General features: G+C 36.8%; 2 protein-coding genes and 1 pseudogene across 5 annotated transcripts; 1 reads left to right on the forward strand and 2 right to left on the reverse strand.

Moving 5' to 3' along the window:
- Positions 1–22042: 22042 nt before the first annotated feature.
- On the forward strand, positions 22043–53297 carry DCUN1D1 (defective in cullin neddylation 1 domain containing 1). Of its 4 annotated transcripts, none has more exons than XM_021692340.2 (7): positions 22043–22125; positions 33754–33970; positions 35172–35340; positions 37583–37713; positions 48699–48781; positions 49022–49118; positions 50448–53297. In XM_021692340.2, the coding sequence occupies exons 1-7, from the start codon at positions 22123–22125 to the stop codon at positions 50525–50527; spliced, it is 780 nt and encodes a 259-aa protein (XP_021548015.1). In that variant the 5' UTR covers positions 22043–22122; the 3' UTR covers positions 50528–53297. The 4 variants fall into 4 exon arrangements, with proteins under 4 accessions (XP_021548015.1, XP_044776025.1, XP_044776029.1 ...); XM_044920090.1 differs by lacking the exon at positions 22043–22125 and adding an exon at positions 23045–23094; XM_044920094.1 differs by lacking the exon at positions 22043–22125 and adding an exon at positions 27482–27563.
- Positions 43145–44370, reverse strand: LOC110582349 (annotated as a pseudogene).
- A 50449-nt stretch (positions 53298–103746) lies between the features above and the next one.
- Positions 103747–224726, reverse strand: ATP11B (ATPase phospholipid transporting 11B (putative)). The gene is made up of 30 exons (XM_021692582.1): positions 224409–224726; positions 199686–199802; positions 194239–194328; positions 192528–192608; positions 187345–187452; positions 187025–187153; positions 186088–186191; positions 182636–182683; positions 180546–180610; positions 177638–177719; positions 169707–169857; positions 168383–168580; positions 161781–162023; positions 161018–161193; positions 160503–160571; positions 159126–159199; positions 158949–159052; positions 156241–156422; positions 154880–155083; positions 146491–146644; positions 144612–144714; positions 141027–141172; positions 139768–139827; positions 137695–137822; positions 136502–136640; positions 123730–123795; positions 123085–123188; positions 122721–122886; positions 109001–109134; positions 103747–104784 (listed from the first exon to the last, which is right to left on the reverse strand). Exons 1-30 carry the CDS (start codon positions 224433–224435, stop codon positions 104703–104705), a joined length of 3534 nt encoding a protein of 1177 aa, XP_021548257.1. The 5' UTR covers positions 224436–224726; the 3' UTR covers positions 103747–104702.
- Between the last annotated feature and the right edge of the window lie 44399 nt (positions 224727–269125).

Consider the following 269125-nt stretch of genomic DNA (forward strand, 5'->3'; position numbering starts at 1 on the left):
CTGTGGGCTGGCCCCGGGGAGCTGCAGCCTTGGGGAGTGGTTCTCCTCCACCAGACTCTAAGTATAGGGCATCCCAGGAGGCTCGGCCCACGTTCCACAGATCTCAGAGTCGCAGGCTGGGTGGGAGCAGTCTTGCCCATCCGCCCCCAGCCCCTGTGAATAACCCTGGGGAGACCATTCCTTCTGGACCAGGGAGTGCCTGGATTGTTAGCAGATCACAGCCGATACCAAAGATTACCCTGTCCCTCTGACATTTGTCTCCCATATGCTGGATCACGGGAATCAGAATGCCCTGGTGCCTCTAAGTGGCTCAGTCTCCTGCAATGAGTGGCAAGTACAGGGAGCACCCGCCCCTTAAACCTCCAAGTCACAGCCCCGACGTTAACTCCGTCCCTCCTAAGATGGCTAACGTCGTTCTCTCTGTACAGACCACTCCTCATAAGCTTGGTGCTAAACCTTTTGTTTAGATTAGAAATAAATCCTCGTTCCAAATCCATCACCCCCACCAAAACCAAAACCAAACAAAACAAAAACCAAAAACCCCCCTAACAGCAACAACAAAAGATAACTTGGGGCTTCTCTCTCTCCTCAGTTATTCTAACTCCTTTATCATCACCACCTATGTCATAAAAGCATTGTGGTTTTGTCCCCATTCCTGAAGGCAGGTGGCATGTTAGTCATAATTCAGACTGGCATCCCACCTACGTTTGTTTTCCTATTGCTCATCTGGCCCCACCGGGACCTTCCATTTCTGATATGCCATTCTAAGCAGGCTGCCTCATGCACAGTGGGCAACCCTTGCCCTCAACCTTCGTTACTCCACTCTAGGCCAGACCCATTGCACAACTGAACCCTAGAGTCCTTCCACAGTAATACAATATGTCACACAACTACTGAAGATCTACGTGCAAGATAAGTCACAGGTCTTTAGTTCCTTGGCCATGTGAATACCATTAGTCTCTTCTCAGATAAGTATTAATTTAATTTGTGAATAGGTAATACCTGCCCATGGTTCAAAATCTAACAATGTATACTAAAAGGCATACAGTGAAAATCTCCCTCCTACCCACAGCCTCCTCACCCCTGGCAACATTTAGTTGCCTTTGTTTGTTGTGTATCCTTCCAGTGTTTATGTGCACAAAACCAAATGCAACTCTATTATCTAATTTCCAACGTACTACGATAAAGGTCAAGTTCTGCACTTTGCTTTTTTTATTTAACCATGTGTCTTAGTGATCCTTCCATAATAATATACAGGGAGTTTCCTTATTCTGTTTCATAGCTGCAAGGTATCTCATTTGTTCCACTAAATGGACATAACTTATTCAACCAGACACTTATTGGTGGACATCTAGGTTATTATCAAAGCCCTGCTATGACAAAAAAAAAAAAATGCAGTGAAGAACCTGACAATATTTCATTTTGCACGTATGCAGTTCTGTTAGGATAAATTCCTAGAAGTAAATTCCTTGGTCAGAGACTAGTAATGAATTATTGAAAAATTAAGCTAAAACCACCTACATTTGAGTGTAGTGTTACCGTGCCCACAGTAACAACTCATTTTATGATGTACTGATATTTTATCACCAAGGGAGGACTCACCAATATTGTCCTCATAGAAATTTGAGGGAACTGAGATTATGAAAGTGACTTCCACACAATCCTACTTCCCATAGTTATTGCGACCAAAACTGAAACTAGGACTTTTCATTCAGAAATTCCCTGCTTTCTATGTATAATGCTGCCTCCTGAATTAGCAAGGCAGGGGGACAGGAAATTTTACTCAACCAAAACTTATCATTTTCTGAAAACGTTACCTCCTTGGTTGAATATCTCGTCATTCCTTTAGGTCTCCACCTGGAGAACTTAATGGTACCATGGCCCCCATGCTTGTTTGGCCAGAGAATCACAGTGAAGCTACTTGCCAGACCATCCTACTTAAAAAGTCAGTGCAACTTCAGCTGGAACTGGGACTGGAAATTAGAACTGTTTTGTTCAGAATGGGGGTTAACATTAAAACACCCTCCAGGGGCACCTGGGTGGCTCAGTTGGTTGGGTGTCCGACTTGATCTCGGCTCAGGTCTTGATCTCAGGGTTGTGAGTTTGGGCCCAGCATGGAGCCTACTTAAAAAAAACAAAACAAAACAAAAATACCCTCTGGACAAACTGATCTTCTGGTGGCCTTATTTCCAGAATAAGATCATTCTCTTGAAACCGTAAGAGAAATACCACGTTTCAGCATCGACGAGGAATTTGTTAATTTCCCAGATGGAAACTGTGGTATTGGGGGATAGACAGGGGAGCAGGCAATGTGATCTAACTTTCAGAGATTTTTACTTCACAAAAGGACTTTGGAAATATCTGATATTTGGAAAAACTTAGACTCAATGATGGTTTAGGTCTTTTAAATAGAAGGGTAAAATTTTGCCCTTCTTGTGGAGAATTGTGGAGACAGATTAAGAGAAAAGATATGACTCATCCAGGCCAATATTTCACTATAAAAACTGAAAGAATTTGTTAATTTAAAGACAACTTCCAGAGGCACCTGGGTGGCTTAGTCAGTTGGGCGGCCGACTCTTGATCTCAGCTCAGGTCTTGATCTCAGGGTCCTGAGTTCAAGCCCTGTACCGGGCTCCACAATGGGCATGGAGCCTACTTAAAAAATAAAGACAACGTCCACAGAGAAGAAACTGATGGTTGCAGGAGTGAGGGGGCAGGGGGATGGGCAAAATGGATGAAGGGAGTAGGAGATATAGTCCTCCAGTTATAGGGTGAATGAGTCACAGGAATGAAAGGTACAGCATAAGGAATAGTCAATGATATTGTAACAGTGTTGTATGGTGACAGACCGTAGCTACACTTGTGAGCATAACATAACACATGAAGGTGTCCGATCACTATGTCTGAAACTAATGTGTCGACTAGACTCAAATTTTTTTAAAAAGGCAATTTCCTCATCCTCTGCTTTATTTTCTTATATATTTTTGCAGACTTTTATTATTTGCTAATGTAATTCTTTCAAAAAAAATCTGACTTCAATGAATGTACAAAAAAGTTAAAAACTACACAGTGGAATCCACATAAGACAACTTTGTGGGCAAAAGAAATTGTCCCTTCTTCAATTTGAATAAGGTATACACATGCCCAGAAATTTGATTTTGTTATTAAAAGTGGTTTGATCTCTTAGAGACACTAATAGGACCCACAGAAAAATATCTCAACACCTTAATGAAGAGTTCTTGATTTACGCACCTGTCACTCCAATCGGGTACGCCTATTGATTTGACTGGTGTGTTTCCCCTGGTATGAAAAGCACAGGGAAGCCAAATCATAATGACAAGCGTTCTTGATGCACAAGGAACTAGATAAAGGGAGTTTGGTGTGTGGTATAGGATCTAACAATTTGCTGCATCTCTCCGCACAAAAGGAAGGCTTACCAGTGGCTAAAGAGCCCCAAATGGTTGAAATCATGCTACCAATTTTCTCTCCTGGGATTTCCTACTTGCCCCTGTTTCATCTACTCGCCCCCATTTTATTAACATACTCTTTCTTTAGATTTATTAACACCACCATTAACCTATTTTCCCTAAACTTTCCTCATGATAGGAATCACCTGGAGTGCTTGACAAAAATAGATTTCTGAATAGAAATTTCTAAGGAAAGGCCTGGCATTCTGTATATTTAACAAACACCCAGGTGATTTTTCCCAGGGGGGTTTGGGAACAATTAGTTCAGTGTATCTCAAAATGTAATGTTCCTACAAAGCACCTGCTCCTGATTCCATTGGTCTAGAGAGGGTCCTAGATTCTCCATTCCTAACAAGCTCCCCCGGCCTCTGGCCAGGGGACCGACCCCATTTTGAGTAAGATGCTGCAGTGGTTTTCAAAAGGCGCTCCTGGGCCAGTGGCCTGGGCAGTACCGCAGAAACTCCTAGAAGGGCAAATTCCCAGCCTACACGTAATGAATCAGAAACGATGGGGTGCGATCCAGCAGTCTGCTTTAACAAGGCCTCCAGGTGAGATTTTGATGCATACTAAAATTCAAGAACCACAGAGCTATAGTTATGCTTAGCTGCTTCCTACTGCTTCTGATTGGGAGGTTATTTCATTTGAGATGACCCTTTGTACATTTCTGATTTGATTCATGATATCTGCCTTTAGATATATGTTTAACTCCATTGGGGTGATACCTTATTAGCACCTTTGTCAAGTGTGCGGGAAATATTGGCAAGAAACTCATCTTAGAGTATTTGGAGGAACTTATTCCTTGTTATCTTTAATTTGTATTAATACAAGGTAATCTGTCAGAGCGGGGTTCACAAATGCTTAAAGGGACCAAACACTCAGGGAAGACCTTTAAGTGAAGTGGCAGGGTTTCAGGGAGGAGGTCTGGCTTCAGAAAGCAGGGGTGCCTCGGCTCCACCCAGCAGGTGCCAGGCCAGGTGGGGATGTGAGCCCAGAGGGGTTACATCTTCCAATTGCTTATGAGAAGCCAGCAGAAGCCAACTTTTCATGGGAAATCTCATGATTTTTAAGTGTTGGCAAACTATTCAGATTTGTTGTAAATATTCTGTGTGCCTAACAAGCGAGGCTTCTGTTAGCAACTCCACGTTGGAGGGACTGGTTAGGGAGGTCATTGATTGACTGGCCTGGCTCATAAAGAAGAGAAAGCTGGCTCCAGAGGTCCACTGCTGGGAAACCCAAACCCAAACCATTTACCATGCTCTTGGGAAAGGCCCCTCAATTCCTCTAAGTAGCTCCTGGAGCAGCTGCAGGTTTGAGCTCATAGAAATATGTGGAGCATTTGTAATTGGAAAATGGACAGTGTCACATTGTGTGATCCATCTGGGAGCAAAGAACATCTTTTTTTTTTTTTTAAGATTTTTTATTTATTTATTTGACAGAGACACAGTGAGAGAGGGAACACAAGTGGCTGGGAGGGGTGGGAGAGGGAGAAGCAGGCTTCCCGCCGAGCAGGAAGCCCGATGAGGGGCTCGATCCCAGGACCCTGGGACCATGACCTGAGCCGGAGGCAGATGCTTAACGACTGAGCCACCCAGCGCCCCTGACTATATATCCTGTAGTCAGGATAGCTCTGCCTAGGGGCAGATCCAGATTCCGTGAGTCCTGAGGCTTATACAATTTGGAGGGACCCTATTTAAGAAAAATATGTGAAATGATGAATGCAAAGTTATCTATGGAAGTACAAAGAAATCTTAACCCAATGTGGGAAATGTTTACTCTTGCAAATTTTACAAAGAGCAAATGCCTGCTTCTGCCTCGGAAGGGCCCACACAAACAGGGGCCCTGGGGCATCCTGGGTGTCCCCACATACCTGCCTCCGTCCTGGTGACCACTGGGATGCAGGCAGGGGCTAGGATAGGACTGGACGGGTTGGTGTTCTGGGTGCTGGTGATGCTCTATTTCTTCACCTTGGTGGGAAGGTGGATAGCAGGGGGTTTATTTTACAACAATGTGTTCAGCTGTTCGCTTACATTATTTAGAGTTTCATGTATATTTCATAATTTGAAAAAGCATTTGGCCCTTTTTTAAGTCAGCAAAAACACATTTCATTGGGCAAAGTAGTTCTTCAATAAACATTTGTTGAATGAATGCACAAGTAAATGAATGATTTCAAATCTATTCAGCCACTATATACCACAGGCCTAAATGTGTAAGGATCCCCGCTAGGTATTGTGTTATTAAATACATTATAGTAGGGCGCCTGGGTGGCTCAGTCTTTAAGCGGCTGCCTTCGGCTCAGGTCATGATCCCACATTGGGCTCCCTGCTCAGTGGGGAGCCTGCTTCTCCCTCTGCCTCTGCCCGCAGCTCCCCTTGCTTGTGCTCTCTCTCTCCGTCAAATAAATAAAATAAAATCTTTAAAAATAAATAAATAAATACATTATAGTATTTGCTATTTAAGTAGAAGGAGAAGTAAAAAAAAAATTTTTTTTTTGAGAGAGAGAGAGAGCACTCATGCTTGCACCAGGGTTGGGGGGTGGGTGGCCAGAGGGAGAGAGAGAATCCTGAGCACACTCCACGCCCAGGGACTCAACCTCATGACCCTGAAATCATGACTTGAACCGAAATCAAGAGTTGGATGCTTAAGTGACCAAGCCATCCAGGCGCCCCTAAATAAAATTTAATGAAAAAAATAAAATAGGGGTACCTGGATGGATCAGTCGGTAGAGCATGTGACTCGATCTCGGGGTGGTAGGTTCAAGCCCCACGTTGGGTGTAGATCTTACTTAAAGAAAAAAGAAGAAAGAAAATAATTATATTTTATTTTAGTTTATCATTTTAAAAAGTTAATCTTATTTTTTTTACTATTGTTTTATATATAAAGCTAAAAATATAAAAATATAAATATGGTTTTATATATAAGCTGGATACAGGCTTTAAAAAGTAAAGATTTAGGGGCGCCTGGGTGGCTCAGTTGGTTAAGTGACTGCCTTCGGCTCAGGTCATGATCCTGGAGTCCCGGGATCGAGTCCCACATCGGGCTCCCTGCTCGGCAGGGGGTCTGCTTCTCCCTCTGACCCTCCCCTTCTCATGCTCTCTCATTCTCACTCTCAAATAAATAAATAAAATCTTTAAAAAAAAAAAAAGTAAAGATTTATATTTAATACCATTAACCAAAGTTCTATTATTTTTAGCTTTAAAAAATTTTAATCTACAGTCAGGTAGAGAGAACACAAAAACAAAAGAAATTGGTATTTATTTAACATATTCTAAAGGCCAGATGAATAATATTTTTAAAATCATGTGTAATTCCACACACTAGCATAACCACTATTATTATTTTATTTCCTTCAGTCTTTTATTTATAGGTACACTTTTTACATAGTTAAAGTCATAGTGTCCAGGGGCGCCTGGGGTGGTTCAGTTGGTTAAGTGTCTGACTTTTGATTTTGGCTCAGGTCATGATCTCAGGGTTGTGAGATCCGAGCCCTGCATTGGACTTCGTGCTTGGTGCAGAGTCTGCTTAAGATTCTCTCCCTCTATTCCCCGCCCCCACCCCCCTGATCCAGCTCTCTCTCAAATAAATAAATAAATAAATATTTAAAAAAATTCATAGTGTCCATAAAATTTCAATCCTGATTGTACCTAATACATCATAAGCATTTTCTATGTTGGTACATGCTCTTCATGATTCTAATTTTAAAAACTGCACAATTATTCCTTAGAATATAATTTATATAACTATGCTTTTAATTTTAGACATTCAGATTTTTTTAATTTTTGCTATTATAAAATAATGCAGCACTTAACATTTTGATGTACATAGCTTTCTTTTTTCATATTGTCATATGCCTGAGGATACATTTCCCTCAATTTCCTTTTCCCTATAAACCCATGTATTTCATTTGTGCACTCTAAAAAAGAACCAGAATTGGAGTGGAAGTGAGAGAAGGAAACAGGTGGGGAGATGGTACAAAAGGGAACATCCCGACGCAGAGATATTCAAAATTGTTCACCTTGATTGAATCCAAGACAGAACTTCAATTTTTTTGCATTAAAATTCATAGAACACATTTTTCTCCTATCAGGGATGTTCTTCTACATTTCGCTCGTCACCGTGGATATTCTGTCCAAACTGACAGAGTAGGTCACTCTCTGGAGAATCCATTTCTCAGGTTGTCAGAAATTATGATCACTAACAAGAGAGATTTTTAGTAGCCAAATGTTGCAGATTTGCAATTGCCTAATCATCCTCTAGATGACATTTCATTCCAATTTAATTGAAGAAATTGAGCATCTATATTGTTTCTCTTTTCTGTATCAAAAATCTGGACAAGTAGTGTGGTGATTTTTTTTTTTCTGATTTGTGAATGTAATTGCGTGAAGAGTCATAAAAAGCTTTTATTATACATTTACTTAATTACCTTTTCTGTGAAGTCTGGGCAAAACCCTCAAAGGCAGGCATAAACAAAACAGTCCTTCTGCTCAAGCAGTTTATATTTTATTAGGAAATCAGGAACATAAACCTGAGTCCATGAACCTTCTAAGTAAAGTTCATGTTCTTAAAAAATATATATGACACTCGTGGGAAATGTGAACACAAACTGGACACTTGAAGATCTTAAGGAATTACAGTTACTTTTTAAGTGAGCTAATGGTATTGTATCTTTTTTTTTCTAAAATCCCCTTCTTTTAGAGATATGGAAATACATATGAATAAAATGTATTATATATGAGATTTGCATCAAAATTATGCAGGCCATGGGAATGGATGGGGTATCAACTCAAGGCTGGCCTTGAGTTGATAATCGTAGGAGTTGGGGGATGGGTACATTTGGGCGATTTGGTCTACTTTTGTATATTTTTGAAAAATTTTATAAACCATTACACCATATTTAGCTTTCCCTGGACTGTGAAATCAAAGCACTAAATATGACTGGAGCCTCAATGATCTACCACACAGCACATTATACTCTCTCAACCTTCATATCCTACCCAGCCAGCCCTCCTGGCCTTTCTTCCCGGGCCTCTCCCCAACTCTTTCGGTCGGCCCGGTCAGCTCGCAGTGTCTGCCCTGCATTACTCAGAGGCCCCTACCTGGAAGGGAGATGTTGACAAAGAAGCTTGGTTAGTGAGAAATTGTGCTTACTTTGACCCCTGCTTGAACTTTAAAATCTATGTTTATTTGGGAATAAAACAGAAATGATTCATCTTACGAATTTCCTCAGGGCCAGTGGAATCCTGAATTCTCTTAGATGAGTTTATTCATTCTAAGCTCTAATTGAAACCACAATGTGGAAACCGGTTGGCTCTTCTCTTATATATTCTGTTAGAAGCAGCAACATCTGCCAGCATCTCAATTCCTGCTTCCTTGGCATTGGGTTGAATTAATCAATAGAGTATATAACTAACACACACAAAAAGCCAAATAAAAAATCTTCCAGTAAAGCAAATGGAAAATTACAAAATAAAAGCTTAATTTTCTGCAATTTTTCAAGTAAGGTAAAAGAGATTCATTTTTCTTTTGATTTGAATTGTTTTGAATTAAAATTGAAAGTGATAGTATAAACCTGGGATACTCTCGGGAACCATTTCTTTTGTTGTATTCCCTGTGTTGAAATTGTTCCCTCTTAATTCATTGAATTATATCATGGTAATTACCCAAGTCACTGTTATTAAATAGAAAATCTGATGCCACCATTTTTTGATTTTAGATTCACAGTAGACAGGATGATCCCATTGTGAGAAGGGAGTAAATTTTTAATATTTTGAAGGCTTGGTTTCTAACATCTATTCTAATTTAAATATCCAGTTTAATGGTTCCCAACCTCTTTACCTTTTAGATTCTCCTTAATTATTCTATCAACAGGAACTTTTGGCATGAAAACAATTTTTTTCCCTAACAAATGACAGGTATTTATTAACAAGTTATCAAGTAACTTCTCCATTTTTTTAAAGTAATCAAAGAACACATACGGTTCATAATGAGCTTGGAATAATATGTATTACCACCCTGAACTAAAATAGCCCCAGCTAAAAGGAAAGAATTTCAGTTTGTTAGCAGGTGAAAGCTTTTATTTTTTTCTTTATCCAAGCCATTTCTGTTACTTTTTTACATAGTGAAAATGGTCTGCGATTCTATATTACTACCTTTGCAAACTGTAGTTGGGGTAATAGCTCTACTCATTAAATTATATCATTCAGAGCTCCTATAAAAGAGCCTTGGTAGCAAAAAAATAATAGTTTTTTTTAAAGATGACTTTTCCCCCTTCTCATTCATAGGCATTATTACACATAAAATTGCGTGAACTGGTAAATAATCTTTTGGGTATATGCTTTCTTACATTTTTTTCCTTCTGCGTTTTCTTGCTGTAAAACCAATGTCCCTGGCTATTGCTGGAGAGGAGAGGCATCCTGAGGATGACACGTGGACATGGGCTCACCAGGCAGGCAGGTGGTAAAACAAGTGGTCTATTTGGAAGCCCTTTGTCTCCCTACCAACTGTCTCTTCTGCCCCTTGAGTGTTCAGCCTGGTTCAGTTCAGTTCACTGGGGGAGTGCTAGGCCAGTAGACAATACTTTAGGAGACCTAAAAATGTATGACACATGGTCCCTGACTTGGAGGACGTACAGTCTAGTCATCAGTAGAGGAAAAATGACGCGGGCAGAAATACCTAAGATGAGAGGCAAAATGAGCCAAGTGCTCTAGGGATTTCAAACAGCCTGCTTGGGTTGAACAGGTGTGTGTGTGTGTGTGTGTGTATTTGTAGGGGGTTGTCACTTCTAGCTGTAGGGGCTGAGGAGCATGATGGAGGAACCGGATGTTGAAAGAAGAGGAAGCCTATGGAAGGTAAAGATAGGGAGATGGGGCCAAGGGTGTTCCTAACGGAGAAGCAGAAACACCAGATCATCTGTCTTGTCTGTCTAGCTACGGTTCCAGGGAATTGGTCTTACACAATTGTGTGAGCTGGCTAAGCAGTTTCTCTGAGCCATTGTCTCCATGTCTAATGTTGGAACCTGAAAGCCACCATACAGGCAGTCAGGAAGGGGTGATGGATGTGAAGTAGGGGAGATCAAGAGAGGGCTGGAAGCCACAAGCATGAGATGGGATTCCGTGAGGAGGGACTGAAAGCTGTGTCAGTTCCTGTGACCTCTGACCTTGGTATCAAGGCTATTCTGCAGAAGTGAGGACCCTAGGTCACAGAACCAAACACAAACACCTGGCTCAGGAGTTGGAGAAGCTGAAGGGAGAATCCAGGGGAAGAAGAGAAACTGCAGGCTTAGTTGCTGCTTCACGCCAATGAGGTGAATCAGCACGTTAGCCAAACTGTGTGTGAGCCACAAAATGGCTGCTTCCCTTCTGCCCTCCAAATCTCCAAGAATCTTCCCAAGAAAGGAAATTCTGGGAAATGTAGATCAGATACATTCCATGCCATCACAGCTTGTATCCAGAGTTTGGAGCTTTTGAAAATTAAGCTAAAGAGTTAAGATGATATCAACATAAGTGGCCACTGGAATTTTTTGAGCCAGAGGAACAACAATGAAGCTGACCTTAAGGACGATGAAGTGGTGAGCAGGACAGATTGGAGGGCCTAACTCATGAGCTCAGAATGCTGGTAAGTGGTAGCAAGGGGATTCTGGAGGTTGGAGTAGAAAGGAAAGTGGCAGAGCCGTGCCTAGAAATTTCACTGCTGTGGCCAGTGCACGAAGCTGGCTTTTGTGTGTTTGGGGAAGAGAGCAGATCTACATACAAAGCGTTGCCTGCTCTTGACATTGGTACACTTGTCCCATCCATTTTATTCAGCATTAAAAATTTCAGTGCCCTGGGTCAAAGTCCCAAGTTTGTGACCCTAGAAGTTTGTGGTCCTAAAGAGAGGAGATCAGTGGATATTTGTCATGTTTTATGACACCCAACAATAGCAATTGAAAATCCTTTTTGTGTTTGGGGAATTTTCCACATTAAGGATCCCACTGGAAGCCAGTACATCATTCTCTTAGCTTACTTTTAACCTAGGGAGACTCCAATTTGTAAGAAAACAGGAAGAAACAGGCGCCAAACAGAATCACCTTTTTATTACTGAATAGTATTCTGTTATATGGATATACCACATTTTCTTTATCCATTCACCAACTGATAAACATTTGAATATTTCCCAGTTTTTGTCTATTATATACAATGCTGCTATAAACATTCTTCTACATGTCTTCTGGATACACATCTAATAGTGCAATGGCTGGGTCAAATGGTAACTTTAAGTTGTAAGAAACTGCCGAACTATTTTCTGGGTTTCCATTTTACATTTCCATCAGCAGTGCATGAGGATCAGGTTTCTCTACATGTTCACCCAAGCTTGGGAAGGTCCATCTTTTTAATTATAGCCATTCTTATGGATGTGTAGTGTTAGCCTGTGGTTTTAATTTGCAGTTCCCCAATGACCAATGGTGTTGAATTTCCATATAAATTTTGGGATCAGCTCATCAACTTCTACAAAGCCTACTGGGATTTTGATAGGGATTGCACTGAATCTCTGTAACAATTTGGGGGAGATTTGCCATCCTACCAATATTGAGTCTTTGAATCCATGAACATGGGATATTTCTCCACTTATTTAGATCTTCTTTAATTTCTCTCAGCAATGTTTTATAATTTTCAGTGTACAAATCTTTCACTTTTGTTAAATTTATTCCCAAGTATTATTTTTTGATCCTATTGTGAGTGAAATTTTCTTAATTTTAGATTGTTTGTTGATAGTATATAGAAACACAATTCATTTTTAAAATATTGATCTTGTATCCAATGGCCTTGCTGAACTCATTTTTTTGTTCGAGCAGCTTTGGGCAGGGGGTGGGGGACTCCTTAGAGTTTTCTATGTATAGGACAATATCATCTGAGAATAAAGACAGTTTTCCTTCTTTTTTCTAATCTGGAGACCTTAAAATTTTTTTTCTTAATAGGCTAGAACCTCTGTTCAAGGTTGATTAGAGTTGGAAAGAGCAAATATCTTTGCCTTGTTCCCATTATAGGGAGAAGATTTCAGTCTTTCACAATTAAGTATGATAATAACACTAGGTTTGTTTTGTTTGTTTCGGGTTTTTTTGTAGATGCCCTATTATCAGGTAAGGAACTTCCCTTATATTCCTAGTTTGTTGAGAATTTTTACCATGAATGTATGTTAGGTTTTGTTAAATGCTTTTTCTGCATCTATTGAGATGATTGTATTGTTTTTTTAAAAAGTCCTTTTTTTTCCTCCATCACTTTTCTTTTCTTCTTTTTAAAGGTTTTATTTATTTATCTGTCAGAGAGAGAAAGAGCACAAGCAGGCAGAGCAGGCAGAGGGAGAAGCAGGCTCCCCACTGAGCAAGGAACCCGATACGGGGCTTGATCCCAGGACCCTGGGATCATGACCTAAGCTGAAGGCAGATGCTTAACCAACTGAGCCACCCAGGTGTCCCTGATTGCATTGTTTTTGTCTTAATCTTATTAATGTGGTATGTTACATTAACTGATTTTCAACTATTAAACCAACTTTGCATTCCTGGGTACATGGTCATGGTATATAATCCTTTCATACATTATTGGATTTAGTTTGCTAATATTTTTAAAGGGTTTTTGCATTTATGTATTAGTCTGTAGTTTTATTTTCTTTGATATCAGGTTTTGGTTTCGCATCAGGAAAATACTGGCCTCATGGAATTGACATTTGCCTTGCTTCTATAGACAGGTAAATAGAATTTGCATTATTGTAATTTTTGCATTTATTTGTTTCTTTTTCATTTTGAGAAACAAGTTTCATAAGTTATTTTTAAAACAGAAACTAGATCTTATCTACTGGTTTGACCACCAAAATTTAATAGATGTTTCATCTGAGAACCCATGCAGCGTCCTCTATTCACAATATTTGTCTGTTGATTGCAGACAGGGGCAGAGACAGATGGCATGCCAGAGACCTAAGTACCTCAAAGTCAAACTTCCCAACTGATCACAGAAGAGAAAGTTGCCACCTTCTTTTTCTCTACTGTAGAGTAGAGGGATAGAAAAACGTCTCCTGAGTAGTCATGGACCATTGTTGTAACTTCTTATCATAACCCCTTGAGATTTGGGGAAGAAATGTGATAATTACATATATAACCAGTCAAGCTCGCTCTACTGATCAAAGTGTTTCTATTTTTTTTTTTTAAGATTTTATTTATTTATTTGAGAGAGAGACAGAGTGCAGCAGGGGGAGGGGCAGAGGCAGAGGGAGAAGGACAAAGACAAGCAGACTCCCTGCTGAGTGGGGAGCCCAACACAGGGCCATATCCCAGGACCCTGAGATAATGACCTGAGCTGAAGTCAGATGTTTAACTGACTGAGCCACCCAGGTGCCCCCAAAGTGTTTCTTGATGCCAAAGCCGTATCAAGTATCAGAAGAATCTGTGTGTTGATCTAGTGTTTGGAAGGAATTGACTATCTTAGCCAGTGTTTCCCTCATCAGGTAATCTTAATATTTGTTATGGTCATGGTTGATTTGGGTTACTTTTCAGTGTATGAAACATAAAGAACAATCACAATACTCTACATGAGGGTGCCTTTTGATTAAAGAGACATCCAAATGTAACAGGAAAGAACTGCTTTTTTTACAAACATCACTTTAAATGACTTTTTTCTTCTGAAAACAAACCAAGTCACCTCAGACTGAGACTCACTGGTATTCATTCTTTAGAAGGCCACTCATAGGTTACCTCTTCTAGAATGAGCAAGTGCCTGCCACAGCATTACATATGCTGTCTCATTTACTCTTCACATAATACTCTGAGGTGTAGGTATTTTATAGATGAAGAAACTGGGGCTCATATTAAGAAATATGCCAACATCACCTTTTTTTTTTTTTAAGAGCTTATTTATTCATTTGAGAAAGAGAGACAGATAGCAACAGAGATCACAAGCAGGGAGAGGGAGAAGCAGGCTTCCCTTAGGGAGCCCGACGTGGGGCTCCATCCCAGGACCCTGGGATCATAACCTGAGCCGAAGGCAGCTGCTTAATCGACTGAGCCACCCAGGCTCCCAGCCAACATCACCTTTATAATAAAATGGTAGAGTCTGGTTCCAGCACAGATCTAGGTAACTTGAAGCCCACTCTCTGCTGCTGTACACAGCCCCCCGCCCCACAGTCCTGCTGGGCTTCTCAGATGCACTACCTGTACAGCTGTCTCAGAGACCCTTTTCCCACCCCCCCCAAGTTCCCACATCATCTGACCCTGAGTTCCTGGGTGGGTAGGCAGGGATGCCAGGACTGTCTGGTTCTTTCTTTGTATTTCTAGTACTTCATACTATGGCTGACGTGCAGGTGTTCAGCGAATGTTGAAATAATGACCGAGTGAGAACAATTTTACCTCCTAGGCTTTTGAGGAAAGCTCAGATATGAAGGAAATCAGGAATTTATCTAAACCAGACTTGCCAGTCAGTGGAGTTGAGGCTCTAAGAAGACAGGTGTGGTTTGCCCACTCATCTGGAGACAGTCAAATTAGAACACAGTTGTCTTAGTCCATGGCTCTTTCATGGAACCCATAGGCCAGTTTCTGACGTTTCAAAGCTGATCCTGCTCCTCAGTTCGTAAGGTATATAAAGGTAATGCACATGTAAAAATAATAACAAGGGATCTGAATCTTCAATCATGTAAAGATAACATTGTAGGAAAAAAATTCTACCTACAGTGACTTCATGAGGGACTTAACACTATTCATTACTTCTTTTGAGAAATCATCCATCTGAAGGATTAGAATCAAATCTTAAGACTCTTCAGCCGAAACATCAACCAAACAAACACCTGGCTCTGGGTTGGTGGACTAAGAATCTGGGCTCTGAGCCAGAGGCTTCACCCAAGGTGTATGGCCCTGTCCTATGCGCCCAGCCTGAGTGAGGTGTTTTCTTACACATTTCACAGCTCTGTTGTTACTCGGCGGGGCTGGATCCTATCAATCACAAATGAAAATAATCCCTTCCTCTCTCCTGCCCCCTCCCACTGGCTGTTCCTTCCAGCCAGACCTGATCTGCCAACTGTGCTGTCACCAGCGCTCGCCCACCAAGCCTGACCCTGGGCCACCATGTTCCCTCCCCGCTTTACCCCCTCCCCCCTCCCCGACACCCCTCTTTCAGGTCAGGCTGTCAACAAAATCAGGGGACCTCTTCAAATTCTCTAAAATTCGTTGCTGTGTTTCAAAGTGGTGGTATGCAACCACAACATTTTCCTTCCGGTCGGCTGAGAGTGGCCACGTCACACATTTTCTCTCTGAAGAACTCTGCCCAATCATCTCCTTTCCCACGTGTCCTGGAGGGTCCTCACAACACATTAACCCATTTGGGCTTCACTGGTAGATTCCTTCATTGACTTCCTCTTTCTGCAGATTTGTTTTCAAAATGATAATCTCACAATAGGAGCTTCTTTGCGATTTTCATCGTTTTTTTCTCTTTCATAGGGCTGTAGGCTAATCTGACCCCGATATTAATTCATTTTAAATTTTACAGTATTTGCACCGAAATCTTCCCTTTCACCAACTCTTCTCTCCCCACCCATCTCAAATAAGGTCTTTGAAAAGGGTGACCTACCTTAATGGAAGTGGAGAAAATGGCACTTACTTATTTACTGGGTACCGTATTACTGTATAGCCCTGAAAAAACCCTCAAAACCCTAAGGCGGCTGTGAGATGTTTCAGTGTTTCATATGTCTTATTTTGATTGAAAAATACTTATACCCAAATCCCATTTAACAGGATGACATGGTCAGGGCCAGGCCAATTATTGGTGTGTGGTAGATATTTATAAATTTATATGGGTGATTTTCCTAGTTTGCTATCTATACCGAAAACATTTACTTCATACATATAAACATATATACTTGTTATTAATAATTCATTGATTACTTATATATATTATTTTTATATATATTTAAAGAATTCACATTACCTTCTTGCCAATTTTTTTTCTAGTTGAACTACATTAGCTTCCCCAATGCTAAATATTTTTGTACTACTGTTGGTTATATATAGATATAACCAATTTATTGGTTTTCATTTATTTCCTGGAAGTAAGAGTACTTATTTCTCCCACTTGTTGACCTTCTGTTTCCAGGCCAGACACTGTCTGGACCTCCTGTGCTGGCCAATGTAGTAGCCATTACCATAGGTGGCAACTAAACGCTTGAAATGTGACTAGTCCAAATTAAGATGTACTTTAAGTATAAAATACAGATCAGATTTTAAAGACTTGCTCTGAAAGAATGTAAGCTATCTCAATATCTTAGATTGAGTACATGTGGCTATGCTGATATTTTGGGTATCTTAGGTTAAATATTAAAAACAAAACAGGGGAAGCCTGTTTCTTTTCACTGTTTTAAATGTCACTGCTAGAAAATTTAAAATTTCATATGTGCCTCACATTTGTAGCATGCATTATATTTGCCATACAGTGCTAGTTTAGGTACTTAATACACTTAGAAATGAATGAATGAGTAAATGAATGAGACAAGCTACACTTTCCTGATCTTTGAGGACAGCTCATAATTGTCTACCCGGAAGGAATCAAACAAACTCAGGGTTTGATCAAAACTTAACTATAGTTCAACCCAATCTTCTCATTTTGTAATTGAGAATACACAGTCCCAGAGAAATTTGCACGCCCTCTGCACTATCCACTGAATAAAGACAGGAAAGCAAGGTGTTGATTCAATACCAGCATTTCTTCTGTCATCATCAGTGGTAAATGCCTTGGTAAAGATATCCAAAGTATCCAGGGACGAACGCTCTGGATTCTAGAGGACTATCAACTGTACTACCTGTTGAACTATCTCAGCCTTTATGATTACTCTCTGCAACTGACCAGAGCCATCTAAGATGGACACGTAGACCAGGCTGCAGTCTCATGTGGGAGGGACCAAGCTGGGCTGGGCGGGGAGGTCCACGATGGACACCTTAGGACATTGTACATTGTGACATCATCGGTGATGGTCTCAGAAGGTTTCCCACTGCTGGCCCTCCAGTCTCAGCTGTTACTGCAAGTCCATTCCTCTACCATGAGTGTGGAGCAGCTAAAATCAACAGATCCACATGTACCTTGAGGTGACAGACTGGCTCTGGTGAATACTCCCTTTTTCTGTTTAGAGGTGCCCCTTTGGTTGGCTCTTTTGTGCGAAGAGGACAATGGTGCTCATTTTTCTAAGGACAGTCCTTAAGGATAAGGTTTATCCTTTTGTCCTGATTAAGGATTCATATTCAAATAGTTCAGAATGTGGGGGAAAGAGTCCCAGGCAGCCATTCATTTCTTCGGCGGCACTGATCATGCTTACTAAGGAAAGGAGAGCCAAAAGGCTTCCATTTCCTCCCCTCCCCCGGTGAGTTAGGCATGAGTCTGGGGCTACGGCTCTCACGTTAGATTCCCTACAACCCCACTAGTTCCCATCCCTGCCCTGGAGGCCTAGTCCCGTCACCTTTTAAAATATTATCATTCTGGATCGATAAGACGGAAATGCCACGTTTTACTCAGACTAAAATAGGTTGCGTTGGTCAGTCCCATTTACTCCTATGTATTTATAAATAGGCGGGCTTGAATTCAACAAGCACATTTATGTAAATGTTGGGCAAAATTGAGTCCACCCAAGTGAAGCGTGGGAGGGTGGTGGCTGTGCATCCCAGACTAGTGCTTTTGAACTGTAACTATGTATACATGGCTGCCCTGCAGGCTTAATTTTAGCTAGATGAACTACCAGAAATGTTAGCAATCTGTCTCTTCAGATTACTTTTGCTCTTTCTCTTTGCTAAACGACAGATTTTAAAAGTATGGAATCCTTGGTTTCACATGTTTCTTTAAACAGAACTGTAACAATTTTATCAGCGATTATATTTATCTTAACGTGAATTTTTAAGCATCTGAGGCAACATTCATTTTCAAGTAGTTGCATGTTTTACCTTGAAAAGTTACACTATAAATAATCTATATTAATTTGTCTATGTAGCTATAGATATACAGTGAATATATATGTATCCATGTACGTTCTCTGTGTGTATATATATATAGATATATACACACATATGTGTTATATATAGAGATGTGTGTGTGTATATTCACACACATGGAGGGAATAAGGATAGTGGATTTCAGCTGGATGGTTCCATCTTATTTCTTATTTTGTATTGAGATTGTCACTTAGGAAATAATCTTTACAAATTCTGCTCTTAAAAAAAACCCCAAAGTCTTAACTTAAATATCTGAAACCTCATGACAAAAAAGTAACATGAACATGTTAATGAATTTTCCTTAGTTGATCAAATATTGTAATTTATGCTTTATCTTCAGGACTTTTCCATCAAAAATGATCAGGACAACTTTAACAAATATGTTTCTCTCAATAATGATGATTGAGTAATAACTCTCCATTTCACATTCAGTTCTGTAGCTTGTAAGTGCAGTAATGGGTACAGTCGTTACTACATTTACCATCTGACCATATGGTATAACATACAGCTGCCAAAGAGGACAGACATTCCATTACAATAACAAACAACACAGGCATAGTCTTAAGGCAAATCGACAGACGTCAGATATCTTCTTTCTTTTAATTTATCCAACTATTATCACGTGGCACATACCTGTGTCATATATGTTAGATACTTGCTTTGACACTGAAAACTCCAAGATGTGTGCAGCTGGATCTCTGACCTGGAGGAGTACACAGTCTGGCAGGGGAGGTGGTCATGCAGGCAAATGACTATCCTATGATGTCACGATGTCCTATGTGTAATAGAAGCATATACAAGGTGTCACAAGTGCAGAAAGAAAAACAACGCCTAACTGCTGGAATCCAGGAATGAACGAGGTCAGGAGATAATCACAGAGAAGATGGTCTTTGAATTGAGTATGAGGTCTTGGTAGGAAATACAGTGTGGTGGTTAAAAGAATCGTCTGTAGCCAGACTCTATGGTTTAAATCCCAGCTCTACTGCCTACCAACCAAGGAAGCTTAGGCATGTTATTTAACCTTTCTGTGCTTCAGTTTCCTCCTCTGTAGAATGGGTATAATCACTGGGCACAGTTCCTAGGGCTGAAGTGAGGATTATGTGAGTTAATGTGTGCCATGGGCTCAGAACAGTGCATGGCACATGGAAAGCCCTCAATCAGTATTAGTTCCCATGCCAGGGATAGCAGAATGAGAGAAAGCAAGGAGATGCAAAGGATCATGGCAGGCTTGGCTTGTCAAAACTGAAATTTGAGGTGTATTTGTGTGGAAGGTGGTGGGGAATGACAAGGTTGGTGGACAGATTATGGCAAGAGAGCCTCATATGCCACACCCATGAGGCTCATGTTTTATGGGGCCTGTAGAGAATTTTAAGGAACAAATTCGGGTTTGTGTTATAGAAAGATAACTCTGGAGCAATGGGGAATGAGTAGAGGCCCGATTAGTTAAGAGGTTACTGATGAGAAGAGATATGATAAAGGCTCGGCTGGGGGATGGAGGGTAAGGTGGAGATTCAAAGTTAAAATTGATAAGACTTGGTGACCGATTAGATTAAGGGGTTGAGGTAGAAGGAGATGTGGATGACTCTTGAACTTCTAGTTTGGGTGATTTGGTAAAAAGACTGGAGGAAAAGCAGGCTTGGGGATCAGGTTTGGGATTTGTCAAAATCGATGGGCCTGTGATGTGACCAAAATTAGTGTTTAGGCCTGCCACTCGGGAGCTGGAAGTCAAGATTCAGTACTCCTCAAGATCGAGGTAGCAGCTGACATTGTGGGAATGTGAGTGAGAGCATGATAAAGGTTGTATACCAGAAGAGATTCAGGGATGGTTTGGGAACATTTCAGAGCCAAAGAAAGCTGAGTCAGCAAAGGAGAGTATTCATAGAAGGAGGAGGAAAATGTAGAAGAAAGTGGAATCGTGGAAAATGATGGAGAGGAAATTCAAGGAGGAAGTGTTCAAATGTAGGAGAGAGGTCAGGTAGAATGAGAACTGAGAATTGTACTTCGGATTTGGCAATTAGAAAAAGAGCTTAAGAAAACCCATGAGCTATTACCTCAGTTAAGTATAACAGAGTGGAGAAAGAGATACAGTGAATCCTTTTCATCACGACCCTAGATGTTAGTTAATATTTCAGGTCAAATCTAGGGGAATTCCTGGAGAACATCCAGGGTTGTGGGCCAGCTTCAGGCCGGCTACATGAAGCAGATCTGGCCTGTCCTCATGGAGCTATTTACCCAGAACCTAGCAAGGGGCTGTGGTGGCCAGAGATTTGTCTTAGTAGAGGTCTGGGAGTTCCTGATAAATGGCTGGCTCCAGAAAATGTTAAGTGGCCCTGGGGCATTGCCAAAGAAGTTCTCTGGCATTGATAAGAACTTCAAAGCCCTGAAGTTATAGAGTTGATCTGGTAGCTTGTGCCGGTGTTGGAGGGAAAATGGGTGTTGGTGAGGATGGTGGTAACAGGTTGATTCAAGTTGGTTCTGTTCTGGAACACATCCAGACTCTTGGCTCTGTCTTAGATGTGATTTGTCTGATTAGGTTTGCTTCATTACCTGTTTTCTTATTTCCTTCGTGTATGTAAGTGTCTCATCTCTCCAACCGGATAGTCAATTTCTTAAGGGCAGGGACCACACTCCAAACAGTGTTTTGAACTCCCTGTAAGCACATTCCTGTCCAGTTGAACCCTAGCTCAGAATCCTGGTATCCTCAGCCTCACCGGACTTAGAACCAAGAATAGGTCAAGCCTCTACAGTGCACCTGGCACGACGTCAACCATCAGAAAACAACAACAACAACAAAAACAAGACTTCCACAGTTCCTTCCCAAAACTTATCCTAGTAAGGTTGAACTGAGGGGATTTTTAGAGCAAGCAGTAGGTGTTGATACTGCAACTTTTGCCACTCGTTGGATGCGCTGGACCTGGACTCCTCAGGACTCCTGGCCAAGAACTCCAAGGCCACCACACTGGTCTCCCAGCGGACACTTAGGTTGGGGAAGAATCTGTACCATGCTAAAGGACGTTACGGCTCCCACGTGGCTAGACTAAGGTCTCCTCTGGGATGTCCACACAGGAGACCTGATGCAGTCCGGATATTGTAACTGGGGGGGGGGGGGGGGGGGGGGAAAAAAAGGAAACAAGGGGGGGGGGGGTTTTCACCTTTTTTTTTTTTTTTTGGTGTTGATGGGGAGGGGTGGTTTGGGATGGATCTAGCGCCTCAGCCCTATCCCTTCCAGTCTCCCTCGGCTGCTCAAGTTACTGGCCACCGCTCGTCCCCTCCTCGAAACGGTGTAGACACTGCCGGCACGGTCCGACGGCGGAAGGAGCGCGTAGGAAGCGGAGGTGGGTGTCCCCCGGCCCCCCACCCCGCCGGAGACCGCCAGGCGCGGCGGGAGGATGTCGGCACGCGGAGGGCGTGCGTCGCCCTCCCTCCTCCCCCGCCCGCGCCCCCCGCCCTGGGGGACCCCGCGCCCAGGGGAAGCCCCGCGCGGGTGCCGGACGCCCGCCCCAGTCCCTCCGCCTCCCCGAGGCCCGGGGCTGCCTCCTCGGGCCGCGCCGGGGCCGCCCGCACTGCGCATGAGCGGGAGCCCGGCAAGCCCGTGAGAGGAGCCGCCGCCGCCGCCGCCGTCCATTCGCTGCGGAGCCGGAGGAGGAGGGGAGAGGCCTGGAGGACACCAACATGGTGAGGCACTGCGGCCGGCCGCCCGCCCGCCCCGCCGGCTGGGGGCCGGCGCAGCTGCGCACCCCCGCCCCGCCGCCCTCCGCCCCGTGGCGACCCCGCCGCCCCGAGCCTCGGCCCACGGCCTCGGTCCCCTCCCCGGCGGGGCTCTCCTCCCCTCCTCTCCCTTCCTCCTTCGCCCCTTCCCGCCCGGGCGCCGCCGCTACGCGAGAGCCGAGGAGGCGGAGCGGAGCTGGGCCTAGTCGGGAGCCCCGGGGAGTTTGGGGCGCGGGGCGCGGCCCCCGGTGCCCCTCGCCGGGCCCGGCGCGGGTGGGGGAGGCGTTGGGGCGGGGGGAGGGGATGGGGCAACGGCCCTACCCTGGCCGGGCCCCCTCGCCGGCTCCATTGTGTCTGGCCGGGGACCGGGCTCCGGGGTTCCGGGTGAGGAGCCTCCCCCCGCCCCGGAGCCGGGGCTTCCCCCTCCGCCCCGCCGGCGAGAAGGAAAGACTTTCACGGCGCTCCTCTCCCTCCTCCGCTCCCGGCTCCAACACCCCTCAAGTCTCCAGGCAGTTTCGCTTGGGGCGGGGTATTAGCCCTTTTCCTTTCTCCATCACCTCTTGATGCGTCCCATGCTTTTGGAAAATGAGAGTTTAACTGGCCAGTTGGTGGAGGTTATAGTCGCCTCTCCGCCGAGAACATGGGAAACCGCTGAGCTTGGGGGACGTGGTGGGGGGCGGGGAGTACGGAAGTGCAACCTGTTCTCATTTCATAAAATTAGGAGAAACAGACTTGCTACCTTTTGAGCACATGTTTAATTTGCTTGGGGGGGGGGAGGAGTAATTGCTTTATTATGCCAGTTAAAGACCATTTGTGATTTTTAAAAAACAGTTTGTCAAGTTATTTCCCTCTTTTTTGTTTGGGGGGAAAAAAACCCAACAACAGTCTTCTTACCAGCTTGAAGAAGTGGTAGTCAAGTTATCTGTTTATATGTTGGTCATCTTGTACCTGACTCTTTCGGGTTCTCTTTTTTCCAGAAGTGATATGTGGCATTATAGTTTGAGCATGAGTTGAATTCCATGCAGGTTACTGTATGAATAGACAGTAAAAATGATATTGTTGTCCTTTTGCTCATGAGGAACATAAAGGCCTCTTTGAGGAGGGTGTATGTGTGTGTCTGTGTTAAGGGAATGCCCCAGTATCTTTGTTTTTAGTTGGGCTTATTTCTGCTGAATAACACATATCTAGCTCCAGCCTCTAACTTGGCAGACTTTTGGTGTCATGTATGGATATGTGGTTCGGTTTGTCATATATTCCATGGTAAGTTTCATGAAAATTTGTCATTTGTACTTGTAAGAAAACTTTGCCATAAAGTATAGGTTAATGTTTGGATCGACATTGCAGTATTCAAAGATATACTAGGGCGTCTAAACATTTTCTAAATTTTTAAAAAGTATTTTGAGGGTCATAGGCACTACTCCTACTAAAGTTTTCAGACTCTTGGCACGTAGATAAATAGTAAGTTTGAAGTAATGAAATGTAATTCCCTGGTAAACACTCTGTGAGAGCACTGAAATGTGTTCTGTTCATAATAGTCTGTAATTCAGCAGCATCCTCTAGAAACCAGGCTCTTAATAATGCTCATCACCTGCCCAGGAATTCAGGATTCATGTGGTTCGTGCAAGAGTTCAGCTTGGATTGGAGCTTGTAAGCGTCTGTCCTTTTGTTAATAGTAAATTAGCTAGTTTCGGAACTTAGCCATAACTCATCTAATGATAACAGTAGTGGCAACATATCACTAATTTAAAACACTTTCTGTGGCTGAACTCAGATCATGTCACTAGAATTGTCTTGGTATGCTCTTGTTAGTTTAGAAACTAAATCACCACGCACTCTAATAGAAGTTAGGCTGTAAGATTTTTCTAGTTAAGTTTTTCATCATAAATTTAAATTATAATTGTTTCTTGATATAATTTTTGGGCTAATATTTCTCAGTATGTGTAGCTCAGGCTCTTTCTAGAAGACATGTTGTTAATTCTAGGGTAGGCTTAAATGATGGGATATCTGAAATATTTTGTATAAAAAAATGTTCAGTTAGCCCTGCCTTACACATACACGGACCAAAAATAACTCCCAAACTAGACAGTATTATGTTAATTTCTGAAAATCTTTAAAAAGTATTCAAAATTTCTGGGTGGTTTTCTTATTTGTAAGATGACAGGATTGAATTTGATGATTTCTAAAGTTCTATTCAGATAAAAATTTTGACTAATTTCATCTAATAGATGTGTAAGGAGTATGTATCAGGTAACCTACTAAATTTTTATAGATTCATGGCATAGGATTTTTAGACCAGAAATGGTTCCAGAGATCATCCGTTTTACTCCTCTTTCCTTTTACAGGAGAAGAAATTGAGGATCAGGCAGGTTTTGAGGTTCAAATTTGCAAAACTGTTTGTTGCAGAACTGAAACTTTTTCTCCTGGTTTACTACTTCCGCCAGTATTTGTGGTACATGTTATCTCTTAACTCACATGGGATCTAGAGAAATTGTTGGAAATTGGATTTGATATTAAATTACATTATTCATATAAGTAGAGGAAAATCCATGTGTTATTAATGAATGTGTTAAATAACAAATTTCAGATGGATGACTAATGATGTTAATTACAGTGCTTTTAATGGCTTTTTTAAAAAGTGTGGACTTCGAAATTTAAGATTGTACTTTCAACAAATACAGAGTTTATAAGTCCAAATGAATGTAGTCCTGTTTGTCTCTTTAGAGCTTATTTCACATTCTTTTGCATACCCACAAGTAAATTAAAGGAGGGCCTTAATTCATTTCAGTAATTATTTATTAAACACTTTGTGCCAAGCACTGTTCTGGGCACGGGGAATGTGTGTGTGTATGTGTGTGTATTTTTTATGTTTCACTGAAAAAATGAAAATCCCTCCTCTTGTAAGGGCTACATTTTAGTAGGGAGACACAAATAATAAACATAGTATATATTTTTCTTCTACTATGTTAGAAGGTGTTAAGTGCTATGGGAGAAAACAGTGTTAAGGAGGGGTATTGGGGGGAGGGGTGGGGGCACAGTGGTAGCGGGTTTGCAAAATGGTGTCTGCACCACTGATGAGGTGAATTTTGAGCAGTCTAGGAGATGAAGGATTAAGCCATGCAGAAATACGGTAAGACCAGTGTGGCTGGAGGAGTGTGTATGGGGGCAAGTGGTATTTGGGGATTAGAGCCGATGAGGTTTGAGTGGTAAGGAGTAGAGATGGGCAGGTGTGGGTGGGCATTGTAAGGATATTGGTTTTTTACTCCAAGAGAAATGGGAAGCCACTGAAGGACTCTAAGTGATATGATAGACTGTTTCTGTTTGTCTATAGTGTCCAATTACAATATTATAGGCAATTGTTTTTTAAAGCAGTTTTTAAAAACAACAAAACCCTTACTGTAATTTTTTTTTACCTTGCAGCTTCTTTGTATAGGGTTTTCAGTTCTGTTTAAGATGACTGTCTAGTATTCAGTAAAAACCTAGTTGACCATTGAGTTTACCTAACCATGCCAGTTAATAAAAACAACAAAACCTCTTCCGTAGGTTGCTTTTGAATATGTTCTAGTAGTTTGTACATAGTTTAATAGCTATATGCAGAAAGTTGGGCCTCTGGGGAGAAAGAAGGACATTAACATTTATTGAGAACATACTGTCTGCTAGTCAGACAATTTACAACTGTTATTAATTTTTAGTCTTGAGATGGATATTGCTACGTCCTTTTAACATATCTGGAAATGGAGATTTAGTGGTTCTAAATGATTTGACCAAGGTTAAAGAGCTAGTATGTGGCAGAGCATGGCTTAGAAGCCTGGTCTCTGATTAACACACTTTATCTACGCCCCCCCCCTTTTTAAACCCGGCAAATGCTCTTTCAGTATAGGTGTGGAATTTTTGATTAGTTTCACTCTTGTTTCTTCCTTATCATGTTTCCTAGTGACCTAGTTGTTTCTGTATCAAATGAAGCGATCTGATATAAACATTTAAGTAACTGAAAAATTAAAACTCTTTTGATACATATAGTAAAAAAGTTGAAAGTAAAATTAACTCTCCTGGTGGTGTTTTGTTTTGTTTTAAGCTTAAAAAAAGCTGAGCTCATTTGAGTCAAGTTGCTGTTTCCATTATGGTCTTATAGGTTGGGTCAAGCATAATGAAAATCTGTGAGAAAGCTCCTTGTTAAATTTCAGCTTGTGATGTTCAAGTTTTGATAGTATTAGACATGACATTTGATGATGGGAAATAGTTCCAAATAGGATTCAGTTGCTTTGTGGACACAAATAAGCTCTTGAATAACCTGCTGACTATCTAGTTTACCTAGTCATTTTAGGTGTACACACCCCACCTAAGAAAAAGCAAAAACAGAAGAGAAAAATGCCACTAAAGCATTTTTCATCACTTTGTTGAATCCCTTTTATATAATTAGTACCTAATCACTAATGGTGATTAGGCTGCTTGTTTGCGTTGTAAAATTTTAAGAGAGATTTACTTTTAAAGAGTTCTTTTCTAAAGAATTCTATTGCATTACACTTTTGAATCCTTCAACACTGAACATGGTGTTGCTGAAGATAAATTGCTGAAGTTCATGGCCCATATCTTTGTTATATTAGGATATTTTCATTTCAGTAAACATTTAGAGTGCTTATTTATTATTCATAGGGTTCTAATATTTTTGGATTTAGGATTTGAATAGATACCAGATCTTAGGAGATTTTATTTTTCGAGGATCACTTATTCTCTTTATAAAACATATATCACATGACTTTTGAATGCTAGTCATTATTGTAAGTTATTTAACTATGAAACTTTTAAAATCTCATTTAATTCTTTGTTTTTTTGTTTTGTTTTCACCTGAGTAATCTTTTTGTTAATTCTAGATTTCTTTAGAGAAGATGTTTATGGAGAGGAGAAGCAAGTTTAAATTAGCTACCTGACTGCTTGTTAGAAGTTCAAAAATTAGTTTGGGGGAATCAATTGAAATATGATGGCTAACACAAGTATTTTAAGGAGGTTATTTCTATCCTATTATAGATAATCAGGAATTAGCAAAAATAAGTTTTTAATAGAACAGTCTTGCTGAAATCGAAACATTCAGTTTACAGTGGAAGTCATCTTTTGAATAATAATTCTTAGGGCGAGGAGAAGAAAATCCTTTAAATTTCTGTAAACAGAATACTTTTTGTAATATATTAAAATTTTTAAAAAATTTTAAGTAGGCTCCACACTCACCGTGGGGCTTGAACACACAACCCTGAGATCAAGAGTCTTGTGCTCTGCTGACTGAGCCAACCAGGCACCCCTGGGATACTTTTTTAAAACCTATGAGGAAAATCATACCGAACCAAACAAAATTGAGAAACATAGAAAACCAGTTTGAATCTTACAAGTATACTTTCTGTGATAATTTTGTTCAGGTGAATTGCTATTATATAAAACATTGACTACAATAATTGCATAGTACAGTATAGTATAATTCCACGTTCAATTTAGTGTTGGTACAACACCTCTTAAGAGTTTGTCATTGAAAGTACAGGAAGTTTATGGAAGAATGATAAGAGGCACAGGCCTAACCATAAATAATTAATCTAAACAGATTATAATTTAAAATAATACCGAGTGTTTTTTGTTTTGCTTAATATTTGAAATTGTACACATTTGCTTATATTTTGGGGGTATAACCTACACATGTGTTTGTATTTTCTCTGGGTTTCAAGCCTTCTCATTGGAAAAGGAAATCCTGACTTTCAATACCCCCCAGTTTTCCATCTCTACATTTAAAGCTATAAATTGTGGACAGCTCTAAAAATAGACTATGACATGACAATAAACACATTTTTCTTCCTGTTGAATTACTTTTCTTAAAAAAATACCCATCTCCCTCTTCTCCCCTCGTTTTCTTCCCAAAAACCCTAAAAGGGAAGTTACATCCCTAAATTAGCCTTCTATTTAGGTTGTGAGGGAATGCTTAATGGGTAATTTTTAGTCAGAATGCAGATTGTTTACATGAGATTGGGGAAGGGTCAGTTGATCACTTAACTTTTCCATAAAAATAGATGAAGAAATATTGCTCACAATCCGCGCCCCCCCCCCCTTTTAACACATAATTAGTCAGTGGTTGCACTTTTGCCCTGTTTTCTCTTTCACTTGACAATATGGAATAAATGGAAAGACTGCATACCCTGAAGCAAGGCACCAGGATTTTATTCCTAGCTCTGCTACTTTTTGTATAAGTCTATCTTTAGATAAATCGAGCTCTGGGGCTTGGTTTTCTCATTGGTAAAATGGAATCAATGATAACCACCTTGCAGAATTGTTAATAATTAAATACCTAGCACAGTGTTGGCACACAGTAGGAGCTCAAATGTTAGCTGCTAGTTTTTATGATTATTTTACTATTTGCATAAGATCATTTTTTTTTTTTCTCTGGAGTATTCTTTCCTTCACGGACTTGAAAGGAGGCCTTACTATGTGCTAAGTACAGTTCTCAGAGTTTAACCTGAATTAATTTGTGTAACCTTCACACCCTGTTTACAGATGAGGAAATTGAAGCACACAGAGATTAAGTAATTTTCCCAAAGTCACACAGCAATTAAGAGGCATAGGTGGGATTTAAATCCTGCCAATCTGGTTTGAGAGTCTACACTAATCATATACTACCTCTCTGTGCAGGTAGAGGGGAAGAGGATTTCTAGCTTCTCTGCCTAGATTCTTAGGCTGACTTTCCTGCTGAACTTTGCCCCTTGGTGAAAGTCTTCTCTCGGAGTGGGTAGTCTCATTAGTTGAATTGGTTTTTCTTTCCACTTTTGACTTCAGACCTATAATCTTACTGGGACTCTATGAGTGGTTTGAGCTATTGGTAACGTTTGGTTATTATCTACTGAATACTATGTATCATATATGGAAAGTATGATTTTTCTGGACTTAAACTAGCTCGTCAAAGTTTCAGGTAAAGTTAAACTGTTAATCATATGGTAAACACATGAGAATCAATATACAGAGCTTTTAGTGAGAATTGAGTGATCATTACAGTGTTTTGATTTTTAAAACTAATTTAATTTAAAACTAAAAAAGAAAACTAATTCCTTTAGAAGTGTAAAGACCTTAGTATCTTTTTTTTTTTTTTTAGAGTTCAGACTGAATTTGAAACTTAAGGGTGAGAAGATGAAAATTCAGAATAATATAAATAATTAAATGTATCTTTAATTTTAATATTTTGCTTTAAAAAATATTGCCCATTGAAATTATTTCCATTTGGAATTCTTAGGACTTAGTTGACTAGGAAATAATTTTCCATGTTCATTATTTTTCTTGAGGGAAATACTTAAGAGGAATTTTTTAACATTATGATCATTATTTTTGGTGTAGAGCCTAAGTCCCCATTCTTTTCTTTTTTTTTTAAGATTTTATTTGTCAGAGAGCGAGCACAAGTAGGAGTGACAGGCAGAGGGAGAGGGAGAAAAAGACTCCTCGCGGAGCAGGGAGCCCGATGTGGGGCTCGATCCCAGGACCCCGGGATCATGACCCGAGCCGAAGGCAGACGCTCAGCTAACTGAGCCACACAGGCATCCCAAGCCTTTCTAAGTCCCCATTCTTCTATCACAATAGACTTTATAGGTTCAATGGTAAAATGTATTTGACTCTATGATACTTGGCTACATCCAAAGTATTTTTTTTTCAGATAAACTGTTTTACTTTTTTATAATTTTTAAAATGATTTTATTTGAAAGTGAGTGAGAAAGCACGAATGGGGGAAGGGGCAGAGGGAGAAGCAGACTCCCCACTGAGCAGGAAGCCGGATGCTGGGCTCTGATGCTGGGCTCTGATGCTGGGAGCCGATCCCAGGACCCTGATTATGACCTGAGCTGAAGGGAGACGCTTAACTGACTGAGCCACCCAGGAGCCCCATAAACTATTATTTTCAATGTGATTCATAAATTTCTTGAGTGGAAAAAAAAATTGCAGATATTCTAGATTTAAGTATTAAACAATACGTGTTGATGACCAGATCTTTTTCATTTTGGAAAGATGAACAAATAAGTGTTTTTTTTACTGTCCAGATTATAATAGTATCTCTAACTTTGGTGACCATATACAATTGTAATTAGCTTTCTGTTACAAAAGACAACACTTCTCTCCTTTTTTTCCCTTCCTCTCACTCCCCTACTGTTCCTTTCTCCCCCCCCCTTCCTTGGGTTCCCCCCTTTTTTGCTAGAATTAAAAATAATATATTCTATATTTTATACATTTTACATATTTCAGTACTGAATTAACTTGAAAATTTGTCACACTTTTGAGTACTGAAGATTGTATTATCTAATCTTATTTAATGATTTAGTTTAAATAAGATTTATTTAAAAGGAACAAACTAAAAAAATCTGAAAGTGAATGACATATACTTATTTGAGTGCTGAATCATTGTAGTTGTCACATGTTTTTGCTGTTAGGAAGATCCCCACTGCGTTTGTAGTAGAAATAGAGAAAATCCATCTGTTTTTGTCTTCTACTTCAGTTTTCTATCCACCCTCTCATCCCCTGTAAATAATTTTTTGCTGGCTAGATACCCTTTTTCTCTTCCTTAAGTTGATAGAAATTTAAACCTCTGATGCCATACTCTTAAAATCAGAAAACCTTGCCTGATGTCCCCATGTAGCCTGGGAAAAGAGGGTGAGAGTGTTAGAGGTCTCCTAGAGGCGTGGGGAAGGGGCAACTCTAGTACACTCCAGCTTTATTCTAGGACAGCCTTTGAGACTACAGAGTTGAGTACATCCTCCCTCGTAGGGGAGCACATGGTTAAGATTGATTCGAGGCACAGAGAGCTGACAGAAAAATGGTAAGAGTGCAATATAAGTACAAGAAGGGGAGGGTAGTTACCAGACTTTGTAGGAATGGGGTTGCTTATTCTTGGCCTAGCAGAAACCCATCCTGTCAGTTGTGTGCCAGGTTTCACTCATTAGCCTTAATGGTGTTGGAAGTGGGTAGCTACAGCCCTTTTCCTTAAAATATATTGATAATGCTGCGTAACTGGAAACTTTAACCAGCTAAAATAGTTTAATTTATATATACATAGACATTATTTATTACATATACTTTTTTTCAAATAAGGTAATAGAGTTAAATTATTCATTTGTATAATTTTGTTACTAATTTGTGTGGGTAAGATGAGTTTTTATCTTTGCTCCCCAGTTTTCTCATCTCTGGCACTGTGACAAGAGTCATTATAGACTGAACAGTGCTTTTGGCTTGCATAAGTGACTTAAGCTATATTTTTCCTTCCTCTTTTCAATAAAAATGATTGAAGTTTCCGGGAACAGAGCACTGGATTTAATACTGTATGATGAAACCCCAAATAATGCTGATTGTTTTTCTGTCTCCAACTTTTAGGGGAATGGGAAAAAGTTAATACAAAGAAGTTAATTCAGGCTGAATTAAAAAGTAATTTCCAGGATGCAGCCTGTAATTGGTATATACTTCAGATTAATCTCCCAACACTCTTTACAACCTTATACAGTGGTCACTGGTGATCATAGTGACCATCAGATACATCTCTGTTCTTCAAAGAAAAGTTAAGATGTATGTCAGTGTACTATCTCTCTCAAGGGAAAAAGGTATACTAATTTTAAAAATAGTATTTCATAATACAGGTTGAAATCAAGGTGGCTTCCTTTCATTTAAAGAGTATATTAAAATAAGACCGGTATCTTCTTTGGCATTTGATTTCATTGTGGGTTTGTTGCAATTGAATAATAAATCTTGAGGAGCTATTTTTCAAAAGGGAAGAATCCTAGACATCTGAGAGATGTGTTGTATAATGTGGTATGAGTTATCTGGTTTCCAGAGGTGGTAGAGTTATTTAGTGAGGTAACACGAGGTTAGTGAATTTGTAGTTTCTCAATTTTAATGGCGAACAGAGGTTGAGATTTTAATCCGTAATCCTAGAAAATAACATATTTACAGAGAGAGGAGTGTGGCTGACAAATCAGACTCTAGGCCATAAACATTTTTCATATCGTAAGAGAGAGGGTTGGTTTTCATATTTGATTTTGCATATTCTTATTTTTATTCTGTAATAGGTGGAAATATTTATATCTTTGGTAGTCTTTTTCTTGAAAATCCCAAAAGGCTTATAACTGTGTACAGCACGCAGTGTGGTTTGTGGAAAGATTACTAAGACTCAGATTCATGAGATCTTTCTGTTCTTGTCCCATTTCTAATAATAATAACCTGGATGATTTTTGAACAGATTCCTTAACTTTCTGGGTCTCTTCTCATCCGTACAATCAGGGGATTGAGGTTTGTGATCTGTCAGTTTGGGCTAGATCAAAGATGCTGGGGTTCTCAGATGTGTTGCTTAATCCACAGAACGGTTTCTGTCTATTAATGTGTGCCCTACTCATGTCCTTTTTTCCCCTTGCAGTAGTAGCTCAGCAAGAACCCAAGCACTTTGCTGAGAGATGGTGTTAGGACTTGGTAAGGGGAAGAATAATAGTGGGGAGGCTAAAATTGCGCACAGGAGACCAGGTTGGATGGGAAGAGAGGGAAAACATGGTCTTTGTTACTGGGAGAGTAGAGGGCCTAATTGCCCTGCTTTATTTTGCACAGGGTTCAGGTCAGATGAGAAATGAATCTGTGTCAACATAAGGCAAGTAAGAAGAGGTTATTACAGCAGAGAGCCTGTTTGGGGAGAGTCTCTGCTAGGCTCGGGCCAAGGGAAAGAGGTGATTCTTTCAAGGGAAAAAAAGAAGAATTCTATTAAAAGTTACCTTCATTGGAAGGATCCAGGGTACTTGTTCATATTGCACTGCTTTCTATTTGAATGCAAATATGGGGAAATTCTATTGATAATTATCTTGGTTTCTGAATACCACCAGGAGAAATGTAGGGTACTCATATTTCATTTCTTTTTCACATTTGGTAAAAATAGCAAGAAAACAAGGGGTGGGGTTGGGAGAATTGTACCCTATATCCTTTATAATGGGTTTTAAGACTGCTACTAACACCTGTTAATCTCATTGTTCCCTGGGGTCATTGCCTCTTCTGGCTTCCTAGATAATGTCACTTCTTCACCACCACTCCTTACGCGTCCCTTTAGAGCTTTGTGCTTGGTCAAGCACTTCCCTTTCTAGAGCCTTTATATATGTGCTCAGGATCCACTTTTAGGAGAAATGCAGAGTGGTTGAATTTCCTTTACCTTTTCATTTCTCTTGTAAAATAATACCAAATTTTGTGTTTTACATTAAAAATTTTGTCTTTCTGATTAATAGAACAAAAATTAAGTCTTGACTTAAAATATTTTATGAGGAAAAAGTATTGCTAAGAACGATTAGTTAGCCATATAGATATAGTCATCTGATTTTACATAGCTTCAATTTAGGGGGCGCCTGGGTGGCTCAGTCGTTGAGCGTCTGCCTTCGGCTCAGGTCGTGATCCCAGGGTCCTGGGATCGAGCCCCACATCGGGCTCCCTGCTCCGCGGGAAGCCTGCTTCTCCCTCTCCCACTCCCCCTGCTTGCGTTCCCTCTCTGGCTGTCTCTCTCTCTGTCAAATAAATAAAATCTAAAAAACAAAAACAAAAACATAGTTTCAATTTATTTTCTGGTTTCAACAGAACAAGTTGAAATCATCGCAGAAGGATAAAGTTCGTCAGTTTATGATCTTCACACAATCTAGTGAAAAAACAGCAGTAAGTTGTCTGTCTCAAAATGACTGGAAGTTAGATGTTGCAACAGACAATTTTTTCCAAAATCCTGAACTTTATATACGAGAGAGTGTAAAAGGATCATTGGACAGGAAGAAGTTAGAACAACTATACAATAGATACAAAGGTGAGTGCTTGTGACTTTAAATATTTTGAACCAGGTTTTCCACAGTTACATGCTTATGAGAAATCAGGCATACATAGAACATAAATTGGGTGAATGTGTCCAACATAGCTCTGTAGATCTTAGAATTACTTCAAGAGATCTGAGAGAAATTCTTTCCCTCTTTTCACTAAAATTTCTTCTTAGCCTCTTTATTTCTTCCTCCCTTATCCTCCCCCTTTTTTCTTCCCCCAAGATCCAGTTTTAGAATAGTGACTGGGGGCCTGGATTTTTTCCCCCTCATTTTCATAAAATTCAGCTGAACTAATTTAAAGGAGACCTGCATAATAATTTTAACAACCTTTAAAGAACTATGAAGTAATACTTTAAAAATGTTAAACAACATATGAGTAAAGAAGAAGTTAATAGCTCTCCCTCTTTATTCTCCTGAGGGAACCAATATTTAATAGCCTGGTGTGGATCCTTCCATATCTTTTATGTTTATGCAGAAATATATATATACAGTTTCTTTCAAAATTTTTCCTAAAGTAGAATTACATTTTATGCTTAACTCATGCCCAGAAGCCAAAAGATATGCATGTTTTTAATTTCTACTAACTACTAACATCTTCTAGAGATGTTAGCAAATCACCTACAACAATGTACTGTATGAGTGCCTCTTTCTCCTTGTATTTGTCATTACTTTAAATTTTTGCCATCTGATGAGTAAATATATTGATAGTTGGGTTTTTTCTTTAATTTGAACAACAGATGTTTATATTGTTGAGATTGGGATTGAATTGCAGAGTTACAGTTTTTCTGATATTAAGAAATGATGGCCATTATCAAATGAACTTTGCTGTAAGAAAACAAGTTCTGTTCATATGTTCAGAAAAAATCCTTTTTTTCTATATAGGAATGTCTGATTTTCTGAGTGTATATGAGTATGGGACATTTTTCACATGAATAAATAAAACTTAAAAATCAAGTGCCCATCTCTCCTCCCCCCCCCCCCAATATTCTCCTATTCATCTCAAGAATGCCATTTCTGGGACAAAGTGGCTTTAAATGTTATAGTGGGAAAATATGTTAGAGTATTACCATTTCATATTTCTGATTTGTTGTGAACATTTTTTAATGGAATATAGAGCATTACTTTTTCCAGTTTTAGGCATAGCATAATAAAGTATGGCACTAATTTAATATTGCACTGTTGTTTTTAAAGATCCTCAAGATGAAAATAAAATTGGAATAGATGGTATCCAGCAGTTCTGTGATGACCTGGCACTCGATCCTGCCAGCATCAGCGTGTTGATCATTGCATGGAAGTTCAGAGCAGCAACACAGTGCGAGTTCTCCAAACAAGAGTTCATGGACGGTATGACAGAGTTAGGGTGAGTATATACTTACCACAGGAAATTAGGCACATTACTGTGAGAATTAACTGTGGAACTGAATTGTGTTATGAATTTGTAAATGTCAATTTTTAAATTTACCAGCCTACAAACATTGGTATAAATAGAAATGGGCTACTATGCTAGCTCCTTCCCATGTTACATAGTTTTCTGGGTTTGTCAAGGTTTCTGTGTAGTTTAGCCTATTCCATTTGCATTATGCATTTATCATTTGTTTCTGAGGAAGTTTCATTAGTATTAAAATAAATTACTGTGCTTTAATATTTAACATGGATAAGTGAAATGAGCTTTAGTTTATTTCTCACTGTGCGGTTGTGAACTCTGGATTTATAAACAAACTCCTAGAATGTAAAATCTTAGAAGTTACTAATCGCTTTTTGTTCCCCTTATACCTTGAACAGCTGATTAGCTAAATGTCTTGGGATAAGTAAGTCAAAAAATCATGGGTAGAGATTTTACCTATGGCGTCTAGTTGTCTGTAGTTAATGAGAATATGAAAAAGTATTCAGTCTGTGGATAGGTAACGGGCTGCTGCCCTTTCTGTTTTTAGTGAGTGACAAGTAATAATAGCTAACAGTTGTTGAACATTCATTTTTATTTCAGGAACTGTGCTAAGTCAGTATTTCACCTACACAACAACTTTGTGAGAGAAGCAGTATTTACCCATTTTAGAGATGAGGAAAGTGAGGTGCAGAAAAATTATGGAATTAGGTAGGGTTAGAGCCAGAATTTGAACCCAGACATTCTGATTCTCGAGCCTGAGGGACATTGTAATCAGTCAGGGTCCAGAAAAAACTCAAAAACCATGTCAGTAATTTGAACAGGGAAAATTTAAAAAGTCGTATTATGTAAAAGAGGTAAAAGAAAATTCTAAGTATAACAGAAGTGGCAGATGCAGGAAGCTGCCATCACCCTTGTGGCCGTGGGAAGTGAGCAAGGAAGGAACGTAGAAACGAAAGAAATCCTGCAAGGCTGAGATTGAGGAGTTCCGAGGAGAGGGTGTGGCTGCTGCAGGAACACGGGGCCTGCGGTGCTTGCTTTGCCTCCTGCTCTGGTAGAGAAGAAACTGGCTGGAGGCCACCTGTGGCTGGGCCATAGGAGTTGCCACTGCTGGTGAACACTGCTGGGAGCTCCCAGCGCACTGAAAAACCCTTGCTCTCTGCAGAAAACAGACTAGGAGAGGAGGAAAAGTTCCTTTTTCCTCTTCCAGCCTCTCGTCGCCCTCTATTGGTAGAACCTATCAGTGAGCCAGCTGGTAAGAAAAACAGAGCCTCAGGATTGGGAGTTGACTGCAAATAGCCGCAAAGTGTAGGTAGGGCAAAGAAGGGTAAGTTTAAAGTTGAGGAGCAGTAAATTAATAACTGGTCTAGACACTGTGTTCTGCCTCCCAAGCCAGCCCTATCCTGAACTTGCTGGAATTTTCTGTACTAGGACAGGTTCCACTAGAACTTACTTTTTTTATTTGAAACTGAATTCATATAAAATGTAATGAACTTCCAAATAATTTTAATCTACAAACTAATGAGCTAGAAGGTGTTATGAAGACCATAGAAGGGAAATAAAAGCAGAAATGATTAGAGGAAAAATGGAATGCTAGTTTGTGGAATCTATAAAAAAGAGGATTTCTGCCTTCAGGCTATTATGTGGAAAGTAGGATGGGTACATAGACCCTTTCAGTTCCTTGGAAGTTGAATGCTTTGCAAATGTAGAAAAAGCTTAAATAATGATTTGAGAAAAGTAGTTAGAGATGGTAGGGGGTTCAGCTTATATTTATTATTATACTTTGTATAACAACACCTTTTCAAGGGGAATGCTTTCTCACCTAAGCAAGAGACTGTGCTTTCAGTTAGTTTGAGAGCTAGACATGTGACTTGTTGCCAGGTAAGGAGTATTTACTGCTGTTTAAACTGGTGATTGTTATGGTGATTACTATACATTCTATTCACTGTGGCTGACTTCTACAATTTGGGTGTGTTGATAGTCCAATGAATTGCATAATTAAAAGTAATACCCCATTTCTTTTAAAAATGGTAATTCTGACATTTAATACTCCAGACCTTTACTTTATCTAGCTAACCCCATACTTGTTTATATAATGTAAAAATATAAAATTTCAACTGATTTTTTAAAAGTTCTGTGAAATAAATATAAGCTTTTATCAAAGTCCTTTAATTTATGGTGAAGAAGTTTATATTTTATAAACTTTAATTTTACAATGTAGATGTGACAGCATAGAAAAACTAAAGGCCCAGATACCCAAGATGGAACAAGAATTGAAAGAACCAGGACGATTTAAGGATTTTTACCAGTTTACTTTTAATTTTGCAAAGAATCCAGGACAAAAAGGATTAGGTAAGAATTTTTTAAATTATATTTGGTGTTTCAAATATATTAAAATACATTGACAGTGTCACTTTTAAAATTGAAAGTTTTGTGTTTTGAGCATAAAGTCATCATGAAAATGCCAGTTACTGAAAAACAGTGAGAAACAATGAACTTTTAGTTAATCAGAAAATAACCATGTACGTTGAATAATAAGGTTACCCTTGATGCCATATCTGAACCACTGATTTTTTTTTTAAGAACTATAATACGGAAAATAAATAATTGTTAAAATTTCACTGACATACATATGTACATTTATTTACTTGTTTATATTTATGTGTATATGTATTTGTGTATATTTATTTATTATCTAGAAGATATTGTAGGATCATAGGGCCATAAGTTATTTCACTGTGGATCTATAGAAATAGCATTGTAAGATTTCGGAGTCATAGAATGCCAAAGAAAACTATTCTTTTTGGCTATGATTAGCTTGGAAGCTATAAGAAAGAATAAAAATGAAGATTATCAAGTATAATCTTATCCAGAAATCCTATCCATAATCTTCCACTCTTAATAGTTTAGATCAGTCAATTTGTGCTGTATGTAATATCCATACACTTGCTCTGGGATGAGCTAGTGTAAACACCAAAAGCTACAGTGTAATTTACAATTTACCTAGAAAGATTTGACAAAAGGAGGTAATACACAATAATAAACGTGTATGAGGGTTTTAGAGTAAAATCAGGAATGGTTGGGAAATGCTTCCTGGGCAAGATGGGATATGAACTGAAGGATATCATATTTGACTCCACAAGGGAAGATAAAAGGTGCTTGAGAGGATAGTTATGAATGAATATCTGAAACTTCAGAAATAAGCTTGGCTTCTTTGTAGAAGAGAGAAAACATTGATGTGATTTTAGTGAGAATGCTTATTTGGAGATTAAGTTGGTGAGACATTGTAAGGCTTGACAACCACAGGCTTCCTTTAAAAACAGGGCAGAAAAGGTTTAAATTAGAATTTGTGGGCAGTAGGGATGCACTGAAGATTTTGATGATGGCAATATCCTCCATTTACTGTGTGCCTGGCAGTGTGCTAAGTACATAAACTGCTTCATTTCATGTTTAACAGTTTTATGAGTTACTCATTTTTTCATTCAATAATTCATCACCTGCCATGTGCCAGATACATAGTAATAGAGTGCTAGCCATTTTTCTATCCTGATTTTGCAGATGAGGAAAGCTTCATGTGCCTACAGGAAAGTTAAATAACTTACCCAGTGATGGAAGTGAGTTTGTTTTTGATTTTGAAGTTGGAGAGGCTAATAGGGGCCTCTTGCACTAATCCTTCTTTATATTTTAAATTAGAGGGGAAAACACATTGAGAAAAGGATTATGTGAATAGGGATTAGACCGAGGAAGTGGTTGAAAGCTAGTGAGGAGAAGGGATAAGTGTACAACCTTTGTATTGGAGATTTGGCCTAACGAGTGACTGAACGTGATTGAACTGATTGAAGATATACAAGATATCTGTAAAGCAAAATTAGAAATAATGAAGCCTCCTTTCCAGCTGATTCTTCAGTTTAGTTTGGATTTTCTTCTTGCAGTAAAATTCCTCATTTTGCAGGCAAAATAAGCTGGGATGGATGATACATTGGGTTAGTTTCTCTACTATCTGTGGCCATCAGTTAACTGGGCTATTTTTTTCTAGTTTCCTCCTTCCTTCCCGCAAATAAAAACTGATTAAAATTTTTGAATTTATATGTATACACTACAATAACTTTTTGTTGTGTTTAGAAATGTAGCACAATATTTTGATAAGATTAAACAAAATGTTATGAATATAAAATGTTGATTTAAATGGGCTGTATCTGGGGACGCCTGGGTGGCTCAGTTGGTTAAGCGACTGCCTTCGGCTCGGGTCATGATCCTGGAGTCCCGGGATCGAGTCCCACGTCGGGCTCCCTGCTCAGCAGGGAGTCTGCTTCTCCCTCTGACCCTCCTCCCTCTCACGCTGTCTCTCATTCTCTCTCTCGCAAATAAATGAAAAATCTTAAAAAAAAAAGGGCTGAATCTGTTTTTTTAGTTATATCCTTTTCCCTTATTGGAGCACAAAACTAATGATATTTTGGGGTGACTATATGGTTTTGAGAGTAAATCTTAGTTTTTATTATATGTGGTAAAAATAAAGCAAAATTAAATTTTTATTAGATATTGGATATGTAACATAATAGTAAATTGGAAGTTTGGATGATAGGGAAAATTGCAAAAAGATTGTACAGAATTAGATATAAAAATTTATTTTATTATCTAATGTAGAGTACTGAACTTAAGAAAATTGTAATATTGTTTAATGGATATAGAGTTTCTGTTTTGCAGGATGAAAAAAGAGTTCTAGAAGTTGGTTGCACAACAGTGTGAATGTACCTAATACTACTGAACTGTACAATTAAAAATGGTTAAGATGATACATTTTGTTATGTGTATTTAACCACAATTTTAAAATTGTTTTAAAAAACCCCATAGAATGTATAGCCCAGAGTGAGCCCTAATGTAAAATATGGACTTGAGTTAATAATAGTATATCCATATTGGCTTATCAGCTGTAGGAAATATACCACACTAAAGTAAGATGTTAAAAATAGTGGAAACGGGGGGGTGGGGAGGTATATGGGAACTGTCTGTACTTTCTGCTCAATTTTTCTAAGACTAAAACTAAAAAATTCTTAATTTAAAAAAGAAAAAAAACATAGTAGGAAGACAAATCTTAGTTTTTCCTTTTGTTTTGCGTTGGTGTTGGGTGTCAGGAAATGTAATGACTTTTTCTTAGTTGAAGAATTTAATTAAAAAGAAAACCGTTTTCTTGACAGCCTTTCTAAGGGTGCACAGGGCTCTTAAATTACAGTATTTGGCAGAGAAGAGTTAGAAGATCATAGGAGAGGAGGTGAGGCCCAAAACAAATAGGCAAAGTGACGGTGACAGCACTGTGGTTTATTTATAAATAGCTCTGCTAGTTATAATGAGAACTGGTGTTTTCCATATTTTCCCATTTTCTATAACTTGATTTCCTTTGACACCAGGATAGGGTGCTCCCACTATCACTGTCTGTTTCAGTCACCTGGCATTTCTGATAGCCTTCTGAATCTTAAATTTGAAAGGGATTTCATAAGTTGTCTAACCTGTCTAAAGTAGCATTCATAGCTGATGCTCATTTAGTTTTTACTTTGGAACATCCAGGGATTGGACACACATTGTTTTAGGAAGTGGTCCGTTCTTATCACAGAATACTCCTACTACTTATCACAGTTTTTCCTTATGAAGTGAGCATCTTTGTCTTGCTGACTTCTACCACCCGCTCTTATTTGTCCTCTACCGCAGCATGGAGGAAGTCTGACCATCTAAATCTGCTGTCACTTACCCCCTTCTCTCTTTTTTTTTTTTTTCCAGGTCAGCATTCCAATTTTTTTAACTTTTTTTCATTTGAGAAGACCTTTGTTATTCCTGTTACTGTCCCCTACCAGGCACATTTCCAATTTCTCAGATTCTCTCAAAATAGAGCTCTTAAAGCAGAACATAATACTCCAGAAGGAGGCTGTTTAATGTAGAACGCCATGAGTCTGTTATTTTTTGTGACTGTTCATTCTGTTTGGTCAAAAATTACATTTGTTCTTTAGCAACCATGCCATTTTTAGGACCATCCTGAACTTTTATTAGGCTAAAGATCATAGGTTATTTTCTTGTGAACTGTGGTTCAGCTAGAATCTCATACCTGTGCAGTTGATTTAAAAAATTTTAAGATTATGTTAGACATTTACTTTAATATTTAGAAATAATTTTATAGAGTGTTTTTAAGGTGTATTTTCATCTATGTAATCCTACTTGGTTCTTGTAACAACCCTTTGAGCTAAGTAAAAAACCTGTTATCCTCTTTATCATAAAGATGGAGAAATTCATGGGTAGAGAGGTTGACTTACTAAGGTCATGTAACTTTAGAGTTGGTAGAACTGGGACTCAGTCTCAGATCTTCTGGCTCCACATTCTGTATTTTTTTTTATATTATGTTGTGCTAACATTTTTTCCCTAAGTATTTCTAAGATAAATGAAGATATTTCTAAGTAAATGAAGACATTGGGAATAGGATTGTTAATCACCATTCCATCCTCCCTAGTGAATTGGCAACATTTTGTTTCCCTTAGGGACAGTATTTGTATCCAGTCTCAGTTCATTTCTGTGTTCATTCAGCACTCAGTTCATCACCTTTTATGAAATCCCACGTTGCCTTGTTGATTTTGTTTGACATTGGGATTACCTCACATTTTTAATTTTACTATAAGGGCTTAAGAATTCATTCTGCAAGTATCAGTTTTAGGCAATTCTGTTACTTGCTTGTCTCTTTTTCTCTGTATTTTCCTTCTATTTATTCTATTGTTGCCACTTGTTACCTTCTTGTTGAATTTGCTCTCTTTTCCAGTACTGCTTCAGAATCTATAATAATAATTTAAAAATTATTAAAAATAAATAATACTGATAGTAAGGACTCATATATTATTTATCAGGCACTGTTCTAAATGTTTTATGTCTATTAACTCATTTAATCCTTAGAGCAACCCTGTGAGAGTAGGTACTGTTATATTTATTTTAAACTGAATTATAGAGAGGTGAATTCACTTACCCAAGTTTCCTTAACTAGTAGTAGGGTTGGGATTTAAGAGGCTAAACTACTATTTTAAATTACTTCTCTCTAGCTAGGCTCTTCTCTCTGTCACTCAGACATTTCTATCTAAAGGGCAGTTTTTCGTATGCATGTGGCAATTGCCGTTTTATCCCTGTACAGTCTTAGGCATTTCAACTCTTTTTTTAAGATTTTATTTATTTATTTATTTGAGGGAGGGAGAGAGAGAGAGGGCATGCATACGCATACGAGTGAGCCAGGGTCGGTGGGGGGGGAGGTGCGTAGGAAGGGGCAGAGGGAGAGAATCTCAAGCAGACTCCTCACTGTGTGTGGAGCCCAACGTGGAACTCAGTCTCAGGACCCTGAGATTATGACCTGAGCTGAAACCAAGAATCGGACACTTAACCAGCTGAGCCACCCAGGCGCCCCTGCATTTCAACTCTTAATTATAACTTACTAAGTCTTTTTGAGTATTCCTTTTTCATTCAAAAATATTTATTCACTCCTTACTCTGTGAGCATGGAGTCAGGAGCATCTTAAGCCTGTCTGGGTGAGTTTGCAAAGTCTTCATAAAGATGATTAATTTTTTTTCCACACTACAATAGTTAATTTTATTTGTTCAAGGGCTCATTTGTTCAAGGGTTCATTGCAAGCATTAAACCAAGCATGGGCTTTGATTCTGTGAGCCCAGATTCCCATATTTAGGAAGATAAAAGCAAACTGTGGTCCATGTATATGGATGAAAAACTAAAGGCTCACAGGTAATCACATTGTAGTTTTAAATTTCTATAGCCTGGAAGCCAGAAGTCATAGATCTTTTAGGTCTTTTCTGGATGTCCCACAAGGTATCTGCACTTTTCTTGAGCTGGGCAAACTCATCATCCTTCAGCTTCTGGTTGATCACACTGGTTAAGCCCCGAGCGTTCAGGATACACAGAAGGCTCAGGAAAACTTCGTTCTCAATGCCATACATCCCCTTCACCATTGTTGACACTGGATGAATCCTGGATAGATTTTTCTTTTTCTTTCTTTTTTTTTTTTTTTTAAAGATTTTATTTATTTATTTGAGACAGAATGAGAGAGACAGCACATGAGAGAGGGGAGGGTCAGAGGGAGAAGCAGGCTCCCTGCTGAGCAGGGAGCCCGATGCGGGACTCGATCCCGGGACTCCAGGATCATGACCTGAGCCGAAGGCAGTCGCTTAACCAACTGAGCCACCCAGGCGCCCATGGATAGATTTTTCAACATTAATTCAGTGAGATCAGCCACACTTAATCCACTAGCCCAGTTGGTATATCCTTTTAGCTTGATGACTTCGTAGGCACTTTCAACCACCATCTTATGCACTTCTTCCAATTTTCATTGTCATTGTCTGTTCCCATTTCTGGATTCAGTTCCTGAAGAGAACTCCACACAGCCACACTTGAGTTGCCGTATTCTCCCAAAAGCCATCCATGGCAGCTCCTGGGATGAATGCCAAGTTTTTCAGCCATAAGATTGCAAAATCTAGCAGAATTCAGATTACACCTACTTCCAATCACACGGTGCTTGCGTAGTCCACTTAGTTTCCCGGTAACATATGTGAGAATATCCACTGGGTCGGAAACCACAATTATGATACAATCAGTACTGTACCTGACTACCTGCAGAATAATGAATTTGAAGACATTAACATTCCTCTGAACCAGATTGAGCTGGCTCTCTCCCTTTTGCTGGCGGACTCCTGCAGTCACCACCACAGTCTTAGAATTGGCAGTCAGAGTAATCTTTATCTGCCACAATTTTAGGTGTCTGAAGAAATAAGCTCCCAGGTTGCAGATCCATCATTTCTACTTTGAGTTTATCTTCTAAAACATCCACACGGGCAAGTTCATCAGCTAGAGACTTTCCCAGAATGCTGATGGCACATGCCATACCAACTTGTCCAGCACCCACTGCAGTGATCTTATGTTTGGGACGGTTGCCTCTTCTTCTGTAGCTGGTGCAATCAGTTTTTCCTTAAGAGTTGCCATTGTGCCCAGAGAGAACCGGCTGTAATAGTTGAGTGAGGAAGACAATGTTAGCTGTGTGCGTCTCCTCCAGTGCAGGACCTGAAAGCAAAGATGATTAATTTTTGAGCCTTGAAGAATGAGTATATGTTTTCAAGGACCCCCCCCCCAAAAAAAATAGAAGCCATCTCTTTTTGTGGAGAGATTAGCAAGTTCAGTTGCTCAGAGGTGAGAGACATAGCACCTTTGAGGAACCGCAAGTAAGTTCATTTAACTAGAAGTGCAGATTTTATCTGAAGGCAATAGGAAAATTATTGCAGATTAAAAAAAAATTTTTAGTAGACATTATTTTTTTGAGCTGTTTTAGGTTTACAGCAAAATTGAGTAGAAGGTACAGAGATTTTCTGTCCCCACACATACATAGCTCCTTCCAGTATCAACAGTGGTACATTGTACCCCACAGTGGTACATTTCTTACAGTCCCCACACATACATAGCTCTTACCTATATTGATACATCATTATCACCCAGAGTTCAAGTTTACATTAAGGTTTACTCTTGATGTTATACATTCTGTGGGTTTGGACAAACATAATAACAACATGTATCCATCATTATAGCATCATACAGAGAATTTTCACTGCCCTAAAAGTCCTCTGCTTTGCCTATTCATCCTTTCCTCCCTCCTAACCTGGCAACTGCTGATCTTTTTACTGTCTCCATAGTTTTCCTTTTTCAGAATTAGCCTTTTCAGACTGGCTTCTTTCAGTTAGTAATATTAATATGCATTTGTTTTCCTGCATGTCTTTTCATGGCTTCATAGCTCATGTTGTTTTAGCACTGAGTAATAGTCCTCTGTCTGGATATACCACAGTTTATATAATCTCTCTATCTACTAAAGGACTTCTTGGTTGCTTCCAAGTTTTGGCCATTATGAATAAAGCTGTTGTAAACATGTATGTGCAGGTTTTTGTGTGGACATAAGTTTTGAATTCATTTGGGTAAATACCAAGGAGTGCGATTGCTAAATCATATGGTAAGAGTATGTTTAGTTTTGTAAGAAACTGCCAAACTGTCTTCCAAAGTAGCTGTACTATTTTGCATTCCCACCAGCAATGAATGAGAGTTCCTGTTGCTTCACATCCTCGCCAGCATTTGGTGTTGTCAGTGTTTTGGATTTTGGCCATTTCAGCAGCTGTGTAGTGGTATCTCATTGTTGTTTTAATCATTGCAGAATTTTAACATGGAAGTGACACCAAATTTGTATGCCTGAAAGGTCCGTATGAAAGCATTGTGGTTCTTTAAAAGGAGTGGAGTCAGAACTAAAGGAAGAGTGATTGGTTATGAAGCTGTGGCAGTGATTTAGCTGGACATGAAGAGGACCCTAGCATTGGTCCTGCCGGTAGGGATGGAGAAGAGAGATTTAAAAGGTACTTAGAAGCCAAAATGAAAGTGCTTCGACTGAAAGTGTGTGATGAGGAAGAGAAAGGAGTTTCTCTATCAATTCTGAACACCTTTAGGGGACATTTGGAAATGTATGTGGGTGGTTTTTGGTTGTCATAATGACTGAGGGTTTCTTCTGACATTAGGAGCGTGCCGAATGTCCTGCAGTGCACAGGGTAGTTCTTCACAGTGTGAAATTGTGTTTCATTGAGAAACACTGTAGGGTGAGGACATTGAGAGAACGAATAGCAGGTCTGTAGAGGAAGACAGTGAGTTCAGTTTGAACTCTGTTGAATTTGAGCTGTTTATGGATACCCAGTTGAAGATGTCCTTAGGCAATTTGATATATGAATCTAGAACATAGAGATAAAAGATTCAGATTTAGGAGTTGTTGAAGACAGTTGAGCATATGACATGGAAAAAGGTAAGGGTTTGAAAAATCTGCAGGTAGTAGAAATGGTTATTGCTGACATACAGTATTACAGAACACCAACATGGAAGGGATGAATGGAGGAAGGGGTGCCAATAAAAGAGAAAGAGAAAGCCAAAGAGGACAGAGGAAAATAGAGCACTATCAGTTAAAGCTGAAAGAAGTGACAAATCATCTAGGCGGTGTATTCAGTTTTGTCCAGTGTGGCAGAGAGCCAGGTAAATTAAGGACATCAAAGTGTTTATTTGGCAGAGATTACTTCCAGTAGAGTGACAGAGGTACATGCTAGTTTATAGAATTAAAGAGTGTGTGGGAGGTGAGGAAATGGGGCAATGAATGTACATTACAAACAAATTCTCTTTCTTTACATCCTAAACCTTCAAACATCATACACATACACTTCCATACTTGTCAGATTCTTTTTTTAGTGTATCGGCTGACAAAATAGGTGTCTCCTGGTTTGTAGTTATTTGAATATCTCTGTTGTTTCTTATCCTTATTTTGTGAACATCAGTTGAAAAGGAAAAAAAATGCTAGCACTAGTAATACGCTTAGTTATAAATTTCATTCATTTGAAGGGAAGAAGGAGATTAAGAATGCTAATAAGAGCCATTGTGTACTGCACTTGAGCTAGACAATTAGCATGTTTAGTTGTTAAAGAAAAGAACAAAATTAAAGAACCTGAAAGGAATATTGGCTATAGAGCCATAAAGACTGCAAAGATTAAAAAGGTATTACGATTAGGAGTTGGTGTCATATTTCTAGTTTTCTTAAAACCTGGGGATCTGAATTTGAGTTTCAGCCTTGCTTTCAGGAGCACATTATGGATAAAAGTAGAAGACTCCATGTACCGTTTCAAGATTATCTGTGAGAGGAAGGACAAAGAGGGTAGCTAGTTAAGGGGATGAGAGATCCAGGAAAGTTTTTTTTTTTTTTTAATGGTAAGTGCTGTAACCTGAGCATATTTCTTTGTGAAGGGGAAAAAGCCAGAAGACAGGGCAGAGTTGAAGATGTAGGGAGAGAGGAAAACTAACTAACAGATAAGATTCCTGAAGAGGCAGGAATCTTGCAGATTAAAAAAATCTGCAAGGTGGTGAGGGCTTATCTTTGGAGAAGAGAAAAAAGTGACACCTTTTCCACTGAGTTTGAAGGAAGACGTAATGATGGCTCTGAGGGTAAATAGTGCATTTGCACATGGAACTGTAGGAAGTTCATTCATTCAGCAGTTTCGGAATGTGTGCTGTGTTTCAGTCTGCTCATGTGGGGATATGCAGTCCCTATCCTTGAAGAGGTGAAGGTCCAGTGCTGAAGGGGGATTTTTTGCCTTATGGCCTATATATTGTTCTTTGAGCCTTTTTGGAGTCTTCCCTAGTCTCAGGATTCTTCAGATTATCGGGTGGTTTGGAGATCATATCTGAAAGGACTTTTAAGTTACTTGGGATGTAATTTTTCCCGACCTGGAGATGTAAATTTACTCATAAAAGCTTGATACTTTCTTTTTTTTTTTTTTTTTAAGATTTTATTTATTTGCGAGAGAGACAATGAGAGACAGAGAGCATGAGAGGGAGGAGGGTCAGAGGGAGAAGCAGACTCCCTGCTGAGCAGGGAGCCCGATGTGGGACTCGATCCTGGGACTCCAGAATCATGACCCTGAGCCGAAGGCAGTCGCTTAACCAACTGAGCCACCCAGGCGCCCAGCTTGATACTTTCTTAACAGGTTTAGTTCCTTGAAAGAGATTATAGTTCTTTCTCTCTGTCATGACAGGTATTATACTTTGTCATGGAGCAGTATGGCTTCACTCTGCTCCAAACCCAATTAAATAGCCATTTATATCATCTTCATCAAACTTTTCTAAAAGCAAATCTTAGTTGACGAATTTTAATTTTTAAATCCGTATTCTTAGTGGTCTCTGAAGTCAGGATCAGTCATTGTGGAAAGCAGTCTTTTGCGTCACAACCTGTAGTTGTACATTAGTGGTTCTCAACTGGGGGCAGCTTTGTTCTCTCCCCTCCCCGGGGGAAGGCTTTGGCAATGTCTGGAGACAGTTTGGTTGTCACCACTGGGGGTAGAATGGAGCTGTGGGTAGAGACCAGGGATGCTGCTAATGTCATAAAATATAGGACAGCCCCCCACAACGAAAAATTATTTGGCCCCAAATATCAAAAGTGCTGAGGTTGAGAAACGCTGGTGTACATTAACATTTTATTACTTATCTAGTCTTCGCATTATCCAATTTAGGCTTCAGAAACCCCGTGTGAGGTAAGTGGTATTCTTGCCCTGAAGGGACTATTCATTAGTGAGGGAGGGCAGGATACAAACCTTGGTCTTATCTGTATATGAAAATTTTACGACACAGTAGTCAGAGGAAAAAAAAAAAAACTTTTTTTTTTTAGGGCTATTTTTGGTCTTACCTGTGTTTTTTTGCAGGGATAAATATTCATGGAATTTGAAATACATAACTTATTTTTAATATTACAGATCTAGAAATGGCCATTGCCTACTGGAATTTAGTGCTTAATGGAAGATTTAAATTCTTAGACTTATGGAATAAATTTTTGTTGGTAAGTTCATGTTTTTTGCAGCTCCATCTTTTCTCTACATTTTTACTTTGAAGATAAATTAACATTTTTTAAAGCATGACTAACTCATCTCAGAGTGTGTAGTGGACATAGAATGAGAAATTTGATTACCAGAATTTCATTACACAAGTTATTTTGCATTCTTGAATTTAGCATCATTTGGGCTGGTATTTTGAAACTCTCTGGTGATTTGGATGTTTTTTGTTTATTTTTTAAAAATAGGAACATCATAAACGATCAATACCAAAAGATACTTGGAACCTTCTTTTAGACTTCAGTACAATGATTGCAGATGACATGTCTAATTATGATGAAGAAGGTAATGAACGTTTTGGCCTTAGTAACTTTGGTTTTGTTACTTTATCACATACTCTTGAACTTCTTATCTACTTCTGTTTTTCTTGGAGTTGGATTTCTGTCCTCTGACCTCTTATTTGTGTTCTTCCGAATATATAAAATGCTTTTGTCCTCTCTACTAGCCTATATTGTTCTGTTTCTTTAAATACCAACTCGGTAATCCTGTCTTCCAGAAATGCATGAATAGTTCTCATCCATGTTTTAGATTTTCAGTTTACTTTAGATTTTCAGTTTACTCATTACTCTTCTTAATGTACTTTTATATTTGTGTTTTTATTGTTATCTGTCTTGTCTGTGAACTTGACTGTAAACTCAAGTTCAGTGACTTTGTTAAATTTGAAATGTACTTCAGCTGCCCTACTGTAGTACTGTTGACATTCAGTAAATGATCATCAATTGAATTCTTTTCTGATATTTTTTCATGTGTGTAAAAAGATATTACCATCCACTATGAGGACCTTGCTTTTATTTTTTGAGAAGTGACAGTGGGTTTACATTGATTTCCTCACACATCCTTACTAGGCTTCCCTTGAGAATTAGCAGGATGCATTTTTGAGATTGTTGAATAGACAGAGGTACTCTTTGAAAAATCTCCAATGACCTTGGCCTCCTTAAAAGTGTCCTGGAACTATTTAACCAGAGATGATGTTATTTTTTTCTCTTTGTTTTCATTATGATGTACAGTCTCCACTGACAAGTGAGAAATGTCTAAGCCTGCGTATTACTGATGATAATTGTGCTTTCTGTTAGGCCTTACACAAAACTGGAGAACTTCCTGATTTGGAGGTTGGCGTGTGGATGTGTAGAGGCATGCATATGTGCAATTTAAAATCTTTTAGTAATTTATTATCATGAAATTAGATAGAGGTTGATATTTGCTGTTGATTTCCCTTGTAAGTTCGCCACAAAATGCCAGGAAACTTTTTTCCTCCCACCTGCCTATACTCTCAGTGCTGGCAGCATGCCATCATGGCCTGGCCATTTCTTAGGCTGCCAGTTCCGTGGCCTTCAGAAAACTGTGATATTCTTGATTGGTCACCAGAAGAGTTATTATTTATCACTCAGAGGATAATCAAATTTTAGAATAATAGAGCAGAGAGAATATAAGGAATATTTTAGGTAGAAACTCTAAAAAGTCAGAATTTTGGAAGTCTGATCAGTGGGAATATTTGTAATGATACACTTTAACTGTTACGGGGAAGGTATTTTAAAAAGTAAAGGATTCTCTTTAAAATTTTATTTCTGCTTTTCCTTTCTTTGTTCCCATACTTTTTTTTTCCCCCCCCCCCAGGAGCATGGCCTGTTCTTATTGATGACTTTGTGGAATTTGCACGCCCTCAAATTGCTGGGACAAAAAGTACAACAGTGTAGCACTAAAGGAACCTTCTAGAATGTACATAGTCTGTACAATAAATACAACGGAAAATTGCACAGTCAATTTCTGCTGGCTGGACTGAACTGAAGATCAATCCTCACAATTCAGACTGAGGGTTGTGTCAAAACTTTAAGGATACATCTTGGACCATATCGTATTTCATTCTTCTAATGGTGGTTTGGGCTTGTCTTCTAGTCTGGGCCGCTCTAAACATTTATAATTCCAACATTGTGGATTTCATCTTATATCTGTGGACCATCCTAGTTTATTCTCCCATAAGTCTTAGAAGCTTTATGGTGATTATTTTGAGGTTTCCATTCTTGCATAAAGCACAATGCTGTCTTCATCAGAAAGCAGTTTGGCATAAGAATTAAACATATGAACATCACAAAAACTTATAAAAACTTCTTAAATATATGCTTTGGGCTAGTTGCAAAGACTATGCTGATAGCACTTCCAATGAGAGTGATATATTTAAGTGTACCAGATCTGGAATGGTGTTTTGGTTTGGGGGGATTTTTTTTTCCTGGCAAATCACATGTATTGTTGATGTGAGTAGAGTAACTGATGTCAAAATAACCAACGTGAAAAATTCTGAGGATAACTTGGTGTGCCTACCTGAAAAATTTATTGTGTTTCAGACCCTCGATTTCAAAAGGTTCCACAGAACTAGTCTGCACTTACCTTACCCATGTTTATGTATAGTTGTCTTACAGGGAACTTTTATTTAGGAAATGTCTGCATAATGTTAGATTCTACTCCTGTCTACATTATGCACTACATAATTGGATTTCATTATGATTTTGAAATGCTTATATGCCTGTTGAATAAGTTAAACTATTTAATTTGTTTTGAATGTTTTAGATTGCTACACAATACAATATTCTAAATTTAGGCATGAGGGTTTATTTTTTTTGTTTTGTTTTTTTTTTTTGTTTGTTTTTGTCAGCACACTATGGAACACAAATGAAATTCTCTTAATTTATAAGAAGATAGTAGGAATTAAATTTTGAAAATGGTCATGATGAGCCATGAAGTTCAATCCTTATAGGTACTGCTTTCAGACAAATAGTCCATTTTTGATGACTTCTTATTTTGTTGAAATTCCTTTAACTGCTAATCACTGTGGTTGCCAAATACTTACTTCAGGAGCAAAAATTTTCAAGCAAGCATGTACTTGGTGCAAAATACCAATCTGGCTTTTATTTTTGTAAATTATTTAGTTTCTTTACCTTTTTTGTTTCATTCAAATTAGCTCAGTTTTCACATCAAAGCAGAATCCTATCTTATATTACTTTTTTCATTACAAGACCCATGAACTGCTTTCATGCTGAAAATGCCTCACTTTTCTGTTCACTTCCTGACATATGAAGGGTTTCTTGCTCTCTTAAACATTTCTGTAAGGCAAGTAAAAAAAAATGTAAAACTTCATATATTGGGTGACTTTGGTCTTTAGCAGGAATAGATTTTGCTTGGTATATCCAGGCAACTCTCTAAGGCCCAATGTTAAAATTATCAAAGGAATGTACTTCAGAATAGCAGTATGTTTTATGTAGATGTGGAAATGATTTTAAGAAACAGTGACATCTTACAACTACTTTTTATTTACACAGTTTCTGAAATTGAGCTTTCCCCATAGATATTATATTAATATTCCAATCATAACTTTAACTCAAGAATATTAATTCTACCAAAAGAATATTTTGAAAACTTGTATTCAGGTTACTAGAATTGGTTATTTTAAGAAAAAGAAAAAGAAAAAAAGAATCCTGCTGCTTTCAGTATTTCCTGATTTCATATTTGTAAATATAAAGAGGAACTTCAATTATGAAAAATTTAAAAAGATATATATATATATGTACTATTTTGTTTTTTGTCTTGAAGATTTTGAGTTATGGTATTGTTTTCGGATTGATTAATTCGAGTATGCTGTGTTTTAAAGTGAGATCCCATTAGCTTTTTTTTTTTCCCCCAATATAAATGGTTTTTCTTAGAAGTCTGATATTGGTTCATGGCTTAGTGCCTTGGGTTTACAGACTTTTCCTTTTAAACGCAAGACCTTTTTCAACAAAATAGTGTTTGTCATCATTTTGGTACTAAACATTTATAATTACTGTGTAATTATAAACAAAAAATACGTAAAGCTTTGAATATAATTATGTAGCATAAAAGTTAAGGTTGTTCACTCTATGATGGCATCTTAGAATTAAACAATACTATTACTAGGGCTGAAAAGAGAAGACTGATTTAATGTGGTGTGATTATTTTGAGGATAAATGTCTGGTTACAGGGAGTATTTTGTACTAAAAAAAATGCTTATACATATGGCTGTGTATGTGTGTGAGTGTGTCTGTGAGAGAGATTGACAGAGAGAGGTTGAAAGAGACACACATGCTCATACACACATGCGCGCGCACACAAACACACACACACACACACAGACACACCTTGAAATGCTTTAATTCATTAGTGTTTCAGTCTTCATTTTGTTAAACTTCCCAGGCTGATTCTTTGTTTTAAATTGAACCACAGGTACAGTTTCCTTTTTGCCAAATGTCAAAACAGGTACACATTTTAAAATGTAATGCTTTTTAAATAGTAAAGTGTATAAAATTAGAAGTGCCCACATATAAAAATACTTGAGATCAAGATTATCGTTAGTGACTATCATCTGCAAATCTCTGTAAGTTCAATTGTGCTTCTTACAATCCCTGTCATATTACCAACAGAGGCAATAAAAGCTTCCGTGAAATTGCCATGACTAAATCTTTTCACATATTATTTCAGTGTAATATTTTTAAAGACTAAAATATACCTTAAACTTTTCCAGGAAGAGTAATTATTCATGGAAAGAGCATTGTAATGGCAAGTTTTGGGAAGAAAAGACATGCCAAGTCTTGTTTACTACATTTTTAAAATGTTTACAACTATACTGGGCTGCTTTGTTTAATTAACAGTACTGTAGTTGTGTAATATGGCATTGTAAGTGCGTGTTCTGCATTAGACTTTTAAAAAGTTTTAATGAGAGAAAGTAAATAAAATAACATGGGAAATCTTTTATATAATATCCTTACTGGGGAATTCTTATTTAAGCAAGGTTATACTATTTTTTTTTTTTTCCTCAAAGATTTAAGTGAATGAAGTGTTCATCTATTTTTTATTTGATAAGGAATTTGAGTAGTTGTAGCTAGTTTAATGTGCACTTTGCTTAGATTTTTTGAAAACATGTTACTATTAAGACAACGTATTGTAAACCTTCTGTAACTTTTACATATGAATGACAGAAGAAAGTTAAACCTAATGAAAGAATTTTGGAATGGAAAAGGAAAGTGGTGCTGGGGAACTTTATTATAGTTCACAAAGTATGCCTTTGTAAACCTGAATCAACTTTTAGCAAGAATTAATTTATATAGTTCTAAATGTTAAGTTGTATATTTAATAGAAAATAATTATTTGGCACCTCAGCAGTTTTCTTTAAATGTTACTTTATAAAACTTTTAACAATATGATTTATATTGAATACATAGATGTTTTGATAAAATTTTATCAAATTTGATTATGTAACGATAAAATGTTTTTAAAATGTGAACTATTTAACATATATCTTAATAACTAAGGACACAACACCTGAATTGTGATTTCTACATAATGTGATAACTAGGGTTCAAATTATGGCTCATCATTTAATTGATTATAAACGAGTATATTTCTAAACTCTACTTGCCTCCATTTTTACAGTCATAGAGCAATAATTTCTATTTTTATTTTATAGAAATGTGAAGTTATATATCATGATACCTTTGATTTCTGAGGGGAAGGGGTTTATATTTTGTAGTTGATATAAACTTGAAAATTCTTAATAGTACAAATCCCCTTTTCCAGGTTTATCCTTACTATTTGTTGCCATTTTGGTTGAATATTTGCTTGATTTGTATCTGATTCTGGAGGCAGATAGTGCTTTTTTTTTTAAATTCATAATACAGATACATAAATGGTTTTACCAGAGCATTCTTGCCATCTTATTTTCCTTTACTGCCTGTTGGGTAATTGGCGTTTCCTGCTGACCAACTTATTTAACCACTTCCCACTAGGCTCAATGTTCTGTGTTACTGTGGCTTTTTGGCTTTTCTTTGGTTGATCTTCTTTTAAAATCTGTCATAAATAAGGAAATTATGATAAAAGGTACACAATCTTTGTAGTAGATGGAATTCCTAAAAAGTAATGTATTTATGGAATTTTAAAGACATTATTTTGGGAATTATTTTATAGTTACCAATTTTTAAAATTGAGGTCCCCAAAAGTCTATTTTTTTATTTAAGTATATCCAAGTTTTTCTTATGCGTATTGCTTAAATATTTTCAGTTTAATTTTTTTGTATTTGTGCTGTGCTGAAATGTGACTTGTAATGTAGGGCATTGCTTTTTAAGCCATACTTCGAGGCTGCTATATTCCCTGAGGTTGGGCCATGGAGGCAGGGTGCCTCTTCTTCCACTTTATCCATAGCTTCCTCCTTTATCTCTTGCAGGTTAATGGCGTTGCATATGAAATTTGGTTTGAGAAAAATGTTCGGTTAAAAGAAATTGTTTTTTAATGTCTGGCATAAGCAGGAACATTACCCCTTTGGCAGATTTTTCAGTGGAATGGAAAGAGATGGAGTTAGACCAGAATTAAAGCAGGTCTGATCATAGAAGACAGCAACTGCTTTGAAAGAAGAATCCATCAAATAATTTTAAAGAAGAATTCTGAACCAAAGTAGTTGAAAGCAAAGCTTGATTTGAAACTTGCCAGAGGCAGTATGTGAATGGCTTAATGAAGAAACAAAACAAAAAGGATAATATTTTGTATTTAGAATGTGTATGTTTAGAATGTTCATGTTCAATATAAATATTTACTTAAAATTCTAGCTCAAGTTATGAAATACTCTAAGAAAACTTTGTATTTAATGGAAAACTGGGGCAATACCAAACAAGATTTTTACAAAAAGCAATAGTGTCGGGCATACATTCAGGGGGAAAAATGGCTGAGAGAAAATGCTAGGGTAGTCTGTAGACAAGGATTTGTCTTATAGTTAACAAGGCACATAGCTAAAAGGGTAATAATTGATCAGTAAAGATTAGAGATGTATGTACTTGGAATCCTTCAAAAGTAGCGTGTTTAGGTTTCAAGCAAATGCTAATACTATTTTTAATCCTGAGAGTAGGTTAGAACTCATTCTATTGAAATTAAATAGGGCTATCAGCCAGAACTTTAAAAGAGTCATTCCAAAGACTTGGTGTAATGGTACTTAAAAAAAATAGCTTTATTGAGGTATAACTTACACATGATAAAATTCACCCATTGTAAATAAGCAATTTGATGGTTTTAGTAAATTTATAGAGTTTGTGCAACCATCCTCACAATCCAGTTTTAGAACATTTCCGTCAGCCCATAAAAGCTCCCCTCATGGTCCTTTGCAGTTGATTCCCTCCCTTACCCCCAGCCCCAGGCAGCCACTTTCATCTGCTTCATAGATTTTCCCTATCTGGGAATTACACATAAATGGAGTCAGACAGTTTGAAGTCTTTTGCATCCAGCTTCTTGGCATGATGTTTTTGAGGTTCACTCCTGTTGTAGCCAATGCCTGTGCTTTGTTCATTTAATTGCTGCATAATCTTCCAGTGTATGGCTGTACTACATTTTGCTTATTCACCAGTTGATGGACATTTGGATTGTTCATATTTTTTGGGTATTATGAATAATGATGCTATGAACATTCACATATATCCCTTTGTGTGGACATAATGTTTTCATTTCTCATAGGTAGGTAGATTCCCAGGAGTGTAATTGTTGGGTTGGTTGGAAAATTTTTGCTTAATTTCCTAAAAACTGCCAAATCTTTTCCAGAGTGGCTGTACTATTTAAAAATATTCCTGCCACAAATCATAAGCGTTGCAGTTTCTTCACATCCTTGAGAATACTTGTCTTTTTTTATTATAGTCATTCTGGTGGGTATGTATTCTAAGTGTGCAAATTATACCTCGCAAGCCTAACTCGTGTGTCCATAGATTGGGTATGCAGTTTGGGTGAGTATAAGGTGCCCTGCGGGATTACTGTAAAATGACTTACTATAGACATGTACTTAGTTGAAGGTAGTATTTTCTGTAGCCAGTGAGAAAAGTTATTCTAGCCTTCCAGTGGGAGTGCTCTGGTCCCTTAGAACTCTGCTGAGGAGATGAAGTGCGTAGGTGAGCAGTGCTGTGGCTGGTGCTTGGTGCTGTTGTGTGGATCATAGTTGATAAAGCTACCGAGTCAGCCTGTGACTGGTGGTAATATTTAAAACATTGTACAGACATTGCACTGCACGGATATGTCACAGTCTCTTTAAGTTTCCCAGAGCTCTTTTGCTTTTAAGGTAACTGGGAATTTCTTAAATTTGTAAAACTTTAGTTGGTATCATTTAGTTGCTGCCAGCAACTTGTGCTCTTACACATAGTGGACATTGGAGTGTAGTGCTTTTTAAATTTTTAATAGAAAATTTCAGACATACACAGAAGTACAATAGTATAATGAACCTACTTGAACACGATGAATTTATGACCGATCTTACCTGTCTATATGCCACCCATCTTTGCAACCCTGATTTATTTTGAAGCAAGTCCCACATAGATAATTCCATTTGTGTTTCAGTATTTATATCGAAAAGATAAGGATGCTTAAATATAATCACAATACTATTACCACACTTAAATGTTAACAAATTCTTAGTAATTATCCAGTCAGTATTTTAAATTGTCTTATAATTCTTTTTCCAGTTCAAGTCAGAATTCAAATAAGGTCCATACATTGCATTTATTTCTGTAAATCTTTTCACCTATGGGTCCCCGTATGTCCCAACTCCTTGCCTTGGAATACATATGTTTGAAAAAGCAGTGGTTGCTTTAAATTTTTAAATTCCTATGCAATTTATATTTAAGGTGACATTTCATGTGCTTAAAGAATGTAGTCTAACTTGAAAATATTTTGAAAGCTAATGAAGTGTATAAAAAGCTATAATCAAAAGATGTTTCCTTTATTTAAAAATATAATGGGTCTTGTATCCAGAATATATAAAAACCTCTTATAATTTAACAATAAAAAGACAACCCATTTTACAAATGAGCAAAGAATCTGAATAGGTGTATCTCCAAAAAAGATCTACAAATGGCCATCATACACGTGAAAAGATGCTCAACATTATTAGTCATTAGGGAAATGCAAATGAAAACCACAATGACTTCACACCCACTAGGATTGCTTTAATCAAAGAGATAGACAAAGCAAGTGTTGATGAAGATGTGGACAAACTGGAACCCTTGTACGTTGGTGGGAATGTAAAGTGGTGCAGCCGGTTTGGAACAGTTTGGCATATGATCCAGCAATTCCACTTCTAAAAATATAAGAGAATTGAAAAATATATATTCACACTCCAGCCCCTGGAAACACCTTCTACTTTGTGTGTCTATGAATTTGATTATTTCAGATACCTCATATAAGGGAATCACACAGTATTTGTCTTGTTGTGATTGGCTTATTTCACGTAGCATAATGTCTTCAAGTGTCATCCATGTTGTAGCATGTGACGGATTCTTTTGCTTATGGCTGAATTATATTTCATTGTAGGTATATACAACATTTTTTGTTAGTGGACATTTGGCTATTGTGAATAAAGCTGCTAGGAAATTAAGTGTACACATATCTCTTTGAGACCGTACTGTCAGTTCTTTAGGCTATATACACAGAAGTGGGATTGCTGGATCATATGGTAGTTTTATTTTTAATTTTTTGCGGAACCCCCCCCCATACTGTTTTCCATAGCAATTATACCATTTTACAATCCTGACAATGCACAAGGGTTCCAATTTCTCCACATCCTCACTTTTTTCTTTACACTAGCCGTCCTAATGGGTGTGAGGCAGTATCTATGGTTTTGTTTTGCATTTCTCTGATGATCAGTGATATTGAACATCTTTTTATATACTTGTTGGCCATTTGTATATCTTTGGAGAAATGTCTATTAAAGTTCTTTGCCCATTTTTGAATTGGGTTATTTGATTTTCTTGTTGAGTTGTAGGAGTTCTTTTGATATTCAAGATATTAACCATCTGGTCTAACATGTTAAGTCCAATGTTTCCATATTGATTTCCTGCCTGGATGATCTGTCCATTGATGGGAGTGGGATATTGAAGTTCCCTACTATTATTGAATTGCTTCCTATTTCTCCCTGTCTGTTAATATTTGCTTTTTTTAAAAAAAACTGCGGGCATCCTTGTCTTGTTCCTTTTCTTAGAGGAAAAGTTTTATGTCTTTCACCATCAAATATAATGTAAGCTGTGTGTTTTTCATATATGATATTTATTATGTTGAGATAGTTTCTTTCTGTTTCTTGTGTGTTGAAGTTTTTTGTTTTAAATCGGGAAAGGGTGTTAAGTCTTGTCAATTGCTTTTCTGCATCAATTAGGATGATCATGTGGCTTTGTCCTCATTCAGTTAATGTGGTGTATTAGAATGATTGAATTTCATATGTTGAACCATCCTTGCATTCCAGAAATAACTCCCACTTGTGGTGTATAATTCCTTGATGTGCTGTTGAATTTGTTTGCTAATATTTTGTTGAGGACTCCTGTATCAATATTCTTCAGGGATATTGGTCTGCAGTTGTCTTGTGTTTCCTTGTCTGGCTTTAGTATTGGCATTGCTGGTCTCACAGAAAGAGTTTGGAATTCCTTTTCTTCAATTTTTGGGAAGAGTTAGAGGAAGATTATTGTTCTTTAAATGTTTGGTAGAATTCTCCAGTGAAGCCTTCTGTACTGGGCTTTTCTTTGTTGGGAGGTTTTGATTACAGATTCAATTTTTTTACTAGTTATTGGTCTGCTCAGTTTTTCTGTTTCTTCAGTATTAAATTTGGTTAGGTCATATGCCCATTTTTATATTGAGTTACTTATATTATTGATGTGTAAGTGTTCTCTATATATTCGAAATACTAGATCTTTACCAGGTATATGATCTACAAATACTTCCCTTTTTTTTTTTTAAGATTTTATTTATTTACTTATTTGGAAGAGAGAGTGAGCACACAAGCAGGGGGAGGGGCAGAGGGAGAGGGAGAAGCAGACTCCCTGGTAAGCAGGGACCCCGACGTGGGGCTTGATCCTAGGACCCTGAGATCATGACCTGAGCCGAAGGCAGATGCTTAACCAACTGAGCCACCCAGGCCCCCTCTACGTATATTTTCTATCCTGTGGTTTGTCTTTTTACTTTGATAGTGCCTTATGGCACAAAAGTTTAATAAAATCCAATTTATTTTTTTCTTTGGTTGCTTGCACTTTAGATATCAAATCTAAGAAACCATTGCCTAATCCAATGTGAGAAAATGTACACTTATGTTTTCTTTTAAGAGTTTTATGGTTTTAGCTCTTTATGTCTTTGACCTATTTTGAGTTAATTTTTGTATATTGCATGAGGTAGCGGGGGGGCAGATTAATTCTTTTGCTTGTGAATAGCCAGCTGTCCCCTTACCACTTGTTGAAAAGACTATTTTCTTACCCCATTGAATGGTCTTGGCACTCTTGTTGAAAACCAATTGCCCATAAATATATGGGTGTATTTCTGGATTCTTAATTCCCATCAGTCTGTATGTCCTTCCTTGTGACAGAACCACATAGTCTTGATTCCTGTAACTTTGTAGTTAAATTTTGAAATTAGGACGTAGGACTCCTCCAACTTGTTTTTCAAAAAATTTTTTGGCTATTTTAGGTCCCTTCCATTTCCATACAAATATTAACATCAACTTGTCAATTTCTGCAAGAAAATGCAGCTGGGATTTTGGTGGTTGTGTAGAATTTGTAGAACAGTTTTGGAGCATTTATAAGTTTTGTGTCCATATGATGTTCTTGATTCCCAGTGTCACTGTCCTTAAATTTTCATCACAGGATTGCCTAAGTTCCTGTGGCTTCCTATATACTTTTAGTCTGTTTTTCTTTTTTCTTTTTTTTTAAGATTTTTTTTTTTTATTTATTCATGAGAGACAGAGAGAAGCAGGCTCCCAAGGAGCAGGGAGCCCGATGTGGGACTCGATCCCAGGACCCTGGGATCATGACCTGAGCCGAAGGCAGACGCCTAACCATCTGAGCCACCCAGGTGCCCTAGTCTGTTTTTCTTCCAATCACTTATTCTTGCTGTTACCAGCATGACTTACCTAAAAGGCTTAAGATCCTTTGGTGACTCCTCAGATCTTTCAGAATTTATTCACTCATTCTAATAATATTCTAAATAAATGTCTCTAATCCCTTAATGTGTCAGGCATTATCCTAAGAATACAGCAGTGAACAAAAGAAAAATAATTGCCCTCATGGAGCTTACATTCTAGTATAAAATATATATATTGTGATATATAGTGAGAAGTGCTGTGGAGGGGGAAAAAGCAGGGAAGGGGACAGTGGAATGTGCAATTTTAAATAGGGTAATCAGGGAGAGCTTCATTGAGACAGCTGAATACCTAAGAAATGAAGTCATAAGCCATGCATGTATCTAATGAAAGCTTGCAGTCATTGCAAATATCAACTATAAAGACTGAGTTGGCAGCACGTTTGAGGAACATCAAGGAGGCTAGCAGGCTGGAGAGGAGCGAGTGAGGAGAATAATAGGAAATGAGATCAAAGGTAACGGTAGAGGGGAGCCTGACTGGCTCGGTCAATAGATCATGCAGTTCTTTCTCTCGGGGTTGTAAGTTTGAGCCCCACGTTGGGTGTAGAGATTATGTAAAAAAATCTTTTTTCTTTTTTAAAGATTTTATTTATTTATTTGACACAAGCAGGGGGAGCAGCAGCAGAGGGGGAGAGAGAAGCAGGCTCCCTGCTGAGCAAGGAGCCCCATGCGGGACTTGATCCCAGGATCCTGGGATCATGACCTGAGCCGAAGGCAGACGCTTAAGCGACTGAGCCACCCAGGCGACCTAAAAAATAAAATCTTAAAAAAAGATAACAGGTAGCAAATTGTGTGTGGCCTTGTGGGTCACTGTTAGTGCTATGGCTTTTACAGTGAGGTGGGAAGTCATTGGAGGGTTTGAGCAGAGTAGTATCAGGTCAGTACTTGAGATTTCACAAAAGTGCCTTAGCTGGTGTGTTGGGAAAAGACTGTGTGTTTGTGTGTGTGGGAAGGATAAGGTGAAAGCAGGAGTTGTGGTAGGCAGCCTCTAAAACATCCCCAATGATCCCTGCCTCATGAGATTCACACCCATGTGTAATCCCTTCCACTCGAGTGTGGGCTGGACCTAGTGATTTGCTTCTCATGAACAGAGTATGGCAACGTGATGGGATATCATTTCTGAGGTTAGGTTATAGTCTCCATTTTGCATGTTCTCTCTTGCTCTCTCACTTGCTCACTGTTGGAAGCCAGTTGCCATTTTGTGACCTGCCTTTAAGAGAGACCCATGTGGCAAGAAACTGAAGGTGGCCTCCAGCCAACAGCCAGTGAGGACCCAAGGCTCTTGGCCCAACAACCCACGGAGAACTAAATCTTGCCAACAACCACATCAATAAGCTTGGAAGCTGATCTTCTCTCAGTTGAGCTTTCAGTTGGGACTGCAGTTCTGACTAACAGCTTGACTGCGGCCTTGTGAGGGACCTTAAATGTGAGCTACCCACATTGAATCTGCACTCAGATTCTGGATCCACAAAAAATGTGGGTAATGCCTGTTGTTTTAAGATGCTAAAGTTTTGGGATAATTTGTTACACAGCAATAGATAATATGTCAACTAAGAAGTTAATGCAATTATCCTGATGAGAAATGATGGTGACTTAAGGCAGGGTGATAACAGTGGAGCTATTAAAAAAAAAAGTAGTTAAATTCTGGATATATTTTAAAGGTAGACTTTTTTTTTTTTTTAAAGATTTTACTTATTTGAGAGAGAGAATGAGAGAGAGAGCATGAGAGGGGGGAGGGTCAGAGGGAGAAGCAGACTCCCCGCCGAGCAGGGAGCCCGATGCGGGACTCGATCCCGGGACTCCAGGATCACGACCTGAGCTGAAGGCAGTCACCTAACCAACTGAGCCACCCAGGCGCCCTAAAGGTAGATTTAACTGGATTTTCTGAGGAACTAGGTGTAAGTGAAGGAAGGAGTAGAAGTGAAGTGAAGAATGTCATAGAAGAGGAGAGGTTGTCACTGTGTAGCAAGAAAGAGCTCAAAGATTATTCTAAGGTTTTTGGCCTGAGAAACTGGAGGGATGAATTGCTATTAATCAAGATTTAGAAGATATGGGAGAAACAGGTTTTGTAGGAAAAGATCAGGAGCTCAGTTCAGGGTACATGTTTATGATGCCTATATGAGCCAGTGAAATTCTGAGTAGAGATCACCAAGAATGAATGTGGACAGAAAAGAGAAGTTCAAGGACTGAGCCCTGAGGCACTCCAATATTAAGAGATCGGGTGAGGGGCGCCTGGGTGGCTCGGTTAAGCGACTGACTTGATTTCGGCTCAGGTCATGATCTCAGGGTCATGAGGTTGGGTGCTGCGTCTGGCTCCTCGTTCATCAGGGAGTCTGTGTGAGATTCTCTCCCTCTTCCTCCGCCCCTCCCCACCGTGTGCACTCTCTCTCTCAAATAAATATTAAAAAAAAAGATCGGGTGAGTGTGGAGGAAATAGCAAAGAAAACGGATGAGCTACCAGTGATGGAGGAGGAAAAACAGAAAAGTGATGTAGGAGCCAAGTGAAGAGATTATTCTAAGGAGGAGGGAGTGATAAACTATGTCAAAGGCTGCAGATAGCTCAAGAAAAATAAGAATTGCAAATTGAATATTGGATTTAGCAACATGAAAGCCATTCTTGACCTTGATGAATAGCTTCAGTGGAGTAATGGAAGGAGAATGCCTGATTGGAGTGGGCTCAAGAGAGAATTGGAGAAGAGGAGTTGGGATATCGAGTACAGACAACTCTCAAGTAGTTTTGTAGCAAAGAGGAGCAAAGAAACAGTGTGGTAGCTGGAAGGGGAAGAGAAGATTTTGTAAAGATGGGAGGAAAAACAAAATGGTTGTATGAGAAAGCTGTACTGGGTAGAAAGATGGATGCTATAGGAGAGAGGTTCCCTGGTGAGTTGTCCTAGATAAGCAGGGTAAAGTTCTGACTGTTAACTTAACATCCAACACCCTCTGCGTGTCACTCTCTGCCTGCCTCCCAGCTCATGTGCGCCATTTGCATAGTTGGGTTTTTGCACCTTGGAGGCTTTTCATGTTCTTTCCCCAGTGTGCAGTTTCCACTTTCTATACTTTTTCCTTTAAATGATTCATATTAATTTTTACAATAACACAGCTTGAGTGTTATCACCCTGAGAGGCTTTCTCTAATGCCTCAATCTGATTTAGATGGTTTTCCTCTGTGCTCCTGTACCCTTTCTCTGTATTTATTCTTCTTATAGCACTTACCACAGTACTTACCACACTGAGACTACTTGTGTATCTCTGATTAGACCATGAGGGCAATATTGATAACAAGGACCATGGCTTACTTGACTCTGAATCCTTGGCACATACAGTGTTTCACACACAGTGAATATACACTAAGTCTCTGAAAGAAGAAATTCAAGAACCCTCGAAGTTTCTTCAGTTCTTGTGGTAGATAAAAGCTCTAGCAATGAAAGATCGTTGACTTTAGGTTTGAAAATGGTATTGACTAATTAAGGAAAAAATATATAATTGTTCTTATTGTCCGTGGGTTCTGTGTTTGTGAATTTGCCTACTCACTAAACTCTATTGGTAACCCCCAAATCAATGGTTGCAGCAGCGAGGCAGGCATTTGCAGCCATGTCCAGAGTGGCAAAAATTTGGTGTTGCCTGTTGTGCGCATTCCTAGTTGAGGTCAAACAAGGTGATACTCTGCTTTCATGTTTTAGCTCTCATACTGTAAACAAGTGTCCTTTTCTTGATATATCCGGTGCCACATTTTTCATATTTTATGCTTTTTCAGGGGATGATTTTGCTGCTTAAAATGCCCACAAGTGTCATGCTGAAGTGCTGTCTAGTGGTCCTAGTGCAAGAAGGCTGTGATGTGCCATACGAAGAAAATACATACATTAGTTAAGCTTCATTCAGGCATGAGTTATAATTCTGTTTGTTGTGAGTTCAATGTTAGTGAATCAACAATATATATGAAAAACAAAAATTGGGCTGCCTGGCTGGCTCAGTCGGTACAGCATGCAACTCTTGATCTCAGGGTTGTGAGTTCAATCCCCATGTTGGATGTAGAGCTTACGTTAGACATACACACACACACACACAAACATATATTGAAGAGTCTTTAAAAAGAAACACAGAGCAGGGGCGCCTGGGTGGCTCAGTCGTTAAGCATCTGCCTTCGGAGCAAGTTTATATATTGATTGGTTGATGAAAATGTGACCAGAGGCTTGTAGGAACCTAACCCTGTTTTCTCTAGGAGCAATGGTTCATTATTTGCAGCAACTTTATAACATAACTACTGTGAATGAGAACTGACCGCAGTTCAGCCTCATTCTGAAGTTGCCAGTCACATTCTTCCCACTGCTCCCTACAGATGGGAAAGTAGGTGAGTTTTTAGATAGCCATTTTTAAAAAATTTAAATTGAATCAATTAACATACAGTGTATTATTAGTTTCAGAGGTATTAGATAGTCAATTGGAAAGTAGCCCTAATCAAAATGACTTTTCATTCATAACTTCCTATTGTGAAAATTGGGTCTGAAGCTACCCAACTCAGTCTGAGGGGGAAAGGCAGTACAGTAATCCCAAGGAGATCTCATATCTTGGAGCTATGTGAGGTAGCCATGAAGTTCTCTTATTACAGGTAGGTCAGACGTGAGTGCCTAAGATGTTCTCAAGTAAATTTGCCCAGAGACTGTGGTTATCTTTGGCTTCCTGGACTCTAGAAATTTGGAGTCATCACATGCCTGATAAATGAATGACATTGGTAATTATTTTCACATAAAAAGAGAATTAGTATTAAGGTGTTGAGACTTTGAAAAACATTCCCAGCATTAAAAATGTAGCTTTTTTTGGTGAAGTGCCCCTCCTCTTCTGTGTTTTGCCTCCATTTTTTGAGTACTCACTAAGCTTCATATTGTGCCGAGCACTTTACTGACACCATATTGTCCAACCTTCACAGTACTATGAAGGGCAGGTATTCTTTCCCTATTTTACAAGGAGAAAAAGGAGGCTCCAAAAGGTTAAGTAACTTATAACTAGCTATTAAATGGCAGAGCCAAGATCTGAACCTAGGCTTAATTCCAAAGCTTTTAAACATTGTTAAAGTTTTCCAGTTTGTAGAACCTGATCTCTACCTTAAAATCAACACATGAATGAGAACTCTTAAAAATTCTGAAAGAACTGGAACTCTGCTGCAGAGTAACTATTTCATATTGCATTTTATAGATCATTTTAATTTTTGAATTACTAAATTCTCAGTACTTTTAAAGGAATGGATGGATTTACTTTTTATCGTTAGGGTTTTTATGTGAGAACATACTGCTTTTGATATATGGGATAGAGACATCATGGGATGATTTCAACTATTTCCCATAAGCAGCTTTAGAGGTGGTTATATGAATAACCAGTTATTTAATGTGTACATCTGGATATTAGTAGAGGTGGCAACTGTTAAGAATGGTTGTCTTTCCATGGTTACATTCTGGCAAGTATCAGAAAAACAGATATGGCCTTGATTCCACTACTGATCATTGTGAACTTGAGGGTAAGTGTGTTTCAACTGAATCTGTTTTTACGTCTGTCAAATGAGGGCTCCTTCTCTATCAATAATCTCTGATTCCATAATGCCTTCATGTGAGACACATGCAACAGACTATCTCCAATCTGTTGGATCATTTTCTGGTGGAACAGATGTAATTAAGTAACCTGAAGTGTTAACTAAAACCTAGTTCCACAAATGCTGTGACAAAGTCCATCAAAATCGATTCTTCTCTATTTCCATAGTTACTTGTAGCTGGTACACGGTTACCTGTCTGGGGCATTGCTTGGTTCCTGCCGATAGTTAGGTGGTAGTTATATGACTAAGTTCTTACCAATAGAATAATCAGATTTGATGTGTCTTAGTTCTGGATTAGTGCCTTAACCATCATTATTTTTCCAAATATTCTCTTCCTGTCAATTAGAACCCGTGTCAACTCAACTCCACCCATGCAGATGGTGACAATGCCCTAGGATGGTAGATCATCAGGACGAAAAATGCAAATCCCTGAATGACTTCACGGAACAGGGCTAGCTGCTGACTGGAAGTCTCCACAGATTGTAATCACAAAATGTTATACCTCTTCTCTTTAATCCTCTTTATTGTTGTTGGGTGTCTGTTGCAGCAATATGGCCTTATATAATCACTACATGTGCTGAATGTGAAAAATTTTTCTAAGGGAAACAAGAAAAATTTTGAATTGGATACTCAGATGCTTTGTATTTCCAGATTTATTAACAAATCTGTAACTTGCTTACAGACATGAAGAAAAGAATGTTTAGCTCACTTGTTCACAAAATTCGGTGTATCTGAGTTTTTTTAGCTTATTTTAAATGTAATCACCTAGTCCTACTTCTAGAGATTCTGAATTGGTTCAGCAGAGCTGGAGCTCCAAAAGAAAAGGACCCAGCCTCATAAAGACCTAGCAGAGAACATTCCATGCAGAGAGAATAGGACTACAAAGTCCCTGAGGCGTGAATGGATTTGGTAAGTTTGAGGAACAGAAGGGAAGGCAGTGAGGTGGCAGCTCAGTGGGTGAGAGAGAGTGGCACGAGATGAAATCAGAGGGGCAGGCAGGAGCCACATCATAGATTATGATTTTGTAAGCCAAGGAGTCTGAATTTTTTTTTTTTTTGAGTCTGAATTTCTAAGTGCATTGGGATACTTTTAGGGATTTTAAAATAAGGAGCAAAATATTTGAGTTTTGCTTTTAAAAAATGACTCTAGGGGTGGCCTGGCTGGCTCCCGTAGAATGTGCAACTCTTGATCTTATGGTCATGAGTTCAAGCCCCACATTGGATGTAGAGCATACTTAAGTAAAAAGGGGACAGACTCTGCTGTGTGGAGAGTGGTTCCTAGGTAGATAAGAGCTTGGCATCTAGACTAGAGGTGACGCTGGTTTGAACTGGTGACAATGGTAGAAGAGAGGTGGGCAGATTAGGGATATATTTTAAAGGTGGGATCAAAGAATGTAACAATGGATTGTATGTCAGGGGAGAGAAGGAAAGACATTTTTAATGGGAACAGTTGTGTGGATGATGGTGTCGTTTATTATGATGGGAGAAAACTGGATTAGAAATGGGAAGAAAATCAAGAATTCTGTTAGGGTTAGTCATGCATGTTTCTTATTCTCTCAAAACAAACAAGTCAAAATAAGTAATGCTCCAAAGTATAGCCAGATATTTTTAATATTTCTTGTCTGGATGCTGTGAGCACTTTTGGGCAGGACAATTCTGCACTGGATCTGAGTCCGGCATGTTTTACCCCAGGAAATGAATTACTGGCAGATTCCTTCCTTCCCAGTGTGACAATCCAAAATGCACACATTTATTTTATTTATTTTTATTTTATTTTAGTAAGTTCTAAGCCCAGTGTAGGGCTTGAACTCGCAACCATGAGATCGAGTCTCATGCTGTACCAACTGAGCCATCCAGGTGCCCCACAAAATGCACACATATTTTAAAATGTACTTGCAGGGTAGTTCTATTCCGGGTTGTAACTCTAGTATACCTTTGCTAGTGCAAGGGGTCCTTATATTCCTATGTGTGTGTTTTCTCAAGCAATGAATAGTAAAAGTACAACTTATACAATAAATTCTGTAAATTTTTTTGCATTATTCTTATGGGCACTTTGCCCAGGCCAGTTCATTGCCCAGGCCAAGTCATTCTATTATTCTCATTCTTTTTTTTTTTTTTTTAAGATTTTATTTATTTGACAGAGAGACACACAGCGAGAGAGGGAACACAAGCAGGGGGAGTGGGAGAGGGAGAAGCAGACTTCCCGCGGAGCAGGGAGCCCGATGCGGGGCTCGATCCCAGGACCCTGGGATCATGACCTGAGCCGAAGGCAGATGCTTAACGACTGAGCCACCCAGGTGCCCCTATTATTCTCATTCTTAATTATCTGTCTTATGCCACCACAATTAATTGTTCATTTTTACTAACAAGAAATTTAAAGTATTAGAAAAAGAACCATGTAAAAATCACAATCTAGTGACATTTGTTAGTCTTTTTGAAAGTACGAATCTGGAAAGAATGAAGAATGTTGGAAATGGTAAATGTGGATAAATATAAAAGACTTCATAAAATATTAATTTCTTAAATTGTTCAAAAGCAAAAAAATATTTTGTTGGGTTTATAAAATGTAAATATATATGACAATAGTAGAAAGGATTGGAAGAGGGATAAATGGAATTATGCTGTTGTAAACTTCTTACATTATAGATGGAGTGGTGTAATAAATCAAGATAGACAGGTTCAAAGTAAGGATGATGTATTTAAATCCTAGGAGTAACCTCTGAAAATAGAGGTATAACCAAAAAGCCAAAAGAGGAGACTGAATGCTGAAAACTAATAAAATCCAAATGAAGGTAGGAAAGGAATAAGAAAGGCCCAAAGTAGAGATGGAATAAATAGAAAATGAGCAAGATGGAAAGTTTAAAGGAAAATATATCAATATTTATAGTGAACATCAATGGGCTAACCACTCTAACTTTAAAAGAGATTGTTGGAGTAGATAAAAAGCAAGACCCAAGTAAATGCTTTTATATGAGAGTCATGCTTTAAATATAGAGACACAAATGGGTTAAAAGGATAGAAGAAGATGTACCATGTAAAGAATAAGCATAAGAAAAGTTGTGTGGCTATATTAATATCACTAATTAATAAATTTAAAAAAGGACATTTCATAATGATAAAAGTACCAATTCATCAAAACATAACAATCCTAAATATGTATGTCTCTAATAACAGAGCTTCAAATTGTATGAAGCAAAAACTGACAGAGAGAAATGGACAAATCCACAATTACACTTGGAGATTTTATCATTCATCATTCAGTAATTGATAGAATTGACCAAAAACAAATCACAAAAATAAAACAACCAAAACAATAACAAAAAAACTAGTATAACTACAGAACTGAAAATCACTGTTAATCAAGAAAATCAATTTTTTTTAATGTTTCAAGTTTTTATTTAAATTCCAGTTAGTTAACATATAGTGTAATATTAGTTTCAGGGGTGGAATTTGGTGATTCATCACTTACATATAACACCCAGTGCTCATCACAAGTGCCCTCCTTAATGCACCATCACCCACTTAGCCCATCTTCCCACCCAGCTTCCCTCCCGCAACCCTCAGTTTATTCTCCATAGTTAAGAGTCTGTTTTATGGTTTGTCTTCCCCCCTTCTCTTTTTTTCTTTCCCTCATGTTCATCTGTTTTGTTTCTTAAATTCCACATATGAGTGAAATCATGTGGTATTTGTTTTTCTCTGCCTGACTTGTTTTGCATAGCATACTACACTCTAGCTCATCCACATCATTGCAAATAGTGAGATTTCATTCTTTTCTATGGCTGAGTAATAGGCCATTGTATATATATGCATATCTTCAGTAGATGAATATTTGGGCTCTTTCTATAATTTGGCTATTGCTGATAATGCTGCTATAAACACTGGGATGCATGTGCCCCCTGGAATCAGTATTTTTGTATCCTTTGGGTAAATCCTTGGTAGTGCAGTTGCTGAGTCATAGGGTAGTTCTGTTGTTAACTTTTTGAGGAACCTCCATACTGTTTTCCAGAGTGGCTGCTCCAGTTTGTGTTCCCTCCAACAGTGTAAGAGGGCTCCCTTTCTCCACATCCTTGCCAACATCTGCTGTTTCCTGGGTTGTTAATATTAGCCATTCTGACAGGTGTGAGGTGATAATCTCATTGTAGTTTTGATCTGCATTTCCCTGGTGATGAGTGCTGTTGAGCATCTTTTCATGTGTCTATTAGCTATCTATATGTCTTCTTTGGAAAAATGACTATTCATGTCTTCTGCCCAGTTCTTAACTGGATTATTTGGTTTTGGGGTGTTGAGTTTGATAAGTTCTTAATAGATTTTGGATACCAAACCTTTCTCAGACATGTCATCTGCAAATATCTTCTCTCACTCCAAAGGTTGCCTTTTAGTTATATTGTTTCCTTCACTGTGCAGAAGCTTTTTATCTTGATGATGTTCCAATAGTTCATTTTTGGTTTTGTTTCCCTTGCCTCCAGGGATGTATCTAGTAAGAAGTTGCTGTGGCCAGTGTCGAAGAGGTTTCTGCCTGTGTTCTCTATGATTTTGATGGTTTCCTGTCTCACATAATTTAGGTCTTTCATCCATTTCGAATTTGTTTTTTTTTTTTTAAGATTTTATTTATTTATTTGACAGAGACAGAGACAGCGAGAGCAGGAACACAAGCAGGGGGAGTGGGAGAGGGAGAAGCAGGCTTCCTGCTGAGCTGGGAGCCCGATGTGGGACTCGATCCCAGGACCCTGGGATCATGACCTGAGCCGAAGGCAGTCGCTTAACCAACTGAGCCACCCAGGCGCCCCATTTCGAATTTGTTTTTGTGTATGGTGTAAGAAAGTGGTCCAGTTTCATTCTTCTGCATGTAGCTGTCCAGGTTTCCCAACATCATTTGTTGAAGAGACTGTCTTTTTTCCACTGGATATTCTTTCTTGCTTTCTCAAGGATTAGTTGACCATATAGTTGTGGGTCCATTTCTGGGTTTTTTATTCTGTTCCATTGATCTGTGTGTCTGTTTTTGTGCCAGAACCATACTGTCTTGATGACTACAGCTTTGTAGTATAGCTTGAAGTCTGGAATTGTGATGCCTCCAGCCTTGCTTTTCTTTTTCAAGATTGCTTTGGCTATTCGGGGTCTATTGTGGTTCCCTACAAATTTTAAGATTGTTTGTTCTAGTTCTGTGAAAAATGCTGGTGGTATTTTGATAGGGCTTGCATTAAATGTGGAGATTGCTTTGGGTAATATAGACATTTTAACAATATTTGTTTTTCCAATCCATGAGCATGGAATGTCTTTCCATTTCTTTGTGTCATCTTCAATTTCTTATTTTCTTTCTTTTTTTTTATTTTTTAAAGATTTTATTTATTTATTTGACAGAGAGACAGCGAGAGAGGGAACACAAGGAGGGGGAGTGGGAGAGGGAGAAGCAGGCTTCCCACGGAGCAGGGAGCCCAATGTGGGGTTTGATCCCAGGACCCTGGGATCATGACCCGAGCCGAAGGCAGACGCTTAACCACTGAGCCACCCAGGTGCCCTTTCAATTTCTTTCATAAGTGTTCTCTAGTTTTCAGAGTACAAATCTTTTACCTCTTTGGTTAGGTTTATTCCTAGGTGTCTTATGGTTTTTGGTGCAATTGTAAATGGGATTGATTTCTTGATTTTTCTTTCTTTTGCTTCATTTTTGGTGTATAGAAATTCAACAGATTTCTGTACACTGATTTTGTGTACTGCAACTTTACTGAATTTGTGTATCAGTTCTAGCAATTTTTTGGTGGAGTCTTTTGGATTTTCTCTATAGAATATTATGTCATCTGTGAATAGTGAAAGTTTGACTTCTTCCTTGCCAATTTGGATGCCTTTTATTTTCTTTTGTTGTCTGATTGCTGAGGCTAGGACTTCCAGTACTGTGTTGAATAACAATGGTGAGAGTGGACATCCCTGTCTTTTTCCTGACCATAGCGGAAAAGCTCTCAGTTTTTCCCCATTGAGGATGATATTAGCTATGGGTCTTTCGTATATGGCCTTTATGATATTGAGGTATGTTCCCTCTGTCCCTACTTTGTTGAGGATTTTTATCAAGAATGGATGCTGTACTTTGTCAAATGCTTTTTCTGCATCTATTGAGAGGGCCATATGATTCTTATCCTTTTATTAATGTGGTATATTACATTGATTGATTTGCAAATATTGAACCACCTTTGCAGCCCAGGAATAAATCCCACTTGATCGTGGTGAATGATCAGTGTATTGTTGGATTTGATTTGCTAGTATTTTCCTGAGAATTTTTCCTTCCGTGTTCATCAGGGATATGGCTTTGTAATTCTCTTTTTTAGTGAGGTCTTTGTCTGGTTTTGGAATCAAGGTAATGCTGGCCTCAGAATGAGTTTGGAAATTTTCTTTCCATTTCTATTTTTTGGAACGGTTTCAGAAGAATCAGTATTAACTCTTCTTTAAATATTTGGTAGAATTCCCCTGGGAAGCCATCTGGCCCTGGACTTTTGTTTGTTGGGAGATTTTTGATTACTGATTCAATTTCTTTGCTGGTAATGGGACTGTTCAAATCTTCTATTCCACCTATTTCAGTTTTGGAAGTTTATATGTTTCTAGGAATTTATCCCTTTCTTCCAGATTGCCCAATTTGTTGGCATGTAATTTTTCATAATATTCTTTTAATTTTTTTGTATTTCTGGGATGTTTGTTGGGATCTCTCCTATTTCATTCATGATTTTATTTATTTGGGTCTTTTTTCTTTTTGATACATCTGGCTAGAGGTTTATCAATTTTATTAATTCTTTCAAAGAACCGGCTCCTATTTTCACTGATCTGTTCTGTTTCTTTGTTATTGTTGTTTCTATATCATTTATTGCTGCTCTAATCTTTATTATTTCCCTTCTTCTGCTGGCTTTAGGCTTTATTTGCTGTTCCTTTTCTAGCTCCTGAAGGTGTAAGGTTAGGTTGTGTATTTGAGACTTTTCTTGCTTCTTGAGGTAGGCCTGTATTGCTATATACTTCCTTCTTACGACTGCTTCTGTTGCATCCCAAAGATTTTGGAGTGTCGTGTTTTCATTTTCATTTGCTTCCATGTATCTTTTAATTTCTTCTTTAATTTCCTGGTTCGCCCATTCACTCTTTAGTAGGATGTTCTTTAACCTCCATGTATTTGTGGTCTTCCCAAATTTTTTCTTGTGGTTGACTTCAAGTTTCATAGTGTAGTGGTCTGAAAATATGCTTGTTAAGTCCTTCCGGTCCAGTGTGTCATTCAAAGCCATTGTTTGCTTATTGATTTTCTGCTTAGATGATCTGTCCATTGCTGTAAGTGGGGTGTTAAAGTTCTCTATTTTTGTAATTAATAAGTTTCTTTATGTTTGTTATTAACTGATTTATATATTTGGGTCCTCCCTAGTTGGGGGCATAAATACTTACAATTGTTAGATCTTCTTGTTGGATAGCCCCTTTATTATGTTATAATGCCCTTCTTTGTCTCTTGTCACAGTCTTTGGCTTAAAATCTAGTTTGTTTGATATAAGTATGGCTACTCCAGCTTTCTTTTGATGTCCATTAGCATGATCAATGTTTCTCCATCCCCTCACTTTCAATCTGCAGGTGTCTTTAAGTCTAAAATGAGTCTCTTGTATGCAGCTCATAGATGGGTGTTTTTTTTTCTTTAATCCATTCTGATACCCTATGTCTTCTGATTGGAACATTTAGTCCACTTACATTCAGAGTGATTATTGATAACATCAATGTTTATAGAACATTACATTCAACACCTGTAGAATACACATTCTATAGCTGGTACATTCTACACATTCTATCGTGCACTTGGTGTGATTCTGATTGGGATTGCACCGAATGTGTACAATTTGGGAGGAACTGTCATCTTGACAATATTTATTATTCCTATTAATAAACATGGAATATGTCTCCAATCTATTTAGTTCTTCTTTGTTTTGTTCATTAGAGTTTTACAGTTTCCTCAATTAGATCTTGTGCATATTTTGTTAGATTTATACCTACGTACTCCATTTGTGCTAATGTAAATGGTATTGTGTTTTTAATTTCAAATTCCACTTGTTCATTGCTGGTAAGTAAGAAAGTAATTGACTTTTGCATATTAACCTTGTATCCTGCAAGTTTACCATAATCACTTATTAGTTCCAGGGTTTTTTTTTGGTTGATTCTTTCAGATTTTCTTCATAAACAATAATGTCATCTGGGAACAAAGACAGTTTTATTTCTTTCTTCTCTTAATGCATTAGCTGGAACTTCAGTACAGTGTTGAAAGGGGTGGTGTGGGGGACAGCTTTGTCTTGTACCTGATCTTAGTGGGAAAACTGTGGTTTCTTACCATTAAGGATGTTAGCTGTAGGTTTTTTGTAGATATTCCTTAGCCAGTTGAGGAAATTCCCCTCTGTTCCTAGTTTATTGAGTTTTTACCATGAATCGTTGTTGGATTTTGTCAAATGCTTTTCCTGCATCTGTTGATAAGATCATGTAATTTTTCTTTTTTTAACCTGATGATATAATGGATTATGTTAAAACTGAAAGGAAAAAAAAGGAAAATTATTAAGATATAACTGACATACAGCACTGTTTAAGGTATATAGCAAAATGATTTAACTTTATTAATTGATTTCCAAATGTTGAACCAGCTTTGATATCTGGGATAAATATATTTGATTTGCTAATTTTTTAGCCACTTTTATAAACATCTTATTTATTTGAATAAATTTGTCATGGAACATTGTGTAAGTTTAAGGTGATACATTTATTTATATATATTGTAATATAATTGTCACTGTAGCAATATTTATCACATTATATAATTATAGTACAATATCATTGTTTATATTCATTATACTGCGCATTAGATCTCTATGGCTTATTTACTACTCATTTCAAGTGTGTACTCTTAAACACCATCAATCTTATTCCCTCCATCCCCTGATGATCACCATTTTACTATTTTTTTATACAGGTTTGACTTTTTTATATTTATTTCTTCATTTAGATATCACCTATAAGTGATATGCAATAGTTGTCTTTCTCTGACTTATCTCGCTTAACATAATGTTCTCAAGGTCCATCCTTGCTGTTGCAGATAGCAGGTTACTCTTCTTTCTCATGGCTAAATAATATTCCATTGTGTATATATACTGCATCTTTTTCATTCATCCGTTGATGGGCATTTGGGTTGTTTTCATATCTTGGCTATTGTGAATAATGCTACAGTAAACATGGGGATGTGTGTATCTTGTTGAAATCCTGTTTTCATTTCCTTTGGGAATTGCTGGATCATATGGTAGATCTATTTTTAAATTTTTGAGGAACCTCCATATTGTTTTCCACAGTGATTGGACCTATTGACATTCCCACCAACAATATGAGGATTTCCTTTTCACCACATCCTTGCCAGCACCTGCTGCCTCTTTGTCTTCTTGATGATAAACATTCCAACAGGTGTGAGGTGAGATCTCATTGGGGTTTTGATTTGCATTTCCCTGATGATTATGGTGTTGAGCATCTTTTCATGTGCCTATTGACCATTTTGATGTTCTTTTGGAAAAAAATGTCTATTTAGTTCTTCTGCCTATTTTTTAATCGGATTGCTTTTTGTTAAGTTGTGTAAGTTCTTTGTATATGTTGGATATTAACCCTTTATCCAATATATAGTTTGCAAAAATGTTTTCCCATTCTGTAGGTTGCTTTTTCATTTTATTAATTGTATCTTCTGCTGTGCAGAGGCTTTTGCATTTGAAATAGTCCCATTTGTGGATTTTTGCTTTTGTTGCTTGTGCTTTTGGTGTCATGTCCAAAAAATCATTGCCAAGACCAATATTGATGAGCTGATTCGTTACATTTTTCTTCTATGAGTTTTAAGCCATAGAGATCTAATGCGCAGTATAATGAATATAAACAATAATATTGTACAGGTATCAGGTCTATGTTTAAGTCTTTGATTCATTTTAAGTTAATTTTTATGAGTGGGATGGGACAGTGGTTCAATTATATTGTTCTGCATGTGTTCTCCAGTTTTCCCAGCACTTTTTTTTGAAGAGACTATCGTTTTCCCACTGGGTATTCTTGGTTTCCTTGCTGGATATTAGTTTACAGGCTTGGATTTAATTCTGGGCTCTCTATTCTGTTCCATTGGTCAATGTGTCTGTTATTGTGCCAGTACCATATGTTTTTATTAGTATGGCTTTGTAGTATGGTTTGAAATCTGGACGTGTAATACCTTGGACTTTGTTCATTTTTCTCAGGATTGCTTGGGCTATTTGGGGTCTTTTATGGTTCCACACAAAATTTAGGATTGTTTCTTTTATATCTGTGAAGAATGCCTTTGGTATTTTCACGGGGATTGCATTGAATCTGTAGATGACTTTGGGTAGAATAGACATTTTAACAATTCTGATCCACACACGTGGATGCCTTTCCATTTGTTTGTGTCTTATTCTATTTCTTTCAGCAAAGTCTTGTAGTTTTCATTCTACAGATTTTTTCCCTTCCTTGGTTAACTTTATTCTTGAGTATTTTATTGTTTTTGATGCTGTTAATGAGATAGTTTTCTTTCTTTTTCAGATGTTTCATCATTAGTTCAAAGGAATGCAACTGATTTCTGTATGTTGATTTTGTATCCTGCCACTTTACTAAAATCATTGATTAATTCCAACAGTTTTTGGACTAACTTTTTGGAATTTTCTATATATAAGATCATATCAGTAAATAGTAACAATTTTACTGCTTTTTTATTTGGATGTCTTTTATTCCTTTGTCTTGCCTAATTGCTCTAGCTAGTACTTCAGTACTACATTGAATAGGAGTGGTGAGAGTGGGCATCCTTGTCTTGTTCCTGATCCTAGAGGAAACACTTTTGATTTTTCTCCATTGAGTATATGTTAGCAGTAGGTTTGTTTTATATAATCTTTATTATGTTGAGGTAAGTTCTTTCTATACCCAATCTGCTATGAGTTTTCAATCATGAAAGGATGTTATATTTTGTCAAATGCTTTTTCTGTACCTATTGAAATGATCATGTGCTTTTTATCTTTCATTTTATATATGTGATACATTATACTTACTGATTTGCATATCTTGGACCATCCTTGCATCCCAGGGATAAATCCCACTTGGTCATGGTATATAATCCTTTTAATGTGTTCTTCAATTTGGCTTGCTAATATTTGGTGAGAATTTTTGCATCTATATTCATCAGGGATATTGGTCTGTACTTTTTTCGTGGCATCCTTATCTGGTTTTGGTATCAATATAATGCTGGCTTCATAGAATGAGTTTGGAAGTGTTCCCTCCTCCTTGATATTTTGGAAAAGTTCAAGGAGCATTGGTGTTATTTCTTTAAATGTTTTGTAGAATTCTCTAGTGCAGCCATCTGGTCCTGGAGTTTTCTGATTATAGATCCAGTCTCTTTATTATTGGTTTGTTTGTTTGTTTTATTTCTTCCTGATTCAGTCTTGGTAGGTTGTATGTTTGTAGAACTATATCTGTTTCTTCAAGGTTATGTAATTTGCTGGCATATAAATTGTTCCTAGTAATCTCTTATGATCCTTTGTATTTTTGTAGCACCAGTTGTAATGTCGTCTCTTTCATTTCTCATTTTGAGTCTTCTTTCTCTCTTTCTTAGTCTAGCTAAAGGTTTGTCAATTATCTATCTTTTCAAAGTACCAGCTCTTAGTCGATCCTTTTCATTATTTTTCTGGTCTCTATTTCATTTATTTCTATTCTGATCTTTATTATTTCTTCCCTTCTGTTAACTTTGAACTTAATTTGTTCCTTTTATAGTTCCTTGAGGTGTAAAGTTATGTTAAGATATTTCTAATTTCTTAATATATGTGTTTATTGCTCTGAAATTTTAGAATTATTTTTATTGCACCCCATATTTGATGTTTTATTTCTATTTTCATTTTTTTAGTTATAGGTTTTTATTTCTTTTCTTTTTTAGTAGGCTCCTTATCCAGTGTGGGGCTTGAACTCACTATTCTGATATCAAGAGTCACACTTCCCACCAACTGAGCCAGCCAGGTACCCCTTACTTCCCTTTTGATTTCTTCTTTGACTCATTGGCTATTTAGAAGTGTGTTGTTTAGTTTGTACATATTTGTAGATCCCACTTTTCTTACTTACCATTGTGGTCAGAAAAGATATTTATTATGGTTTCAATCTTCTTAAATTTGTTAAGAAATGTTTTGTGTCCTATCTATCCTGGAGAATATTCCATGTGCACTTGAGAAGAATGTGCATCCTGCTGCTGTTGAATGTATTGTTATGTATATATTTGTTAAGTCCATTTGTTTTAATGTGTAGTTCAATTCTAACATTTCCTTGTTGATTTTGTCTGCTTAATCTATCCATTGCTGGTAGTGGGGTATTGAAGTACCCTACCATTATTGTAATGTTGTATATTTCTCTCTTAAGATCTGTTAGTATTTGCTCAATATAGTTTGGTACTTGGGTGTTGGGAATGTATATATTTATTATTGTTATATCTTGATATATTGATACATATCTTCTTGATATGTATTGACCCCTTTATCATTATCTAATGACTTTGTTTTTTGTTACCCTTTTTTGCTGGAAGCCTATTTTGTCAAATATAAGTAAGATTATGCCCACCTTCTTTTGGTTTCCATTTGCTTGGAATATCGTCTTTTATCCTTTCATTTTGAGCCTATGTGTGGTTTTAGATCTAAAATGAGTCTCCATTGGACAGCATATAGTTGAGTCCTTTTATTATTTTTTTTTAAGATTTTATTTATTTATTTGCGAGAGAGAGAATGAGAGACAGAGAGCGTGAGAGGGAGGAGGGTCAGAGGGAGAAGCAGACGCCCCGCTGAGCAGGGAGCCCGATGCTGGACTTGATCCCGGGACTCCAGGATCATGACCTGAGCCGAAGGCAGTCGCTTAACTGACTGAGCCACCCAGGCGCCTGAGTCCTTTTTTTTTTTAATCTGTCCAGCCACTCTGTTCATTTTGATTGGTGAGTTCAATCCATTTACATTTAGGGAGATTACTGATTGGTAAGGATTTACTACTGCCATTTTATCTTTTGCCTTCTGGTTATTTTATTTCTGCATTGCTTTTCCCCCTTGTTTCTACCTTTGTTAAGTTTGTGGCTTTCTATGGTGATTTGCTCAGACTCCCTTTTTTTTTGTTTTTTTGTTTTGTGTTTCTGCTCTAGAATTTCGCTTTGTGGTTATCTTAAGGTTTACATAAAACTTATGGTAGATACAATAGCCCTTTTTTGGCTGATAGCAATTTATCTTCATTTGCCTTTTTCACCCTTTAACTCTTTCCCTCTTGTTTTTGGTGCCACAAATTATCTCTTTTATGCTGTGATTTTTATTCCCAAGTTATAGTAATGATATTTTAAATGTTCTTTTCCTTTTACCTTTGTTATAATAGTTTAATATGCTATTCAAAAAAGGACTAGTATGGCTTTCTAATTCTATCACCTTAATCAGTATTTTGTGTACTTTCTTCATTTCACTTTGAAGAGCTCCCTTCAACATTTAAGACTAGTCATTGTGAACCCCCTCAGCTTTTGTTTATCTGGGAAAACTTTTATTTCTCCTTCAGATATGAAGGATAACTTGCCAGATAGAGTCTTTTTGACTGGAAATTTTTATTTTTCGGTACTTTGAATATATATCATTCTATTCTCACCTGGCCTGTAGAGTTTCTATTGAGAAATCTGTTGATGGCCTAGTGGGTTCCTTTGTCTTTATTCCCCTGCCTACTTTTAAAATTCTTTATCATCAACTTTTGACAGTTTTAACTTAATATGTCTTAGAGGTCTTTTTGTGTTGAGATAAGGTGTCGTATTAGCTACATTGGCTTGTATATCCAGTTCCATCCCTAGGTTTGGAAAGTTCTCAGGTATTATTTCATTAAATATGCTCTCTGCTCCTTGTTTCCCTCTTTTCTCCTACTGGTGTACCATTAATCTTGTGTTGGCTCTTCTAATGGAGTTTGAAAGTTTTCCAGGGTTTCTTCATTAAAAAAAAATCTTTCTCTTCCACCCAAAACATTTCTGTATTCCTATCTTTGAGCTCACTTATTCTCTTGTCCAACTGATCTACTCTCTTTCCAATGCTTTCTCATGCATTCTTCATCTCATGTATTGAGTTCTTTAGCTCCAGGATTTGATTTTGTTTTTAGAATTTCAATCTCTTTGGTAAAGTACTCCTGCTCATTAATTTTATTCCGAGATCATTGTACTGTCCTCTGAATTTTCTTGTATGTTATTGAATTTCTTGATAACAGCTATTTTGAGTTATCAGATCACACTATTCCATGTCTTTGGGTTCGGTTGCTGAAAAATTCTCATTTTCTTTTTGTGATACCATAGTTCTGTGATTTTTCATGGTGTTTGATTATGCCTCTATTGCCACATCTGAAGTAGCACAAACACCATTCTTATTTAAGTAAGGCTTTGTTTCTTTTGATTGTAACGGCTCAGTAAGTCCGCAATTAGGAGCCTTCCTTTTGTTTTCCAGAAGGTGGCATGATAGCACAAGTTTTCAATTTCTTTTACCAGCACTGACTCCTTGCTAAGGTTGGGAGGAGCATTCAAAAAAAAAAGGGTGGCAACAGAGTCAGGGGAGGTAGGAGGTGTGTGTTTGATGTTTGGGGCTTTGGGTGTGCCCACAGCCCCACAAGGGGACCCTCCAGTAGTGGGGATTCTCAGAGGTTCACAGGCAGTCTTCTTGCGATAATCCCAGGGGAGACCCCAGGAAATGCGTTCCTTCAGTTCTCTTTGCCTTCTTCCTTTTTCCTACCCACCCCAGTCACTGTAATCTCTCCTCAGAGCAACAAGTGGTGGCCAGGTAGACCCCCCAGTCACCACTTTCACCCTCCACATCCACTGCCAGAAAGGTTGTGTTGGCTTGCTGCTGCCTACCACTCCCCTGGATCCTCAGCCTTCTCTGAGGTACACGGGTTCCCGGACCTCCCAGGTGTCCCTTTTTTTGTATGCAGAGGCCCCTTTTTTGGGTTATGGATGTGTGATTAGTTGTAAATTGAAGGGGAAAGAAAAAAAAGACATGCTGTTCTGACGCTGACATCTCTCCTCCTGATTTGCTAAAATTTGTTTTTTTTCATGTACGTTCATAACAAATAAATATTATTCTGTATTTTTTTTTTCCTTTCTATGTCTTTGGTGTGGTATTTGGGTAATGCTAGGTTCATAGTATGAGTTAGGAAGTATTCTCTCTGCTTCCATCCTCTGAAAGAGATTGTAGAGAATTGGTATAATTTCTTCCTTAAATGTTTGTTAGAATTCAGCCACCTGGGCCTATTATTTTCTGTTTTGGAAGGTTATTGATTGATCCCATTTCTTTAATGCATATGGGTCTATTCAACTGTCTATTTCTTGTGTAAGTTTTGGCATATTGTGTCTTTCATGGAATTGGTCCCTTCATAAAGTGTATCAAATTTGTGGGCATATAGTTGTTGATAGTATTTATTATCCTTCTAAATGTCCTTGGGACCTATAGTGAGATTTCCTCTTTCATTTCTGATATTAGTAATTTGTGTCCTCTTTTTTTCCCCTTTAGTTAGCCAGGCTGGGAAGCTTACCAATTTCATTTATCTTTTCAAAGAGCCAAATTTTGGCTTCATTGATTTTTTCCTATTGATTTCCTGTTTTTAATTTCATTGATTTCTGCTCTAATTCTTATTATTTCTTTTCTTCTGCTTACTTTGGATTTAATTTGCTCTTCTTTTTCTAGTTTCCTAAAGTGGAAACTTAGATTATTGATTTAATTTAAATTTTTAAAAAAGATTTTATTTATTCATAAAGATTGAGAGAGAGAGGGGGAGAAGCAGGCTCCCCATGGAGCAGGGAACCCGATGAGGGACTTGATCCCAAGACCCTGACCTGAGCCAAAGGCAGACACTCAACAGACTGAGCCACCCAGGTACCCCTAGATTATTGATTTTAGATATTTCTTTTCTAATATGCATTTAATGCTATAAATTTCCTTCTAAGCACTGCTTGTGCTGCATCTCACAAATTTTGATAAGTTGCTTCTTTTTCATTTAGCTCAAAATATTTTAAAATTTATCTTGAGATTTCTTAACCCATACGCTATTTAGAAGTGTTGTTTAATCTCTATGTATTTTAGGATTTTCCAGTTATGTTTCTGTTATTGATTTCTAGTTTAGACACATTGTGGTCCAAGAGAAGACTTGTATGATTTCTTTTTTAAAAAATTTGTTAAGGTGTGTTTTAGGGCCCAGAATGTGGTCTATCTTGGTGAATGTTCCATGTGAGCTTGAGAAGAATTTGTATTCTGCTGTTGTTGGATAAAGCAGTCCATGTATGTCCAACTATATTCCGTTGATTGGTATTGTTTAGTTCAGTTATATCCTTACTGATTTTTCAGCCTGCTGGATCTGTCCATTTGATAATTAGATTCATCTGTTTCTTTTTGCATCACATAATTTGGTGCTCTGTTGTTAGATTGTTAAAGATTGTTATATCTTCTTGGAGAATTGACCCCTTTGTCATTATGTAATGTCCTTCTTTATCACTGATAAATCTCCTTGCTTTGAAGTCTGTTCCTTTTGAAAATTAGCTACTCATGTTTTCTTTTGATTAGGATGATAATTTTCTCTAACCATTTGCTCTTATTCTATATGTGTCTTTATATTTAAGGTGGGTTTCCTGAACACAACATATAGTTGAGTCTTGTTTTTTGATCCACTCAATCTCTTAATTGGTATATTTAGACCAATGATATTCAGAGTGATTATTGATATGGTTATATTAATATCTATCATATTCATTACTGTTTTCTATTTGTTGCATTTGATTTTTTTCCTATTTTTGTCTTCCATTCTTTCTCTGGTTTTGTGTTTTAATTGAGCATTTTCTCTGATTCCATTTTTTTCGCCTTCCTTACATATTGGTTATATTTCTTTTACAAATATTTTTTTTTAGTGGGTGTCCTAGAATTTGCAATACACATTTGCAGCTAATCCAAGTCAGCTTTCAAATAACACTTCACAGGTGGTGTAAGGACCTTATAATAACACAAAAATCCTTCCTCCAGTCCCTTATGTCATTGCTGTCATTCATTGCACTTAAGTATTATATATAGCAAATCAAAGACATTGTTGGAATTTTGAACAAACTGTTATCTGTTAGATCAATTAAGAATAAATAAGTTTTATTTTACCTTTACTTATTCCTTTTTTTTTTTTAAAGATTTTATTTATTTGAGAGAGAGAGAATGAGAGAGAGCACATGAGAGGGGGGAGGGTCAGAGGGAGAAGCAGACTCCCTGCCGAGCAGGGAGACCGATGCGGGACTCGATCCAGGGACTCCAGGATCATGACCTGAGCCAAAGGCAGTCGCTTAACCAACTGAGCCACCCAGGCGCCCCCCCCCTTTTTTTTTTAAAGATTTTATTTATTTATTTGACAGAGAATAGCACAAGTAGGCAGAGCAGCAGGCAGAGGGAGAGGGAGAAGCAGACTCTCCACTGAGCAGGGAGCCCGACGTGGGGCTCAATCCCAGGACCCCAGGATCATGACCTGAGCCGAAGGCAGACGCTTAACGACTGAGCCACCTAGGTGCCCCATTACCTTTACTTATCCCTTCATTGTTCTTCCTTTATTCAGATCTGAGTTTCTGACTTGTATTATTTTCCTTCTCTCTAAAGAAAAAAATTTAACACTTCTTGCAAGGCAGGTCTACTGGCAACAAATTCCATTAATTTGTGTTTGTCTGAAAAAGTTCTTCACTTTTGAAGGATAGTTTTGCAGAGTACAGAATTCTAGGTTGGTAACTTTTTCCTCAACACTAGTTTATTTTTTTCTTGTTTAGATGGTTTCTGAGCAGTTGGATGTGATCTTTATCTTTGTTCCTCTGTAGGTTAAGATGTTTTTCCCTCTGGTTTCTTTCAGGATTTTATCTTTGATTTTCTGTAATTTGAAAATGATATACCTAGGTGTAGTGGTATTTATCTTCTTTGGTATTCTGAGTTTCCTGAGTCTGTGATTTGTTGTCTGACAATTTGGGGGGGAAAATCTTAGTCATTATTTCAAGTTTCTCTTCCTTTCTTCTTTTGGCATTCCACTTACACATATGTCCTACCTTTTGCAGTTGTCCCACAGTCCTAGGATATTGGTTTTTTGTTTGTTTTTTAGTCTTTGTTCTCTTTGCTTTTGAGTAGTCTATTGATGTATCCTCTGGCTCAGAGATTCTTTCCTCAGCTGTGTCCAGTCTAATAAGCTGACCAAAGTCATTTTCATTTCTATTAGTGTTTTTTAACTCTAGAATTTTTTCTTTCCTAGGATTTCTCTCTGCTTATATTGCCTACATTTTCTTGCATGCTCTCTATCCATTAGAGCTGTTACCATATTGATTATAGTTTAAAATTCTCAGTCTGATAATTCTAATACCCCTGCCATGTCTGGTTCTGATGGATGTGCTGTCTCTTCAAATTGTGTATTTTTTGCCTTTTAGTATGGCTTGTAATTTTTTGATAGCTGGAAATGTACTGGACCAAAGAAACTGCTGTAAATAGGCCTTTAGTAATTGGTAGAGGGAGAAGTATTCTTCTATAGGTCTATGATTAGGTCTCAGTCTTTTAGTGAGCCTGTATCATAAGACTATCAACTTTACAAGTGTTTCACAGTAGCTCCTTCCCTGCTTAGGTGGGACAGGATGGCTAGAGTGGGTTAGAGTTGGGTATGTCCCTCCCTCCATGACAGGTTCTGGTTAACTGGTTTCCTTTGAGGGCAGGCCTTCTTAAAAAGAGTACTTTGGCATATTTTAAAGTTGTTCCATCCACCTCTCTCCCAACACACACACCCCAGCTGCTGGAAGCACAAAGGAGTTTTCCTCTTATATTTACTGTGGGAACCTATCCAAGCTCCTGAAGGTAAATCTCACAATGTTTATGGTGCCCCATTATGACTGGGTTCCTTGGAGTTTTTTTTTTTTTTTTAATTATTTAATTATTTATTTTTTTATTCTTTTGTTAATCCCCATACATTACATCGTTAGTTTTAGATGAAGTGTTCCATGATTCATTCTTTGTGCATAACACCCAGTGCTCCATGCAGAATGTGCCCTCCTCAATACCCACCACCAGACTAACCCATCCTCCCACCCCCCTCCCCTCTAGAACCCTCAGTTTGTTTTTCAGAGTCCATCGTCTCTCATGGTTCATCTACCCCTCCGATTTCCCCCGCTTCATTCTTCCCCTCCCGCTACCTTCTTCTTCTTCTTTCCTTAACATATATTGCATCATTTGTTTCAGAGGTACAGATCTGAGATTCAACAGTCTTGCACAATTCACAGCGCTTACCAGAGCACATATCCTCCCCAGTGTCTATCACCCAGTCACCCCATCCCTCCCACCCCACCCCCCACTCCAGCAACCCTCAGTTTGTTTCCTGCAATTAAGAATTCCTCATATCAGTGAGATCATATGATACATGTCTTTCTCTGTTTGACTTATTTCACTCAACATAATACCCTCCAGTTCCATCCACGTCGTTGCAAATGGCAAGATCTCATTCCTTTTGATGGCTGCATAATATTCCATTGTATATATATACCAGATCTTCTTTATCCATTCATCTGTCGATGGACATCTTGGCTCTTTCCACAGTTTGGCTATTGTGGACATTGCTGCTATAAACATCGGGGTGCACGTACCCCTTTGGATCCCTACTTTTGTATCTTTGGGGTAAATACCCAGTAGTGCAATTTCTGGATCATATGGAGGCTCTATTTTCAACTTTTGGGTTCCTTGGAGTTTAATGCTCAGATTTGTCCATGCTGAGCCTCCAGCAATTTGCCAGTCACAATTCAGGTTTTCTTACTCCAGCACTGGTTCCTGTGTTGGCTTCTGCTCCTGCATTTTGCTTTCAAACTGTTAAGTTTTTTTTTTTTTTAAAGATTTTATTTATTCATTTGAGACACAGAGAGCGAGCGAGCATGAGCGGGGGGGAGGCAGAGGGAGAGGGAGAAGCAGGCTCCCCGCTAAGCCAGGAGCCCGACGTGGGGCTTGATCCCAGGACCCTGGAATCATGACCTGAGCCGAAGGCAGACGCTTAACCATCTGAGCCACCCAGGCGCCCCCAAACTGTTCAGCTTTTTACTTGTTGATAGGATGTAGTGGTGACTTCTAAGCTTTTTTTTTTTTTTTAAAGATTTTATTTATTTGACAGAGACAGAGATAGAGCAGGAACACAAGCAGCGGGAGTGGGAGAGGGAGAAGCAGGCCTCCCCTCGAGGAGGGAGCCTGATGTGGGACTCGATCCCAGGACCCTGGGATCATGACCTGAGCCGAAGGCAGATGCTTAACGACTGAGCCACCCAGGCACCCCGACTTCTAAGCTCTTTAAGTAAATGTGGAACCAGAAACAAACTCTACAGTGCACTTGGAACACTTACCAAGAAAATCAAATGCTGGGTTTTTATATATTCCCAAGGATTGAAATCATAGGATGTTCCCTGACTATAAAAGAATTGTAACAGGTAAAAAAAAAAAAATGTCCCCCAAATATTTAAAAATCAATAATCACTAAAACACTGATAAAGCTTAATTTAAATTTAAAGCTTAATTAGTATAAAAATTAATACTTACTTACAAAGCAATGAAAGTTAGTTTAAAAGACAAAAATAGTAAAAAGGGATACTCAAAAGGTTACAAAAATTGACATCAAAAACAGAACATGGTGGGAAGAGAGTAAAAATGTAGAGCTTTAAGAATGTATTCAGGAGTGCCTGGGTGGCTCAGTTAGGTGTCTGCCTTCAACTTGGGTCATGATCTTGGCGGGGTCCTGGGATAGAGCCCCACGTTGGGCTCCCTGTTCAGCAGGGAGTCCGCTTCTCCCTCTGTGCTTCCTCCTGCTTGTGCTCTCTCTCAAATAAATAAAATCTTTTTAAAAAGTACTTAAAAAAAAAAAAAAGAATCCATTCAAACTTAAGTTGTTATATGTAAGCCTCACAGTAAGCACAAAACAAAAACCTACAGTAGATAAACAAGAGAAAGGAATCTAAGTATACCACCTACACACAAAATCGTCAAATCACAAATGAGTACAAGAGAAGAACAAAGTAACTACAAAAGAGCCAGAAACCAATTCACAAAATGACCATATCAACAATTACTTTTAGTATAAACGGACTAAATTTCCCAATCAAAAGACACAGTGGCTAAATGGATTAAAAAAACAAGATCCATCTATATCAGGCCCACAAGAAACTCACTTCAGATATAGGAACACACACACAGACTGAAAGTGAAGGGATAGAAAAAGCTATTCCATGCAAATGGAAACAAAATGAAAGCCAGGGTAGCTACACTTATTATATTAGACAAAACAGACTTTAAGACAAAGACTAATAAAGAAGAACATTACATAATGATAAAGGGGCCAATCCAATATGAGGATATAACATTTGTAAATATTTATAAATATGTACCCAACCTAGGTACACTCACATATATACAGCAAATATTAACAGATTTAAAGGGAGCAATTTACAGTAGTACAATAATAGGGGACTTTAATACCCCACTTTCATCAATGGATAGATCATCTAATCAAAATCAATAAGGAAACATTGGCCTTAAGTTACACATTAGACTAGATGGACTTAATAGAGATATATAGGACATTCCATCCAAAGGCAACAGAATACACATTCTTTTTAAGTACACATGGAACATTCTCCAAGATGGATGTTAGGCCACAAAACAGGTCTTAATAAATTTAAGAAGACAGAAATCATACTGAGCATCTTTTTCAACCACAATGGTATGAAACTAAAAATTATAAAAAGATAACTAGGAAAATCACAAACATGTGGAGATTAGAGAACATGCTACTGAACAATCAAAGGGTCACAAAAATCGAGAAATCAAAAATACCTTGAGATGGATGGAAAGGAAATACAACATAACAAAACTTTGGGATGCAGCAAAACCAGCTGTAAGATGGAAGTTCATAGTGATAATTAACTATGTTAAGAAACAAGAAGAATTTCAAACAAGCAGCCCAACTTTATACCTCCAGTAGAAAAAGAAGAAAAAAAATGAAGCCCCAAGTTAGTAGAAGAAAGGAAATAAAGCTCAGAGTAGAAATAAATGAGAGACTAAAAAGATAGAAAAGATAAAAGATCAATGAAAATAAGAGCAGGTTCTATGAAAAAATTGACAAAACTTTAACTAAACTCACCAAAAAACAAACAAGAAAATAAAAACCCCTCAAAATCAGAAATGAAAGATATTACAGTTGATAACACAAAAATACAAAGGATAAGATACTCTGAACAATTATATGCCAACAAATTGGACAACCTAGAAAAAAACGGATAAATTCCTCGAAACATACAACCTACCAAGACTGATCAGGAAGAAATAGAAAATCTAAACAGACCATTTATGGGTAACGATATTGAATCAGTAATCAAATACCTCCCAACAAACAAAAAGTCCAAGACCAGACAGCTTCACTGGTGAATTCTGCCAAACATTTAAAGAATTAATACCAATCTCTCTCAAACTCTTCCAAAAAATAGAGGAGAAGGGTATACTCCCAAACTGTTTTTATGAGGCCAGCATTACCCTGATACCAAAACCAGACAAGGACACCACAGGAAAATAATTACAAGCCAATATCCTTGATGAAAATAGATGCAAAGTCCTTAACAAAATATTACCAAATTAAATTCAAGAATACATTAAAATCATCACGCACCATGATCAAGTGGAATTTATTCCACAAATGCAAAGATAGTTCAACATTTACAAATCAAACAACACCACACTAACAAAATTAAGGATAAAAATCGTATCAATAGATACAGAAAAAATATTTGACAAAATTCAACATCCTTTTACAATAAAAACTCTCAACAAAGTGGGTATAGAGGGAATGTACCTCAACATAATATAGGTCATATATGACAAGCCCACAGCTAATATCATATGCAATACTGAAATTCTGGAAGCTTTTCCTCTAAAATCAGGAATAAGGCAAGGATGTCCACTCTCACCATTTCTATTCAACACAGTATTAGAAGTTCTTATTATAACAACTAGGCACAAAAAAGAAAAGCCATTCAAATCAGAAAGAAAGAAGTAAAATAACTATCTGCAGATGACATATTATAAAGTCCTAAAGACTACACCCAAAAACTGTTACAACTAATATATTCAGTAAAGTTGCAGGATACAAAATCAATATAAAAAAAATCTATTGTACTCCTATACACTAATAACAAACCAACAGAAAGGGAAATTAAGAAAACTATCCCACTTATAACTGCATCAGAAAGAATAAAATATCTAGAAGTAAATTTAACCATGAAGGTGAAAGACTGAAAACTATAATGCTGATGAAAGAAACTGAAGCCACAGTACATGGAAAGATATTCCATGTTCATGGATTAGAAGAATTAATATTGTTAAAATGCCCATACTACCCAAAGCAATCTACAGTTTCAATGCAATCACTATCCAAATTCCAATGACATTTTTAAAATTTAAATTCAATTAATTAACATACAGTGTCTTACTCATTTCAGAGGTAGAGTTCAGTGATTCATCAGTTGTTTGTAACACCCAGTACTCATTACATCACATGCCCTCCTTATTGCCCATCACCCAGTTACCCCATCTCTCCACCCCCCTCCCCTCCGGCAACCCTCAGCTGGTTTCCTATGGTTGAGAGTCTCTTATGGTTTGTCTGCCTCTCTGATACATCTTGTTTTATTTTTCCCTCTCTTCCCCTATGATCCTGTTTTGTTTCTTAAATTCCACATATGAGTGAAATCATATAATTGTCTTTCTCTGATTATTTTGCTTAGCATAATACCCTCTAGTTCCATCCAACCAAATTCCAATGACATTTTTCACAGAAGTAGAATAATCCTAAAATTTGTATGGAACCACAAAAGACCCTGAATAACAAAAGCAATCTTGACAAAGAAAAAAGCTCAAGGCATCACACTCCCTGACTTCAAGCTATATTACAAAGCTATAGTAATCAAAACAGTATGGTATTAATGCGACAGAGTAGAGCACCCAGAAATAAACCCATGCATATATATGGTCAGTTAATTTACAACAAAGGAGCCAAGAACATACAATGGGGGAAGGACAATCTCAAATGATGTTGGGAAAATTGAACCACTATCTTACACCATACTCAAAACTAACTCAAAATGGATAAAAGTCTTGATGTAAAACCTGAAATCACTGTAAAACTAGAAGGAAAAAAAAAAAGGCAGTTAAGCTCCCTGACATCAGTTTTAGCATTGAATTTTTGGATTTGACCCCCAAACCAAAGGCAACAAAAGCAAAAATAAACAATGGGACTACATCAAACTAAAAAGCTTCTGCACAGCCAAAGAAATGAACAAAATGAAATCAACAAAATGAAAAGGTAACTTAATGGATGGGGAGAAAATATCTGCAAATCATATATATGATAAAGAGCTAATATCCAAAATATACAAGGAACTCCTACAACTCAATAGCAAATAAATCAATGTGATTAAAAAAGGGGCAGAGGATCTGAATAGACATTTTTCCAAAGAAGACATACACATGGCCAACAGACACATTAAAAGATGCTCAATATCACTATCAGGGAAATGCAAGTCAAAACCACAATGAGATGTCACTTCACACCTGTTAGAATGGCTAGTATCAAAAAGACAAGAAATAACGAGTGTTGGTAAGGATGTGTAGGAAAGGGAACACTTGTGCATTGTTGGTGAAAATATAAATTGGTGCAGACACTGTGGAAAACAGCATACAGGTTCCTCAAAAAATTAAAAATAGAACTACCATATGATTAGGCAAGTCCACTTCAGGGTATTTATCAGAAGAAAACAAAAACACTGACTTCTGGGGAAGATGGCTGAGTAGGAGGACCCAAAGCTCACCTTGTCCCACAGACACAACTAGATAACATTCTCATCAGTGTAAATAACCCAGAAAATGGCTGGAAGATTGGCAGAACAAGATCTTCACCTACATATAGAGAAGAGGTTCCATGAAAGAGGACAGAAGGGTGGAGATGCAGTTGGAAGCTAAAGGGACCTGTGGGACTGTCAGCAGGAGGGAGGGACACTGCGGGCTGGAAAAGGGGAGTGAAACAGACTTAACCAGGAAGCCCACACAGGAAAGATGAATCCTCATAACATTTGGGTCTGAAAACCCAGAAAGGCTCAATTTCATAAGTTCTTATTATCAGTGGGACTTAAAATCTGGAACTTTAAAAATCAGCACACTTGGCTCTGAGAGAGCCAGGAGGGCAGGAGGAAAACTGAATCCCTGCCCTTCAAGAGACAGCCCAAAAGCTTTGCAGAGATGCAGCATAGAAGCAGCAGTTCGAAAAATGCCTGGAGTATACAGGAAGGAGATTTGTTTACTAATTTCAAAGCATGTGCTAGAGGGGCAGGGATCATTGGAAGACTTCTCCAGAACAAAGGAGCTGGCAGGCACCATTCCTCCCCACCTCCCTAGCCAGCATAAACACACAGCCACCTGTGGGAACCAAGCAGTGCCAACACTCCCTACCTAATTTGCTAACAGTGTCCCCCATCACACTCTCTCCTGTGGAAACGCCTCCTCCAGACAGGCCTCTGCTCCAGATCTCCTCCCACAGCAGACCCACACAGAACTTGCTAATGCCGCCGCACATCCTGCCCCACACACCTCTGATCTGCCCCCTCTAACGTGCTCTTGTCTGGAGCCCATCCAAAGCAGTGCCACAAGGCTGGCAGTGTGCAAGCAGCCCTGATGGGCCAGTGCCACTCCAAAGTGACTCCCGACCCAGACAGTGGGAAAGATAGCCACATACAACGATCAGACTGTGGCCCCAGTAGCGCACTGAGGGCAGACAGCTGGTCTGGCTGCAGGCTCCGTCCATCAACAAAAGCTTCTCAGAGGACAAAACAGGGAAAGTGCCTTGAAGTTCATTGCTACTTGCATCTCTGACAAATGCCTGTCAGACTCAAGCGAAGCCCAAGGTGGCCCCAGACTGGCCCACTAACAACAGAGGAACCAAACCCTGCCCACAAAAGGCAAAGAGAGTCACTGCAGACAATGGGACTGAAGGAAAAAGTGGCTGAGCCACAACAAACTGGACAACCCAGAAGAAAAGGATAAATTCCTGCAAACATACTATCTTGCCAAACAGAAACAGAAAGAAAGAGAAAATCTGAACAGTTTACAAGTAACTAATTTGAATTGGTAATTAAAAAAAACTACCAAAAAATAAAAGTCCAGGAGCACATGGATTCATAGGGGAATTCTACCAGATGTTTAAAGAAGAGTTAGTACCTATTCTCCTCAAACTATTCCAAAAAAAGAGAAGAGGAAGGAAAGCTTCAAATACATCCTAGAAGGCCAACATTACCCTTATACCAAAACCAGACAAAGACACCATAAAAAAGAACTACAGGCCAATATCCCTGAGAACATGGATGCAAAAATCAACTAAATATTAGCAAACTGAATCCAACAATACATTAAAAAGATCATTCACCATGATCAGGTGGGATTTATTCTGGGGATGCAAAGATGGTTCGATACTCGCCTATCAATCAACATACACCACATCAACAAAATGAAGGATAAAAATCCTATGATCATCTAAATAGATACAGAAAAAGCATTTGACAAGATTCAACAGCCATTCATGATAAAAACCCTCATCAAAGTGGGTTCAGAGGCAACATACCTCAACATAATAAAGACCATAATATGAAAAACACACAGCTACCATCATGTTCAATGGTGAAAAACTGAGAGCCTTCCCTCTAAGGTCAGGAGCAAGACAAAGATGTCCACTCTTACCACTTTTATTCAAAATAGTACTGAAAGTCCTGGCCGCAGCAATAGACAAGAAGAAATAAGAGACATCCATATTGGTAAAGAAGAAGTTAAACTGTCACTATGCACAGACAACATAATACTATACACAGAAAATCCTAAAGACCCTCCCAAAAAACTACTAGAAGTAATAAACAAATTCAGTAGGGTGACAGGTTACAAAATTAATACCCAGAAATCGGTAGTGTTTCCATATATTAATAGTGAAGTAGCAGAAACAGAAATTTATTTTTTTTTCAGAAACAGAAATTTAAAAAAATACCATTTACAATTGCACCAAAAAGATTAAAATATCTAAGAATAAACTTAATTGAAGAGGTGAAAGACCTGCACTCCAAAAACTATAAAACACTGATGAAAGAAATTAAATATGACACAAATGGAAAGATATTCCATGCTCATTGATTAAAAGGACTTTGTTAAAATGTCTATATTACCCAAAGCAATCTCCACATTTAATGCAATCCCTATCAAAATACCACCAGCATTTTTCACAGAACTAGAACAAATAATCCTAAAATTTGTAGGGAACCACAATAGACCACGAATAGCCAAAGCAATCTTGAAAAAGAAAAGCAAGGCTGGAGGCATCACAATTCTGGACTTCAGGCTATGTAACTACAAAGCTGTAGTCATCAAGACAGTATGGTTCTGGCACAAAAACAGATACACAGATCAATGGAACAGAATAAAAAACCCAGAAATGGACCCACAACTATATGGTCAACTAATCCTTGAGAAAGCAAGAAAGAATATCCAGTGGAAAAAAGACAGTCTCTTCAACAAATGATGTTGGGAAACCTGGACAGCTACATGCAGAAGAATGAAACTGGACCACTTTCTTACACCATACACAAAAACAAATTCGAAATGGATGAAAGACCTAAATGTGAGACAGGAAACCATCAAAATCATAGAGAACACAGGCAGAAACCTCTTCGACATTGGCCATAGCAACTTCTTACTAGATACATCCCTGGAGGCAAGGGAAACAAAACCAAAAACGAACTATTGGAACGTCATCAAGATAAAAAGCTTCTGCACAGTGAAGGAAACAATTAATATAACTAAAAGGCAACCTTCGGAGTGAGAGAAGATATTTGCAGATGACATGTCTGAGAAAGGATTGGTATCCAAAATCTATTAAGAACTTATCAAACTTGGGGCGCCTGGGTGGCTCAGTCGTTAAGCATCTGCCTTCAGCTCAGGTCATGATCCCAGGGTCCTGGGATCGAGCCCCACATCAGGCTCCCTGCTCAGCGGGAAGCCTGCTTCTCCCTCTCCCACTCCCCCTGCTTGTGTTCCCTCTCTCGCTATGTCTCTCTCTGACAAATAAATATTAAAAAAAAAAAAAGAACTTATCAAACTCAACACCCCAAGACCAAATAATCCAGTTAAGAAATGGGCAGAAGACATGAATAGTCATTTTTCCAAAGAAGACATACAGATGGCTAATAGACACATGAAAAGATGCTCAACAGCACTCATCACCAGGGAAATGCAGATCAAAACTACAATGAGATATCACCTCACACCTGTCAGAATGGCTAACATTAACAACCCAGGAAACAGCAGATGTTGGCGAGGATGTGGAGAAAGGGAGCCCTCTTACACTGTTGGAGGGAACACAAACTGGAGCAGCCACTCTGGAAAACAGTATGGAGGTTCCTCAAAAAGTTAACAACAGAATGGCTCAGCAATTGCACTACCAAGGATTTACCCAAAGGATACAAAAATACTGATTCCAGGGGGCACATGCATCCCAGTGTTTATAGCAGCATTATCAGCAATAGCCAAATTATAGAAAGAGCCCAAATATTCATCTACTGAAGATATGCATATATATACAATGGCCTATTACTCAGCCATAGAAAAGAATGAAATCTCACTATTTGCAATGATGTGGATGAGCTAGAGTGTAGTATGCTATGCAAAACAAGTCAGGCAGAGAAAAACAAATACCACATGATTTCACTCATATGTGGAATTTAAGAAACAAAACAGATGAACATGAGGGAAAGAAAAAAAGAGAAGGGGGGAAGACAAACCATAAAACAGACTCTTAACTATGGAGAATAAACTGAGGGTTGCGGGAGGGAAGCTGGGTGGGAAGATGGGCTAAGTGGGTGATGGTGCATTAAGGAGGGCACTTGTGATGAGCACTGGGTGTTATATGTAAGTGATGAATCACCAAATTCCATTCCTGAAACCAATATTATATGTTAACTAGAAGTTAAATGAAAATTTGAAACAAAAAACCACAATGAGAGATTACCTTACACCAGAATGGCTAAAATAAAAAAGACAAGAAATAACAGGCGTTGGCAAGGATGTGGAGAAAAAAGAACCCTTGTGCATTGTTTGTGGGAATGTAAATTGGTGCATCCACTGTGGAAAACAGTATGGAGGTTCCCCAAAAAATTAAAAATAGAAATACCATATGATCCAATAATTCCATTACTGGGTATTTACCCAAAGAAAACAAAAACACTAATTTAAAAGATATATGCACCCTATGTTTATTGCAACATCATTTACAACAGCCAAGATATGGAAGCAACCTAAGTGTCCATCAATAGATGGATGGACCAAAAAAAAAAATAAATCTTGCCATTTCTAATGACCTGGATGGAACTAGAGGGTATTATGCTAAGCAAAATAAGTCAATCAGAGAAAGACAATTATATGATCTCACTTATATATGGAATTTAAGAAACAAAACATAGGGGAAGAGAGGAAAAAATAGAACAAGATGAAATCAGAAAGGAGACAAACCATGAGACTCTTAATCATAGGAAACAAACTGAGGGGTTCTGGAGGGGAGGGAGATGGGGACATGGGGTAATTGCTGGTGGACATTAAGGAGGGCATATGATGTAATGAGCACTGGGTATTATATAAGACTGATGAATCACTGACCTCTACCTCAGAAACCAATAATACATTATATTTTGAATATAAACTAAAAAAATGGAAAAAAAAGGATGGATAAGGAAAATGTGGTATGTACACACACACACACACACGGAATATTATGCAGCCATAAAAAAAGAGATTGTGTCATTTGAGACAACATGGATGGACCTAGAGGGTATTACGCTAAGTGAAATAAGTCAGACTGAGAAAGATAAATACCGTATGATTCTACTCCGTAAGTGGAATCTACTAAAGAAAAAGGAATAAACAAACAGCACAATCAGACCAATAAATACGGACAATTGATGGATGCCAGAAGCGAAGGGTGTAGGATTTTTGGGCAAAATGGATGAAGGGGGGTGGGAGAAATAGGCTTCCAAGTATGGAACGAACAAGTTATGGGAATGAAAGTCACAGCATAAGGAATATGATGTAATGGGACAGATGGTAGCTACCCTTGTGGTGAACATAGCATAATGTATAAACTTGTCAAATCACTAAGTAGTATACCTGAAACTAATGTACCACTGTGTCTCTACTCAAAAAAAAAAAAAAAATTCTGTAAGCCTCAGAAGACAAATATGGTCCTGCTCTTACATCTTAGTTTTATTCCAGTGAGACTTGTGTCAGACTTCTAACCTACAGAATTTGGGATAATAAATTTGTGTTGTTTTAAGCTATTAAGTTTGTGGTAATCTGCTGCAATAGCAATAAAAAGTAATACCTACTAAAAAATATTCCCACAAATAAAAAATTCTAGGCCCACAATGGTGAATTCAAAATATTAAAAGAAATAACACCAACCTTACATAAACTCTTTCAAAAAAGAAGGGAGGGAGGAATACTTCATAAATTGTTTTATGAGGCCAGCATAACCCTAATACCAAAACCTGATAAAGACATTATAAGAAAATGAAATTACAGACCCTATATCCTTCGTAAGCACAGATACAAAAGTCCCTAACACGATATTACTAAACAGCAATATATAAAAGAATAACATTTTATAACAAAGTGCAATTTATTTCAGGGATGTAAAGTTGGCTTAACATTTGAAAATAAACTGAGGTAATTTACCATAATACCAAATGAAACAAACCAAAAAATATGATCATCTTGATAAATGGAGAAAAAGCATTTTCAAAATTCAACACCTATTCACAGTTCCCACCATGTCTATTTAATTAACATTTCACAGGGAACTTCTAGCCAGAGCAGTAAGGCAGTAACAAGAGACAAAGAGCATGAAGATTGGAAGAAAATACTGAAACTGTCACTTTTCTCAAATGACATGACTGTGTATGTGAAAACTGAAAAGATTCTACACAAAACTAAAAATCTAGAATTGAATTGAGCAAGGTTGTAGGTTAGAGTCAAAAGTATAAAAATTAATTGCACTTCTGTATTCTAGTAATGAGTAATTTGAAAATAAATGAGAGAACAATTCCATTTACCATAGCATCAAAAAACATACAAATTTTAGCTTAACAAAGGTTTGCCAGACGTCAACACTGAAGACTATAAGACATTCCTGAGACTGGGGCACCTGGGTGGCTCAGATGGTTAAGCGTCTGCCTTCGGCTCAGGTCATGATCCCAGGGTCCTGGGATCGAGTCCCACATCAGGCTCCCTACTCCTTGGGAGCCTGCTTCTCCCTCTGCCTCTCTCTCATGAATAAATAAAATCTTAAAAAAAAAAAAACAGACATTCCTGAGATAAATTAAAGATGACTGAAAATAAATGGAGAGATACATCATGTTTATGGATTAGAAGACTCAATATTGTTAAGATGTCACTTCTTTCCAAATTGAACTATCCAAATCAAAATCATACCATGATTTTGTTTTAGAAATTGATCATCAGCTGATTTCAAAATCTATATGGAGATTAAAGGACCTAGGATAGCCATAATAATCTTGACAATAAAGTTGGAGAACTTTACCTGATTTCAAAGTTCAGTATAAAATTATAGTAATCAAGGGGCGCCTGGGTCGCTCAGTCAGTTAAATGTCTGCCTTCGGCTCAGGTCATGATCCCAGGGTCCTGGGATGGAGCCCTGGTTGGACTTCCTGTTCAGTGGGGAGTCTGCATTTCTCTCTCCCCCTGCCCCTACACCCTGCTCGTGCTCTCTCTCTCCCTCTCTCAAATAAATAAATAAAATCTTTAAAAAAAACAAACAAACTATAGGGGCACCTGGGTGGCTCAGTTGGTTAAGCGTCTGCCTTCGGCTCAGGTCATGATCCCAGCGTCCTGGGATAGAGCCCACATTGGGCTCCCTGCTCAGTAGGAAGCCTGCTTCTCCCTCTCCCACTCCTCCTGCTTGTGTTCCCTCTTTCACTGTGTCTCTGTCAAATAAAATCTTAAAAAAAAACCACAAACTATAGTAATCAAGATAGTGTGTTATTGCCACAAGAATAAATGAATAGATCAGAGAGCCCAAAAGTAGATCCATGTTTATAGTCAGTTAATTTTAAAGATTTTATTTTCTTTTAGAGAGAGAGAGCGTGCAGGAGCCGGGGAGGTGTGGGGAGGGAGAGGGAAAAAATCTCAAGCAGGCTCAGTGTTAAGCGCAGAACCCCACACAGGGCTCAATCTCACAACCTTGAGATCATGACTAAGGTTGGATGCTTAACCGACTGAGCCACCCAGGTACCCCTACAGTCAATTTATTTTAAAAAGAGACACCAAATGAATTCAATGGAGACAGAGAATATTTTCAACAAATGGAGCTAAACCAAACAGCCTTACGGGGGTTAGGAGGAAGGAAGATCCTTAGTCCTTGCCTCATACCCTACATATAAATGAATGAGAGAGGGATCATAGACCTAAACATAAAAGTGAAAACTGTAATGCTTTCAGAAGAAAACATAGGAAAATATTTTCATTACTTTGGGTTTGACAAGTATATTTTAGACAAGACACAAAAAACATGTAACCTTAAAAAGAAAAAAAATTGGACTTCATCAAAATACAGCACTTCTTCTGCAAACCAAAGTCACCATTAAGAAAATACCTCATGAACAACACAGGGGTCAAGGGCACTGACCTCCTGTGCACGAATATCCACTTTATAACTTTTGACTTCTCAAAACTTAACTATTAACAGCTTAACTGTTGGATTGGACGGCTTTACTGATAACATAAAGTCGATTAACATATACTTTGTATATGTATTATACTCTTACAATGTTAAGAAAATTGTAATAGAAACGACATTTACAATACTGTGAAATATCCACATAAGGTGACTCATGCAGTTCAAACCCATGTTTTTCAGGGGTCAACTGAATATAGGCAAGCCACAGACTGGGGGAGGGGGGGCAATGTGAGCAATACATTCACCTGGCAAAGGACTTAAATTCTTATATAAAGGATTCCAGCCATTCTGTAATGAGACAAGCAGTCTAATGAGAAAATGGTCAGAGACTTGAACAGGCATTTCAGAAAAAAAACCCCAAAACAAAAAACTGCCAATAGCCATATGAAAAGGAGTTAAACATCATTAATCATCATGCTATAGATATAATAGAACTGGAACTCTCATAATTGCATACGAATGCACATAAAATGGCATATACAACAACTTTGGAAAATTTTTCAGCCGTTTCTTATAAAATTAAACATAAACCCAACTTGTGACCCAGCAATCCCAGTTATTTCAAAAGAGAAATTGAAACATGTCCAGAAAGAATGCTCATAACTTTATTTATAATCACACCAAACTGTAAATAACTCAAAGGTCCATAAATAAGAGAATGGACAAATTACAGGATGTTCATGAAATGGAACATGACTGAGTAGCAAAAAGAAACCAAGTATATATGCAACAATGTTGATGAATCTCATTTTGAGCAAATGTAAAGTTATACATGTTCACTTTTACCAGATGTAAAAGTGAACATGTATAATTCCACTTATATGAAATTCAAGAACAGGTAAAACTACTCTATGACAATAAAAAAATAGAAAAATGGTTGCAAGGGAGAAAGGGAGGAATATATTCAATGGAAAGTGGCAAAAGGGAAGTTTCTGAGATGGTGGAAAATTATCTGGATTGCGGTAAGGATCACAGAGATGTATATAGATTTGTTAAAAGTGATAGAATTCTAAAATCTATGCACTCCATGGTCCACAAATTTTACTTGAGGACAAATCATTTCCCCTGATTTATCAGAGGGCTATCTATCACTTCCAAAAAGAGTTGTTCACAGAGACATGTTTACTTATCTCCATTTATAGCAGCTTTGTCCTTGAGTCAGCTCTTCAAAAGAAAACTTGTTTCTGAATTTACTAAGTCTTCTGGTGAAAAGTTGCTCATAAAGTTTTATTTCTTGTCCTAAATTTCTTTCTTTCTTTCTTTCTTTCTTTGATAGAGAGAGACACAGTGAGAGAAGGAACACAAGCAGGGGGAGAGGGAGAGGAGAAGCAGGCTTCCCGCAGAGCAGGGAGCCCGATGCGGGGCTCGATCCCAGGACCCTGGGATCATGACCTGAGCTGAAGGCAGACGCTTAACTGACGAGCCACCCAGGCGCCCCTCTTGTCCTAAATTTCTAATTCAAAAAACATTACTCATCATCTTGTACCATAGAAGTTAAAGACTGAAATTATCCTAGATATAGTCCAAACCCTCAACTACTTTTTAAATAAAAAGATGCCTAAACTGATTTGTCCAGGATCATATTATTTCCTTTCAGAAATAAAAAAATATATATCATACATTGTCACTCTTTGCATATACTAACACTTGGGCAAATATAACAGCTTACCTTATAATAAACGTATATTAGACAGTTATGTGTGCTTTAAATGGCAACTGAGGAAGCATAAGGAATAATGATTACCATTAGGAGGTTAGAATACTTTATATATAAATTGACATTATATCAGCTGTATTTTTTAAAAAGCACATATTTTCATTTCCAAGTTCATATTGGCTGGTTTTTCATGAGTGATGCAATTTCTAGTTGAAGTGTGTTGGTCTTTACAGCTGGGACACTTCTATCAGGCCGCTTTTCAGGAGCTGTACTGATGATCTATAAAATCTGGGCAAATGAAAAACTTATAGATTTTTGACACTGGAGTCAGTGAATGGCGTAATAGCATCCCTGTACCATATGGAAGGTAAATGTAATAAATTTCACCAAAAAAGTTTTTGGCAGTGTTAGTTGTGACAAGTAGATAGAGGCTTAAAATGCTTAAATAATGAAAAAACACTTTTAATTATGTAGGAAAATTTTTATTCAATAAATATAATTTCATAAACTTTAAAAAATTACTGAGAGCTATACAATAAGTAACTACACTTACTGACAATGCAGAGAAATGTTAAAGGATTTTATTAGACAGCCACAGTGTCTGAGGTCCTGGATTTTAAACTAAGTGTTGCTACAGTATTGCCAACTACTAATTCCCCATAAAAATCTAACAATCACCATTATTAGAAACATATCATTAGTTGTGATCTATTTTTTTGTAGGAAAATCATTCAAGTGTTCTCACATAAACAGCACTTTAATAATGTTCTATTTTTATGAAAATAGATGACTCATTTCAAGATAGAAATAAAAATGTCTCAGAAGCAGGACCAAAATTAATAAAACACATTTTACATAACTCTTTGGTGTGTATCTTTTATGAATACCTGCTTATATCACACTTCAACGTGATCTTTACAGGAAAACACAAGCATAGATGGTTTTGCCTTTTCTCCTGCCCCCAATAACTTCTCAGAGTAGCATATTTAAAATTTTTTTTGGTATTAACTGTCAATTTTTTTAGTGGCTTTGACTTCTGCCTATCGGATAGGAGTCTCAAGCTTCTCACACAAGCTCAATTCCACAATCCATAATCTTACAGCAGAAACGACCTGGTCTGAGTAAAGGAATTTCCTGATGCGGTAATTTGCCTCAGTTTAATCTCCTACTCAGGACAGTGCCAGAGTTTGGATAGGTCTGGGAAGCCTTTTTGGACATCATGGAGATTGAGACCCAAGGAGGAGGGCAGTTAAGAGAAATTCAAACTAAATTCTCCCCTTCTTTCTTCTCAACTCCACAGCAAGCTTGGTAGCTGTAGTTCTCCTGGCCCATACTCTAATCCTCCTAAGGTGAGCCTATTGCTTGCTGAAGCTGAGGAAGGGTACTGAGTTATCTTTTAAAGCAGCTGATGGGCAATTTTGAAAACCGTCTTAGTGCTTACTACTATCTTCAGGGCTACAGCCTTCAGACTAGGTAGTAAAGGTAAGAAAGTGAGGCAAACAGATTTGAGACCATCAATTAGTAAAAACACATGTAGCATCTTACTCTGGTTTTCCTTTAAAAAGAGGTTTCCAACAGAGTAGGATGAGCATTATCAGTAGATGACATTTACTTTTTTTTGACATAAAGTTCTTAAATAACTTCAGATAGTCAATGCAGACAATTACATCACCACCTTCAGCACCATATAGCCTGGCTGACCTCCACTGCTGCAGTTGGTCAGAGACTGCTTGGATGGCTTTGTGGTCCTTCTCTAGTGTCAGTAGTCAGTTTGGTTTATGGCAAACAAACACTGTAAATTGTTAAGGAAGATGTAATGCAGGACTATTACATGTCATTTTGTTAGATAAATATTTTATAAGACATTCTAAGAAAAAACAAATTCTGAGTTATCTCCCACTAAACTACCCTGAGTATTTTCTGTAATTTTCCTCCTCTGGAACATGAATTGGTAAGTGAATATATTGTACACTGTATTACCCCTTTAATGTATTTCCAGAATCACAGTATATTCTTAAACTCAATTTTGGAATATCTAAGTTAAAGAAGGGCTATTAATGAAAATTAATATTTAAGTTGAAATTCATAATCTAATATCCTTGCATTACTGAAACAGACAAATGTTATATTAGCAAGAAAATAAAAACTTAAAAAAAACAGTTTACCAGCAAACAAGGTAAAGTCTTAATTCTTGACTCTATCATTCTTTCCCTACTAGCCCAATTCCAGAAGTCTTATATTCATGAGATGGGAAGAGGTGGAAGGTTGAAGAATATATCTACAGAAAGGAATTATTATATTCTCAAGAGAAAATTTTGGAAAACCTTATTTAACCATTTCCATACAATTTTAAATGTATATGTACACAATCACATACTTAGAGCTCGGTAAGTTCTTTAACCAATAAACATTTCCAAGTTTTAAAATGATGTTACTTTTTATCAAAACAAATGACAACACTGATCATATGATAAACTCAGGATGGAAATTAAGTACTGAAGTACAGTGAGTCAATTACAGCAATATGTACCTGATTAATCATTCTTAGCATTTTAATTTATGCTGCCATTACCCCTTAAGATTTAGCATTTTAAACTTTGTTTCACTTACATCCTGTAGCCATGACTGAAAATATACCTAGTAATGGGACACTGAACAGATTTCACTTCACTGTGGTAGTCTACTAGAACTTAGATAACATATACTAACCTAAAAATAATAGGATTCTTATGTGAAATCCTTTATTCTGCACTCTAGCTTACTGAAAGGCAAGAGCAATTCTAAATTAGCCACAGAAAGAGCTCTTATCTTCTTGTTTGAATTACCCTAATATTTTGATTTATATGATTAAAGATATTTGCAATATTAAAAACACTGTCCAAACTTGTTTTTTATTGATATAGTTGAACTTTACAACAGTGTCATAAAATACTATAAACAGAGCCTTCAGATAGAGGGAAAAAAAAGGCAAATTTAAATATATTAACCAGATTAAAGCATGCAAAAGATCCAATGATAAACACATTAAATAATAATATGCTAATGGTATATAATTTACCCACTATAGGTTCTTTGTATTCTGTCACAAAAATATTAAACATCAACTTGAAATTTGGTGAATGGACTTGATTCCTGATTTATATATATAATATACCCTTTGCATGTATATGCTTAACTTTACTGGTTGTGTTAACAGTATTTAGAGAAGTTTGGTATTGGTATATATTTACTATCCACAGTGCAGTAAATAATGGTGGGAAATGCATTCTCCTAATTTGCTCTGTGAACTTAGAAAGCACTAAAGAATTAACAACATGGGTCACTGAGGGACCAAAATTCCTTTCTATTCACATTAACTTTTCGCATGAAAATCTTCAAATATAACTCTAATAAAAAAATAGAGTTTTCAGGGCAAACTTTTCAGCATAATTTACAGAAGCAGATCTGAATAGAAGACTCAATAACCAAGTTAATACTAAAAAATACAATTAATTAGGAAGTACTTCCCTTTTCTACCTGGATATTAAAATATAGTGGCCTTAGCAAGAGGATGAAATGCCATTTGGAGTCCCATAAGCACAAGGGACAACCCAGAGAGATGGAAAATGTCTCTTTCACAAACTCTAACATGTTCAGATTTAAATTAAAGGGGTTGAAAGGGGTTTATGTCAATGCTTTTTATTTGTTTGCCATTATAACTGAGTGGTATGAAATACTCGAGAAATTTCAAAAAGTAATTCTGCAGAACTAGTGTGGCCATTACCAGGATGATCACACTGAATTTTAGGAAAGGAGTTGAAATGGTTCCCACAAAGTACTACTGCCCCTTTAACAAGTAGATGAGTCCATTGTGGAGAGAGTCAAGATGCTCCTGTCGTTGGTATAGAAAGGATCCGATGCACTCCAAGATCTAAAGTAACAATAAGAGAAAAGTTTGGCTCACCAGGACCTATGTTTTAAGTGAGACAAAAATTTACTCTAAAACTTAGGATCAAAATGAAATTTGAATATTAAAATAATCACTTATTGATTCATTTTTAAATGCTAAGAGAAGTTCTTCATACTAGCCTTGAATGACCAGTCTATTTATATAATACAAGAACTTGGAAAAAAATAATGCTCTAGTCATTATATAAAATATTAGCCAAAATTCAGACATTCATTAGCATTAAAACAATTTCTGTAAGTAGTAAAGCATGAGATGCTCTTAAAATTTTAACAATACAATAAGAAATAAGTATGTTACTAAGAGTTATGCACAATCAGTTTTACTGAAAAGCAACTAGGCTATATTTTGACATTACAGAAGCAAACAAACATCCCACTTACCAAAAGCTTTGGAATGAAATAGTAATATGTTCATATTATATTATACTATTTCTTTTCAGCTATAAATTCTATTCTAAAGATTTTAGCACAATTAGCTTGAATGCAGTAAATGGTTTATTCAATAGGTATCAAAGACAGCTGTGACTCCTTAGGGTTTTCACTTAACTGAGAACAAATAAACCTTTAATGGTCTGGAAAATTTACTGTGTGAATAATAAGGCCTATAAGCAATTAATTACATAATGCTTTATTTGTAGCTCTATTAATTTAAGCTAAAATAACTCAAGACCAGAAATAGCCTTCCATGCTTAAAACAGCCTAACCCATTTCAAGGACAGTATCAGGATTACCAAGTCAAAGGTGGCTTTTCTTAGAGAAGACTAAAAGCACTAAACAATAAATACATTTTATGTAACTTTTTCCAGGGTTCCTACTTTTCTAAACAAAGATGTTGGAGGAAGAGACTAGCATTTAAAATGGCTTTTAAATTCACTCATCAAATATCCACTGTTTCCTTGAGATTCTGTACGTAGTTTAAGTTTAAATCAATTAAGCAAGCACAGTGATAATGAAGTTTGGAACCTAGAAATTTTACAAAGTTGGCAAAGAGGAACACAAATAAGCTACAACCATACTGGTAGCTTACAAATTCTCTAATTTTAAACACCTTAGTTTAAGGAAGGGCCTGTTCACTACTGTCTCTCTCTAGTACGTAGAACTGCACTTGATACATAGCAGGCAGTATTTGTAAAATAAATAAATGAATGAAATGAGTCTATGAACATTTCTTAAAAGTATTTATCCAAGAAGAAATATGCTTAGATACATATGACAAAACATAGCTCCCAACACCCTAATTATCGGGAGTCACTCAGTTTCGATTCCCAAGTTGCCAATATTTTATATTAGTTTTTCCTCTTTTCCAACCATTGCTTACATAGAAGAATTTTATTAGGTAAGGTTTCTTTTGTTTTTGATCTTTCCAAAGCACGCATGTGCATTCATATGTTAAATATCATATTTGACAGAACATTAAATACTGGAACTACATAATTAACTATTAAGTCCTTTCTATTTAGAAAATAGGTTTGATTAGGATAAAGTAACTTGGTAAAATGCATAAAGAAAATCATTTATTGCTGAAGTACAGCCTTTAGTGTACAACATGGCATATTCTTCATATAGCACCATGATGCTACATTTGAAACCGAGCCTGCAATATGGCATATTCCTTTGAAAACATCAATTAATAAAATGTAAGAATTTTTGTGCCTGGATGGTAAAAGTCTTTAATCAGTAGAATGTGCATATGAAAGCACGAGTTGTATTTGTCAAGTGATGCTCATTACCTCTTATGCTTAATAGGTTAATAGAACAAATATCCAAGGGCTTCTACATCTTGTAACAGAAGTAGTAGTCTTGTTTCACCTTTTAAGTTAGACATGAAATGGAAATGTAGAATAAAGGCTGTTTCACAACGCAGAGTACTAACCACTATATGATCACGGCAATAAAGGCTGTTTCAATATCAAAACAGAAATGCCAAACGTCTTTCTCTAATACAATTATATGGAAAAAAACAAAAACAAAACTCTACATATCAGAATGACTTTCAAAGTTTAAATATGATAATGGATATATGGCAATTTCCATATAGCCCTTTGAAAAGCGCCAAGTGGTTTTTCATATTGTATGATTTTTATCCACTAGAAAAAAACTGAATAGATCTTAAAGGACTTTTTAGATTATTCATTTGGAAAAAAAAAAGGGAGGATAATGACAGTACTAACCAATAACATAACCTGAGATGTTGGACAAAAATGGTAAGATATTTTAGTCTTGTCAAACAAGATATTACTGTTAAACATTTTATTAGGAAAATAAAAAAAATCTTACAAAAGAAAATATTATGATACAATTTTAAGTGAAAAAAAGTACAGATGATAAGAGCCACCTTCAGGAGAATGTGCTGAAATAAATCCCCTATTTCCAGGGGCAGGTTCAAAGGGATAATACAGTGTAAAAATGGCTACGTAAAGAAAAATGGGGGTCTATTACCCGAGTAATGGATATCAAACAATGAGAATATATACATAAAGCAAAAAATATTTTTGGCTTATTTAAAATTACACTTTTTTTAATAGTGAAGATGTATACTGTCATTAAAATTAAATTAAAATTAAAATCCCTGTTGAAGCAGAAATTTAAAAAATTCTGTGGAAGTTCTATAGTAGTCTCTTAGTCTAACTCCCACCTTAGTTCTATACAGTAAAGCTGTTTTAATAAGTAAAATAATACTATAAAGTAGGTCCTTCTGGAACTTCTTTTGGAAAACTTGGTGGCCTGGGTACATGACAGAGCTCCTTTCTAATAATGCATTTTATAATACATTTGTGTAAGTCAAAATACATAAGTCCCAATAAATTTAACTGTTCATAGTAATTCTTTTATGTAGAATAAAATTACTACAAAATGATACCACAGCATTATGGAAATATTTTTGATCACATGTTATAATCAATAAATGGAGACTGAAAACACAGATGTTTTAAGAATGCTATTTATAAATGCAACTGTACCACAAAGACATGGCCATAACTAAAGGCAAAGTGGGAACTAATAAGTTCGCCAGTAAATGTTACCTGAATTTTATGATACATATGAATGATAATTACTCATCATTTTTAAAACAAAAAGCTAAACAAATATTAAAAAATTATTTTATCAGCAGATAATAGTGCCTCCTCCACCCCCTCTATTCCCTGCCCCTGGGGTATATTCCAAACTTTTCCAGGCCATGGCACACTTAGAAAGTGATTATTCATGTGGTACACAGTGGGCAATGGAAAGCACCATCTATCTATCCCTGCCCATCTATAACTCTTCCTGCACACCAGTGCACTGCTGCTCTCATTTTAGGAATATGATATAATTCACCTTAAAAACACCAAAGCATGAAAAAAGTTATTTCTACTTCCTAATGTTCCCTGAATAATATGTCCCTTGGGGAAATAATGAAGAAATGAATCCATTTCACTTTTAAATAAATTTAAGTGGCATTTACCAAAACATGGCATTTTTTGTTATGATCCACAAAAGCAAGCACTGATATATCTAATTCAAGAAATAGATTTGGGAGGGGACAGAAATGCTAAGATTCTTCTAAACCATAATTTAATGTGCCTATTCTAACTTAAAAACTTTTAATTAGACCATGAATACCAAGTAAAAAAAAATCACAACTCATTTTAAAAACCTCATTACAGAGATAAAATGGTGTAGGAGAGCAGAAATACAGCCTTTTGTGTTTATAAATACCTCAAAGTCTCAAATGACTGAACAGAAAATATACATGAAGAGTAAGAGAAGCAAAATCCTTTGATTTTACTATTATGTGTAGACTATTTTGTAAATACAAAAAGCAAACAAAAAACAAATACAGGAAATAAAACAGTAATATAAGGTATAATCAAAAAAAGAAAGTTATAAAAACCAAATAAGTATCATATACACACTCCTATTCACCATATTTTAGAAAGACTGTAAAGAAAATTTTTTGTTCATTAGATGAAGTCTCTTCAAAGGTGCTTTCTCTTCCTTTGTTAGTGAAAGAGCCCCCTACCCCAAAGCCACAAAATGAAATCTACCATCAAAGAGTGCTAATAAATAGCACATCCTCCCACTTCAGTTGGTAAAACCAGCTGCTGATTTATTAGGTATCTAGAGATGCAGGTTCATCCTGTTCCAGTTTATAGGACACTCATCTGCAGCAAAGGCTACTTAGAGAAATTTCACACCTGCTGACATGGGTTGGACTACATCTTCCTACTACTCGTTCCAGCATTCTTCCAACAGATGCGCATGCTGTTTCTCCTTCTGGGAAACAGCACATGGAGTCCAAGCACTTGATACCTGAATTTGCTTCAGTAAGCTGGAGGAGTTGAAGCAGAAAAAAATTAGTTATTTATAGATCTGGATTTCCAAAAAGCATTAAAAAAAAAAAAAAACTACAACAAGCACTTTAAAATCAAAAGTAATGTATATAAATATACATGTTTTCTATAATATGAAAATGTATGGAAGGCTTTAAGACTAATATACAAAAATATTTAAAAGGCACTGTGTCCTAAATTAGAAAATGGATAAAATAATTATATAAAAATAAGTAGCTGGTTATTATTTAAATCTGCAAAGATTTCGGATTTTAATGTCTTACTTTAACAATTTATTACAGACAAAATGATTTACAGCAACCACTCAAATTGAATTCTAATTCTTCTTTGAGTTTTTGTTTAGGTGAAATGCTCCTGCAATTTCAATGAAAAATGTCTAGCAATTGAGAAAAACAGAGTGTGAACCATTCTGAAGACTGGGAAATAATAACCAGGCAGGACCTAACCCCAATCTTCAACAACAACAACAACAGTAGCAAATACTTTATGTAATGTTTTCTATGTGCTGGGTTCTAAGCACTCTACATATATCCACTGAAACAATCCTTGAAAATTTATTATAATTTTATAATTCTCCTTGAAAAAAAGCATCATTTACCTTAAATTTGCTAAGCAACTATTAAGTGCCAATTATGCCCATAATCAGCTTATCTTGCTTTTAAAAAATTTACTGATTAATTTAAGCTACTGTATTAAAATCCACTAAACAAATGACTTACTACTATTTTTATTAATTTCTGAAGGTATGCAAGATTTGTACTGATTCAGGCATAAATAATCCAGCAAAATAACTTAAAGCCATTACTACTAATAATTTTAATCCTGTTAAAATGAGGGGAAGAAATGGTATGATCACATAGCCCAATGAATCCCAACCCTGGTTTTGACATGATCAAGTATACTCCTTAATTTCTCTTAAATTGTTTTTCGTTCACTTTCCTTTACAACATATATAACATACTGTGTAACAAATCTTTGGAAAGTATAGAGGAAGGAGAACAAAAATAGATTCATTAGAGGGTTGCAATTCACAAAGGTTGGGAGTCACAAAGGCATGGCAACAGGGGACATTTGTGGAGACACACACAACGGACATAAGATGGATATGATGGAACATAAATAACCTGGTGCTCGGAATATAAGGAACGAATGAGGTCCTGCAAAATCCCTGCTCAGAGTAATCCTGCCAAATACCAAGCAGTGCAAGACAACATGGTTCCTGTCTGGCAATTACCTAATTGGGTAATTAGTTATTTATAACTAGGGTCTGCTAAGAACTGAGAAATAGCCAAATTTTACTAGTTCTTTCATTACAATACCCTTGGTTTAGGACTGTTTATGATACTGTTTCTTAAACTGTTTTTTGAGAGATGTTTACAGATGTCTCATGAAAAAATGTTCTGTGGCCAATTAATTAAGTTTGGGAAACACTAATTCAATGATGGTCTAAACAGACTTTTTGAGTAAAGGACTGTCAATAAGTCAGGATGCATGGTCAGTCTCCAGGGGGAGAGCTGGACATAGTGCAATTCTCAAACTGTTTTTTTTTTTTTTTTCCCCAGTAAAATCTTCCATCCTACCCCCACTGCCCCTGGGAATCAATCAACACTAGGAAGAACATTAATATCCAGAGGAACAGTTTAAAAAACGCTGGTTTAAGAATTAAACCAGGTTTAAGGATTTTATCATCTCCCAGTTTCCTCCTTGGGTCCTTAGGCTCCAATTTCCTCCATCTCAAAATCACCCTCCACAGGAAGCAGGACTCGAAAGCTCCCACATACTCAAAGGTGAAAGTACAATACTGCAAGGAGGCCTTTAAGGCCCTTTATAACCTGACCTCAGGCTGCCTTTCTTGCTCAACTTCCCAATGCTCCCGTACAGTCTTCACACAGCCAACCAGTGCAGTGTTCCTTGCCTTCGGGCAGATGTCTGGGCCTGTCACCAATTACGGTCAGAATGCTGACCCCTACACCTAGTTCAGTTTAAATACCATCATCTCCATGAAACTTCCTCACCTCTCCAACTACCAGTAATCTCTCTCTGGATTCTATTGTACTGCTTGTTTGCATAACTTAAATGGTAGGAGCACTTAAATTCAACTTGTATTTATTGAGCAAGGCACTGTGCTGATTCCCAGAGGGGAAGGCAATCTAGTAAGTTAATAAGGGTAAAGAAAGGATGGGAGATAAGTCAGGAACAAATAATGGTAGTTATATTAATGGAATGCTTACTATGTATGTGCCAGTTCCTATGTAAGATGCTTCTCATGGATTATTCTCATTTAAAACTTAAAACAAACTTTTGGGGTAAGTACCATATTCAGAAACATTTTACAGATGAGGGAAGAGAGAAGTTGAGAATTTGTTCAAGATCACCCTGCTGAGGCTTGAGTCTTGGTTTCTTTAATTCCAGAGCTCAAACCTCTTTATCATGCCATTATACTGCCTTCTTATAATTATGGTAATGAGGCTGACTACAAATATTAACAAAGAGGAGGGAAAGCTCAAACCCAGCTGTTGTTGTTGGTATTGGTGGGAGGGCATGAAAGAGTTGATGAAAAAGATAGCATCTGAGACACATTTTAAAGACTGGGTGGGATTTCAGTAGTTGGAGATGGGAGAGAAAGAGCATTCTAGGCTAAGCAAAGAGAATGAGTAATTATATGTGGGTAGAAAAGTATGATGTGTATTCAGCACATGTTTAGCCTACGTATAAGAAAGTAGTTGTTACACCTGCCCCCTTGCAAAAAGACTAGTGCGACTTAAAGTGTGATCCATGCATCAGTGTTGGTCCAAAAACATTTGTTACTGGCCTATGAGGAGATTGTTTCTGGTCTGTACGAATAAGAGGTTAGAAAATTTTATGGCAATTTGAAAGAATACTTTTTTTTTTTTTTTAAAGATTTTATTTATTTATTTGAGAGAGAGAATGACATAGAGATAGCATGAGAGGGGGGAGGGTCAGAGGGAGAAGCAGACTCCCTGCCGAGCAGAGAGCCCGATGTGGGACTTGATCCCGGAACTCCAGGATCATGACCTGAGCCGAAGGCAGTCGCTTAACCAACTGAGCCACTCAGGCGCCCTGAAAGAATACTTTTATAACTATTAAATCTAATAGTAATTTAAAAATCAGAGCTTATTTTATATGTCTTTTAAATTTCATTTCCTAGTACACATTTTGACCCTTAAACAAGATGGGTTTGGACTGCACAGGTCCACTTATAAATTTTTTTCAATAAATACACATACAGTACTATAAATATATTCTCTCTTCCTTTTGATTTTTTCTCTAGCTTACTTTATTGTGAGAACAGAGCATATAATACCTGTAAGATACAAAATATGTGTTAATTGGCACTTTTATGTTATCGATAAGGGTCCCGGTCAAGAGTAGGCAATTAGTTAGGTTTTTGGGGAGTCAAAAGTTATACCTGGATTTTTTTACTGCATGAAGTGTCAGCATCCCTAACCCCCACATTGTTCAAGGGTAACTGTAACTCATTTTTATTGTATTTTACCAAAGTATTGGTCCATGATGGACTGGAAATTAAAAACAACAAAACAAAACAAGAGAACAAACTGGTCTTTCACATGTGGCTGGAGAACACTAAACTACACCAGAAACTATAGAGAGCAAGGAGTTTGCCTGGTACTTCTTAATTTAACAACTTGTGCTTTGCTTATATAGCTGGTGCTCAACTTTCAAGGATTCACTGAAGATGAAGTCCATAAGGTCAGCAGCATTTGAGTGACCACGTATGAGCACAACACCGCTTAGGTCTGGATCTGACTTTAGGTAATTATGTTGCTTTGCACTTATTACCTCTCACTTTAAAATCTAAGGACAGGTATTACTACATAGATAACCCCAAAGAGAGTAAACATCTCAAAATATCAAAAATATTATAAAGAAATGACTTCCTTAAGATCACCTTTTGAATTAGCAAAAATATATTTCCTTTTTTTCTCTAAAAAGAAAAAAAAAACCCAGCTGTTTTAAAAATGCTGAATGCTGGTTAACTGTGCTTCTGTAAAGCTGCTATTTATATAAAAAACTACACTGTTCTCCAGCAAACGTCCAAGCTCCACCACTTTCCCATATACATATCTTTGATCTCATATTCAGGAACTGGGAGACCAGCCAGATACATGTAGCCACAGCTGCCAATTAAGTGGGAGTAGGAAAAGGGTAGAACATTTAAATCTCATTTCATTCAAAGTAAGGAGAGGGAATTATTCCTTTTGTGTGTTTCTTTTTTTTTTTGAACTGCTTATAAATACTAGACAAGGAAAAAAAAAAAGCAAAGTAATGGGAGTGAGACCCTCCCTGGTGGTACTTTAATTTACCAGAAATTTTGAATCATTGGTAAGACCCTCTGCCACATCTGCTTCCCAGGAATGACCATATACCTTAGAGCTGAAAGGGCTGCCAAGCAAAACAACTACGGAGATTCAACATAATTATGTATGGCTAATAAAAATTTTCATCTTTATAAAAGAACTTGCCTTCTGAAATAAATTCTGACTCACTGCTCTTGTTTCTATTATTTTCATATCAATGAGGGTAAACATTTAAAAGTTTCTCCTAGTGCTTCTACTTCTATCTTCTATTTTTCTTGAATCTTCTAGATGTTAGAACATTGTCATACATCTTTAAATTATTTAGTCTTTCTTATGACATCTTACCTATCAAATCAAATAAGTCTTTTTAAGTTTAGATAAGAATTATTGAACTATTAACCATATTGGTTCTTTAGTCTTTAAAACAGTTTTATAACAAATATATAATCAAAGTGAGAATCTTGTATAGCCTTAAAGGAGATATTTGGAAACTGTAATTATGAAAAACAACAACAACAACAAACAACGCTGTGTTCAAGGAAATGTTTTTCTTTTTAATGTGAAATCAAAAGCCATCAAATAGTACTGATTTCCAAATTTGGTTAAGAATAATAAAACCCTTAAAACAGGTAATGGCTTCAATTCATTATTCAGAATTGCAAGAGGTAGCTTTTTAGCAATGGCATTTAGAAGACTGCTGTCTCTTACTCAAGGCCCATTTCTTCAAAACATGCCTCAAAAGCTCACATTCACTCCTCTACATTCTCTTCCCTCTTTCCTTTTCCTCAAGGAAAATAAACAACTTTGGAAGATAGTTATAAATATAAATACCTCCATACTGTATTTTAGGGATCTCCAGAGAGGAGATTTCTGTACATGTTGCCTAAATTTAACTATGAAAATAAGCATACAATAAGAATTACATTTATCAGGTATGATTATTTTAATAATTTGGTTTATTCTAGTTTAAGAACTGAGACCCCTTTATTTTAATGATGTAGTTACATAAATAACAATATCTGACCAGGAATCTGAAGTTTAGGTTAAGAAGAGTATCAAGTATCTGTAAAAAATGATAAAATCACCTATTTTAACGGAGAGGGTAAATCAGAATAGCACTAATTAATGAACTAAACCATGGTATAGCTGATGTTAAGAATTTTTCCTTAAAAAAAAAAAAGAATTCAGTTTTTTAAGTATGAATCGTTCAAAGAATGTCAGAGGGTAATTGTTTCATAGAAATAATGTCAACACTAATATTTTTCTTCATTTTGACCTCCAGATGGAAAAGCTGCTCAAATAACTCAGCACAGATTTGAAAATAACATTGGTTTTGTAGTGTTGTATTTATCAGGTATACATGCAGGTCTTGCTACTCACGGCAGCCTTATTAGTTTTTTTAAACGTTCACTTCTATTTGCTCACAGAATTTTACTCAGGAAAGTATAGCTTTTACTGGCAAACAAAGGAATCCAGGCCATTAAAGTTTTCTGTTCCTTTTGTAGTTCACCGCTTTGTTAAATGAGACAGTAGATGTAAGTATCTTTGTCACAGAAGAGGAAGGTGACTTGTAGGTGGTTGAAACTATTCAAAATGTTTTCTTTTGTTGTAGGTGGTGGCAAGTTTCAGGTCTGGGGCTTAGCATCCAGGTCCACCATGAGAAAGGTCAACAGCCCTAACATCCTGTTGATACCCCTATAGTTGCTAGGTATAGCTGAAAAGAGAGCATCCAGAGGAGGCCAGGAATCTAGGGACAGAGAAATGACAAAACAATGGAGGCCAAAGAGACAGGTCACAGTGGAGGGAGATGACTAGAAGGCCCTAGCCCACGACAACATTTAGGGCTCAGCATCATCCCCTGCCAGATTTGGCAAGGCTCACCACATTTCGATTAGAGAAAAACAACTGCCATGTCAAGACAGACAAAATAGAAGAGGGCTATTATATAACACTTATTTTTTGAACTGATTTTTATTTCAAAATATATGCCAAAGGCAGAAATATATAAGAAAAATATTCAAGGTATACTTCACTCAACCAATGAAAATTCAGTGATAATCAGCAGAAAAAACTGCAGGTCAGGGTAATAACCCCAGCAACTTTACTAAAATCATATTCATGGTTTCAGGGTTCTTCTAGCTTCTTGTTTATAGGAAGAAAGACCAACTATCGCAGGATGATGAGATATTTTCACTCATCACCCTTTTGTAAAAGTAACCATAACAAGGCCCCTGTTACTAGGAGCGTTCTAAGAAGCCATCTCTCAACTGTATTATACATTTTAATGGACATATTAAAGCAAAGCAGTACCAGCTCCATGTCTTATGAAATATCCACTTGAACCTTTGGGGAACTTTTATCACAGAGGACATAGTTTTATAGCTTTAGTCTAGTCAGGTCCCAAGTGGATTGATTATCTGCTTTGTGGATTATCCAGGGCATAATATAAATCCAGGCCAGCTCCCCATCTTTACCCAGTGAGCTCTTCAGCTGAGTTTTCTTCACTGCTCAATCAGGGCATATTTTTAAAAACTAACAATTTTTCTATATTTATCAAAGCAAAATATAGTAAAAATAATCATACGGAGCATCCCAAAACAAAAGTTCTGAATTCTTTTGAATTTCTTTTCAATTAATAATAATACTAAGAGTTGATCTTCAACATTTTTCAACATAATCTTCAACATTTTTCATTTAGAGCAGTTCACTAAAGGAATCTAATTTTAAAAATATGTCTTCCAGAATAATTCAGATTTTTCAAATTACTGTACCTGTTCTATGGTCTGATTCCACGGTAGAGTTAAGATTTATAATTTTTAAGTAGTTTTGTTTGAAAGTTTCACCATTTACAATGTTTTATCTCAAATGAGTCAATAGCACCTTACTGACCAGTAATTATAATATACAAATGGCAAATAATCCAAGTAAAAATATAATTATTAGTAGTAAGAATTTTTATCCTCCATAATTACTACCAATCAAAATATTTTGCATATTCCAATAAGGTCTAGAAGTGGTTGTTAGGGTTTACTCCTCAAGAGGTGAGTGAATCAAGTCCTCATCCATTCATACTTTTTTTTTATTACAAAGATATAACTATGAAAGTTTATGAAAAGTAAGAAGTGAGAGTCTGATGAATATCAGTCAACAGAAAATTATTCAGTACCACGTCTAAGCACTCATTCATTGGATCATTCAACTCAAGAGCTAGACTTAGATAAGTAATTTGGTGTCTAACTACATTAAGATGTATAAAATGATACACAACTACCTCTTCAAATGGGAAAACTGACTTCAGAAATAACAGAAGTAGCATAACATATTTTCAAAAGAAGGGAAAAGGAATAATTTCTTGAATATAAAATAGGTTGTGAGAATACCTTACTAGGTTAGAATTTGAGGTGAAGTATGATTTAACACTGTAACTCTAAAGGAAGACTAAAAAAATATTCAGGGATGGACATATAAAAAATGTAAAGATCACAAAAAAAGGAAGACAAGTAAACAAAAACAGTAAACATATGAGGAACAGTGAAGGATTAGGAAAGTAAAAACTGAAAGTCAGGCCAGTTCTCCCATAGCATGCCCCAAGCATGAGAACTTAGCGGATATGTCCCCAGGAAGGTCCAGCGCAGTACTACCTAGTGCACGCAAGAACTGTCCTGCTGGCTGCAAGCCTCAGCTAGCAGGTGCCTACTGTCCTCCCCTCTGTGCTTGCTTTCAGCAAATTCATATGCTGAGCTGACTGAACCCTTATCTTCTTCCATCTGGAAGGACAGAAAAGCAGTAAGTCTCACATTACAGAACAATACTCTCACTGTAAAATAGGTTTAGAATCAAAACAGCAAGTTGGGGGTCCACAATCTGCGAGGGAAAATGAATGTTCATACAACACCACATTCATTTACTGTCACAAAAGAGAGCTAGCAGCAGCTTCTTAAGGGGAATACAACAAAGCACACAAAATTAAGCCATGATTTTCCAGTGCACAAAGTTAGATTAAAACCAGATTTCCTTCAAAAAAATTCAATTTCTTCTATTATATTCCTTGCCACCAAGATTTAGGGTTCTTATTGCAAAGGTATGTATGCCCTTTTTCACAACTCTTATGCTCCCTTCTCAAAAGACTTCTCTACTCGAAGTGAACTTTAACAGAGTGGAAGGGTCACTCACATGGCCTTTCAAATGCTAGACATGTGGGTAAGGGGGGGGGGGGGGCTTGACTTATTTAACAAAATTAATTTAATCCTTAATTTGAAATGTATCTTTTTAGTGAGTGCTAATTTACACAAATTTTTATTCTTTGCTTTTTCTTTTCTTCTAGGGAGTATGTTCCCATAGCCATGTTAATTTGAACCTTTTTTAAATTGTAAGAAATGTCCTCAATGAATAAAAAACCCATTTTTCCTCATTTTGTGTTTTCTCAGTCTTAGGACTGACCAACAATTATTTCTATCAAAAAAAAAATGCTATGGTGAATGTCTTACATGTATAAAAAATAAAGTAGAAGTCCTTGGTTTCAAGAGTACAATAAGCTTATGTGAAGATAGATTATTATTATTATTATTATAGCTTTGCCTATAATACAGGGGATGGGAAAATACCCAAAATGAGTTTTCTTTCATTAAAAAAGTTTATACTTTTGTGTTAATGGTTCTTAAGAAGTACTAACCTGATTAAAGATTTGAAAACTCTTAAAGATATTTAATATCTGCATAATTTTCCTCTTTGTCACAACAGTAAACAATTAAGCTGCCATGGATCACACCCAGGAATACTGTTTAATGGAATTAAAAAGAAAGATGTATTCAAAATTCACAGGATGCATAGTAGACAGATGTATGTGAGCACTTGTTCTTCATGCAGCTAAAAGCAAATGCCCACCTAGTGGTCACTCACTGCTTATTTAAACAACTGGTATTTCTGCCTGGCCTTGGTTGAGCATAGTATTTTTTCTTTTTGTTCTCTGATGCTGACAGTAAGTAAATAGACCACAGTATGTAAAATGATTACCTGACAGGTGAAGAACCTGGAGGCTCAGAGAGGTGAACTGATTTGGTTAGAACACACAAGCCGTAGTACCAAGGGTATCACTAACACCCAGGCCTGCTGTCTCCCCAACAGGGCTCTTCTCCGTTTGCTATACTACCTGATTGGAGAGTGGCTTGCAGCAAAGGCCACCTGACCAGTATATCCTGTTCTCATTGTGTTTTTTTCACAGATGAATGTTAAGCTTACTACCTTATCACATTGTTACAGAAACTGGGATCTCTCTAATTTATGATAACCATACCTCATTTTTTTTAGTCTATTATTGCTCAACCCCCCCCCCAAAAAGCCAATATGATATGTGAAAATATGATTTCATAAAAACAGCAAGACTATTCACAATGCAAAAATTATCTTCACTTGACCAAAGAGTTTGCCAGGTGTTCTTTTAAATAACAAGCTCTCCTACTGTCTTAGAGTTAAATAATTAGATGTTCAAAGGCACATATGGATAAAATGTGTTATACATATTTGACTCAACCAAAGGTGAAGGAAAATCCTCAAGTTTGTTTTCATTTTAGTTCTTGTTTTAAACAAAATTTAGTTGACTACCACTTAAACATCCATTTTTATATTCATGTACAATTATTATACCTTTGTAATTCAAAGTAGACTATTTCAAAAATCTGGAAGATAGTAAGAATAAAATCGAAAGGTTTGATAAAACTTTAGAACAGCTCAAAATTGTGAACTCACAGAGTTCCATAGGACATTATTTAAGCAATGTTTCGTCAAGGCCATTTGCTTGATCAAATGAACACAAAACTTGGAAAATAAAAAAAAATTTTAAAAATATAATTAAGAATACACAGGATACTGAGAGGGTGAAAAACTGAAGAGTGTCAAAAGTTTAAAAAATTTTTTTTAGTTATATTACTTTTCCTCTTCAAATAAGACTGGAGTTAAAGTTAATAAATAGCTCTGGTATCTTAATATCAAATGTTTCAGGATTTAAGCTTTCATTCTCTTCCATCAAAAGACATCTCTATACTATTATTTTTGTGGAAACGGACAGAATGGATCTGTCTATGGAGATAAAGATATATATTTAAGAGGTACAAAATATATTGTGCAATTTATAAACGCACTAAACAGTAGCAAGGATATGAAATGCTTCAGTAGCCATTACAGTGTACAAAGACAAATATACACATGTATTTACAGCACAGATTAAGGCAAGATAAAAAATGGGCAACTCTCACTTCTAAGTAACTGAAACTTAAAGCTTTAAACTTTATGATGAATTTCTGTAGCTTAAGTTACTCAACATGCAGGAACATCCTTAGTTATGAAAATAATATGACAAGCAGAAGCATTAGAATTGTACTATAAAAGGTAGTAAAGGTGTAAAATACATAATAAGATACAGATCTCTGTCCTGTTATGCTGAATTTTCATCTCAAAGAAGAAATGGATATATATTTTTGTTTTAATATACATATTAATAAAGGTCAAATTAGAGACAGAGCTGTGCTGACAAAAATGCCCCACTCTTAATTCATGCCTCTGCCCATCTTTTGAATATTGTTTCATTGACCTTTAGCATGCAGAAGAGTTAACAAGGTTCTACTCCTCCTACTCTACCTAAGTTTGCTCAGCTGATTCCTTGCCCTCGACAATGGCTGCAGTGCGATGAACTCGTCACTTAAAGCAACTGTGTTGGAGTACATCTATAAGTGGACAGAAAAGGGATGGTACATACAACAAGTCAGTGAGCTGTATTCATCACCTAAGAGACAGACACAGGACAAACTTTGTAAAGACATCTGTTCCTCCAAGAATAGGAAATATCATACATGGTACACATACATGACTGACATTTGTAGGGCTGTTGGCTTTGCTATCAAAATAATTTATTCTTCACTCTTAATACCACATGGTTATTCTGGAGAAAAACAAAGCTCAAAATAAATGCTGACAACTCTTTTTTTGATGTTTTTTCTTGCTACTTTTGGTAAACAATGAAGTACCTGATAACTTTCTAACCACTTCTTCATCATTTGCAATCAGTGGCAATAGTATAAATCTGAAATAACAAAGATTACTGCATGTAGCAAAGGAATAATGTCACACATAGGATGTGAATAGACCATATACTGTTTTAGCAAAAAAAGAAAAAACCCCAAAAAACCCTTCTAGCAGGCTAGAAGATCTCTGAGTGGAAGTAAAGATTTCCTCCTTGGATTAGACCACAACAGAACATCTGGGTCAAGTTATTTAAAAGTGAGTTTAGTGGGACAAAAGGGAGATTAGCTTTCACACCCAGATAAAATGATTAGTTTACCACACGTCTCATTTTTAATCAATTTTAACCTATGGTAAAAGAACCAAAATATATATAAAGTACTTTCAACTTCTTCTTGTCTAAGGGTCCACTCTAAGGTAACAAATATTTCCTATGTAATCCTTTAAGATTAAGTAATCCTATGTAACCCTTTATAGAAAAGGTAGCAAGAACTAATATCACTTTTTCTTATCATTAAGAAAGCTCTATAAATACACATAAGTTTGCAAATGCTTTAATGTAGACTTCTAAAGATAAATGTAAATAAATCTGATTATTTACTTTTATAAAGAATTAAGTTTTAAACATGATGTTGTTAATGTATTTTGGTGAAATATAACTTTATATAGGCCAAGAGGAGGAGAAAAGTGTGTTATCCCTAAAGATCTAGAAAAAGTGTAAGAGACAATGTATTAAAAATAGTATTCTCTTACTGTAAATATTTATGTCTAAAGATTAGAAAAAAGGCAAAACTTTCTGATATATATTTAAGCAATATATTGCAAAGTAGAAAAGTTAGTAGCATACTGATATAAATATATGCATAGGCAGACAGAGTAATCAATTATGCAAATTTATCCAGCCCCATTTGGAGATCAGTATCATAGAGCAACATCCTCATTGTCCTTATAGTTTTGATGCTTCTGCTGAGAACTCACTACATACAGGCCCAGTGTTGGGTGCTTTATATTCATTATCTCAACGATCACATATGGTAGTAATTACTATTCTGATTTTACAGAAAAGGAAACTGAGGCCGAGGGATGTGACCTGATTAGGGACATACATTTTACAAATTGTTGAAATAGTACTTGAATTAAGATTTTCAGGCTTCAAGAGACCTACGCTGCTTCGGTGGTGTTAAAATGTATATTGGCTAGTATTGAGTTACCAAGACAAATAAATGCTAAAGACATGTTGACATGATCAATTGAAATTAAAGCTAATACATCATTTAGGAAGCCTAACTCAGGTCATTAAGTACTTAGGGAACAGTTATTCTATTTTTGAATATGCAACTAAATTTTCAAAATTTAAAGAAAATTTGCTTGGCCTGTAGCAAACATGCAGAAAAAAATCTCAATCTAGTACAAGTCAAAAAATCTCAACCACATACAAGTCAAATACACAAAATGGCACATTCAACTAAATAGTTACCGTTTCTTGAGCATCTACTTTGTTACTGAACATTTCATTTAATCCTCATTACAAAGGTAATAAAACAGATATTTCTATCATAATTTTACTACTCATGAGAAAATTGAGACTTAAAGTTACAGAGCTACCAAGTGTTAGAACTGGGTTTTGAACTGAGAATTACCAGGCCCTAAAGCCTGTATTCTTACACACTATGTAACATACTGTTAATATTTGCTGTAGCTTAATATTTATTGATAAATGTTTAGTAAGAAAATATATTTTACAAAAATCCATTCTGTAAAAATTATTTAGGTTAAAGAACTTATTTCATACTCTTGTTGAAAACAATATAACCTGAAAAAGTATTACTAGAATTCTAATGTTTCTAAAGACATGGATATATATCCCAATTATATACCTCTGATAGAATGCTGTGATAATGTTACTTAAAACATATTTACTATTATTATCTGGACATAACTTGGTAGTCTTTTTTTTTCCTTTTACTTGATAGTCTTATATTTAAAAGTCTGAAGTTCCATTAATAACAATATAATTAAAATTTTTTTTGTCAGGAGTCAAAATAGAGTTAACTTAAAAATATCATATTTAACAATATTTGTTTTACAAAATACTTGATACAAGAATGGATAATTTCCTATTCTGTGATATAAGCAAATTATAATGACAGCTGTTCATTGTTACAGAACAATTCTAATTTAAAAAGGTATTGTATATAAAGAGTGCTTACCTGTGCCTTTTCAGTATTTGTAGGATGGAGCTGTCGGTCAAATACTTTCTTCACAATATCAAGAAATAGACACATAACCACCATGAGTATTATGGCAAACCAAGCAGAACCACTTGATAGGAGCTGAATAAATACAAAGTACATATTCTGGGAGCCCAAAAATGGCCTGCAAAGAAAGAAGGTAGAACATAGTAGATATTCAGTAATTGTTAATTTTTCTTCTCCATATCAGTAAGATCAACTGAAAGAAGTAAATTTAGTATTAGATAGGGTCTCAAAATTATTGAGGGGAATTTGTTCATAATATAATCTATCACAATAAACAGCTGAATCAATATAATTAAAATATAATATAGTCACTCACCAGAGAATCCCTCCATAAAACAAAGAAAATATAAAATAGAATATAATAGATCCCCAGGTAACAAGATGGTTGATCCAGGTCCAAAAATGAGTTTCCAAAGCCATCTAAAAAAAATTTTTTTAAAATCCTTAATACAAGGTAATATTTACTTAAATTAAACCTCTCAGATAAAATTCAAGAATAAAATGTAGTAATTGTAAGTGCCTAACGTTCCTATGGCAAAGTCCATCAGAACAGAAATATTAATGAAAGAGTCCAGTATGGAATTGAATAATTTCAAGTTTTTAATGTTTTTCTTCTATGAGGAAGCAGCATTGAAATTTTCATAAGTACTTTATTCTCTACTACATCAGCCTAAAATAACCCATGTTTTCTAGCATTATATACAGAGAAGTAAAATTTCAGAGATGAATATTGTGGGCTTAATCTTTATTTGGCCATAAAAATCAGCTGAAGCTTTCCAAAATAATGAACTTAAAGTTGTGTTTTTTTATAAAAATTAAAATTAATTAAAATATTAATCAGTGAAATTATTCATGAAAAAAGGGAAAAATATCTACCTACAGTTAAAGAAACAAAGAAAGTTAACTATACATTACACAGATGCAAAATGTGTCATCCATGTTTCTAATTTCTGCACCATACCTTTACTGTGACTGTAATAACCATGACTGTGAAAACCAAGGTGCCAAATGTCCAGTTTCCAAACATCTAAACAGAAAAAAAAACCAAACAAACCAAATCCATCACTGTATTATGTGTTAACATGATGTTAAATCAGATGTAAGGCAAAAAGTACTAAAAATCACTTGCATTATTTAAGCCAGTTATATTTGAAATCTGTGACATTAGTAAAGTTAAAGCAGTATGAAAAAAAATCATAAAGCATATTATTATGCTTATTTTATCATGTAAAATGATCCTCTGGATAACATTATCAGATTGGAAGCCCAAAAAGATGGCTTTGAGACTGCGTGACACAGAATGTTTTTAGTTAGAATGATATGGTTGTTAGTGACTGCTTTATTCCTGTCATACAATAAAAATAACTCTTCAATCACAATTATTTTCTGAAACCATTCCAACCAGAAGTTACAACAGATCACTTGACACTGTATTTCTGGACACAGTGTAGGCAGAGCAGGAGAAAAGAAATTTACACACAAAACCAATACCTGAAAGGAAAGATAATGGCCAATGGAATTTTTCCTCAAAGGATTCTATGTAAAAATGAAGTTAATGCCAGTCAAAGTATTTTTCTGGGATTTATAGCGAAAACTTAATAAGGTTTATTAAAAATGCTGAATCCCCAAAGACTGTCAGGATTTAATTTCCACTTATAAATAAGAACAGAACCAGAAGTTTATGTTAATATTAAGTTTACCAAGTAGTCAGTTTTTACCACTGGTTTAAAAAAGTATTTAAAAGGCTCTGTTTCTTTTTATTACTGGTGTTTAACAATTAGCATTTACTTGAAAAATTACTTAACCTCTCTGTATCTGATTTTTTTCACTTGTAAAATGGGGGAAGAAATTTACAGGTTTCCTTAAGAATTGGGATATATAAAAATGACAGGGTGCCTGGTATATAATAAGCAATCAATAAATAGTAGTTACTATCATCAACAATGAAACATCAATGAATAATCCTTCATTTGAGGGTATATTGGGAGTTGATTTTCAAAAGTAATGGAAAAGTCATACTAAACTCATTTTCCTGCTTTTATCATCTCTAGAAATGACCTGGAAATACTAAAAATCAATCAGTGTCACTCAACTCTGCTCTTGGAGGAATGCTTGCTACCTCTTTCAGGGCTTTGGAGAGAGATATTTGATACAGCCAAGGAACCTGTGCCTGGAAGTGGTAACAACCATACATGTCTATCCCTCAGTATTCTGGTTTTACTGGGCCTAGATTTAGGGCTAATGGTATCTTCCTTAGAAACAGGATTTAGGGCTCCCTCTTGCATTCAAGGCCCCAGAGAGGGCTGTAGAAACACATTCACATGGTCTTTTTTGTTGTTTTATAAAATTAGCAGAACTAATATATTTCAAACCAATCAGTTAAGACTCCTGTCTCTTTCCATTCTGACTTCCACTTGAGCCAGTTGATGATAAAGTGAACGGCAGAGGGCATTTTGAGATCAGGCTACAGAGAAGTCGAGCTGGGCACATTACATTGGCTTTGGTTAAGTGGGATGGAACCATTTATGTCACTCAGTTACATTCATGTACACTTATGTTTGTATTTATAGTTCTATTTTTTCCCCTTAAAGAGGGCCTGCCAAAATGTGTAATGTTTAGACTTTCCTAAACCTGGGTCTACCCCTGTTCAGAAGAGAAAGATGCTCAAAACCCTTTCTATCAGAATCTGCTTTTCTTCTAGATCACTTCTTCCAGCTGAATTTGTTACCTAATTATTTAATAAAGCCAAATTTATATTCCAATTTAAAAAGGATCATTATTCATTTGTATACTCAACAAACAGTAATTGAGCATCTTTAAAAAAAAAATTTATTGTTATGTTAATCACCATACATTACATCATTAGTTGTTTTTTTTTTTTAAAGATTTTATTTATTTATTTGACAGAGAGAGACACAGCGAGAGAGGGAACACAAGCAGGGGGAGTGGGAGAGGGAGAAGCAGGCTTCCCGTGGAGCAGGGAGCCCGATGTGGGGCTCGATCCCAGGATCCTGGGATCATGACCTGAGCCGAAGGCAGAGGCTTAACCGAATGAGCCACCCAGGCGCTCCACATCATTAGTTTTTGTTGTAGTGTTCCATGATTCATTGTTTGTGTATAACACCCAGTGCTCCATGCAGTACGTGCCCTCTTTAATACCCATCACCAGGCTAACCCATCCCCCCACCCCTCTCCCCCCTAGAACCCTCAGTTTGTTTCTCAGAGTCCATAGTCTCTCATGGTTCGTCTCCCCCTCCGATTTCCCCCCTTTCAATTTTTTCCCTTCCTAATTGAACATCTTTTATAAGCCAAATACCATTCCAGGCCTTGGGAATAAAGCAGTGCTAAGAAAAAGTTCCTGACCTCATGAAGCTTACATAGTGGAGGAGACATATTAATAAACAAATGTAAAAATATACTTTTAGGTAGAGATTAATGCTATGAAGAAAAGTAAATGTAGGGGAGGTGGGTGTCAAGAAGTGATGGAAGGTGAGGGAGATAACATTTTACTGGAGTGGGCAGAGAGGCCTACTCAACCCAGTAATGTTTCAGCAGACCTAAATGAATAAGGGAGTCAGTCACATGCCCACGGGTGAGAAAAGCATCCAGGTAGAAAAACAGCAGGTGAAGAGGTCCTAAGTCAGGAACAAATTGATCTAGTCAAGGAACAACACAACTAGTACAGCTAGAGTAGAGTGAACAAAAAGAACGGTGGTAGGAAATACAGTCCAATAGGCAGATGGAGTCAGGATGGATGAGATTTTTTTTATTACTGTAATTAGTCACTGGATGATTTTGTGCAGGTCATTAGATATACAATCAAATTTTCATTCTCAAGAGACCACCTGGGCCGCTGTGTGGAGAGGAGACAGAAGAAAAGGGAGTAATAAAAGCAGGAGCAGGAAGAGGCGGTACTACAGTGCGGGAAAGAGATGGTGAGATCTGGACTGTGTGGAGAGAAGTGGAAACAGTCAAGATATATGTGACACTAGAACCAATACGCCTGCATATCAGCTGTAAGAGAAGGGAAATAAAAAATGATCCCTGGACTTGCCTGAGCAGTTGGGTAAAAAGTGGTTCTATTTGTTAATATAGGGAAAACTGGAAGGGAAATGGGTTTGCAGAAGCTATAAAATTCCATTTAGCTGTGTAAAGTCTGAGATTCCTATGTGATTTGTTAAGTGGAGAAGGTAGTTATTTGAATCTGAGGAGAGACTGGCAGAGATATAAATTTAGGAGTTCTCAGCATATAAGCAGTATTTAAATGACGGGAAAAATGAGTTTACCTGATGTATGGATAAAGAAGAAAAAATGTCGTAGCACTGAGCCCTGGGCCACTGCTCCATCTAGAACAGTGGTTCTCCAGTGGGGGTGATTTCTCCTCCCAAGGGACATTTGGCTGGGTCTGGAGACATTTTTGATTGTCATACCTGGGGAGGGCATGCGTGTACACTACTGGTATCTAGTGGGTAGAGGCTAAGCATGCTGCTTAACATCCTACAATTCATAGGATGAACCCCAACAATAAAAAATTATTTGGCTCAAAATATCATTTGCGCAGAGGGTGGGAAACTCTGATTCTGGGGGCGGGAAGAGAAGACTGAAAAGGAATAGTCAGAAAGCCAAAGTAACAGAAGCTGAGAGAAGATAATGTGGCAGGTAGGAAGGCTTTGTAAATTGTGCCAGGTGGTTGAGTTCATAAGGGTTGAGACATGCTCTTGGATTTAACAATGTGGGGTTGGCTGGTGACCATAAAAAACATGGTTTTGATGGAGTACTGGGAGTGAAAGCCCCATAGGAGTATGTTCAAGGGAGAAGAGAAGGCAGAAAGTAGAAATAGCAAAAAACGGTAACTTCTTCAAATTTTGCTCTAAAGATAAAAAAAAAATACAGCAGAAGCTGTGCAGCAAAGCGGTAGGTCAAGCAACTATGGTTTTTATTAGAAGATAGGAGATACTGGAACAGTATGTGACTGGTTGGATCTAATAGAGGACAACAGATTAATGATGAAGAAAAGAGAAAAGATAATTGCAGAAGTAAAGTCCTAGGTTAGGCAAGAAGGAGTTTAAGAATAAACAAAAGATGAAAACTTTTTCTGTATTAGGTTCAACTGAACTATACAGTGATCTGTAAGTGAATTACCTTCAATCAGTTGTTCATTTCTCCAGTACAAACATTCTTTATTATAGATTTTAAAAATTTGACCAATTGCTGGGTGATACCATAAGAAGCAAGGTATATTTTTCTGTTCTCCTCTAATGTATACATTTCATTTTCTATCAGTTGCTGGGAATATTACTAGTTCTTTAAATATCTGTCTCATGAATAAATGAACATAGGGGGAAAGTCTATAATGAACTAGATAATCAAAGCTATATTAATCATATAGCCTTTTATTCAAAGAAATCTGTATTTACTTACAGGTATTAAATTGCATATGTGTTCCTGAATGACCTGGCTGGTAATAACAGTGGTTAAATCATTTACACTGAAATAAAAGATACTGTATTCTCTGGAGAATACAGATACAAAATGGTATATTTCTAGTCTTAACACAGAGCTCTTACCATTTGATGGTTAGGTTTCAACAGCTGATGACATGTATAGCACGAAAAAGAAATTAATTAAGGACACGAAATAAGGGGAAAATCATTATAATTTCAAGAAAAAAATAGTGTAAAAGATTTATTTTTCTCTTTCTCTCAAAATTACAACCTGAAATTTCATCTGCTCATTCTACCTTGTATTGCTAATTAATCTGGCAAATGGTCCACACCTAGAAGGGCTGATGAAGGGGTGAATTATTTTTTCTTCCTTAATCCTTTCTATCTCATTAAATATTTAATGTGGTGGAATAGTATACAATATATATTTTAGAAGGGTACTAAGGCTCTAACAATTCCAACATCTCCACTGGAGAAGTCTAATTGGAATTAGAATACTCTAATAGCTTTTCTCCCAATCCTGTATTTTTGGAATTTCAATTATTTTAGTTTTTGGGTATAATTGGGTATAATTTCATAAAGAGCAAAAATCATTTATGGTAGACATTTTCCTTTGAGTTCTGTACACTTCAGTAGAACAAAAACGAAATGAACAAGCAAATTAAAAAAACCCTTATTTGGGCCAGATATCATTTTAAATAGTAGTTACTTAAGTTTGTAATTTTCACATCAGACCACTGAGAATGAGTGGAGTAGATATTAGCATTTGAGCTCCTGAGGTAACAGGAACTGTTTTTCTTTAATCCTTCTCCTTGTGAAGCCTGGGCTGAAACCACCAGAGCAGCAGAATGTCATGTAGGGTTGGAATGGGAACTCAGCTACCTCTGAAACTCTTCTGATATTTTCCTCCCTATATCATAGTTTTCTACTTTCACCATGCCTACAATTCCCTCCTTTCTGTTTCCTTCATTATAGTGTTTTAGTTTTCTAATATACTCTTAAGCAAGCCAGCATGCTTTGCCTTTGCATCCTGTAGAAGTCCGCTTTAACTGGAGGTGAACTCTTTGAATCTGAATTGTTCCTCCACCTTCTTTCCTATCTTAATCTTAAGTAGCATCTTCCCCATCTGTAATTTTAAATAGCTTTTTCCCTGAGAGTTACCTTGCTGAGATCATAGAAAGACAAAAGAAGCTATTTCCAAAAACACTCTGAACAGCAACATTGTCAGAGCAAGTGTGTCCCAAGATGAGATGACTTACTCTGCACAGATCAACAGAGGAAGAGATAAATTCTTCTTTAAAAAAAAAACAAACCACAGTCATTTGTTTTAGTACCTCTTAATTTACTTAAATAAACATTCTTCATTGGTGTTTACCTCCCAATTATTTAGCTTTTTTATAAAAGTGATTTCATAGGTAGTCAAATTCATAGAAACAGAAAGTAGAATGGTGATTTCCAGGGGCTGGGAAGAGGGGGAAATGGGTGGTTGTTTATAGAATTTCAGTTTTTCAAGATGAAAAAGTTCTGAAGATCTGTTGCACAACAATATGAATATAGTTAACACTACTGAACTGTATTCTTAAAAATGTTTAGTTAAAAAAAGTATCAGATTCTTCTACAAAGCAGGAAAGAATATACAATAGGAAAAAGACTATCTCTTCAACAAATGGTGTTGGGAAAACTTGGACAGCAACATGCAACATAAACAAACTGGACCACTTTCTTATATCACAAACATAAATTCAAAATGGATGAAAGACCTAAATATAAGACCTGAAACCATAAAAATCCTAGAAGAGAACATAGGCAGTAACTTCTTTGACATTAGCCTTAGCAGCTTTTTTCTACATGTCTCCTGAGGCAAGGGAAACAAAAGCAAAAATAAATTATGGGGACTTCGTCAAAATAAAAAGCTTCTACACAGCGAAGGAAACAATCAGTAAAATGAAAAGGCAACCTATGGAATGGGAGAAGATATTCGCAAATGACAAAGCCAATAAAGGGTTAGCATCCAAAATATATAAAGAACTTATAAAACTCAACACCCAAAAAACAAATAACCCAGTTAAAAATTGTCAGTAGATATGGACAGGTATTTCTTCAAAGAAGACATCCGAAGGGCCAAGAAGACACATGAAAAAAAAAAAAAAGACACATGAAAAGATGCTCATCATCACTTACCATCAGGGAAGTACAAATCAAAACTACAATGAGGTATCACCTCACACCTATCAGAATGGCTAAAATCAACAACATAAGAAACAACAGGTGTTAGTGAGGATGTGGAGAAAAAGGAACACTTGTGCACTGTTGGTGGGAATGCAAACTGGAACAGCCACTGTGGGAAACAGTATGGAGGTTCCTCAAAAAGTTGAAAATAGAACTATCCTATGATCCAGCAATTTGCACTACTGGGTATTTACAAAGAATACAAAAAAAAACTAATTCAAAGAGATACATGCACCCCTATGTCTAAAGCAGCATTATTTACAATAGCCAAATTATGGAAGCAGTCTAAGTGTCCACTGATTGATGAATGGATAAAGAGGAGGTACATATATACAATGATTATTCAGCCATAAAAAGAATGAAATCTTGCCATTTGCAATAACATGGATGGAACTAGAGAGTATAATGCTAAGTGAAATAAGTTAGAGAAAGACCAATACCATGTGATTTCACGCAGGTGGAATTTAAGAAAACAAAACAAACAAGGGAAAAAAAGACAAAACAAGAAACACACTCTTAATCATAGAGAACAAACTGATGGTTACCAGAGAGGAGATGAGTGGGGGTGAGGAGGTGGGTGAAACAGGTGATGGGGATTAAGGAATGCACTTGTTGTGATGAGCACTGAGTTTCATATGGAATTGCTGAATCACTATATTATACACCTGAAACTAATATAACACTGTATGTTAACTGGAATTAAAAACCTTTTAAGTATCAAATTATATATATATATATATTTATTTATTTAGAGAGCACATGTGTGCCCATTCGAATGTGTGAGCGGGGGTAAGAGGGACTGGGGGAGGGGGGAGAGGGAGAGAGAATCTTAGCAGGCTCCACACCCAGCATGGAGCTGGATGCCGGAATCAATCTCATGACGCTGAGATCATGACCTGAGCTGAAATCAAGAGCTGGATGCTTAACCAACTGAGCCACCCAGGCGTCCCTCAAATTATATATTTTTAAATACATGCAGTTTACTATATATCAAATACAACTCAATCAAGCTGTTTTTGTTTTTTATTTATTTTTAAAAAAGATTTTACATATTTATTTGTCAGAGAGAGAGAGAGGGAGCACAAGCAGGGGGGTGGCAGGCAGAGGGAGAAGCAGGCTCCCTGCTGAGCAAGGAGCCCAATGTGGGACTCAATCTCAGGAACCTGCGATTATGACCTGAGCCGAAGGCAGATGCTTAACCAATTGAGCCACCCAGGTGTTCCTCAATCAAGCTGTTTTTAAAAAAATGCTTTCATGGAAGTCAGTTTTTCTATTATTTTTGGAGAACTTAAAATTAAAAATATATATATATATATATATTTTAATATTTTTAAGTAATCTCTACACCCAATGTGGGGCTTGAATTTATGACCCTGAGATTGAGAGTCACATGCTCTACCGACTGGACCAGCCATGGGCCCCTGGAGGACTTAAAAATTTTTTAAGTTATATCAAGATCTGACTGACTCATTTCACTTAACATTATGATTTCACTCATTTGTGCAATTTAAGAAACAAAACAAACAAGGGGAAAAAAGAGAGAGAGGGAGACAAAACAAGAAACAGACTCTTAATTATAGAGAACAAACTGATGGTTACCAGAAGGGAGAGGGGTGGGAGAATGGGTTAAATAGGTGATGGGGATTAAGGAGTGCACTTGTTGTGATGAGCCCTGGGTGAAACATGGAAGTGCTGAATCACTATATTGTACACTAGAAACTAAGATAATACTGTATGTTAACTAACTGGGATCAAAATAAAAACTTAAAAAAATAAAACTAAAGCTTTTGTCAAAAACAAAGTAACATCAAGATCTCTAACAAATATTTTATTAGTGTTACCTTTTGTCAAAATTCTTTAAATGTGATCCTGCTGGATTACAGAGATAATTTAAAGTTTTATGTTAAGCTCATTTTTAGCTTTGAAAGTAAGAAGATTACAATATATTCCCCAAATTACTAATCTGTGACTTTTGCTCAAATACTTGATATTTGTGATAAAATGACACTACTGCATTTTAAGAGAAGCCCCAGGTTTTAACTCATATTCCAAACACTATGAGTATCTTAAGCCTGCATAAGGCTAGGCAAATTCTACATGAATTTAATTCTTTTACTATTTTGAAGAAAAACAATTAAAAATTAGTCACTATGTCTTTTTTAAATGGTGCTCTGAAGGTAAAGATCTGCCCATAGGAAAGCACCTTTTTAGACACACAAATACTCAGCCATGTCATATACATTCTTCCAGTCTTTCCAAATCTCAGAGAAAAATTTTCAGGATTCTCGTATTTTACTAAGGGAAAGGAAGACCTGCTCAAAAAGATCTGAGAATGTATGAAGAATGAGTAGTTCTTTCCTAAGTTAAAGACAAATTAAGAATGAGAGAATACCTCAAAAATACTTGTTGAAAATTCACACCTATAATATTTATGATACTGCTAGACCCTCATACAAAAAAAAATGGGAGTAGAACCTTAACTTCCCCTGAACTGTCCTACCGTACCTGGACTCCAAACTATTTCAACTCTTTCCTGCTCCTCTCTCAGGATCACTTATTTGCATCAACTTCATCTTTACCTTGAGCCACTACTCTCCCAGCACTTCCCCCTAATAATGTTTTCTTTCTTTCTTTTTTTTTTTAAAGATTTTATTTATTTATCTGAGAGAGAGAATGGGAGACAGAGAGCATGAGAGGGGGAGTGTCAGAGGGAGAAGCAGACTCCCCGCCGAGCAGGGAGCCTGATGTGGGACTCGATCCCGGGACTCCAGGATCATGACCTGAGCCGAAGGCAGTCGCTTAACCAACTGAGCCACCCAGGTGCCCCCTAATAATGTTTTCTACTTCAGGCTTTCAACTGTTTGTAAATTTCTTGGGCATACAAGAATAATTACTGGAAAACAGAAAGCATTCAACACATCCAGTGCTGAACAATGGGACATGGGCTAGATGTCTAAAAAGATTTTCAGACCAGGAAGACCTAAGAGGTAGCAAAAGGACAGAGCTCTATGGGCTCAAACCTGAAGAACTGATGGTCTTAAGAGAGACTTTGGGAAAAAGAGGTAAGACACTCTAGAGGAAATGTAACAATGGCTTGGAACTAGAAACGAGCGCAGCACATTCAGAGAGAGCCAGCAAGGACAGTTTACACATTTAAAGAGGAGAGATTCTGGAAGAAGTAGATCAGAAGGGATTGGGAAGGACGGGGTCTTCAAAATAATGACTGGATGGTAAAAATAACAACTAACAGTGCCAAGACTTACTGAGTACTTCTATATGCTAGCCACTATGCCTAATGCTCTACATATATCATTTCATCCTCATAGCAAACCTATAAGGTAAGGATTATGCTCTTATAATTTTGTGGGTGAGGAAATGGAATCTTAGAGAGGTTAACTCATCTCAAATCACTCTAATAATTTCAGGTGTCAGGATGTGGATCCAATGCACCTGATTCCAATGTGGGCTTCTTTTCCACTGTACCTAGTATTGGTGGCAGGGAGTAGTAGATTAATTTCTAGTGGTATATATCAGAGTGGTAGAACTGGTAGGCTAAAAGGGAAATGAAGTTAATGATTTACAATTCGAATTAAAAAAAAAGGAAACCAATAATTAATACAGGTGCTAAAGAGAACTTTTGTACCAGAGGCCAAACAGTTTACTTTCATAAAGATTTTATCTTTGGGGGCACCTGGGTGGCTCAGTCGGTTAAGCATCTGACTCTTGATTTTGGCTCAGGTCATGATCTCAGGGTCTTGAGATCAAGCTCAGCAATGGGCTCTGCACTGGGCATGGAGCCTGCTTGAGATTCTCTCTCTCTCTCTCTCCCTCAGCTCTGCCCGCCCCTCCCCCCCGGCCCCCAGCTCTCTAAAATTAAAAAAAAAATTATCTTTTGTATACAGTATGCTCAAGATTTAATTTCAGAAGAGTCATTAAACACAAGAAAAGAATTTAAGTTCTCAAATTAAGGGAATACTTAAATTATGTAATAGAATATTATGCAGCCATGAAAAAATATTTTTGAAACATTTTTAATAACTTGGAAAATCACTTAGGCTATAATAGGGGGTAATTATAAGGCTATCATTGAGAAATAGGGGGATATAAATTATGAGGTTAATGGAAAATAGCAAAAAATAAAGAATGGATGAAACATGTTAAAATCATAGAGGTAATTATACTTAGGAGGACAACAGGTGATTTAATTTTCTTTATATTGTTTCCCATATATTTCAAATTTACTATAATTGGACACATACTATTTTTAAAATCAGAAAAAAGGAGTAACTAGCAACAACAAATTTAATTTCCTTTCATGGATGACATACATGTTCCTTCTTCCTCATTTTCCTTCTGTTCAGTTTTCAACCCAGTATTTCAGGTAGAAATGGGCATACTTACTCATATTTCTGTAAGTTTGATGATCCTTGCATAGGTGGCACTATTATGCAGAAAAGCACTGGGCTAATAACTTGTTTCTCAAAGGAACTTAGGATCATGGCTAAGCACATAGGCTTTGAAGTCACACAGAACCGAGTTGGAATTCCTTTCTTGTAATTTACTTATTGTGTGACCTGAGGCAAGTTTCTTAACCTCTCTCAGATTAATTTTCTAATATGCAAAAGTATTTATGATATTTTTCTTACAGAGGGTTGTTATTATAATTTAATAAGCTAACACATACACGTGACACAAAGAACTCAATAAAAGGTAGTATTTGAGAAGTGCTGTATTCTCTATGCTACACAAACTAGGATCATATTTTTGTCCAAAACAGGCTAAAAATATCCTCAAAAGTGAAGTGGCAGTACTATGTATGTTCCTGCACTACATCCTAAAGGGATCTGCATGGTTAAAATCTCTCTACAATTGAAATCCATTTCCTTCATTGTGCTTGCTATATTTCGTTATTATTTCATTTGCTTATTTTTTGTATCTCACACAAAACTAAGCTCCATGACTGTGTGTTAGTTAATCTCATATATCCAGAGCCTAGTATAATACACAGGTATGGCTGGTCCTCAATAAACATTTGTCAAACAGATAAAACTTCATATTCTCCCAATTGCAAATCCTGTACCTGTGTGTCTCAAAATATATTTTGCAATACTTAAGTACCGGAAAAAGTAAACTAAAGGTGAAAAGCATTTCCAATCTACCACAGTACCACTCTGCTACCACTTCCTTTCCTCCTTACTCATGCAGCTAAGCCTAGAAAGAGAGGCCTAATTCCATCAGGAGTCAACATGAGCTCTCCAATCAGGACACAGTAACAATGTACTGTGTGGCACTCTTTCTCAATTTCACACTTCAGAAAAGTGGCCATTCTAAATAGTAACTTATAACATTCTCAGAATTGCTAGTATGTACTGAAGAGTAAGGTACCACTTCCTAAGGATACAAAAAAAAAAATTCACATAATTAAAAGCAAAACTAAACACTAAGTCCTCATTTCTCATATGAAAAATATGGGTCATAATCTCTCTCCAACAGGATTATCGTGAGGATTAATGGAGATGGAGCATGTAAAGCACTTAGCAAAATACTAACCACTAAATAGACAGTGATTATTATTAAAACACAGTCCTGAAGTGAACCTCATTCAGAGGTATATGCCCTTGTGTGAATTTTTTTTTTTTTAAGATTTATTTGAGAGAGAGAGAGAGAAAGCGTGAGCGTAGGGAGAGGGGCAGAGGGAGAGAATCTTTAAGAAGACTCCTGACTGAGCACAGAGCCTGAGGCGGGGAGTGATCTCATGAGCCTGAGATCATGACCTGAGCTGAAACCAAGAGTCGGATGCTTAACTGACTGAGCCACCCAGGCGTCCCTGAATTAATTTTTGAATATCAAAATTGCTTAGTAACTTGAGTCTCATATTAAGATTTCATTGTATTGCCTTCATTTTAACTTTTATTTGAAATCTTTTTATAATTGCATTTTAATTTAATATCTAAGATTTTATAATTTGAATTGAATTTTACTTTTGTTTAATGAAAGTTATGAAAAATCAAACTAAATTAGGTTATTAACAAATATTCTTTAAAAAATGATATATTTTACCTGGCCATTTCCAAGCAGAGATGTATCTTTTCCTATTAGAAAATAGGATCCAAAAAAGAAAATAAAGGCATGACTGAAACCCAGGATGGTCCAATAAAGAAATGTTTTAATGCTTAGTTGACGGTTTTTACTAATGTCTCTGTATATTAAAAAAAAAAGAAGAGAAAAAAGAGCATATTAGGATTCATATTTATTACCTACTATTACAATTTGATAGTTAAAAAACAAGATGGATATTTTATTTAAAATTGCTTGAAAATATTAGCAGAAAAAATAAACCTGAATTTATAAGTCACTGTTTATAATAATATACATCTGTGGAACAGCTTACAGTTCACTTAATGTATTTAAATACCCTTTCTCATTTAAGAAAGGAACATAATATAGGCATAATAATTCAGTTTAGGTGTGAAAAGTTGATCTATTTGTATTATATTCTGTTGTAAACATTCAGTCACTCTGCTAAGACTGTCTCTTTTTAGTAGAGTCATTTGAATTCAGCACTGAGGCTCCTAATCAATTTCATATTCATCAACAGCTATTATGGGAAGAACAGCCTGTGCTAATCTTAGGTCAAGCCCAGTCCTAGGTATCCTGGGAAATCAAGGTGAGTTATTGCCATTTCTGGATGACTGAATACCTTTATAAGAGTGGACATCTGGTTAATGAGGGAACCATAAGCTAGCTGGTCCTGAGGAGTAATTCCACAACTCTGTGATTACTTGCTTGGTTCTGAAGAAGCAGGGATAACCCAGAAGATATGGAATGGGAATTAATGTCCTCACCCTCTCATTTTTGCATTGATTATGACTCATTAATTTGTCAATGCTAGAACATGAACTAATTCTTTAGAAATTCTAGAGACAACCAATTACTGAATAACTTCTTTTGTGCACGTAAGATGGAATATTACTGATTTTCCACAGTAAATGGAAATTACACAATTGCCCAATGCATTCCTATTATGAAAGTGTTCATTCCTAAAAACACTAGAAAAGTTATTCAAATTTTTTCTTTGATTTTCAACAATTATAAGCCATAAACTAAAGTACTTGCCTTAGTAAAGTATTAATCACCAAGACACTACCTAATATATTTGCTTATTTATAAGGTGCTTTCAAAAATTGGTAACTAGGTAATATATTATTTTCAATCAAAAGTGTTTCAGACATTTAATACTGGAAAATACTTACCGATAGAGGGTGGGCTTGCTCTGCAATACATGAGGATCTATATGCTGTTCCAATAGACTATATATCAGAATAGGTAGGGAAGTAAAACAAATATTGTATAAAGTCAGGTACACGCTGTCATATAGTGTCTAGAAAGAGAAATTGGTAGGAATTTTGAGATTCTAAACTATGTATTACTGTTATGTATATGATCACAAAGAAGTATATTAAAAATAAGCATTAGAATTATATAGCTTTTTCCAATTCAAATATCAATTTTAATAATTCCAATTTGCTTCTTACATAGACATAAACATATAATATTCAGATTTATATTCTTGTGGGAATTGGAGCATTTTGTTATGTCAAGTGATCCATATATTTTTTTTTTTTTTAAAGATTTTATTTATTTATTTGACAGAGAGAGGTAGAGGCACAGCGAGAGAGGGAACACAAGCAGGGGGAGTAGGAAAGAGAGAAGCAGGCTTCCCACCGAGCAGGGAGCCCGATGCGGGGCTCGATCCCAGGACCCTGAGATCATGACCGGAGCTGAAGGCAGTCGCTTAACCAACTGAGCCACCCAGGCGCCCCAAGTGATCCATATTTATAATGACTTGGATCTACATTTCAAGATTCTTCACAATTTGGTTACTGTGATGTAATTTTACACAATTCTCCTACATGCATCCTAGTCTTTATATTATTCCTTTGATATGCTATACACAAATAGTTTTGCTTTTATGTCTCTGTCTTCCTATCTAAGTCCTACATTTCCTTTAAGGCATTTTCCAATGCCCAAGCAGATATTTGAAATTTAGAGTTACAGGTTGTAAACAGAAGTGAAAACAGTGATTAAGGATAGAGACAACCCATGAAAAACTTAAGATAAACTATTATTTCTTTTTTTTGTTTTTAGATTTTATTTATTTATTTGAGAGCGCGAGAGGGAGCAGGGGGAGGGGCAGAGGGAGAGGGAGAAGCAGACTCCCCTCTGAGCAGGGAGCCCGACATAGGGCTCGATCTCAGGACCCTGGGATCATGACTGGAGCTGAAGATAGATGCTTAACCGACTGAGCCACCCAGGTGCCCAAGCTCTTATTATTTCAATTAATCAGAACAAAAGTCTTGATCAATTAGAGATGTATAGTGTGGTATGTGAAAAGGATGCTCAATTAGCCAAAAGCTGTAAGTCCTAGTATGGTATAGTTATTAACTTAGCTATGTGATCTTGGGCAAGTTACTTAATTTCTGTGGATTTCAATTTCATTTTCTATAAAATAAGACAGAGTAGATCAGGAAAGGCAAATATGTGACACGTGTACAACCACGGACCCACATGTGCTCATTATAGCTTACTACTAACCAATTACAGGGTTTTCTCTCTGAGCCTATAGCTTTAGAACCTTTTTGAATGTAGCATTCCTGGTGGTCTCTATCCATTATTTAGAATTAGCTTCTGAGATAAAGCTTATATGTCATTACTGGACACAGTCACTAAGCTTTCTTCCCAATCCAAAAAAATTCTATCAAAAAATAAATGAGGTAATCTCCCTATTAGTTACCCTGACATGGCCTGATACAGAGTTTACAGAAATATTAAATGTAAGTTGAAAAAAGTTACCCAAATCATCTCATAAGCTGTTTAAGAGTTAGTATCCTTTTTTTTTTTTTTTTAGAAAGCATCCAGGGGTGCCTGGGTGGCTCAGATGGTTAAGCGTCTGCCTTCGGCTCAGGTCATGATCCCGGGGTCCTGGGATCGAGTCCCACATCGGGCTCCCTGCTAGGCGGGGAGCCTGCTTCTCCCTCTGCCTCTGTCTCTCTCTCTCTCTCTGACTCTCATGAATAAATAAATAAAACATTAAAAAAAAAAAGCATCCAGAATTGAATATATTTTGGTATTAACATTCATTTCAACTTGAAAATTAGAATAAATATTGTCAATGTTATACTGATCAAATACACTAATTAGGCAAGTTTTGTCTATTTATCTGAAGGAATAGGAAAAATGTAAAAAAATTCCTCCAACTATCTATCAAAAACTGAATACACATATCTTATTCTAAAAGGATAAATCAAAAGCTTCTATTTACTTACTTGTTGAGAAAACAAACAGTAGAACTGATATAAAAATTGGGGTGTGATAAAGCACACGTTCTGAAAAACAAGATTAAATGGAAATAATGAAAATATTTGGGTCTGAAAGAGAAATGAGTTCTAAAAATGGCTATTAAAGAGCCAGAAACACAATCCCAGTTGATATGGTAAGTAGAAGATCTGCTCATAAGAACTTGTCCCATTATTTAACAATGTCTAAAAGAATTCTAAGCAGGACCACAAATGTCAGAATGAAAACACCTTGGACTCTTATTGCTAAGCAATGCCATAATTTTGAATTTACAACCTTCCACCTATTATTCAATACTTTTCATATATAATACAATAAGTATAGTTTATTAAACTTTAGGCTACAATAGCTTTAAAATAAAAAATATTTAAAATAATAAATGGAACTAGGAAAACATCTTTCCATTTCAATATACTTATATCACAGCAAAAGTTAATAAGGTAGAGAAGAACTGCCAACATCATTTATTAGCAATATGCAATCTACCTGTGTTCTTTCATTGGCTTATAGCTATTATTTATAGAATACATGCAATATAAGATATTCTGGTGTACTAAATGTCTTGGTACTCAGGAGCTCCTAACATGGGTTCCACTGAAGTTCACCTCCCCCAAAAGGGTTAAGAGATAAAACAGTATTTCAACATAGTTTTCTTGTAATCCTATGTATTTTACTTTATGCATTTAAAGTCCCTTTAATAAGTAGTTTATACATCTCACTAGACTACCAAAAGGTCATTCATGGAACAAAAAAGATGAAGAACCTCTGCTTGAAACCACTGTATTGGACTTAAATTAAAAGTTATTACTGGTTCAGGACAAAATAACATGAAAGAAATAAAATTAATTACATTCTAATTTGCACAGGATAAAATGTATCAATTTTAAGTGTGAATTTTGATGCTGACAAATGTATATACCCATGTAACCACCCCCACAATCAAATCAGAGAACTTCGCATGATAGAGAAGTTCTCTATCATGCAAAGTTCTCTTATATCCCTTTCCAGTTGGTGCTATCATCTGAACCCTCGGCCTCAGGCAACCACTGATTTGCTTTCTGTCAGTAAACATGAGATTTATGACAAAAATCTTGATATATTCCATAACTTATTTTTACCTATAGAAACAATTTTTAAAAGAATAATTTGAATGGTAACCGCATATCTTAAATTGAAACTTATATTACTATGTCAGTAAACGATTGTAAAATATCTCTATGAAACTCACCTTATAAAAAAAATACTGTACAAGAGTAGCTATTCTAATATAATAAAAATGACCATGAACAAAAAGCAATTTGGAAAGGAATTTAAATCTAGCTATTGCATAGTCACTGTTTCTTGCAGCTTGTCTTCCTTCTTTACCCATGATTCCTATAATAAAGAAGACAAAACAGCAAGTTCACTGATAACTGTTAAGTGTGATTTTCATAATTTATCTGCAATATCTTAATTATCTATAGCAGCTGAACCTGGACTTAGGATCACTATATCCTAATATATAGCACATAGTAGATTCCCAAAAAGTTGTTCGACTTAAATCAAATAGGTAATTAATACAAAGCTACAATATATATACCAGGCATGTAACATCAAGTTTCAAAGACTCAGGATATAATAAAATACAATTAATATAAAAATAATATTCAAAGTTCAGGATCTAATAACATCAAGTTTTACACTAATAGACACAAAGTAGTAGTTAATAGATTTCTAATGGAGAGAAGTGCTATAAAACAGCTTTAACTTTGTTATTTCCAGTGAACATAAAAAATATCCAAATTGAATGATTTGAACCTAGCAAAAATGAGCATGTTTAATGGTTTTAAAACTTTCACACACAAGTCAAACAAAATGTGCTCTTTATTTATTGAACTTATTTAAAAAGGAACCCATGATTTTGTTCATTACTGGATTCAATAGGCAAGAAATATTTCAATAAATATAACTGGAACAAACATTATAGAGCAAACAAAAAGACTTACAAAAATTGTATGTAAGGTTTGCTAAAAATTCTTGCATCATTAATAGTGAGAAAAGCTATCACACTCATAACTTTTTATCTTTCCACAATTGTACCTAAAAAGTTACACATGAAATAGCAATTCACCATATTTAAATGTCTATGTGCACACTTTGAACAAATGCCAAGTATATATATATTTTAAATGTTTAATGTGACAATATTGCTCCCTACTTGTTTCTTATCTAATTGAGATGGGACAAAATGTGCTTTTTAAAAGTGTACAATATCACTTGAAATTAGTACATAATTTTATCTGATAAATATGACTACATTTTTAAGGTTACAGTAATCTTTTAGGTTTCAAAAGAGTTATTGCCAAGTTTGTTTTTTTCAATCTGGAAACAGCTTTGAAAAATCATTTTTCAAAATTATAATTATTTCTGTCATAAAAGGATTAAAATTTTCCAAAATGTATAGATAAAGATAATTACATTTATAACACCTAGAGAAGACCACTATTTTTGGTCTGTATCATTTTAGAATTTTTCCTTCTGCACTTCTTGGTGTGTGTTTAATATATATACAAACAAGTGTACAAAATGAGATTGTTTTATAATCTGCTATTGTCATTTAATACATTATGGATATTGCTTATAACGTGTTTTTGTCAACATATTCATTTATTTTCTCAAAAAAAAAATTCCTGGATGCGTAATTGCCAGGTCAATAGGCACACATTTAAAATTCTGTTATACATAATAATGCAGGGTATACCAATTTACACTCCCACTACTATTGTATACAAGGATTTGTTAATTCTATACTTTTGCCAATTCCAGGTTTATCATTTTTTGTAATTTTTGCCAATCTCATAGGCAATTTTACTTGTGTTTTTTGATTAGTGAGACTGAACACTTTTTTCATGCATTTTGTATTCATTTTAGGTATCTCCTTTTGTGACAACTGATGACTTACATCCTTCCACATATTTTACCAAAGTGTTTTTCTTATACTCCTTAACTTGTTAAGACCTCACATACTAGAAATATTAAGACTTCGTCATCTATTTTGCAAATGTTCTTTATTAGTTTCATGTTTAAAATTTGCATTTGGGGGTATTTACTTCTGCCACACACACTGATCTCTTCCTTTACTTCCTTGCTTTCTTTTATATTTTTACTAAAAAGATCCTTCCATACTTCAAATTACAAGATTACTCATTAAATCTTTTCTTCTACTACTTTTTGTGGTCTTTAAATTTTTTTTTTAAGATTTATTCATTTATTTGAGAGAGAGAAAGAGAGAGCACGTGAGCAGAGGAGGGGCAGAGGGAGAGAAAGAGAATCCCAGGCAGATTCCTTGCTGAGCACGAATGCAGGGCTTGGGGCTCAATCTCACAGAGCCTGAGATCATGAACTGAGCCGAAACCAAGAGTCGGATGCTCAACTGACTGAGCCACCCAGGCGCCCCTCTTTAAAGTTTTCTAAATCTTTAATCCATATAGAATTTGTTTAGCTATAAGCAATGGAAAGGAATCCAACTTCTTTTTTTCCCTGAATAACCAAACCAGTTATATATATTTTTTTATCAAATAATGTCTCCCTACTTATTTGAAACATCTCCTTTGTTATGAACTAAATTTCCAGATGTTTTGAATCTATTCTGTTCACTGGTCTGTTACCATACTAGAATCAAACTGTTATACTGTAGCTTTTTATGCTTTAATGTATGGTATAGGAAATCATCATCAAATTGTTATGGAGATTTATGGGAAATGACAGTATACAAGTTAAAAAGAAAATTTAGTTATCATAATGAAGAGTTAAATTAGCCCAGAGTAAGGAATTGATCTGAGAGCTACACTGGAAATATTAGACCTGAGAACTACTTCATAGGACATTATAGAGGTGATTCCAGAACAGTGATTAGCCTCTTTTCTAACTCTAAAACTTTATCTACTTCATTAAAAAGGCTTCATACTTTTTACCTTTGTGTCTGTATTTGTATAATAAAGTTATTTAGGAAAACAGGTCAGAATATGGTTTAAATATAAAATGACTGATAAATATAATAAAATGATATTAGTAATCTAAATCCAACAAAAATTTTAGGCAAAAATTGAAAAGAAATTAGAATAAAAGTTATTAAGTTAGAAAATTATTTGAAATTTTATATTTATTATTATAATTTAGTATAATTTCTTGTTTCTAAAACTGTCATTAGAATGAGTTGCAGAATCTTTAGATTGAAAAATAAGAGTAAATAATAATAACACTCTATAACAAAAAATTGAAACCATGAGGAAGACTATGTAAACCACAAATTTAGAGTTTAAAAATGATAAAGTAATGTGAGAAAGTACTTTAAAAGGTACAAAATGGCAAGTAAAAATAAAATTACTTTATTATGAAGGAGAACTGGCAAAGATAAAATTCACTAACATGGTATTTATTTCCTTGAAAATTTGTAATTAAAGTATCCTAGGGATGCCTGGGTGGCTCAGCCGGTTAAGCGTCTGCCTTTGGCTCAGGTCATGATCCCAGGGTCCTGGGATCAAGTCCCGCATCCGGCTCATTGCTCAGGGAGCCTGCTTCTCCCTCTGCCTGCCACTCCCCGTTTGTGCTCTCAATCTCTCTCTCACAAATAAATAAGTAAATAAATAAAATATCTTAAAAAAAAAAATCCTAAATATTGGGCTTCAGTATAATGGCCTTCTGAGGGGGATACACTGATATATTACTACATTGCATTCATATATTTGATATTGCACTTTCATCCACAAAAGTAAAATTCAAAATCACTAAATAATTATACCAACTTTAAAAATTCAGGAAAAAAATTAATCACCTATGCCGACATGTGCTTCTTGTATCATGCTTACATCATTAGCACCATCACCAACAGCCAATGTTATAGGTTTCTCAGGTGAGATTTTTATCAGTCTTATTACCTGAAAGATATACAATTAGTTATTTATTATAAAATTTCAATTTTCTTATATTATATAGTCATTTATCTGAAACGACTGTTATAAGAACAGTTGAATAATGAAAAAAATTAATTTTGTATTAGACAATAATATGCACTGGGGTTCATTTTCTTTTCTTTTTTTTTTTTAATTTTTTTTTTTTTTTTAAGATTTTATTTATTTATTTGACAGAGAGAGACACAGCGAGAGAGAGAACACAAGCAGGGGGAGTGGGAGAGGGAGAAGCAGGCTCCCCGCAGAGCAGGGAGCCCGATGCGGGACTCGATCCCAGGACCCTGGGATCATGACCTGAGCTGAAGGCAGTCGCTTAACCAACTGAGCCACCCAGGCGCCCTGGGGTTCATTTTCTGAGGAGATGTTAGGACTGTCTTTCAAAAATGTCATAGCAAAAGAGAATATTATCTTTGGATTTTATGATGGGAAGCAAGACTCTTAAATACAGCTTAAATGTGTAAAAAGCTCAATAATAATTGTGTCAGGCAAAATTTTCTCTTTCTTAGGAAATTATTCTTTTTGTTTAAAGTAGAGGAAAGATAATTATTTTCTCTTGTCATAAAATTTAAGGAATTTTAAAAAGCAATCAAGATTAAATTCAATAAAATCAAAAGAAAGGTTTCTTTGGAATTCTTGAACATACTTAAAGAACCTAGGTATTAGCTCTGTTTGGTCTCCAGTTTTAGTCTCCACAGACTGGGGTACATGAATTGTAACAATATAGGCATTCTTGGGGCGCCTGGGTGGCTCAGTTGGTTAAGCGACTGCCTTCGGCTCAGGTCATGATCCTGGAGTCCCTGGATCAAGTCCTGCATCGGGCTCCCTGCTCGGCAGGGAGTCTGCTTCTCCTTCTGACCCTCCTACCTCTCATGCTCTCTGTCTCTCATTCTCTCTCTCTCAAATAAATAAATAAAATCTTTAAAAAACAACAACAACAACAAAAAACAATATAGGCATTTGAACAAAATCCCATTAAGCCAAAAAATGTTGATGTCTAATTTATTAGACCCATATGAGAAACAAGCAGTGTGTAGATGTGGATTTCAAAGGATATTTGTGAAAGATACAGTATAAGACCCAAATTTTAAATCAAGAGTTATAAAAAATATCTGTATAGACTTTCACTTGAAGCACAGCTGAAATTTAAATATTTTTTGTATATAGCTTTAAATCATAAGAACTGACTTTTCAACTTTTTACTAAAGTTTCATCACTTAATAGCCACTTTTAACAAAGAGAATGCAGGAATAAGCAGAGAACCACCTGAAGTGGAAGAACTGAAGTCTAACAGTCTTTCTCACAGCTAAATACCTTATGAAACTATAGTTATCACAATTCAATTTGTGTCTCAGCAAAATCACAAACTGATACCCATCAAAGACTTTGTAGGTCATTATGAATAGTTGAAACTAATATTCACTCTGAAAATTCCAAAGGTCTAATGCACTTGGTTAACATTCAAAATGTGAGAAGTGACTGACTTAGTAACATTCATATACTACATACTACCAAATAGGACTAGATAAGGCATTGGCCTTAAAGAATACCTTTACTTTTTTTTTTTTTTAAGTAGGCTCCATACCCAGCGTGGAGCCCAATGTGGGGCTTGAACTCATGACCCTGAGATCAAGACCCGAGCAGAGATCAAGAGTCAGATGCCCAACTGACTGAGCCACCCAGGAACCCCCAAGAATACTTTTAGATCTAAATATCTTTCTGGAATGTTTTGTAACACAAACATACCTTTGCTTTTTGCAGTGGTGCCATACGACAGCACAATACAGCTGAACAATTTCTGCAAACTTCCATAAATAGTTTTTCATGCTCCCTGAGTGCAAGAGACAGGCTGGTCCCATCCACCACCAGCCCGTGCTGAATCACATGATCCTCTTTAATTCTAAGAGAAAATAATTATACCCTCTGTTAGATACATTGAAGCCACATTATTTATAGTCATTTAGTAAATAAAAAATTCTTACAAAAAGATGGACCATTTACCCATAGACTTTATTGTTACAAAACTGATATGCCAGGGAAGAAACTAAGTTATGATTACCTGAAAACTGAAATTAAGCAGAACTGAGAGTGACTGATATGAGTAAAACAGATGATACTCAGTTTTACAATGAATTGATACAGATATAGTAACTGTATTTTCTAAAATGTGAATTATAACACGTAATCAGAGGATATTTTCCCTAATTTTAGTATGAAAAATCTTATAAAAATAAAAACACTATTAGTTATACTTTAGGAAAGCCTAATTTAAAAAAATTAAATGCAATCAACAATGTTCAGGAAAATTCATTCACCATGTGAGCAGGATTCACCATGTGAGCAGGAAGGAATGAAGGAATCAAAATTGTCTTTTGATATTAACATACCCTTCTATGTAACACCAGATATTACTATGGTGGAACATGGATAACACCTCTCTGTGGGCATATGCTATATGAGTACCACTCAAAGTATGATCTGATTACTGACAGCTGGGAAAACTGTTGCCAGGAAGAGACAAAAAGCTTGCATCAGTATGTGAATCAACTACAATACTGGGCACACTATTTTGTTCAACTGTTTCTCCCCATTCTCCCTTAGTAATAAGACTTTCATGATAAAAGAAGCAGTGTCTAGATTTATATTCTGCTGCAAACTCCTTTATGTAGTTGAAGGCCAGCACTCAAAGTAGCACTGTGCTACATCCATAAAGTAAATACTATAGTTCACCACTGGGTTAACAGTATAGCAGACTGCTACTGAGAAATACCCCTCCATTTTTTTTTTTTAACTTGGTGTCTTGTTTTTTTAATTTTTATTTAATTTCAATTTATTTAAATTGAATTTATTTAAATTTATTTACATTTTATTTAAATTCAATTTATTTAAATTCGATTAATTCATTGTATTATTAGCTTCAGAGGCAGAAGTTTGTGATTCATCAGTCTTATATAATACCCAGTGCTCATAACATTGCAAGCCCTCCTTAATGTCCATCACCCAGTTACTCCATCCCTCCACCTCCCTCCCCTCCAGCAACCCTCAGTTTGTTTCCTATGCTTAAGAGTCTCTTATAAGTTTGTCTCCTTCTCTGATTTTGTCTTGTTTTATTTTTTCCTCTCTTCCCCTATGATCCTCTGTTTTGTTTCTTAAATTCCACATATGAGTGAGATTATATGATGTATTTCTCTAATTGGCTTATTTCACTTAGCATAATCCCCTCTAGTTCCATCCACGTCATTGCAAATGGCAAGATTTTATTCTTTTGATGACTGAGTAGTATTCCATTGCATATACCACATCTTTATCCATTCATCTGTCGATGGACATATCCCTCCATTTTTATTCCATTTTTCCCAGCTTTGTTGAGATACAGTTGACATTTAACATTTAAGGTATGCAACGTGACGATTTGTTACACATATATACTGCAAAATGATTACCACAATTAGGTTAGTTAACACCTCCATCCCCTCATGTAATTACCATTTTTTTGGTGTGGTGATAAATTTAAGACCTACTCTATTAACAATTTTTAAATATATAATACAGTACTGTTAATTATAGTTATCATGCTGTACATTAGAATCCCAGAACTTATTCATTTTATATATAAGCTAAAGGTTTGTACCTTTTGACCATCATCTCTCCATTTCCCCCAGACTCTGGCCTCAGACACCACCATTCTACTCTGTTTCTATGAGTTCAGCTTTTTTAGATTCCACCTGTATGTATTTGTCTTTCTTGGTCTAACTTATTTCACTTAGCATACTGCCCTCAAGGTCCATCCATGTTGTCACAAAAAAAATTTCCTTCTTTTATAGCTGAATAATATTCCTGTGTTTACTTACACACACACACACACACACACACACACTTTTCTTTATCCATTCATCGAAAAACAGATACTTAGGTTGTTTCCATTCTTGGCTACTGTGAATACTGCTGCAATGAACATGGTGGGGGGTGCAAATATCTCTTTGAGGTAGTGACTGCATTTTCCTTGGATATATATCCAGAGGTGGGACTGCTGGATCACACAGTTCTATCTGTAGTTTTTTGAGAAACCTCCATATTGTTTACCATAGTGGCTATACCCTCCTTTTTAAAAAAATTTTTTATTGTTGTTAATCACCATACATTACATCATTAGTTTTTGATGTAGTGTTCCACGATTCATTGTTTGTGTATAACACCCAGTGCTCCATGCAGAATGTACCCTCTTCAATACCCATCACCAGGCTAACCCATCCTCCCACCCCCTCCCCCTCTAGAATCCTCAGTTTGTTTTTCAGAGTCCATCGTCTCTCATGGTTTGTCTCCCCCTCTGATTTCACCCCCTTCATTCTTCCCCTCCTGCTATCTTTTTTTTTTTTTAACATATAATGTATTATTTGTTTCAGAGGTACAGATCTGTGATTCAATAGCCTTGCACAATTCACAGCGCTCACCATAGCACATACCCTCCCCAATGTCTATCACCCAGCCACCCCATCCCTCCCACCCCCCACCACTCCAGCAACCCTCAGTTTGTTTCCTGAGATTAAGAATTCCTCATATCAGTGAGGTCATATGATACATGTCTTTCTGATTGACTTATTTCGCTATACCCTCCATTTTTAAATCAAAAGTGAGAACACTATCAAATGAGCAACAAGCTATAAAAACTAAACATGTATCAACAGATTTTAGTCTTATAAAAAATCTTTTATCAGCTAAAATGATGTCTTTCACAGTATGCCTTATCACTATTGTGTTGCACTGTAACTAATAAGTGGTCAACAATTATCTTTTACAATGTAAAATTTTAAAGAATGTATTTTTCTGTTATTAATTGCCCAGTATCTGAAAGCAACACCACATTGACTGTTTTTCCTACCTACTGGCCAATCTTTACTTAGCAACCTGTGCTCCCTCCAATGCGTTCAGTCTAAGCACTGCCTGAGCAGAAGTCTCAGAAGAAGGGGGTAGCAAGCAGCCAAGAGTGGGAGAGATCAGATCAGTTTTCTTCTGGAACCTTCCCAAGGCACTCTATTAGGTTTTCTCTGGACAGGCTTTATAAGTCACCATATTACCTCACTAACCATGAGATATTTATGAATGATGGGAAAGCATCTCACAGTTCTGGCAAATAGTAGGCAGCATCTGTTCATCTCTGTGGCTTCATGTCTCAATACTTCCCATACCCTCTTTTCCACCTCTTGTATTCTCTGGCCATACTCAACTACCATCACCTCTCTCTCAGCTCTGGAAATTTGCATATGTTGCCCCTAATGCTTTTTCGTGTTACTCTCTGACCAGTTAACATTTCTTTTGGGAAACAACAGTCTTGAGTTTTTCCACAGAGCTCTGTCGTCTAGGCTAAGCTTCCCTCTTCTATCCACCCACAGCTTTCTGTTCTTGCCTGTTACAATCCAGTTGTGATAGGTCTAGGACAGTATATCCACTTGTTTTTCCTATACACTGTAAGTATTCTGAGAGTAAACAATACGCCTTATATGACTCTGTATTCCAAATTTTAGATAGCAGACCATCAATACATGTTTGTGAAGGAACGGGTATATAAACTAAAACTCTCAAAGGTATGGAATTTTTTGTTCTACCCAAGATTTTTAGAACAGACATTTCCTAGAAGCCTGTAAATCAAAATCCTATCGACTTCTCTGGTTATTTCAGGAAATATATTCTACCAAAAAGATGGTATATCTAAAAATATAATATAAACTTCATATAGCAAGCCTAAAAAAAGACTGTAGTCTTTACTTTATAATATAGCTTTTGTACAAAAAGGGGAAAAAATAATATCCATAATCTTAACAGATTCACTAAAAGCACATATATAGAAGACTTAAAGAAAACATTCTAAAATACAACAATTATCTTTAGATGGCTGTATTATTATGTTCCATCATATCTTTTTTTTAAATTTTATGTTAATTTATTATTTTATGCTAGTCACCATACAATACATCATTAGATTTTGATGTAGTGATCCACGATTCATTGTTTTCATATAACACCCAGTGCCCCATGCAGTACGTGCCCTCCTTAATACCCATCACCGGGCTAACCCATCCTCCCACCCTCCTCCCCTCTAAAACCCTTAGTTTGTTTCTCAGAGTCCATAGTCTCTCATGATTCGTCTCTCCCTCCGATTCTCACCCCCCTTCATTTTTCCCTTCCTTCTAATGTCCTCCATGCTATTCCTTATGTTCCATAAATAAGTGAAACCATATGATAACTGACTTTCTCTGCTTGACTTATTTCACTTAGCATAATCTCCTCCAGTCCCATCCATGTTGATGTAAAAGTTGGGTATTCATCCTTTCTGATGGCTGAGTAATATTTCATTGTATATATGGACCACATCTTCTTTATCCATTCATCTGTTGGAGGGCATCTCGGCTCTTTCCACAGTTTGGCTATTGCGGACATTGCCGCTATGAATATTGGGGTGCATATGGCCCTTCTTCTCACTACATCTGTGTCTTTGGGGTAAATACCCAGTAGTGCAATTGCTGGATCATAGGGTAGCTTTATTTTTAATTTTTTGAGGCACCTCCACACTGTTTTCCAAAGTGGCTGAACCAATTTGCATTCACACCAACACTGTAAGAGGGTTCCCCTTTCTCCACAACCTCGCCAACATTTGTTGTTTCTTGCCATGTCAATTTTTGCCATTCTAACTGGTGTAAGGTGGTATCTCAGTGTGGTTTTGATTTGAATTTCCCTGACGGCTAATGATGATGAACATTTTTTCATGTGTCGGTTAGCCATTTGTATGTCTTCTTTGGAGAAGTTTCTGTTCATGTCTTCTGCCCATTTTTTGACTGGATTATTTGTTTTTGGGGTGTTGAGTTTGAGGAGTTCTTTAGAGATCTTGGATACCAGCCCTTTATCTGTAGTGTCATTTGTAAATATCTTCTCCCATTCTGTGGGTTGCGTCTGTGTTTTGTTGACTGTTTCCTTTGCCATGCATAAGATTATTATCTTGATGAAGTCCCAAAAGTTCATTTTTGCTTTTGTTTCACTAGCCTTTGGAGATATTTCTTTTTTTTTTTTTTTTTTAAGATTTTATTTATTTATTTGACAGAGAGAGACACAGTGAGAGAGGGACCACAAGCAGGGGGAGTGGGAGAGGGAGAAACAGGCTTCCCGTGGAACAGGGAGCCCGATGTGGGGCTCGATCCCAGGACCTTCGGATCATGACCTGAGCTGAAGGCAGACGCTTAATGACTGAGCCACCCAGGCGCCCTTTGGAGATATTTCTTGAAAGAAGCTGCTGTGGCCGATGTCAAAGAGGTTACTGCCTATATTCTCCTCTAGGATTTTGATGGATTCCTGTCTCACATTGAGGTCTTTCATCCATTTTGAGTTTATCTTTGTGTATGGTATTAGAGAATGGTCAAGTTTCATTCTTCTGCATATAGATGTCCAATTTTCCCAGCACCACTTTATTGAAGAGACTGTCTTTTTTCCATTGCATATTTTTTCCATTGCATATTTTTTCCTGCTTTGTGAAAGATTATTTGACCACAGAGTTGAGGGTCCATATCTGGGCTCTCTATTCTGTTCCATTGGTCTATATGTCTGTTTTTGCGCCAGTACCATGCTGTCTTGGTGATCACTGCTTTGTAATAAAGCTTGAAATCGGGTAACGTAATGCCACAGCTTTTTCTCTTTCAACATTTCCTTGGCGATTCGGGGTCTTTTTTGATTCCATACAAATTTTAGGATTGTTTGTTCTAGCACTTTGAAAAATATCATTAGAATTTTGATCGGGGTGGCGTTGAAGGTATAGATTGCTCTGGGCAGCACAGACATTTTAACAATGTTTATTCCTCCGATCCATGAGCATGGAATGTTTTTCCATCTTTTTGTGTCTTCTTCAATTTCTTTCATGAGTATTCTGTAGTTCCTAGAGTATAGATCCTTTACCTCTTTGGTTAGGTTTATTCCGAGGTATCTTCTTCTTTATCATTTTCAGTATTTTTTAAATGGACACTTATTACTTTTAAAATCAGGATTAATATCTTAGAAAGCATATATAAAGTAAATGACTCTGAGCAATTAATTTCTATGTTTTAGGGAGTTCTTGTTGACATTATGGTACTTAAATGTTTAAGCAGCCACAATGGTGGTGTCACTACTCCCAAGCTGTAGTATAAATTACCTAGATCAACCCCGTTTTTGAATTCAAACAAAGAACCTTCTGAGAGTTGTAGTGTCTCTTTAAAACATTCCTTAAATAAGTTTTCCTTTGATGAAATTGAGTTTAGTACCACATCAGTGCCTGCATATCAAATGTGAATAAAGCTCCGAAAATACACTGATAACTGTTGCACAGTCTTTTCACATCTGTTTTTCTGTATTAGCATCACAAGACCACAAATGACAGGTACCTGTAGGAGACCTAAGATACCTACATATGAGCAACACTGATGCTTAACTGAAGCAATCCTAATTTACTGTGAAAAATCAGAATGTTGGGGCGCCTGGGTGGCTCAGTTGTTAAGCGTCTGCCTTCGGCTCAGGTTGTGATCCCAGGGTCCTGGGATCGAGCCCCGCATCGGGCTCCCTGCTCAGCAGGAAGCCTGCTTCTCCCTCTCCCACTCCCCCTGCTTGTGCTCTCTCTCTCTCTCTTGCTGTGTCTCTGTCAAATAAATAAATAAAATATTAGAAAAAAAAATTAAAAAAAAGTCAGAATGTTAAAGGGAGCTCCTAAATAAAGTTGATCTGATCACAAAAAACAGACTTAGAAAAAAAGAAAATGAATTTAGAATATAAATACTTGGGCAATTATCTTTGAACAATAAAATGCAGATTAATTTTCCAGTTTAGTCATATAAACTAGATCAGGATTTGGCAAGTGTTTTCTGTAAAGAGACAGAAGTAAATATTTCAATTTTTGGTTTTGTGAGCCAAGATATTAAAAGAGAGGAAACAGATTTTGAGAAAAATTTTTATTGCCTAAGTAAAAAAATGTAATAATACTAATTGAACACAATTTTTTAAATACATAAATCTACCAAAGAGAAGAATGGAAATCTTTTCTTTGGGGGCAGGAGGATAATATTTGGTTAATTGGGGTTTAAAGTTAATGCTCCCTATCATCAAAATCAATTGCAAATGTCTACCTCTTAATGATGATCTATAACGAGATTTTACATTTTAACACAATAGAAATATCTTTAATGAGATTTTATATTTTTGAATATGTCTTTTCAAACAGGTAGTATATTAAAGTGTCACTACTGTATAAGACTGCTGAATCACAGACCTGTACCTCTGAAACAAATAATACATTATATGTTAAAAAAAAGAAAAGAAGATAGTAGGAAGGGAAAAATGAAGGGAGGGAAATCAGAGGGGGAGACGAATCATGAGAGACTATGGACTCTGAGAAACAAACTGAGGGTTTAAGAGGGGAGGGGGGTTGGGGGGATGGGTTAGCCTGGTGATGGGTATTAAAGAGGGCATGTTCTGCATGGAGCACTGGGTGTTATACGCAAACAATGAATCATGGAACACTACATCAAAAACTAATGATGTAATGTATGGTGATTAACATAATAAAATAAAATTTTAAAAAGTGTCACTGATTAATAAATACAATACCATCTAATTCGATAATAAAATAATCAATACTCCACTGTGCATTAAAAGTATGATATTAAAAGTCCATTTTCCTTTTGTTTGGACATGATGGATAAATACTGATAATAAAAATACAGTAAAATGTCATAGGGCAATATGGGTGGCACTCAAAACACTACTGATTTAGAATGGTGTCACTGTAAGCTGCAGTAAATCAAGCAGCAGTGAGAAATTATAAAAGTGCTTCATAAGGTCTCTGTCACAACCAGGCTATTGTGGTGTAAAATCTTTAACTGATGATATGTAAATGAACTAATGTGCCTGTGTTTCAATAGAACTTTACTTACAGATGTTTAAATGTGAATTTTGTAAGTTTCACATCACAAAATATTACTCTTCTTTAGATTCTTTCTCTTCCATTAAACAATGTAAAAATTATTTTGAGCTCATGGGCTATAAAAAACAGGCAATGGGCCATCTTTGACCCATGAGCCATAGTTTGCTGACCCTTGAACTCATGAGATAATTACATTCTTACCTTCTGGCAAGCTGCCTCAATTGTTCAGCACATTCGCTGTCTGATTTCTGGTTTATAAGTTCAAGGATATTCATGGTTCTGTGAAAATGTCCACATGATAAACTCACACTAACAGCTGTTTCATGTTTATCACCAGTTAGTACCCATACTTTGATACCAGCCATTCTCAATGCTTCGATAGTTTCTCGAACTCTATCTTGTAGCCTGAAAATAAAAGAAACAACATTAGCAGTAGAGAATACATCTTTGATCATTTTAAATATAAACCAGATAGTACATGTAAGGTAAATTCTAGACTCCCTGACTTAAAAATGTTATAGTATAGTGATATAACTGATTTTTTTCCCATTAGAGAAGAAACAGGAATAACCAAATTAGTGATCATCTGGTTAATATAACATCTATAACTTTATATTTTAAGAATTTATCTTCAAAGTTGATTTTTACAGAACCAAACTAAATATATGGTCTTCATAAACTCCTATTTTATTTAGAAAGTCTTAAATTTGAAATTAGAAGATTTTCCTCTTTTTTCATAAGAAAAATTTTCATATCAGTAGTTTAAAAATCAAATTATGGACAATAAAGGATGATGTAATTTCAGGTGAGTCTCAGAAATCTCATGAGGCCAAATGAAAGGTAAATGAAAACCTAAATTTTAAAAAATACAAACACTCTTAGAGACAGGTGGTGGGGAACAAAGACTAAATGGACCTCAGGGAATTCACAAACTAATGAGAAGAAAGTCTTTAAAGAAATAATTATAAGGTACTGCCACAAAAACAACATAGAACTATCTACAAAACATGAATACTTCACAAAGAAGAGAATTTTTAATCCTATTAGTGGTAAGGAAAGGTCTTATTGGAGTGGGGGTACTAACTGAGCTATACTTTGTAAAGACATGAACAAATGGATAAAGGAAAAATTATCCAGGCAGAAGGCACAGCCTTGCCAAAGAACAAAGGCACAAAATAGAATAGTTTTAACTATAGTTGTTCAGAGAACTACATACAGCTTGGTACTGCTGAAGCAGAAGTGGAAGCAGGCAGTGGTGGGAAATGAGGCTGGAGAATTAAGCAGGTGTTTAAAGCCTTTGTATGGCACACAGAGGAGTATTCTAAAAATTCAAGCCTATAGGCAAAACTGTACATAGCAGAATTCTTTCATCTATTTAAGATATCCGGCTAGAGTAAAAATTGTATATACTGATTGGGAAAAATTAAGGCTTTAACTCTCTATTTTGATTTAAAATACATTATTATAGGATGTTAATAAATGGAATATATGTCATAAATTACAAACACTTGGCTAAGAAAATTCTTACACGAGAAAAAGGATATTGCCTGTTTGATGCTTACCTGTCTTCCACTGCTGTAGCTCCAAGTAATATCAGGTCTTTCTCTATGAACTGGAAGACAGCTGCCAATTTCTCTTCCCGTTGTTGCAAGGCAGTCCTGGCTTCAAACAGACGTCTGTCTATTTCCTCATACTCTTTAGATGTCAACTGTTTATAGGCCATACACAGAGTTCTCAGCCCTTTCTAAAACAGAAAAATTAAAAACAAAAATTGAACAAAAATAACTAATGGGAAATCAAGAAGTCACTGAAATAAACGGAGGATGCCTTACCAAAAATCAATCACAAAATTTGAAAAGTACTATCATTTAGTAATAGGAAATAAATGAAGTGTCACAAAGCCCTCATGACCTGAGTTATGCGACGCATATTATCATAGCTCTTTTAATTTCTGATGCGTTCTTAAAAGTTGCTCAAAATAATTAAAGTTTTTAAATTGTAGCATATTAAAGCCTAGACAGGATCATAAAGATTATCTCACTGTGGTTTTAAAACTGTTTTACCTGGAAAGCCAGAAAGTTCTATAGGGGTAACTTCAGGACTGTCAAGAGAGAGGCAGCCCCAGGTTCTACTCTTGTTTTAACACTTACAAATCCACTTTATATACTTTATAAGAAAATTTTTTAAGCAAAGGGGACCATAATTTCCTGAGAGTTTATGGTATGATGAATTTACAGTTCAAATAATGATGTAAAATAAACAATACTTTCTATAGTCACCAAATGATTTTAAACTGTATCATTATATAACTTCACTGGTGAAATGGAATTACACAACACTTAGGATTATATATTTGATTATCTGATTCTCCTGGGCATAAATTTTTCTTAGGTGCTACTATTTGAAAATTGGGGTCTACATCTAAGCTATACAAGTTCCTTCTCTTGCTGTACATTCTCCTCAGAAAAACCCAAAATAAATATATTTTTTAAATGTTTTATTTATTTATTTGACAGAGAGAGAGACAGCGAGAGAGGGAACACAAGCAGGGGGAGTGGGAGAGGGAGAAGCAGGCTTCCCACTGAGCAGGGAGCCCGATGCGGGGCTCGATCCCAGGACCCTGGAATCATGACCTGAGCCGAAGGCAGATGCTTAACTGACTGAACCACCCAGGCACCCCCCAAAATAAATATTCTAATAACAGAACTTGGAAAGGGTACATTATAAAATACTACATGACACTATTCAGATTTCTAAATATTGATGTTCCTTGATTTACAAATGACCCATACCTATAAATAACTGCTTTTCTTAAACAATAGTTAAGGGACCATGAGAGTTATAAATATAGGAAACTAATTCATTTTACAACAAATATTTACTGAATGCCAACTATGTGCCAGTATTGTTCTGGATTAAAATGAGTGTAAGGTAGAACAATGTCTCTGTTCTCATGGATGTTACAGTGTGATAGATGAACTAGATCAGGTGGGCAGAGATAAGTATAGAGCAATCATTTATAGAAATGCAGAAATGAGAGATCATGAGTTAAGACTAAGAGCTGCCTAAAAATTTTCCTCTTCACATGAATTGTAGCACTTTGTTTCGTAAGATTCTCCTACGTTCTTCTAGTAAGAGAGAACTAATTCACAAACCATAAAATTCACTCCTTTAAAGAGTACAATTCAGTGGTTTTTTATAAGCGTATTCACAGAGTTGTACTATTACCACTATCTAATTTCAGAACATTTCATCACCCCCAAAGGAATCCCATAGCCATTAGCAGACACTTCCCTTTCACCCCTTCCTCTAGCCCCTGGTAACCACTAATGTGCTTTTTGTCCCTATAAATTCCATTATTCTGGATATTTCATATAAACAGAACATGTGACCTTTTGTGACTAGCTTCTTTCACTAGGCACAGGAACTTTTCAAGGTTCACCCAGGTTATAGCATATGAGTACTTCATTTCTTTTAATGGCCAAACAACATTCCATTATATGAATATGACACACTGCTTAATCCATGCATCCGCTGATGGACATTCAGATGTTTCCAACCTTTTGCCTATTTAGGAATGCTGCTAAGTTTTTGTGTGAACATATGTTTTCAGTTCTCTTGGGTATACATAACTAGCAGTGAACTCCTGGGTTATATAGTAACTATATTATTCTATGTTTTATGAGGAACTATTAAACTATTTTCTAAAGTATTTGTACCATTTATAATCCCACCAGCAATGTATAAAGGTTCCATTATCTCTACATCCTTGGGATTCCCCTATATTCTTTAAGTAAACTCCTCTTTTTTTTTTTTTTTTAAAGATTTTATTTATTTATTTGACAGAGAGAGACACAGCGAGAGAGGGAACACGAGCAGGGGGAGTGGGAGAGGGAGAAGCAGGCTTCCCGTGGAGCAGGGAGCCCGAAGCGGGGCTTGATCCCAGGACCCTGGGATCATGACCTGAGCTGAAGGCAGACGCTTAACGACTGAGCCACCCAGGCGCCCCTAAACTCCTCTTTTTAATATATTAATTTGAATGGTCTTTGCAGCCAAAAAAGCCCTAGCTGTAATAGTTTCAAAGAAAAGACTTGTATTTTAGCAGGTTAAAAGTCAATTTTTAACCAAGGAATGTAGAAGCCAACACATAATGTAACAGAACTGCAGAAATTCTACACTTTTTGATAAATTACTAATGCAAAAATGAAGCCTTAAATCTTTCATATGTATATCTTTTAGAGTTTTATATATCTTAGAAATTTACACTCACCAAAGCAAATTCATCTACGTGAATTCTGGTTTTTTCTATTTCTCCACCTACACATTTAGGAAGAATTGATGATTCCGCTCCTTTAGCAAATAGAAGCTTCTCACCTAAAAAGAAAAATCAGTTATCAAACTCTTAATATTAGATAAATAAAAATTCATAAAAATTTAGATAGGTTACCTGAAGGTGCCTGAACAATTACACTCATTCTCCTACGATCTGAATCAAATTCGAGAATATGAAGCAGTTTGTACCTAAGGAAAAAATAAGACCAAAAGCTTACTTTTTTTTGAATAATATTAAGTGAATATTTGAAAAGAACCCCTATAAAAGTAAGAATTAGAACAAGAAATTAATCTCAACTACATTTTCAAGATGGGTTATGAATCATTAATAACAACACAAGATAGAAATAGAAGGAACTGACATTTATTGAGTACTTACCAAATGCCATGTACTTTACATACCTTATGTCATTTAATACCCATGAGAACCAAAGAAGGTAGGTCTTATCTCATTTTACAGATGAGGACTATTAAACTCAGAAAGATTAAGTAATTTTCCTAAAGTCAAATAAGCTTGTGAGTGGCACAGCAAGGATTGGAATCCAGATCTGCCCAGCTTCACGTTTTTCTCACTAAAAAAGGTAATTGATTCTCAACCCTCTTTTCTGCCCAAACATACCTGAGAAATACAACACACTCACATTAGTAACAGAGGATCATTATAGCAGTGATTCTGAACCTGACACAGTGAACGTATGTACAGGTGGGTTAACAAATGCCTTTATAAGGAGTAGTAAAAGAGTATGTGTGGATAGGTCAGGTGTGGCTTGAAGTTTTCTGGATAGATTTATATAGTGATATACATACATAATGATGTGTACATCTCAAAAAAAAAAAACCAGGGGGATGATGGTTCATAAGTTGATGAAATGAGCTAGACAGGCTTCTACATGAAAATAGCAAAGAATGGGCTCTATTTTAGTTTGGAAAAGCACAATTTGGAAAGGGACAGCTGGAGTTGAGATATGACTGGAATTGGTAAAACCATGAAAGGTATGAATAGAACAGGAATGGACTAATTTATCAAGCAATGTAAATATTGGAAAAAGGCAGTTGTTCCTTAATGTTTGAAAAATAAAATCATAGGAAATATGAAGAAGTTTTTCTTTATTTATTGAAAACTCATGAAACTCATTATCCCAGGGGTGTATAAAAATAAACATATGAGTAAATTCAAGAAACATTAAGGTAAAATACAAATGAAAGAGTCAGAGTAGGATATTGTTATTACTGTGATGAAGTACAACATAGTATTACATCATTCTAGAGCAGGGGTCAGTAAACTTTTTCTATAAAGGTCCAGGTAGTAAATATTTTAGGCTTTGCAGGCCATATATGGTCTCTGCTGCATTAAAAAAAAAAAACGGAAACAATCCTTCAACAATGTAATGAAGTTTGCAGGCTGTAGGTCAGATATGACTTATGGGCCATAGTTTACAGATTCCTGTTCTATATTAAATACATAGAAAACTACAGTATAGAAAAAAATTACCGTTCCAGTTTTCCAAGTGTTTTAACTTCCATAGTTTCTTCAGAATGGCCAATAAATACAATGCCAATTCTAGGGATTAAAAGATAAAGAAATATAAGATTTAAGGATGATATTTCATGTTTCATAATATGTCATTATAACTTAGCATGAATAAAAACATTTAAAGTATACATTTAAGATGTATTTTAAAATATTTCTTTGAATGTGGCATTGTTTTTAAGAACGTGAAGAATCAGAGTAGGTTCAAAACAATACATACACAAGTATTTCTCACAAATTATATTCTTTATATTTCGTAGTAACCACATTTTTAAAGATCTCTTCAAAATATGATTCAATGCAAGCTTGACAACAACATTAATAACACATATAAAATTCTCATTTACAATTTAGAGTGCACTTCTACCTTTATGTGTTTATGAATTTTGTCTGACAATTTAAAGTAATTTTCTAGTATATGCACATTTTCATTTAAAAGGTGTTTTTCTGAAGATTTGGAAATTAGATCAAACTACCTTGCAGCAGCTTCCACTAAAGCCTTTTCATCTGGTGAAGATGCATAGTATTCCAACTGGGAGGGTGCAAAGTTGGATTGCCAGGGACCATCACCAATGCCATCAGTCTGAACATTGCTAATCTGTACAGTGTGACAGAGACTGACTGCTTTAAAGAAGAGATCGTGTTCTTTAATCTGTAGAAAGATAATATTCTCAATAAAAATACCATTCCCAAGTAACATTTAGAAAACTGTAAGCAGAATTCGAAAAAAATGTCAATAAATACAGTTAATAATTTGGTTATCTTTGATCTACAACAGGAGTGCTACAATCCTGAACTGCCTGAATGCTAGCTGGTTGCTTCTGACTCCAAAGAGTAAAATTGCTTATAACCCTTCAACATAAGAGTATCTTTTTAGGAAACATAGCCAAATTGCAAGTAAAGATGAAAACTCTTTTGTGGAAAAAGTGAGATTTCAAAAAGTATTAGACACATTTAAATTCTATTTCTTAGCAAAGTCTTTTCTTCTTTACTTCAAGGCAGTAAGGGTTCTCCACTTAGTCTCATTTAAATACTCAGAGAACTAAGGCAGACACATATTAATTTGCAAGTAAAAATGGGTTGTGACTACAAATTCTCAGGGCTGAATCAAAGGATATACATTTCAAGTATATATTCCTTGCCCCACTGACACTTAAATTTTTTCTCCTACAATCCAGTAACTATCAAAGAGAATTATTTAAAATGAAATTCCAATTTATTAATTTAAAAGTTGCTTACCAGTTCACTTTCATTTTCAGGACTGGTTCTAAAAGAAGAACTGGTTGTAAGATGGGTTAAGTTGTTAAGATGGGATAAACTATTAAGGTAAGATAAGCTTCCTTCTGAAGAGTCTGGTGTTGGTCCTTCAGATACAAGTCTACCATTGATTTCTTGGTATTTTATGCCATTAATTGAACATTCCCGAAATTGCATCTCATTTTCTGTCAGTGTACCAGTTTTATCTGTAAACACATACTCCACCTAGAGATGGAAGATAAAAGAAAACAAACTTTTGTGTTTATGGTCCTATGTTAAACAAAAAAACCTTGTCCTCCTCTGTCTCCTAAAGTCAAGCTTACCTATTAACATTAGTATACTGATGTTGAGATTTTTTTATAATCTAAGCACAAATAAATAAAGATGCACAGAAATAAAACAGGGTAACATAAAATATTTCAAATCTATATAAACTTTGAAGTTTGTGGCATTTTTAGGTGCATGTTCATGTGTACAGCTGACTGATAATGTGGGATTAATACTTTTTTCCATCTCCTGGATAAGGTGTTTTCAAGTAGTAGGACCAAGAATGATCTTTGAGCAAGGGTGGAAGGGATGCTTAATAACCTAGAAATGTGAAATGGTATGTGGTCCAGAAGAAGTGGTCCAGAAGAAATGGTACAGAACTGGGATCAGGAACACAAAGTGATAGCAACACAAGAAGTCAGAGATGGAAAGTTGTCTAAAATATTAGATAGACAGAGGAAATTGAAACCAAGGGTAGAAAACAAACTCAGTGAAAAGGAAAGTGTTTAAATGAAAAAAAATATATTTTAAGATTTATTTATTTATTTGAGACAGAGAGAGAGAGCACAAGCAGGGAGGAGGGAGAGAGGGAGAGGGAGAAGCAGGCTTCCCGCTGAGCAGGGAGCCTGATGCGGGACTCGATCCCTGGACCCTGAGATCATGACCTGAGTGGAAGACATGCTTAACCAACTGAGCCACCCAGGTGCCCCTAAATGAAAATATTTTTAAAAGTAGATAAGACAAATAATTTTACTACTCTTTTGAGACTAATTCTGGAAAATTAACCCTATAAGAAGGTAGGTCCAAAAAGAGAAAGACGAAATAGTCAAGTCTTGATACAACTAGGATTATGGTGAGTATTTGATTAATGCAATAGTGATCTGAGAAAGTTGTCATTTAAAAAGGGAGGTACACATCACAAGGAAAAACAACAACTATAGACCAATACCCCTTATGAAAATAAACACAAGCTAAATCTAGGAACATATAAAAGAGATACACCATGAATATGTGGTGTTTATCCCTGGAATTCAAGATAGGTTCAACATAAATCAGTCAATGAAACCTACCACAATAATACACTGGTACTTATTCTTTATTCCTTTATTAAAATGATCATCTTGACAGACGCAAGAAAAGCATTTAACAAAATCTAATACTCTTTCATGATAAAAACATTCAACAAATTAGGGATAGAAGGCTATTTCTTCAACCCGATAAAATATATCTACAAAACCCCATAATTAGCATCCTATTTAATGAAGACAGACTGAATGCTTTCCCCTAAACTAAGTTCAGGAATAAAGTAAAGATGTCTCTTCTTGCCACTTTTATTCAACATTGTACTGAAGATTCTAGCCTGGGTAATCAGGCAAGAAAAAAGAAATAAGAGGTATTCAGATTAGAAAAGAGGTAAAACCATTTGTAGACAACACGACCTTACATATAGAAATTCCTAAGGAATCCACTAAAAAACTACTAGAACTAATAAATGAGTTCAGCAAGACTGCAGAATAAAAAGCTCAACACACAAAAAGGGAGGCAGAGTTAAAGCTGGAAAAAATTGTTATGACCAAGAAATAAAGTGAGAAAATATACCTTAAAGTTCATTTTCTTGCAAATAGTAAAGATAACTACAACACCTGAGATGTAGGAATTCTGCTATGTAAAGTAATAATAATAAAAGCCAATAATTGTACTGCAATCACTATATTGCCAGCACTGCTAAGTGTCCTAACTCATTTGATCCTCTCAACAACTCCATGAGGTAGGTACTATTATTATGTATATTTTAGAGAAAAAGAAACAAAGGAAGAGTTAGGTTAAATAACTTACCCACAGAGCTAGCAAATGGTGAAATTAGAAATAAAAGATGAATTATTTTATCTTTCCTATGTGGTATTAAAGACTGTCCACTACTTACAGCAAATGGTGAATTATAAAGATGGATACAGAGAGACGTCACTTACCTATACAAGTTAATAAAAAACTTTTAGATCAGGAAGAATAATAAGAATAAGGTATAAAAAAATTATGATATAAAATATCAGGAGTCAGAGAGAAATAATATTTCAAAGATGATTAGAATAGACACAGACCTATCAGTCATGGAGGACTCTTTAGAATTTAGAGGATAGAGATAAATAAAAGAAATTAACTTTGATATTTAAAAATATACAGGGGCACCTGGGTGGCTCAGTGGGTTAAGCGTCTGCCTTCGGCTCAGGTCATGATCCCAGGGTCCTGGGATTGAGCCCCACATCAGGCTCCCTGTTTAGCAGGGAGCCTGCTTCTCCCTCTCCCTCTGCCTTTTTTTGCTCCCCCCCAAATAAATAAAATCTTAAAAAAAATAAAAATATATATAAAATCAAGTTTTAACTTTTAACTTTAGGGCTTATAGAGAGGGCACTATACACCATCATAAGAGCAGTTTCTTCTACAGTATGGAAATGAAAGGGCACAGATTATGACAAAGTAGCTTTCATTGGTATAAAAATAGATAAAAGAATAGAGGCAATAAACATATTATGAAATACTTGCAGGCTTAAAAGTAAAAAGAGAGACTTAGATGAATTATAAATTTAAAAAAGTTATCATTTAAAGTTTCTTATAGAGAGAGCAAGTAGGAGTATATGCACAAACAGTGTGAGGTTCCAGAAAAACAATCTTCTAACATGAAGAAAAGAGGAAGAGGGGAAAACTGGGATAGAAAAGGTCAAAGAAAGAAAAAATGGGAAAAAAAAAACCGTGTTCAAAGAAGCAGTAAAAACAGGCTATGTTTTTAGGCCTTGAATAGGTGATACATAATTAAAGATATGTGACATGAATTAATATTTAGCAGAAGTTACTAAAATCTCTTAAATGCTAAAAATAAATGGATCAACTTCTGGTTAAAAATGGTAGGTTGAGCAAATACAATTCTCTCTGTTCCTCTTGAGACTTTACTAAAATAAGAGTAAAGGAAAAAAAAAAGAACAAAAATAATGGTAGATGAGAACATGAAAAGGGAGATATGACAAGTTTGGAAGATGGAGAGGAGATGAATGAGTGGTAAGTGACTTAACAAAACTTAGAATATGAAACCTTAGCAATGGGAGAAACCCTTTCCCAAAAACTCGCAGGAAGTAGATGTACCACCTACTACTGAATGTGAAAGTATAGGATGAGGCTGAAAATGAAGGTACCAGGAACAGTCTGAAACCTGAAATCCCCTCATAACTTGCAAACCTGAGACTGCCCTTCATCTATCTGAGTAACAGTTGGAAGGTTTATTCTCTAAGAAGGGGACTGAACCAAAGGGAATCTGAGCCCCATGGAAAGCTGAAAACAGGTCTGAGACAGCTGAAAACAGAAGTGTTGACAGTATGCTAAAAACAGGGAGACTTCTACTGGATGGCTCTAACAATCACAAGCAGCAGAGATACTAACTGTTGTCATTTTCTCTGGGGAAACTGAGGAAAGACCGGTACTGACACTAGGAATATGTCAAAAAAACAGCTGGATGGCGAGGCTTTCCTAGGGAAAATTTTTAAGCTTGTAAGGAAAGCCAAAGATTAGCATTCATTTGAGGATTACTCCTTAAAAGAAAGGTAGAGTCTAAAACAAATTACAGTCAGTTCTGCTATAACACTGTCTTGAAAATATGAATCTATAACAATGTAACTCATATATGAGGGAACAATTTGAGCATAATGTGGGCTTTGCATTTGGTTATGCACCATTTCCTCTGTGAGAAACACCAGCAAACTGCACACAAGGAACACATGAAATGTACACATCTCAAACAGCTACCAGCCACCTCAAGTCACCACAGGTGTTAGAAGCCATAGCCATCCACTTCTATTTTCAGATAACCTTCCTTTCAATAGTTCACAATGACACACAGGTTGCAACACTTCTCTGATGGTCACTTCCACAATTAACCTTCTGGTTTTTTTCAAGACAAAATGCCACATATATTATAGTATTTATGTATTTTTTTTTTTTAAGATTTATTTATTTGAGAGAGGGTGAGCGCACGCAGGTGCGCACGTGAATGGGGAGGGTGGGGCAGAGAGAGGGAAAGAGAGAATCCTCAAGCAGACTCACCACCAGTGTGGAGCCCCACGTGGGGCCTGATCCTAGGACTCTGAGATCATTACCTGAGCAGAAATCAAGAGTCGGACAACCAACTGACCGAGCCACCCAGGTACCCCAGTATTTACGTAATTCTTAACAATTTATTTTAAATGTGTTACAAAATTTTTGTTGCACTCCTAATCCCATTAGCCCTGTGGTTTTTACTAAGTAATTTTACATAGAACAGTAATTTTTAGGATTGCTTTTTCACATTATAGCAGAACTGACTGTATTGAAAAAGGAACTAGGAGCAAACAGAAAATGCAGGGAACAGAAAACTTTAAATAACCATCATTAATATCCTCAGAGAACTAAAAGAATAGATCATACTCAAGAAAAGGAATAAGATATAATTAAAAGAAGACTATTCAGATATAATGGAATATTAGAAACTAAAAATATGGGGTGCCTGGGTGGCTCAGTTGGTTAAGCGGCTGCCTTCAGCTCAGGTCATGATCCTGGAGTCCCGGGATCGAGCCCCACATTGGGCTCCCTGCTCAGCTTCTCCCTCTGACCCTCCCCCCTCTTGTGCTCTGTCTCTCCCTCTCACTTTCTCTCTCTCAAGTAAATGAATAAAATCTTAAAAAAAAAAAAGAAATTAAAAATATTACAACAGAAATAAAAGAAACCAAAAGTTAGGTAGAACGATAAAGTTGACAAATTCTCCCAAAATTATAAAAACAAGTAAATGAAAATTGAAAGTCAAAGAAAGAATTAGAGAATCAAGATAAATGATCTGAGATATCCAAATACTAACTTAAAAAAAAAAGACATGTTATCAAAGAAATAATATAAGAAAAATCCCTGGAATCGAAGTACACATATTTTTAGACTGAAATCGCTCACAGAGCTCACTGTCCAATGAAAGAAAAAAAAACTCACACCAAGGTATATCATCATGAAATTTCAGAATTATCACATAAAGAAAAGATCTTAAACACTTCCAGAGATAAAATAATAGATCGCACATAAAGAACTGGGAATCAGAATGGCACTGGATTTCTCAACAGCAACACTGGAAGCTAGAAAAAAAATGGAGAAATGCTCTTAAAATTTGAAGGAAAACAATTTCCAACCTGGGATGCATTATACAGCTAAATTATTAATCAAGTACAAAAAAGGAATAAAGAAAAAAAAAGGGAATAAAGATATTTTCAGCCATGCAAAGCCTCAAAATATTTTCCTCTCATGCATCCTTTTCCAGGAAGTTATTAGATGTGTTCTACCAAAATGAGAGAATAAGCCCTAGGTGGGCTGACACAGGATCCAGGAGATCCAAAACAGGGGAGAGGCAAAGGAATTTCTAGGGTGATAGTAAAGGGAAGTCCTTGGGTGACAGCTGAGAAGCAGGCCCAGACATAAGTCCATACTGAAGAAGACAAAAGTCTCCAAAAAAGCTGCCACCAAAAGAAGAGAGAGAAAGAGAAAGGAAATCCTAAATTACCTCATGTGTTTCAATATGTAGAGAGATGTTTCATATATTCATCAGAAACTTGTTTGTGCAATTAAGCATGAAAAAACAGAGCAATTAATTCTAGGGAAAATAATATATAAAAAAGAAAATGTAATTATAGTATCATAGGGCACACTTTAAGAACTTGAAATTAATGAACAATACTAAAAGAGTCAAAATAATGTCAATAAATATTTATTAAATCTCTAATTGTGATATAAAAATATTAGGGGGTTATGGGGAGGCAAAGTGAGTATATATCTGGGTATGTATATATAAAACAGTAGCATAAGATTGTATCTTTATATCCCATAATAAATGTCTAAAATTTAAAAATCAAGAAAGAATACTATATAGTGCTAACTAATGGAAGAAACGATTTCAGGTTTAAAAATGGGAAACAAGGGTGCCTGGGTGGCTCAGTCGGTTAAGCATCTGCCTTCGGCTCAGGTCACGATCTCAGGGTTCTGGGATCGAGCCCCATATCTGGTTCCTTCTCAGCGAGGAGCCTGCTTCTCCTCTCCCTCTCCCCTTCCCCCCTGCTCGCTCTCTCTCTCTAATAAATAAATAAAATCTTTAAAAAATAATAAAAATGGGAAACAAGAGTTAGGTGTGGAGGGAAGTAGGGCTATTTTTTGGTATAAGCCTCATAACATTTTTCTTTGTATATAATATTAGTCTTTGTACATGGACTGTTTCAAGAAAAATAACAAATTAGAAAAACACAATAAAAAGATCCTTTTACCTGTCCAAGCTCTTCATTCAGATCAGAAGTATTGACTTGAGCTTTCTGACCTGATTCTTCATGATAGAGATCAAGATCCCAGCCAATAAAAAATGACCCAAGAAATTTCTGCATTTCGACTGTCACATATAATGAAATTGGAATGATGAAATTGTAGAGTACCAAAAAAGCAAGGAAGTCTGAAATGAATCTCAGAATCTAGGGAGAAAAATGATTGTTTGATGAGAGAAAACATATGAGAATTTCCTTAGTAATACTGAAGAACATTAGCAGAAAGTTTCATGTCTAAACAGACCATCAACTATATTCTGAAGCAGAAGTCTCATGAATTGAAATTCATTTTTTGAATTGTTTCTTTAATACATGTCTTTTGTTCGTTTTATTGTTCATTAGAATCTTGAACAAAGTAAAAGAAGAAAAGGTTAAATTTGAACTACTTGTTACTTTTCAGAAGCTACCAAAAAGCCTGGTGTGACTGAAACAACCTTAAGCAAAAAAAAAAAAAAAATTATAATTGTAACCCCTGCAGTATACTTACCATTCCATTTCCACCCTTCGAAATCACAGATAACTAAAAATTTACTGCAACTTAAAAAAACTATTTTAAGAACTGCTAGACCAGAACTGCTGGCAATGAAAACACTTACAGATTATATAGTAATAGCTTACTTCAATAGCATAGCAGTATCACATTTTAACGTGTATTCTGTGAAAGGTAAAATACCTAATTACGAATGACATGGAAAATATGTTCTGCGATCTGCTTTGTGGTTTCTTGAGATCCACATCTGTCTTCCAATACTTGTATTTTAATCTAATGTGAAATCTGGGGAATAATTATTTACCAAAATTGCAGGTTAAATTTTCCTGGTAGTCCATTTATTCAGTTTAAAACTTAATATGACATATTTTGTGTTATTACTTCATACCATCAATAGACTGACAGACTCCCTGAATTATTCTGACAGAACTGAAAATCAACTTACTTTTTTCATTCACTTTATAACACACAGTAAATGGAATAACAAACTGAATTTGTAGTTTTGAAGGGGAATGCCATTATAGATGATTTAAATTTTTGTGATCTCTTGTAACTATTCAAGTCATGCCATAGGGAATACAATTGCTTATGCCCTAAAATGCAAAAAGCATACCAGGATAAACATGCTGGCCACTCTTCACTTACAGTGTCTTTTTGTCACCTTTCAGTAGTAATGGTTTTAGGAGATTATAGTGGTCACTCCTATCAGAAGTCACTATCGAATCAGTAACTGCCAAAGAATAAAGTTTCCTTTCCAGCAGAGTCAAGAACACCAGAAAATACCTTACTACTATTTCTTTGATGTTCTGTTTTTTGGTTATACCAAGGTTCATCCCATTTTTCTTCAGCTTGCCATGTATACTTGAAGATAGTACTGATGATGGCTTCAGAAATAAGGATTATTAGATAAATTATCAAAAATGTATTCATTGACCTGAAATGAGGGAAAAAAAAAGAATATAAAACATGTCAATTTTGTGTTACTATATTCATCTGCCTGGAAATTTTATACGGGTATTAAGTAAGAAATAAAAATATATAAGATGTCATGGTAGCTACTTAAAGGAAACAGTCTTATCCAAATGGCCAACAGACACATGAAAAAGTGCTCAACATCGCTCAGCATCAGGGAAATCCAAATCAAAACCTCAATGAGATACCACTTCACACCAGTCAGAATGGCTAAAATTAACAAGTCAGGAAACGACAGATGTTGGCAGGGATATGGAGAAAGGGGAACCCTCCTACACTGTTGGTGGGAATGCAAGCTGGTGCAGCCACTCTGGAAAACAGTATGGAGGTTCCTCAAAAAGTTGAAAATAGAGCTACCATATGACCCAGCAATTGCACTACTGGGTATTTACCCCAAAGATACAAATGTAATGGTCCGAAGGGGTACATGCACCCCGATGTTTATAGCAGCAATGTCCACAATAGCCAAACTATGGAAAGAGCCAAGATGTCCATCAACAGATGAATGGATAAAAAAGATGTGATATATATACACAATGGAATATTATGCAGCCATAAAAAGGAATGAAATCTTGCCATTTGCAATGATGTGGACGGAACTGCAGAGTATTATGCTGAGCGAAATAAGTCAATCAGAGAAAGACATGTATCATATGATCTCACAGATACGAGGAATTCTTAATCTCAGGAAACAAACTGAGGGTTGCTGGAGTGGTGGGGGTGGGAAGGATGGGTGGCTGGGTGATAGACATTGCTGAGGGTATGTGCTATGGTGAGCGCTGTGAAGTGTGTAAGACTGTTGAATCACAGACCTGTACCTCCGAAACAAATAATACATTATATGTTAAAAAAAAGAAGATAGTAGGAAAGGTAAAATGAAGGGGGGGAAAATCAGAGAGGGAGACGAACCATGAGAGACTATGGACTCTGAGAAACAAACCGAGGGTTCTAGAGGGAAGGGGGGTGGGGGGATGGGTTAGCCTGGTGATGGGTATTAAAGAGGGCACGTTCTGCATGGAGCACTGGGTGTTATGCACAAACAACGAATCATGGAACACTACATCTAAAACTAATGATGTAATGTATGGTGATTAACATAACAATAAAAAAATATTAAAAAAATAAAAATAAAAAAAATAAAGAGGGCACATACTGAATGGAGCACTGGGTATTATACGCAAACAGTGAATCATGGAACACTACAATAAAACTAATGATGTAATGTATGATGATTAACGTAACATAATACAATTTAAAAAAAAATAAAGGAAACAGTCTTCGTATTTTAAGAAATGACCATTCAACAGAATCTATTTACCAGTGATAAAATAACCAATACATAGGATTATAAGCCTATTTGAATTAGTTATATTACTGTTCAAAATGCTTCCAGTAAATGACAGCTTTGACCAGTTATTCTAGCCATAATTATTCTAAAATTTTTTTACATTTTCAGGTAATTTTAAGTGTAAATATAACTAACATTTGTGTAGTATTAAGATTTTACAAAACTTTTTTACATCCACTAAGTTGTCTAATCTTTGTAAAACCTCTGTGAGATCACATCCTTTTTAATGATGAAGATCAAAGCCCAAAAATCATTCTATAAATTTACCAAAATCACACAAGTCAGGAATTAACTTTAGAATCCCTGTTCTTTTCACCAGGCAAGCTTGGTATTGTAGTATTTCGCTAGGCAAGCTTAACATTACATCTCTGATTCTTTCATCAGCATTTTGTAATTTTCAGCACACAGATCCTGTATTTTGTTAGATGTACAACTAGGTATTTCCTTTTTTGAGAATGATTGCAAATGGTATTGTTTTTAATCTCAGTTTCTGTCCTTGGTGTTTCTTTTCATTTTTTTTTTTTAAGACTTATTTATTTATTTTAGAGAGACAGCAAGCGGGAGCAGCAGGAGAGGCAAAGGGAGAGAATCCTCAAGCAGACTCCCTGCTGACTGCAGAGCCTGCTGTGGGGCTCGATCCCAGAACCCTGAGATCATGACCTGAGCTGAAATCAAGAGTCAGATGCTTAACCAACTGAGCCATCCAGACACCCCTGGTGTTTCTAATGTAAGTATTTAGTTCTGTGATAGTTAATCTTATGTGTCAAGTTGACCGGGTTAAGCAATGCCCATACAGCTGGTAAAATATTATTTTGGGGTGTGTCTATGAGGGTGTTTCTGAAAGAGAATAGTATTTGATTCAACAGACTTAGTAGAGAGACATGCCCTCACCAATGTAGGTGGGTATCATCATTGAGGACCCAAATGAAATAAAAAAGACAATTTTTTTCTCTTTTCTTGAGCTGGGACATCAGAGCTCCAGGTTTTTTATCAGTGGCCAGCTCCCTGGTTCTCAGGCCTTCGGATGCTGACTGCATTATGCCATCAGCTTTCCTCGTTCTCCAGCTTGTAGATGGCAGACTGTGGGACTTCGTGGTCTCTACAACCACGTGAGCCAACTCCTATAATAAATCTCCTCTTACATATGCCCATATATATCCTACTGGTTCTGTTTCTCTGGAAAACCCTAATACAAGTGCTACAAATTTCCTTCTCAGTAGTGCTTTAGCTTCATCCTATAAAATTTGATACTGTATTTTCATTAACTTCTGGATATTTAAAAAAAATGTTCTTTGAGATTTCCTCTTTGACCCATTGATTATTTAGAATTAAGAGTTCCAGCTGCTCCATATCCTTGCCAATACTTGGAACTTTTTTTTTTTTTTTTAAGATTTTATTTATTTATTTGAGAGAGAGAGAATGAGAGACAGAGAGCATGAGAGGGAGGAGGGTCAGAGGGAGAAGCAGACTCCCCGCCGAGCAGGGAGCCCGATGCGGGACTCGATCCCGGGACTCCAGGATCATGACCTGAGCCGAAGGCAGTCGCCCAACCAACTGAGCCACCCAGGCGCCCAATACTTGGAACTTCTAAGCTTTTTAATTTTTGCCATTTCACTAAGTATATATTGGTATGTATCTCTTTGTAGTTTTAATTTGTATCTCTCTCATGACTAATGATGTTGTACACTTTTTTGTATGTTTATTTGCCATCTGTGTATTTTCTATGTGAAAATTTCTCTGCTCCAGGCTTATATCCATGTTTTTCATTGCATTGTTTTTCTTTTTATTATAGACATATTATAGACATATGAGCTCATTATATATTCTGGATACAAGTTCTTTGTCAGATACATGTTTTATGAACATAGTCTTTCAGTCTGTGGCTTCCCTGTTCATTTCCTTAATTGTGTAGTGTGAGAAGTTTTGAATTTTGAGGAAGTACAGTTAACCAATTTTTTCTTTTGTGGTTATTGGTTTTGTGTCCTAGGAAATATTTACCTATCCCCAGGTTGTGAAGATTTCTTCCTAAGTTTTCTTCTAAAAGTTTTATAGTTTTAGCCTTTACACTTAGGTATATGACCCATCTTCAAAAACTTTTTAGTGTATGATATGAGGTAGGAATTGAGGTTTATTATTTTTTTTCCCATATGGATATCCAATTATTGTTACATCATTTATTGAAAAGACTATCATTTTCTTCATTGAATTTACTTAATGCTTTGGCTGAAAATCAACTGACCATATATAAATGGATCTATTTCTCAACTCCACTGAAAAATCTTTTTTGCTAATACCGTACTACATTTACTGTAGCTTTATATTAAGTCTTAAAGTCAGATAATATAAATTCTCCAGCTTTTTTTTTTTTTTTAATTCTCCAGCTTTTTTAAGAGACTGTTTTCTTCATTCATTCTACATATGCATTTGGGCTACTACATTTCAATATGCATTTTATTTATTTATTTAAAGATTTTATTTATTTTAGAGAGAGGGAGAGAGACAGCACAAGTGGGAGAGGGAGAATCTCAAGCACACTCTGTGCCAACCATGAAGCCTGAGGCAGGACTTGATCCCACGACCTCGAGACCATGACCCAAGCCAAAAATCAAGAGTCAGATGTCTAACTGACTGAGCCACCCAGGCACCCCGGATATGTATTTTGGAATCATCTTGTCAATTACTACAAAAAAGCTTGCTGGGATTTTAATTAGTATTGAAAGAATCTTCACATCAACTACAGCTTAACAGTGCTGAGCCTGCCAATCTATTAATGTGATTTCTCCATTAAATAAACATCTCTCACCATGTTTTGTAGTTTTGACCTTGCTAAAACTCACTTATTAATCCTAATAGTTTGTTGTTGAATGTGTACAACTGTCTCCGTGAAAAATCATGTGTCCTCTGGTAAGGACAATTTTCCAGTACTTATGCCTTTTATTTCTTTGTCTTGTGGCACTGAAAAAGGCTTCTAGGATAATGTTTAAAAGAAGTGGTGAAAATGCATGCATGTTCTGGAGATGAGTCCTTACAAAATATGTGCTTTGTAAATATTTTTCCTAATCTGTGGCTTCTCTTCATTTTCTTTTTTTAGCGGTGTCTTTTGGAAATGTAGAAGTTTTATTATTTTTTTAAACAGTGACATAGTGTTATATTAGCTTCAGGTGTGAAGTTTTAATTTTGATGAAGTTTAATTTATCAAATTTTGGTTTTGTTTTTGATGCCTTTTTTGTATGTTTCTTATCTAAGAAATCTTTCCTTAACCCAAGGTCACAAATATTTTCTCCCACGTTTTATAGATTAAGTTTTTATGTTTAGGTCTTACATTTTGAGCTAGTTTTTTGTTTGTTTTTAAAGATTTATTTATCTATCTGAGAGAGAATGAGAGAGACAGAGAGAGCAGTGGGGAGAGGGAGAGAGTCTCAAGGGGGCTCCGCACTCAGCATGTGGTGCTCCATCTCACAACTCTGACATCATGACTTGAGCTGAAACCAAGACTCGAACACTTAACTGACTGAGCCACCCAGGTGCCCCTGAGTTGGTTTTTGTATATGGTGGGAGGTAAGGGTTAAAGTTTGGTTTCTGGCATATGGACATCCAACTGTTCCAGCACTGTGTGTTGAAAAGACTATCCTTTGGTGTGGACCATTTTTTTAAAAAATAAATCTCTGGGGCGCCTGGGTGGCTCAGTTGGTTAAGCGACTGCCTTCGGCTCAGGTCATGATCTTGGAGTCCCGGGATCGGGTCCCGCATCGGGCTCCCTGCTCGGCAGGGAGTCTGCTTCTCCCTCTGACCTTCCCCCCTCTCATGTGCTCTCTCTCTCTCATTCTCTCTGTTTCAAATAAATAAATAAATAAAATCTTTAAAAAAAAAATAAATCTCTGATAGATAATAGGGCTATCTAGACTTTCTGTTTCATCCTGTATCAACTGTTGTTAAGTTGTATTTTCAAAGAATTTATCCATTTCATCTAAGTTGAAAAACATAGTTAAAGTTGTTCACAATATTTCTTTACCTGTGGATAAAGTGACCACAGTAGATAGGATCTGTACTGATATCCTCTCTTTCATCCCTGATGTTGGTAATTTTGTAGTTTTCTCTCCTACCACTTCTTTTTTCCCCTTAATCCCTTAATCTAGGTAGAGATTTACCAATTTTGTTAATATTTCCAAAGAACCAAGTTTTGGCTTTGTTAATTTTGTCTATTATTTGTTTTCTATTCTATTGGTTTCAGCTCACATCTTTAATATTTGTTCTCTCTCTTCTCTGATTGGGTCAAATTGCTCCTCTTTCTTTAGCTTCATAAGGCAGAAACTTAGATGACTGATATGAAGCTTTCCTTCCTTTTATATATATAATTTATGGCTAGAAATTTCTCTCCAACTTAGGCTTTGCCTTGAGTCTACAAATATTGATTTGTTGGATTTAAATTACCACTCTGTTTTTTCTCAAATTTTAGAGATTTTCAATTATTATTTTTTCAAATAGTTTTATTCTGCCCCTTTTACTCTCTCCTCTTTTGGACTCAATTAGATAGATAGCTTAGTATTGTCTCACATGGCTCTGAAACTCTGTTCATTTTTCTTCAATCATTTTTCTCCCTGGTCTTCAGACTGAATAATTTCTATTGCTTTTTTAAATTCACTGACAATTTCTTCTGCCTTCTTCCATCTGGTGTTGGGCCCATCTAATGGCACTTACATTTCAGCAATTATATTTTCAGTGCAAGAATATCCACTGAATTTTTTTTATAGTTCCATTTCTTCCCCCAAGTTTTTTATTTAAATTCTAGTTAGTTAACATACAGTGGAACACTAGCTTCAGGTATAGAATTTAGTGATTCATCACCCACATACAACACCCAGTGCTCACCACAAGTGCCCTTCTTAATTGCCATCACCTATTTAACCTATCCCTGCCCACCTCCCCTCTGGTAACCATCAGTTTGTTCTCTATACTTAAGAGTCTGTTTCTTGCTTTGCCTCTTGCCCACCCCCCCACTCCACCCCCCGTGTTCATTTGTTTTGTTTCTTAAATTCCACATATGAGTGAAATCATATGGTATTTGTCTTTCTCTTATTTCGCTTAGCATATTACTCTCTAGCTCCATCCTCATTGTTGCAAATGGCAAGATTTCATTCTTTTTTATGGCTGAGTAATATTCAATTGTGTATATATACCACTTCTTCTTTATCCATCCATCAGTTGATGGACATTTGGGCTCTTCCCATAATTTGGCCTATTGTTGATAATGCTGCTATAAACATCAGGGTGTATGTATCCCTTCAAATCAGTAATTTTGTATCCTTTGGGTAAATACCTAGTAGTGCAATTGCTGGATCATAGGGCAGTTCTATTTTTAACTTTTTGAGGAAACTCCATACTGTTTTCTGTAGTTTCCATTTCTTTGCTGATATTTTACATGTTTATTCACATCTTCCTTTAGTCCCTTGAAAATACTTACAGTATCTGCTCTATAGACCTTGCCTGCCAACTGCAAGATACAGAACGTTATGGTGACAGTTTCTAATGAATGCTTTTTCTCTTAAAAACAAGTTACATTTTCTTTACAGGTCTACTTATTTTTGATTACATTATTGGATTTTATAAATAATTGGTCATACAGATTCTGTACTCTTTTACGTTCCTCAGAAGAGTGCTGATTTTCATTTTAGCAGAAGTTAACTTGGCTAAGCTCAAATATCAAAGTCTATCTCCACTGCAACAGGCAACAGCAAAATGCTCTGTTCTTTCAGCTTTCTGATACTGTTTTTCTGTCAAGCCCACTGGAGTCTCCTATGCACATGTATAGTTCCAAGAGTCAGCCAAAGATTTGGGCATAATTTATGTGCAGGTTTCGGAGTTCATTCCCTTCTGTGGCTCCCTCCCGTACCTGGTTTTCCTCTGTCTAGCTGTTCTTCCAGCTTTAAACCTCCTCTAGCACTTAAATCTTGTAAAGATCAGGCTCTCTGATGCCCTATGCAGCACATGAATTGGGGAATGCCTTCAGGCAAAAATTTGCACTCTTAAATCTTTCCCCTTGCTCCTGCCACCTTTCAGGAGTAGACTCTGCCATTTTCTGTCTCCTTTGTGTCACTCTCTTGTATTTTCAAATACTTGTTTATGTAAAAAAAAATTTGTCCAGGTTTTATAATTGCTATCTGCAGGAGGGTTAGTCTTACCAAGTGATTCCGGTATTATCCAATAGTATTTATTTTAAAGTCATAATGTAACACCTACTATAGGCCAAACATTGTGCAAAATGCTACATGTATACATCTCTATTCTCAAGGATACCATCTTTTGTTGACTGATACATATTTTTATAAATATAGTATTTTAAACATATATGAATAATACATATTCATGTGTAAGTAAATGAAAATAGTTTTCTTACTTTTCTACTGCAGATCGTTTCTGTGACTTGCTCTTGTAATTTAATGCCATCTTAGTTTCCATTCCAGTGTAGACAGCAACTCCTGCAAAACAAAACAGTTCTTTAAAATAATCCACTGGCATATTTCAAAAGACAGGTTTACTCACTAGCATGAAAGGAAATGTATTATTGTTACAATCTGCCTTTAAATCTTTTTGGAGTTTTTAAAAGGCTTTCCAAGTCCAATTTTGGGGAACTCCAGTCACTCAACCTGCTGGATGGGAAAGGCACGAGGGTTCTGTTTCTGAGTTATAATTAATATATCTGAATGAAAGAGATATTAGAGTTGAAAGTGATGGAGGGAAAGGATTTGGAAAGGTAAACATAGCAGGGAAGGCTATTATAAATAGAGTAAACACTGTTAACGAAGACAGAAATGGAAAAGCACTTTGAACAATGGAATGCAGTCAGAATTTGAAGGGCCCTGAATGCCAGAAACTGGGGTCAAGACATAATTTTCTACCACTGGAGAGATAATATGGAAATCTGTCAGAGTAAATGAAGTAAACAAAAGGAAAGTACTATTTTAAAAATGTGTGCCTATATGAATGACTGAGATAAGCAAGAATGACAGTAATAATGGTCTAAAATTGGGGAGTGAATGAAATTAGTTAAGACCAGCTTTATAAAAAACTTTGGAGTTGGACCTTAGAGTGCTACCTCTGCCACTTACTAGTTCTGGGTCCTTGGGCAAGTTATTTAATCTAAGTCTCAATTTCCCCATCTTTAAATAGGAAAAAATCCCTCAGAATTATTGTGAGATTTGTTGTGACAAAATAGCAAAATGTCTAGAAACAAAGAGATGATCAGTAAGTATTCACACCCATCTTTAAAGAGTGAAGTCTGAGAAGCAGTGTAGGATTCATCATGCTCTCTTTCTAAAGATTTGTCCTAGAATTTTTACCAGTATTCTTTAGAGGCAGGGATTATAACTCAGATGACAAAGCGCACTGAAATTACAGAAATGGGAGCAATCAGCCAGAATGATATGCAACAGACAGGTGGGGCTGAGGTGACAACAGCAGAACTCCGCTAAAGGCATTCAAATATACGTTTTATTTTAAGAATGTGAAAGGTGTTCCTGCTAGAGGGATGTGTTAAAATACAGCATTGCATGAGAGGGTCTAAAAGCCCTGGAGATGTTTTCTGGCTTTGGCCATCAGAACATGATGGTTTTCTTTTTTTTTTTTTTTTAAACTATAATATACATTACATACAGTTTATCATTTTATTCATCTTAAAGTGCACAATTTGGTGGCCCTTAGTACAACCTCAATGTTGTACAACCCTCACTAACTTGACATTTTTATCACCCTCAAAGAAAAGCCTGTTCCCATTAAGCATCATTCCCCATTCCCCTCCACTCCCCAGCCCCTGGGAACCACAAATCTACTTTCTGTCTCTATAAACTTGCCTATTCTGGGTATTCCAAGTAAATGGAATCATACAATATGTAGCTTTTTATGTCTGGCTTCTTTTACTCAGCATGTTTTCAATGTTTATCCATGTCATAGCATGCACTAGTACTTCATTTTTTATGGGTGAATAATATTTCATTATATAGGCATCTTACACTTTGTTTATCCATTCATTAGTTGATGGATATTTGGGCAGTTTCTACCCTTTGGCTATTGAAGAGTGCTGCTATGAACATCCTGTACAAGTCTTTGAACACTTACTTTCAATTATTTTGGTTATATACCTAGGAGTAGAACTGCTGGATCATATGTAGAATTGCTGGGCCATACAACAATTCTAGGTTTAACTTATTGAGGAACTGCCACACTATTGTTCATAGCGGCTGTGACATTTTATACTCCCACAGCACTGTATGAGGATTCCAAATTCTCTACAACCTCACCAATACTTGCTGTTTTCTGCTTTTTAAAGGATATACATATCTTTATCAGAGAGCCTCATACTGAGAAATAAAATATAGCACAGTTAATAGGAAAGAAGAGAATGAAGAAGAGAACCTCAAAAGCTGTAAACATTCAGTGAATAACAGGCTGGGCAGTATATGAAAGGCCATTCCTAAAATGGGAGGAGCTAGCTGACAGCTAAAGGTTATCAGGACTTCACAATGTGCCTAGAGTTGACTCAGAACATGTGAATTATTTAGATCTCCAACACTAGAACACTATTTATTCATCCTTTTGATCCAGTCAGTATACATTCCAATAATACCTGCCATTAAATACCACCATTAAAATCAGAATTATCTTCTTAGCAGTGCTTCACAAGTATCCACAAAAGAGCAAGGTTCTAGTCTACTATTAAAAAATAGGGATTAACAACAAAAAAATACAATACAAAATTTTATTAACACAGTCTTTGCAAGAAAATTATTACAGACATTTGACTAAGTAAATTATCCAACCAAAAGACCACAAATGCTATGCTTTAAAAAATACTTCATATAGGGGCACCCGGGTGGCTCAGTCAGTTGAGTGTCCAACTCTTGTTTTCAGCTCAGGTCATGATTTCAGGGTTGTGAGATCGAACCCGGTGTCAGGCTCTGTGTTGAGCATGGAGCCTGCTTAAGATTCTCTCTCCCTCTCCCTCTGCCTACCCACCCCCACTTGTGTGCATTCTCTCTCTTTCAAAAAGAAATACTTTATATAAAGCATCAACATGAATCTATAATTAAAAATTTTCAATATAGGGAGCCTGGGTGGCTCAGTCGGTTAAGCATCTGCCTTTGGCTCAGGTCATGATCCCAGGCCCCGGGACTGAGTCCCACATTGGGCTCGCTGCCCAGTGGGGAGTCTGTTTCTTCCGCTCCTCTGCTCCTCCCCTTGCAAGTGCTCACTCTCTCTCTCAAATAAATAAAATCTTAAAAAAAAATTTTTTTTCAATATATACAAACCAAAAATTTCTTTTGTGTTTTTTAACCTGGCTCCACGAAGCAAGAGACTCTCCGGCCCCAGAGGTCTAGGGAGAAAAAAAAAAAAAAAGCATTGAATATATTAAAAATTAAATTAAATTCTAAAATGGCATCTTCAGCAGAAAATCCCTAAGCTACAGTTACAACACTGCTTCCATATAAAACCAAAATCTTGGTTACTATAAAGCTGTTTAGGTCAATTATGATGTTAGTGACCATAACAACAATTATCGGCTTTAGCATTTCAGGCACTTTAAGATCAGTGGCTCAGAAATAAGACTACACCGATAAATAAACTTACAAAGCCATCAGCTGCAAGATTTTTAAACATAAAACACAACAAAAGATTAACCAATGATTTAAAAATGCTTAACATAATGAAATTTAAAAATTTTGTGCAAAATTAAAGTTTTTAAATGGAAAATAAAGAATTAAAATGCAATGTAAACATGAATTATAGTATGATTTGTATATAAATGCATCAATTCTTCATAATTAAAATTACACTGGATAATAAAACAAAATGTAGTAAGTGAGTTAATACTTTAGGCAAGATCGACACTACAACTTGACTACTTGCATTGCATACTCCTTGGAGCACAAGTCTTCTTGCTGTTTGAATTTCTCTCCATAAAGGAGATACAAAACGAGAAAGAATAACTAGAAAGGAAATTGTATTTTCTTAGTGATAGCAAAATGATAAGACTGTTATGGATAAGTAAAAAAGCCTTAGTTTTGTTGATATTCCTTATGTTTTTCTGAAACATACATATACAGTTACCAAAATCAAACAGAATCTGAACTAATTCTGAAGACATCTACAAATCCAAATGAACCAAGGAGGATCAGGTATTTGGGACATGGTTAACAAGTATGGTTTTATTAGATAGTCATATTTAGAGCACACTGCATGGATATTCCAAAATCAATTATTCAGGAGGCATAAAATAGCTTTTTCACTTGGTGTTGGTTCCAACAATGAAGAGAAAAACTTTGAGCTCACATTGATATATAAAATTGGGATATAATGATAGAAAGCTTTCAAATTAAAAGATAATTCATCAGTTCACTCAGGTTGCTTTAGCAAAGAACATGGCTAATCTTTTTAACCATTTCAGGTGCTGGGTAACATAATTGATCTTTTGCTTTACCAGCCACAATATCTTAATGAAATTCAGATTAGTATCCACATATATATTCCACTATGTCACTCTAGAAATCAAAATAAAACCTAGTCATAGTTATTCAGCAGGGGGTCCTACACTTACAAAGACTTTGTTAAGGAGTTTACTGAATGTGCTCCTATGTTAATGTTTATTAAAAATGTGAATTGGTGCTGAAGTATCATGATATTTTTGGTGGCTTGTTTTGAGAACTTCATTTCAAAAATGCTCAATTCTTCATGTTAGTGACTTATTTCGTGCAGCCTGTATTAACTGAACACATCTCCAGAAAAGAGGTGGAATGCTAATTGGACTAGAAGTTCAAGGGCTGATTCCAAGATTTATTCTTGATTTGGCTTTGTGGTCATGAGTAACAATATAATCTCATCATATCAACACATTTCTGAAATAACTCAAAGCCTTTCATGCAGGAACCAGAAATTAACCTGAATATTGAAGGCAAACACACCAAAACAACCAACTAAACAAAAAACCAATCAGAAGAGTAAATAAGAGGTTCTAAATTGGCCACTAAATATGACATTTATACTGGTCACACATTATATAAAATGTTTTTTGTATTCTAGACTTTAAGTGTGGTGGTTTAAATGTGTAAGAACTTCAATAAGAATGGCTGTTTCCTTTTATGTTACTACCTAATACCACCAGAAAAAGAAATACAAGTACACAAATAATCTTACTGAACTATTTTGATATCATTTCATGGGATTTTTTTGTCCTTACTCATTCCTGCTACAAATTATTAGAAGATGAAATGTTAAATGCTTTTAAATTAACCCTTTTCCATGATGTGCTGCTTACTTACCTAATCTCCCTTTAACTTGATTTTAGTCCCTCCCCAATACAATTCTCACATAATAGTATTTGGACAATGCAAATTATTCTTACCTTACAATTTCTTCCATTTGTTGAGTTATTATCATTCGTCCCATGAATCTATCAAAGAATTCACCATGTTACAAAAAAACCAGAAGTACTTAGGACAGCAATGGGTGAAAAATTTTTAATAGTTTTGGCACTACTCTTGTACATGAAACAAAACTTAACCTTTTGTTTTTGGAATGGTCCATTTTTAATGTTAGAAGTTACGTAAGTAAATACTTATCATTCATTAAGCTTTAAAAAACTGATATTCTTGCCATCTCCAATCTAGCTATGAATGAGGTAAAAAATAAAAAAAATGTTTTCAAAATGGCAATGAAGGGGCGCCTGGGTGGCTCAGATGGTTGAGCGTTTGCCTTCAGCTCAGGTCATGATCCCGGGGTCCTGGGATCAAGCCCCACATCGGGCTCCTGGCTCAGCGGGGAGCCTGCTTCTCCCTCTCCCTCTCTCCCTGCTCATGCTCTATCTCTGTATCTCGAATAAATAAATAAAAAAAATCTTAAAAAAAAAAAAACAAAAAAACCCAAAAATGGCAACGAAAATGTCTTATCTTATTATTAGTTTAGTGATCTAATTTGTAATTTCTACACAAAGATGCATATATTATTTAGCCAACAATGAATGCTCACACATACCACAGTTTATTAAGTAAAGTCTCCTGACTAGAATCATTCATTCACTCACCAATTGATTCTATGCATGCATTCATAAATATTCACTGAACGACGACCATGTGTGAGTTAAGTGGTGGGGATTGAGTAGTTAAGCAAAAACCTATCAGTGAACTCCAGACCTTCTTTAACTTTTGGTTGCCTGAAATCTAGAGTAAGTGGCCTGTTATCATAATGGATTTTCACAGCCTGGCCTTTCAGTTCCAACTTCCACAACAAGAACAGCTTCATAGCACAGAGTCAATTCAAGTATACAATCACTTTCTACTATGGTGAGGTAAATTCTAAGCTGAAGCAAACTCTTCAGAACTTTCATGTCAATCATTTCCCTAAGCAAAGAAAGAAGCATTCCTTCCAAATGTCCCTATTATCCCCCCTGTTTCCAGGTCACAGATGCTTACAGACTTCGGCTTCATTGTTTCTTGCTAATCTCCTACTTCTACTTCCTTCAGCTCCCTGTATCAGGGAGCAGCACTGAGGTTTTTTTATTATCTCCACATAATGGAATTTTATGTAGTCCTGATTCCAGCCTCAACTTTGGATTTAGATTCAAAGAACCAATTCAGCTGCTATTTCCCTCGGTAACTTATGGAGATGATGTGTGATCAGTCTTTTGATTTCCCTGAGCTAAATTCCAAAAAGAGACCTATTTGCCTTCATTTCATCTGTCCTGTTATCCTTGATTCTAAGGTACTCCTATCTATTTATGCTGGTTCCATACTGGATTAACTCATCTTGCACTTTCCCTAGCCATTTCTCCAAACCCACACTTTAATTTGATTCAAAATGGAAATTGTTTCATTATTCTCTTTTCTGATTATAAAGACTACCTACACTGAAACACACACATTTTATAAAATGATTTAATTTAGAGAGTTTAAAAAGACATCAAGAGGGAAATAAGAATCACCGGTAATCCCACTACTCAAATATAAACACTGTTAATATTTTGGAGTATCTTTTCCAGACTTTTTTTTCATGCATATACCTTAAAAACAAAATGGAATCATGCCATAAATACTGTTGGTAACATTTTCCCTCACTTAACATGTCCTGTCAAAAACATAGATCTACATCATTATTTTTAATGGCCACATACAGCACTGCATTTTGGGGGTTACTGCATAATATAAATAATTCACTGCTGAGGGAAGTGTAGGTTTTTTCCCACCTTACGGATAGTTTAAACAATGGAGCCTTGAACAACCTTGTGTATATATCTTTTCATATTTTCATTAAGATACATTCCTAGGAGAATTTCATTATTTCATTAGAAAAAATTCCTAGAAGTGCAGGTGTTGAATCAGAGTTTAAAAAATTAAGAGTTGTAAAAATAGAAAGAACCAAAGGAGCAAAGGAGCCCATCCCCCTCCCAACTCACCTCTGACAACCACCAGTTTGTTCTCTGGACCTAAGAATCTGGTTTTGTTTTGTTATATTCCACATATAAGTAAAATTATATGGTAGTTGTCTTTCTCCAGCTTATTTCATTTGGTATAATGCCTCTAGAGGTCCATCCATGTTGTTGTAAATGGAAAGATCTCATTCTTTTTTATGGCTGAGTGATATTCCACTGTATACATACACCACATCTTTACCTACTCATCTATCATTAGATACTTGGGTTGCTATAAATGATACTTTATCCATTCATCTATCAATAGGTACTTGGGTTGCTATAAATATTTTATCTACTCATCTATCAATAGATCTTGGCTACTGTAAATAATGTCATAAGCATAGGGGTGCATATATCTTTCAAATTAGTGTTTTCATTTTCTTTAAATACCCAGGAGTGGAATTACTGGATCATACAGTATTTCTATTTTTAATTTTTTGAGGAATTTCCATACTGTTTTCCATAGTGGTTGCACCAATTTACATTCTTATCAACAGTGCATGAGGGGGTTCCCCTTCTCCTTACATCCTTGCCAACACTTGTTACGTCTTGCCTTTTTGATACCAGCCATTCTGCCTGGTTTTGATCTGCATTTCACTCATGATTAGTGATGCTGAGTATTTTTTCATGTGCCTTTTGTCCATCTGCATGTCTTCTTTGGAAAAATGTCTACTCAGGTCCTCTACTCGTTTTATTTATTTATTTTTTAAAGACTTATTTGAGAGAAAGAGTGCACTCAAATGGAGGGAGGGGGTGAGGGGGAGAGAGAATCTCAGATGATAGCCACCCCCCCCACCCCCAGCATGGATGGGGCTCAATCCCACAACCCATGAGATCATGACCTGAGCTGAAATCAGGAGTCAGATGCCACCTAGGCACCCCTCTTCTACCTGTTTTTTAATTGAAAAAAAATTTCTTTTTTTGGTGTTGAGATGAATTAAGTTTTTCATATATTTGGATATTAACCACTTATCAGGTATATCATTTGCAAATATCTTCTCCCATTCACTAGGCTCCCTTTTTGTTTTGTTGATGGTTTCCTTTGTTGTGCAAAAGCTCTTTACTTTGGTGTAGCCTCAACAGTTTATTTTTGCTTTTGTTTCCCTTGCCTGAGGAGACATATCTATAAATACGTTGATAGAGGTGATGTCCACGAGATTACTGCTTATGTTTTCTTTTAGGAGTTTTATGGTCTCAGGTCTCACATTTAGGTCTTTAATCCATTTGTGTGTGGTGTAAAGAGTGGTCCCGTCCTAAACTTATACTTTGCTCATGGCAATAAAAATTAGTCCAATGTTTTTGTAAAGGCCATAGATTAATTTTAATCCAACAATTCTACTTTTGCAGCTCTGTCTTTTCTTAGGAAATAATCCACTACTATACCATACCTGTACAAGTCTGCTTCTGGTTGCTGACATTCTATCACAGCTATGAGTGTGTCCAAACTGGCAACTGTTTGTAATACTGCTGTTTCTGGAACTGCCACGTGTGTCTGGGAAAATTAAAAAAAAAAAAAGGATTACACTGCAGTTTCAAGAGCCAAATGGGACCTTAGGTATCATCTATTTCAAATCTCTTTTCAGATGAAATCATAGTATACTGTACTTGAGATCACTTAGCTAGATAGCAGAGGAGAAAGATTACAAAATAACGAATAGCAAAAGGAGCTACAATGATTACCTGCCTAGACAGACCATTTGCATATAAAAAAAATTAAGTCTGTATTTTTTTTTTTTTTTTAAGATTTTATTTATTTTTTGACAGAGAGAGACACAGTAAGAGAGGGAACACAAGCAGGGGGAATGGGAGAGGGAGAAGCAGGCTTTCCGCGGAGCTGGGAGCCCAATGTGGGGCTCGATCCCAGGACCCTGGGATCATGACCTGAGCCGAAGGCAGAAGCTTAATGACTGAGCCACCCAGGTGCCCAAAATTAAGTCTGTATTAACAGTCACTATTTGCTCAAAGTTTATTATAAAGCAATTTAATAGGAAAAAATACGAATTTTCACTTTCATATTCTGAAAACTAAGAACAATTTAAAGGTGTCCCTTATCTAAAAAAGCACCAAAATATTAAAGGATAACATTTTTTCCTAAAAACACTTTCCATTTTTCTTTAACTTGATTAAACCACATGAGGCTACCCTTGAAATACATACATAGCATTATTTCTTTTAAAAAACTTATAATTTTTAAAAGCTTCAGTGATTTAAAAAATTTCTTCCTTAGCAAGTCAAACAAAGGAAAATATTACCATAACCCAAAAACATTTTGTTCACCCAGAGCAACACTTATACATATTCATGTACAAACATACATGTACAAACCTTCAGGTTAGTTTCTCCATCCAAACTAGCAGTTGTAACATGACAAGAACCATCAAGTCGATCTGACGACAGAAGCACCAAATCTGCAGGGAAAATTTCATCTTTGGCTATTCGAACAATATCACCCACCTATAAGGAATTATGGGAGAAAAGTAAATATACAGATTTTATGAGGCAGGGACTTATTTTTATTGAGTTCTAAAGAGATGGCCTATCACAATATTTTAATGTAGGAAAGTAGGCTTTTAACTAAAATATAATCAGATTAGAATTTGTGATACCAAAATATAATTGATTTACATTATTTACTAAATGCATACCCGAATGTTTTTTGATCTAGTTTTTACAAGGCCACCACTTCGAACAACATAAACAGGAGCTCCATTTACTTCATTATCTGACTTATGTCGTAACCAATCTTCATATCCCTGTAAATATCAAAAGAACAAAAAAAATACCCTTTTTAATGTAATTAGAAGATACTTTTATTGCATGAGAAAAAGAAACATAAACACTTCCTCAAAACATTTATTTCATTTACCAGAATTATATTAGGCTAGTTTGATGCACACAACTCATGGTATCTGATATTCATTCCTCCTAGAAGCACTCTTCTCTTGGTGCCCTTACACACATGTTCCTGGTTTTCATAGTACCTCTCTAGTTACTCCTCAATTTCCTTACAGGAGACTCCTTCCATGTCAGCTTTATGGGCCCCTTTTTCACCCTTCACTTTCTCACTACAAGATTTCTTCTATACCCATGTCTTCAAAAAGTCCTGAAATTTGTATCTCTAGCCCATATCTCTCTTTTGGACTCAAACTTTAATATCTAACTGCATCCTTAATATCTCCATCTTGATGTGTCATAGTAAACATTTCAAAACCAAATTGATGATATTATCCCTCCAAATCTATTGCATTTTCAGTGTTCCCCATCTTGACAAATGACATCAACATCTACTGAATTGCTCTTAGCAGAAATCTGGGGAGTCATTCTTGATTCATACCTTTTCCTATGCTTATTCAATCTATAAGTTCTATTGCTTCTATGTAAAAATGATATTTTAATCATAAAATATAAATTCACAGAGCATTACTACAGACAACAGCAAAGAAAATGAACAGATTTTTAAACGGAGGTTGAGTTCTTTCATTTTCTTAAACAATAGGCCAACAGAACTAATTACATTATGTACTTAAAAATATGGTAGGCTAAATGCATTGTCATTTAAAAAGGGGCACAGACATAAGCATTTCAGAAAGAAACCTCTGATTAAATGTTTAAGGAGTGGCAATTTTTTTAAAGTGGAAATGGCTTTTTGTGCCATTTTATTTTTTTAAAAGATCTTATTTATTTATTTGACAGAGAGAGAGGGAGAAAGAGCACAAGCAAGGGGAGGAGGGACAGAGAGAGAGGGAGAAGCAGGCTCTCCGCTGAGCAGGGAGCCTGATGTGGGGCTTGATTCCAGGACCCTGGGATCATGACCTGAGCAGAAGGCAGATGCTTAACCGACTGAGATTTACCAGGCACACCTTCTCATGCTATTTTAGAGAACATTCAAGAACTCAGGGGTGTAGCATAAATACAGATAATGGAATGATATCCAAGAGATAGCATTAAGTGATCAAATGAGGTACAGAATGTATTGTGTTCTATGCTATCATATATGAAAATAAAAGTATGCCTGCCTATGTGAACATTCTGCCTATATATCAGGACTAATGTACAAATATATCAGGAGAGGAAAACAGGGAACTGGGGGTTTAGGAATATAAAAAACTTTTACTATATGCTATTTTGTACTGTTTCTGTTTTTGAAAAATATGTGCATCTATTACCTAAAAATATAACACTTCAAAATATAAAGCAAATTATATTAAGGATTACTTTGAAGGTCTTTTTTTTTTTTTTTTTCAGGGAGAAACCTTTGGGAAAGCATTCTTAAGATACTTAAATTTACTTAAATTACATTGACCTCATTTAAGATGTAGTATGTCGATTTTAGAGAAATTTAACTGAGAGTCAAAACATCTTTTCTGAAACTGTCAAAAAGCACAATTCCTTTTATAGTCAGATGGCATTAATAGCTGAGCAACAATGATAAAAACATTATCTTTTAAAACACAAATTCACAAAATCTAATCTACCCTACATATTACTGCCAGATTAATGTTTCCAAAACATTGTTTTAATTCACTATCTTGTTCAAAACCCCCTCAATAACTCTCAATGCTTATAGCAAAGAATCTTCCAACCTCTTTTAGTATTAACCTACGTTTCCAGTATTATCTTTTAATACTTCCCTCTACAGGGTCAAACATTTAGTCAGACATGTCATTCCCCAAAATAGGTCTTGGCTTTTCCTGCATTTAGCCTTTGCCTAAGTTGTTTGTTTCTGTCTCACCTTCTTCACCAACTGTCATTTTACCAATATTCCAAGCTTCATTTCTATTATTTATTCCACAAAACCTCCCTGATTATCAGATGAAATGTTCCATCCTTTCTCTGAATACCTAACACCTCATTGGCTCTTACTAGTACCTTATTAAACTATAATTATTATTGTATTTGGTCTTATCTTCCCTACTTCATAGGTTTTAAGTTCACAGAAGGCAAAGACTTTGATACTTACCAGAGCACTATATCTTGCATTATACAACTAGCAAGAAGACTTAATATGTAAGTATGATTGGAAGAAGTTAAACAAAATAATAACTTCATTCAAATTAAAGTGTAAATAACTGATAATAAAGCTTCTCCTATTTTGATAAAAATACAAAGGCAGACTAAAAGGGCAGAAGACAAGGAAGGAAGATTGGAACATGGCAACTTCCACTTTTAGAATTTTTCCAAAATTGTGTTCCACTAATCTATAGTGATGGATATATAAACCTGAACAGTACACACTCTGGTATGAGTGTGTTTCTTGAATGAATGAAACTTAGGAACAGTTACTGCACAAGAGAAAATTCTGAGTTCTGAAATCGTTCCTGAAAAAGGGAGAAAATCCTTATAGATCAAATGTTCTCTTTGAAAATTATGACCTTTTGTATTTCTTCTTTTGCCTTAGTTGTCAAAAAGCTCTCAAGTAAATTTAGTACTCAACTGCAATAACCATACTAACAGGTTTGAGGTATAATCTTCCCACTTCCTATCTTTAGATATTTTATGTTTTACTTAACTCATTTTGGAGGAAGACAGGTTGTCAATTGTCATTATCATATTAAACTCTCTCATTTTGCAGATATAAATTCACCACTGTTTCTCAACTCAGTTAATGGCACCGCATTTCAATTAAACCCAGTCTATATTTGGCCAATACACTGGGAAATCAGGGTAAGAAGTTTTATAACATGTTGCATTGCTTTAAAATATATTCAATAGGTTTATTCATTCATTTATTCATCTATCAAACAAATGTTTATTGAAGGCCCAATATGTGCATGACTTTGTTCTGGTCACTGGAAATAATCTGGTATATAAAACAAAGTCTCTGCGCTCATAGAGCTAAACATTCAAATGAAGGTAAGAGATAAACTAATAAACATTTATTCAACAGAACAACAGGTAGTGACAAATGATATGAAGAAAAAAGACCAGATCAGGAAATGAGAGAGTAACATGGTGGTCAGGAAAAGCCTAAGATATCCATGTGGAAATGTTGCACAAACATTTGTATATATGTGTCTGGAGTTCAGGGAATAGTTTTAGAATACACATTGATTTGAGAACCATCAACATATAAATGGTACTATAAACCACTAGACTAAATGAAATCACCTAAGAAGTAAAGTATATATAGAAAAGAGGTCCAAGGGACAAATATATGTTACTTCGATGAAATAAATGACATCTACAAAACCAAGTTAAATATGTAACTGTATGAAGTGATTTGGATGCTTTTAAGCCTCCAATAAAGCAGTAAAAGGAAATCAAACTTAGTGAAAGCAGTAGCATGGTATTCTGACACACCAGATTTATAATGTAACTGTTAATCCATCGATTCCTCTTACCCTTCTATGTAAGTAATAAAGAATATACCACACCCCAGAATTAAAGAATGTTTGCCAATTTTATTTCATGTCAATTTCTTTTTAAATTTTTTTATTAACATATAATGTATTATTTGTTTCAGGGGAACAGATCTGTGATTCATCAGCCTTACACAATTCACAGCACTCACCAAAGCACATACCCTCCCCAATGTCCATCACCCAGCCACCCCATCCCTCCCACTCCACCACTCCAGCAACCCTCAGTTTGTTTCCTGAGATTAAGAGTGTCTTACGGTTTGTCTCCCTCTCTGGTTTTGTCTTGTTTCATTTTTCCCTCCCTTCCCCTATGAGCCTCTGTCTTGTTTCTCAAATTCCTCATATCAGTGAGATCATATGATAATTGTCTTTCTCTGATTGACTTATTTTGCTTAGCATAATACCCTCTAGTTCCATCCACGTCATTGCAAATGGCAAGATGACCTCTTTTTGATGGCTGCTTAATATTCCATTGTGTGTGTGTGTGTATGTGTATGCACCCCAATTGTCAATGACAATTGACACACAGCTGCTCAGAATCTCATTTTACATTGCACACACACACACATATACATATACCACATCTTCTTTATCCATTCATCTGTTGATGGACATCTAAGCTTTTTCCATAGTTTGGCTATCATGGATATTGCTGCTCTAAACATTGGGGTGCACGTGCCCCTTCGGATCATTACATTTTATCTTTGGGGTAAATACCCAGTAGTGAAATTGTCCATGTCAATTTAAATCTTATCCCTAAATCTTATAAAATGGAAATTTATCATATTTACAATTATAATTCAATTAACTCCCTTTCAGGCGGAAGGGTCATCTATTTAACTGGGCCCCTGACAAGATTTTTTGAGAAGTGATAGCTATTTAGACATGACATTTCTATGAATTTCTTTATTTCTTACTCAGCATGTGTATCTAATAATCTTGCTTTTCTATACCTATATTTTAATATCAATTCAAGATTTGGTTGAAGCTATTTCCCCTAGGGTATTAATTTATATAAAAATGAACATCACCAGGGAAAGTTGTAGAAAGTAGGAAAACACTATACAATTTTTATTCAAAATGGTCATGCCAAAAGTACACGCTTCACTCCCTAGAAATATATCCCTTTTGAATTGTACTTCCTTTAAATATTGCCAAACCTACAAAGATGATTATAATAATTAATCTGTTTCATATATAAATTGGTTTGTACATATAAAATGCTTGTTTTTGGATGCTTCCGAGGTGTGTCAACGGAACAACATATTTTAACAATGGTAATCATTCCGTGAGTCCCTAGTACCTGAAATATAAAAGTGGCTTAACTCAGTTTAACTTTACCATATGCAATATCAAATTTGTTGCTTTCCTATGGAAATTATTTTCACAACAATAAATGTTAGTTTGAAGTGGAAATATTTAGCAACTTCTAAATGATTTCGGGGGGGGAATAAAAAGTATTTTCATACCTGCTTTATGGCGGTTACTGTTATCACAAAGAATAATGGAAGTCCACTGGTAATTGGACTGGTAGGTGTATCAATCATAAGCTAGATTTACAACAACAAAAAAAGAATACAGAATATTAATATTTTTATATTGTATACATCACACTATTAACATCTAAAATCTCATACTTATTGGGAATTCTAAGAACACTATATAAAATGTGTATCATGGTCCAGAGTAAAAAATAGGACAGAGATATCATGCACACAGTTTCACCAAGTTTATTTTGTTGGTTATTATATGAAGTTGGTAGAGTATCTAAATCTACTGCATACCCACAAATATTGCTAGAATGGACTCAGTCACCTCTGCCTTTTTAACAGAGTACTTAAGGTCTTTCTCCTCAGTATTTGCCTAGAAGCAGAGCTACAGCTGCTCAGAATCTCATTTTACATTTCTTTGCCCATCCTGGTAAATGCTGAAAAGTCTGTCAGCAATTTTTACGCTGGAATTCAGAATAAATTCACCACTTAAGAAGAGAGAACAAGGAATGGGACTAGGAAAAGGATTTTTTTTTTCTACAGTGATTTTGTCACATCTACAGAGCCAGAGGGGTAGAGCTCAGAAAATGATGCCGTAATTATGATCTAAATCAAACAACTGAGGTTTCAATAAATTGCTGGAGAAGTAATTTTTGCAGTAATTATGTTTGGTTAGTTAAAAAATGGATCTAATGGTTTATTAATGTTCCTTTACCCTGAATAGGCCAATTATATTTGTTCTATTCCACAGACAAGCTGAATTCCTGATCTTAGCTAGTAATTTCACAAATGCATGTGTTAATGTGGACACGGTTAATATAAATTCTCACTTTTCAAAAAAAACCAAGCTGATGTTCTACTGACAGAAAATCAGAAGTTCCTTCTCTGTTCATGAAGGAAAGCAAATTTTTAAAAAAGTAAATGTTTCCTCAAGCTTCAATCACTTGACAATTTTTTTTTTCCTGAAATTCTAGGTTCTATGAGAGAAAAGTTCAGTTTATACAAAAATTCAATGCCACACTGAAAGAGATTGCTAATGTATCATCAGAAAAGAATAACCCCTTTAAAAGAAAATGGCAATCACTATTTTTAAATTTTGACTTATACTCAAGTTTTATAAGCTGTTACTCTTGACACTTTGATATTAGAGAAAAAAGGAACAATATGAAAATTAAGAAACTGTAAAAGAGTTTATAATGAATACAGATTTAAGAAAATGGTCCCCAGAATAAAAATCTGTACTCATGGGAATACTTAAAAATTAAAATTAAAAAAAAAATCTTAAAATAAAACTAAAATTTAAACTGAAAACAAAGGGAAAGCCAAAAAAAGATTTTCATGGATAAAGATGGTTCCGTAAGCAGAAATGTGCCAAAAACATGTGCTATATATTAAAAGCCAAAATATTTATGTTCTGAGGCAGAGCAACTGAAATGTAAAATTGGCTTTGATTATGGTTATCAACACCACAGCGTATCAGTGATGAAACAAAATAAAATTAATCTTAAAATTCATAGGCTATTTTTTAGAAATCTGCATGTGGTTTAAATCACGATATTCCCTGATTACAATGGGGAAGCTCTGCAGAAAAGAAAAAAAGATCCCATAGTCAAATAATTTAGAATGCAATGCAACTTTTCCCTGAAGATATAATTTTAGAAATCATTCTATATTGAGTGATAAAGCTTACCTGAACCAAAAATATAATAAGAAAATAAAAGTTTGCCACTCTTCTGAATTGTTCAAATAAATTTTTTGGAACAAAATTCCACACAGTATACTAAAAAAAAGAGAGAGATGGATAAATTAATATTTAAAATAATATACACTGTATCAATGTAATAATAAGAAAAGTAAAATCAGATTTACTAAGTGCTTACACAAATGATGTAAATCTTGATGCTACTAAAACTATCTGGTTTTTAAGAGTTTCAGAACTTTTATTCTATACTTTTTTCTTTCTTATACTATTTATTGGCAATTTTAGTGTAATTTAAAAAGATGAGATAAACTGGAACCTACCAATTTTGCTATTAAATCCTTGATTTTTTAGGAGTTGGAGATGACAGATCTAAAACAACATTTAATAATTTATTTTGGACTCTGGTTACACAAAATTGAACTAATGTTAAAAATAAATAAGAGCTGATAAAAATGCTGACACAAGATACAATTTATTTTCTATTTTATGTAGCTCAATGTCAGAAATAAAGGAAATGGTATAATTATTTGATTATTCTTTGTTAAGTACAGAATATGGAAAAATAACCTAGAATGTGAAAAAGATTAAAAATACTTTACGTAAGTGATCACTAGTATAACCACCAAGAATATCTCATAAAGGCATTAAAAATCTGTCACAATGTCAATTTTTAAAGTAAGACAGTCACTTAAATGACCTTGGATTAATCTCTCTGCACCCCACTTCGTGCCTCTATAACATGAGGAAAATGATAACCATAGCGTATAGGGTTGTTATAAGGTTTACATGAGCTAATATATCTATGAAGCACTTAGGACAGAAACTGGCTCATATTAACCTCTATGTGTTTGTTGTTATATTACTAATAAGCATATAAGCCTATAATGCAATATTATAGGGGTAGGGTAAAACAGTACAAATTCTACTTGTGTCACTAACTGCTCACAACACTTCATATATGAAACAGGAAAACACTTTGTAGTATTGTTACTTTATCCTATATACATTCTCTCAGTAGCATGTAAGATTCTTGAGGCTAGGGACATTGTTTTATTTACTGCTCTATCTCCATCACTTACCATTACTACTCAGCACATAGTTGAAGATCAAAACTTTAGCAGAACAGATGAATACACACACAAACACACACACACACACATAAGGTTGAAATGAGTTTTTTTTCAGATAACTATCCTATGTCAGGCAATGAAGCCTTAATGGTTATTGACGATTTTGAGATTTGTAAGGAGGCAGTTTTCCTACTTTTCTCTGGTGCAATTTAAGATGGTTCTAATTTCTGAATTTTCTTATTTGAAAAATTCACTTCATCAGTTGTTTGAGACCTGAAATGTCCTTTCCCATATGAATAATTTTATAAATAGAGTTAGGTTCCCAGAAGAGCCCACCAAAGCCTGTTTGACCCAAGGATATATAAGCAGTACGATACCTAACAAAATTTCTCTCAGGTGAAATTATATTTTCAGTTCTACTAAAATATCTGAAACATATTTTCCTATGGTAGTGGTACCACCAGTGGCTCCAGAATCTGGGAGTGGGGATTATGTTCAGGGTTCTAGAGAGAAGGGATGTAGGTAGATGCTTTCTATTCACTGCTCAATGTGAACATATAAGATGGTAACTTTGGGTCATATCATCTCCAGCTGATCTTAACTGGAGTAAAAAGACAGTTGTCCCTATAGGGGTCAGAGTATTCCAGGTAACACCCTTAGTCACCAAATCAAATATATAAAATTTCATAGGAATCAAGTTGGCAACGTCCTAAGTTTACATCAATCTATTTAAATCATAACAGTGACAATATATTTTGTCTTCCAGAATCTCAAAAAGAACAAGTACAAAAATTGGAAGTACGGTAATTGATCTCAAGATATTTTCTTTGGCTAGTTCAATAACACATGGAAAAACTCAGAATAAATAATAATTTCTTATGAAAACTAGCTTACAAATATTAGGAATTGTTGTTTCCAGGTTTTCTAAAATACAAATATATTAATAGACTGAATGAGGCTAAATTCTGTGCTTATCCTATCATATGTAGCGGAGGAACTATAGAGTATTAAACAATATAAAAATATTATAAGAAAAATAATGATTTATTACACTTTAAATTTTAGTTATTATGTAATAATGGTCAATAAAAATAAATTAGTATAACTTCTTTAGAGCTATATATATGACTATACAATTGACCTTTTTTCTCAAATTCTGACATTAGTAAGAAAAACAAAACATAGTTATGAAATTAAATCTTTTCCAAAGAAGTTAAAATTTAAGATAAGGTAGTTACTATGGTAAATTGAACAGAGATATCATGTACCTACAATGTGCAAGACACTTGCACTATGAGAGAAACCAAGAATTTTTTTGGTTTTTTTTCTTTTTAAAGATTTTATTTATTTATTTGACAGAGACAGTGAGAGCAGGAACACAAGCAGAGGGAGTGGGAGAGGGAGAAGCAGGCTTCCCGCCGAGCAGGGAGTCCGATGTGGGGCTCGATCCCAGGACTCTGGGATCATGACCTGAGCCGAAGGCAGACGCTTAATGACTGAGCCACCCAGGCGCCCAAGAAGTTTTAATATTAGAGGAAATTAAGAACAAAATATCAATAGCTATATTCAAAGATTAAGTGATGGAATATACAGAGAATTAAAATGAAAAGCAGTCAGTGAGAGAAAAATTTAATGAAGAAGGTCATATTTGACATGGGCTTTAAAAGGTAAATATTCAAAAGGCTGAAAATAGGGGGCAATTATTATTATTTTTTTTAAGATTTTATTTATTTATTGACAGAGAGAGACACAGCAAAAGAGGGAACACCAGCAGGGGGAGTGGGAGAGGGAGAAGCAGGCTTCCCGCCGAGCAGGGAGCCCAATGCGGGGCTCGATCCCAGGACCCTGGGATCATGACCTGAGCCGAAGGCAGACGCCCAACGCCTGAGCCACCCAGGCGCAGTAGGGGGCAATTAGAGGGAGACCATTTCAGGAAAAAAAGACAGCATGAACACAGGCAGAGAGGAGGAAAGTTCATCATGACTTTGTGGGATAGAAAATAATACAGTATAGAAGAGTTTAAGGGAATAATAAGGGAGTAGAAAGGTAGTTAAAAGAGAATTTAGAAAAAGTCAGCCCCATTTATGGTCAGGAAGAAATGGACACTGTCTATATAAATACCTAGATTCCTGAATCTGTGGTCAAAAACATGAATTTTATATTTCCATAAAAACATGAAATCTACAATCTCTGCAGGAACATAAAATCTACATTTAAAAAATGTGGTTATCAACATGACATCACAGCAAATCACAGTAGTAGGGAAGTTCAACACGGGCTTATGGAATAGCAGGTAATCTAGTTTGGAAGGAGTATGAGAAAGCATTAGTGGAATAATAAGGTAGTAATGAGAGAGAGACTCCTCATATGCTAAAAAAAAAAAAGGAATGTTTATTTAAATATCTACATTTTTTAAACTGTGGTCAAAAACAATAAACCTAATACTGCTGCATTGAATACAATCATATAAAGATATTTAATCCCAAAAGTTTTCCAGGACACTCAGCTTTCAATACTGGCAGAGGACTAAAGTGGTCCTGTAACTCCCAGCAGATAAGAATTACAAAAACTAGATTTTAAAAATGGATCCTGGAAAGTATCCAAAATATAGATAGAAACTGGAAGAGAGTTTAATTTTAAAAAATGTAAATGGAGGGAATATGAATTGTGAACTATGGCTTCTTACCCTACAGATACTATCCAACTCTCAAACCTATGGCACCAAACAGTAGGGAAAAACTACACCCTTACTACAAAATATGACAGAGATTTGAGTTTAGGACTGGAAAGGTAGATGGACATTTAAGGGGAAAATACTGGTATGAAAGAACCATGCAAGGAAAATGACCCAAATTCAGAATGTAAATTGTCCAAACCTAGGCTGACAGCTGAACTCTGCACCAAAAACGAATGAACTGCTGATATACGCAACAACAAAGATGAATCTCAGGATTATTGTTACATCAAAAGAAGCCAAACACAGAAGACTCACACTATATGACTGAATTTATATGAAATTCAGACAAAACTATAGTTATAGAAAACAGATCAGTGGTTGCTAGTGCTAGAGGTGAAGAGGAGGAGGACTGGCTGTTAATTTTTTAGTGATGGATATATTCTATATCTTGATTTGTGATGGTCACATGTTATATATACATTTGTCAAAACTCATCAAATTGTACACTTAAAATTGGTGAATTTTAGTGTATTTAAATTAGACCCAAATTAAAAAAAAAACTTAAAATTTTTAAGAAGGACTTTTTTTTTTTTTAAAGATTCTACTTATTTTTATTATTTGAGAGAGTATGCGTGCACTACAAAGATGCTTCTGAAGGTGATCTATTAAGTAACAGGAATGATCTAAGGAGAACTTTACCCTTAGTCTCTTTAATTTACATCCTCTCTAACTGCACTGTCCAATAGGTAACCACTAGTTGCATATGGCTGACATTTAATTTAAAATAAATTAAAATTTAAAAAGTAGCTTCTTCAGTGGCATTAGCCACATTTCAAGGCCTAACTAGCTCTATATAGCTACTGGCTATCATAGCAGACAGCACAGAAAACATTTCCTCCATCATGAGAGAAAAGTCTATTGGGACAGCATGACCCTGTAATCTATAAACTAAGACAACTTAAAAATGTCATAGAAAGGGGCGCCTGGGTGGCTCAGTCAGTTAAGCAGCTGCCTTCGGCTCAGGTCATGACCTCGTGGTCCTGGGATCGAGCCCTGCATCAGGCTCTCTGCTCAGCGGTGAGTCTGCTTCTCCCTCTCCCTCTCTGATCTCTCTTTTTTGCTCTCTTTCAAATAAAATCTTTCAAAAAAAAAAAGTCATAGAAAAAAAAATGAAACGAGGAAGAATATGTGAGTGAAGCAGTACCTTGGTACTATTAAATGTTTACAGAAGAGTGGTAAAATTGGAGGAAGTCAGGCTTTAATGTCATATAGAACTGAGTGCAAACTCCAATCTTGTCACTTACTAGTGCACAACCCTAGGTAAATTATTTCCCAACGCTTTAATTGAAGAAACAAATATAAAATGAGCATAACGCTTGGCAAAAGCTACCTCAAAGTTGTAAGAATTAAATGATATGAGATGTACCTAACATAGTGACTGGCACATAGTATAAATATTAGTTCCTCAGTTTAATTGCAACTAAGGATAATTTTTGGTGTGTTAGTTAACTGGTATTAACAATTGGCAACTCCTTTTACTTTACAGTTCACAATTTTGGTTAAAGATAAATTTGCCACAACCATGTCCTTGAATTTTTAAGGATATAAATGTATACTAGAATATACAAATCACTTTTCAAACAAAATGGAACATATCTATAGTTTTAATATTAAGTGTTAATGCTTACCTTAGATGAAATGATCCGGTTATCTATAAATTTCTGAGGTGTGTAAAGGCCATTCTGAGGAAACCTGTTGGCTATGTAAATGGTTCTTGTGTCACTTTGATGTGGTGGGTCAAAACCCTAAGACCAAGCAAAAGAAAAATAATGATCAATAAGGTTAGTTGTTATGATTCTTTACTGTTGGTTTTATTTAACTAATCAGATTACACATATTATTACTAGACTTGCATATAGGCTCAATCTATCTAATTATTAGCAAAGTTAAACCATATATTTTTTTCTTTCTCGGGTAAACTAGTATATTATCCTCAAGTATAAATTAACAAGGTAATACACCTGGTAATGAAAAATGATCCATACTCTGTTAGAAATGCTACCATAAGGGGAAAAAAAGTCATATAGAAGATTTACAGAAGGAGGATAAGACTTCTTTCCTTCCCTTTCATTCCTGTGGGTTCCTTGCCTTGCTTCTTAATATGGATTCCTACTCAGTGATGTGGAAATCCTGTGTAGTGATGGCCTAGCCAGCACCTATCACATCTGATGACAAAGGTTTATTATTTTATTTCTTCCACACCCAGATCAACTTGGTTTCAAAGAGCTTTGATCCCACAGGCCTCACAATGCACTGGGTAGGGTCTTGCCCAGATTCATTCCACATCATCATCTCTTTGTGCTAGTTATATTATCAATCAAATCCCTGAAATATGGATATATAATTCTGGCCTGAAAATTAGGAAACCATCTCTCAAGGTACATTTAGTAATGATCTCCAATGTAAAAGTTTTCACTGGAACAAGAATACTGACACTTTATTCCCACAGTATTTTACTATTTTCCTAGGTGACAAGTGAATCTTCAATAATCCTTTGGCAGATCTTGGGGATCCTTTGACAGGCTGAAGGCAACAACCAAAAGCAAGGCCTTTTTGGGGGGTTCTATCTGGCAATGATTTGAAATTTCTCAGATTTTCATTTTTTTCATGGTGGTCAATGGCTATTTACTACTGCTACTAAATTACTAAAAAGTTAACTAAAGTTGGTATTCTGGATCCACTTGTAGATATTAAGGACTCTAATTTAGTAATCTACTAAGTGATGTGGTTGCCATTCAACGCTTAGCATCTCTGTAAAATTTCCATTAAGCACATACATACACAGACAGTGGAAATTCCCATATTACCTAGAGGTCTATTTTTGTTTAGTACATCAGAATATCAACAGTGCTATCTATAGGTTTCAACTTCTGTTATTCTTAGTTTAAAAAAATTTATTCTGTGATCTTAGAAATAGCTAGTACAAGACTGTGAAAATTAAATGCATTTGTATGCTCCATAAAAAAACCATGAAGTTTCATTTTATTTGTTCATGCTATTTATAGTGATGACCACATTTTGTGGATGTGAATGTGCCATTATGTGTCTGATTTCAAAATCAGTTTCTTCAAAGATAAAATGTGGCATGCATATTTATCTTCCTCATAAATTTTCCTTTAAACATTTCATAATTGTTCCCTATAATAACTCATGGGAAAAAGGCAGGTCTCAAAACTGGAGTTGGAACTCATTGCTCTATCTAGAATATTGCAATCATCTTATAGATATATGCCATTATCCATTCAACAAATATTTATTGAGTTTAAGTACCATGTGAATCCATGTAGGATTCTGTGATTTGTTAATTACTCAAGCAAATCACAATATGCTCCAACTCAATAAATAAAAATGAATGAACAAAGAGTTTACATGCTACTGCTATAATCTGTGGCTGTATTTCTCAAAGGAGGTTCAGATGAAGTTTTCCAGTAAAGTTCATAAAGTTACAAGAGGGACAGACACACAGGTAACTGGAACATTAGACCGCATGAGGCATATTTATTCCACATCCACTCTGTAACCATGTAAAAATAATAGTAAGTTACATACCATGTATGTAAGCTTTTGGGATAAATTAAATTAAAAAAAGTAAATTTGTGGTTCTGAAAGAATATATAAATCTTTTTTTTTTTTAAGACAGCGAGCAAGTGCATGTGCATGTGTGTTCACGTGAGGGCGGCACAGAGGGAGAGGGAGAAAGAATCTTAAGCAGGCTCCATGCTCTGTGTGGAGCCTGATGCAAGGCTCGATCTCATGACCCTGAGATCATGACCTGAAATGAAATTGATAGTCAGATGACTACTGACTGAGCCACCCAGGTGCTAAAGAATATATAAATCTTTAAGAAGATGTCAAGACAAGTGAGACTGAGAACCACTGATGAATTTTATTTTTCGCTAAATTCCACCATGACTGGAATGTATTACTATGTACATCTAAAGTGACGAAACAAAAAGCCAAAGACTCCCCCAAATTACATATGTTATTTATATATTGCAACACCTCATTCATGACTTTCTAGAAAGCAAATACTCATCCTTCTCCATTCATCTCTACTGGCTGTACCAGTAATCACATACTAAAGTTTGAAACTCCTTAGATTTCTACAATTATTTCAAGGGGATATACTGAAATGTTTTAAAAATAAAATCAATTTTAAATTAAAATGAATTTTAAATGCAGAATCACTATATTCCAAAATATCATAATTTAACATAATTCCAAAAGAATGATGAGTTTTTCCTTATTCTATAACATCCACTTATACATTTTCAGTTTTTTCAGTTGTAATTAATACACATCTCAATCATTTTATAATCAATGGTATGCCTATAGGTGTGGGTATTTTTTTTCCCCACACAAAATAGTTAAATTTTATATTTATGATGGTATAAATTTTATATTTGGGACAACTAGATATCCCTTATGGAAAAACCGCCTAACTTTAGTTCATTAGCATCACCTTCTCTGCAACAAATTAAGTCAGCTATAAGCAATAAAAATAAAAGAATAAAATTGTCCAAAAATTAAAAAGATTACTTAGAGCAGGATCCATAAATGGGCTTCAGGTCTGTGAATCTCTGAAACTGTATGCAAATTTGCATAACATGTGCATTTTTCTGATGAGAGTGAGCACAGGTTTCATTGGTTTTTCATGATGTAAAGAAGCTTAAAACCACTTACCTACTTTACTTGCTTTATAGTCAGTACTCCATCTCAATATTGCAGATTTAAAAGAGAATCTATGTTTCAATAACACCTCTACTCTTTTTAAAAGCAGTCTAAACAAACATTGTATCAAAAGTAACTGTACAGCTATACTGTTAGTGTGAGGTTCAAGTATTCCATGCTTTTCTAGCAAGGATTAACTGCAAGTCATGGCACTGAGAAAGAAATACAGTCTGAACTTCCTAATCACTAGGTCAAGGCTACATGCCAGGGTTGGCACACATTACATTTTCTGTTGTCATCTCAGACTACCCATTCACACCTTTAACTCCTTGGTGCTAGCCTGCTTCGTTCTCCTCTGATTTCATCTTGCCCTGGGCAAAGAAACCAAGATAGATTAATGCTATTCTAGTCACCCTGATTCTATTTTAATTCCTGCTAAAAAGTAGCATCTATGCTTTGGAAGCACACAAATTTAAACTATTTAAAAATAAAAAACTCTCATATTCTATGAAAGTATGAAATTCAAAACCTCTTTTCAGTCTGAATTTGTGAGCATATGTTAAAGTCACAGGTATTAAAAAAAAAAGTGAGTAAGGTAGCAAAAATCTCAGGATGGCTTCTTGCGGAAGAACTGACAACAAACAGGATTGGTTTGAAGAGAGACTCCTTTTGTAACCACAAACTGAAGAGACCTAGGGAAACCAAACTAGTAAACAGCTTTGTAATTTTTAGAAGTTAGTCTTTGGCACACAGCAGTACCTAGAAATGAATCATAACATTTTACATTTTCATACCAACTATACCAGCCTCTCCATAATCTTAAAAGCTCAAAGATTTTATGAAAAATACAAACATTACAAATAAAAGCACTAACAAGAGACTAAAACCATAGTCCTATAATTAAAATTGTTACACTTCTTTAACATAACTAAGAAAACATCATCTTTAGGGTTCACAGTGATCAAAGTAAATTTGTGCTTCTTATTCTTACGTGATTTATTTACTCTAAAATATAAAGAAAAAAGCTTCAAAACAAACCACACACCAAAAAACCCAACAAAACTCCAAAAACAAAAAAAGAATCTTCAGAGTCAAAACTTCAATACCACTTTTATTAAAATATATGAACAAAAGCTTTATGTCACACACTTTATTATATGACAAAGTAATTTTTGTTGGCTGTATGCTACAATGTACAAAGGCACATGAAAATGGCCTAGCAAAAGTGTAATGATACTGGGAAAGAATGATTTAGTGTATTTTACCAAATCTATAAATTTAATTGTGAATTACTATTTACTGGACATAGACTTTAAATAAAATACACCTATATGAAGGTACGGTAACAGCAAGATAATTTTACACTGTTAACAGAAAGGAAGGTGACAGAGAGTAACTTAAAATGCCCGTGATATAAACAAACACAATAATTAAACATTTTTATTTCATGTTATATAATTTTCATTTTAGGACTTAAGGTTGTTTGCCATCTATCAAACCAGTCTGGGCTTCTAGGAACTTTGGCTTACTGCAATGGTGGGTTAGGACTGGCTTTCTAACTATATGATAAAAATTTAGAGTGATCTTTGACTCAAATTCTTAAATCATCTGTCAATGCTTTACTACAGGAAGCTCATCTCTGATGGGTTATATTACTTCCCAAACTTGATTTCCTATACACCTCCAGCAAAAGCCTCTTCATCCTTCAAGTTTCAGCTTAAGAGTTTCCTTCTCAGTGGAGTTTTACCTGACACTCCTTTTTCCCCAGAAACAAAGGAAGGCACCTGTTATTTATTATGCTCACCAAACCTTTTGCACACTTTCATTATGGATTTTATTAAATGGAATAGTAATTGCTTGTCTGTATATCCATCTCCCCCTCCAGACTGAAGATTCTTAAAGGCAGCATGTACCAATTAATTACTTAATGAATATTTACTGAATGGGCTAAATTCTCTAGTTTTGAGGTTCCAGGTTTAGTTTTTAAATATCTTTAACAACTTTTCTACCAAATTAAATTTAAATTCAATGATATTTAAATGAAAACAGAAAAACTTTAAAAGTGATTCTGCAAAGTGAAACTACTATTACTAGTAAAAGAAAGGCTCATAAGCAGCTTTTCATTTTGCTGTTCCTAGATTTATCTTATTCTCATCAAAGCCGTTTGTTAAAGCTTTACAGTTGATTGGGGTTCATTTCTGGATGTCAAAGAAACCAAATTCTATTAGGGAAATGCAAATCAAAACCACAATGAGATACCACCTACCACCCATCAGGATGGCTATTATCAGAAAAAAACCCACACCAAAACAGAAAACAATTAGTACTGGCAAGAACGTGGAGAAATTGGAATACTTGTGCATTGCCAGCAGTAATGTAAAAGTGGTATAGCCTCAGTGGAAATATGGAAACTCTTTAAAAAAAGTAAATACAGAATAATCATATATGATCCATCAATTCCACTTGTGGGTACATACTCAAAAGACATGAAACCAGAGCCTTGAACAGATATTTGTATACCCATGTTCAAGGCAGTATTATTCACAATATCCAAAAGGTGGAAGCAACACAAGTGTTCATCAACAGATGAATGGATAAACAACATATGGCACATATACACAATGAGCTATTATTCAGCCTTAAAAAAGGAAATTCTGACACATGCTACAGCATGGATATACCTGAAAGACATTATGCTAAGTGAAATAAGCCTGTCACAAAAGAAAAATACTGTATGATTCCTCTTTTTTAAAAGATTTATTTATTTGAGAGAGCGCGCGCGCATATCCACACACAAGCAGGGGGAGGGACAAAGGGAGAGGAAGAGAGAGAATCTCCGGCAGACTCCCTGTTTAGTAGGGAGCCCAACATAGGGCTCGATCCCACAACCCTGAGATCATGACCCGAGCCGAAACCAAGAGTCACTTAACCGACTGAGCCACCCAGGCACCCCCGTATGATTCCTCTTATACAAGAAATAGCCAAATTCAGTCAGCCAGCTGTTTAGTGAATGGGAGCATAGGGAGTTTGTGTTTAAAGGTTACAGAGTTTCAGTTTGGGAAGATAAAAAAGTTCAGGACATGGATGGTGGTGATGGCTGCACAACAATGTGAATGTACTTAATGCTACAGAACTGTAGACTTAAAAATGGTTAAAATGATAAATTTTATGTTATATATCTATTACCACAATTAAAATATCAATTAAAAAAATCAATTTCATCCATTTGAAATTTTCTGATGGATTAGAAGAGTCCTATTTGGTCATAATTCAACCATTATAATAATGAATATCTTTTGTTTGTTAGACTGGTGATTTCCATGTATGGCAACAGAGACATTTATAATAAAAATAAATGTGTGAGGCTGTTTTAGTTTAGATCAAATTTAAAAATCATAGACTAAAAACCCTAAATTTGATTTTTTTGTTGCTGTTCTGCCTATCAGGTTGGACACTGACTAGACAAGAAGTGAAACTGGTAACTCTTCTAACTGTGGTATCCAAATTAGAGACAGATGGGTAAAAAGAAATTTTTTTTTTTAGTGCACGCGTGTGCACGCGCACGGGAAAGAAAGAGAGCGAGAGAGCGCGCACACACATGTGACCAAGGGGAAGGGCAAAGAGAGCAAAGATTTTTAAGCAGGCTCCGCATGGAGCCTGACATGGGGCTCTATCTCAATACCCTGAGATCATGACCTGAGCCGAGATCAAGAGTCCAATGCTTAACCGACTGAGCCACCCAGGTGCCCCTAAAAAGAAATTTCTACACAGGTTTCTCACATACTTCCGAGCCTTCTTCTCCCCTCACAATCATACACAGCAGTAGCAATGAAGATGGCTTATAGGTAGGTCCTCCTTAGAATATCAGAAGCAATGAGTTATAACTGAGACAGGCTGGAGACATGTTGTCAATCAAAAAACAGATCTTTTACACAGTATATCCAAAGTTTAATATTTAAAAATATCAAGCACAAAGACACAACCACAAAATTCTAAACAACAACATGAAAAAGCATATTGAAGTCAAAGAACAGAGACACAGGGTGAATCCTATTCAGTTATTTAGGAAAGAACTGGCACAGCCACCCCAACTTCTAGCAACCATCACCCTCATCAGTCAGCAGCCATCAACATCCAGGCAAGACCCTTCACCAGCAAAAAGATTACGACTTGCTGAAAGCTGAGACTATTGTTAGCATTTTTTAGCAATAAAGTATTTTTAAACAGAGATATGTACATAGCTTTTTTAGACATATACTGCTGCAAACTTAATAGAGTATAGTATAAACATGAATTTTATATGCACTAGGAAACCAAAAAATTCATTCGACTTGCTGTATTGTGATACTCCCTTTATTACGTGCGGTGCTCTGGAACTGAACCCACAACATCTCCAAGGTATGCCTGTGCACTACACTTTCACAGCAGTCTGCATTAGTGGGGATTCACAATGATGATACCATTTGATTATTATGTCTACTGACATCATGACTGCACATTCACATACTGTAATAGGTATTATTTAATAAGTGTATTTCTTTATTTTTCCTTCATATAACAACTTCAGTTTTGATGTTGATTTTTTAAAGAAGTTATTAAGTAGTCAGTCAGGTTATGTATTTAAACTTTAACACAGGATAAGAAGGGATGAAGCATTTATAAAATATTTGTTAGGGTCTGATAGGGTGGAAAAGCAACTAGGTACTTGGGAGACCAAAATATAAGTTATAAGTATTCACTGTTTTGGGTCTACAACAGAATCCCTTAAGTTAGAAGCTACTGCTTTTACCATGAGCAGTACAGTATAGCCAGTATTCGTACTAGGAAACCACAACAAGTATTTCCAAGTACAGATTTAAACAGGGTAATGTATTAGGTAAAAAATTATAAACAATAACAACATAAAAATATATTGAAGTTAAAGAACAGAGATGCTAAGTGAATCCTACTTAGCTATTTAGACAAGAATTGAAACAAAGAGTAGAAAACAGCAGGGTAGAAAATGATAATTACCTTATTAATTTTATATTGCTGGGAACCTGAGAAACATGAAGAAAATAAAACATGTCCATACAAGGTAAAACAAACAGGACCCAGCAAATCTTAAAACTATTGTTACAAAAATTTGAAAATTAAACTTTAAGCAGAGAAATTATTATTTCGCAACACTGGGTCCAACTGACATAATTCTAAAAATTTATTTTTAAAAAAACACAAGAGTATTTTAGCTTATTTTCAGTTCTTCCAGGGAGCAAGCAGTTCATTTACCTTGCATAATGACTATTAAAATTGTACTGCTGATCTGCAATTCTTGACTTCTACATGTAATGAAAAGAATTTACTTTGGCATGCAAAGAGTATTTGAGTACTTTCTATGTGCTCTGTAGTAAGCTAAGGACCACAGGTGATAAAAATAGATGACTTGGTCCCTGCCCACTTGGAGTTGATAAAACCTTAGTGATTTGGCCTTATTTACCTCAGATATCACCTAACTTCCTATTTCTACTCACGTATTTAAGATCAGACTAAAATTATTTTCTGATTTCAACATGGGGACTCCCTGCATAGTTATCTAGAAAGCAACTGGATATTTTTGTTTAGATGTTAAGGAAAGAGGGCTGGACTTGAGATTGGAACCCAGCAAGCATAGTGATGATAGTTAAAATTAAAAAAAAAAAACATGTATAAGACTGCCTATTATGAGTATACAGAGGAAGAAGAGAATAAGAGCAAGAGATGGAATTCTCAAGGCTATCATTTAAGATGCACGTGGGAGAGAAGGAATAAGCAAAGGAGAAAGATCACCAGACAGGAAGGAAAACAGAGAAGTAGTATGGCAGAAAAACAGGAAGAAGTTGCAAGAAGGAATTATTTCATATACTGTAAAGAGAAATGAGAACTGAAAAAAAGAGTGCTGAATTTAATAATTAGGAAATCACTGGTGGCTTTTGTCAACACAATTTGAGTAAAGTTAAAAGGGCTACAATGTATTGATTGAATGGGGATGAAGAGGAGAGTGGGGAAGTGGGGAGAGTGATTAACTAGAGCTGGATCAAATGAAAGATTTTTTTTTTGTGTAAACGAATCATATATTCAGGTTTGAAATGAAGGATCTGATAAAGAGGGAGAAAAACAAAGCTATGAGAAAGAAAAAATTATTGAAGATCAAGGAATTACTAAATGTAATATGTTATCCCAGATGGGATTTTGAAGCAGAAGAAAGAATTTTCTTGAAAAAATAACAATGTCTGAATAAAGTATGGAGCTTAACTAATAATAACGCATTAGTATTGGTTCATTAGTGTAACAAGTGTAGCCTAGTAATATAAGATGTTAACAATAAGAGAAAGTGGGTGTGGGGCGTCTGGGTGGCTCAGTCAGTTGAGCATCCCACTCTTGATTTCAGCTCAAGTCATGATCTCAGGAGCCTGAGATGGAGCCCTGAGAGCCCAGCATCTGTCATCAGCAGGGAGTCTGCTTCTGTCCCTCCCCCTCTGCCCCTGCTCCAGCTCACAGGCTCTCACAGGCACTCTGTCTCTCTCTCTCTAAAATAAATAAATAAAATCTTATTTAAAAGAGAGCTAGAGGGGCACCTGGGTGGCTCAGTCGTTAGGCGTCTGCCTTCGGCTCAGGTCATGATCTCAGATCAAGCCCCACGTCAGGCTCCCTGCTCAGCGGGAAGCCTGCTTCTCCCTCTCCCACTCCTCCTGCTTATGTTCCCTCTCTCGCTGTGTCTCTGTCAAATAAATAAATAAAATCTAAAAAAATAAAAAAAAAAAAATAAAAAATAAATGAGAGAGAGAGAGAGAGAGAAACTGGGTGAAGGGAATCTACAGGAATTCTCAGTATTCTTTTGCAACTTTTCTATAAATCTGAAAGTATTCTAAGATAAAAAGGTTTATTTTTTAAAAGTTAAAAAAATAGGGGCGCCTGGGAGGCTCCATCGTTAAGCATCTGCCTTCGGCTCAGGTCATGATCCCAGGGTCCTGGGATCGAGCCCCACATCGGGCTCCCTGCTCGGCGGGAAGCCTGCTTCTCCCTCTCTCACTCCCCCCTGCTTGTGTTCCCTCTCTCGCTGTGTCTCTGTCAAATAAACAAAATAAAATCTTTAAAAAAATAAAAATAAAAAAATAAAAGTTAAAAAAAATACAGTTCTCAAAAACAAGTACATCTACGAATGTAAGCAAATACACACACACACACACACACACGGCCATAGGTGCATTACACTAACCTAGTTTTTCTCATTTTGCATAGATCACTGACAACTTGATCTCAATCTATAGGAAACATCATCATTAGGGAGCTCATGGTCTAGGAGATATTATAAAAACTGTTAAAAGCATCTCTGATTACTTAAGAATTTTGACTTTTACTGTCTCCTAATAAATTCCTAAGTTTCTTTTTTTTTTCAAATTCTGCAAATATGTGCTGGAAAAAGGGCTGATCAACACTGAGTAGACACTGCACCAGTTTCCTTTAAATTTGCATAAAGAGTTGGAGCCATAAAGTCAGGGGGTCTGCTGAATATCTAGATAGAGGCCAGTGTCTTTACTTTTAAATTTCAATAGGAAAACACACGTTAGAGAACCACTTACCTTTCAATAGTAAAGAATCAAGTCCACCTTCACATCTTTGTTAGCATTTTTCAAATTTGTATATTAAAGAGTACAGTGGAGAACCGAGATAAGCAAGAATATCTATATTCCCTTTGTAGTTCAGGAGATGCAAGAGTAAAGAAACAATTTCCTAGGTAACAGATGATTAAGACCTGAACCGACTATATACTACTTAAGTTTTGTCTACCAATTGCACTCAAGGCAAAGGACTCTTCGAAGCAAAATCTTACAATACCAATATGTAACACAAGTATTTATTGGGAAAAATGTGCTTGATACTATATGAGGCAGTGTACCAAATTTCAGTAAAAATATCTGAACATTCTGAAATATCAAGCTACTTAGTATGTCATTTATTAAATTATCCTATAATTTAATTTTTAAAAATTCAATTTATAAATATTATGAGCATTGACTATATATTAGGTATTATGCTCAGTATGGTGGAAATACCAAAATAGAAGTTAGGGCCTCTGTTCTGGATAAAACTTCATTTAGAAAAAATAAGGCCTCTTAATAAGCACAAAAAAGAAACAAAATATCAAGTAAAATTAGTAAAATTTTGACTGAAATAGTAGTAACTCATTAGACGACTCGTTTTTTTTAAGATTTTATTTATTTGACAGAGAGAGAGACAGCGAGAGAGGGAACACAAGCAGAGGGAGTGGGAGAGGGAGAAGCAGGCTTCCCGCTGAGCAGGGAGCCTGATGCGGAACTCGATCCCAGGATCCTGGGATCCTAACCTGAGCCGAAGGCAGACGCTTAACAGCTGAGCCACCCAGCTGGCCCTGATGACTCACTTTTTCCCTATAGAAAATTATCAAATACACCTTTCTGAACAGAGTTAAATGTACGGCATAATTTCATTATAGATATAATAAAAGTTATTAACAAAAATGGAGTATATTTTTTCAGCATTTCCAATTTCTATTTCAATACCACAAACTTGTCAAACTTCAAAATAAAATTTTGAGTCCCTAAGGTTCAGAACAGACAAAAAGGAAATTAAAAACTTGAAAAAATTCCAAAAAATTTGCCATGCTGTTCAAATCCAATTTATATGTACTGCATTTTATGGTAGATAACATTTTCAAGAGGAGATACACATTAAGGTACAAGCAAGTCCTAACTTTTTCTGGTACCTAAAACATTACGTCAACTTGAGAATGGCCATTGCTGAGTAACTAAAAGAACTCTTGATCATTTCTCTCCTTTTCCTCTATAAATCTGTCACTCCAGAGTACCGCTGCCACCTAGAAATTTCTCCTAACTCATTTTCTAGCCTTGCCTCACTCTTGAACAGACTTAAGATGGCAGGATTGGGAATGAGAGATATAGGGAAAACTGCTGCTGTTGCTAATTCTCTTCCACACTGCTAAACTCCCTGGAAAAACTCTCTGGGTTCAAGTCTTGCCACTGGTATTCATTAGCTACTGACCTTGGAAAAGTCCACACTTTGAGCCCTTCCCTTTTCTTCACAAAAGCAAACAGGGATAAAATATCTTTTTTTCTTTAATTAAGAAGACTTAGCTAGCCTTAAAATAAGATAACCATTTCTGTAATCAGGGGCTGAGCCTTTGGGACTCTGTGTCTGGAAAGAAGCAGTTTGAAGTTCAGTTCCTATGGCATGATAAGGATTAACAGCACCCCTTTGTACCTGGGCCCTAGGGTCAGGTTCAACTGAAAAGGAAGCTGAAAAAAGCTGCATACCTTTAAATATGTATAAAACCTCCAAAGAGATAATAATATCTACTTTTTTTAAAAAGAAAATATTCTGAGAAAAACCAAGCAGATATGCATCAAGAAAAGATGGAATTGAGAGATCCAATAAATTCTGGAAATAAAAAACAGTCATTTAAATTAAAAATTCGGAGGACAGGATGAACTCTAGACTGGACACAGGTGAGAGAATTAGTGAACTGGAAGCTAGAACTAAGGAATTCACAGTGAAAGCAGCAGAGAGAAAATAGATGAAAAATATGAAAAAGAAGTTAAAAGCCACAGAAGACAGATTAGTATCAAGCAAGAGTTCTAGACTGAGAAAATTAAAGGCTGAGAAGCAATATTTAAAGAAAAAAAATGGCTGAAAAATTTTCTGAACCATAGCAATAAAGCCTTCAGATTGAAAGCAGACACAAGTGCAGAGCAGGAAAAACATGAAAAAATATGACAGATACAGCAAAATAAAATTGCAAAATATCAAGGACAAAGAGATAATCTTAAAATCAATGGGACAGATTACCAACAGTAATGGCAATTAGATTAAAAACATATTTTATACCAGCAATTATAAATGTCAGAAAGCAGTTGAATAAGAAGTACCTTCAATATGTTGAAAGTAAATGTTAATCTAGAATTGTGTATCTACCTAAATTAGTGTTCAATAATAATTATGAAATAAAGACATAAAAACTGAAACAGATCATCCCTCCAAACCCTTGCTTAAAAATTACTAAAGGATGTATTTTATTAAAAAAGTGAACCCAGAGAGATGAGGTGGTACGCAAGAAACAATGGTGAGTTAGATTAGTGATTGATTAGGGCTGGGGGCTAGAGGTTTGGGGGGATGGAAAGTGGAAGTTAATTGGCAGGGAGTTTCTTTTAGGGGGTATAAAAATGTTCTAGCATTGGACTGTGGTGATGGCTGCACAATTCTATGGATATACTAAAAAAAACTGAATATTTTAAAGGGTAAACTGTATGGTATGTGAGATAAGTCTTAATAAAGCTGATAAAAGGAAAAAAGCAGAACTAAACTATTACATAATAGTAATGTGGAAGGTGAAAGAAGAAATACTGGAGTTAAAACTTAAATCCCTATATTATTTGTATGTGGATAGAGATACTCCACAGGTATAGGTAGAAAATCATGAAATACAATCCATAGCTTCTACCTCATCAAAGAAAAAAATATGAAAAGGAACTTACCAAATTCAATACAAAGCCAATCAAAATCCTAGGAAGATTCTCCACAGAATTAGACAAACTGATTATAAATAGCATATGGAATAGTAAAGTTCAATGCAATTCTGAAAGAAAAAAAAGGACTGGGGTCTGCTCAACCAGATATCAAGACTTATAAAAATACTATAATTAAGACAGTGCGTAACACTCCACTTAACATCAATGGATAGATGATCCAAGCAGAAAATCAACAAGGAAACTTGTTGGCTTCGAATGACACATTGGACCAGATGGATCTAACAGATATATTCAGAACATTCCATCCTAAAACAGCAGAATACATTCTTTTCAAGTGCACATGGAACATTCTCCAGAACAGATCACATAGTAGGCCACAAAACAAGTCTCAACAAATTCAAAAAGATCAGAGTAATACCATGCATCTTTTCTGACGATAATGCTATTAAACCAAAAATCAACCACAAGGAAAAAACTTAGAAAGCACACAAATACATGGAGGTTAAATAACATGCTACTAAACAATAAATGGGTCAACCAAGGAATCATAGAGAAAATTAAAAAGTACATGGAGACTAATGAAAATGACAACACAATTGTCCAAAATCCTTGGGATGCAGCAAAAGCTTTTTTTTTTTTTTAAGATTTTATTTATTTATCTGACAGAGAGACAGAGAGAGTACAAGCAAGGGGTGTAGCAGAGGGAGAGGGAGAAGCAGGCTCTCTGCTGAGCAGAGAGCCCGATGTGGGGCTCAATCCCAGGATCCCAGGATCATGACCTGAGGCGAAGATAGACACCCATGAGGCGCCCCAGCAAAAGCTTTCTAAGAGGGAAGTTTATAGCAATACAGGCCTATCTAAAGAAGAAAGAAAAATCCCAAATAAACGACCTATCCTTATACCTAAATGATCCAAAAAAAGAAAAACAAACAAAACCCAAAATTAGTAGAAGGAAGGAAATTATAATAAAGATTAGAGCAGAAATAAATGAAATAGAAACTAAAAAAAAAAAAAAAAAAAAAAAAAAAAAAAAAAAAAAAAAAAAAAAATAAAAAAAAAAAAAAAAAAAAAAAAAAAAAAAAAAAAAAAAAAAAAAAACAGATCAATGAAACCAGGAACTAGTTCTTTGAAAAGATCAAGAAAATTGATAAACCTTTAGCCAGACTCATAAAAAGAGAGAGAGAGAACACACAAATAAATAAAATCAGAAAGGAAAGGGGAGAAATAACAACCAGCACCATAGAAATACAAAAGATTGTAACAGAGTATTATGAAAAATTATATGCCAACAAATTGGACAACCTAGAAGACATGGATAAATCCCTAGAAACATATAGCCTCCCAGAAATGAATCAGGAAGAGAGAGAAAATTTGAACAGACCAATTACCAGTAGTGAAATTGAATTAATAATCAAAAAACCCCCAACAAACAAAAAGTCCAGGACCAGATGGCTTCACAGGTAAATTCTACCAAACATTTAAGGAAGAGATAATACCTATTCTTCTCAAACTTGTCCAAAAAATAGAAAAGGAAGGAAAACTTTTTAATTCATTCTATGAAGCCAGTATTACCCTGATACCAAAACCAGATAAAGACACTACAGAAAAAGAGAACTACAGGCCAATATCTCTGATCAACATAGATGCAAAAATCCTCAACAAACTATTAGCAAACCAAATCCAATGATACATTAAAAAAATGATTCATCACAATCAGTGGGACTTATCTCTGGGATGCAAGGGTGGTTCAATACTCACAAGTCAATCAATGTGATACATCACACCAATAAAAGAAGGGATAAAAACCATATGATCATTTCAATAGATGCAGAAAAAGCACCTGACAAAGTAGGACATCCATTCATCCCGCAACAAAGTAGGATTCAAGGGAACATACCTTAACATAATAAAGTCCACTATAAAACCCCACAGCTAACATCATACTCAATGGGGAAAAACTGATAATGTTTCTCCCAGGATCAGGAACAAGACAGGGATGTCCACTCTCAGCACTGTTATTTAACAAAGTACTGGATTTAACATAGTACTGGAAGTCCTAGCCACAGCAATCAGACAAGAGGAAGGAATAAAAGGCATCCAAATCGGTAAGGAAAATAAAACTTTCACTATTTGCAGAAGACATGTTATTATATATAGAAAACCCTAAAGACTCCACCAAAAAGCACTAGAACTGATAAATGAATTCAGTAAGGTCATAGGATGCAAAATCAATGTACAGAAATTCATGCATTTTTAAACAGTAACAATGAAGCAACAGAAAGAGAAATTAAGAAAGTAATCCCATTTACAATTGCACCAAAGATAATAAAATACCTAGGAATAAACTTAAAGAGGTGAAAGCCTACTTTGAAAACTATGTAACACTGATGAAAGATATTGAAGACAACACAAACAAGCGGAAAAATATTCAATGCTCATGGACTGAAAGCACAAATACTGTTAAAATATCCATAGTACCCAAAACAATCTACAGATTTAATGTACTCCCACCAGAATAACAACAACATTTTTCACAGAACTAGAACAAATAATCCTAAAATTTGTATGGAACCAGAGAAGACTCCGAACAGCCAAAACAATCTTGAAAAAGAAAAACAAAGCTGGAGGTATCACAATTCCAGATTTCAAGTTATACTACAAAGCCGTAGTAATCAAAATAGTATTGTACTGGCACAAAAATAGGTCCATGGATCAATGGAATAGAAAGCCCAGAAATAAACCTGTTTATACGGTCAATTAATCTCTGACAAAGGAGGAAAGAATATGCAATGGAGAAAAGACAGCATCTTCAACAAATGGTGTTGGGAGAACTGGATGGCTACATGCAAAAGAATGAAACTGGACCACTACACCAAGATAAAATCAAAATGGATTAAGGACCTAAATGTGACACCTGAAACTATAAACATCCTAGAAGAGAGAAAAGGCAGTAATTTTTCCAACACTGGAGGCAGCAAATTTTTCTAGGTATGTCTCCAAAGGCAAGGGAAATAAAAGCAAAAATAAACTATTGGGACTACATCAAAATAAAAAGCTTCTGCACAGCAAAGGAAACAATCGACAAAACTAAAAGACAATCTACTGAATGGGAGAACATATTTGCAAATGACATATCCATTAAAGGTTTAGTATCCACAGTATATAAAGAACTTATACAACACCCATAAAGCAAATGATCCAATTAAAAAATGGGCAGAAGACATGAACAGATATTTCTCCAAAGAAGAAATACAGATGGTCAAAAGACACATGAAAAGATGCTTAACATCACTTGTCATCAGAGAACTGCAAATCAAAACTACAATGTGATATCACCTCACACCTATCAGAATGGCTAAAATAAAAAACACAAGAAACAATTGGTGTTGTAGAGGATGTGGAGAAATAGGAACCCTTGTGCACTATTGGGAGGAGTGCAAACTGGTGCATCCACTATGGAAAACAGTATGGAGAGTCCTCAAAAAGTTAAAAATGGAACTATCCTATGAACCAGTAATTATACTACTGGGTATTTACCCCCAAAATACAAAAACTCTAATTGAAAGGGATACATGCACCCTTATGTTTATAGCAGCATTACTTACAATAGCCAAATTATGGAAGTAGCCTAAGTGTCCATCAATAGATAAATGGATAAAGAAGATGTGTTATACTGATGTGAGGAATTTGAGAAACAAGACAGAAGATCATAGGGAAAGGGAGGGAAAAATGAAACAAGATGAAACCAGAGAGGGAGACAACCGTAAGACACTCTTAATCTCACGAAACAAACTGAGGGTTGCTGGAGTGGAGGGGGGTGGGAGGGATGGGGTGGCTGGGTGATGGACATTGGGGAGGGTATGTACTATGGTGAGCGCTATGAATTGTGTAAGACTGATGAATCACAGATCTGTACCCCTGAAACAAATAACACATTATATGTTAATTAAAAAAATTAAAAATAAATAAAAATAAAAATAAAAAAGATGTGTTATATATACACACACATACAATGGAATATCACTCAGTCATAAAAAAGAATGAAATCTTACCATGTGCAACAAGTATAATGCAAGTATAATATTAGCAAGATTAATGCTAAGCGAAATAAGCCAGTCGTAGAAAGACAAATACATATGATCTTGCTTAAGAAACAAAACAAATGAGGGGCGCCTGGGTGGCTCAGTCATTAAGCGTCTGCCTTGGGCTCAGGTCATGATCCCAGGGTCCCGGGATCGAGCCCCGCATCAGGCTCCCCGCTCCGTGGGAAGCCTGCCTCTCCCTCTCCCACTCCCCCTGCTTGTGTTCCCTCTCTCACTGTGTCTCTCTCTGTCAAATAAACAAATAAAATCTAAAAAAAAAAAAAAGAAACAAAACAAATGAGCAAAGGGAAAAAAAAGAGAAAGAGCCTAACTAAGAAACAGACTCTTAACTATAGAGAACAAACTGATGGTTACTGGAGGGGGATGGGTGGGAGGATGGGTGAAATAGGTGAAGGGGATTAAGAGTGCACTTACCATGATGAGCACTGAGTAATATACAGAATTGCTGAAGTGCTATATTCTACACCTGCAACTAATATAACACTGTATGTTAATTACACTGGAATTAAAATTAAAAACTTAATAAAAAAGACAGTGCATTATTGGTACGCCAGATCAATAGGTGAATGAAACTAAATAGAGAATCTAGGAAGAGAACATGATATGTGAAAGAGAATGCTGGTATATAACAGAGAAAGCAAACAACATCCATTAGTGGGGAAAACATGGCTCATTCAATAAAAAGTACTGGGACAAATAACTTTCCATATGGGAGAAAGTAAAGCAAATTCTCTATTCCATACATAAAAATCAACTCCAGATATACTAGAGACCTAAATGTTGAAAAACTAAATTTTAAGACAATCTGAAGAAAACACTAGAAAAATAGCTCTATGATCCTGGTATAGGAAAAGACTATCTAAACAACTAATAAAGACCAAAATCATTAGTCCTAATAAATTTACCTACAAATAAATTTAAAATTTCTCTATCAAAAAAAGACACCATCAACAAAGTTAAACACATACAAGGGACTAACTGGAAGAAAAGATTTACAACCACAACAAAGAATAAGAATACAGACTACAGAAAGAACTAACAGGGAAAAGACAAACTATCCAATAGAAAAATGAGAAATCTATTCATATGAGTGAAATACAGGACACTTGAATCTCACTAGCAATCAGGAAAATGCAAATAAGAACAAAATAAAATACAATTCACACCCATCCATATTGGTAAATTTCTTCAAGTCTGACAGTACAAAGTGTTGACCAAGAGGTAGGGAAAGGGGAACTCTCACGTTTTAGAAAATAATTTGGCAATACATGTAATAGTTATAATGTACACACCCCATTACAGCAATTCCACTTCTAAGTATTTCAATAAAAAAAAAACCCACAAAACATAAACATAAATAAGAATGGCCACTGCAACATTTTTTGTAATAGAAAAAAATGACAACAATCCAAATATCCATTTGGGAAGAAGAGACTCTTAGAAGACTGAGTAGGACGAGGTTGCTTTATTTTATAGTTTGAGAGCCTAGCAACATGCTATCACAGATTAGGTGTTCAGAAAATGTTCGAGTGAATGAGTAAATAAATGAAAAAGAAATGAGAAAGTTTTTGCTATATGGAGAACTAAAATAGACAAAAATCCTTGCCTTCATGAGATAAAGGAGACAAGTAATTATAGAGTATGTTAAATAGTGTTAAGTACTTAGAGAAATAAAAAGCAGGTAAGGGGGATAGGGAAGTACTGGGGAGGGTTACAGTTTTATTTTTTTATTTTTTTTTTAAGATTTTATTTATTTATTTGAGAGAAAGAATGAGATAGAGAGAGCATGAGAGGGGGGAGGGTCAGAGGGAGAAGCAGACTCCCCGCCGAGCAGGGAGCCCGATGCGGGACTCGATCCCGGGACTCCAGGATCATGACCTGAGCCGAAGGCAGTCGCTTAACCAACTGAGCCACCCAGGCGCCCGAGGGTTACAGTTTTATATTGAATGTCCAGAAAAGGCCTCATTGGTAAGTAACAACTGAATAAAGACTTGAAGGGAGTAAAGGAACCAGCAGATAAGGGGATGGGGGGAGTTGGGAAGGGTGGCATTCCAGGCAGAGGTAACAGCCAGGGCAAAGATCCTGAGATTGAAGTATGCCTGACACTTCTGATGAACTGCAAGGCAGCAGTGTGGATAAAGCAAAGTGAGGGAAGAGTGATGGGAGATGAGAAGTGGTTTGGGGGAGGTCAAGGTGGGGGAGAGGGTGCACAGAGAGATACAGATCAAGAACATACTTTACTCTGAGCAAGAAAGCAAATCCTTAGAAGGTTTTAAGCGCAGGAATTACATGCTCCAACTTGTGTTTTTAATAAGATCACTGTGCTCCTATGTTGAAAACAGATTGCAGGGATTGAAGGGATATTTAATGACAATAATAGCAATCATAAGGTTCTTTTGGAGGATCTAAGCAAAGTCCCTACTTCAGTGCTGCTGGGATACTTGGGATTCCTCTAATGCTTGACCTCCCTATTAAATGAAAAAGTGGGTATCTAAGAATATGTGTCTAAAGATAGAGATAAAAGGAGCAAATATTCAAAGATCCGGGTTCTTAAACATTAAATTCCTGAGGTTAAAACTTAATTAGCTACACCAAAATAATACTACCATAGGCCTGTGTGCCTCCTTTTCCTACTCTTGAGAGAAAGGCAAAATGATCTGAACTAAACTAATCATCTAAACTGATGCTGAAATAAATGATACTGATTCATTAATTCAACCCACATTTGGTGGGTGGGTACGTACAATGAATGGGCCAGCTGCTGTCTTGAGTACAAGGGATATAAAGATGAATAAGGTATGTCCGTGCCCTAAGATATTTACAGTCTAGTGAGTGAGATACCTAGACTTATATTGTGTGCTATATAGAAACAGGAACACACTTAATGTTACCCAGCAGCACTAACAGAAATATAACATGTGTCACAAACGCAAGCCACATATACAATTTTAAAATTTCTAGTAACCACATTAGAAAAATAAATAAAAAGAAACAGGAAAAATTAATTGAAATATTTTACTTTACCCAATATAGCCTAAATATTAACATGTAACCAACATAAAAATTGAGATATTTTACATTATTTTTTGTACTGTTTTTTAAATCTTGTGTGTATTTTACACTTAAGAATGTCTTGATTCAAACTAGCCACATTTCAAGTACACTGGACAGCACAATTATACAGGACAGATCTGTTTTCTAGAAAACTGAAAAGAATTTGAGAGTTACGAGTATAGGACAAAGTAAAATAGAGGGAGGCTTGCACATATTCACATATTGAAGGAAAAGACTAGGGTAAACATACTATATAGATAATTGATAGGGAGTGTGGAGAGCAGGATGAAAGAACAAAATTAAGAGCACAAGTGGACTGGTTAGTTTGGAAAAGAGGACAGTCACACCTTTCTTTGTGACAGGTGGAAAGGGAAGAATTAAATACAGATATAAACAAGTTTGGTAAGTGTGAGAAAACAGAAAGTTGAAAGAGTTTAGGTTAAGAGCTTGCCATCTTTCTCAGCGAATTAGAAGACAATCTCACCAGCCCTTTCGCTATTGCCAATACAAATCTGAAGGCACTACTTTACAGAACAATTTAAGAAACAGTATCCGGGTATGACAAGATTAAGTTGTATTTTTGTAAAATTACAGTACTTCTCTAACTTTCTTCTGGAGTGGTCAATCTTGAATTTTGTCATTTTATCTCTAAACACAGAAGCAATACTATGGATTCATTCTTTCTTTCCTTACCTATTCATTTATTCAGCATACATGTATCCAATGTCTACTCTATGTCAAGTATAGTGAGACACTGAACATACAGCGATGAATAAGGCCTACATTTGTATCTCCAGTATTTAGCATTATAATGTCTGCACACAGTAAGTGAAAAGCACAGCATTACACTGTCCTGTAAAGAAATATTACACATCAACTAAAATACACATTAGCAAAGGCTTTCATTTAAAAGTCTAAAGAAGTGAGGTGCCTGGGTAGCTTAGTTGGTCAAGCATCCGACTCTTGATCTCAGCTCAGGTCTTGATCTCAGGGTTGTTAGTTCAAGCCCATGCCTAGCATGGAGCCTACCTTAAAAAAAAAAAAGTCTAAAGGAGTGCTGTCCAACAGAATTTTCTGTGATAATGAAAATGTTCTACTCTGAACTGTCCAATATGGTAGCTAATAAGCACATGAATTTTTAATTTAATTAACTGAATTAAATTTTAATTTTAATGTGGTTAATGGCTACCATACAAATCCAAATATTAGCATACAGTGAGTAGCTAATAGAATTACCACTATTATAATCAAGGTGCTATCATCTCTAAGGGATTTAATACACATAATATGCTGTCAGAATAATGAGTACACTATGAATACTAGTTGTACCAGAAAAACATCATAAGAAATTTTGCTTAGAATTTTCTTAGTGTAAACTCACTTTAGCACTGTGAGCCAAAAAAAGAACAAAAGAAAAAAGATATGCCAATCTTTTTCTTTTTTTAAAGATTTTTAAAATTTATTTATTTAATTGACAGAGAGAGAGAGAGAGAGACAGCGAGAGAGGGAACACAAGCAGGGGGAGTGGGAGAGGGAGAAGGAGGCTCCCCACCCAGCACGGAGCCCAATACCGGCTTGATCCCAGTACCCTGGGATCATGACCTGAGCTGAAGACAGCTGCTCAACCAACTGAGCCACCCAGGGGCCCCGAGCCAATCTTTTCTTTTCACTCTACTTCCCCAAGTTGGAAAACATCAACCTTTTGAGTTTTCTCATTGTGTCAAGAAATGAAAATACTTCGTGGAAATAAGGAGTCAAAATTTTCTTAAATTATAAAGTACTAGAGCGTAGGAATTACTTTTGTAATAAAATGACAGGAAACTTTTTTTTGGCAAGACAACCTAAGTTGTTGAAAATCAGGATTCATATAATGAATAAAGTGTTTATAATTAAAAAAAAAAAACTGTCCCTGCAATTTAATTTCCCCAAGTTTGTCCCACTTAGCTGAATTTTTAAAATGAACCTATTGTTAAAAGACATGGTGACAAAATCCACTGAGCAAATGGAAGCATAATCTAAACTACACTGAGCTGATAATTCCTGGTGTAGTAACTAAAATAGCTGTCCGAGATAGCAAAATATACTTTCATTACTCTGTGTATCCACTATCCTTAATGTATAATTTAAGTGACTGTACAAACTTAATCAGAGATACAAAGTCCTACACTGGCACAGATCTGATTACATACTTAGAAGATCTGATAACTTAAAAGTAAAACCAGTGAGGTGAGCAACTAAAAGTCAGAGAGAGCATTTTTTATGCACAGCAACTTGTTCAACTTGTTAATCACCCAGTAAGGCAGGTGTCTTGTAAATTAACCATACAACTTCCTGCCCTTCCTTTTAGTTGTGTTCATTTGAAGCCATTTTAAAAAACATTACCAGATTGCCTGTCTTGAAGATGAGAGTGGTTATACAACTGAGATTTTATTCAGGTTAACAGAAATACCTAACACTTAGAAGCGATGTCTTAATCTACTAGGAAAAGCTTTAAGAAAACCACTTTTGAATGATCTTCCTACCACACAAAAACAGTACTAGGTAAATAAACCTTCTATACATGAAGACTGGCAAATCAGACCTGTAATAATTAACTTTCAGAGTCAAGTTGTGCTATGGCTTATTGCAACAAGGCCAAGGTATTACAATATAGTATTATAATGACATCATTAGCTTAGTTTCCTAATAAGGCATATATATGGAATACCTGAATTTACAATTAGCTAAAAATAGGAAGACAACATTTGTTTGAAGGGCAGGCAGTTCCGGTTTTATTTATAAGATATTTTTCTGAGCGATGCCCTTTGCAAAATGAATTAACAGAAGGCTGGCTCTGAAACAGATTTAACGTTAAAATGCTGTTCTAGAGCAGGGAAAAAGAGGTATAAATGTTTCAGTCCCACAAAATCTTTACAGTGCCACAAAAGTCGTTTTCGGGGCGTTGCTTTTTGAATCAGTAAATGAGACCACTGAACTGTAGAAGCATTAATTAATGCAACTTAAAAATTAAGCAGCAATCAGCAAAAGACCTCATCAAAGAGCTAAGGTTAGGCTTCTTCAGCCAGGAACAATTTCTGTCCTCATTGTCACTGTCACCTTAGTGCTGTATTTTCTGGGCTATAGTTGCCAGGAGGCAGGAAAGATTTTTCTCTCTGAATTAATTCTGAGAAAGGTGGCGCTTTTTATATGCCTTAAATCACTCTTTTTTCCTCCAAATGTTCCAGTAAAACTGAGAAGTTAACCACTGGTCCCAAACCTGTGTCGTTCAAACTACCTTGAGAGAACGGGAAAGAGTAAGGTTCACAATCCAAAAGTTTGACTTGGGGTGGGGTGAGGACAAGGTAAGAGGGAAAAACAGTCCTTCAAAACTTCCGTACACCTCTTCTCCGAAAGCAGACGGGGTGTTAGAATATTTTCTCTTTCCCTCACCTCGGGCTTGAGTAAAATTTCTTCCGAGGCGAGTGGTTACATTAGATAAGGTACCCTCCTCCTTGATAACTAACGCAACACTGAATCGTGACACCCTAACTGAAAACAGTGACAAGGAGGAGCTGAAGATAAGTCCTCCCCTTCCTTCAAACGTGTCCCAAATTGTTAGGGGCAGGAAGCAGAAGCCTCTCGTCTCCCCCCAACACCTACTCTCTTTCCGTTCCCTCGCCCTGTTTTCCTCAGCGGGGACGCCGAGCCCGCTCGGGACCCCCGCTTGCGGCCGCTGCGCCCAGGAGCGGCGAGAACCAAGGAAACCAGAAGCGCGGGCAGGAAGCAGCCGCCTCCCGCCGACCTCGGCGTCCCGGACTCGGAGGCGAGATTCGTGCGGGAGCTGTGCGGGGCTTTCCGGCTCGGGCCCCGCGCCCGCCTCCGCCGCGGCCTAGCCCGGCGCCCGCGCCCCGGCCTCGCGGCTCCGCGCCGCCGGCCCTTCCCCGCCGCCCGGGCCCGAGAGGCCGCGCGGCGGCAGACGTCCGGGAGGAGAGGAGGCACTTACCAGCTGCTGCCGGACCCAGCGCCACATGCCCCCGCCGTCGCCGTCCCGGTCCCGCGGGACGCGGGGGCCGAGGGGCTGCAGGTGGAAGCTGACGAGCCAGAGGGGGAAGCGGGAGTGCCCCTCTGGCTGAAGTTCCGCTCGCCACCGCCGCCACCTCACTCCCCGCGCCGGGTCCCCATTTCGCCGCGCCGGCCCCGAGGTCCTACAGGCGCGGCCCCGGCGCCGCCCCCGCCCGGCGCAGCTGAGCCTGTCGCCGCGCCGTAGCCACCTTCATTATTGACCGTTGTCACCCAAAGCACCACAACCCCACCCCCGCCCAGCCCGGTCCCTCAGCCCCACCCGGGCCCGCCCCCGGCGCCCCGGCCCGCCCCCGGACGTGACGAAAAGGGCTGTGCAGACCGAGGGGCCTGGCTCGCCGAGCAGCTGTCAGGAGCTGGGGGTCAGCGGGGTGGGCGGGACCGGCAGGGCCTGGTCAGGCGCGGCTTCTCCAACGCGGCTTCTTCCTTCTGTTCCACGCCCCCCCACCCCCCTTCTCCCAATCCAGGGGTAGGATTAAATCGCGTCTGTCTCCGCAGTCTGCAGCCTCTTGCCGACTCCTCTGTTTCTACCTCCTGTTGCAGGTCTGTGGCTATCTGCCTTCTTTGGTGCCCCCGGTCCCCCAATACGTATACGCACATTCTCGAGTGTAGTGACTGAAAGTTAATTCCCAGAGGTCTCCGGTTTGGGTTCAATTAAATTGTCGAAGTCTTTTTCTCATTGCATAACGCAGCCCTCTTCTTAAGCAAATGACTGAGCTGGAGCAAGGGGAATCTTGATCACTGCCTCTAATTTTGAGAAGGGTTGAAACTGCCCCTGTGCCTGATTCAGTCTGGACCACCGTTTCCCGGAGAATGGACGAGATACTTGTTTTTCTGTGCTAAATTGAACAGGTGGGGGGGGGCAATATTTTGTATAGAAAGGTAGTTGTTTACTGTTAACTGTCAAACTCCGGCAATCAAAAACACTCTAGAAGTAGCAAGACCTAGGTAAGATAAGGGTGTGTATAAATAAAGATAAGGAGGAATGAATGTAAAAGCAACTAGAACAAGGCTTTGACTTGGAAGGTTGAAACGAAGCGCTAGATCTCCGTCTAGTTCAAAAGTAGCCCCATGTACATCTTGAGTGTTATATATGTATCGTGTGCGGTATTTTTGCTGATTTAACACTTCAACATACAGGTGTTTGTGGTTAAAACAATTTTTTTTTTTAATTAAGAGAAAACAGAAATGAGAGTAAATGACCAGGCAAGTTATTGCATATATACATAATCTTTTAGTTTCAATAAATATACCATATTATATAATGATTATCCAGTGCCACAAATAGAGCCTTTCCTTAGGGATATTTATGATCTATAAAACTAGCAGTGGAATTTTATATTATAAATAATCCAAGTACAGAAATTAGCTAGATATTAAGAGAAAAAAGTAGTCTCACTTTTGTTCTTATGACTGAACCTTGCTTTATGACCCTAAAAGGAAGTTTGAGATATATTTACTTATTGTTATAGTAATAAAATATTACTACCATTCATGGAGCACTTGTGTGTCCCAGGCCCTGTACTAAGCTCTTTACTTGCATGGTCTAATTTAAGCCCCTTCAACTCTTTCAAGCTGAAATTATTATTTCCAATGTATGGATACAGAAATGGAGGCTCAGGTTAAATAACTTGCTCGGCTTAAATAACTTGGCAAAGCTGGGATTCAGATCCTGGATGGTCAAGCAACAAAGCTCATGTTCTTAAGATATGTAAAGAAACAAAAATATCACCATACCTACTTAGTGTAACTACTTTTCATCTGCAAGTGGTCTGATTAAAATTAGGCCTGGAAATTTTTATTTATATGCCACTAACATTTATCAAGACAACATAAAAAGTAGAAATCTAAAGGATACTTTGTGCATTATTATTTAGCTGTGTCCTAAATTCCAAAAGATAGAAGTGGGAAGACTTGATTTTAAATTCTACAGAGGGATGTGGTAAGAAGTGATCTCAAGATAACTGTAAAGATCCTAATTGTAGTTCAGACTGTCAAGAACAGAACACCCAAAGCACTGTTTTGCTCTCCAAGCACTTGTCAAGAGCAATATTATATACCTCATATTAATCCAAGGAGCATAGAGTATTTTTATACTGTAGATTATAACCCATTAGTAGTAATGAAATCAATTTAGTGTGTCATAATTGGTATTTTAAAAATAGAACAGAAAACATCAGAATATATTGCAGTGTAATAAGTATTGTTTTCTGAAACTTTTGTACAGACATACACACACATGCATACCAGGTCACAATATAAAAAGAATTTCTTCCTATTGGTTGCAGTTGGAAAGATTTAAAAAGCACTGACATGAGAATAACAGGACTTAAGGCAGGCACCAGCTATAAAAGGAAGAAAGAAAATGTGTTCGGAGTCAGTGGCAATTTATTCATTTCAGTTATTTCTTAAGTATTGAGCACCAAATGTATGCATAACAACTGCCTCAAATTAGGAGAAGACACAAATGGAAATTAAAGGTGACCCTTTCTCTCTGGATGAAGTTTACAACCTAGTTGAAAAGAGAAGTTACAGAAAGTGTTCAGTTAAATAACTGTAGGAGCAAATACTTAGTGGAGAAAGCTCAAGGTGTTTGAGGTACCACTAATAAGAGTAATAGGTAGTAACTAAGAGGTGGGGTTGGGTGAGTAAGGATAGACATAGCATGGGGAGAGTTTCTGATTAGTCACAAGAGTTTACAGGAGGTGGGCAATTCCTGGAATTTTCTGAACAAGGAAATGATAGGATGAAATCATCATGCTATTCCATAGATACTATACGTGATAGGAGAGAGAAGAAAGGTCAGATACAAAATTATTGCTAGAGTGAAGCATTGAGTTCAAAAGTGCTGGACTGGCAAAGAGCCAGAAGTAAATAAAGCATGTTGTAGGAAGTTGTGCTCTGGTGACAGACAAGGAAATCTGAAACTTCAGCCATTCCAAGTGAGGTGACAGACCTTCCAAGAGAGTAAGTTTACCAGCATCAAACAGTCATTGAATTAATGGTAAATATAGTTATTTTCCTTGAGTCAACCTGTTAATATGATTCTGTGCTAGTTACACTTGTGAGGTATGTTTAATCCCAGGGCAAAAAATACATCTCCGGGGCGCCTGGGTGGCTCAGTCGTTAAGCGTCTGCCTTCGGCTCAGGTCATGATCCCAGGGTGCTGGGATTGAGCCCCGCATCGGACTCCCCGCTCAGCAGGAAGCCTGCTTCTCCCTCTCCCACACCCCCTGCTTGTGTTCCCTCTCTCTCGCTGTGTCTGTCAAATAAATAAAAATAAAAAAAATCTTTAAAAAAAAAATACATCTCCTGGTTTGGTGTAATAGGTATAACAGGGACAAAACAAAGGAGGATATTTTTCTTGATTAGAACATCTTGGACTATCAAGAGAATCTCAAGCAGACTCCCCGCTGAGCATGGGGCTGGATCCCAGGACCCTGAGATTGTGACCTGAGTCAAAATCAAGAGTCAGCTGCTTAACTGACTGAGCCAGCCAGGTGCCCTCTTTCTTCCTTGATTGTAAGTTGCCCTTTAGTAACTCAATACTACCTTTGTGTGAACTAGATGCAGCGTTCTGTCACTTCTCTTGTAAAAAAAAAAAAAATAGAAAAATGAACTTGTGTAACTTTTGGACTTAGTTTTACTTGTTATAAGAGGGGAGGCACTCAGATAGACGAGTGCCTGTGATTGACTTACCGACAGAAAGAGTGATGGCCTCAGATCAGCTGAAGCAACACCAAAGCTGCTGTTGTTAATTGACAGTCTCTGGACCTAACCGACTTTTGGTTACTTGTGCCACATAATAGATCAAATTATTTAGATATCTAGAGGTATTAGTTAGTTTTAACTTCTGGACATCATGAGGAAGTTTCACTGCTTGATGTTAGATATTTTGAGTGTTTTTCTTTCTGATTAAAATGACTGCATTAGGGATGCCTGGGTGGCTCAGTCGTTAAGCGTCTGACTTCAGCTCAGGTCATGATCCCAGGGTCCTGGGATCGAGCCCCACATTGGGCTCTCTGCTCAGCGGGAAGCCTGCTTCTCCCTCTCTCACTCCCCCTGCTTGTGTTCCCTCTCTCGCTGTGTCTCTCTCTGTCAAATAAACAAATAAAATCTTTAAAAAAAGTAAAATACAATGACTGCATTAGGTCAAACTCAGAGAAGGTAGAATGGTGGTTACCAGCAGCTGGGGGAGGGAGGAAAGGGGAAGTCTTGTTTAATGGGTGCAGAGTTTTAGTTTTATAAGATAAAAAGAGTAAAAAAATTTTTTTTGAAAATGAAAAGGGTTACGAAGATGGATGTTGGTGATGGTTGTACAACATTATGAATATATTCAATACCACTGATCTATACACCTGAAATGGTTAGGATGATACATTTTATATGTCTATTTTACCACAATAAAAAAATGGGGAACACTGACTGCAGAGGTCGGTGTTTGCTAGCAGCCGCTTCATAGACTTTGTAGGCTAAACCATCACAGTTGTGTTCAATGGCAGAATCTTGGCATTTGCCCTTTTAACTGTATTAGAATAGACCCACAGTTGTTTTCTGATGAAAATCTTGGCTTAGTCCACAAATATTTCCTCAGTTCTCCTCTCTTTCCTTACACTTTTGAAAAACAGTGTTAGTCCTTTCCCCAGTTCTGCTGAGTACTAATGGAAGTGAATATGCCCTAAATTGCCAATGCGTCTGTCTGCTTTGCAGAGATGATAAAAAATGCTCAGTTGGCAGAGGTAGTGTTAATGGAGGATTTCCTGAAGACCATTCACTCTTTTTGGGTGATCTAAATTTTGTCTTTAAAAGAGAAGTGATGATAAATCTGTCTTTGGAAAATGTGGTTTTGGCTCCTCCGGTGATTACTTTTACTGAACTGCAGTTTCCGGCCATATGAACAGCTGGAGTCTAGGGACCACAGAGATGCAGCCTGAGGAATCCCACAACTGTTTTTACCGTGGAGGTGCAGGTGAGAATGCTTGCTGCTCATCATGTTCTCTTAACAAGACAAATGACTGTGCATGTCTCTTGAGCAATGAATTTGTTTTATAATGTGAGCATTCTGAATTATGTAATAGAATGTGCTTCCTTCTATCATGTGTTGGTACTTTAAAATTTTGGAGGCTTGCTTATGGCAAGTGCCCAGACTCTACACTGTACGTTTTGGGAATTACTTTTACCCTGAGTTCTTACTTGTCTACTCTTAGTTTCCCTTTGGTTTAGTTACTCCACTTCCTTAACATCTTATTGTACTGTATGTATTTCATTAAGACATCTTCAATCTTCTCTGAATAAAAGGGATAAAGGAAAATATGACATAACCATTCATTATTATAAGTCATAAAAGATTAGTTTTTTCGTTTTTTGGTTTGTTTTTATTTGTTTATTTTAGAGGGAGGAGGGGCAGAGAGAGAGTCCTAAGCAGATTCCGTGCAGAGCACAGAGCCCAACCTGTGGCGGGCTTGATCTCAGGACTTTGAGATCATGACCTGAGCTGAAACCAAGACTTGGTCCCTCAACTGACTGCGCTGCCCAGGCACCCCTGTTTGTTTGTTTGTTTTTCCATAAAGTTTTAAGATGAGACAATGAATCCCAAATAATTTAATCTGAAGATTATGTGATTTCCTTTACCTCCACAGCAATTACATATGTATTTTCACTACCTTATAGTGACCATAAATGCTAATTTGTATGAGTAGCAGATTGACTGGAAGCAATGAGTAAACATTCAATAAGCAAAAACTGAAGCTAGGTAAGGCAATGAATGAAAGGAGAAAAAAATGTGAGCAAGAAGAAAACATGCTGAGTCAAAGTGAAATCAAGAATGATGTTCACTAAGATTGTAACTAATAGAATGGTTTGGAAGTTGAGCATTGAGAAATGCTAGTTCAAAGAGACTTCTGTATGGGAGACAGGATGAAGGTGGCTACTTGTCAAAAGGGCTAGCTTGAATATCTGATTTTGGGAATAGCCTACCATTAAGGAAGGGTGTAAGAAATTCACATAAAGGCAACAAGCCTGTTGTTTCCTTAGTGCTCAGGTTGGCTGAGCAGAAGGGCTCTGGGATGGACTAAAGACAGGTTGGTTTGGGATTATGGGAGATAGGATCCTGGGGCAGAAACAAAATGTAACCAGGAGAAGCCAGACTTCTCAGGGAATCAGGTGAGAGGAAGATCTGAGCTGGAGAGAGCTGAGATCCAGCAGTAGATCCACAACAACCTAGAGCCAGAAATCCTTGGGTATCTCCAGCGCTTAACCTAAGGCCTGGCACATAGTATGTATTCAAATTTTTTTTTGTCATATAAGTGAAACTGGACCAAATTGAATCCTGTATCTATGTTATTGTGATTGCCCATTTGCCTGTAGTTAATATCCCAACATGGCTCCAATGGCCAGAAGGCCTTCCCTTGTGCATATATGACAGCATCTGGATGAGTCTGCCTTAAGAAATGACTCCCTAGAGAGGACAGGGAATAGATGAATGGGGTCAAGACTGTGGTCTCAGCCACCTTGGGTCATTTCACATGCTGCATGTACCATCTGGAAATCCCTTCTGATATCCTCTCCCTTCTTCTTACTGAGCTAATTCTTCATCATTTAAATCTTAATGTAAAAGTTACCCTTCAGAGGTTAGGTCCCCTTGCAGAGTTGGGAATATTTATATAAACCCTAAGCACTTAAAAGATTTTGTTGGCTCCCCCCACACACCTAAATATGAATTCAAACACAAAACAAAAGTGTGATACATTTATTTTTTTTTGAAATGACATACAATGATGTATACATATTCAGAACTTCTTTCTAGACTTTCTTCTCATTCAAATTATCTCCCTCTTTCTCTCTCTCACAAATACTGCCCTACATGTGCTCAGACTCTGCCTCTTTCTCTCTCCCCCTCTCTTTCACTCTTTCTTGAGCCTTTGCTGGTGGTGCCTCAAACAGGTGCTGAGTGAGCTGTCCAGGTAATTCTGCACACTCCCCATTAAGTATTCCCACAGTGTCCAGTACCTCTCCACGTACTTTGCACACTGGTAATCATGTAATTTTTTGCTGCAATCTGCTTAATGTCTATCTTCCCTATGACACTATTCTTCTGTAGGGCAGGGACTCAGTTTGGGAGGTTTAAAAATTCAAATATTAATTTGCTTGACCACCTAGTTGGTAAAATGTTAACAACTTTTAAGTGATTAGTGAAGAAATCAGGGAATCTTCTGGAACTGTAAGTTGGACTTTTATGAGTAGAATGGGAATAAAATAAGAACACTTACTAGGTGAGAAGGACAAATGAAATAAGAGGTAGTCTCCTGCAAAATATTGATATAATCAAAGACTTCACAGACTATTGTTGCTATTCTAGTGAAGTAAACTGATTTCCTCTAGATAATTCCTAGACAAATATATCATAAAACTGTCATTATAATCAGTCTGTTGTTGACAGTTTTATAAGACCCATTCACAAAATCATACTAAGGGCTTTCTTATTCTGATCCAGATGCTAGATCCTGGCTGTCTTCCTCCACCCTCACCTCTTCTGTCATCATTCAGTTATTCAACAAATATTTGTTGAGTGTTCAGCGAATGCTCGTCATCATGCCAGGTGCTGGGCTAACAGTTCCACAGACTTTGCCCTCAAGGAGTTCATAGTGTAAGACCTGGGATACTGTCTTAGAATTAAGTTATTTATAGCAGCATAATTTTATGTTTTCATCTTGAATATAATGAAAATATATGTGAAAGTATCGAGAAATGTACTAACTATACTGATGCAGGACATTACAGGTACATAAAGAAGGTCCATAGGAAGATAAAGTTTAGAAATTTCTTAGATCTGTCACCTCCAGCTGAAGACCTGCTTGTTCACCGACCAGATAGATCCTCAATAATTCAACTGAGACGTGGTAACTTTTCTAGATGGGGCAATATTTCTTGCCAATCAGCATATGCACACTCAGTGACCATGCATGAGGAAACATCCTGTCTGTAGAAAAGGAGATTGCACCTCATCTACACAAAGCAGGAGTGATGGTGTTGTCTGTGTGTGTATGTGTGTGTGTGTGTATTTATGCATGTATATGAAGACATGGAGAGGTGATGTGTGTATGCTTTATTAGCTCACTTGATTTTTATCCAGAATGATTAATGAATGTAAAATTGTAGTCTCAACGCTCAGGGGCAGTCGTTAGCTTTACACAGAGGAAAACTTGTCCCATACCATAGCTTGCACTTCCAGCCCCAAAATAGGACAAGAGAGAGCAGGTAACTCAGTGGAATCATGAGCATGACATGACCAGAAATTCAGTTCAAACATATAATGGTGGATCAATATTATCATTGTAAATAAAGAGGAGGAGATTACTGTTAGATGCATCACTCTGTGACTTTCCGCTGTCCTGTGGAGAAAAAAGAGGAAGAAACTCTCATAATCACAATAGGAAAAGTAAACAACTTTTCAAGCACACATATATGTGCATATTTCACTCAGTATTATTTTATATATGTACCTGTACAGAAAGATGCAAATATAATTTAACCTTGAAAAATATGAGTGTGAATTCTAATTAATAGGCCTTAGTCCAACTCAGTAATTAATGATAACATCAGTGAATGCAAGAGCTCCACAAGTTTGCATCAGAATTCTGAATGGCATCTTGTTTTTACTTCATTGACTTGTTTTGGTATGTCAGACAAGAAAATGCAACTTTTCTTTGTGTTAATTAATTAAATAGTATATTGGGAAAGATGCCAGTTTAGGTTGCATCCATCAGTTTAGCTCCATCTGCTGTGTTTTATCAAGTCGCTATTTAAATCTGATACAGTACTTAGTTTGTAGTTTTAATATTGTCCCATAGCTTCCCTAAGATGATTACTCCATTACTAACCCCTAATCATGCTCTTGTGCTTCTCAGCATCAGGGTGGGTGTGCTGGTCCAGTACCAGAAAGAACCTATTCTTATTTGAGGCCAGATCAGAGACACATAAGTGTCTCAGAGTCTTAACCATCCTCACTGGGGCTCTTTGTAGAACATATAGAAGGATTTTGTCTCCACTCGAAACCTGGAGTTCTCTTTTTCTGGATTTCCTTTCTTCCTCTTGCCCCTTCAGCCCTTTCTCAGAATCCTAGTTCCCAGCTGCTCCGTGGCCCTTGAGTCAGAGTCTGAGGAGACATCCCTGAGTCCAATGTGGGAGAACAACAGAAAGTACTTGCATTCTTTAAAGTGGGGCATTTGCTGCTATTAATCACCTGTTTTAATAGAACTTTGATGATTTTTAAGTATTACTATTTTATTAAATATTATTAGTAATAATTATCAGAGGTGAGCAAATGTAGCCTGCTCTTTAATTCCTCTTTATTCACCTGGCTTGAATTTCTATTGATTGAATGTTAGACTGAAAGTAAAAGAATATTTAATTAAATTACATTTGGCTACTTACAGAAATATGCAATTTAACTGTGATGCAATAATCACACTATTAAATGCTATACATTCTTGTAAATAATACACGTTTTCTTCATAACCAATTTAATTATTAATAAATAGGGGGATCGCTCCAATTAGGTGCTCAGAGAAAATAATTGTGGAATGATCGCTCCAATTAGGTGCTCAGAGAAAATAATTGTGGAATGAAAGATATCTTTTGTGGATATACAGTGCAGGGGTGTTCAAAGTCAGTGTTACTTCTCTATACTTTTCTCTCCAACGATGTGGGTAATAGCAGATCTTCAGTATCTTGCTCTTACCTATCTTTTTTTCTCTGTATCCCCAATTGGTTTCAGCATCCTTCTCTGCAAGCAATTGTCTTTATTTCATCATTCAGATGGAATGAGCCTTTTGAAAACCAGTGAATCAACAGAAGCCCGAAAATTATATATGCACACTGTATGTTTAATAATGGTGTGCAATCTGATTACTGTGGGTACAATTTAAAAAAAAATTGTCTGTTTAAACAGAGTTTATGTGATGGCAACCTCTGTTCTCTCAGGATTACTCGAGTGGAAAAATCCCTTTAAGGCTAGAGCAGAACTTGTGGGATTATTTTGAGTAATCAGTAATGTGAATTAGCTTTGAGCTTACCATCAAAATGTGAAAAAAAAAAAATTTGAATCAAAATTGAGAGTATGACCCTCAGTTGTGGCTCTGGGTTTCTTTATGTGGTTGACATTCTCAGACAAACCTCTTTCAGAACAACGATGAAAATTGTTACGTTATGGAGTTAAAAAATAATTCGTCGACCTTTGTATCCTACTGAAATAAAGTCACTGAGAAGAAAATACTGTTCATTTTAGTTGTAGGTAAGCTCAATAGAGTTTCACTTTCTCTCACTCACAGTTTCCAAACCGCTAGACCACTAACTGTTCACTGGAGTCTTTAAGGTCATCGTAAAATGAGATAGCAATTTGGCAATTAATTGATTTAATATTGAGTGCCAAGACACGATTGAGGCTCAAAACCCACAAACCCCAAATCTATTAAATTATCCTGTTTTGAATGTCTATTTTAGGAAGAATAAGCAGATGATTTTAAAGTAGCTATTTCATTCTGCATAACCACAGTCTGAGGAACTGGTAAGTTACATAGTCTGAGAAAGCTTTCAGAAGGCTCTCAAGATTTGAGCTGATGTATTTCATTAAGGAAAAATCATTACCTGCTTCCTAATTTAGCCAGAAATATGATTTATCTCTAATATAAACTTCCAGAAATGAAAACAATATACGATTGAATTTTAAATTCTCGATAGCAATCAAGATTCAAGTTCCTTCAAGTATGCTAGAATTGATTTGGTCATTTTGTCACTTCCTTTATATGGTTGCCCTCTCTGGGTTTATGGTCAATAATTTGTCAGATGCAATTATGTTTATGAATTTAATTTTCCCTTGCCCTATTTGACAAACTAGGCACATTCTCATATTTTGTAGGAGTTACTCTTTTTTTTTCCCTTAAAATTATTCACCAGTTTTTCATATTGTTTCCCACAATCTTAACAACATGAGTGCAGTCATCTATTTACTAGCTAGAAAAGTTTTGATATGTGCAATATTTAACCTACTGCATCCAATTTAATCCCCACACCAGGCATTACATAATAATAATAATAGTAATAACAACAATAATAATGCCTACTATGTGTTAAGCACTTACTAGGAGCCAAGACTTGAACTAAACGACACATTTTCTTATTTAATCCTCACTGTAATCCTGAGTTTGGTATTATTTTATTCCTATTATGACTCTATTATTGTTATTGTTACTGTTATTATTATTATTATAGCTGCCATTTATTGAACTTAATATGTGCTGAGTACTTTACCTGTATTATATGATTTAATCCTCACATTAACTCTGCATAATGAAGTTACACAGCTGTATGGCCAAACACTGTTGTTAAAACACTGAAATACTTTCATAGTGGGCAGTGAAGAGTTGCTGCCCTCAGTTCCCCAAGTGCCCTCTCAACCCTGTTTCTCTGGTTGCCCAGCTCTTCTGGGGTCACTCAACCTTGTCCTTCTCAAATCTAGAAACTGAAGAGGTAACACTGGGCACAGGCACCCTTCCGGACTTATGCTCCAGAGTCTATTCTGACTGGTTGCTGCCCAAGCTGTACAAGTTGTTAAGTATTGTGACTGTTAGCAGGGATGTATGTATTACCATTTCCATTTTGCAGGTTGGAAAACTCACGTAAGTCCATAAAAGTTAAGCAACTGGCCCAAGATCACCCACCTAGGGAGTGTCAGAATCAGCATTCAAACCCAGGTCTTCCACAAGATAAAAGCCCTGTTCTTAATTACTACAGTGTACTAAAAGATGGAGAAATTCAGCTGACTTTTGATACTGACTTTCCAGTGTGAATAGCTTTGGAACTCTGTACCCTGTGTCTGACGACTGGTATAGTGAATTTTAAATTTCAAAGTATTTTTAGTATTTACCTTGAAGCTGTGAGAATCCTGTTCTTCTGATTCCCAGCCATAATAATGAGCATGGAAGTACCAAGATGATGGATATTACTTTGCATCATTCTGCCAACAAGCCCATATTCACTGATTTAGCCAATGTTGTATTTGCAATAATCTCTCTGTAGGTAGAAATTATTTTATTCATTTTATTCCTGGGTCCCCAATATAGCAACGTTGGCATTCAGCCTAACCAAGAATTAAAAGTTACAAAAATGTCATTTTTATATACTTTTAAACTATATACTTTACTTTTATATTATTTTAGGGCCCAAAGGCTGAAATCCTTGGCATTATACTTTGCTTCTCTCCTTCTGTGTCTTGTCTAGCATGGCTTTCTCCATTTCTAATAAAAAGTTAGCCTCCAATTTAGCATACATAAATGTCCACATTGCTCATACAACCCCATTGCTGGTATTAAAGGAAATTTGAATGCTATTATTACACAGCTATGTATCTTTTAAAGGCAGTTACTCAGCACCGGCGCACAAATCAACAAATTTGCCAACTACAAAGTTTACTTTTATTTACCAAAACGCGATAATCCTTCCGGAATTGGGTATGCCACATCCACACACCAAAACAAAAATCTGACTCGCAGAAAGCGGAAATACTCTCGATGTGGTGGGAGAAGTTCTATATTTTATCCACAGGTAGCATTTGGAGAGGGAATAAGCAGGAACAACTTTTGGCAGGTATGTTTGGCATTAGGGGCAGGGCCAAGAAGTTTTCTTAATGGAGGCCCCAGTCTGGCTTTTTTTCTGAGACGGTAGTCTGTGCCTATCCCTCCTTTCCCATTCAAGTTCACAGTGGGGCTTTGAGCTCTATTTGAAACCCCTGGGACCGATGGAGAAGTAGCCTGCAGCAACAACAAGCAACCTCACCCCAAAGCAGCGGCAGGAATGAGATATCCATCTGTTACCTCTCCTGGGCCCTGAGCAATACCCGGGGCCCTAAGGCTGTGGCCACACTGCTCTCTGGCGATGGTTAACTCTGGGACTTTTGGTAGCATTTAGGTTGGGAATGCAGCCTGCCACATGGTTACCTTTTCACAGGTTCAAGGTGGGCTGCAGCCAGGATCTGAGCTCAGAGAGCTGTAGGATCACACCTGAAGCTGGAGTTATTCTTCACCACTCAGGGAGATTGGGATTGGTGGGGAGCAGCCAAGGGAGGAGCTATTGTGATGGTGGAAGACCAGAGCAAGGAGGGCGTGGGAATCCCCTGGGACCCCGATGGAAGACAGAAGGGACCTGAAAGGGGAGGGCCGAATCTCTAGCGAGTACCCTGGAGAGGGCCTGAACTGGTGATGATGCTGTTTTCATTTCTTTCAATTGTTTTTTTTCCCCTGGGATCTGAGGAGTGTCTATAAAACAAAAACAAAAACAAAACAACAACAACAAAAAACACCCAAGTTGTGGGCACATCTATTGTCTTTAGGGCCGCACTCTGAGACTAAATGTTCCATTCACACATAGTCGTGGAAACGCTCCAAGAATGGCAAGCTTCCTCTTATCTTTTGTGAGAGGATTCACCATGGCCAAGGGCAGCCATCATTTCAATGCATGTTATTGAGGCCCTACTATGTGCTAGGAGCTATACTTGCCACTATATCGTTCAAAGGACTTGGGGCAGTTGAAGTCTGTTTCACCTGAAGGAAATAGAAGAATTAACTTCTGGATGTCATCCCTGTGCATCCACCATTATGTTTATGTTCTGTGGCTGAAGTGTGGCCTGGAGTGCACCATGCTCACTGGTAGGCATGTAGACATTTTGGAATAGAAAAGGTTTCCTTGATATTCATCGATGTGGAGGGGATTACCTGGGGAAGACTTGGAGACCTAACTGTTCCACAGAGTCTGTTCCAAATATCACAGATTAGAAAATGTTTCATCAATATTTTGAAATTGATCAAACTGGGGATGTTCAGTTTTGCAAACCTCCCAAAGGACCAACATATGAAACCAGAAAGGTATTTTATTAATTTACAATGAGAAATAAAACCTTTAGGGATCAGGGAGCCTACTATTCCATTTTGCTTCCACTCACTGTCTGAACTGAAACCCCAGAAGAATCTAAACTATTAGCTGATACCTTGAGGAGTGTAGGCTTAGAAGAGGAGGTACTTAAGAGAGACTTACATTTAATGGCATTATGTTAAGAGAGCCCAAACATGAATTTCTGCTCTAAGGAAATACCTACTAGGCAGAGCAGGTACTGAGTAGAAGCTGGCTTGGTTCCCTTTCCTTAAGACACAAATTAACTGGGCTCTGCAAATGTTACACTGTGAATCTCATTTTCCTATATTTTGTGGCAGATCGTGTCTCTCTACTTTTCTCACCTTCACTATATTAATTAGGTGGCAGGCTATTTTGTTTCTGTAAGGTGCATCTCAGTGTTGATTTTTGGTTTAACATCCAGAGGGCAATCTTACTTCCTATTCTTCGAGAATATCTTCTTACCCATGTGCTACTTATAGGAGTGATTACAGAACATCTAGCTATTATTTATTTTGACATCATTTCCAGTTTCACATTGGTTTCAAAAATGGAAGAAATAAAAAGCATGGAGATAGAGTGCATCATTAACAAGCTAGGTTTAAAATTAGGATTTCCTAATGCTGAACCCTTTGATAAATTCACTAGTTTTTGAAAGTTAATTATATGTTATTATTGCTATTCTAATTAGTATGCTTATTTAATTGGGCACTAAGGTGCCAATTAAAAGACGAAGAGTCTATCGTAAAGTAGGGAAAACAACTGATGTAAATTTCCTAGAAGTAAAATCCGTGGGAGATATGAAATATTCTGTAAAATCACAGTCAGCTATGCATTCTCTCACTGTGTGTCTCGGTACAAAAGATTGCTACACCATTCAAAATAGATAAGCAAAAATCCCTGTCAGTTTTAAATCAACTCTAGTCAATTTGATTGCTTAAAACTGAGAACCCTGATGAGTACACAAGGTCTAGCCTACAGCCAGGTCCCGCCAGCTACTCTCTGAATGCTTTCTTCAGAGCCTCCTCCTCTTCTTGCTCTTCTGGACTAGGCCAGAACCACGGTTCACCTTGGAAAGTTAGTTTCTCAGGAAAGCAGGCCTTACACTGACTTGTTTCTGGATGTCCACACGACTGGTTGTTAAATCCTCTGGGTTTTCTGATGGAAACAAAAACAAAAACAAAACCGGGGGCGGGGGGGGGGGGGGGGGCGGGGGGGCGGAATGTCATCATATATTCAAACCCTCAGGGAAGCTTCTTTCTCAAAACAGTACTCCTTGCTCCCATCCTCAAGAAACCCAGTGTACTAATTACTGTTGGCTAACTAAATAGATTTTTTCAGAAGAACTGGTTTTTAAAGAACTTTTAACTTATATCCACACTATTTTTTTTCCTAAATAGGAATGTATAAAGGCAAATAGTTTTGTTATTCAAAGCAAATTCCTGACCCCAAGTTGAGTGATATAATTGAGTGTACTAAGATTCAGGATTGTTCCTGGATTAACATTTCTTTTTGTAGTGTTAAATTCATATTTTAAAGTCATATGTTTTTAAAATACTAAAAAATAATGATTGGATACTCCTTTTATCATAAGATTTAAGGTATGTAAACTCACTGAATTTTCTGAACAACCTTCTGTTGTGGTTAAAGTATAATCAGTCCAACTTTACAAAGAAGTAAATTAAAATCAGAAATATTTATATCTACTCCTAGGAAGCCAGTGAGAAGTGAGAATTCACCGGATTCTGAAATTCCCTGCTCCTGTTGTATAGTTATATTGTTCAGACATGCCTTTTAATAGTTCGAGAAAAATATCTCTTCAACCCAAGAGGAACTACAGTTAGTAAACAAATACATGGGAAATAATGTTCATCCTTGATAGTAATTAAAAAAATGCCAGTGTGGGCGCCTGGGTGGCTCAGTTGGTTAAGCGACTGCCTTCGGCTCAGGTCATGATCCTGGAGTCCCGGGATCGAGTCCCGCATCGGGCTCCCTGCTCGGCGGGGAGTCTGCTTCTCCCTCTGCCCCTCCCCCCCTCATGTGCTCTCTCTCATTCTCTCTCTCAAATAAATAAATAAAATCTTTAAAAAAAAATGCCAGTGAAAGCAACTTTAAAATAGTATTTTACATCTATTAAAATAGCAAAAAAGTATAGCTTTTTATTATAACAATTGTTAATGTTGAAGTGAAATTATGTACTCATTCTTGATGGCCCTGTAAGTTACCACAGTCCTTTTAGAAAGGAGTATGGCAATAAAGAACGACTGACATAAATAAAATTAAGCCCTTTGTTCCATTGAGGAATTTATTCCAAGAAAATAATTCAAAAGAAATAAAAAGATAAGTACATTCATTATCTCTTTATTCACAACAAGACATTGTTACAAAGTAAATAATCAATATTAGTGGTATAGATTAAAATTTTGGTGGATCGTCTTTAAAAACTAGGGACCACATTTTTTTCATCAACCTTAATTGAAAATAAGCATCTATTTCATGATATAAATGTGTAGCACACAGACTCCAGACAATCCAGCAGCTGACGGTGGTGAGAGATGATTGATTCTGCAATAATGTCAAACTTATAAAATTTAATTATTAAAATTTTAATGAAAGTATAGTTTCAAAAATTGATGGTCCTATTGTGACCTGTATACCTCAGAATGACCAATAGTAATGAGGGAAGTTTTCTCTTTTATAATATGATAGCCAATAAATTAGGAAGAAATAGTAGAATTAGAATATCACTATATAGGCTTTGCTCAGTAATGGCTGCCTGCATTCCAGGGAGACAACTGGACACATACTTTCTGGTGGTACCATACAAATACCTATGGGGTAGTTTTGTCCTCCACCAACAATAAATCAATAAATCAATAAATAAAGATAAAAAAATCTAAAAAATGATCATCTTAGATTTTAATTTATAGAAAATACACAGGCTAGAGGAATGTGTTCAATGAGTTCATGGATATTCAATCAGCAAAATCTAGGCAGTGAGGCCATTTGTGGGACCGTGACTTTTCTTCAACATTAAATGCAAGGAAAAAAAAAAAGATCCAGGAGGAAATTTATAGATTAAAGAAAAAAGCCCTCAAGATACATATATATCAGTTAATAACAATATAGGGACCTTGTTTGTATCTGGATTTGAACAAACTGTTTTTAAAAAAGGCTTTAGGGGCACCTGGGTGGCTCAGTCAATTAAGCGGCTGCCTTCAGCTCAGGTCATGATCTCAGGGTCCGGGGATCCAGCCCCGTGACCAGCCCCGCCTCGGGCTCCCTGCTGGGCAGGGAGTCTGCTTCTCCCTCTCCCTCTGCTCCTCCCCCCCCTGCTCACTCTCTCTCTCTCTCAATAAATAAATAAAATAAAATAAATAAAAAATAAAAAAGGCATTTAAAAAGGAAAATATAAGCACCAGGTATTAATAGTATTAACGAATTTTTTTCTGATTTGGGAGGGACTGATAATACCGAGGCTATTTTTTTTTTTGGAATATTTTGTTGTGTTTTATTAACACCAAAATTTGTGCAGAATCACATTTGAGTTGTGTTATTCAGCACAACGTGGAGGATGCAGACAGGAGGCTGCATGGGCTCCCCCTTAGCAACGGGCCGCGCCAAGCACGCGAGAGCAAACAGGTCAGCAAGCACATCAAGGCCAAAAAACACTCCAGCGCATCTGGCTCCTCAGTGACCTTTTCCACCTGAACCAAAGTATCCCCCAGCCTCCCCGCCCTCCCTTCTCCAGCTGTCTGGAGTCAGAACTGCTGCCTTTGCTCAGTGGCCTTGTTCCTTAAATCCTTTCCCAGTCTGCGTGATTTCGATTTCTTATTCTTAAAAAAAAAAAAAAAAAAGGTTGCAGAAATACTAACTTCACAATGCTAGCACTTACAGTGGGGGACTTCCTAAGCGTTTGGTGTTAAAATGTGTTATTCCAAATCAAAGTCACTCTCCAGAGATGAAAAAAATACAGGAAAGGTAGGTGGGGAAGCTTTGACTTTGCAGGTTGGTGACAAAGAGGGAAGGGTCCAGACCAGGGTGCAGTCGGGGTCTGCTGCACACCCGAAGGACCAGGACGCTTGGAGCAATGGGCTGGGGCTCAGGCACTGCCACACCGAAGCCCTGCCCCGAGGCTATTTTAAAAGGGAAGTCCTTTTTTTTTTTTAAAGATGCATATTGAAATATATGTAGAAGAAATGGTATGATATCTTGGATTTGCTTCAAATAATCCAGAGTTTCTTCAAATAGAACTCACATCAATTTAGTTATGTGCCTGAAGCCTGTGGAATGGTGCACATATGCTCCAAACCATTCCATTTATAAATATATTTATTCCTTTGAAGAACCTTATCTTTTTTCACCAGAGCTTATTGAGAGCTTACTTCTGCTTCATGGATTTCGTCTAGCTTCCCCTACTACTTCAATAACACATGAACTATTTCCCACATTTGTTTCTTAAAAAAAAAAAAAACCTGAGCAGAAATTCTGGTATTAAAATGTAGTCCTGCCCTGGCATCCTCAACATAAAAGGCAAATCATAGAATCTGAGACCATTTAAACCCTTTAATACTTATCAGATGTATATGACGGATTAAGCATGGAGTGTGATTGAGAGAGACTAAAAATAAATTCTCTGTTTTGAGAAATTGGTCATTCAATTGGGGGAGAACATCATGTGGAAATCACTATAACGATAATGAACATATATTGACCTCTTACTCTGTGCCCAGTACTGAGCTAAGTGCTTTACATGCATTTAATGTTAACCCTTATAATGACTTCATGAAGTAGGTACTATTATTACTATTATTATTATTATTCTTTCTTTTTTATTTCTAAAATACAAGTGTGCGATCTCAAGATAACATACTCAGCGTCACCCAGAGAGATTAGCCTAAAAGGGCCTGAACGCCAGGTCTCTGTGAAACAGAAGCCCATGCTATGCACAGTTACACAAAACTAGTAGTAGTCTATTCAGTGAGATTTACTCTGAACCTTCACTGTGCAAAGAATGTATAGTGAACAGTGTCTATGTAGATACTGCCACATTCATGGTATGATGGTTAATCTTATGTGTCAACTTGACTGGGCCATGGGATGACCAGGTATTTGGCCAAACATTATTCTGGGTGTTTCTGAAGGGTGTTTTTGGATGAGATTAACATTTTTCATCAGTAAAGAAGATTGTTCTCCAGGATGTGAGTAGGCCTCATCCAATCTGTTGAAGGCCTGATTAGAGCAAAGACTGATCCTTCCCCAGATAGGAGGGAATTCTTCAACAGACTACCTTTGGACTTCATCTGCACAATCAGCTCTCCTGGGTCTCTGCCTGTCAGCCCACACTGTAGATTTGGACTCACCAGTCTTCATAATCACATGAGCCAATTTCTTGTAAGTCTCTTTCTCTCTGGAGAATCCTAATACAAATGTATTTCAAAAAACCCAAATAGAAAGAAGCAGTGTTTAAATTACCACCAGATTTGGTAACACTGACCCCAGGATTTTATATGAAAGTAGTCTTGTCTTCCAGTGAATTATGTTCCTGAAAATGTGCTTCTAAAAGTCATGAACAGATTTCTACTTGCGATATTTGATTCTTCCTTAGAGAAAAGACTAGAGGAAACAAGTTTTAGTCTTGTCATCACCATTTCCTGCCCCCCCCCCCAAATTATTCCATTGGTAGAAATATTGACCTTATATTGGTCTTGTACTTCTAATTTATGGAATAAGGTTATTAGTAATTCAATACATATTGGCAGCTCCCATGCCAGGCACTGAAAATCCACAGATAAAATTCCTGATCCCCAGGGGTTTATAATCTTAGTAAGGAGCCAGATAAGCTAAAACCATTACACTATGATGATACCTACTGTATTGGAGGTGTGTCCCAACAGCAACGGCTGCGAAGAAGTAGTGCCTAAATGTTCAAGAGACTCAAGAAAACATCGCAGAATAATAGTTTTAAAAATTAAAAATGTATTTTGTTAGGTCATCACAGACTGATTCGCCTTTCAGATCTTTATTTAAGGCAAGATCTACATTACATCAACATAAAAGGACTCCTGATCCTACTTTTTTTCTTGCTGAATGTCCTTCCGAACCTAGTTCTACAGTTATTAAGGAGTCTAACTTAATACCTGCAGGGGAGTCATGTTTTCCTATTCAATTTCATTTTTTTCTCTTTCTGTCTTCTAGAAAATCCTGGAAGATGGGCTTCAGAGCAGCATTATGCTAAATGAAATTATGCATGTCCAAAATGGAGTTGCAACCCTTTTTCTCTCATACACTCCAGCTCAATAATGTCACTCTCTGACTTCACTAGCAGAAAGAATGATTCATTTCCCCATTGGTTTTCTACCCTCAAATGCAATTAAGGATTTTGAAATTGTTTAAAATAATTAACAATAAACTCTCCTACTTTCCTTCCTTTGCAGGATTAGTTTTCCTCGTGAGCCATCCCTGGGAATTCATACTTAAAAGCTAGATCTTCGTTGACATTAATGAGACAAATATTAGTTTACAAGCAGCCCTTTATGTCTATTTGTTCAATCAAAAACAAATTTAATTATGGCATTGTATGCTGCAACTTAGACAATGCTCTCAAATTAGACCCTTTGCCAACTTGTGTCTCCTAGTACCTTTCTTGATCTAATTAGAATTTTTATATTAGAATACATTTTCGCATCTATTGACAAGAGAGTAGAAAATAATGGTCAGATTTTAGGCATACTTCTATGATTTAAAACTGACCTTATTTTATATATTTATATATAGATAAGATCTAGAGAGTTTAGGTTAGGTGTATGTCATTATCATAGAAGGGTTTCTGGCCCTTGCTCCCTCCCCTTCCCTCACAGAATGGCATTCTGAATGATAACACTAAGAAAGGAGGAAACATTTTGAGCTGAGACAGATTTGTAACTTCCTGGCCAGGAATATACCAACTAGGAAGCATATGTGGTGTTTTGCTCTGTGGAAGGCATGATGGCTTAGGTACATCTTGTTGAGGGTGGAATGGTGGCATGAAGCCAAGTTCAGTTTGTTTCATGCAGGCATCAGTGGCCAAAGGGGATCTGATTTGAAGGGGGAAGAGCAGGAAGCACTAGTTCTAGATGTTCTGGGGCCGAAGATTGTAAAGCCAAGAGGTGCATTTGTGATGAGGTGAGGCATACCATGGGTCAGCCCTGGAAATAGAGCGTGCAGCAGCCAGGAGATAGTGAACTCCCCAGCCAGTTTGCTGAGGTCCGGGGCTGGGCTCTGAGGTTCAGGAGGGAAGTGTGATCAGGCACCAAGGACCAGCTGTGAACCTTGGTTGGTTTTGGTGAAACTAGGTAGGAATAGAGGATCCTTGGTGCTCACGCAGTGTCCAGGATTCACTTTCATCATGGGGGAGCTCAGAGGAGCAGATGAGCATTATCACCAGGGGAAGAACAGGTAGGAATTAAGCTGGGGCTGGGGAAGGATAAAGGTTTCAGCTAGTTGTGAGGGAGTTCACAGCTGGAGTCCAGTCTTACTGGAAGTGGCCTGACAACTAAGAACCAGGGACTCGCAAGGGAGGCCAATGAGTCAGGATGACCACACTGGAGAGATGGCTATCAATATTTCCCAAAGTCCCATGTAACATTTCCACTTACCTCTCGTTGTCCAGAATTTAGGCACCTGCCCGCAATTAGCTTCAAAAGGTTGGGAAACAGTCTTTTAGTCCAAGTAACAGTGCTCCCAGATAAAAACTGAGATTCTGTTAAGGAAGAAGAGAATTGATATAGGGAGGCAATCACCACTTTCTACCACAATCCCCACATCCTCTGTAAGAGCATTGTCTTTTTCTTTTAAAATCTGGACTCTGCCACTTGCCAGTAGTATGACCAAGAGCAAGTTAATGAATTTATCTAAATCTCTTTTTATTTTATTTCATTTTTTTGAGTTTATCTAAATCTCAGTCTTAGTATCTACCAAATGGTCATATCACCACTTTGTTCACGGGTTTGTGAAGATGAAATAAAATTAACATATGTAGATGTTACTAAATACATGTCGGTTTCCCTTGTCATAAAGCTGGTTCTGCTTTTCTCTTGACCATTTCCCTTTACCATTTTCCTGGTATTATTTTGATTCCTTGATCAAGATTGGCCTGGGGGATCATCTTACCCAGATCTTATCCATGAAGACAAGGAAGCAGACTCATCCAATGCAATTTCTCTCAGGTCCTATACCCTCAGGGGATGGAGTTGGTACTATAATAAAACACATCACTTGAATTATTGCTATTTAACAATTATAGGTTTCATGAAAATTTTAAAGAAATTGACCAATTTGGGTCTATTTGGGTTAGAGTTTATCAAAAATAGTTCTATTTTTTTGTTTCTATACTAAGTGAGGTCCACAGTTTATACTTCAATACTTGCTGCCTTACAATAAGACATTTATGGTGGTATGTTTTTCTTGTCATATGACTGTCAGCTCTTAGACCTCATTATAATTATAGACTTGTTCTTTGGCTCCAGCTCTTGTTTGCTAGGGCAATGTGAACTTTAGATTAGATATGAACTCTTTGCTAAACTCAGTGGTTGAAAAGGTCCCTTCAGAAAGGTAGTACTTGATTTTCCTCCTTTTGACCTCTTTGCATTTTCTTTCTTGTCTCGGTAACCATAGAAATAACTAGGAGAGGGGAAGTTGGTCCAGATCCATGCCTGTACTGCATGGAAGGTGATAGTTGCACTAGTGCTTTGTCAATGATGATTTGACAGAAAAGGTGAAGGGCTGAATCTTGATCAGCAGCTCTTCTGGCTTTTGAAGGAGTATGGGAGACAGAGGGAAAGTGAAGGGCTTACTGTACCTGCCTTCTTCTCTCTGCTCTCACCATTAAATGCACTCCCAAATCCCAGGGGATTCACGTTTCCCTTATAGGTCACTGATGCCCACCCCCGTTTGAGTGGACTCATGTGTCCTTACCTCCTTCTGTTGATCTGTCTGATCTTCTTTCCTCTTTCAAGGTATATACAAGTCAGTGTGAGCTTTGGGATTACAAAATCTCTTATGAACCAGTATACCTACCTGATCCTCATTTTCCTGCTCTGTCAAATGGTAATAAAACCTGCTTCTCAGAGTTATTTTGAGGATTAAAGAAAAAGATGTATCTACTGTACATTTCTAAGCATAAAGTAGGAATTTTGTAAATGTTGGTTTATTTCCCTACATATTAACATTTCTCCTTTGACCATGTCCATGTTCTTTTTACCTCTAAAACTCTACTTCTCAAAATGTGGTCCCGGGACCAGCAATATTGGAAATGCCAAATCTTAAGCCCCACCTCAGACCTACCCACTGAATCACACTGCATTTTCACAACATCCTTAGATGTTTCATATACATGTTAAAGTTTGAGAAGCACTGCTGTAAAACAAAGACTCCTCTTTTTATCCTTTTTCCAAGGGGAAAAGAATAATGGGCACCCCTGGTTTCATGCCTACCCCGTGTCAGGTGTTGTTTTTTTGTTTTTGTTTTTTTAAAGATTTTATTTATTTGACAGAGAGAGACACAGTGAGAGAGGGAACACAAGCAGGGAGGAGTGGGAGAGGGAGAAGCAGGCTTCCCGTGGAGCAGGGAGCCTGAGGCGGGGCTCGATCCCAGGACCCTGGGATCATGACCTGAGCCGAAGGCAGACACTTAATGACTGAGCCACCCAGGCGCCCCAAGGTGCTGGTTTTTTGAGTGCTGTTTCCCTTATCATCACTCTGTGAGGCTGGCACTGTCGTCTCCCCTGACTTGTGAGGAAATAGAGATGAAGGGAAGGTAACTGCCCAGCCCAAGAGCAATGAGGAATGGACAGGCGAGACTCAAACTCATGTCTTTTTGCCCATTTTGCACTACTTCAAAACCACACAAGCCTACTGGCTGTTATTGCTGGAGGGGAAGACAAAAGTGGGGGAAAAAAGTAGAAAATGAAAACAAAACAAAACAAGAGACATGAAAATATTAAAGGTAACCTTGAGTTTGATGACATCGGTAGAGAACTGCTTCCTTGATGACCTGTTCCAGCTGTCCTCAATTCTTTTCCAGGTTCCTTGCCCTTGATTTGATATTGACATACATTTTGGCACCTGATAAAAGCTGATAAATATCCCATAAATGTGAAGTGGGTTATTTATTTTTCAGCCTATAATGTATCAGCTGATCGCGGCATCAAACCCAGCATGTGATTGTATTCATGAGTTTTATTTTCAGATGTGTTTTTCTCTCTCAACTAGATTATGAGATTTTTAGGGTAAGACAGCCTGCCCCTTCCTTCCTTTTTCTCTGCTTCCCTTCCTCCCTCTCTTCCTTCCATGTTTCCTTCTTTCTTCCTTCCTAATGGCAAAAATATCATAGTATTTATGTTTCTGGAATGAGAGATAAAATTTAATTTCAGGTGATTTAATAGTTTTAGTTTATCTGCAATTAACAGATTATGTGTTATTATTAATGCTTCTCTTGATTTGAGCAAGGGATCCATGCTGATCAATATAATTTTAGATCAAGAGACAGTATCTTATATCTAGTCTTATGCACTAATCTCGATGTCTTAAATTTCTTATTATGTTAATAAACTCCCTAACTATGACTTCTGAAATTTAAAAAGGCATGAAAACAGTAACTAACTGAATTATTTCATTTTCCAATGTAGATTTTAATAATTACACCAATGATTCCATATGGGTCAAAATAAATAAAATATAAAAATTGACCCATGTAGAATATACCTTACATTCTTCTGTAATGTTATTAAGCAATAAGAGGTATGTTGGAAACAAAAACTGGATTTTTAATCTTTTGGAAGGATCTTTCTTAGAAGCTAATATTTTACCTTTATAACATTCTTAAATAAGTCTCTTGAAAAGCCCGTGATATATACTTTAAATACAGATTATTCCATATTTGAGCTATCATAGTTAATACACTGTATCAATTTACCAATTTTTCCATACTTTGAAGTTTATTTCACTAGACAACATTCCCCAACCAGTCAGAACTGGAATGATAACTGCTCCCAGTAATTTTTTTTAAGATTTTATTTATTTATTTGACAGAGAGAGCGCGAGCACAAGTAGGGGGAGCAGCAGGGAGAGGGAGAGGGAGAAGCAGACTCCCCTCTGAGTGGGAAGCCCGATGCGGGGCTCAGTCCCAGGACCCTGGGATCATGACCTCAGCCGAAGGCAGATGCTTAATGACTAAGCCACCCAGACACTCCTTTCAGTAATTTTTAAAAACCTCTCCATTCCACTTATTTATTTAAACTTGTTAAGATATAATTCTGTAAGAGGGAATGGTTATCTGAAATTCTCTCTTAAAAAAAAAAGAATTTATTTATTTATTTTGAGAGAGAGAGAGAGAGAGAGAGAGCAGGAGCAGAGTAGGAGCAGAAGGAGAGGGAGAAGCTGACTCCCCGCTGAGCAAGGAGCCCAACACGGGACTCGATTCCAGGAGCCTGAGATCATGACCTGGGCCGAAGGCAGATGTTTAACCAACTGAGCCACCCAGGCGCCCCTGAATTTATTTCTCCTGGTCACCAAAACTGTGTCTGTGAGAGTCAGGTGATGCTATCCATCCATTCCAGATGCCTATCTGTTACTGGAATGAATTTCAGGTCACAAACAGCTGTGCAGGAAATATCACATTTCTTTATTTTCCCTAAACCAACTGAAATCTGACCTTGCCCACATCCTGCAGAACAGGCAGAGAATTCACTCACCGTCTTGTTTGGCTCTGGCCACAGGACTGTGCTAAGTTTCCGGGGAGATACTGACTGTCTGATCAGTGACCAATGGCCCACCCTGGTTTCTGCTGGCATGCCTGTGTCTCATCAGCATGGTCTGAGGGCTAAGGCGCTTCTGGACCATGCCTGGAGAAGCAGAATTTGGGGGACTCTTCTGGCCCCTGTGCATAGGGTCTGTCCTCCTTAGGAGCACTATAAATCTTTCCCTTGGAGGTCTTGCTTCATCCGGTGGACTCTGCCATCAGGCTGTGCCACAGGTTTCAGGAACTCCACAGAACCCACTGACCTCTGTCCCCTGTCTAATCTCTCAGAAACTCAGCTCACGGCTCTCTTTTCTGATTTTAAAAATGCTTTTCTCTCTCTTCTTCCCCTCCAAGACATCCAGGGTTATGTCTTCTATGGACTTAGGTTTTTCAAAAGACCAGAAGAACTTCTGACTTCCTATGTACATGTTTTCAGCTTGGTAAAAATTCCCAAGGCAAGAAGTTACAAAGGACTTTCCTTCTTACTTGAAACTGAAAGAGGAGAGAACAGGAACAATGGGGAAATTATAATTTAAAAAAATTATGACACAGATCTATACCAGTCCTTCAAAGAGTTTTTACCTTGGGAATTTCATGAAGACAATAAAGGCATTTATGTTTGATTAAATCTACTCTGGAATGAAAGTTCTATATAGTTTGTTGTAAACTACATTAAAGATAAATATACAATTCTGGTGTAAATTTCCAGTGCTTCCTGAAACTGGGAAGAACTTGTAGACCAGGTTTAGGTTTGCTCTGTGTTGCGTTGTGGAATTTTCTCTTTTACTTCAGCTCCTGGAGGCATTTCAAACTTTAGACACACACACACACATGCACACACACACACACATATCAGATCTTGTTTTTGTTTCATGGATTCAATATTTTATCTTGTTTCTTTGAAGGTACTAATCATAGTTTTTTTTGAAATTTGTTTGTACCCTGCAGTATTCTCTAGCATAGGAAACTATGTTTAAAATATATGCATTATCCAAATAGATGATTATATTTTGGGGTTTATATTTTACATTTTATTTTAGGTCTGTATTTTAAGTGTATTAAATAAATACCAATGTATAGATTGATTTAAAGGTATTTAACCAGATAACTTAAAGGTAAAAAAATCATCTTAAAAGGATAGTATGCTATTTTTCCAGAGTAAACTAATGAAAAATAATTTTATGCAAATGATGTGCTCCTCAGATGTATGATATAGAATTTTATAAATTATATTTTAAAAGTATTAGGATATGTGGGTAAAACCATTCTTGGAAACTTGTTTTGGAAAGTGAAGAGTTGATTGAGAATTTATCTCTTTACACCATAATGAGATGGTTAATAATATGGGCTTAGAAATCCCACTGCGGTGTTTGAATCCTGCCTTCACAAGTTCTGTGGGATGTTGAACAAATTACTTAATCTCTCAGAACTTCCATAAACTGAGGATAATAATAGTGTCTTCTTCACAGGGTTGTTGTGGGGACAGAATGAAAAAATACATGTAAAGAAAGTACTTAGAACTCTGCCTGACGTATTCAGTACTCAGTAAATGCTAGCTATTATTACTATTTTTTATAGAAAGAGGTACCACTGTAAATGATTACAGTATGTAATCCATCCTACCAATTATTTATGGATAACTATTGCTTATTCTTTTGCTAAAAAGTATTGTATATGATATTTTTGACATATTTGCTTCTCATAATACTGAAACTTCAGAAAATTCACCATGTGTTATACAGTGTGATTGCCTTGAAGAGCTATTAAGTGTGATCTCAATCATCAGAGTGGAAAAGCCTTACTGTAGAATCACATGGAACTCTGCTACGAGACTCTCATGCCCATCCACCCCCTAAACACCCACAGACTCACATATCTAGCAAAAGGTACTGCTTGCCTCGATGTTTGCATGCAAGAACAAACAAGAAATCTCTGTCTCTGCAATAAAATGTTAACTTCTCCTGCCAACATAGGTATTTATTTTGGGTGGGAGAAAACATCATTTGGTAAGCAGGCATTAGAATTTTACCTTTTCCTGAAGGTACTGTATTTTAACTCAGCATTGTCAATCTTTGTGATGTATTTTCTTCCTTCTTTAATATTTGTACTAGTCACAGTGGTACCTAACTACAAATTAAGTACTGTTTGACTGACTACTACATGCCTGTGCTTTCTTTGTTTTAACTGGCAACAACCCTATATAAGCTGGATACTCATTATTCCTATTTTAGAGATGAGGCACAAAAGTTTGAGTAACTTGCATAAAGTTAATAGCTAGTGAGTGGTGGATCCAGGATTTGAACCAGACAGCTCTAGCACCAACTCATTTTACTACTATTCCAAACTATACAGTAAGATACGTATCTGTGAGTTAAATGTAACACTCTACAAAATGCCTCAATAGGGTTTGCATTTGTCATGGAGTTGATTTTAAATCAAGTAAAAAATCAGAAGTGTGACTCTGAGACTATGTTACAATGAACTTTTATAACATTTTTATAAAATATTTTATATAGCGATATACTTTATCCAGTTAACATAGATTTTGTTCTTTAAGCTCTTAAGTTGGTTCTTTAAAGGAGAAAAAAATGTTTCTATAATGAAGTTCACTTTGTCAAGGAAGGTGTTGAATGAGACTGTGAAAATAATAAAAATGGCACCTTATATTTGTCTCGTGTTTTATTTTTAAAATGTTTATAGGTGTCGAATTTGCTATTACAGGAGGAGCAATTCTTTACTTTGCAAAAAAGATTCAGCATTTTCTAAGAATTACATTATCACATTCATTTAACTAATGAATTCCCTAAAGCTTTACAAATATTATCCACTCTCCTCTGGCAACAGAAAGGGGGAAAAATATGTCCCTGAGTACTGGCTTCAGGAATGTTGGGCTGATAGGGAAAAGTTTACTCTCTTGTTAATTTCAAGGAGCTTTTAAAAACAAATGGTGTGGACATTACTTATTGATTTATATAGGAATTAGTCTTATCCTTTGCTTCATGAATCAGAACTCCATTTGGTGGAAAACTTTGTTCCGGGAAGCTGAGGCCTGATGAAAAATCTCCATGGTGCTCACTTTGATATCTCAAGCCATCTATATAGATTTGAGGTGGTAAAAACATCTCTTTATTTGATGCTTGAGTTCCCTTTACAATTATCCTTGGCAGAGGTCTGTACTGCTCTCCTGTCCTTAGTAGTAAAATGAGTTGGTGCTAGAGCTAACTGTCTGGTTCAAATCCTGGATCCACCACTCACTAGCTATTAACTTTATGCAAAAGACAGGAGAGCAGTACAGACTTTGTAGAATAGCCCTACAAACACGTGGGTGCTCATTACTTCTCAAGGCAGCCCCTAAATCCTTCCTCTGTTCTTTACTTTCTCCCTTTTCCCCTCACTTCCTCCCTCTTTCTTTTTTACCAGCGCCTGTAACATCCACCCATTAGTTTTTTATCCTTCCTTTGGGGCCACACAAAACAAATCCACCCCCTCCTCAGACTGATAGTCTTACAACTAACTAGAGGCAATTATTACCTTTATTCACATCCCTCCACCCAAGATTAAAGAATCACTTTATATTAAAGTGGACAGATTTCAAGCTTTCTTCAGAAGTGGGAAGGTCATCCTCCTCCACCAAGCACGCAGCTTCGGTGGGGGAGGGGGGGATGCACATGGAGCATGAGAGAGGAAGGGGACACCTGCCTAGCCAGCTGGATCAGCTGAATCAACCCTGGCGATCAGTGAGGTGACAGATGTCCAGCCAGATCACCTTTACATTGTGTTTCTAATCCTTACAACCTTGTCAGGTGAGTTAATGATAGCTAATACTCACACAGCCTTTACCATCAACTCATCTAGATATGGTGGACCCAAGTAAAGCCCTTATAATAGTGGTTGACACATAGTAACAGTCAATGTTACCTGTTTTTATCTTCTTGTACTTCTGCAAGCTTCTGGAGAATTTTTGACTTGACTACAGTATTCTACATTTCTCTTTTTTCCTTTTTTTTTTCTTCTGCATTTTAAACCTGAAAGAATTAAAGAGGAAACATTAGACTCCTTTTATAAGTTCACTATTTCTCCTGGCTTTGTATTAACCACATATTTTGATCCTTAAAGTCATTCAAAAGGATGATCAAGGATCAAGGAGGAAAGCCTGCAGTTTTCAAAAACTTCAGGTTATTCCAGGCCAGGCCTTCCTTTGCACAGTTCTTTGAGGTCTGTTTCTTCTGTGGAAGAAGCACTATCCCACATAAGGAGAATGGCACCTAAAAGTTGAGTTTCATCTCTAATAGGAGACCACGAAAAACGCAGCTCTAGTTTGCTTTTCATGTATTAAAATTCATTTTGGAAAAAAACAACCCACTTTTTTTTCAGCTTAGTGAAAGGGAAGGGGAGTTGATGCCCTTGGTGATCAAGTGTGGGGTGGCTGGTGTCACTTGCCACTGCAGCCCGAGAACTGGTTTATGGAGGCATAGGATACTATATTTTAACACAGCATTACCCTTTTGCCCCTATAAGCAACAGCTCAGATATTCTGGCCAAGCTCCTTGGGCTCACACTTCTTTGAACTAGTCTAGGTGGTTAGACAAACCTTGGCAGTAGGATACTTGTAGTTGTTGATCTGGAATTCTCCCCTTTGGGAAAGGAGGTGCTCTGCAATGAAGAGTGCCTGGTCAGATTTAGGGGGTATGAGAAGAAACCTGCTGGAAGGACACCTGGGTGCTATACCCCCTCACCCCCTGCAGTCCCAGGTGGAGCTGGAAGCTTTTCTTATCCTGAATATGACTGGATCAGTGTCCCAACTCCTGTTTTTATCTTTGGCTTTTCTACCTTATAACTTCAGCCTGACGTAGTGTGGGTTAAGCTGCCTTCCAAAGCACACAAGTTTATCCCTATTCACAAAATGTCAGAGCCAGAAGCAGAGCTGGAAATATATTTAGTGAAGATTTTAGTAAGATATATTTAGATGGCTCACTGTCACCTCCACGGGTAAAGTAGGAATAGGAAATAAAATAGGAAACATATTCCTATTAACCTCTGTGCTGACTGACACCCAGAACTCTCCACCTGGAAGTACAGGGCCAGATTCTTACCACGAGATGTGTGTGTTCCACAGAGTACCATAGGCAGTGTGTTATGGAGGTGCAACGAGTGTTAAAATATAAAGAGCCAGAAGCTAGTCTGTGGAAAAAATTTGCCAAATATTATACATCATAAATAGAAAAATATTTGATGATAGGGCTTTCCACAAATTTAACAGCATCTGAAATATTTACATGACATTACTGAAGATGAGCTGCAAAGCTGAAATAAGTGTTGCAATGTATCAGTGATAAAAGGCAAAAAGCCTCAACAAGCCTAGAGGAAATACTGAATTGTCATTCTATTTTTTAGTAGGAAATATTACAAAACAATTGTCAAATGAAGAGCTGATTGAAGAGTACACAGCCAAAAATGTACCACACAAGTATTATAGAGAGGTGCCAGGCAGTTAATTAATTAACGTATCGTTGCTTTTCGGATCTTGTGATTTTGTGACATGTCAACTTTTCAAAATTTGTGATTAGTTGTAATTTATCTTCTCATTCTAAATAAATATTTATATCCACAGCTGTTTTTTCCATCTTTACCAATCTTTTGGTTAAGTGTCCACACTCTGACAATAGACACAGTCTCCTACTTCTGATTTTTGAGTGATACTGTTTGGTCAGGCTTGTAGTCAGTAAGTGTTAGTTGAGTGGATAAAATAAAAAATCACTGCAATCTGGATGGTTAGGTGGATCAAAAAAGGGTGGACTAACCTTGGGTAGAATTTGAAGAGATGATGGGGTAGTGGCATTAGTAAAAATGTAGAGATAGGAAGACTATGGCGATATCAGAGGATAACAAATACTTAAGATTGGTTCAAAAGGTTTAGGGTACCTGGGTGGCTCAGTCGGTTAAGTGTCTGCCTTCAGCTCAGGTCATGATCCCAGGGTCCTGGGATCGAGTCCTGCATTGGGCTCCTTGCTCAGCGGGGAGCCTGCTTCTCCCTCTCCTTTTGCCTCTCCCCCTGCTTGTGCTCTCTCTCTCTGTCAAATAAATAAATAAGAATCTTTTTAAAAAATTGTAACTATGTGATGTAATGGATATGTTAACTAACCTTATTGTGGTAATCATTTTGCAATATATACCTGTATAAAATCACTGTGTTGTATACCTCAAATTTACACAGTGTTATATGTCAATTATATCTCAATAAAGCTGGAAAAAAAGACTGGCTCAAGGAAAAGGCTTGTGTTGAATAAGGGGTGAAAAAATAGGAAAGGAAGTTTTAAGCCACATTAAGGGACAAGAATCTAGAATGTCGGATTAAGGGAATTTTACTTTATTATAGAGTCATGAGAGTGTATTGGACAACTTCTGCCTTTGCCCACTGAAAACCCATTGCCTCATCTTGCAGTAGCACCCTTATTTGTCTTTCTTTCTTTTCTTTTCTTTTTTTTTAAGAGAGAGAGTGGGGAGGAGCAGAGGGAAGGGGAGAGAGAGAATTCCAAGCAGGCTCCATGCCCAGAACAGAGCCTGACACGGGGCTCCATCTCATGACCCTGAGATCATGACCTGAGATGAAACCAGGAGTCAGACACTCAACCAACGGAGCCACTCAAGCAGCCATTAGCACCCTTATTTTCTACAGGAACCATGCTTTTCCCACTCTGAATCTATGTAGGTTGGGTGGCTTCACATCACCCGGGGCTCTAAGGTTGCAGTCAGTGTTAGGACTTCTGTTGGAGAATTAAGAAAGCGTACTCCCTTTCTGCTAATGATGCTACATATCTTCAGTAGAAGCCTGCAGGAGGTGGTGGCTATTTTGTCACACTTAGGGAGAGTGTGCTCAAGAGTGCAGTGAACCCATAGCCAAGAGATGAAGGTAGAAAGATTCCTAATGACAATGCTTGAGTACCTAGGTTCAATCGTGCTTGAAAGTAGAGACCCTTGGCCTTTTTGGTTAGATGTGCACCAATACATTTCTTTTGTCAGTTTGAACTGGGTTTGTTACTTGCAACTGAAAGGCAACAAATGTTTGTGAAAAGGGTATGAAGATTTGTCTAGTAGCAGATGGGGTACAGAAGTCAAAGATGCTGGCAGTGGAAGTAGAAAGGAAAGGAAAGAGGAGTATGGAGGAATAATTAAGAGGGCTTGGTACCTAGAACCGGAAGATGGAGCAAAAATGACTGGAAATTTGAGATGCAGTGAATGATGGTACCATGGACAGAAATTTGTGAGTCAGAAAGAAAACCATAGTCCCTTAACTCCCTCAGAGGTAAATACATTTATTCCTAGGCTTTGAGTTGGAGCTGATGATAGGAAAATCCAGTGGAAATATTTAGGAGGTAGTTAAAAGGTAGAATTAAATTAAGCCTCAGGAGAAAACTCAGGATCCAAGATCTAAGAAGTAAATGAGCTGCCCAAATGTAACCATGTGATAAGCTGCAGGGGGAGGTAAGTCTGAAACAGTAAAATGAGCAATGGGCTGATGGACAGCGATGCCAAAGGGAACAGGGCCAGGAAGGAATCAGGCCTTTTGCGCCCTGCCATATATCTAGTCTCCCCTGCGAGAGTTCAGGAAGCGAAGTTTGTGAAACAGGGACATGCCGCTTGGATAGGCACAGGTACTAATTTTTACAAGTGCCCTGCAAGGCTAGAATTGAGCAGTTGAAGACCTGAGGGTGTGGGGGAGATTTCTGCAGGTGTGGTTCAAGGGATGAAAGTGGTGAAGAACAAGGAAAATAGAGACAGGAGGACTGATTAGAAAACTGTTTTGGGATGCAAAGAGAACTTCCGCAAAAGGGGATAGTGAGCAGTGGAGAACGGCAGAGACGAGGTGAACATCACTGGAGAATGCAGATTCACAAGAACTCTGGAGGCGGAACTAGATTAAAGTGAGTGGATGATACAAAAGTGGGGGCAGTGGCTGGAGACCAGAAGACTGGCAGGGAAAAGAAGGTCAGGAGCAGGGTAGTTTACTAATGGAGGAGCTTAGCCAAGGTTTTTTGTTTGCTTTGTTTTATGACTAGGACAGAGGAGGCTTGTTTCAGAGGATAGACAGAAGAGAGGGGCCAGTGACTTTAAAGGGAGTGAAGATGTCAGAGAGAAAGAGGGTTCAATTGAAGGAGGGAGGTAAATCAACAGTGGCAAAGAGAGCAGATGGGAAAGGAAGCAATACATCCCCTGTCTGAGACTGGGGGAGAGGATGAAAGAAAAGGTGTAAAGAGAGATGCTTGCAGGCAGAATGAGAGGAGATGAGGCATCTATCATGTGTTTCCAGGATCGATAAGACAGTAACATGAGGTGTCTACTGCATTCAACAGGGGCTGTGAATCAAGTTACAGACAGGATGTCCAAATTGCTTCTCTCCCCATGAGACTTCACAGAAGATTATGTTACTGTAAACTGCTGTTTAAGCTAGGAAAAAAAAGGATACACAGTCTGCCACATACCTTAGCTTTTAGCTTTCAGTGAAAATGGGGCAACTGTCTGTCTTGTCATGACAAGAGGTAAATAATGCAATCTCATCATGACATGATACATACCATTTGTCATCACTTATATGAAGTAAAAGTACAGATGTAATTGGAGGTGCCATACATTTCACAACTGTGTGCTGTGGAATATCTCTTTTCTCTGGGAGGATCCCAGAGAAGCCAGTTTTTGAGTTTGGTGGCTGTGGCTTACTTTGGTGAGTAATAATCCTTGACAATAAGAAGAAAGACCTGCTATGAATCAGAGGCAGAGCCAGGGAGTAGTCTATCCTTGATTCTTACTATCAGATCAAACTACCCAACACCAGAAGAACTGGTGAAACCTGCTGGGCAGGAACCAGTCATTGTGTCTTCTCTGATAAAAGTTGCTGCATTCCCTCTCCCGCCCCCCACCATCTCCCTTTGACAAAATCAGGCTACTCTTCAAGGCATTGCACTTTGCCCTGAAAAGGTAGCTTGTGCCAATCATGTGATGGTGGTGATAGCTCCCACCCAAGTCCTCCTTTTTAGAAATAGTCATTTGTCATGCAAGCCCCTCTAACCCCGTCCCTTCCTGGCACCTGCTGTGCTCCTGGACACACTCTTCCTTGCATCTATGTAAGAAAATAAAAAGCACAGGTGGTGGCAGGACTGGGGGAGCAGGTGAGAAAAGCAGGGCAGGACTCTCTTATTAAGACTTGCTTAGTTAATGTGAGTTACTTCAAAGAAGTGTGAGCCCAAGGAAGTTGGCTACAAAGTCCAAGCTGATGCTCATAGGGCAAAAGAGTGTGGGAAAACATAATTTTTTCTTGCAAAATAAGTAGCTGGAACCACATCAGTATCATGGACTATTGATGATGTAATGGAGTTGGATTGTATGACTAGGATAGAGGAGATTCCCCAGAGTCAAGGAGCCTAATAAATGTGCAACTTGTGGATCTCTGGTGGGATGAGGCAACACTCCCGAATGGGTGTTTGGAAATGCAAAGGGGTGTTTTTGGTTGTCACAATGATTGGGTGTGTTACTGGTGTTTAGTGAGGGTGGGGGGCAGGGATGCTGAATGTCCTATGCTGACTGCACGGGCCGGGCTGTACAACACAAAGAATGATCTCATCAAACATGCTGATATCACCTCGTTGAAACAATGAGTCATAGATACCAGAGAATGCTTAATCATGGCATTAGACTTCACGGCTTTTAATTTAATGAATCAGATTCTTTGAAAACAGAATCCTATTAAGTTGGGTGTTTCAGACATTGATGAATTTCAATGCCTTTTTTTTTTTTAGATTTTATTTATTTGAGAGAGAGAAAGAGAGAGAGCACAAGAGGGGGTAGGGTCAGAGGGAGAAGCAGACTCCCCTTTGAGCAGGGAGCCTGATGTGGGACTCGATCCCGGGGCTCTGGGATCATAACCTGAGCTGAAGGCAGTCGCTTAACTAACTGATCCATCCAGGTGCCCTCAATGCCATTTTCAAATATGAAGGATGAGTACCAAGGGATGACCCTTCAGTCAGTGGAGAATGAATAAAGTTGTTTGGATCTTCAAAATAAGATATAAATGGAAAAAGGGGTGGGGAATTAGTGTTTCATGGGTATAGAGTTCAATTTTGCAAGATGAAAAAGTTCTAGGGATCTGTGGCATAACACTGTGAACATACTTAACGCTGTTGAATTATACACTTAGAAAAGGTTAAGATGGTAAATATAATGGTTTTGTTTGTTTGTTTGTTTTGGTTTTTTACCACAAGAAAGAACATCAGCAAAATAAGGGGGGGGGAGATATAAATGGCTTGGAAATTGATCAGGCCCCTCATTTTAAGCCTTTGAAACAGAACTTCCATATAGCAGGGTGAGACGTAGGCAGGTCAAGGAGTAGGAGAAGTTTGTATTTAGGGTTCTGAGCATCAACCTCTACCTTTTTCCCATCAGGAATCTTCTCTGCTATAATTCCTTAGCCATAATTCCTTAGTTTGGCACAGTGTGTCATAGTTGAGCAATCCTTTGCACTTAACATTGTCTCACTTGTCTTCCTTGATTCCTTCCTTACCCTTGTGCACCACCTCTCCTCTGCCGTTCAGCCTCACCCAAGGCTAAGCCATTGTCATCTCTCTGTTGACTTCAATAATAGCCTTCAATCTAGTCTCCTAGGTCTCTGCTGCCTCTTTTCTCCACTCTGATCCATTCTCCTCCAACCAGCCATAAAGATCTCTTTTAACAATTATTCAGATCATGTCACTCCTTAGCTTGAGACCCTCTAATATCCTCGCCCCCCCCCCCCACTTCAGATTCAAACTTAAAACCACTTTATGTGCCTCTCTCCTTCCTCGTTTCTACCTCTTGACACTTGTCCGCTGTGCTCCAGCTGCATTGGCCTTCCTTCGCTTCCTCGGACACGCTCAGTTCATTTCTACCTTGGGACCTTTGCACTTACTGTTCCCTTTGCCTGGAAGGCTTAAATGGTTGTTTCTCATGCTTCAGGTCTCTGATTGAATGTTGCCTTTTCCAGATTCCTTCCTGGTTCCCCTCCCCCCTGCTCATCTAAAATATCCTCCCTCCTTCTAGTCACTCTGTTTACTTAATGACAGTTACTTCAAAGAAGTGTGAGCCCAAGGAAGTTGGCTACAAAGTACAAGCTGATGCTTGTAGGGCAAAAGAGCATGGGAAAACATAATTTTTTTCTTGCAAAATAAGTACTGGAACCATGTTGGTGTCATGGACTATTGATAACATAATGGAGTTGAATCATACGAGGTAAGTTACAATACTTACCTCAGTCGGAAATTATCCTGTTTATTTGTTCACATTTTATTTTGTATTTTCCTCTATTAGGAAATAAGCTTTGTGAGGGCAGGGTCTACCTATGTTGTTCACCATTTTATTACTAGCATTCAGAATAGTACCTTTCACATGTTACATGTTCCACAAATATTTGTTCAATGGATGAATAAATGGCTGAATAAATTTTCATAACAGTCCTGTGAGACAAGCAGAGGAAATATTCTCAATCTTATTTCACGAGTATATTCTACAGAGTATCTGTACTTGCCAAGGTCACATCAGTGGTGGGGCCAGGGTAGAGTCCAGGTCTTTCTAAGTCCCCTGTGCTGCATCCTTTCAGGTAGTTCATGAACAGTTAATCCTAACCATCTTAGAGGATGGAAGAGGGAGGAAGTGGGCACTTGGAGAGATTACCAGTCACACTAAATGTATATTCCTATTTACAAACTTGTAGCCATAGGTAGAAAAGAGGGAGGGCTCCCTGCCAGCATGTTCCATCTCTCCCATCTCCCCACTAAACCCACGCATAGCATGGCTGCAGAAGGCAGGAGAGCATGGTAGTTCATGGTAGGGGCTTTGGAGGGAGGTAAACCTGAGTTCCACTCCGAATTCTACTACTTAGCAGCTGTGTCTTTAGACAAATCAGTTATCCTTTCTGAGTTATCCTTTCTTGGGCTCACACTTCTTTGAAGTAACTGTCATTAAGTAAACAGAGTGACTAGAAGGAGGGAGGATATTTTAGATGAGCAGGGGGGAGGGGAACCAGGAAGGAATCTGGAAAAGGCAACATTCAGTCAGAGACCTGAAGCATGAGAAACAACCATTTAAGCCTTCCAGGCAAAGGGAACAGTAAGTGCAAAGGTCCCAAGGTAGAAATGAACTGAGCGTGTCCGAGGAAGCGAAGGAAGGCCAATGCAGCTGGAGCACAGCGGACTAAGTGTCAAGAGGTAGAAACAAGGAAGGAGAGAGGCACATAAAGTGGTTTTAAGTTTGAATCTGAAGTGGGGGGGGGGCGAGGATATTAGAGGGTCTCAAGCTAAGGAGTGACATGATCTGAATAATTGTTAAAAGAGATCTTTATGGCTGAATAAAGGGTATGGTGTGAAGATGTTATGAAGATAGGATTGAACAGGCTTACAAGAAATTTAGCTTTCCAATACCTCTTTCCTCCACCTGTAGACGTGGGGAAGTTAATTCCTACCGCTTAGAATTGACAAGCTCTCAATGATCATTCAGTCAAACTACTTAATTTGTACTTTGAGGAACTCAAGACCAGAGAAAGTGGTGACTTGTCTAGGTTCCCTTGGGCAGGAGGGGTGGGATTAGAAATGGAAATGGAACCTAAATGGACTGACTTTTGTTTGTGACTCTTTCAACTCACTGCTGACATCACCAGGCATGGAAATATCAGATTTCCACTTGCTCTTTTCCTTGGCCAAAGCACACAACAGAAGTCAGGAGATTCCCCTGTGGCAGATAGGATTGCACAGATAGGGACAGGGCCTGAGGCATCCTGGTGCCCTCCCAAAACCTGTTACTGGCTTCATGACTTGGGCCCATCACTTCCTCTTATGGAGTCTTAGTTCCACCACCTAGAACATGGGGATGATAATAGTACCTACCTCTTATGGTTGCCTTAAGGATTAAATAAAATAATCCACATAAAATTGTCTGCAACATAGGAAACAAAATAGATCTATTTCTAAATTTGTATTAAAAGTGATTTGAATATATGCACCCCTATGTTTATTGTACCTTTATTTACAATAGCCAAGATTTGGAGGTGACCCAAGTGTCCATCAATAGATGAATGGGTAAGGAAGTGTTTGCATGCACGCACGCACGCGCGTGCGCACACACACACACACAGGAATATTATGCAGCCATAAAAAATGAGATCACCATTTGTGACAACATAGATGGAGGATATAATGCTAAGTGAAATAAGTAAGACTAAGAAAGACAAATATATGATTTAACTTGTATCTGGAATCTAAAAAAACAAATGAACAAATAAACAAAACCAGAACCAGACCTGTAAATAGAGAACAAACTGGTGGTTCCCAGAGGGGAAGGAGATGGGAGGAGGGACAAAATGGGTGAAGGGGAGTGGGAGATACAGGTTTCCAGTAATGCAATGAATAAGTCATGAGAATAAAAGGCGCAGTGTAAGAAATGTGGTCAATGATATTGTAATAGCATTGTATGGTGACAAATGGTAGCTACACGTGTGGTGAGCATAGCATAATGTATAAAATGGTCAAATCACTATGTTGTACACCTGAAACTAATGTAACATTGTGTGTCAAGTATACTCAAACTTAAAAAAAAGTGATTTAAAAGTGGCTTTTATAAGTATAAAATACAGAGGAAATACAGTTTTTTAAATATAATACAGTGTACAACCGATATTCTACTAACATTGCAAAAATATAAAATAGATAGTTCTAAAGAAATATATTAATTGCTATTGAATATTGGTACTTGGAAGAGAATAAAACATCACAAATTGACTGGTAAATTAAGTCCCCTACCCTACATAACATATTGTAAAAGCAGATAATGAGACTATATTTTATTAAGTCCTAGTACTAAAAAGTGAGTTACAATACAAAATACATTAGAATAAATTTCTGCATAGTCTATGTAGACAGATTAAATGTATCAGTCAAAATGGGCACAAAGTAAGTAACAACATAACATACATTTGAATACATTTCTATATAGGGAGTCACAAAACATATAGCCAAACAAATATTTCAGTAAAAACTAGCACAAAGTAGAGGAGCAAATCATTGCATTGGAAGGAATGCCAATATCATAGTCATGTGGGCAGTTAAATCAGTTCACAACAGTGTATTCGCTATCAACTCGGTGCTTCTCTTTTTGTTTTCAAGTCTTTATAATTTTCTTGGTTGTTGCAACATCTGACCCATCTGTGATCCAAGAGAAAGAAATTAGTGGGGCCACACTGCCAGTCCAGCCTATCTCCTTAACTCAGACAAGCCGTGGAGAAGGGGTAACTTCCAAAGACATTACAGAGAGCCTTCTCACTCGGGGAGGAAGGCTTTGGACACCCCAAACGCCAGACAAACCCAGGAGTTGCTTATTCCTGACAGAAAACTTAAATTAGATTCAATGAGGGTAGAGGGTGGATGCTCTTCTGTGACTAATTTTCTACAATATAGAAATTAAGATTTGACTTATTCCCCACCCCAACTTCAGGGCACATTCTTCATGACCAAAGTTTAAACAAAAGTCCGAATTTCTATGGTTTATTCCTCACTTCAGGATCTTTTCTGCACACATTAACCATGGAAATCAGAACATTTAGGGAGGAGCTTAGGCAAACATGCCCCAGGACCAGAGAGTGGCTGGGGCATGAAGGGATCTGGGAGGGTTCTGTTTAGCCACCTGGAAGATGCCATAGAGTCACCTGAGATTTCTGGCTACAGTAGTAGTCATCTTTTACTACCTTAAGGCTTTTCTAACCATTGCTGTCGTTTCTTTGATGTCAATGAAGAAGTCTTGGTCTATAGCAGTGGGTTTGTCTCTTGATAGTTATTGTGCATGACAGTTTTCTAGGTGGGCTTCAGTTCCTACAGCAATGATGCAAGCTGACCCATTTGAATATGGAAAGAAAATATTAAAACTCCTTTTAGAGAGCCGCAGCCAATGCCCTGTCACCCAGCCCCTAGTTGGGTGCTCTTTCCATTTCTAAAGCCTCTGACATGTGTTCCTCGTGATAATGAATTAATTTCTCATACGCATTGCTTCCTGCTACACCACTGCAGGCCAAACCCTTGAAACCGTAAGCCCAAGTTACTGAGAGAATCTGCTTCTCCCGTTTTACCCCAGTCCACACATTGATCTTCTATCATGCTTCTATCATCTTCTATCATGTTTAGCCACCTTCTAGACTATGTCTCCTTGCTGCTTACTACTCAAATTTTTAGGACTGACCTTCAAACCCTCCAAAATCTGTACTAATAGCTACCATTTAGCAGCTGCTTTCTGTATGTCAAGTGCCATAGCAAGAGCTTTATACATATTCATTCATTGAATATACTTATCAATTCTATACATACTGCTATTACTATGATTCATTCCCACTTTACAAAGGGGGATAAAGGGGAACATAAAGTAATTTGCAAAGCTAGTCACATACCTAGTGAGTGGCAGAGCAAGGCTTTGAATCCATGCAGTCTGCCTCTGGAACTTTGCAGATTCCATAATCCCACTTTGGTATGACTTCCATCTGTTCAAGCCCATGATACAACATCCCCCACCACCTCCAAAATAGCCTAAAATCCAGGTGGAATCACAAGAAGCAACTCACTCAGTTTTTCTCTCATTACTTGCCTACATCTTAGGCATCCAACAATTCGTGTGGGTGCCAAAGACTAATCTAGGACATTTTCAGGTTTTGCTCACCATCTGACTTCCCAAAGAAGTGTTCAGGGTCACTTGGACCTTGTGGTCAAGTCATTGGAGAAGTTGACATTGAAGTTGAAGGTCGACTCTTAACCTCTACATCTATCTTGCCCTCTTGTTACGCATAGTGTTATATGCTCCTTGGAACACATGCCCAGTGAATCCCCAGGTCACAAGGTTTTTATTTATTTCCTTAGCATGTCTTGCTTATTGGCCCATTTTACACCACCTCTCTTTACAAGAACAAGACTGCTTAAATTAATTTGAACTAAATGCACCAAAATGTTAATGGTTAAATGGGTTTTTTTTGTTTCTTTTCTTTTCCTTTTTATAAATTAAAAAAATTGAATTGTGATAAAAAATACACACAACATAAAACTTACCATCTTAACCGTTTTTTTAAATGTACAGTTTTAGTAGTGTTAAGTATTGTTGTGCAACAGATCTCCAATAGTTAAACACTGTTAAAAAAAATAAAGCTCTGGGCGGATAGGATTGTTTTTGTTAAGGAAGAATAAAACACATCAAATATTGTGAATTTAGCCCCTGGAGAATATTGGTACTTCTGACAGAAAGAAGGAGTTTGGGAGGTTAACCTATTGGAGATGGGTTAGTGGTTATCTCTGTGTTGTGGTATCATGCATGATTATCTTCTTTTAGTATTTAAAATTTGATGGCTTTCCTACACGGTGTATGTGTCAATTTTTTTTTTTTTACTAGAAATGAAACAGACAAACCAATCAAAAAAACAAGGGGAAAATAGCACAGCTTCCTAGCAGGTGTCAAACATGCATGCCCTAGTTTAATACTATCTGTATAACCAAAGGTTGTTTTAGGCACACTTTTGTAGAGGAACTTTCCTGGTCTTACCCAAGATGAAGCAATTTCAAAAGTTTGGGCACAGAAGGTTTCAGGAAGCTGCTGATAGCTGAGACTCCTTGCGGGATGTGCAAATTAACTCGGAATCTTCCTGTATACCCAAACTTTCTAGCTAGGCTGAGCACCTTGTCCCATGCATAGAACCACAGATTAAAACATCCTTTGGCGCCACCTTATGCTAATTGAATGGATTGCACCTGCTTAGAGTGGTTTCACTATACTAGACTTAGTAGTTATAATTCTCCATGAATTAGTGAGATAAGGAACTTATTTTTGTAATCATACACTGTTAATTTCTTTCCTTTTAAAAAATTGACTGTTACATATTGTGATACTTGAATTGTTTGATACTAGGATTCATGATTCAGCTAAACATTTGTTTGGACAAATATTTGTGTGGCATTTATTTACATTTGTGTCAGGTTCTTCTTTTTGTGTCACAAGGATGTCCTAAGACTTGCTTAAGATGACCCAGTGAGAACACTGTATATGACATGATTGCCAGGAGAGGACAGAGCGAGGGAGTCATGGCTAAATTGAAGGAGGAAAGTGCTTTATAATAGTGGTATGGCCAGTCATTAATGACAATGACATTTGACATTTATATGGTGCTTACTATGTGCCAGGCCTGATCTAAGCACTTTTTATACATTAACTCATTTAATTCTCCAACAACCCTATGAGGGAGGTACAATCATTATCTCCATTTTATTTTTTTAAAGATTTATTTATTTATTAGAGAGACTGAGAGAGCGCAAGCATTGGGGGAAGGGCAAAGGGAGAGGGAGAGAGAGTTTTAAGCAGACTGCAGGCAGGGCATGGAGCCTGACATGGGACTCCATCTCAGGACCCTGAGATCATGACATAAGCTGAAACCAAGAGTCAGATACTTAACCCACTGTGCCACCCAGGTGCCCCACTATCTCCGTTTTAAAAACCAGGAAATGGGGGGGTGCCTGGGTGGCACAGTGGGTTAAGCATCTGACTCTTGGTTTCAGCTCTGGTCATGATCTTGGGTGGAAGGATCGAGCCCTGCCTCGGCCTCAGCGCAGGGAGTCCACTTGAGATTCTCTCCCTTCTCCTCTTCTCCCTCTCCCTTCCCTCCTGCTCCTCCCCCAGCTCAGTGCTCTCTCTCTCTCAAATAAATAAATAAGATCGTAAAGACCAGGAAATGGGGGCACAGGGAGATTCAAGTTAACTCACCCACAGTAAACGGCCAAACCAAGATTTGACGTTTGAACCTATGCATTTTGGCTGTCCATAGTCATTAGGCAATACTGTCTCCAGCATTAAGATAGTAGAAGTCATAGTTTCCATTTCCTGAACAATTACCGTGGGGCTAAGTGCCCCACATGCTTGATCTTATTTCATCCTCGTGCTAACCCTATGAGGTGCTACTCATCTCCTTTTAGAGATCTGGGACCTAGGTTTAGGGTAGTGACATAACTTGTTTGAAGTCATCCAGCTCTTAAATAGCTGAGTGCAGACCCATCTGATTTTAGAGCTCCAGTTCTTAACTACATAGCCGTATGTAGAGAGTGCCATCTAATTACCATGTGCAAAGATGAAGTGAAAAAATCACTACAATAAAATAGTGGTTTGGAATAGGTGAAGTTACACTCCCGTGTGCCCTCAGTTTTCAAACTGAATTTTGACTATGTCTTAGTGGGACTCTTTTTATAGTGCAATACACTCTTCTTGCTCTTTTTAAGAAAACAATTTAACTTTTCTTCATCTGTAAGGGAAATCATTACGCCCTTCAGCTGTTGTATGATTCTGTAATGCCATAATTCAAAATTATAGCGCCATTTGCCCATAAACGAAATGAAACCAAACTGTCATATTTTTTTGAGATGTCACATCCAGATTTTCAAATTTTTACTCTGGTCTCTTGATGTCAGACGTGTTTCTATGTATTTCATATGGTAGCCCATTTCTCACCTGTAATATCAGTATGCTGTGTATAACTAAGAGGTAAAAAGAATAAAGAGAAAAGAAAACTAAGAAAAATGTGAACAAACTAGGAGAGAAGAATCACTAATAGAGAGTCCCGGGGCTCACCCCTGAAGAAAAGATATGGGTCTGAGTGAATAAACCGTGTTAAATCTATTTGAATTCTTTGGATCATTTTCGTCTACTACCTTTCTTCTCTGCATGCTGGGCAGCTGAGGTAGCTAGATAGCTGGGCTCTGAAGAGATGAAATGTTACCATTCGTGAGAATAAAACGGCTATTTTGACTTCATGGCCCATCTTGGATATGCCACAGTTAATGCCTGTTCACACACGTGATCTAGGAATGGGACACCATTTTCTTTAGAGTTTGC

This window comes from Neomonachus schauinslandi, chromosome 1, assembly GCF_002201575.2.
Source record: "Neomonachus schauinslandi chromosome 1, ASM220157v2, whole genome shotgun sequence".
NCBI classification, from domain to species: Eukaryota; Metazoa; Chordata; class Mammalia; order Carnivora; family Phocidae; genus Neomonachus; species Neomonachus schauinslandi.

What these genes read in the sequence shown, in the direction of transcription:
- DCUN1D1 (XM_044920089.1), top strand. Translation starts at nt 32,768, where the DNA reads ATGAATCTGTGTCAACATAAG. An exon ending in TGAATCTGTGTCAACATAAG is followed by an intron (nt 32,789 to 33,753) that starts GCAAGTAAGAAG and finishes TGGTTTCAACAG; the next exon opens with AACAAGTTGAAATCATCGCA. An exon ending in GTCTAATTATGATGAAGAAG is followed by an intron (nt 49,119 to 50,447) that starts GTAATGAACGTT and finishes CCCCCCCCCCAG; the next exon opens with GAGCATGGCCTGTTCTTATT.
- ATP11B (XM_021692582.1), bottom strand. Translation starts at nt 224,435, where the DNA reads ATGTGGCGCTGGGTCCGGCAGCAGCTG. An exon ending in AAACGATCTGCAGTAGAAAA is followed by an intron (nt 169,858 to 177,637) that starts GTAAGAAAACTA and finishes CCCTCATTTCAG; the next exon opens with GTCAATGAATACATTTTTGA. An exon ending in ACTGTTTGTTTTCTCAACAA is followed by an intron (nt 137,823 to 139,767) that starts GTAAGTAAATAG and finishes TTCTCTTTCTAG; the next exon opens with ACACTATATGACAGCGTGTA.